At 40.0% G+C, this 288,358-nt stretch overlaps 14 protein-coding genes across 20 annotated transcripts; 7 read left to right on the plus strand and 7 right to left on the minus strand.

The window, feature by feature from the left end:
* The first annotated feature begins 13,137 nt into the window (after positions 1-13,137).
* Positions 13,138-49,086, plus strand: LOC128371925 (spectrin beta chain, non-erythrocytic 1). Of its 2 annotated transcripts, none has more exons than XM_053332330.1 (38): positions 13,138-13,298; positions 27,987-28,138; positions 28,360-28,533; positions 28,890-28,981; positions 29,120-29,200; positions 30,429-30,544; positions 31,060-31,172; positions 31,274-31,461; positions 31,578-31,695; positions 31,823-31,981; positions 32,101-32,403; positions 33,416-33,569; positions 33,687-34,081; positions 34,186-34,449; positions 34,532-34,743; positions 35,058-35,195; positions 35,306-35,525; positions 35,610-36,146; positions 36,820-37,022; positions 37,133-37,223; positions 37,398-37,544; positions 37,924-38,187; positions 38,440-38,664; positions 38,792-38,881; positions 39,050-39,328; positions 39,411-39,541; positions 39,662-39,866; positions 39,971-40,345; positions 40,437-40,681; positions 40,790-40,928; positions 41,020-41,104; positions 41,978-42,174; positions 42,353-42,480; positions 42,589-42,661; positions 44,898-45,076; positions 45,221-45,394; positions 45,517-45,559; positions 45,693-49,086. In XM_053332330.1, exons 1-38 carry the CDS (start codon positions 13,142-13,144, stop codon positions 45,903-45,905), a joined length of 7,059 nt encoding a protein of 2,352 aa, XP_053188305.1. In that variant the 5' UTR covers positions 13,138-13,141; the 3' UTR covers positions 45,906-49,086. The 2 variants fall into 2 exon arrangements, with proteins under 2 accessions (XP_053188305.1, XP_053188304.1); XM_053332329.1 differs by lacking the exon at positions 13,138-13,298 and adding an exon at positions 17,288-17,909.
* A 3,388-nt stretch (positions 49,087-52,474) lies between these two features.
* Positions 52,475-59,850, plus strand: dpf2 (double PHD fingers 2). Of its 2 annotated transcripts, XM_053331424.1 has the most exons (12): positions 52,475-52,511; positions 54,098-54,258; positions 54,905-55,012; positions 55,256-55,434; positions 55,530-55,622; positions 55,696-55,774; positions 56,268-56,309; positions 57,827-57,964; positions 58,112-58,243; positions 58,334-58,446; positions 58,527-58,608; positions 59,097-59,850. In XM_053331424.1, the coding sequence occupies exons 1-12, from the start codon at positions 52,480-52,482 to the stop codon at positions 59,177-59,179; spliced, it is 1,242 nt and encodes a 413-aa protein (XP_053187399.1). In that variant the 5' UTR covers positions 52,475-52,479; the 3' UTR covers positions 59,180-59,850. The 2 variants fall into 2 exon arrangements, with proteins under 2 accessions (XP_053187399.1, XP_053187398.1); XM_053331423.1 differs by lacking the exon at positions 56,268-56,309.
* Positions 59,851-64,963: 5,113 nt separating this feature from the next.
* Positions 64,964-87,945, minus strand: LOC128371213 (sodium/potassium/calcium exchanger 3-like). Its single transcript, XM_053331472.1, has 17 exons — positions 87,686-87,945; positions 81,432-81,554; positions 72,248-72,324; positions 71,946-72,020; positions 71,739-71,823; positions 71,116-71,219; positions 70,959-71,033; positions 70,834-70,859; positions 68,793-68,846; positions 68,547-68,686; positions 68,286-68,452; positions 67,963-68,200; positions 67,519-67,685; positions 67,246-67,360; positions 67,036-67,148; positions 66,827-66,892; positions 64,964-66,264 (listed from the first exon to the last, which is right to left on the minus strand). The coding sequence occupies exons 1-17, from the start codon at positions 87,786-87,788 to the stop codon at positions 66,154-66,156; spliced, it is 1,839 nt and encodes a 612-aa protein (XP_053187447.1). The 5' UTR covers positions 87,789-87,945; the 3' UTR covers positions 64,964-66,153.
* Positions 87,946-97,139: 9,194 nt separating this feature from the next.
* zmp:0000001168 (signal-induced proliferation-associated protein 1) lies at positions 97,140-128,811 on the minus strand. 4 transcript variants are annotated; one of them, XM_053331987.1, is made up of 16 exons: positions 128,244-128,811; positions 112,026-113,590; positions 111,690-111,814; positions 111,428-111,616; positions 110,368-110,542; positions 109,927-110,030; positions 108,916-109,073; positions 107,792-108,407; positions 107,430-107,704; positions 106,223-106,606; positions 105,190-105,316; positions 104,940-105,072; positions 103,658-103,759; positions 102,798-102,870; positions 101,607-101,685; positions 97,140-100,192 (listed from the first exon to the last, which is right to left on the minus strand). In XM_053331987.1, exons 2-16 carry the CDS (start codon positions 113,128-113,130, stop codon positions 100,049-100,051), a joined length of 3,789 nt encoding a protein of 1,262 aa, XP_053187962.1. In that variant the 5' UTR covers positions 113,131-113,590; positions 128,244-128,811; the 3' UTR covers positions 97,140-100,048. The 4 variants fall into 4 exon arrangements, with proteins under 4 accessions (XP_053187962.1, XP_053187964.1, XP_053187963.1 ...); XM_053331989.1 differs by having other exon boundaries at positions 100,054-100,291; positions 101,607-101,674; XM_053331988.1 differs by having other exon boundaries at positions 100,054-100,291.
* Positions 128,812-131,795: 2,984 nt separating this feature from the next.
* LOC128371630 (histone acetyltransferase KAT5) lies at positions 131,796-140,602 on the minus strand. The gene is made up of 16 exons (XM_053331995.1): positions 140,573-140,602; positions 140,425-140,491; positions 139,169-139,237; positions 138,908-139,044; positions 138,577-138,645; positions 138,336-138,488; positions 137,601-137,774; positions 137,435-137,509; positions 135,991-136,056; positions 135,467-135,715; positions 135,284-135,373; positions 135,041-135,181; positions 134,824-134,917; positions 134,556-134,715; positions 134,373-134,454; positions 131,796-134,118 (listed from the first exon to the last, which is right to left on the minus strand). The coding sequence occupies exons 1-16, from the start codon at positions 140,600-140,602 to the stop codon at positions 133,984-133,986; spliced, it is 1,791 nt and encodes a 596-aa protein (XP_053187970.1). The 3' UTR covers positions 131,796-133,983.
* A 6,158-nt stretch (positions 140,603-146,760) lies between these two features.
* Positions 146,761-157,173, minus strand: abcg4a (ATP-binding cassette, sub-family G (WHITE), member 4a). Its single transcript, XM_053331996.1, has 14 exons — positions 156,945-157,173; positions 151,444-151,561; positions 151,148-151,280; positions 151,012-151,062; positions 150,551-150,696; positions 150,336-150,459; positions 150,001-150,115; positions 149,769-149,908; positions 148,501-148,599; positions 148,214-148,382; positions 148,018-148,118; positions 147,772-147,930; positions 147,144-147,262; positions 146,761-146,986 (listed from the first exon to the last, which is right to left on the minus strand). Exons 1-14 carry the CDS (start codon positions 157,171-157,173, stop codon positions 146,761-146,763), a joined length of 1,929 nt encoding a protein of 642 aa, XP_053187971.1.
* Positions 157,174-167,802: 10,629 nt separating this feature from the next.
* Positions 167,803-171,575, minus strand: hinfp (histone H4 transcription factor). Its single transcript, XM_053331997.1, has 9 exons — positions 171,344-171,575; positions 170,929-171,155; positions 170,615-170,726; positions 170,307-170,459; positions 170,107-170,184; positions 169,248-169,368; positions 169,001-169,139; positions 168,788-168,912; positions 167,803-168,699 (listed from the first exon to the last, which is right to left on the minus strand). Exons 1-9 carry the CDS (start codon positions 171,498-171,500, stop codon positions 168,345-168,347), a joined length of 1,467 nt encoding a protein of 488 aa, XP_053187972.1. The 5' UTR covers positions 171,501-171,575; the 3' UTR covers positions 167,803-168,344.
* Positions 171,576-173,816: 2,241 nt separating this feature from the next.
* Positions 173,817-177,905, minus strand: dpagt1 (dolichyl-phosphate (UDP-N-acetylglucosamine) N-acetylglucosaminephosphotransferase 1 (GlcNAc-1-P transferase)). The gene is made up of 9 exons (XM_053331998.1): positions 177,439-177,905; positions 177,214-177,334; positions 176,920-177,133; positions 176,410-176,556; positions 176,052-176,136; positions 175,739-175,927; positions 175,522-175,609; positions 174,553-174,708; positions 173,817-174,452 (listed from the first exon to the last, which is right to left on the minus strand). The coding sequence occupies exons 1-9, from the start codon at positions 177,591-177,593 to the stop codon at positions 174,387-174,389; spliced, it is 1,221 nt and encodes a 406-aa protein (XP_053187973.1). The 5' UTR covers positions 177,594-177,905; the 3' UTR covers positions 173,817-174,386.
* A 1,473-nt stretch (positions 177,906-179,378) lies between these two features.
* On the plus strand, positions 179,379-198,866 carry c2cd2l (c2cd2 like). 2 transcript variants are annotated; one of them, XM_053331994.1, is made up of 15 exons: positions 179,379-179,589; positions 179,927-180,376; positions 190,123-190,218; positions 191,030-191,149; positions 191,820-191,930; positions 192,539-192,652; positions 192,803-192,902; positions 192,975-193,107; positions 193,255-193,319; positions 193,584-193,705; positions 194,171-194,339; positions 194,460-194,564; positions 194,929-195,062; positions 195,705-195,918; positions 198,061-198,866. In XM_053331994.1, exons 2-15 carry the CDS (start codon positions 180,011-180,013, stop codon positions 198,309-198,311), a joined length of 2,100 nt encoding a protein of 699 aa, XP_053187969.1. In that variant the 5' UTR covers positions 179,379-179,589; positions 179,927-180,010; the 3' UTR covers positions 198,312-198,866. The 2 variants fall into 2 exon arrangements, with proteins under 2 accessions (XP_053187969.1, XP_053187968.1); XM_053331993.1 differs by having other exon boundaries at positions 192,803-193,107.
* Positions 198,867-200,768: 1,902 nt separating this feature from the next.
* Positions 200,769-201,516, plus strand: LOC128371634 (histone H2AX). The gene has a single exon (XM_053331999.1). It carries the CDS (start codon positions 200,858-200,860, stop codon positions 201,284-201,286), a length of 429 nt encoding a protein of 142 aa, XP_053187974.1. The 5' UTR covers positions 200,769-200,857; the 3' UTR covers positions 201,287-201,516.
* An 8,375-nt stretch (positions 201,517-209,891) lies between these two features.
* On the plus strand, positions 209,892-234,579 carry phldb1a (pleckstrin homology-like domain, family B, member 1a). Its single transcript, XM_053331991.1, has 24 exons — positions 209,892-209,984; positions 210,759-210,882; positions 211,881-212,051; positions 213,307-213,432; positions 214,749-215,827; positions 218,837-219,073; positions 219,181-219,300; positions 219,457-219,594; positions 220,239-220,367; positions 221,711-221,866; positions 221,972-222,082; positions 222,164-222,253; positions 222,368-222,502; positions 222,909-223,031; positions 223,240-223,380; positions 223,612-223,752; positions 224,520-224,639; positions 224,726-224,804; positions 225,093-225,237; positions 225,575-225,665; positions 227,266-227,412; positions 228,506-228,725; positions 233,275-233,360; positions 234,040-234,579. Exons 1-24 carry the CDS (start codon positions 209,925-209,927, stop codon positions 234,178-234,180), a joined length of 4,110 nt encoding a protein of 1,369 aa, XP_053187966.1. The 5' UTR covers positions 209,892-209,924; the 3' UTR covers positions 234,181-234,579.
* An 8,265-nt stretch (positions 234,580-242,844) lies between these two features.
* On the plus strand, positions 242,845-246,629 carry atf5a (activating transcription factor 5a). Its single transcript, XM_053331605.1, has 3 exons — positions 242,845-243,006; positions 243,320-244,511; positions 244,603-246,629. The coding sequence occupies exons 1-3, from the start codon at positions 242,865-242,867 to the stop codon at positions 244,787-244,789; spliced, it is 1,521 nt and encodes a 506-aa protein (XP_053187580.1). The 5' UTR covers positions 242,845-242,864; the 3' UTR covers positions 244,790-246,629.
* A 1,025-nt stretch (positions 246,630-247,654) lies between these two features.
* stk36 (serine/threonine kinase 36 (fused homolog, Drosophila)) lies at positions 247,655-253,366 on the minus strand. Its single transcript, XM_053331797.1, has 20 exons — positions 253,215-253,366; positions 253,000-253,140; positions 252,791-252,868; positions 252,565-252,695; positions 252,225-252,474; positions 251,958-252,051; positions 251,681-251,862; positions 251,415-251,587; positions 251,195-251,300; positions 250,981-251,112; positions 250,722-250,898; positions 250,534-250,625; positions 250,383-250,446; positions 250,185-250,295; positions 250,003-250,077; positions 249,787-249,904; positions 249,577-249,703; positions 249,285-249,465; positions 248,122-249,063; positions 247,655-247,793 (listed from the first exon to the last, which is right to left on the minus strand). Exons 1-20 carry the CDS (start codon positions 253,296-253,298, stop codon positions 247,698-247,700), a joined length of 3,354 nt encoding a protein of 1,117 aa, XP_053187772.1. The 5' UTR covers positions 253,299-253,366; the 3' UTR covers positions 247,655-247,697.
* Positions 253,367-254,758: 1,392 nt separating this feature from the next.
* On the plus strand, positions 254,759-264,878 carry adamts15a (ADAM metallopeptidase with thrombospondin type 1 motif, 15a). The gene is made up of 8 exons (XM_053331292.1): positions 254,759-255,794; positions 259,752-259,884; positions 260,023-260,190; positions 261,873-262,153; positions 262,262-262,439; positions 262,543-262,715; positions 263,692-263,867; positions 263,999-264,878. Exons 1-8 carry the CDS (start codon positions 254,859-254,861, stop codon positions 264,789-264,791), a joined length of 2,838 nt encoding a protein of 945 aa, XP_053187267.1. The 5' UTR covers positions 254,759-254,858; the 3' UTR covers positions 264,792-264,878.
* Positions 264,879-288,358: the final 23,480 nt, after the last annotated feature.

Genomic DNA, 288,358 nt, shown 5'->3' on the forward strand with positions numbered 1-288,358 from the left:
GTCACCTGGGATCTTTATCCGTTAAAATTTGAATTAGCTTAGTCTCTCTCGTCGGTAGCGAGGGGAGATATCTTTTCATGTCTGCTGAAATATCGCATATAGTGACGCGGTAGAAATAATATCGACAACCTCTATAACTGAAGACAAAATAAGGGGTAAGCGTAATTTTTTGTTGTTGTTGTGTTTTTTCTCCTCTACAACCAGCAGACTACCCTCTAATAACAAAGCTAATGAGCGAGGGGGCAGTCTGTGATATTCAGGTGACTGCTGTTAGCTTACTAGCTGTCCAAGCCAACAGATAACGCTATTGTATCGCAGCTAATGCCTTTCTTGAAAGTCTGAAAGAGATTTCAGTTGAAATAAACCCATGTATGATTCTTGTATGTTAGCTGCCTGGTTGTGAGGTGTTCTCAGGCTGCAGCGCCTTGTGTAGTTTATTGGGATCCATCTCTCTCTCTGTGTCTGTCTCTTCTTGCCTTTGTTTGAATCGATGACAAACGCAGCCACATTTCTTTTTATCTGCGTGGTCTGTTCAACCAGCATGTAGATCTTTAATTCAACATCTGCTATTCAACCAACCAAGCCTTGTTGCATGCCTGCTAGTCATGTAGTGTTTTTTTTAATGTAGTAACGCTTCTTCTTACTAAGATGTGGTACAGTGCTGGCATCTTGTAAAGCTGCAGTTGTGCTCTCGACATTGTGGGCTGTGTGGTTATGTTATGATAGGACTGAGATTTATACTGCGTGCCTGGCCTAGACTCTGACTCATAGCAGGGATGCATCAGGTAAGAGTGTTTTTTGTTTTTGTAAATGTGGGCACATTTAACTAAAAGATAATTGTGAAAACCAGTGTGCCAGTTGTTTTTACCAAGTACTCGTTTGTTACATCCTCATCAAGCATGTCATTTTGCAGCTAGTGAGAGCTGACATTTGCTGGGCCACCACGTGTATAACCCTGTTTCATGGCCTAGAGACAACAGGCGATTGAAAAATAATTACCGTGACAGAAAATAAAAACAGAAAGGCATGCTTAATAATGAAATGAGCTCTTTTTTAATCTTCATGCCTGTAAAATCTTTCAAAATGAAGGTTTTTTTGTATAGACTATATGGCAGATATCATCCATGATGGAGAATAGAAGTTATTGGTGATGAAAGGGTTATTTTCCTGAATGGTTGATTTAAAAAATAAATAAATAAATCTATAGGAGAAATCAGAGAAGGACAGCTGAAAGGATGAGACACTGTACAACCAAACTGTACAGTAGTGAAGGATGAGAGGGATCACATTGGATGTTACCCAGTGGGAGCCCTCCTTTAGCAAAGAAGGGTTACATTCAGGGATTGGTGATTCTTTTTTGAATTTGAGAAATTAAAGAAAGAAGGAAGAAAGGATGAGGCACTGTAGTTCATCACTGTACAGTAGTTAAGGAAGGGTTGGAGGGGTAACATTGACTGTCCTCCAGTGGGAAGGGGTGATTTTTTTAAATTTGTTTTTTACATTGATGGCATTTTACTGCTTTTTTTTTTTGGCCAGAACATGTAACAATGTTTTTTTCAAGGTTGCAGATCTTGAAAAAGCTATTGAACTAAAGCTATAGTCTCTCCATTAGGGGAAGGTCATTATTATTCTATGTCAGTGGTTCTCAATACAACATACTTCTGTTTTTAAGCCCACTTTATATGCAGGGACACTAATTGCAAGCTGAATGCTATACATTGGAGGCATCGACAGGGTAGGATAGAAGACCATGCATTCATTCTGTTGCTCTTAAAATGCTCCTCCTCATCCTCCTCCTCCTCCTCCTCCTTCCCTTTGTGACCTGCAAACTGGTTTATATGAACAGACAGATGACACTGATAAATGTGACAATATTACAGCAGTTAAATAGGTTGTTAAATATAAATGCATGTCTAACTTTAGTCAATACCTAAATAAGCAACTAAATGAATCCATGTTTACCTTAATGCAATATCCCACTTTAGTCTTTTTTCAATTTCCTGCCTCTGCTTTTCCCAGTTACTCTTTTTAAATGTATTTCACTGTTAATTTACTTAGTAAGGCCTGTCACTCACCTGGGCAGACATACTGGATAATCCATTGTAATTGATCATTTTTGCTTAGCCCTGATGCCTCTGGATAAAGGGTTTTGTTCACCCAGAGGTGTACTGCTCAGGTAGCTCTTGACCCCCAGATATGACCTCTAAACATTGCTCAGCCTTTTGTAAAGGGTCAGCAATTTATATTTTTGGTCATTGCTGCTCCCTGCTCCACTGTACTAAAACCAAGCAGCGACTGTATATGCAGTCTGTTGTCTGACTTTATGGCTTGGATGACAATAGAGCAATGAGATATAATCTTAACACAGTGAGAAATTAATCAGGCAACTTTGAACGTCTTTGTCCCAGTGAACACATCAATACACAATTAAGATTATTTTCTAATTCCATTTTTAAATGAGAAATTAGACACGAGGAAAGACAGAGTGCAGTCATTGCATTGGCTTTCAGCACTCAGTACCTCCAAGTTTACTATCATCATGTCATTATCTACACAACACAACTCTCAAATGTAGATACGCCTGGATCCTCTATGAAATCAATAATAGTAATACCCAAATATCCTCACATTAGTAGTGTAGAGGTATTTGGTCAAAATTGTTAGTTGAATTTTTCAATATCATCTGTTACATTCACTATGGAGTAGATGCCAATTTATCTTCCCACACACAGATTTTCGTTCGTCATGATATATAAAACGTGTATTCAAAATTCAACATCCAGTAAATTTCATGGCTTCGTTTTAGCGAATAAATAAGTGAGATTTCACACAAAATTCCCCCCATGGGTGAGTCAGGCTGTCTTTCACAAAGCTTGGATTTGTACCACCAGAGGGCGACATGATGACTTTCCTCACAGCTGAGCTCGTTAAAATGATGCTCATGGAGCGTTGTGTGCAGGCGGCAGTAGGTGTAAGGTTGAAACAGGCCACATACAGAGCGTTTAATAATTAACTACATGTCTTTGGAGCTGCAGTTTGGAGCTGCAGTTGAAGTTAGGAGGAAAATATCATTGTAATTGTGCATCAAAACACACAGTGTCATTTATTATTCATTATTTTACTTATTAGAATTATATATGGGCCATTGTGCAGTTGTGTCTTTTTCGACGCTCACCCAGGCTTCCTCTGCTCATTTGCGTTATAAGCAGGAAACATAACACCATAAACTGAGTCCTCCTTCACTGTCACACATACGATGATGGATGTGCCCGTGTTTAGTAATACAAATCCATCCAAGGTATGTACTTGATAAACCTGCAGATTTTTCAATTATATCCATTATAGGCAGCTGATGGTGTCACCCACGCTATTAAATTAAGATTAGGACTTAAGATATATGTGAAAGAGGAGTTTTTGTATTTGTGTGCGTGAGTTTATAATGTGAGTTTTTCAAATGTATTGAAGGGAAGAGAGGAACTCTAATTTTAGGGGTGGGAGTCGTGTGCTGCTGTGATAAAAGTTCTGTCTCAGTCGTTATATAACATCTGGCAAAGCTTTGTGATCTAGTCAGCGCTGCATAATAAGGAGGAACATACTGTATATTCAGACTGTGTATAGAGTGTGTTGGTCATTCTTGCCTCTTAAATATAGTTACTATGGGTTAAAATAAGTGTTGAGGTGTTTTGATGGTGAGACTGATGGCTTGTGATGATAGATGGTTGAGAGAAATGGCTGTTGGCTGGCTGGAGGGCCGGTCACAATGGACTGAGACTGTGAATGTGGGCCCCCCATAGTGCTGATTCTCAAAATCCCTTCCGAACAAGCTTTTTTTCAATTCCTGCCATTCACACTTTCATTGTGCTGCAGTGAACCATATCACTAACCCAGCATACTCCTAGTGCGACTGCTGCTGCTTTCTGACGTGCAGCTCATCGTGTAACATTTTATTTTTTTAAGGTATATGTTGTACAACAGCTCAGAGTCCAGTGGAGAATTTAGTCGGGTTTGTCATTGTGCTCTTTCCCCTCCTAAGTTTACCCCGTCTTTCCAATGCGGTTATGTCAAATGTAAAAACTCTTAGAAGCAAAGCTGCTGGCATGTATGCCGTGTGTTGTGAAGGCCAGACAGTGACATTCATGATGACTTGAGGTCAAAATGTTTGTTTTAGATCTGCTGCCATGAAATAAACAAGTAAGAGTAAGAGCTTTAAAGGTCTGATGTGTTGAATTTAGTGGCATCTAACAGAACGGACATGAGAGAAATGTTCAAATTAGAGTATAATCACCTGAAAGTAACAATTATGTTTTTGTTACCTTACAATGAGCGCTTTACAGTATGTCAACATAAGGAACAGGTCCCCTTCCACGGAGGCTGCCATGTTTTACCGCCATGTTTGTACGGCAGCCCAGAATGGACAAACCAAACACTGGCTCTAGAGAGGGCCTTTTGAGGTTTTTTGTGGGTTTCATGGCCATCGTAGGTTCTGCACGCTTGGATGGGAAGAGTGAGATTTATTAATTTGGTTGAGATCTACAATCTCACCTCTAGATGTCAATAAATCTTACAATGAACAGAGAAATTACCAAAAAACAAAATTGATAAAAAAAAGATGCATGTAATACAAGAAAAAGAAATATGGTTGTGGTTAATAGGTTTTACAGTATTGAGTATTCTGTGAAAACACACTCTTCCAGGAGATGACTCAATTTTTTGAGATGTTTTTACAAGTTAGATAAATTCAGATTCAGCAAGACAGATGCAAAATTTAGCTTTGGTGGCATTTTGGCAACCCGAGGCGTTCAGGAAATGGCAGTTTATTTCCTGTTTTTAAAAAGTAGGCCATCAATATAAGTATTATAACATTTTTAAAAAGGAGTGATGCAGTACAAAGAACATCAAAATGAACAAAGGATTAATTCAATTTAATCTCAAAATCAACTGAAGTCAATATTTATTTAAAATAGTGACTTTTTTTGGAAGAGCTGTAAATATAAATGGAAATTATCCTTTATCTATAATGTAAATGTAACCAATGGGTAAAGTTGATGTAAAGATATTTTAGTGCTTTGATAGCATTTACAATCCAGAGCAGATTCATAGTTGGCCACACAACAACCTTTAATTAACTTGTTCCCAGCTTTCAATTTGAAACATTTTAAACCACACACCTTAAGTCACATTATTCTGTCTGTTCAAATGTTCATCTAAAATAAAAAATGAAAGAAATTCATCTTACAGCTAATTCTGAACAAACTGCTGAACTCAGTCTTTGCTGCATCATGTTGATAACAACAATGATAATAATAATAATAATAATAATGATAATAATAATAATAATAAACGCTAGGAATAATAACATTCCTTTGGGAATACTAGCCAAACCATCTCTGGTGTGAGTCTGACCTCATTAACTTAAAACTTAGAGCCTAGTAGTTCAGGGCTCATTGGCTACAAACCTATGAGAGAGTGCGGAAGTGTGTAACACTCTAAGCTAAATGCTCTGTAGTTCAGGGAGAGGGAAGTCAACCCATCTTCTCCATTTTTAATCATGAAAATTGACTGAGAAAAAATGAAGGAGTGATTGGGACATTTCTGAGCAGCCATGAGCTGAACATAACCTCACAGCTGTATGGAAAACATGGCTGATTTCTCAGAGATCTTTCAAATGTTATGTAAATGCAGCACCGCCCGCACTATAAAAGCTATATTTATAGAACAGTATGAATCAATAAACACTCTTCTTTTAAGATTAGTTCAAGGGTTTGGTTTATGTTCAGTGTCTCTTGTGTGGGGACAGCAACAGTTAAATTTTGGCATCGAAAATAAAATTTGGCTATGAAAACCAAGCCTTCACTAAAAAAGGAAACACTCATTGTTAAATTGTTGTTTTGGCACTGAAAAAAGGATTGTCTTCGAAAAAAGTTATAGTCTTAGAATTTTAGTATCTTATTTTATGTTTATTTAATTATTTGTATTTAGTTTTTTAATGTAAGTTTATTTTCAGTGTCGCTGGTTTTCAGATTCAACTTTCTTTACTGTGTTTTGACATGGGGCCTACAATACCCAGTATGCCTTGTGGTCTGATGAAGATATCTGAGGGCGATAGCATCATGGAGATTTTGAGCCAGACTATTGTATGTTTTGCTCCAATAGTTTTCATTTTAATACGCTGTTGTTGTTCTGTCCAGTCAGAATCTCCACTGTGATGTCATCGCCCTTGGATATCCAAAAGTTATTGGACCACAAGGTATGCTGGGTAATGTAAGCCCTCCTGTACACCAAAGTGCTGACAGAAATTGGAAACAGAAAACCAGTGACTTTCCTTTTTTTCCCCCCCGGCATAGACACCTTTTATTGACAGTAATGAGACAGGAAATCATGGGAGAGAGGAGGGTTTGACATGCAGCAGAGATCCGCCGGCCAAGACTCGAACCAGGGTCCGCTGCGTACGTGGCATGCGCTCTTAACCACTTGACCACCTGCGCGCCCAGTGTTTCCTTTTTTACTTCAGGTTTTTTTTCCAATGCCAAATTAGATTTTCAAAGCCAAAATTTAACTCTTGCTGTTATGACCTTGAACTCTTACAAGGGCAGAAAATCTGAACAGTCGCTGAAGCTTCACAGGGTCACAAAGTGCTGCACACCTCCTCAGGAGTCTGACAGTGAAATATCTCTCTAACGTTTCTGATTTGGATCTTGGCAGTATGACTAATCGAATATGCATAAAAGACTTTGAGACCAGAAAAAAAAACAAGAATATATATCTCTTATTAACATCACCACACACACACAGACATAAGCAGACCACTTGAAGTAAGCCTTCTTTGAGTCCTTGACCTGTAACCAGGCTGACGGTATTCTTACACTCGGTCTTGTGTGTATTGTAAATGGCAAAGAACGAGTCCACGGTGGGTTAGCCTGATCTGCGTGAATATTTCATTCATGTTTTAAATTTGAATCTCTGGCATCCCTGGAGATTGATGCTTCTATTGTGACTTCCAGCCAAATGTACTTCAAAGCTCAAGCTCAAGCCAGGTCTTATCAGAACCAGATGCAGGACAGGATTAGTAGCCACTGTAACGTTTGCATTACCTCAAATCCACTGTAAAGCGATGCCGCATATTTTTTATTGAGATGCACATTATTTGTATCAGTGGGATTATTACAGATTATTCTTCATGAAATGTCACTTCTGATAGTTTACTCATGTCTCTCATTGACAGCAATAAGCAAGTGCAGCTTGCCTTGACCCACTGACCTATGATGTATCAGTGATGCACTGATTCATAGAAGAAACACTAAATAAGATTGAATGTGTGACTTTGACTGTATTTCAGATGATTTAGAGCGCAAGGAAGAATTTTTTGAATAAAATACAATTTAATTCATTTGGATATGACCAGTTGGACAGACATTGTTTACAGACCAGATTCTCATGCTTTTATCATTGTCCATGGGGGTCATCTATATAGTGATACTCTGTATAATGTGACATTATACATTGAAACCTTACTGTTTTTATTTCTGGATTGATGAGAAATTTGTCACATTTTGATTAAATTGTTCAAGATCATATGTATATTTTCCTACAATTGTTTTTTCATAGTTTTTTATTAATTGTATTTAAATGGCAATCAAAAACAAGATGAGACAACATTGTATTGCACCAAAGTAACATGTCTACATCTGCGTGTATGGAGGGCATGCTGGCCGCTTGAGTGTTTGATGAATGTGATGCTACAGGTCAACAAAGGACCTCTGCTGCCCTATTCAGCGGGGCATTCAGGCCAGGATCAGCCGCCTGTGGAGGGGCCTCTAATGTATGTGTGTCTCTGGCTGTTTCATCTCTGCAAACAGGAAAGGCTTGAACGGCTGGCCTCAACTCTCTGCTGACTCCTCCATTGTATGGGGCCCGTGTGGCGGGGCCGGCTTTGTGCGCTGCATTTTGGGATCTGCCTCCCTACCCTCCAGACTCGTCTGAGTGTTACAGGCAGGCTGATTGGGGGCAACACAGAGCGTCACCTCAGCTTTACCTCATTAAAATTAGTGTATGTGAAGTTTTGGACTGCATAGCATTCGTGTTGCATAATAATCATGTCTTATGAATAAGCATCATACTTAACGTGACTTCAGTTTTCCTCAGACAGAGAATTCAAGACACATTTCTTTTCCCTGCCTTCCATTTTTTAGAAATAGTCAAGCTTAAATTTGTGATGGCTTTCGGTTGGAGTGGTGTGGCAGCTTAACACTCCTTTGTTTGGCAGTATAGGGAGTGGTGTGTGTGTGTGTACCCTCCCCTGATGCTCAGTGGCTGGCTAATGTGCACAGGCCTAATTCCCTGCAGGCGACTGATTGTAGGCTCTATTTCTCTTTTTCTCTGTCCCTGATTAATGGGTGCTGTGACAAACGGACCAGCTGGGCGAAGTGAACCAGCTCCGGGAGGGGAGGAGGGATGATGGAGAGTGAGACAGAAAGAGGTGGTGGCGCTGCCTATCGTGCCGCCGGCTCTGCCCTGCTTTCCTAGCTTGTGTCAGTCTGCTGTGAATGATAGCCTGATGTGTGTCTGCTGGGTCAGACGCTGGGCTTTAGCCCTGAAGCACTCCTAGGTGTCCCACTTTCATTTTTCCCTTTCTCAGAAGTCCTATTCTTCTTAACGGTCACATGTCCTTCTATTTTGAGTTGTGTTATTGTCTTGTTTGTATCAATATTAAAGACATAGGCTCATGAAATCATTATCAAGTCCTCTTCAGTTCAGTGCATTGTGTCCATTCAGGCCTGCAGTAGACCGGACTACTGACTGAATGGACTGATTATGACAGTAATATCTTTTCTATTATTTTTGGCTTGTCCTTTTTTTCAAATGCAATGGTAATTGATAAGAAAATGGATTTTCAAAGGCATATTGACATATAAAGGATGTGTGACAGATTATAAATCATTCATTATATTAATGTGTGTCTCTTCTTACGTGTTTGTGGATTAGGCTTCAAGGGGATTTTCTTTCATGGACCCTCCTTTATGCCCCCTTTATGCCACATCTGGCTGTCTGCCGTTTTTTCCTGAGCTGTATTGTCGTGAGTTGCACGGCAGTAGCTCGGGGCTAACATCTGATGACTCCAGTTTTTTCAGTGTATGGAGAATACTGGACTTAAGAGGGTACTTCAGTCCTTTTCCTCTTTGCTGAGCAGGAATACAGCTATTTAGGAGCTTTTCTCTGATTTGGTTTCTCTCTGGTCCGGGGGGAGGATCGGACATCAGTCAGGCTTGCATGATTGTAGGTGTTGAACCGACCCATTTTGTGTGCTGGATGCTGATACACTTTATGGTCACATGCTGGGTGGATTTGTGTGTGTGTGTGTGTGTGTGTGTGTGTGTGTGTGTGTGTGTGTGTGTGTGTGTGTGTGTGTGTGTGTGTGTGTGTGTGTGTGTGTGTGTGTGTGGTAGGGGGGTGTAATAGGTCGTAGATCTGTGTGTGTGTGTGTGTGTGTGTGTGGGAGGATGAGTACAGTAGGTTGCATAGTAGGTCAGGGGATTGTTTGTCTGATCCATTGAGGAGCGATTAGCGCAGACACTGAGCCGAGCCTCCTCATACTCACAACAAGGAGAGGCTGAGCCGACCTCACTGGTCTTGCCCCCTCCACCCCCCTGCCTTGGTCCACTCCCACACACAGAGACTTCATCGCTGCCAGGCCTGCCCTGGATAGTGTGTCCTCTTTGTGGAGGCTGCTTCCATGTGGTGTCATTTTGGTGATTTAAGCTGCGTGGAAGTCTCACCAGCTAGCTCTTTGTTAGCAGCACCACACCATGGTGTAGGCCTGTCTGTTTGTTTTTTAATTAAAGAGACTCCTACCTTTCTTGCACTTCACTCAGCATGTTGAAAAAACAACAACCCCTCCTCCCTCCTATGCCCCCCCCCCCCCCCCCCCCCCCAAACAATAGTGAAGATATAGTTATATAGACATAGTTTTCTTTTTCCCCGTGGGAGTGGCTGGAGGTGGAAGCCGTGGCCCGCTTTTGTCGGTCATTATCAGTCACTACTGTCTGTTTACTGCTATGTCCGTGGATCATGGATGTATTATAATGATGTATTATAATGCCGTGGATCCACAACAGAGTCTCTTCCGGGTGGGGGTGCGCGTGTGATTACATGATGCGGAAGGGCATCAATCATATCATTTGGACCGAATGATATGATTGGTCATAGTTTTCACAGAACCATATGAGAATAGAATAATGATGAGTTTCTATGTCTGGTGGATCTCTCTAACATTTTAGAGTGCTATTACCTTATTAATAACATTTTAACCTAAACAAAAAAATGTGTAAAAATGTAACAAAGGTAAGAGTCAACCTGACTACCTACCTTATACAAACACATACAAACACACACAAACAGATACACATAACTGCACAGTGGGTTCAACAGCCAACTCCCGGGGTGCCAATGAGTGTGGAGGTGACAGGGTGGGGGGGCAGTGTGGAGGCGTTGTTCTCAAGCCTTCTTCTTTAATCCCTGCATTTAGTTTCTATTCCCAGCCCTTCTTAATCTGTCCCTAATAAGATTTGCCGAGCTTTTGTTTTATTTTTTTATAGCAGGAATGTGTGTGACTTGTTTGACTTGGCCTGACAATGTGCTGCTCTTCAGGGGCGAGATGATGGACAGTGCTGGGGTTTGTTGATATTTGAGAAATTAGTTGTCAGAGTCTTAAGAAGTTGCACTTTTTTTTTTTATTACTACTTTACATGATATGTTGGTGTTAATTGTAGATGCTGCACTACATAGTAGACTTAGCTACCAATGATTTTAACAAAGTGTCAGCTTCTATGATTGATAAAGTCACATCTAAAAACAAAGCCCAGCGTATTCGGTTAGCCTCATGGATCCAAGACGAGTCAATGAAGCTGTTGGCTGATGTCTTTCACACTATATGATATAGTGAAAAGAAATGGGTCCGACCCAGCTGTACGCTGGCAGTATACGGTACTGATAGATATCGATTCTGGATTTATAGCCTAAATAATGTGTGATGTGTTGCTTATGTGGCCTACTTCATCTCCTCTAGAGGACCATCTTGTTTGTTCCTTTCTTTCGCACAATGTCATCTAACAGACCGGATGCCACACATGAAGGAGACAGTTTATATAAAACATTATAAACATTATAAAATGTGAAGAGTACAGTTTCCATGGATTCAAAAAAATGAATTGAATTGAATTGAACCTTGAAAAGGGCACACGGTCTGCTAGACCTTGAAATACCTCCTCCACGACCCCAGCGTTAATATCCTGGCTTGCTGCTGAAGTCAGTTACAGCCACCAGACACAACAAAAGATAAACTAACAGGTATTAGCAAACTGACTCCTCAACCTAGTCGATTAATCTGTTCAATGCTCTTAAACAAATGGCTTCAGCTTGTTAATGGGTCTCTGTGGTGGGAGGTAGGGTGATGAGTGAGGGGCTGGGGGGTTAATCTTTTTTCTAAATCTCCCATTGGGTGTCAGTGCCTAATACTGACTACAGGATATGTTTGGTCATATGCAGCAATGTGACAACACATGTTTGAGATGTGATGTTCTGTGTAGTATATCCTCTGTTCAGATGTGGTGTATTTTTATCTTAATTTGTATAATAATATCAGATTGTATCTTCACTGCTGCTGTCAGCTATTAACACTGACACGTTTAGGATCTAACAATAATACCACAATAATTTACTTGAAGGCAGGGATACAATGTTATTATGAAATAATATTTTACTGTACTGTAGTGGGTAGTAGATTACTGAATTTGACCTATAGAAGCTATCTGTGCCAGACTTGCATGTACATACATATTAGCATGAATGTAAAATGTATCTTGAGCAGTTTTAAAGTAATTTGTACTTCATTCATTTTAATGATCAACAAGATGCATTTGCTCCTCTGCAAATTACAGAGACTCAGCCAATCAGAGAAAGGGGGGAGGATTGACCTTCTTGTGGCCAAATGACAGTACTCTTGTTTCTATACCTGGATGCTGAATTAGTTCAAGCAGCAGAATATGAGTAGCAGTGAGTGCAAGAACAGAGACGAAGAAGAGAAGAGTTAAAGTGTTTGATTAAAGGATTTTTGACCACTACAGGTCTCAACACTGTTATATATTTTACAACACACATTAATGCCACAAGCATCTAATGTTTAGAGGAACAAGTGAAAGTAGCAACATGATATAATTTTTATTAATATTCCAGAATAAGCACCAGAGCACAGCTGGATGATACATTGATTTAATAACAGTATTGTGACATAAGCTGCATGTTATCTGGGGATTTTGGTCCGTGTAATTTTGTGAAATTGTTAAAATTGTCTTCAGTTAACAGACAGGCATTTCTAAGCTTTCTTGACTGTTAAGGAATAAATAAGTTAAGGGCATATCCACATGACTAATGATTTCTGGTGAAAACTTTGTTCAGTGAAAATATCTTCTGAAAGCATCAGCAGGCATCCTAAAATGTTGCTGCACAAATCCAATAAAAATATCAATATTAAGGCTTTGATTCTGCCAGTAAAAGCCAGGACTAATGCAGTGTGCAGCTGTGTGTGTGCTGTGGGTTTGCTTGCTGGGTTTCTCATATCATGATTTTGTGTTTGTGTGTGTGTTGATGTAGCTTTATAGGTTTTGTCCATGTGCGAGTGGAGATCTAATCAGGGTTCAAGTTTTTTCTGCCTTCAACACTGAAACTAAAATAAGATTACTGGAGTTGCTCTGGCCTTCAGGAGCAGCTCTATTCAATTATTGGTCGGCTAACTTAACGACTTCATGACGGTTGCTGTAGTTATCTCCCAGTTTTTATCTCATTACACACTCTGGCAGTTGTACTGTTCAAGCTGCTATTTGCATATGACTGTCATTTGAGCATATAAAACTAGAGAGGAACTGTGAGGCTGTGAGGACAGAGTTGCTGACGTATGTTAGAGACCATCATCTCTCATATGCTTGATTTCTAAATTAAATCTTCCAAAAATTAGCTCACAAACATTTCAAGGGTCAGTCTTGTGAAGCTTCTGGTGTTAGGCAATACCTCCTGCCCTGAATGCACTGACTTTATGTGTTTTTGTGTTTTGACTTTCAGGTTGGATGTGTTTTCCTCTAGCCTGGACACCATGAGCACCATCTCGCCGACGGACTTTGACAGCTTGGAGATCCAGCAGCAGTATAATGACATCAACAACCGCTGGGACCTGGCAGCAGAGACTGACTGGGATAATGAGAACAGTTCAGCACGCCTCTTCGAGCGCTCACGCATTAAGGCTCTTGCAGGTATGTTTTACTTCAAATGCCAACATTGTATAAACTTACATGGTGTCAACATGCACTTGTGTTGACTGTAGGTGTGAAGTTACTGACAAATAATTATACATTTCCCCCATAATTAACCATATCCGTGAGAAACGGTATGTAACATTGGGTTGGGTTCAGCTGATATTCAAAAAGCTTCCAGCTGTCGTCTGTTTTTCAGTCACATACTGACACCTGTGTCAAGCTTTTTAGTGGCAGTAAGTTTAGGCCCACCAAAATTTTGTTCCAAAAGTTTTTAAGCATTTTAAAGACTTCCTTTTTGTCTCTTGACTGTGGCAAGAAAACACATACCGTTTCATTTCCTTATGGTTAGGCCAATATGATAACATAACAGGACTTTTAAAAAACAGACATTTTGAGACAAAATCTCAAACTAACAGAAATGTGCTCAAATCTAATTAGGCTCTGTAGTCTGAGTTACAAACTCAATTCTTTTCTGTCCCAAAAGGCACAATTGTCTCTTTATAGGGCAAGACAGAAATACTTCCAAAACGAGGACAAAGCCAGGGAGCTTTACAGTCAGTTCACCCAAGAGCAATAAGCACAGATGGAATGAGGTGGTAAGACTTGGGGTCCAGGTGTGGTGAAAATCCTCCATCAGTGTTGCAACGCTTAAACATTAGCAAATTATCTCAAATGTTCAAAATGTTACTTTGTTCTCTGACGTCAGTTCACGTAATTAATCATTATGTGAATGTGTGTACAATGTTTACCCAGATTAGACTTTTTCTGGATAACAGTTTATTAAAAAGCAAATGAGAATGTGTTTTGTCAAATAATGCCAGTCTGCACACTGCCTTAGTCCCTACTATACTTGCCTACCCTTGACAGTCCTGACATCCTTCCAAGCTGAAGCAGTCTGCCCAGTCTATCCTGCTGTAAGCTCAGACTGAGGTGGCCCAGGTGAAAATCCTGATGGCTCTATTAGCTGTTTAAGGATGCGTGTTTGTGTGCACGTTTGTTTATTTAACTACTTTGTACCTTCCTGGTTTCACATTCTGCAGATAAAATCCCAATTGATTATAGTCAAAACAAGTTGTAGTAACACAGAGAACCCAGCAGAGGGGAGCAACAGGCCAGACGGCACAAAGACACACACACACACACGCACACACACACGCACACAGGCAGCAAAAACCACATACTCTGATGATCTTCCAGTACTGCTGTAGTCAAAGTATTCCTGAAAGATAAACCTCATTTCACTCACAAATACAACTGACTAATTTCTTCACGCCAGCAGAACACACACTTTAAGTGTTCACTGTCTGATAGCATAGACATTACACTGTTTTTAAAGATACTATTTATCTTGCTGTCATATGATTATAGACCATAACAGACGGCTGTAATACTATTTGCTGTGTGTCACCTGCCGTGTGTGTGTGTGTGTGTGTGTGTGTGTGTGTGTGTGCACTTTGTGTGACTAGCATAGAATGTGTGTGTGTGTGTGTGCGTGCACTCCCGTGTGAATACTTGTGATACCATCTCAGTTTGACAAGTACAGGCTCGATGTCCACATTCTTTGACATGCTGCAGCAACTATTTCCCTCTAGGCCCAGCTCCTGCCCACCTTTCACAGCTTCTCCCCAGATGTCAAAACCTTTTTTCAGTCTATAGGCTGCTTCTTACTTACACTTCTCTCTCTTTCAATAATACTTTTCTCCCTGTAATATGAGCCTTATTTCCTGGTTCCCATCTTTTACACTGTTCCAGTCAGTTTGGATCATTTTACTCTTGGCGTGACAGCAGTGGCTGACACTTGTTTCACAGTAAAGAGCTTCCCCTGTGTTGGAATCATTGTAATTTGAATAAATAACCACTTATCTGATCTACTAAACTGTGGGGGTAGCAGTGCAGCTTTGCCTTTTTTTAAGCAACGCCCTGCTTCACGCTCAAACAATTACATGTATTAACTTGTGGAAGCCTCCACAGTAGGAAAGAGCAAGGCTTTTTGACTTTGACATGATAAAACAGTGGGTTAATACAATGAGGATGCTTTTCTCTGTAATTTTTGGTGACATACAGCCATTGAGATGCACGGAGTAACACTTGAGTGATTCTAGCACTCTCATGAGAAATCAACCCTACTTGCTTGTCAGGGATTCCCCCTTGGATCAGATATTTGCTGCTAGTGTTTGGTGTATGTTCCTGCCACCCTCCCTCCCCTGGGTCCTTAAAAAGGGTTGAGCAGTAGAAAGGATAAAATGTACATGGTCTGCAGTAGATCTCTCCCTTCTCCCTGTGCTAGTGCTTACTCCCCCAGCAGCTTCTATCTTTTCCTGTTTCTTGTCTGTGTCTGTTCACCACACCAGACCATCATTAATTATAATTAATTCCATTTTGCTCAACACAAGAGTGTCTCCCACATCTCCTTTTTAGCAGTGACTTTCAGTGTTTATCATATTTCACAAGATTCAGAAAGTTAGTGTTGTGTAAGGATTAAAATGCCTTAAAATAATAGGTTATATCTGCAAATACCAGACACGCAAACCTGCCATCACGTCTGTCTCTCATGTTAATTGGGATTATGATGTCTGATATATTCCCAATGGACTCTTAAATGGTCATTACTGCAGTTCTCTTTAGTATCAGTTCTCTGCTCTTCATTTCTCACCACATGTGACCAAAGCGCATTGCCTGAGAAGGAAGTGTGTTCTCTTTGGATCTCATTAGTCCGATCCCCCTCCATAAACACCCAGACACAGACGTCCCGGGGCGGTTGGTCCTCTAATGAGACCGATCCAGATGCTCCCTGCTCATCTGGACAAACACAGATCAAAAAACAACCAGACCTTTTTACCACTGCCCCCTGACCAGACCAAAAAGCCATCCGCTAGTAAGAAAGGCTGTGACCTTAGTCCTCACTGTGTTTATAGTGTCATTTTCTTTGCACACGCAGGCTTTTTGACTACATCTGTAACTGTGTCTTAAAGTTGCATTTTTCAGGGTGTTAAATTAACAGCTGAAAGAAAGTGTAATCCCTCCATTCATTGAATTATTCACTTTTTAAACAATATATCTAAAAGATTTGTGCTGACAACAATCTTGTAGTGTATTTCATAGATTTGATTAAATACAGCGTTATTATTGGTATTGCATTATGAAGCACAACCATAAAAGTCGTGCACTGATAAACCTGTATGAGAATCTAAAGTACGATGTAAAACGTTGTTATTACTGTTGCCATGATATGATGTTCCTTTTGTTAATTGACAAAAGAAATAATTATTAGCAACTGTAAAATCAAAGTCTAATTTCAATTGCATGTCTGGTTTGGTTGCAATCAATCGCTTAATTTCACTGTTGGAAAAAAAAATCTACCTCATTAAACATGAAGAAGCCAACAAGAGACATAGTTTTGTTAACAAGGTTTGCCAAACATCATTTCGATATTTGTCTTTAATCTAGTCAGACATTATATGTGCTAATGCAGTATAGCTTCATAACTGTTTAGATAAGTAATGACTCACTTCCACCCCACCCCCTGCCTAACCACAGGTTCATTATTTCAGATCTTGTTGAGGCAGAAAAGAGGTTGTTGTGCTGCAAAGATATTCTCAACAACTTCCTTCCTGTCTTAACACCTTATCTTAACGCAGAACCCGTGAACAGAAAAAGGAGGATCACATGTTGTCTTAGAGAGTGATAGAAGTAAGAGGGAGCCACACACACAGACATGGGATAAGAAGATGAAATCTGATGGGGACTTTCATGACTGTACCTTCTTGGCAGGCCACTCCCCAGTGCTGGTGACGTTGAATAATCCGCCTCAAGTTACACAGAGCAAAGAGCTCTAATGGTTTAGTCCACCTCTACACCTCCTCCCTACCCTCATCCGTCCACTGTGTTCGTCCTTTGTGCTCCTCCCTCAAACACACCTTATGCAAATGACACAATTTTCAGACGGCACAGCAGGCTTTGTTTACACAGCTATCTGACCACGGCCGGCTAGCCTGCACTGCTGTGCTCTGCTCCAGCATATGCCTGTTCAGGGTTTGGAGGGAAGGAATCACTAGTGTTCCTTTGCTATAACCTTGAGGGAGTGCAACCAAAAGTTTTTACTGCTACGAGTGTGTGAATTCTTCACACGAGGAGGTGAAACGAGAGAACATTTTGTTCTTCAGTTTTGTTTGAAATTACTCTTTGAAAGAAATCCTCCACCCATGCACTCACCGCTGTGTTTTTATTGGACAACGTGGAAGATACAATAGATGAAGAAAAGAACAGGCAGCAACATTTTCAAGCTTGTGTTGTGCCTTACTGAGGCACAGCAGTGAGGGAATCTTGGAAGAGGAAGATAAACCAAGGCATTTTGGATGTACAATACCTTGATCTTCAGGAAAACCCGTTAAAGGATTTGATACCTTTTTAGTGGGAAAGATTTCCTTTGCTGTGCTATGCAGGATAACTCCCATTCACTCTGTATCTGAGAGGAATATTTAGGAGAGAAACCCAGAATGGCCATGGAGTGGGACCACAGAGACAGAGAGCCTTGTTTGTCCCCAGCAGCATTTGTTAATCAGGTGCAATACTCTAACATCCTGGAAGGAAGGTTTAAACAGCTTCAAGGTAAGACCTGTGAATTTGGAGGGAAATTCCATTACCTTTTGGAAATGTTTAATATTACGTTTATTAAGCAGTTTGTTTATGTTAGCCCGGCCAGTGTTTTTGAATACAGTTGTCCTGTCACAGGTTAGAGGATCAAGTTCTGTGCTGTGTCGGTTGTGGAAACGGTTACTGATAAAGGTTATTGATAAAGGTTATTGATAAGACTCCTTGAATGATGAGTTTTAGCCTTTAACACATATCCTACTGTTTGTTCCTAAAGTAAATATTTATTTATTTAAATACACTTGGACTTTTTGGACTTGAGCACTAATGATAGCCCCTCAGCAGTTGTTAGGTTGTAAATGAGTCCCAAAAAGGCTCAGAATTTTTGTAGTATAAGTGACAGAGTGGAGAGACTCCCCTCTCATTTCAGTAGTGTTTTACAGCTTAAAGTGGAGAAAATCTAGAGAGTTATGGTAGAAGTGCAGTAGGCTTCAGTTCAGCGCTAAAGCAGTCTGGCACCTGATTACTGGGCCACCTGTCCTTTTTTTATCTTATTACAATGCACGGCTCTGTCTCTGGCCAAAGCCTGTGAGGTCTGTGAGGTCCCACACACAAATCACAGAAGCCATTGGTTGTGATATAGGTATTAGGAAATGATGTCGAAACTTAAGTCCTGATATATTCATGATCTATGTTACAACAGCCCTTGCTAAAACATAAGATAAAACTTCATTTTAAGCTACCAGAGTAGTAATATAATAGTTTATCAACTACTATACATTTTTATCAACATTTGTAAATACGTGTTAAATTACAGTAAAAAAGGTAAAACAAACCATCTCCTTGGGGTGTGACGTGGAACATTTTTTACAATGTAAAGGTTTTGTTTGATCACGGTGTGTACCTGTTAGCATTCTTGTATCATTCTGCGTTCCTTTGAGCTTTATACCTCTTAGTCACAGGCCACGAGGTAAGGTATTTGCAGTAGCTGAGTGTGTGCTATAGTGCATGCAACTGGCATGTCAGTCAGTGGCGTATATGAAGCTCAGTGTTTCGCTAGTTTCCGGTCCCTCCCTGGTTGCTGTCTGAAAAGCAGAGTCTTACAGTTTACAGCAAGTCTGTTCTCTGCATGTTTGACATTCTTGTATCGGACCAACAATATTTCAGCTAACATACTGAACAACATACTGAACAATTTGTTGGCACTGCAGGAGAGATTGGTCTGCTGAAAGGGTGTGTATACATGCATTTGTCTGCATAATGCATATCTGCACCTTCAAAGTGACAGCACCAATGAGATAAGACAGAAGACCAGATAGTGTACTTCAAAGAAAGCACAAGATTTACACCATTGTCAGAGCCAGTAGTGCAACATTGCACATACAGAAGCTTTGGGTACATACCTACTCATAATTTTCAACATGTCAGTCAACAAAACCTTCAACTTGTGTAATTCAGGGGTCACAGATCAGTCACTAAATTTGCGCTGACAGGATCTGTGCACACTTCCCTTCACCGAGAATATTGTGAAATGAGGCTGATTCAGACTGGAAGACTATTTATGAACATAAATAGGGAATTAAGACAAGGAACAGATGTATGTGGGATACATATACTTTCCTTTCTATGTTCTTTGTTGGTTATTTCTTGATGGACCTGCAAATATAAACACACAGGCAGGCATACTCTGATGCATTTTGACAACACCCACTTGTATTTCCAGTTTGACTACCCTTGAGGCTCATTCTTTGTGTCACTCCCTCCTGCGTTAAATCATGATGGCTGCTGGAATGAAGAAGATGATGTGCACATTCATTGCATGGTGTCATTATCTCACCATGTCATGCAAGTGGAAGCATTCACAAAATAGTTTTGTGTGCTTTAGTCCCTTGTGTCTGATAGTACTATTTGTCATCTCCTTATGCAATGTGTGAAAGTTCAGTGTTTGCCAACTTGTCTTTTTGGACTAAAATTTCACCTCAGCTATACAGTTGATGTCCATGTTAAGCCTTTTACATTTTGACAAAGAGACTTGTGGAGAACATGTCTCAGTTAAAGACACAGTTATCAAGGCTGGAATTGGGTGAAGGATTTCCAGGTCCCATATCGGTCTAAGAGGAAAGCACTGAACACATCTAGCATTATCTTACTCAGTGGTAAATCATATCTAACAGGTAAAGGATAAACCGAGTAACTATATAACTACGGCCAAGAGAGATGGTGGGAATAATGCTGTTTTTAGATTACCTTTTTCTTAGCCTTCCCTCCCATCATACTTTAACAGGTAAAATAATGACTGGTTAAGAGAATAATTTGATATTTTACTTATTTGATTATCAGCATTTTATCTTGAGGCCCAAATAACTTTATGTTCATTATATTATTTAATCTTATTGTGTCTCTTCTATGTAAAGTGCAGTGGACAACTGCGGTGTTGCATTTTATTTTCAGTTATTGATCTAGGCGTTTGTAAGTTTGGTTTGATGTCCCGTTGCACAAATAGGGTGTGAGTTAGGTGAGACCATGGTCCTGGTCCAAAAGGTCACTGTCCTGGCTACCTGTACCCTCTGAGTGATCTGCTGTTGACTTTAGTTTGAACTGTCACTCAGCAGCATACAGCCTTATTCAAATAGACAGCATTTCAATGCAGCCTGAACTTTTTTTTGTTTCAAGGCCCTTAAAACACACCCTCTCCGATTGCACAATGTAAGGGGTTTTCAGCCATTTAGTGTCTAGCTGAGTGCTGCCAATATGCTTTTTTGTCAGATAATTTTGTGATAACATTTTGGTCTGTCACTTCTCTGTTAAAGTGTAACAGAGAAGTGACCACGACAAGTTATTTTTCTTAGTTGCCCTGGTCAAAGGCATTTTGTTCTTACACTTTATTTAATGATTTGAATTGATACTGGAAGATATCAGTGTCACATTTTGGATAAAGTTTCAATCTAGTAGCTCGCTCTGAATTGAATGTTGTAACTTAATATTTTTGAAATTCTTAAGTGAAAAGCTCCACACTAGTGGCCTCCAGCTGTGACTCAGAGTCACATTACCCTGGTGAGGGTTCACCATACATGCACACACTTTTACTTACACACACACACACACAAACACAAACACGCACAAAGCCATTTGTTTGTACAGTTTGACTAATATTGACAGTTTCCTACTTGGAAGTGTAACAGGACAGTGCAGTTACTGTCTTGTTGACATTTCACACCTTTTTTGTGACCAGATGTTATGGCTCAGAGGTGCCTGTTTTGGTCTCTTGTCTCATGGGATTGGCCTTGATCAACCCTCTCCTCCCCCATCTTCCTTATCACCTGCAGCTGCAGATGGCACAGAGAGGCGTGGCCTGAAGGGTACTTTCAGCACCTTCACTGCCTTCAGAAAGAGAAAAAGAACAATGCTGTAAGAGATCTCTTCTCTTACTTATTTCCTCGTCAGTTTTTTTCATCATATGAAGAAACCTGTTAAGAAAATGCATTGCAAAACACATTACATTTCTATGCTTGTGACCCCAAACTGTTAAGAGTGTAAAAATAACCCATGCCACATGTGGTAAGATGGCAGTTTTACCACAGCCCTACTTTGAAAGTCATAAGCAGAGGAAGGGCAGTTCCGCTTTTATAGGGAGGGAAATGTGAAGGCATGTGCATCTGTAGGTGCAGTATTTTGCTCACTTTGTTTTGTGCACACATTTCTTGTTCAGTTTTGTTTTAATGTCAAACAATTGGCCTGATGTAAATGCAGAAATGCTACACTACAACCCTGTTGACATGTGACATCTACAAGTAATTGAAGCAAATGTTGACTTTGAAGCCTTTTTGTGAAACTAACTCATTTAAAGTGGCTTGTGCCACTCTTACCCTCAAGTCAAAAGTGTGAATGTGTGACTCTAAAAGTCATTGAAGGAGTTGATTTACAAGATTTTGAGTCAAGCCATTTCTTCTATTTTGTTGATATTTAGAACTACAGCATCTCTAAGCACTTTTTTTTCACACTGTACGTTTTGTCACTTTCCCGTTTCCCCTGTTGCTGAAACATGATTTACAATTATCACCCCCTCCTAGAACTACTCAAAATGGTTTGTCCCTTTGGTTTGTTTTCCATTAAGTTTCACAGACCACAGCCACAGTTACCCTTCAGATCAAGTCATCCACTGGTGTCAGTAAAGAACAGTAACCACTAACCACAAAGTTTAGAAACTGCTTTTTATGTTTCTGAGTTTTTTTCCCTCAATATGCGACAAGTACATCATGAAAACAAATAGCAGACTAAAATTACGAAAATTCAAGATGTCTTAAATGAGTGCATCAGGTTTACTCATTAAATCTCAGGCAGCAACACTTTTGACAGCTGATGTCTGAAAAAAAGATTCTTGAGCCGTCATTTTGAATGTGAGATATAGAGTTGGAAGAGTTTGTACTAACTATCAGAAGATGTACTTTCATGTTGCAATATCACAAAGTTCCTTTATATATGTTCTCAGATAAGATCTACTATATGAATACATACAGTTTTTATGGTTGTAAAAATGGTCACATTTTCAAAAGTATTTCTTGATGAAATATTAGACAAACTGTATACATTCTCACTGAAACTGCATTAATGTTCTGAATTATGATAAAACAAGAGGTAGTAGTGCAGCCGTCTGTATTTGCTGTGTTTATTTGCCACAGATGCAAATATAGAATTATTATTTTCATTTTATTTTGTCTCCCAAATAAAAAAGACTAAAGCTGAAAGTAAGAGAGAAGTCAGACCGCCACTGAAGAGTGCAATTTTCTGTATCCTTTGGTGTAATGCCATAATCTTGTCTGTGTGGGAATGTCCAAGAGAAGGTCATTAAAGCAGATTAAAGCAGACAGATTGATGGAAGTAGTTTACTCATTCTTTCTGAGGACACGTTGACCAGAGGCACTCATTACGCAAGATCAGGGTGGGTGAGGGACAGGATGTCAAGAGTTTATGCACCAAGGCCATTTCAACCCATGGCTAGGGAGGAAGGCATAACCTGGGCAGGATATGACACAAGATGAAAGCAGCCCATACTGATTTGCAGCCTGTAATCTATATTTCTTTTTAGCTTTCTTCTTATGTGTTGTAAGAGTCAGGAAATAATCACAAGACAGCAGTTCAGTGTGTTTGACAGTAATGGTTAGGAAAACGAGAAATGGTCAAAATCTGCAGTATGCATTTATGGCCAAACAAACAAGATCTCATCAATGTCAGGACATAGTCGGTGGGTAAGGAGCAGTACTGACATCTTGTATCTTGATTCTTTGCATACTGTGACATGAAATAAACCAAAGTCTGGTGCAGTGATTTAAAACAAAAAGTGAAACAGTTGCATTATTATGACATTTTTGACAGTACAAATTTGTTTGCAGGAATTGGGAAAAACAGATCAAACCTAATTCTTGTGTATTTAATTCCATGACGTTTGTTTTCTAGGATTTCTAGGAAACTAACAAATATTTTTACTTTTGGTAATCCGCTGACTATATTTCAATTAATCATTTGGTGTATAGAATTTCAGAAAACAGATCTGTAAATGAGCAGCTTAATAGTAAATCTTAAACCATGGTCTCAGTACAATGGTGTACTTGTTATAAACTTAAACTTTAAACTGTAAACTGCAGAGAAATGTTTTGATGCATAGATGAGATATTTTCCTTCACAGATGTACGTGAGACTTGGGTCACAGATTTATTGTCTCCATGTTATCACAAAACATGATCCTGGCTACTAAGAGCCACACAGACAGGATTAAGTTTGGCGGCATATTTGGTTAGATTACCTGCAGATAATCATCATCATCAACAGTGCACAAGCTTGTTTGGGGTATAAATAGGGAAGAAGCAGCAAGCAAAAGCTCAGCAGCTTCTACAGTAGAATAGTACTTCCCTGCCCTGACATATACTTAGAGCTTACTACCAGAGACAAACATGCTCAAAGTGACTGGACATGTCTAAATATGCTTTTGAAACATTCAGTAATTCTTCTAACCACCAGTTCTGATCTGCCATTAGTAAACAATGGAGAACAACACACCATAGAAAATTATAGTCACTTGTTTTTTCAGCTTACTCAAAGAAGCTCAAGGACAGGTAGAGCGCCAAGATTGTTGTGCATTTTTCCAGAGTAGTATGGATTTTTTTTTTTTTTGTCTAAAAATGCAAAGATTATTCAAGAAATCTAAGACTTTACAATACTTAGCAAGACTTGCTACTAGACTTACTTTCTAAAGTTGATATTTCCCACTCCTCTTCTCTGTCCTCTATTATGTTATAAAGTAATACTGATGGCAGTCTCTGCGGGTATTTTGCATGATGGGTGACATTTGGAAGGCATATCCCCCACTTCCTGTATCTTTTCTCACCTTCAACTACCAGTGAACGCTTTCTTAAAAATAAACACTGCAAAGATTTCTGTTGTGTGTACATTCTTACAGGTTAGTAAAAAACAACAAACCATTAGACATGGATGCACAAACATTACAGTTGACATATCCTCCCATGCACTAACATCACAATCCACAAATGTCACATTTTTAGAGACAACAGCTGCAGCAGTTTTGCCCTTATCTACCTCAGCAGCAACTGATGACAAGTTTTGTGTTTGCCCGCTGTAATGAGCAAACACGTCAGAGACTGATGTCTGTGTTTGTCTGCCTTGTGGTCTTGTTCAGTAACCTTGTTATTAGGAGTGCATCACCAGTAGGGCAGCTGCATGCCATCTTTAAGACCCCTGCCCACTGCCCTACTGTCTCCTCCTCACTGCTGGGCTCTGTCGCAACATGAGCAAGCCTCAGCAGGAATGTAGGCTCCTCCACTGTACTCCACCTGCCACAGTAATCCACATCTGCTTTTTCATTGAACACTTTCAAATTGCTCAGTCGTCCTTTTATTAAGCTTTCCAAAAAAAACATCTTTCATTTGCATGCAATTTGTGTGTGGGTGTGTGGGGTACACAAGGGAGATGAGGAGAGAAAGAAAACAGGTTTGGTGAGAGCAACTGTTCTAAAACATAAATGTGACAAACAACCGGTACAACCTAAAGCAAACAATGTGAAGAGAACCAACCAGGTCCTGATAGCTAGGACAGCAGAGAAGAGCCTGTTTGTTGTTCAGCTCCCTCCCTACAAATGTGCCTGTAGTCCATGACTATAGTCGGCCCTGTCACCTGCTTTGTATTAACATATCATACAACCCCCTGTTTTTTGTCTGCATGTGTTAGATTGTTAGAACCTGTTATCATTGCTATGTGTTAGGGTTTGGAGCTGCACTATAATTTTGTTGTCTTGAACAATGATGATAAAACTGCTTCCTCTTGTATGTATCTGTAAATGTTAAAACACAGGGTAACATATTTTTGGGGCACTCTTCATAAAACATGTTGATTCACGTGTGTGTGCTTTGAATCTATTCTGTAGTCTCTTTGTATTCGTTTGTTTAGTTACCGGAGTCGGATTGGTAACGCTCTTTAACCAATATACCCATCTCATTTTACTGTGTGTTTGACTTGGAGGTTTGTGTGCTATTGAGTTCTTTGTCTGCAATGCATGTGCACTCCCCACCTGTTATTGAGCCATCAAGCTTAAAAATAAAGGGGTGGGACGGGGAGTTATAACCAGTAAATGATACTTAATTGTTGAACACAATTGTTGAACTCCACTGTGGGGAAAGGTCAGGAAAATTCCTCTTGCCCTAAATGTTAAAGTATCTTGTGGAGTTTTCATTTTTGTTTTTATTCATTTATTTCTCACCAAAACACAAACTTGTAAAGCCTGTTTTTAATGTATGTTTTTAAATTCAAGTTCTCATTTGAAAATTTTGATTAGTAGTAATCGAGAACTTAAGTTATAAGAATACCTCCAAATAATCCGTGATGGTTAACGATACTACGAGCTGGTAAATTTACTGTGACTTACTAGTCCAGTGAAACCAATGCTGCTCATTTTCTCTATTCAGTGCTCTTACTTTACCTTCTGCTGATTGTAAGTGCCGTTCTGTTGCCCTCAGCTCTGTTGCAGAGCATGGCCAGCCAAGCAACTTTATACCAAATAATGGAAAATAATCCCCTATTGCTTCCCCTACTGCCAGCCAGTACACTTAAGCAGACAGTGTTGTCAGGAAAACAGCAGCTGAAGCAGGTCAGGGTGATCTGCAGTGCATCTGCATTTTATCACTGTGCTAGGCTTACAGCAAACACCTTTTTAAGGATGTTTTTTCAACAGTGTCGCACTCCCAGCGATTTTGTTGGCATGGCTGTGAGATGGGCAATATGGGAAATATGAGTCTCAATGGGAAAAACACAACACTTGACAGGTGTGACCCTCTGCAGTCAGCAGATTAAAGGTATTACAACACCCCAATGTTTGTAGCGTACATATGCATGTACAATACAAAGGCCTAATCATCAAAATATCACTGAACAGGTTCACTCAAGTTTAAAAACTCAACTTTACCTTTTTCATACCTGAATTACAGTGAGATAGAGCTGAGGTCACTGCTGTAGGGGATTGAGTCTTGCATTTTAATTGCGTAAAACACATTGTTTTGTTTTTTTTTTAGAAAATGAATATCAGATTTCTTGTAATTTGTTGTGAAAGTTCATCTGTACTATATCTGTTTTACATATTTCAAAAGAGGATCTTTCTAGTGTAGTAGTATAAATACACAGGAAGCACCTTAAGGTTGCATCAGGTCTTGTGGTATAACTCCACCCTAGAAGGCATGCATGACATGTCAAAATCTGTTCCTTTTTTAGCTGACAGTTAGTACAGTGGTTGATTACACATCATGCTGCCTTTGATCACTTACATAAAAATAATATGTTAATCAAACATTTAACTAATAATGTAGCATATTTTAAATGACCTATTCTAAACTCATTAGTACTTTTTGAGTCACTAATGAGTTTACTTTCATGATTAATATTATTTGTGTTCCAGGTGAACTGTTGCTGAAAAATGTGATTTAATCTCATGGATCTCTTTCTTTAAGAGTATATTAAACTTGATGTCAGCTGTAACCTTCACAGTCACTCAGTGTTACAGTCACTGCCTTAATATTTAGAGTTTGCCCTCAGGTTGGAGCCTTTTAATCATTACTTGTTGGTGGACCAGTGTTACCAGTGCTTCATGTTGTTGCTCAATTTTGAAGTGTATTGTACAAAGAGGGTGTTGTGTGTTGCACCTTTGTGCAGGATACCACTGACCATGAAAGATGATTTTATTAAATGGAGCTGTGTGTGGTTGATGCTTTTTTCTAATTATAGTTTGGATTGCTTAATAATGAATATCAAAATGTGAAAACTTTACCATTTTCATTGTTTTTTTAAAGATCCATTTATCTTCCCCACCATTATATTTCATTAGCAGGTCTTTGTTTTGTTTAACTCATTAGTACAGAGCTGCTCCTCTGATCTATTTCCTATCTGCTTCAGGGTTTTTTCTGTGTGGGATTGCATTAGGTGCACTGCATTAGGTGCACTGCATTAGGTACCATGCTAGAATAGTGTTTCAAAAGGCAGGGAGACCTTGTGTCCTAGAAATGAGGTCACCTTGTTAGGTGGCGGAGCAGGATTAGCTTCTTACTCCCCTGGTCCATATGTCTGAGCTGCTGTTACAGCTTAATTTATAGTGATTCTTTTTTTAGTCCCACTCTAACAAAGTAACGCCAAAAAGTCACTGCCTTCATGTGTAATTTTGCGTTGTCACTGTTTTCTACTAAGCTCACATCATTAGAGTAATTAGCAAGAACACACAAGCAGGTCTACAGTAAACTTTGGCCTGGAGTGTGAAAACCTTTCACTAAGCTGTCAATACAGTGATCCTAGAGACTTAATGGCATAGCTTATCTGTGAAGTTAACTGCTTAGGAAAAGGCCTCAAGTCTTTATGATTTACTGTCACCTGGCTACTCTTAATGCTGAAACTACATTGGTGTTTGTTTACAGAAGAATTGATTTCTTGTGCATATTTTTTCTTTGACAGTAATGATAATGAGGCCAGTGGCATCTCAGTGAGCCGAGTGAATTGTTATCTTGATGTAATGCGAGTTCAACCCCTCTCCTGTTGTTTTTATTGCAGATGAGCGTGAAGCAGTACAGAAGAAGACTTTCACCAAATGGGTGAACTCTCACTTAGGCCGAGTGACCTGTCGCATCGGTGACTTGTATACCGACCTGCGTGATGGCCGCATGCTAATCCGCCTTCTGGAAGTGCTCTCAGGAGAACAGCTGGTCAGTATCCCACATAAACCACCCTTTTCCGTCCCAACCCTGACCCTCATGTCATGAGGAAGGAGAAATCATGCACCTTATTCCTTCTTTCTTTCAGTGTGATTGACTTCTCCAGCCCCTACGTACTAAACTACGTTTTTATACATTCCTGTTCCTCTTTCCTCCTCACGTAATAATGATTTCAACCTTCTTTCTTTTCCTTTTCCTTCTCTTCCTCACAGCCAAAGCCCACTAAGGGTCGCATGCGTATCCACTGCCTGGAGAATGTTGACAAAGCCCTGCAGTTTCTCAAGGAGCAAAAAGTCCATCTAGAAAACATGGGCTCACATGACATTGTGGATGGGAATCACCGTCTTACTCTGGGTCTCATCTGGACCATCATCCTTCGCTTCCAGGTAACATACGGAGTAGTTGTGTGAGGCTCTGCTCATTCCTGCCTCAGCTCAGTTACCATGTTACTTTATCTCTTTCAAAGAGTGAGTTTGACTTTGAGACACCAAGTCTCTGCATGTACTGTAGGTCTGTCCGGCCTCAGGCAAACTAACAAAAATGGAAAAAGAATTTAATGCTTGGCCAATTCTTCATGCAGTTATTTTTGTCATGTAGGCTATTTACTGTCATCACCTGCGAATGTTTAGCTCTTCCCTAAGCTTGGCATAATGTATTAACAGAAAATAGATTAAATTAGTGATGTTGTAATAATTGTGCAAAATGATGTGGGCACAGTTTTAACTGAATGCTCTGCTGACAGATCCAGGACATCAGTGTGGAGACAGAAGATAACAAGGAGAAAAAATCAGCGAAAGATGCCCTGCTGCTTTGGTGCCAAATGAAAACTGCTGGGTGAGAAAGGAGAGAGAGAAGGAGGGCTTACAGGATATATAATGCACCATTTACACTATTTGTGGTACTAATGAATTTGTACTGATGAACTTTGTGTGTTGAGTTAATGAATAATTGCTTCTGTTCTGGCCTCTGTAGATACCCTAATGTCAACATCCACAATTTCACTACCAGCTGGAGAGACGGTCTGGCGTTCAATGCCATTGTGCACAAACACAGGTCATTGACTTCTTCTTGTACTTGATATTTCTTACTACACTGTCATGTGCAATGAAACTGGTCCCTTTTAAGCATACGCTTGTATGCAATTCAAGTACAGATTTTTGGATAGTTATCTTGCATATCAAAAAACGTGTCCAGTATCTTCACCCCACCTTTTATCTTTCCATGCCCAATGAAAATCACCTGTTGTAGCAGCATCACACTTCTCTGGGGTGTTTTTATCCCCTTTTCTATTTAGGTCTCCTCCTCCTCCCTTCCTTCCTTCAGTCTGCAGTATGGCTAAAAGGATGAAAATAAAATAGGGAGTAAGATGACCTAGATCACAGAAATAATAACCCACTTATTTTCTATGCAGAGCCATGCTTGGTAACTCACTTGCACACCCTGCTGGTAATACTTCTGCTTATAAAGCTTGTTTCTAAATAAATCTTGTGAGCTGAAAGCCAAAAGTATAGTTTAGACTCCTGCAAATATAACAGACAGCATAATTTATTACAGTGAATGCCTACAGTGATACTTGAAACATGCATGCAAACATTGCTCTTAGTGGAGTTCCACAGGATACACATGTAGCCATGATGCTGCTATTTACATGATCAGGTTCCTATTCAAACTACAGAGGAGACAGTACACCACAGAGGGCCATTAGATATGCAAAGATTCAGTGTTAAGGGTTTTCTTTTCTTCACAACCTTAAAGTCTTGTGCAACATAATAACGCATGTGTCATGAATTGAAATACTTGGAGAACAACATTTTCATGACAACAAACTTCAATGAGAAAAGGTGTGTGTGTGTGTGTGTGTGTGTGTGTGTGTGTGTGTGTGTGTGTGTGTGTGTGTGTGTGTGTGTGTGTGTGTGTGTGTGTGTGTGTGTGTGTGTGTGTGTGTGTGTGTGACATCAATATGCTCATTGGTAATTAAAATGTTTATAATATCGACCAAACCTGTTTTATACCCAGTTAATGCCTAAGTAAGCTCAAACTGAAGATATGGTTTAGGCAAGAATAAGTGATAACTGGCAGGAGCAGTTTACGTCATTCATTGATGAAATGATTATTCTCTGCATCCTAGTCTGTAAACAGAAATAAATATTGGACTGGACTGCAAAACGTCATTTATGTCTTTTCTATACTACAAAAATGAATTATTCAAATTGCCGTCTATTTGCACTCTCCTCTCCCTGCAATCTGTACTAAAATCATAAATGTCCCCTGGCCTCTGCAGATCTGACCTGATTGAGTTTGACACCCTGAAAAGGTCCAATGCTCACTACAATCTCCAAAATGCTTTCAATGTGGCTGAGAAGGAGCTTGGCCTTACCAAGCTGCTTGATCCAGAAGGTGAGCCTCCACAAAAACATGAAGTACTCCTTTAAGTCACACTGAGGGCTGGACACTGTCCACCAAGGCACTAAGCCAATGGCATGAAACAGATTGATTATAGCTTAGTCTATGATAGCTTAAACAGCACTACATCACATGTCAGCTATACTAACATTACACTACTGATGTCCAAGGACGGGCAAACTTAACTGTTAAATGGAATGGCAAATAGACTGCATATAGCACCTTTCTGTGTGCCAACATTTACCCAGTTACACACAACCTGTTCATCAAGAGGAGTTTCTTAGGCTCCTTCACACACAAATTCACACACCAAAGGCACACCAAAGACACTTCGAAATGAACCGAAGGTGCCAGGGCTCAAACTATAGCGCTTCCAATTGGTGGATGACCAGCTCTACCTCTTAATGACTTGTTGTTGCTGTTGTTGTGCATGCTGAAGTTTATGATCAGTAGATTAAATGAGTGGGGAAGAGATCAGATGTTGATTGATCACGCTCTCTTTTTTCCAGATGTTAATGTTGATCAGCCTGATGAGAAGTCCATCATTACCTATGTGGCAACCTACTACCATTACTTCTCAAAGATGAAAGCCCTGGCAGTGGAGGGTAAAAGAATCGGCAAGGTTAGCTGTGTGTGTGTGTGTGTGTGTGTGTGTGTGTGTGTGTGTAACTGTGAGTGTTCGCACACCAGTTGCCTTCATTCACAGATCTCTCTCGGTTGTAGGTGCTTGACTATGCGATTGAAGCAGACCAGCTGATAGACAAGTATGAGACCCTGGCCTCAGAGCTGCTGCAGTGGATTGAGCAGACTATAGTGACGCTTAATGATCGGCAGCTAGCTAACTCACTGAGTGCTGTGCAGAACCAGCTCCAGGCCTTCAACTCCTACCGAACTGTGGAGAAACCCCCGAAGTAAGTAACAGAAAGCTTCAAGTTAATACAACTAATCACATGACCCAATTCTTGTTGCCATCCATATGCTAAATGCTAAGCTATTTGCTGAACACAGTTTATGCCTGTCTCTACAGATTTACAGAGAAAGGAAACTTGGAAGTTCTCCTATTTACTATCCAGAGCAAGATGAGAGCTAACAACCAGAAAGTGTACATGCCAAGGGAGGGCAAACTCATCTCTGATATCAATAAGGTATGGATATCATCTCTGATTGCTTAAGTTAATTGAATTTTACAAAATTGGCATCATCATGTATGCAGTATTGTTAACCTAGTGGCAAGATGTTACCAACTCCATGTGTTTTCCTTTGGTACGGTAGGCATGGGAACGACTGGAAAAGGCTGAGCATGAACGTGAGCTTGCACTCAGAAATGAGCTGATTCGCCAGGAGAAGCTGGAGATGCTCGCTGCACGTTTTGACCGCAAAGCGGCTATGCGGGAAACATGGCTGAGTGAGAACCAGAGGCTAGTGTCCCAGGTAGATAGAAAAAGTGTGATTTAATCAACAACATATAAATGTGTGACTGCTGATGCACTCTCATTTTAGCCATGTTGAATATTTTTACTGTAAAAAGCTTATTCTCCTTTTTTCAAAAGGACAATTTTGGAACTGACTTGGGAGCAGTGGAAGCTGCCACCCGTAAACATGAGGCAATTGAGACAGATATTGGGGCATATTGGGAGCGTGTGGCTGCTGTAGAGGCTGTTGCCAAAGAGCTGGATGCAGAATCATACCATGATGTGCGGCGTATACTTGCAAGAAGGGATAATGTGCTTCGACTCTGGGAATACCTGAAGGAGCTTCTGGCTGCGCGCAGAGAGCGGCTGAATGCTCATCGTGACCTACAGAGACTGTTTCAAGAGATGCGCTATATCATGGACTGGATGGCAGACATGAAGGTATTGAACCACTGAACAAAATGCATGTTTACACTGTTTTAACCACTTAAAACTAGTGCTTTGAATCCTGCACTCTGTTGGCTTTGCTTTTAATTAACAAAAAGGGATTTCTTAATCCTCTCAATTACGTTAGTTGTTGTTCACATATGTCCATTGCAGCTTTAGTGTCTGTACTTATCAGAGGGCCATTAACAGTAGTAATTAGCTTTTTACAGGCCTTGCCTGAACTGTGTTACCTGTCAGTGTTGCTTTACTGCAGTTAGCTGAAGTAGACTTCTGTCATTACCTAATGGACAGAGCATTTTACATTTTGGCTGCAAATGAATTAGCCTATTACCCATGTTATCACCTGAATGGTTCAAATTGTTAACCAGCACAAACACTAATAGAGGGTGTATAAGGTTATAATCAGTCATAGTCAGTGGGTCAGTAGGTATAGTTGTTGGTTTAATTAGCTGTGATGTTGTAGCAGTATTTGCTGTTATTGAGCTTTGACCTATTCCAAAATTAGCATTTTAGATTTTCCCAACCGAGGAAGACTATAAGAAGGTGTTTAATTCTGCGGGGAATAGCACGGGTAGAGATGTGTATGTGTGTATTTATTTTTCTCAGCCTGGAGTTGAGTTCATTTTTCATTGCTAGCTGGACTCATATAATCTCAGTGCAACACACATTACCATATAATTAGAACACTTATATACAGTTTATTATGTAATTGTTTTAATTGTGTTTGTAGTCCTATTACCATTTAATGGCATTTTTCTGAAACTGCTCAGATTCCAGAAATTTTCTCTGCAGTCTGGTTCCTCTTTTGTTCAAGTTGATGCACTGAAGTGCACTGCTTGTTGAAATTCTATTGTTGGGTTATTTTTGGTTTTTTTTTGTCATTTAAAATATCAAGTGCATCACATAGTACAAAAAATGATTATGGTTCAAAATGTGTTAATATCCTTTCAGTTTTATTTGAAGATGAAATAACCAACTGCTGAACTGTGTTCTCTGCCTTTTTCAGAGTCGTCTGCAGTCTCAGGACACCGGTAAACATTTGCATGATGTCTTAGACTTACTGCAGAAACACACTCTGGTAGAGGCTGACACTTCAGCTCAGGCAGAGAGGATCAAGGCAGTGCAGGGAGCTGCAAAGCGCTTCACTTCCTATGAACAGGGTGAGGCTTCAAACATGTTTTTTCTTATTTTCTGTACAGACGACAGTGCAGCTTTGATCAGGCCTATTCGTACTCAATATCTAATTACCATGTATTCTTGCCTTTTTTGATTGCCAGCCTACAAACCGTGTGAGCCAGGACTAGTTGGTGAGAAGGTTGAACTGCTGGGTCGAGCCTATGAGGAGCTTGGCCAGCTTGCTGGGTCACGCAGAGAGCGCCTGGAGGACTCGCGCCGTCTGTGGCAGTTCCTCTGGGATCTTGGAGAGGAAGCAGCCTGGATCAGAGAGCAAGAGCAGATCCTGGCCAGTGGAGACTGTGGCCGTGACCTCACTTCTGCCCTTCACCTGCTCAGTAAACATGAGGCTTTCAGGGATGAGATGGCAGCCCGCTATGGCCCCCTGAGTAACAGCATTGCTGCTGGGGAAACTTTGGTTAAGGAGGGACATTCTGGAGCTCCAGAGGTCACAGAGAGGATTGACGACATCCAAGCTCAGTGGGCACATCTGGAGGAGGTAGGTGGTCGTTACTATTCTTTGTATTCGTTAGAAAGTTAGAAAGTTGTTTTCTCCAAATATCGCCTCTTTTCTGTAATCTTCTTTGTCTCTCTGTTCCTCAGACAACTAAGCTCAGAGAGCAGAGGCTGAAGGAAGCAGTGGCCCTGCATCAGTTCCAAACAGATGCCAATGACATGGAGGCATGGATCATGGAGACTCTGAGACAGGTGTCCAGTCAGGAGGTGGGCCACGATGAATTCTCCACCCAAACTCTAGCACGCAAGCAGAGGGAAATAGAAGAGGAGATCCAGAGCCACCATCCCGTAATCGACTCCCTGCACGAGCAGGTCCAAGCACTGCCCCAGGCCTATATAAATTTCCCACAGGTATGTGTTCTTTGTCTTTCATTCTTCTTGAATGATGACATTTTTTCTTTAGTGCTAAATTATTGTTTATTGCTGACTGTAGGTGGATGGGCGTCTGCCTGCCATTGAGCAGAGCTATGAAGAACTGAAATCTCTGTCAGTAGCTCGTCGCCAGGCCCTGGAAGGTGCCCTGGCCCTCTACCGCATGTTCAGTGAGGCTGGTGCCTGCCAGCTCTGGGTGGAAGAAAAGGAGCAGTGGTTGTATGGCATGGAGATCCCAACCAAACTGGAGGACTTGGAGGTGGTGCAGCAGAGGTCAGTCAAGGAGGAGGGGAGGAGAAGAATGTTATTGCATAAAATTGAATTGATTAGAAAAATGGAAATGGCTGAATTCTAATCCTCAAAACCCATTGAAGTTGGAGTAATAGAAGCTGAGACTTAGAAACAAGATAAAAATGAACAGAATTCCACAACCATCAATACATCATTTGTAGCTCTAATCTTGTCTTAACAATGTACAAAATATCACTGCTTTCTCTCAAAAAATAACTGTGTTATCTACAGAAAGTCCAAATTAGATTAGACTTTGAATAAGTGAATTGATGCTAGTCTATTATTTATGGCTGCAGATTTGAGACACTAGAACCTGAGATGAACAACCTAGGCAGTCGTGTCAATGATGTGAACCTTGTGGCCGAGCAGCTGCTGATCTCCGACAACTGTAACAAAGACCAAATCCACCAGACCCGAGACCAGCTGGACAACAGGTCAGGGCTTACACATACGATCAAGCAAATCCAACTTTTTATTTTATACAAAAATATATTTGTGCTTTGATCAGCATTTAGCCTAATATTTCATTTGGTGTGGTCCCTAGATGGAAGGAGTTCCAGCAACTTGCTGATCAAAAGAAACAAGCCCTAGAGTCGGCCCTTAACATCCAGAACTACCACCTGGAGTGTAATGAGATCCAAACCTGGATGAGGGAAAAGACCAAAGTTATTGAATCCACTCAGAGCTTGGGCAATGACCTGGCTGGAGTGATGGCTCTACAACGCAAACTGACTGGCATGGAGAGAGACCTGGAGGCTATTGAGGTATGAAGAGGTCACATGCAGTGAATTATGCTAGGGTATCTCTTCATCATTTCTACATTTAAATCATTTTTCATGTCTTTTTAGGGCAAATTGGATGACCTGAGAAATGAGGCAAAGAAGCTGGCCGAGGAACATCCAGATCAGGCTGGAGAGATTCAAGGACGCCTGGCAGGGATTCAGGATGTGTGGGAAGAGTTGAACGCCACCATGAAACGACGTGAGGAGTCATTGGGTGAAGCCAGCAAATTGCAGGGCTTCCTGAGGGACCTGGATGACTTTCAGTCCTGGCTGTCCCGCACCCAGACAGCCGTGGCCTCAGAGGACATTCCCACTTCTCTGCCTGAGGCGGAGAGTTTGCTAGCACAGCATGAGAGCATCAAGAATGAGGTGGATAACTATAAGGAGGACTATGAAAAGATGCGAGCGGTTGGTGAAGAGGTGACCCAAGGTCAAACAGATGCCCAGCACATGTTCTTGGCTCAGAGGCTCCAGGCCTTGGATACTGGCTGGCATGAGTTACGTCGCATGTGGGAGAACCGTCACAGTCTTTTGGCTCAAGCCTTTGACTTCCAGACTTTCTTGAGAGATGCAAAGCAGGCAGAGGCTTTCCTCAACAGCCAGGTTAGAAAAAAGCTGTGTAATTGAATCTTATGATGATGAACTATAACCTCACCTATACAATAATCATGTATCAATGCTTCTCTTCTCATTTTGCCTCATTGGCCCATTCAAATCCAGCAATTGGAGCCAAATTCAAAGCCCAATAGCTGTTTGCCCAAAATCCCATGTAATACTGATCTAATGTTCGTACTATGGTTTCAGTGAGGCACACGGAAGTTGTTCTGGTTATCAGGTGTTTAAAACAAATTCTTTAACCTAATTCTTTATACCTACATATACATACTATATATATACAGAAATATAAGCTGCACTGTAAGCAGACCATAGGACTAGATCTTTATGGTGTAGGCCACTACACTAGGTCTATTTTCATGTCATAAAATCCATAGATCATCGTTTTAAGTAGCAGAAAAAATCAAATAAAAATTAAAGTAATGCTCATTCACATGTAAAGAGAGTTAAAGGCAGCTGCTACTAAGTCATGGAAATTGTTAAATGACACAAGAAATGGTCTGTGTGACTCTACTTTGAATTCTTCAACGTATTCCCAGTTTGCACTTGTTTTAAACTCAGTGAAACTCAGCTTGAACTTGAAAAAAACAAACATTTGAATTAGATAACTACATATAAAAAATGCATTTTTAAGACATCCATTCCTTTCCTCTCTGTGTAGGAGTATGTGCTGTCCCACACAGAGATGCCTACCAGTCTTCAGGGAGCAGAGGAGGCCATTAAGAAGCATGAGGATTTCCTCACCACCACAGAGGCCAGCGAGGAGAAGATAACTGGTGTGGTGGAGGCTGGACGGCGCCTCATTAATGACTGTAATGCAAACTCTGATAAGATCCAGGAAAAAGTTGATTCCATCCAGGAAAGGTTAGAGCAAAAGTTTAAAAAAGGGTGAAAAAGCCCTACTAAATAAGTTATCCTTTTTGATTTGGCATTTCAAAAATGTCTTATTTAGCTTTCTTGTAACTTTTTTCCAGGCATCTTAAGAATAAGGAGGATGCAAATGAATTGCTGACAAAGCTTAAGGATAACCGTGAACTGCAACACTTCCTTCAAGATGGACAGGAGGTAAAAGAAACAAATTAATAATCATAATAATGATGACAATAATTATTATAATAATGATAATCAAATGAAACAATAACATGAATAAATAAGTCACTAATTAGTGTTCATCACTTGTATTTCATTCTAATTTTGTTGATGATAATTCTTACTACATAATGTTTGTCCTTTCTGTAGCTCACATTGTGGATCAATGAGAAGATGCTGACAGCTCAGGACATGTCATATGACGAGGCCAGAAATCTTCACAGCAAGTGGCAGAAACACCAGGCCTTCATGGCAGAGCTGGCCTCTAACAAAGACTGGCTTGACAAAATCGATAAGGTGTGACCATTTTTATATCAATAGTTGTCATTAATTAACAAACACACAAGGAAGAAATAAAATATTATGCTACATTAACATTCCTTTCACATCCACTTATCTCTGCTGGTTGACTTTTTTTGTAGATATAAGTTTAAAGGTAATTTTAGTTCTAAGATCCCGGTTTGCTGATTGGCCTTGTCCAGGATCACATATATTTATCTGTGATATGTGGACAGTTGTTTTGTTTATGTAATGGTAAGCATTAGATGATGAATGGGAATGGTTAGATAACATGTCATTTGTCTTTACTTACATTGGGGACAATCTGCCAGCATTGGTGGCAAAAAAGCTAAATCAATGTAAATGAACACTTATCCATGTTTTTTGTCTCTAACAGGAGGGTCAGGCGCTGGTGGCAGAGAAGCCAGAGCTGAAACCTATTGTCCAGCAGACCCTGGAGGACCTACAGCGTCATTGGGAGGAGTTGGAGGGCACCACCCGCACCAAGGCTCAGTGCTTGTTTGATGCTAACCGGGCAGAGCTCTTCACACAGAGCTGCTCTGCTTTGGATGTCTGGCTGAAAAATCTTGAGGGTCAGCTGCACAGTGACGACTATGGCAAGGATTTGACAAGTGTGAACATCCTGCTCCAGAAGCATCAGGTACACTGTGCAAGCAAAGCACAATCTATTTCATCTTTGCTCTGTGTACATTACACAACTTTAAAATCATATAACATAATTAGTAAAAGTACTAATTTATGAAGTTTAAACTATGTACATTATTTAAAGAATTAGAATTTCATCTGCACTTAATGGTAGGTAGAATGTAGAGACCCTGAACTCTCTGAGTGTAGTGGAACTGGCCAAATGTCTTACCATTTTGTCTTAAATTTACTTACTGTCCCTGTGTAGATGCTGGAGAACCAGATGGATGTCCGGGAGAAGGAGGTGCAGTCGCTGCAATCTCAGGCCCTGGCCCTGTCTCAGGAAGATGCTGGACTTGCTGAAGTAGATGGTCAGCAAAGGCGTGTCACTGACAACTTTTCCAATCTTCAGGAACCTCTCCAGCTGAGGAGACAGAAACTGCTCGCTTCCAAAGAGGCACACCAGTTCAACAGAGATCTAGAGGATGAAATTGTGAGTGGAATTACCTTACTGACTGCATACTGTAAATTAGATGAGGGGTAGTATGGAGTATATTAGTTTTCCTCCTTATCCTGTTTTGCCTCATACTCATGGTTTATTTATTCTGTTTTTGTCTTAGCTATGGGTGAAAGAGAGGATGCCTTTGGCGACCTCCACAGACCATGGAAAAGACCTGCCAACAGTACAGCTGCTAATCAAGAAGAACCAGGTAAAGAGATGGTTAAAAAAAATGCATTTTTGGGATGCAAGATAAAGGTGGCTTACACTTATTGCTATCTCTAAATTCCTAACATATTCACTGAGTATAGACCTAAGGCAAATGCGGGAGGCATAAACACACAACTTAAAGTGAACACCTTTCCTGTTGCTGAATCAGACATTGCAGAAGGAGATCCAGGGCCATCAGCCTCGCATTGATGACATCCACAGACGAGGGCAAACTCAAAGCCAGGTAGATGGTGACAGACAGTCTGCCCTTGATGAGCGCCTTGTTGAGCTTAAGGATCTCTGGGACCAGCTGATTGCCGAGACAGACAAGCGTCATGCCCGTCTAATAGAGGCCAATCGCGCACAGCAGTTCTATGCTGATGCAGCCGAAGCAGAGGCCTGGATGGGAGAGCAGGAGCTACACATGATGTCAGAGGAAAAGGCTAAGGTGAGGCTGAGGTGTTCTTCGTGTCACTCTTTCACGAACGTCTATCCTGACAGAACTAAACAATTTCCTGTTTGTCTGCTAGGATGAGCAAGGTGCACTAGTGATGGTCAAGAAGCACCAGATCCTGGAACAGGCACTTGAAGACTACGCCCAGACTATACACCAGCTAGCCAACAGCAGCCGACTCATGGTCACCAGTGAACACCCAGAGAGGTGAGAGAGCTTAAGTACATGTGAATATTACACTGTCAACTGCGATTCCACACATATTCCTAAGCATGAAGTTATACACTCATAACCACTCATCTGTTTGGTCCCATCTAAATCTAACAGCGAGAGAATCAACTTACGACAAGCCCAAGTTGACAAGCTGTACGCAGGATTGAAAGACCTTGCTGAGGAGCGTCGTGGACGTCTTCAGGAGAGGCTGCGGCTGACCCAGCTGAAGCGGGAGGTGGATGACCTGGAACAGTGGATTGCCGAAAGGGAGGTGGTTGCTGGCTCACATGAACTAGGACAGGACTATGAGCATGTCACAGTAAGTTTTTTCTAATTTATATGCCTTGGAGACAATGACACTTAGGGAAATTTAGTTGAATTAATTATGTTGCTCATTTTTTGCCCTGATTTTTATTTGTACAGATGCTGAGAGACAAGTTCCGGGAGTTTGCTCGGGACACTAGCACCATTGGCCAAGAACGTGTAGATGGTGTAAATGGGCTGGCAGATGACCTGATTGAATCGGGTCATCCGGAGAATGCCAGTGTGGCTGAGTGGAAGGATGGGCTTAATGAAGCCTGGGCTGATTTGCTGGAGCTGATTGACACACGCACACAGATGCTGGCAGCCTCCTATGAGCTGCACCGTTTCCATCAGGATGCCATGGAGGTGCTCGGACGTGTTAAGGAGAAGAGGGAGGCGTTGCCCACTGAGCTTGGCCGTGATCTGAACACTGTCCAGCATCTACACAGACAGCACAACACTTTTGAACATGACATCCAGGCCCTCAGTGGACAGGTCAGCTGTGTGATATATAGAAGAGATCTCATGTGAGATTCCAAGAACAACATGTGAACAGAAGACTGAATGTTCTTCTTTGACCTTTTAGGTGAACCAGGTGCAAGATGATGCAGCACGGCTGCAGAAGGCCTACGCTGGAGAGAAAGCTGATGACATTAACAGGAGTGAACATGCTGTGACGTCTGCGTGGGAGGGCTTGCTTGAGGCTGGTCAGGCCCGCAGGATCCTCCTGCAGGACACTGTGGAGAAGTTCCGTTTCTTCAACATGGTGCGAGACCTCATGCTCTGGATGGATGGTGTCAACCTACAGATTGATGCACATGATAGCCCCAGGTGAATGTCATCTTCTGCTAAATTTTCCAGTAACCTTCATGATAATGTCACTATAATCAGTTTTTACAAGTATATAATCTCACATTTCTTGCTGTTTTGTTTTGCCAGGGATGTATCCTCTGCGGGGTTGGTCATTGCCAATCATCAGGACATCAAGTCAGAGATTGAGACCAGAGCAGACAGTTTCACTGCCTGTATTGAGATGGGAAATACTCTCATCAACAATAATCACTATGCAGCTGATGAGGTAATTATGCAAGAAGTCTGTTTCACTGTTATCTACTTAATGCCAGTCTTTTCATGTGCCTTCTCATTACTGAATGTTCCTTCATTCACAGATCCGTGAGAAACTTGTGCAACTCCAAGAAAAGAGAGACAAGATCAACAAAAAGTGGCAAGACAAGATGGACCATTTACAAATTGGTATGCAAGCTTGACATGTTTGAGAGTTTGTATCAGGGCACATTCAATGTAGTAGTTCTATTGTAAAACAGAATGTGGGTTGTGATGGTTTCTACATGTTGCTACACAGTAGAGCTGAAATGCAAACAGGTATGTCCAGTTTGAAAGCTTGTCAAACACATAAGGGCCGTTTCCACTGAAGAAGTTCCCGGAACTATTTGAGGGACAGGAACTTTACAGGAACCTTCCTCTCACTCGGCCCTGTCAACCGCTGTGTCTCCACTGAGAGAGTCAAGTGAGAGGAAGTTCCAAGCAGCACCCAAGAGTTTTTCGAGGCCGTTCTGAGTACCTACTCTGAGGCAGGGACTCGCTTAGCCCCTGTAAAAGTTCAGGAACCCTGTCCTTTGGAGGCGGTTCCTGCGGTGGAGACACAAACCAACTGCCACGGCCCTGTAAAATTACCCCGAAGTTCCTGCGGTGGAAACGGCCCTAATGATACCCCACAGCAGTTTACACTCCTTTTCTCTGTCTACTTGTGAGGTAAACAACATGACACTGCAAGGTGTTCTACATGCCGTGTTCTTACACAAAATGGATTGGTCAACTCAGTTTATTACTGCGCTTGCCACAGTGCTACATTGTGTTGCACAGGACTTTTTGGTTTGTCTGCCTACTTTTTTTATTTTATATTTTGTGGAACCCATTGCTGGGGAAGTCCTCCCTACACCAGCACAGTGGTCTTATTGAAATCATTGAAGCTTTTGTTTTGGGCGACAGAGTTATTACAGGTTTGAATAGTCCCCAAGTGTGTGAGTTATGTTTTTTTTTTATGTCTTATTTGTTCTCTCTCTCTTTTTCTCCCTGTCTTCTGCTGCCCTTCTCTCTGCATTTCAGTGCTGGAGGTGTTGCAATTTGGACGCGATGCTTATGTGGCAGAGTCTTGGTTGGCAGGGCAAGAACCTCTCGTGCGAACAGCAGAGCTGGGCTCAAATGTGGATGAGGTGGAAAGTCTAATTAAGCGGCATGAGGCCTTTGAGAAACTTGCTGCTTCCTGGGAGGAGCGCTTTGTTCTGCTGGAGAAACTCACTACAGTAAGTAGAAATGCGATTAAAGTCACAGATCCAAATTTGATGTGTATCTGAGAGTGGAGCAGCCTTGTAGATAAAGGATGTACAGGATGTCCACGTCTCATCTATGAAAGTAGGCATTGACCTTTTCTCATTCAAGAGGTTTAAATTGAGATAACACCACTGAGTGTTCATTTTTCAGCTGGAGGAACAGGAGATGCAGAGGAGGCGAGAGGAAGAGGAGAGGGCACGGCGACCCCCAACACCACCCCCAACAGTTGAAGTGGCACAATCTGAGACAGAAAGTCAAGCACATGATTCTGCAGCCAGGTAATTTTCTGGTAGAGCAAAATGTTGTTGGGGTACAGTATAACAATAATATTAATAATAATAATAATAATTATGAATAAACATGCTTTCCTTCTCTCTCAAACACAGAACCAGTCTGGACCAGACAACACTCAATCAGTCAGTGTCAGTGAATGGAGTACACAGCGACGACACATCTCAGGTGAGTTTTTAAATTGAAAATGCTTTGAGTGTCTTTTTTTTCTCTTTACCAGGTTTTGAGTGTAATCTTCTATGTTAGGGCTTCTATATTGTAATGAGATGTTCACATGCTAAGTTTTGCTAATATTGTATTGCTGACAAACTATTAAAAACATGACAACATTTTGTAGCAAACTATGAAATTTATGACAATATATCACATATTTTCTTTGGGTTCAAAAAGAAGTTGAAACCTGTAAGTATGTCATAGATATAGAGCATAGTCTAGCTGTATGTGAGTGTGTGTCCCTGTCTTGTCTGTACTCAAGTCAACAACATTATCCCTTATCATATAATGACATTATTGCCCAATAGAAAGAAAAATCTTTTTTGTGTGGAAGTTTGCTTTTCTGAATCCTGAATTACCAGACAGTGGCTAATTCAAGTACAAAACCTGGCAGCAATATCTATCAGCAACGTTTTAAAATGAAAATGAAAAGCAACTGTTTGCTGGCTGTTACTGTTAATGTAGTGCAGTGTGGAAGCACTTTCTGTGGAAGCACTTTCTGTGGCACTTGGAGGTTGCAGAAGAAAAAAACTGTCATCCACTACCTCAAGGACCCAGAAACAAATCTTGTGGTGCTTTGGTATCATGTGCTCGTTGCTGCACCAGCGACTCCTGTTGGAAAGAGGCAACTGTGAGGAGGGAGTTCAGATACAGTAAATGTATGTTACATGATCATAGTGAAACTCCTCACGAGCAAATGAAAATGAGCACCAGGTACTTTGATGTGTTTCAGTATACACTGGCTGCTTGTAGAAACTGGATGTCCTCTTGTGTTGCAGCTGACAACAGACAAGAATTGGTAGTGGAAAGAGAGCATTTTGGATGAAATGAGCTTCATTAATTGTATAGTTGACCCGCACAATAGTTGACATCAGTAGCTAGCTAGGTAGAAATAGATGTTACAAATGTCTCAAAGTTGTAGAAATTCAACCTACTTACTAATTTTCTGCCACAGTCAAAGACGTCTTAACGTTTTCTTATTGCGTTTTTATCAGCAGTCATTATCGCTATCGTTGTCAGTGGGAAAGAAATCAGAGCCTAAACGTGTGTGTAAGCCAAAGCAGCTGGAGCGTGTGAGTACCAAGACATGGTCCGCTTTGTAGCTTCCCCTTCGCCCCCTTCACAGCCTCCGCTCAGCTCCTGGTCAACTGCAGTGATTCTTTTCTTCTGTTAAGAAGTCATTGCTCTCTGTCACAGATGCAACCATTGCTTTATTTACTCATTTATTCACTATTATTTAATGAATCTCATCACTGTTTGAAGGCATGATGCAGATTCATGAACATTGTTTTCATGGATCATGCTCATGTTGAAGTCTGCTGTTGTATATGTGTTCATATTGACCAGGACAGGAGTGACTGTAGAGTTTTAAATGTGGTGACACTTGTACTTGTGCAAAGCTAATTTATATGTAGCTTGTATCCTATCTCTGTAGTATTTTCCTATATGTGTGCACTTCCTGTCATGAGTGTGATAGTCATTTAACAGCTCTCTTTATTGAAGAAAAAAAGACAAACAAAAACGTCTTCTCAGCTGATAATGATTCCTTCTACTGTCATGATTCAAATACAGGATTGGTACATACTTTAAAAGGCATCGTATTGTTTGGGATACAAGATTAAGCTGGTAAATAGAATAATAAAAAATACTAGTCACAGTGCTCATCTAAGAGATTTTGGACATTTTAGGCTTTAGATATTTCAGGTGTGTGTGTGTGTGTGTGTGTGTGTCTATTTGTTATTGTCTTTGTGTTACAGTACAGATGATCATTTGTTTATTTGTAGCCACTGAGTAAAGGTTATCTTAATAATAATGGTATTACCTTGCAAGATTTTATCAATTCTGCATCTGCTCCAAACAAAATCTGATGGAATAGACTTTAGAGATATTCATGTTCAGTTTAGCATGCATGTTTCCCATATGTGTGGTTCCTGTAATTGTATGCCTTACCTATATGAGGTACTGTAATTGTCCAGTTAAATATCAGTGTACTGCGGCTATGTTTATGTGGACCTTCTGAAACTACGTTATGCTGTTATCTCAGGTAATCATACAGTGCTGTTAAAGCAAATGTCATCATGGCTTTTCCATGTATACCTGTGAATGGCTGCTTTGCTGCTCACTGCTTCCATCCAATCAATGTGTTTTTTCTACTTCCTCATCACCATTCATGTTCTGCTTTGGACCACAGGGCTCGGAGTCAGAGTCAGTGAACGGACCAGGTAGAGACAGCGGGCTGGCATCCTCTCGTCTTGATCCGTCTGCCACATTACCGAGCAGGGGTGGAGCAGAGTCTGAGCCAGAAACCATGGAGGGCATGCTCTGTCGAAAACAAGAGATGGAGTCCCACATGAAAAAGGCAGCTACCAGGTCAGTGTTTGCTATAATGGACCTTGGAGAGGAATTGGGTCACAATTGAAAATATAAAAAAGAAAGACATTATAGATATATAATGATAAACTGCTTTTTTGGGCAATACATGCTGCTCCTAATCCCATTTCTTCACGTCCCTAGGTCCTGGCAGAATGTTTACTGCGTCCTAAGAAAAGGAAGTCTTGGTTTCTATAAAGACGGCAAGAGCGCTAGCAATGGCATTCCATACCACGGAGAGGTACCCATCAGCCTCGGAGAGGCTGTTTGTGAGGTAGCTCATGACTATAAGAAGAGGAAAAATGTATTTAAGCTCAGGTGAGAAGACACACAGCAAATAAAAAGTGAGACACAATGATGAAATATCAAAAGATTACATAAAAATGTTTTTGAGTTGAGTTGCCAACTTAAAGGTTTATCTCTTCAACACTGTGTTTTAGGCTAGGAGATGGAAAAGAATACCTGTTCCAAGCAAAGGATGAGGTAAGATATATGCAGCAGAATTACTTTACTAAATATTAAACACAAGTTTTGTTTGTGTAGAATAGTCTGGTTCTGGTGTCTTTGACTCTGCCTGAATGATGAATAATCAAAAACTTTTTTTTTCTGTCTAAAGGCGGAAATGAGCTCCTGGATCCGTTCCATCCTCGGCTCCATTCCAACAGGAGCAGGAGACTCACCTGGTGGTCCGCGGGCCCTCAGCCGTGCCATGACCATGCCTCCCATCTCCCCCGGGTCAGGTGATACAGGAGGTGTTACCATGCGCAACAAAGATGGCAAAGAGAGGGATCGTGAGAAGAGGTTCAGCTTCTTTGGCAAGAAAAAATAGAACATTTGTAAAATTATCGATGGAAACTACATTTGTCAAAATTTCAACAAACTGAAACAGGCAGAAAGGAAAGTACAAACAGGTCATACAAACACACTGCTCACAGTGCAGGCCCCAAGGAATTTGTCAACAGCTGCTGTATGTGGCTTCCAGAGAACTTTGTTTCTTTTCTTTCTTTCTGATTCTCTCCCTCACCGGTTTTTATCTGTCATTTACTTTTTTTCGTTCGCCCATATTCCACATTTTATTGCACCCAACAATGAAAGCCCTCATCCAAAGGCAATTTCAGCCAATCAGCAGAGCTTCTTAGTCTGAGTCACTAACACAGCCAAGTTGTTGGAGGTGCGGTTGGCATTAGCAGGGATCCTGCCTCAGTTCAGGGCCAATCCACCAAATCGGCTCCTCTTCAGCATGAATATTTTCTCTCCAGTGAGTCTTGACTAGCTGAGCTGTTTTGATGCTGTGTCACTAATATAATGATGGATGGTGGCTTTCCTCTGTGGTGCACTCTGGTTTTAGTTCCCCACTTCTTAAGCTCTCTCTTTGAGAAGGATTACATCAGTCTCTTTTTCTGTTCTTGGTATTGATGTTATTAACCTGACCAATATTATTGCTATTATTATTATTATTATTATTATTATTATTATTTATCTTTTGCTATTGCTGGTTTGATAAAACAAACTAATTAATTTGACAATAGATCATCTTGATTCATGTTGTGGAGAGAAACACATTTGGTTAAAGTAGTGGAGAATGTTGGGCTTGCCCTTGTATGTATTATTATTATTATTATTATTTTTTAGGAATGACAGTTCATGAGGTGTTTTGAAAAAAATAAAATAAAGCTCATTTGATTTTAGCAGTGTGCAGTAAGTGATCACAAGTTTCATTGGGAAAATGATATATATATATATATATTTAATAAGTGGTTTTATTTTTTATTTTATCTAATTTTGCCTGTATTTGATTATTTCTTGGAGTGATCTTTTCTGCTTGATTTTCAACTTTCTTTTTGTCTGTACAAAGCAGAGAAGATTAGTTTTCTAGTGTGTGTGTGTGTGTGCGTGTGTGTGTGTGTGTGTGTGTGTGTATGCGCGTGTGTGAGTTGTGGTGCTGTGGATTTTGCACGTTTATGTTATTCCTGATCAAACGTGGCCAGATGGACGCTGCTTTTCGGTACGGGAACACAGACGAAAACCAGACCCAAAACACAACATAATATAACTGGAATGATCTTATGAAAACTAGCTTTTCTTTGCTTTTGATTTTATTATTTGTAAGCTGACCAATGAAGTTTCTCAAGATGGTTTCATTATTTCTGTTTCAGTCTTCTAATATCTTTTTCCATTCTCTATCTACTGGTGTGAAGGCATGGGGGCAGTTTGTAGATAAAAAAGCTGAAGCACATCTTGTGTGACAGACTGCACGGACACAAGCAGGACAGACGGACAGCTGACAGGTCTCATTACAGGTGAAGTGAGGGCTGTGGAAGTGAGAATAGATAGGCAGTGAAGAGAGAGAGAGAGAGAGAGAGAGAGGTGTACTGAGCCTTACTTGAACCCACAAGAGATACACTAAATCCAACCTCCATTTAAACAGTCCTTAAAGGAAGTTTTAGAGTATGAAGAGAATGTTAAAATGTGCCCTGTGGCAATGATCTAATATATGTCAGTGGATTTTATATGCAGGTACTATATGTAGACTGAATTAGAAAAGAGTAAGTATGACAGGCTCTGCTCTCTAGCAGAGTGAGTAGTCCTGAATTCTCTTACCTGAGCCTTGCGTTCCTGCAGATGTGGCATGACTTCGTGTGGGTTTGTGCTTGTATGTGTCTCATCATTGCCATCAATTCTCTTCTGTGTTGATGTACTCTGAAAAGACAAGATCACTTCATATTCAGGGCTGGAGAGCAACATAATATGTGATCGACATTTACGATAATCCAAAACAAGATCAAAATAATCCAGTATATGATAGTTGTTTATTATTCTCCTCACATACTGTACATGTTTGAAATGAGAAGGGCATTTACAGTATATTGTGAGACTGTAGGCAGTAGAGTAATTTTATATAAATATGTTGACACCACTGAGTTGGTTGCTGATGACTATAATTATTGTCAGTGTCAATTTGCCTTTTCTTACTGCCAAAATGCAACAAGAAGTAACTGGATAACAATTCTGAATTGAAGAGTTTTACTGGTTGCAGGTAATCAGTTATTTGTAATTTATTACGTCTTGAAAGTAACTCTTTAAAAGCTGGTGATTGCATGGTTGTGTAGACCACTCTTTAGAGGGCTGATCGGTTCGCAAGAATGTCCCACCAAACTGCTGTGTAAACACAGATAGCTGGAAGTAAACTTGCATTTGGTTGCACTGGTTTAAACTGTATAAACAGGTTGGCCTTATTTTCCAGTCCCAAATGAATGTGGAACCGGTGGGACCATTGCTCAAATCAAAGACCCTCCAAATCAGAGAAAAAAAGTTATCTCATCATCCAGACTAATGACTGTACCTGGTCCAAACTTTATCAAACTGACTGCCTCGTCTCTGTCAGTGAGATTTTGGATCCTGGATGTGTGACAGAGCTCCCAGTTTCAGTCCAGTTTAAGTAAACTAAACTATGATCTGGGAAGTTAATAAGGTCATTGCATACATAAGTGAGCCGGTGCAGTTCATTGTGCACAATTTCAAATGGAGGTGTCATTCTTCCCTAATGAATGAGCTATTTTTAGCAACAATTTCTACCTTATCTGTGCTCTGGATATCAGGCACAGCATCCAGCTGATGGAGGGTAGTTCAAGTTTAAAGGTCACACAGTGTATTTTCTTATCAGCTCATTTGAATGTGAATGATTCAAATTAGTTTGGCCAAATTGGTCACGTGAAGCAAAAATACTTGATATCACATGAGCGCTCTCTCTCTTTCACACACAACACATTCGCACATAAATACTGTACTGTATGTTTAATGCAGAACGACCCTGGCGATCCAGTCCTGTGGAAATGTCCTCAGCTGGCTGTGATTCGATGTTGCATACGGCATCCTTTTAAAATAACATTGTGTTACTGGTGAGCTTTGACCAGGAGATGGAAAGTATGTATTATCAATGTCAAAGAGATGAGTTTTTTGGTTTTGAGAGTACTTGTGACAATGGGGTACTTAATGAAGAAGAAGAAGAAGAAGACAAGAAAACAACTTTTACTTGTTAAGTATTAGATTTGAGTGAAAAAGACCGGTGACAATTTGAGCTTCCTTTTTTAGAAGAAGGCAGGATATTTGCTGTCTAGTGGGAGCTTGTATTTTTTCATCCAGTGGTCTGTCTTGCAGCATTTGATAAACCTGTCCACCTACCTTTTATTTCTCATTACTTTTGACGAATGTCTGTTCCTTCCTCTGTAATTCAGAGTTGTTAATACCACTACTATTATTAATTGCTATTATTATCATTATTGCTACTGTTGTTACTATTACTACTACTGTTACTAATGCAACTTATTGCAAAAAGTATAACTGCTGTCCATTTTCAGGTACGTGTCTGTAATACCAGACCCTTCCACACGATGTCAGTGTGCTGTGGAGCATTTTCATTACAAATCGAGATAATGTTTGTTGACTTGTGTATCTACATCTAATATTAGGAATAATAAAACATGGTTTAATCAAAAACACAATGTTGTTTGGGGTTTTTGATCCTTGTAATGTGCCAGGCGTACAGGTGTGACTAATTCAACACACGACATGTCAATTTTTCGACAATGACTCAAACTTTTAAGTTATTTATGTTAAATGTGTGTGGTGAAAAACATTACTAATTGGATGTTGGAAGTGTATGCTGTGTTATGCTCAATATACGTATTATTTCAGTTCATATTTTTCACTTGTGTATTTCTGTAAAGCTTTCTCTTCAGACCATTAAAATGATAGCAAAGAAAATGATTACCCAGAGAGATTTGCAGCTGGTGACCGAGTCGCAAAAAGCCAAAAGGGTTCGCTAACGCTACTGGGAATAAAGAAACGGAGCACTCACTATTTACAATTAATGATAATAATAATAATAATAATAATAATAATAATAATAATAATAGTTTATTTGGATAGGGACAGTGCATATTACTGAACATAAATATTGTAAATATGCCGGATTATAGCAAGTTGCTAATTTGCATCCGTAGTCCCTAAAGAGAGAAATAAATATAAAAAAGAATACAAATCGAAGAGATAGCAAATAAATAGATAGATAAGATAGGATACAAATAAAACACACACAGTACAATACAATACACAATCAAGAGGATGTCAGATCCAGACAGAATACAGCAATTAAAAAAGAGAGTTCAGTCGGTGTTAAGTCCAGTTAGTGGTCGCATTTTTGATTAATTTCAGCCATTGTTTTAGTTGTCCTTTAAAAGAAGAGTATGTAGGGCATTCCCTTATTGTGGAGCGAAGACTATTCCAGATGTCCCCCCCCCACACCACAGAACAACACATTCCTCCCAAACGTGGTGCGTCTGCGGGGAATCTCACAGTCTCCTCGAGCACAAGCCCTGGTGCTCAAACCTCCAACAGTCTTTTTCTTTATGAATTCATTTAGTGGTGGTGGAGCGAGACCATGGAGACATTTGTACACAAAGCAAGCAAATCTGAAAGCTTTAAAATTTTGAAAACTTAAAAAATTACATTTTTCCAGGGTATTGCAGATGTAGGAGCCAGATATGAATTTGAGTGTGGTGCTCCTCCCAAACAGCAGGGGGTGCATGGTTATGCTGGCAGCGCACTGATTTATTTTTAAAGGGTCATGCCAATCGCCACAGGTGCGCTGATGGTGAGGCAAAACGTTTTTTTGACTGCGTTCAGGTCGCAGCTATTTTCTGTTGTTTTGGTTTATTATTTTATTTTTGTATTAAGAGCAACAAACTAAAACTAAGCGTTGTGTTTAAACGACCAATAAATAATGCGTATTGAGTGCACGTCGGAACATTTAACCATTAGCAGCCAGTAGTGGCGTTAAGTTTAGGACTAGTCACTACAGCAGATATGGAAGGAGAAGGGTTTTCTATCCAGAGTCTTTAGGGCTTTTTTATAGAGAGATTCTATTGGTTTAAGTGCTGTAGTACATGCTAGTGACCAGCTGGTTAAGGAGTATGTGAGAGGATCATACAATGTAAAAACAACAAAGCTGCACTGTTGGATAAGGAGTTCCTGATCTGCCTGAAATTTGACTCCTGGGGGGGGGGGGGGGGGGGGGGGAGAGTGTAGATAATCTGGGGCAAGACTACACATTCACAGAATTTCATCTTGGTCTTCTTTTACGTACATTGTATTGCCACTAACCATAACCTTTTTTCTGAATTTTTCCTTTTGCACAACCCAGTCAATAGGTCCACCTCCACACACATCATCATTTAATATCAAGGAATAAAATAAACTACAAAAAGGAAAACATCTGTGTCTTTCTTACCTGTGTCCATAAAAAACATAAACTGTATTCTGGATTAATTTTACCATGTTAATTGTATTTTCATCTTGTTTGATCCTGAGCTGCATCTGTGTCTGGTCAATGGTATAAATTACATAAAACAAATGTCACACAGTATATGCACGGGTTTTGATGATTATTGGTTGTTTTTTGGGTACTTTATTATTTCTTCTTTATTATTTATTTCAATGGAAAAGTTCATCTTTTAACATTAAATCAATAGATAATCCCCAAAAAAACATTACTTCTCTTTAAATAGCACCAGGGTTGGGAAGGTTACTTTGGAAATGTAATAGGTTACAGATTACTAGTTACCCTATTTAAAATGTAATAAGCAATGTAACTATTTCAGTTACTTAATCAGAGTAATGTAAATTATTACATTTGATTACTTTTCAAATTTTCAAATTAATGTTTTCAACTGTTGGGGTAAGTGTACCCATTAAACCCACCAAAATCTAAGTTCAGGTGTTTTTCATGGATATTGACATTATCTATAAGGGATATGATTTCTTATAAAGCCAGATTAATCTCTCATTTGAAAATGTATTCATTAGTTCATGCAGATTTTGGAATATGAAATAAAGATATTTTATGAAGAAAGTCAAAAGTCTGACATGGGCTTAATTGGTATTGAGACACCATTTAAGCCCATGTCATGATTTATTTACAAAATATAAAAAGATATTGATTTCAAAGAATTAAAAACAGCAATGTATATATTCAGTAACATGTTAAATATTAAAAAATGAGTAAAATCGTAAAGGTCTGACTTCAAATGTAACCTCCTTTTGTAATCATCAACATTTTCATAAGTAACTGTAATTTAACGTCACATTTTTTTCTCTGTAACTGTAATGGGGTACACTTACATTTATTTTGTAATTAAATTAAGTAATGTCGTTACATGTAACTAGTTACTCCCCAACTCACCTATTATAGCACATGAGCTGCTCACTGCCAGCTTTTTAATGATGAAATCTCTGACAGTGCCACAGGGCCACCAGTAGGGGGAGTGACAAGTCTATCTGCCTACAAGTCTTAATACAGGGCACACATTACCCATGAGCCACTCTCCCCCGTGTATTCAAGCAAGATGGCAGCTGTTGTTGAGAATGTTGTCAAACTGTAAGTGTTGAGACTTTTCTACACACCTCTACAGCCGGTTAGCTGAGGGACACCGCGACCGCGCCGTAACGGCTGTCTCCTCACACAGCCGCCGGTCGTGTCGCTAGCTATCTTTAGCAACATTTTCAACTTGACTTAACTGGGAAAGGTTAGCCAGCCGCTGTGGGACCGTCGTGTCTGCTCACATCCTGGAAGTGTGTAATAGTTAGCAGGCACGCAGATGACGTTTCTCATACATGAATAATATGTGTAACAGGACATGAGTCGATGCGAGTATAGGGGTGTTTCTGTTAGATATCTTGGTATCTTGCGGCGTACTTGTGGCCAGCTAACGTCGGTGAAATACAGCAGCTAGGTGAGCTTACACGCTAACAAGCTAAAGACTGAACGGCAGTGCAGGCTGGGGCGACTGGCCAACGAGTTCCCAATGAATGAAGATAACCTTTCTCAACTTGAGACTCCGTGGTTATACACTCTGTTGTAATTACACATCTGATTTTCATATCACAACTCTTACAAACTGTGAAGTAAAAGTGGATTTTCCAGTTTCAGTGACTCACACCCGGTTGAAATAAAACGTGCTTCCGTTTCCGTAACATTAGTTTTCACATCGCCCAGGTGTCACCAGCAGTTACCTGAACCCTAGTAACCATGGAGATATGTTGAAATATCACCTAGCTAGATGTAAAAGTTTCTTATAAACTTTTTCCTGTCAACTTTTTATTTTCCTGATTTGTCATATAAGGCTTATATAGTCCTGATAACATAAGCAGAAAACAACAGTACTAAAATAATGACAGTTTGATGAAAAATAGTCACATACTGCAATTGTTCGTATCTATTTTAAATTACTTAAATAGTTCATTAAAAGTGTGAATGGTGACTACTCAGTAACAGTCACTGTTCTCAACTATTTTCCATGAGAGAAGCTTCCAGTTTTCCAGTTAAAGTCTAACAGGCAACACAGATTACATTATGCAAAATCATTAAACCTTACCATAAGAGATATGTAATTTAAATGTGGGATATGTGAACAGCTGTCTTTAATATATATGTAACCACACAGAGTATTGGCAGTACCTTCATTAAGGCTCCATCGGTGCACTTCCACAAATGTTTCTGTATTTACTCTTTGAAGTGCTTTGCTTCAGCCTTAATGGTTGCAACTGCTGAATAAGATTATTTGTTTCCCCCCTTTTCCTTGTCAGTCAGTAATTTGAAGAAGCAGTAAGGCCTCTGTCTCTGTCATGACCCTGCTTGTCTCACTCGGAGGTGATACAGCCTGGAGCTCTCCTGAATGGAAATAAGCACAGAGCACTTTAAGTTGAAAACACAGCGCACTGACTACCAAGCTATTTCTTGTTGATGTACAAACAAAGCAGTGCTCTGCCACTGTACTCTGCCTAATGAATAATTGTGTGGTTTTTGAGTTGCCAGCACTTTGGAGAAAGACATTAGGCTTTAAACCAATCTTATATAAAGTTTGAAGTAATACTGCACTGGTTTTGAAATAACCACACCTGCTGATTATTGTCTGTTAACCACAATATACCTGATAGCGCCTGGCTCTGGTTTGGTTTTGTCAGGTTGGGAGAGCAGTACTACAGAGATGCCATGGAGCAATGCCATAACTATAATGCCAGGCTGTGTGCTGAGAGGAGTGTCCGTATGCCCTTCCTCGACTCTCAGACCGGTGTGGCTCAGAGCAACTGCTACATTTGGATGGAGAAGAGACACAGAGGACCAGGTAAGACACAAAACATGTGTCAGAAAATGAACTGTAAGCCACTCTAAATAATAAAAATTAAAAAAAATAGTAACAAATTTGCTGAAAAAAAGGAGACAGGAGAGCAATGGGGAGGAAATTGCAGAGACATTGTGTATGAACTTCAGTGTGGCTGAAAATGGCTAGGCCACTTTACATTATTTTGAATTATGTTTCTAATATTGTGTCCACTTCATTAACATACATGAAGGTGGCAAAATGTTAGGAAAGTTTTTCAATATAAGTAGTATCACCACCATCCACTACGACCTCAGTAATAAACATAAATTAGAATTGTCACTTTTCTGACAATGTAAAAAAAAAAAAACTGAAAATGTATAAACTTAATAAAAGTTGAATTAATGGCAGAGCTGTTTTATTGGATGTATTAGATTGCACAGGTGTTCCTAATAAAGTGGCTGATGAGTGTAAGCTCACAGCTATGTTTGCCCTCATTATGGTAAATAAGAATTCAAACTATGCTACCGAGGCGAATGCTGTTTTAAAGAAAGCAGAAGCACATATGTTGAGATGTCTCTTTTTGTTTTGTCAGTGTACCATAAAGCTGACAGCTAATGTATTTAAATATGCAGTATTGTGTTGAAAGGTCTGTTGTGACATTCCTCAGGCATGGCTCCAGGGCAGCTCTACACCTACCCATCCAGGAGGTGGAGGAAGAAACGGAGATCTCATCCTCCAGAGGACCCCCGGCTTATCTTCCCACCTGTCAAGTCAGGTGACACAGCTTATTCAACATTTTCTCATGTTAGGATTTAGAGAAAACGTTAAGTCTGTGCTTTACTGAGAAAAACTGCAATATTTCACACAACTGAAATTTGAAAAGAACACAAATGCATTATGTATGTTCACTTATTAATGTGAATATGTGTGATTTAAATGTGACTCAACCAGTCAGAAACAAGAAACAGCACTATTTGTTTTCACAGTAGAGATTAATCTTGCTTGTATTTCTTCACAGAGGTAGATTTAGGACTGAAGAAGGATGCTCTGTTGTCGTCGGACGGCAGCAGCCTGGAGGCCCTGCTGAAAGGGGACTCTTTGGAGAAACGCGCACCTGCAGATCTCCGAGGGTCTGAAGAAGATTCCAACCTAAGTGATTACACCGGAGGTCTGAACCCTGCTGCCCGGATTAGAAAGGTTCTTGTTTTCATGAAGTAAAATATCAAGGTGACGTAGGCAGAAAAGATGTGATAAGACTAATTATCGCTCCACACTCACTCCTGTCAACACAGAGAATCCTTGAGCCAGACGACTTCCTGGATGACCTGGACGACGAAGACTATGAGGAAGACACGCCTAAAAGAAGAGGCAAAGGGAAGGGGAAGGTATGTAAATGCAGCAAAACCCAAACACTCTTTTTCTAAAATCTGTCGGGTCTCATAATGTGTCTGTCTTCAGGGTCGAGGAGTGGGCAGCAGCAGGAAGAAGCTAGACACAGCAGCACTGGAGGACAGAGACAAGCCGTACGCCTGTGACAGTGAGTCCTGAGGAGGGGGGTGTGTGTAGGTGTGTCAGAACATTTAAACTGGGGACGGAGTCGAGGTGTCACTGCAGATGTTTAGAGTCATCATTCTTTATCACCTTCTCCCTTTTTTTAATGTCTCCTCTTTCTTCTATCTTCTTTCTGCTCTTTGTAAGACTTTCTAAATCTGTCTACAAAGCTAGTCTAGACTCAGCTGTATTTTTTTGTTCACCACTATGATATACATTTCTTTCACTTTGACTTGCATTTCCAATCCTTCCATGGGTAGGGGAAGTGGGGTGGTGGTGTTTCTATAACTTCTTTGGTGTTGTCCACAACTACATATCTGCACTTCTTGATGTGTTTTTTCCTCTTTGTGAAGTGTGTTTCACTTTCAGCTGCAGGTCTTTGACTGACTGACTCACTGATTCCCTGTCGGTCTATGAGCCTGTTTCTCTGAGCCTCTGTCTGTGCTCTCTCTCTTTTCTCCTTCTCTTCTCTCTTTCAGACACTATCAAACAAAAGCATATTTCAAAACCTTCTGAAAGAGGTATATTTCCTTTTTACTCTAGTCTGCCTGCCCTTTTTTTGGTCTTCAATCCCTGTTTTTAATTGTCTGTGTTTCCAAGTAGATTTGCTCTTTGTTTAGTTCAGTTCATGTGGTAAATGTTCTACACAATTTACTACAGTGTAATTAACTAGATTTAGAAGTCAAGGTTTTGTTATTACACACCCTATTTAAACTGTAGTCTGTAATCAGCCAAAGATATGAGCGGTCTGCAACAGATAAGCTGTGGCCCATGAATGTAATTTTTTCCCCTTTATGTGGCCCTGAACTTACACATTTAGATAAGCAAGATGCTGGACCCTGCTTGTTTGTTTTTGTTATCTTCTTCTCTGCTTTGTGTTTTGTCTTACTACCTATGTGTGCAATTTGAATGCAGTAGTTCCTCCCCCCCTCCCCCTTTATTTCTCTTTACCTCCTCTGCACCCTATCAAGTCTCATTCCACTTTCCATGTTTTCGAGTGATCTGCCGCCTCGCTTTGAATCAATTTCATGCCTGTTTCCACTTGAGGGACTATTTTTCCAAAATTGACAATCTGCCTTGTGACTAGCTGCCTCTTTAGCAACTTGACTTGCATTGTACTGGAGTGTAATCACTCCTTGAGGCGACAGTTGAAAGAAACCGGATATTAACTACTTTTTGAGGAAATGAAAATGAGAGAAAGTGTGGAAGTGAAAGAAGAAGTACTTTGTCTTTGGGTGTTGCGTCTTATCTCATGACAAACCTCACACCCTCCCTGTGACAACAGCCGCACACAGTGGCATCTTTGTCTTCCCTAAAGTCAGTAAATCCTCCTTACATAAATGCAAATCCAAGAATTTTATATCTACCATTAACATTTAACTAAAAACAGCATGCAGAGCAGTTTGTTATAATCCTCTAATGTCAACATACTCCTACAGTAAATGTAAGCATGGGAGAGATGGATCTATAAGTGAAATGAGATGAAACAATAATACTTCACAGTTTATTTCAGTGTAACTAGTCACTGCATAAACTGTTGAGATGATGCTTCTCACAACCACACTTCTGCAGTTACAGCATTTCCTTCACTAACTGTGGTGCTGTGATGTCATGAAATATTAAGAGCTGTGCTTGAATACATGAGCCCCACGTTCTTCATCTTTTCCTCTTATCTCACTGTCAAGTTGATCCTGTAATTGTGTTTCTTGATATTAAACAAAAGGCGAGAGTCCACACAAACCTGGTGGGTTTATATGTGATTTTCATCATCATTTCACCACATTAAGGTGTACACCAACTAAAATGTACCAGTACTATCATATCAGAGTCTTGAGGCATAGAGCAGACATTGCACAGATCTTTCTAATAGACCATAGAAAGATGTATAGATATGTAATTTTTCGATTTTTACTGTACCGTTAGATGAAAAGCATTTATTCAACTCTCAGCAGTACTATTACTGTCTTTTGTGTAATATGGACTTCACTCATGCATTCTCTGTTTTCATACATGTTGTGTTTTCGGGTTTTGGTGGCAGTCTGTGGGAAGCGCTACAAGAACCGTCCGGGTCTGAGCTACCACTACGCCCATTCTCACCTGGCCGAGGAGGAAGGCGAGGAGAAGGAAGAGGTGGAGATCAACGAGCCCGCCCCGCCGGTGCCTGAGGAGCCTAAAAGTAAGTGACGAGCCCTCGAGGTCAGCAGAGGTCATTCACTGTAGGCGGAGGTTTCATTATTAGATGGCTACGGTCACTGTGAAGACGGACAGCTGCATGGACTGTCTGAACACTGATGCTGTCTGGGTGTTTTCATCCTGCTTTCAGCTCCAAAGAAAGGCCCGGACGGTCTCGCGTTGCCTAATAATTACTGTGATTTCTGCCTGGGAGACTCCAAAACCAACCACAAGACCGGCCAGTCGGAAGAGCTGGTGTCTTGCTCCGACTGTGGACGCTCAGGTACATTTCAAAACATTTGGCTGCTGGAATAAAGTAGCTGCTGAAGGAGTGGAAACATTTTAAAGTGATAAACAATCTTCCTTGATGCAGGCCACCCCTCCTGCCTGCAGTTTACTCCTGTAATGATGGCTGCCGTGAAGACATACCGGTGGCAGTGCATAGAGTGCAAGTGCTGCAACATGTGCGGCACCTCAGAGAATGATGTGAGTCCATTTATGTTCAGATATTACACATATTGTAGTGTGTCGCACAGAAAGGTCTAATGTGTTTCCGTTGCTTACAGGATCAGCTTCTGTTCTGCGATGACTGTGATAGAGGCTATCACATGTACTGTCTCAACCCACCCATGTCTGAACCTCCAGAGGGTAAGTTCAGCAGATGAAAGAGACAGTGTTGTACTTCGCAGAAAAACAAAGGTTGTATATCTGAGAAAGCTCAATCTTTGGTCAAAGTCAAAGCTGTCTTTAGTGCATAGAGAGAGGACACTGACATGGCTGTAAAACTACAAGTATATAATTTGAAACACCAAAAATACACCCCAGTCTTTTTGAGGCTGCATTAAGGATTAAGAATACCCTCCATAAATTGTGTACTCGGTAAGACAAGCCTGCATATTTATTAGAATATTAGCATTAGTATAATTACAGCACTGAAAGTTTTTTGATATGATACCTAAGCTTTGATAATAATACCAAAACATTACAGATTTTTTTTTACCAAAACCTTTTTCAAATGTTGCAACTTTAAATAGGCTCTTTGACATTAATGTTAAAATGTATTCAAAGTCAATGTTAGTAACACCTTTTAAATGTCTCTGACACTAATAGTTTCTCTCTGCTATTTTGGCATTCAGGAAGCTGGAGCTGTCATCTATGTCTGGACCTTTTGAAAGACAAGGCATCCATATATCAGAACCAGAATGCCCCACCATCGTGATGGCCGCTCCTCCTGCACACACACTCTTCACTCAGCCATCGCACAACAGTATGCTTACCCTTCAAAACAGATGATAAACTCCCCTTGACAAGCTGACCTCAGAGGGAGTGTGTTCAGAAGAGGTGATAAATCGTAAAAAGGGAAGTATACCTTACCAAACTGGTCTCCCTTCGCTTCAGATATGACTGTTACACAGTTCCAAGCTCAGATTCAGCCCCATAAATTTTTATTTTCAACTCTTTGCTGCATAGCCAATTTGAGATACACAGCATAAATAGCCAAATTATCACTTCCTGTTCAGCTTTTTTTTTACACATACATCTACACAACATTGTTAAAACCATGTCTTTCTCCTGCAATGTACTGATTTTATGACTAGAGCAGAATTAGAGCTCACTGGAATCAAGTAGCATGCCAATGCTTGCTCATCGTTAAAAAAATAGACATTTTATAATATTTATATATTTCTATGGTATAAAATAGTGTTAAGTATGTATAAATTGGAAAGAGAATGGTCCTGTAATGGTCTTTTTATTAGTGCCCATCTCATCATTATGGAAAAGAAATCCACAAACATGTTATTTTATGGCACTGCTGATATTTGGTGATTGATTTGATAGTCAAACGGATCTGCTGAGACTATAAATGATTTTTCATCTCATCCATGGCTGACTCATTATTCTGGCTCACACAGAAACTTTGACTAGAATCCTGACATGCTCGTCAAAATGGCTCCAAAGGCTGAATGACTTCAGGGACAGCAGGTTAGACTTTAGTCACTCACTTTGTGTTTGTGGCTAACAAGCTCAAGAGAATCATGAGGACACACTGATGACGCATTTCATTCAGGCTCTGGGGCCTTTTTGACAAAAGTATCTGCTCTTCTTTCTCGTCCTGTCGACTGCAGCGGCACAACGCAGACATGATGCTGAAACTTTAATTGAAAAACTGTCTTCAAGCTGCACACCAGGGGCCAGATGTGTAAATTCAGTGTAGATTCATGATTAAAACTATGTGTATATACAAAGCCAGAAATATGCATCAGAATTATAAAGCTGTGTGTACACGTGGTTCTTTTCTGTTGTAGAAGACTCATCATATGCTCCCTTCTCAGCCAGTCTTCAGACCTGTCAGTGAAACAAATGGCAAAAAACCCTGCAGTTTCATTGATTGTGTTGCACCAACGAGGTTCTCCAACAACCAGAACAGCTGTCATTACACACAACCATTATGCACGTTTGTATCATTAATTCATTATATAGGCCTGTAAAAATCATAAATTTCAGCAATGTAATCAAGGATTAGTTTGTAGTGCTAATATTGAAACAGACTACTGAAACAGAATGATCAAATAGATTACACAAAAGTAATTTATCAATATTAAGTTTGTAAAAGTACCTCTGCTCCACTACAAAACGCAGTGTAAATGCATAGAGATCACACAGTGCAGTTGATTAACAACTTCATGTTTTATTCAGATAGTTTGTCTCACTGTATTTTTTTAATCTCCACTTTGATACAACCTGCAACTGGCTCTGGAAATACACATGTACACCTGGTCTGAAGTTTATATGAGGGGAGCACATTCTCGTTATGTTTTCATAAATGCCAATATTTATGTTTGGGAAGTGGTGTATTCATAGTTTTTATGTGTATGTGTCGTTTATACATCTGGCCCCTGGTATTTGTTCTTACAGATGACATCATGGTATGATGATGATGATTCTTCCAGTCAAATCAAAAACTAATCGGCCTTGCATTATCAGCCAGGTAAAGGGATTAAAAAGCCTTCATTGATGTGTTCTAGTAGTTTTCTGATCATGCACCAAATATCTGTTGATGTGACACCACTAGATTATTTTAATGTAACTGAGGACTGTGCGACCTTGCATATGGTCACTTGCTGACAATGTTAAAGTGATATAAGAGCTTCTGTAGGATGCTGGGACAACAGGGACTGATGGCAGAGTCTGTTTAGGCTCTGTTACCTGATTATGTGCGATACTGTAAAGTGCTATTACAGACGGGATTGTGGCAACAATTATGGACGGCTCAACATAGTAGAAAGAGTTTATAATGTGTATAGTCCTATGACGAGGCAGTTCTTTGTGTCACTGCTTTCATAGTTTTATTATGCAATGGTTTCCTTCTGTGGCAAGGCTAACAGAAAATGTCTGGCTGAACTGCTAAAGCAGTGACTTTACCTCAAACAGAAACAGTATTTAAAGGGTTGAAACATGCTGTAGATAAATGGGACACAGGCAGAGGGATACATAGTAATGATAGCTGCAGTTCCTGCTTCAATAACTGCATACTCTACAGTTAAACAAGTGCATGCTCAGTAATTGTCTGCACTCTCATATACTTCGTAGTCGTCTCAGCATTAGGTTGGCAAGGGTGTTGGGGAAGTGGTGTAATATAAATTAACCATGCTATCATGTCGTTTCAATAGCCAACTAACAATTACTAAAGCATTACACAAGTATAACTTGGTTTATTTTCTCATCACGTTTTAAACTTACTGTTATTTAGAGACAGTGGCTACTAGAATATTTTGCTGGTTGTTTTTGTATTCATCGATGGTGTTTGCGTACCTGATGTGTGGGACATTTGGGGACTTAAGTGGAAGTTGCTTTCTAGTTAATCCAGTGATCTCGGCGTCAACTGAGCCGCTCTCTTCCAAAGCTCGAAAACAAGAAGTAAAGCCCATAATGTGATTAAGAGGCAAAGTCTGAGCTGCATCGTCAACACAGATTGGTGAAGTAATGATGGGCCCATTATCCACCTTTCAGGCTGCACTCAGAGGAAAGCCGTGAACAAAAAGGAAGTTCACCTGTTGACTGTTGTGTTATTTATTTCATATCAGATTATGGTTTTCTGGTTTCTAGTTTTGGGAGAGAATCGTTCATGACAACAATTTATGTTTGAACCAAGATCATCATAGGTTCACAAAGTAGGTTTCTTCTACTCTTAGGGTGAACTTTCATTTGGATTGTGATGGAATGTTTTATTGTATGAAATCTGTCTTCAGGAAAATAAACTACTAGGCACTATAACTCACTGATGTGTTTTTTTCCTTATACAGATCAAGGAATGTGGGTATCTGATGAGAACATATTGAGATAATGTACTAACTGTGGAAGCAATTTCATTTTGTTTAGTTTCTTCATGATTTAATTTTATAGTGTAGTTCTTGAGATAAGTAACAAGAAATATTGTAGTTACCAGCAAATTGCCCTTGCTAAAGTTTATCATGGAAAATGGAACTATACTCACAATGATGAATGATTTGCTCTGACTTACATAAAGTTAAAAAAAACAAGTTTTTTGGATGGTAAGTTTGTGAATGTTTATTGATTTATAAGCAAGAGCGATAAAGACACACCCAAGGAATATTTGTGAATTGAGCATTAGTATTATATGAAGTGTTGTTTAAAAAAAAAAAATTAAATCTGTATTTCTGGCTTTCTCCATTAGATGGCAGTCATGTACTAAACTAAGTCCACCACCGCTTCCAACACAGAGTAACAGAACAGTGAAAGACATTAATTGTTATTGCACATTTTTTTATTGCACTCAAAATACAACAGTCCTATGATCTAATACGACCCTCTAAAGCAGTACATTTGAACTCTAAAATATCCTCTACCTCCAACACCACAGCAGAATAAACAGAACATTCTTCGGGTGCTGTAAAACCACAAAAAACTAGAGTTCACCTATTTGGTTTGGTGATGCTGTCTCTGTATGACATTACCAGGTTTGGATCTCAAACAGTTCGATTAATTAATTATCCATTTAGTACATGAAATGATAGAAAATATTTAAAATGTCATCTCAATTCCCCAAAGCCCAGGCTGGTGAAGTATTAGGCTTGATCAGTCCTCTCAGAGAAATGCAGTGAAATCCTCATATGTGAGAAGCTGTAACTAGTGACTGTTTGAGTCATTTATCAAACTAAAATGTAATCATTGTCCTCTGAAAGAAAGGTCAGTGACACATAGCAGCCTACCTTCAATAGTGTCCCTCAATCCTAGACTCCAATTTACCCTTAAAAAATGTAGCTCCTGTACTTTGATTTCTGTAGATTTTAACAGTTTGTACATCACTTTATAGCCTCATTAAGATGTAGTGATATTAAAATTCCTGGCATGGTATTTAAACAGACCTGGGTGTCTTTATATGCACAATGTTGAAATTGTTTTGCTAGTTTAATAATTTTGTGTCAAAAGGGATACATGCATAATTTCATTTAAGTTTCCTCTCCATTAAAATACAGCACTCTGTCATCACTGTACACTGAAATCCCCAAATTCAAGCGAGAACTCATTGTGGCTATTAACAAAACAGGACTAACTGCTTCTAAACTCACAAATCTAAATATTCTATCAGTTGTTTTTTTTACAAACATTTTTCAAATGATTTTAGTTTTATTGTCCTGTCCATGTTTTTTTAAAACCTTTATTTAAACTTGTATAACACAGATTAGTTTTCTGTTCCTTACATGAAATGAGGTTGCGTGTGTCAACAATTGAATACTGAAATAAAAAGAAATCTTAAGAGCTTAAGAGATTTTAAGACACAACTGCAATTGAATTCAAAACAGACAGCGTTACAGTCTTTGTTTTCCACAAACTGACAAAATATTCATTCATTCTGTTACAATAACTCACAAAAAGGTGTACATAATCTATACTTTTTAAATATCAAAACCACAAAACTAGTCTTTGTCAGACATTCATTATTGTAAAACTATGTCAATTATTTAACATTTACAAACAGTAAAAAGTATTGTTGAGTAGACAACAATAATAATAATTATTATACAGCCATTTGAAAAAAAGACAAAAATAAAACACCCCGGATCCCTTTGGTGGAACATTTAGTCTTGAATTTGCAAATTTCATGACAGGAACTACCATAACTGGTAGCTTGTTGTCCTCATCAAACTAAAAATAATCATTTTATGAGTGTTCTGTTTTCCTAATTTTAAGGACAGAAGAGCAGCAGGTACGTATGACTATGGAATATGCAGCATTACTTGTCATACTTGCTCACAAACTGTATGTGAGGATATATTGTGGACATTATGGCAGATTTGTCTGCTTCTGTCCTGATGAGGTCATGCGCTAAAAAGTCAAAATGTTCCACCAAAGTGAAATAATCTCATAAAATGTACAAGAAACAATACAAACATCAATTGTCGTACCTAAACGTGAATTATACAACTAACCTGCACTCAAACTCATCAGAGTTTGTGACGCTGATAGAAGTACATCATATATTAGATTTTATAGTAGTAAGACCTCTAAAAATACTGCAACACTATGTTAATCTCTTTACGTACGTTTAAACTGTACCAATACTTGTTTATAAGTAGTGAGGCAAAATGGTCAAAATATTGTCACGATAATGTGCATTTTCATACCAATGTTTCTATTTTAAAAGTACTCTGTCGTGTACATGTACATGTCCTGTATCGTTAGACTTGAAGTACCTCACCATCTGTTCAGAGGTTATTCGCTGTAATTCAGTGCCACCTGCTACATTTGAATGCATGTAAATACTTCTACACAAGCGCTAAAAGTCTGCTACATTCAAAACATATGAGGGTATTGAAACCTAAGGCCAACAGACAGTAAGATTTATCTGGTCGTTTCATGGAAAGAGTTCTTGAAAATTCGTCCCTGGCAAGACATGGCAGATTCAAGTATCTTTTCTTTTTTTAACAGCTATTGAATTTAAAAAACAGCATTTTAACCTAAAGCTGGTTAAACAGTTGAGATGGCAACATGTAAAAAAGAACAAAATCCTTTAATTCTGGTACCTTTGTTAAATTTGGTCATCACCACTGAATTTCTCCTTTCACTACAACAACTTTAGATTTTTATGTTGTTGTCACGTGTCCTGGTCCCTCATGTATTTTATTTGTATTTTGTTCTGTGCTGTAGCATGATTTTTATTGGATAGTGTCATTGTAACACTTCATTGCCCCTCCTGTAAATTACAACTGCAGCTGTTACCTTCATCATGTGCCAAACAAACCTTTGAACTACCAATTGTTGTTGCCAGTGACACTGACACCCATAAAAACTGGTTGAGGAGATTTATGGGACTTGCCAGCAGAGGAGATACAGGCTATAATAAACAAAAATTACTTTTTGCTTTGCCGTTTTGTAAAAGTATTTAATTTACTTAGCTGCTGCTGCATTCAGAGCATGAACATTTAAAATATAAATAAATTAATTAAACAGTAGTCTCAAAGGAAAAAAAGCTGCAGTGATGGGAAGCAACAGTCCGTAAAAGAACGAGACCCTTGTGTTCACTGCAGGGGATATTAACAGCTGATGTGCTTCAATGTGCATTATCTAAGTCTGTGAAGTAGTAAGAGGATGTACATGTGTTTGTAGACAATTAAAATACATGTAGTTGTGCAGCTGTGCATTATAGTGATTATGAGGAGCTGAGAGGAGCCTCTGAGCCTCTAAAAGTACAGTACTCTAGGTACTACTGATTATTGCTTTAATGCAATGGTGACAACACGTTATTAAAAAACAAAACATCATTAAAATATTAGACACTACATCATTAAAATTAACAAGGACAAAAAAATGTGTCTTGTAAATCACAATTTCTTAGTTTGTAACTTCCAAATAAACCTGCTGCTTCCATCTGCCATGCCATCATTTTTAATGATCAGTCACCCTGTTTGATACTTAAAGACTGACTGCTTTAAAATGCTGCATTGTAAGGAGAGAAAAAAAGTGTTGTTGATAAAATAAAGACTCCAGTGTGTTAGTGTGGTTGCATGTGTACAGTGTTGCCTTAGTGAATCTTACAGAGGTGCACAAAAACTCTCATAAGTAACACAACAACAGTCAATCTTTTTTTTTGGCTTCAGGAAAGAGAATGTGTGGTACATAGGTATGTACTCAGTATGTTGTCTGACAGGGTTAACCTTTGACCTTAAGGCCTCACATCTGCCCGAAGAAGATGGAGCAGAGCAGGAAGATGGCATAGAGGAACAGCAGACCCAGACCCAGCCGACGATTCAGCCTCCAGCGGTTCAGATGAACACTTATCACCTGAAAACAAGACATGGCAGTGAGGAACAGCCAAAAAGGTGCCTAAAAAACATTTTCCAAACCAAATTTCAGCTCTATAATTTTTTAGGCAGTATGGGAAACAGGAAAACAGAATATGATTTGTAAATCCTATTGTGTTTACAGCAGGCATAAAGTAGAGCCTGATGATGTTAATATTAAAGCATCCCTTAAAGTCCCTACATCCACCCACACAGGTGTTTCCACTTATTTTCCACACTGCAGGGTGGCTGTGGCTCAGGAGGTAGAGTGGGTCATCCACTAATCAGACGATTGGCAGTTCAAGCCCGGGCTCCTCCTGTCCTGTACAGTTATTTAATCAAACATGCTCTGTGAGCTGGATTCCCTTTCAAAGTAATACATGTTTGCATGCAGATTTGAATAAAATCAGTAGAGGGATAAAGGATACACGGTGCAGCTATAGTCCAAGATGTCTTAAACTGAATTGGATCCAACCAAGCTGACTCATTTCACACACTGACAAAAACCGACATTGAACAGACATCAAAACAACTAAAAAATCTGGTATGCTGTTTTCACTCACCGTCAGAAACACAGACGCCAGCAGCAGGATGACAGAATACACCAGTCCTTTATTGTTTATGTGGACCTACAAAAATAAAGCGTTTCAAATTTTTTTATGATGTTAAAATCTCTCTCTGTTTCAATAACTGGCTCTCTCACACACAAGGACACATTAGTAACCCAAACAAATCAGTAACAGAAGGAATAAGGGACAAAGTGTGTGCATACTGATGATCCGTAGTCCACCACAAGGCTACGCAAAGCCCAGGGAAAACCCAAACCCAGCAGGATGTCAAAGATATTGCTGCCTATGGAGTTAGACACCGCCATGTCCCCCATGCCTGAAAAGAGATGGAAAAAGTGACAGAGGAATGCACCACAAAGAGGAAACAGGTGAAAGATCTGGCAAATCAGGATTAAAAGTTTGAAACTTTTTACCTTGTCGAGCTACAATAAGACTTGCCATGCAGTCTGGCACACTGGTCCCTGCTGCCAGGAACGTTATGCCCATGATGTAATCTGGGATGTCTAGTGTGTAGCTGATGATGGTGACCTGACAGAAACATTAAGGCACAGCAGCTTGTAAATTACAACTGTATTTTTGTTGTAGACCAAAAACCACTTGAAGGATGAGTTTTTGTTTGCAGTTTGTTGTTGTTGTTTCAGAATTGAAATTGTTGAATCCCAACTGGAGTGATTCTACTTCCTTACCATCCACACCATGAGGTAGGAGAAGATGGCAATCCACAGGGTGGAAACCACAAAGGTGGCCATGAACCAGCGGTGCCAGCGTGGCTGAAGGCAGTTAGGCACAGTGCAGTAGAGCAGGAGGCCCAGAGGCCACGTGATCACCCACTTCACCCGCGCACAACATCCACCTGTGACGAGCAGGAAGTCAGATTCATGGAATTTGTCAAACCTCTGAATTATAGGTTGTTAAACTCAATAAACTCTATCATTCATACAACAAGTCAAAAGTTTGGACTCACTTTCACTCACTGGTACTGAACATTCTTGAAAAATTCACTTATTTGAGAATTTTAAATGAGTAAAATCAACGATATTTATAAAAACCAATGTCCATCACACATTAAAAAAAACTTTAATCTTACTTACATTGAGTCTGTTAACAGTTATCTGCTGGATCTTCCTCACCTGGTATGCGCACAGGACTGAAAATCCCATCTTCATCATCATCCTCTTCCTCTGGCTGGCACGACTCCGCCCCCAGCTTGTCTCCTGACTCCACATCCCCTATTCCTGGTCTCCCAGCTCCATTCTCCATACTGCAGGATCCCGTCCTCTTCAGACTGTTGCTGGTTGACCCCTCTCGTGACGCGTGCCCAGACTCACTGCCACGCTGGTTTTTCGAACTCTGAATCAGCCTCTGTCTCTGTGAGAGGAGAGCAAGGAGTCTTTTTTTGTGAGAGAGCCCCAAAGTCATGTGTGTCACAATGTGTCCTGTGTGTGTGAACTACCTCGCTGATGAGCATGCGTCCTGCCATGGAGAGCCTGGTGCGAGGGGAGAAGTGGGGGGTGATCATAATACGCAGGCCGGCCTCAGAGAAGGACAGTTTGTGGGGGTTGAGGATGAGAAGCTCATCCACCATGACGGCAGGAGGAGGGTCCTGACCATTGGCTTGACCTGTAGAAAAATAGTTTAGAGAAGACTAGACTTTTCAAGTTGGTCAAAATTTAAGAGGCCATGGTGATCAGCTTGAGTAGTAACATCTTCTGACCTTTGCTGAGAAGCACCATGGAGGTATTGCAAGCAGAGGTATCCTCTCCCGTCTTGTCTCTGTGATCTTCTGATCCGAGGTGGCATGGCCCAGTGGTTTTGAAGTGACGCATCACAAACGTCTTAATTTGGGAGTTGAACCTGCGACCAAACAGATGCCGTTATTGTGTTATATAAGTGTTTGTCAGAGTTCAGGTGTGTGGAGGTGTGATGACTAATCAGGGAGTTTGGTGTCTGGTGAACTTACTTCATGATTATAATATAGATCCCATACATGGTCATGAGGAGCAAAGACTCCCACCTGCAGAGCAAGCAGATCATTTAGATTCAGATTGACTGTACTGTAACTAAAATCCCATTCACAGTTTCTTAACACAGATAATATAGTAAATCAACCTTTAGTCTTTCTTTAATCATGACTTTTTTTTTAAACTGAGAATTAGCAAGTCAATGGAAAAATGTGTATTTATATGAAGACTAGTGGTTACACACTTGCCATTATCTGTAGGGACACACTATCAAACTCCTCTACTTATGATTGAACTAAAATGTAATATTATCTGCTTACTATGAACAACGAGCTCATTCATGAGCACATTTCTTTCTGCAAAGGTGAGAAATCTTTGGAGAGATACAATCTCTTTTGAGAGAGACAATAAATACTTGAGAACAATTTCCCTATACTTATAAACTACATAACCCTTTCAATGAAATGACTCACAAATTAAGTTACACAGCAGCTACTTTACTAAATTATTTAAAAAAACACTAATATACAAATGATTCACAACTACACACTGAAAAAACTATTTTCTATCAGATAAAGAATTGTCAAGAACTTAAGAACTACTAACTGAAGAACTATAAACTACAAATATGTACAATAAGCCATTAACAATAACACACCCACACTGTCCTACAAAAATTTGATTAGATGAGTTTAAGAATGTTTTTTTTCTCCCTGAACTTTACCTTTGATTGTTGCATATTTAGTCACAGATATCTAAAAATAATTCAGACATCTGAAATTTAAGCTGGAGTTCCTAACCCTAACCCTAAACCCTAACCCTCCTGCTTAGTTACATTAATGGACTTTTTCTTGAAAATACAGACAAGAGAACTGGTGAACAATTCACAACTGTAAGCTCTAGAAAATACTTCAATGCTTCATCGACTACCCCAATAAACACTCAAACTGCTGTTCCACTAAGCCTGGATACAGACTGGAAGACCACTCCGCTGCTGCGCATGTGCAGACTCATATCTCAGATATTCAGAGCATGCAGTGATTTGGCAAGTCAGCTGAAAACACAAATCTGCCAAACTGCATTGAGAAGAACAGTGGTGAGGTGAAATACAGCAGGACAGCCGTGGCTTGGCACACTGTGATTCAATAAACAGTCCTCCGTATATCACTGATGAATCCACCTTTACAGCTGACATTAAGTCTGTGAATAAATCTACAATTTCATTAAAACCACTGACAAATACAACAATAAAAAGCTGTTCCTTACAAAAGGCCTGAGGTCGACAGAATAGAAAAAAAATTCAGGACAGGCAGCTAAGAAGGTATTAAAGCGCTGAATGAGACTGTTAACAAGGAAAAGCGAAACAAAAGAAATTGATCTGAGCTTCAAATCCACTGCTCATGTGTGAAGTGGCTTCCACACCGTTACCAAATACAAGATGTTGACTGCCACTGATGACACACACCTCCTCAATGCTAATTAAACTAGTGAGAAGTAATTTTACAGCAGATTTCAAATTGAGCTGATCTCCCTCGTCACCTCTGCTGATTCTGAAGTGAGCTGAGGCTGACTGGAAATACACCTTCAAGTGTTTTGTTATTTCTCAAGTACAAACCAGAAACCTGCATCAATTTCAGTTCTGCAACCAGTGATTGTTGAACTCGTTGAACACCCTCATCCTCAAATAACAGTCATTTATGGAAGAGGTTGTGACACCAATCAGAGGGTTAGGGTTAGGGTTAGGGTTAGGGTTAAATGTGAGTCCATGTTAAGAGGAAAGTCAGTTCCTTTTCCATCTATTATAAACATATAGTCCACCTCCACTTTTTAATCTTAGATCTTCATCTTAAACAAACTTAACCCCCCCCCCCCCCCAAAAAAAATAAAAGGTTTATACAGTTAGTATCAAAGAAAACAATCAAAAATGAAAATATAATCTAACTTTCAACACCAACCATGGAATCGAGCAGTTCCTACAACAGCAATTATTCAAGGCAGAAGCTAAAAAGTAGCAATGTTATTCAAAGTATGTGGACTCACCAGACAACCACAGCATCATAGATAACCTAGAGAGAAAGAAGAGGACACACTTTTAAAAACATGATGTGAGTAAAAGACAGAGTAAAAGGTGAACACAGATGTCATTGATGAAGTACACATCTTACCATGATGAGAGTCAGTACAGCGAGGATGTAGTAAGTGGAATCCCTAAAAAGTGACCACCATGTCAGAATCACTGTCTGTGGAGAGGAGATAAAATGATGTTTAATCACTCATTGACAGGTGAATCTATTATGAGTTTAAAAAGAAAAGTTTTGCCACCTGGCCTGCAAAGATCCCACTCAGGCCGATAATGACCAGGATGTTGAAGACAGCAGAGCCAACGATCGTGCCAACTCCGACGTCTCCTTTAGTGATGAAGACACCTGAAGGTGGGAGACACAGGAAGGAGGAATGAAAGTCAAATACATCTATTCAGAATCTGTATTTGTTTGGTTTCAGATTAGATCAGCCTGTCATCTCCTATCGGCTTCTGTGGCTTTTTGTAAAGCCACTGAAATAACATGATAAGACCTAAAGATGAAGTGCATCTGTTATCTTCTGTTTGTATTTTCTTTTAGTTTTATTTAATAGTCTTGGTAGGCTCTGAAGTTCCTTTATTACAAACTGTATCCAGAATACTGATGAATTTGGGCTGATATTAAACTACCTACAATAATACTTTTAGATATCCTCTTCATTTGGATTGTTTATGTTGTAATGAATGTAATGAAAATTGAGAATGTGTTTATGTATGCAATTAAACTCTACTGACATCTACTGGATGATACTGGCACTGCAGCGGTTGGGAAGATATTTGAAGTTTCTCTGTTTAAAGAGGGGGAAAAAAGGACATGCCCTCTGTCACAGCTGGCACAGCTGTCTAGAATGACTGAGCTACTAACCGATAAGAGAGGTGAAAAGCTCTGGAGCAGAACTTCCTGCAGCCATAAATGTCGCCCCAGCCACATCTTCACTGAGGTGCAGGTTCTAAGAGAGAAGAAAAACACCCAAGAAGGCTATAAATGTATTGATATGACTAATAATCGATACAATCTAATTTTGATCTGTTGATCTGTTTTGATCAACAAGCAAGCTGGTGTTTTTCTCACCTCGGATATTTTCTCAAGAGAAGGAACAAAGTAGTCGTCACAGACAATGGCCAGAGCGTAGAACATGTAGATTGCCTAGAGAGTGAAATTGAGCACAGATGACAGAATGGACGAACATACACTGTCTTGCACTTTATGTAATAAATCTGTTGTGTAAGTGTTGGTTTGTAAAACATAATTACACAGTGCAGTGATACACGTCTGCTTATAATAATGTCAAATCTCAGCAGGATGACTCATGGATGTAAACAGAACCAAGAAAAACTATACAGAGTTGAGTTGATGTTGCATAAAATACTCACACAGAGCGCATGAAGAAACACGGCCCCTTTCTTTCTCTGCTCCTTAGTAAAGATGTCCTCTGGAAACTCGTGAATGGCTGCAGGAAGACAGACAACAGCTTTCGTGTCATGTGAGTTATTTTTCCCCCATCTTTTTCCATCCTTGAACAGACATGTTTTTACAAAATGTGCTAAAACAAACTGAAATATACAGACTATCTGTGAAATGAGACTTATGACAGTCTCACAAACTGGGAGGGATTTGTTCATATTTGACAACGGGGAATGTGAAATGTATCTCTTATATTTGTCTAAAGAGTTTCACTGTCTTTCATTATTTTATGAGAGGAAATGTATTGTAATGCTCTTTGTCTCATGTAGAACTGCAAAGCACCAGAACCTCTACTATCATCTTTCTTTACATCCAAACATTTGAAAAAAAAAACTAAAGACCAAGAGTCATTGGAGCCAGTGTTGTGTTCATCATACTGTGTGTCTCATTTCTATCAACATTTTGTGTTGTCATGTCGACAGTGTTTGTTGTGCACTGCAACAGGAAGTGAGGTGGAAGTGAAACTGGCAGCTGCTTCCTGTTCTTCCTCGACTGTCAGAAAAAAAACTGTTAATGACAGCTTAGCTTCCCCCTGTCCCTTTGACGTTACAAAAGAGAGCCTCAAGAGTGTGGTACAGCTCCAATTTACAACTCTGAACCGAGCTGGATGAATGTAAACTACTGGGGAGCATGGAGCTATTAATAGCTCCTCTGCTGTGTGACACAACAGCGGGTCGACAAGCACAAGCTATAAGCACAGTGCAGTCGTCACAATGCACAATGTTGCATGGAAACTGAACAACAGACTGCATGGATTAAGAGAGGGTCCCTTGTGATCAGAGATATGAGATCTGATATTTGACACTACCATGTCACCATGTGAGAGGAGGAGGCCAAATGGTCCCGAGGATGGGACAGTAATTTGGCTGTGTTGAGTTTGAAAATGTAAATGTTTGTGCAATTGTGTTTACACATTTGTGCCTGTGAAGGAGAGCAGAACTCCCTGTCTGCGTGCATGCTTACTGTGCCATAAACAGCATCTTGTGCATCCTCTCACTGTCAAGGTCTACAATGGAAGTGAGATTACAGGTTGCCGAGGTGCTCTGTCTCTTTTTTGCTCTCGTAGAGAAGTGAGCAGAAAGCCTATCTTCTTTGTGTGTGCCAGCTGTTGTTGCAGGACAGGCCTCATCCACTAAATCATCAAAGCTTAGTATTTAAACTTTCTGTCATCTTATTGCACGAGAGGGTGAGCCTGAACGTGAAGCTGCACAGTATGCGTCTTCTCAAGCGGCCTGTCACACTGATCAGCTCTTGGACATCTGTGTTCGCTCTGTGGCTTTATTTCTTTCGCCCTATTCTGCATCCTGTCTAACAGTCCTGGAAGACTTCCAGTCTGCTTTCCACCCCAAAACATAAACTCTCAGGTTATGCCGCCGGTGGAAACGCAAAGCTGCAACATGTAGCTCAGATGGATGCTTCGTAGAGTTGCTCTGGTAAAGGCAGTTGCTATGGCAACCCTCTCCCTGGGGGCAGCTTTTTTTTTCTTTTTTTTTTGATGGGTGGCAGTAGGAAGCCAAAGGCAAGGCAACTGCATGAACAGTGAGAAAGGGGGAGGTGAATATGTGTTTCCCATGGTTTTGGTTTATGAAAAATGAAAAAAGAGAAATGACAGCCGCTCTGGACCGTAATTCTAAAAATATTTATTTTTCCTTACAAACCCTCAGGAGAGGTCTGAGAGAGTGAGGGAGGGGGGGAGAACGGCACAGAGACACATGGAGAAAGGGAGACACAAACAGCGTACTGGTTTACTGAAGGCTGCTGGACAGGAATGTGCTTTGCCAAGACTCTTGTGCCATGGTTTCACAACACAAACCACAAGCTGGAACACCCGGGTTAAAGATGGTCGCACATCTGCAACTTACCAAATCAGGGATTTGAGGCAGATGTATCATTGGTTGGATAAATCAGTAGTTTTGTAATCAGAGGTCGTGTAGTGAGCCTCTCTGAGTTTAGGAGAGATTTGAGTTGCAGTTTTGATGTGTCATTACTCTGACAATACAAGCACCTCGTACATCACGTCTCTCTGTGCTTGGTGTCTTTTTACTGTCAGATCACAAACTGCCCCCTCAACTCCTTCACCTCTGATCCAGTTCTGACTGTCGTGTCTTCACAGCAGCTCACATGTCTTTGTTTCATTCCTTCACCATCTGAAGTACTCTTAAAGAGATAATCCACAAGTGTGAATAGCACCATATATTTCTTCGACCTTCTCACATTTACAGCACACAAACTGCTGCTGTTACATCTGTAAAAACATAAATTCATTCATGTGCAGCAGGGTGCAGACAGATGTTAACCACAGCCAAGCTTTATGAACTGGCTGAATAACAAATAGATGCTATACATGACTAATAAAACATTTCATTTAATAAGAGGAGATCCTTAATTATGACTTTAATGAGAACACCTTTTTTTATTTTTTTAAATAATAAGTGAGGCTATACTTTGGCAAAGCCTTGAGCTAAATGCTAACATTGGCATACTAACAGGCTCATCATAAAAATGCTAAATATTAACAATGTCATTTTTACTTTGAATTGGATCATATCAAAGAACTGGACATACAAAATTTTTTACCCGATAATACCACCGGAGGGAACATCAGTGGACAGTATCCCCTCAGGATACAATTTATCCTGAGGGGGGTATGTATGCACCAATTTTTTCCCCATCCAACAGTTAATGAAACATTTCACTCAACGCCATGAGAGCTCATGGTGGAAATGGAGGAAAATGTGTCTACCAATCCATCACATAGATGTTGAGATATTTCACTGGATAAGGGACAACTTTGACTGGCTGGTGGTGCTAAAGGAAGGTGGCCAATGGGAATAGAACTCATCCTCTGGAAACCATGAATACACACATTTCATGGGGATCCAACCAATACACGTCACGATGTATCACTAAGGCCAAGTCCACACGTACCAAAACGATCTTTTCCCCCTCCGTTTTCCCTGGCATCGTTTCAAGAATATTTGCGTACAAACGGATCTGTCTCAACACGACTCAACACGCTACTTCATATTCCAGGCCTATAGGCGGCGCAAAATCTAACATCCTCAATCAGTCTTTTCCGTTTAGGTGTGATTGTGTCATTTTAACGGAGTTACACAGACTCCAACAGGCAGCACTCGGTTTGCTAACACAAACACAATAGTTATTCCATTACAGCTGTTTCCCCGCTGTATGTTCAAACACACGGTGCGTTCAAGGGCCCGTTGTGCGTTCAAAGACTGTGTGTTTAGGGCCCGTGATCGTCTACCAAAACCGTCGGGGGGAATGCGCGCAGCCTATTAAAGCCTTGGATGTACATCCATGGTTGATTCTGTATCTGTTGACTGTATGTTATCACAGTGGAAGGCTAAGCTCGAGGGGTGTGGCGATGACATCATCGAAACGCAGGTATGCGTTTTCACCATCCAAACGAACACTCAACTCAAGGGCTGCGTTTGCGAATTTTTTCACCCTGGGACCAGGTTTCAGAAAGCTTCGTTTTCAGGCAATGCGTTTACAGTATTCGTTTGGATGATCGGCCAAAACGATGCAAAACATCTGCGTTTAAACCAAAAAGCGTCTCCGTGTGGATGGCCCCTAATAACCGACCTACTAAGGGTGCTAAAGGAAAAGTCAGGGATCAAAGTTATTAAGGTTCATCCTCTGGGGACCTAGCCTGGGTAAACCCATGCTCTCTTTCCAGCGAGATTCTACTTCGCTCAGAAAGTTAGCATGGCCATGACAACATTTTCGCCTGAGATAGGGAACCAATCACAGACGGGGAGGCGGGCTCAAGGTGATGATGACCATAGAGCGACTCTGTTTCCATCCAGTATGGCGGCCAAGGAGGTGCAGCAACCGTTCAAAGCAGCAGTAGATTGTGTGCTAAATATATTGGAAGGCAAGTTCATTTTGAAAATAGAACAAAAACTTGCGCTGAATGATTTTTACTTCATAAAAAGGAAGTGTTCGCTCTGCTCCCTACAGGCTCTGAATATGTCATCATCTATCGGTGATATGATTGGCTGTAAGTTTGTCCAGTAGTGTAGAGAAGCATTTGATCGACATTTGTTGAACCCGCTTCAAATACGAGGAAATGAACGGCTCCTCGCCAGACCCTACCTCAATCTCATATCAATCCAATAGTTGTTGAGATATTGCAGCCTGAACCGATGTCATGGTTAAAAAGAGATCACTTACTTTCACAAAATCCTGTGGTTATTTCTTTCAAACGCCAGAAGAAGCAAAACTTTAATCTCCCGTAGTTAAAATGAAATGTTAAGTGGGGTGACATGACTAGTATTGCAACACTTTGTCTTTGTAATATGTACATTTAATGTTGATTGGGGAAGACCTTTTTGGAAAATAATGTAAAATCTGTGTTAAAAGTGTTAAAGGTGCTTTAGTATGGGTGCTCCTGAAGAAGAGCAGTGTTAAATTACAACAGAAACTAACTCAGCGAGGGAAAAAATACACTCAACAACAATATTACATATTAACTCTGGAGCACCATAAAAGCCAGGAGGCACATGTTAAATGAGACACTGTTTGTCAAGTAGCAACATGTAAATTTGCTCTAATGCATCCGCTTTTAGTCATTACACACTAAGTGTCTGCTATATAAAACTTTCTTAGTTTTCAGTGGAGTCCACATTTATGACAAATATAAAACACTGTTTCCTGTTTCAACAATTTGAACACTTTCTCCTTAACTGAAATCCGTTTCGGTTGCCCTGTTGTGGTGAGTACAAATCTTTTCTGGTGCATGTATTTTAACAGACTCCAGATTAATAAAGCCTGTGAAGCAGATCTTCGAGTATATTTGCAATACCGAGCAAATTCTTCACAAGCATTAGAAGTGAAATTCCCACTAAGTGAAAACAGCAGTGATGTGAGGAGCTGAGCTCTCAATCTGAGTCAATCTGCTGCAAGAGGTTTTAGACTGTAGCTGAATGACAGGCGGTGGGCGGTGCAGAATAATCTTATCGATCAGAAAGTCAGCAGGGTGTCCTGGAGTCATGCTACGGTATCGATTGGCACACAGAGTAAAGTCATACCATGCCCCGACCAAACCAACATTGGTGTATCACGCACACACGCACACTAAGACCAACAGCAACAAGCCTGCATTTTTCATGAGAAAATCAAAAAATAAATATTTCATCCAGGTGTGTAATGTTAATTCAATTATGCATTTTGTTCTTTGATTTCACTTTCCTTTGAGGCAGTTTGAATACAGGCGCCGATGAAACAACAGCAGGGCTTCAAACCACACCAACCACCTCGCCTATCAATAAAGACACTAAACAACATGTTATACTGTTGTGACGGAAGTGGACAAAAAAACTTCTGGGGATGTAGCTCAATTGGAAACAGTTAAGCATCTTTCTTTTAATGACAATTTAAAGTTTTAAGAGGAACTTTTTAGAAACCTCACACTCAGAGCCTTAAGCTATGCCTTTTATTCCTAAATGTTGATTTTTGTGAACACAGTACATGCCTTACAGAAAAAACAAAAAGGAGAGAACAGTACTAAATTTTCCAAAACTTCAGATGACAGATGACTACAAATGGTGGTTGCTTTTGCGGCTGTTTGCCTTGTGTTGCATCCATAATCTGCTTGCCCTGATGAAGGTTCAGGTTTCTTCATTTGAAGAAAATTTCAGTTGGATTATCTGCCAGCCTCTCTTTCTCAATGCTTCCCAAAAAAACCCTGAAAACACTACTGTGGAAAAATACTATTCTCAGCTGACTGTCGCTTGCCAAAATAAACAACATAACAAGCCTCGACAACACACACAGTATGAGCCGTTCACTTAATTTACATCATTTGGATTCATTCGCCTCCCTTCTCCTCACAAGATCTATTTTTAGTTCTTGGCTTTGCACTTTTAATGCTTGAAAGACAGAATTGTCTGGGTTTCGAAATTTAGCATTCAGTTGCCTAGCAACAACGGTTTTAGCAGCTTGTCAGCTGAAGTCGGATCACACCGTCTCCATCTTGTTAAGCAGTGGAGGGATGAAAAGAAAGAAAGAGAGCCTGGTGTTGGACGTTACTGTGCAATCCCCATGATAATATCCCCCTAGGTCCAGTACAGGCGTTTTAATCACACTACAGATTATGCAATAACTGTCAGGCAGTCTGCTGAGGAAGAGGCGGCAACCTGAGCCTGGATCCATGCTCACTGGTGTGTCTTATAGTACCTGTCCAGCCTTTTTTAGGCTGATTGTCTCCAGTGCATTACCATGGTGAAGCATCTACCTGCAGAACGTTTGTGTCTTTGTAAGAGATAATGAGGGAGGGTTAGGGTTAGTCGTTTGCAACCAGAAACTCAATTAAGGTTAAGTGTGTTATCAGATAGCAAAACACAAATGTGCTGTGCAGAGCAAATGAAGCACTGATAGACAGAGTCATTAATTTCTCTCTTAAGTGTGAAAAACACACCTCTAATTTAAGAGGTAGGGTGGTGGACAACTATGTGGTAATGTGCCTGTAAGTGTGAATTTACTCAAAGCGCCAAATTAAATACAGTTTGATCATTTTCATACAACTATCAATATAGAAGCTTTTTAAAAATAAAACCAATATATTATTTGCAGAGTCACCAAGCTGTGGTTTTAACGTTCCACATAAGAATATTAGTATCTAAAATAATTATTGAAAAGAAAATGTTGATCAAATGTAAAACTACAATAATAGCTGTTTTTTTTTAATGCAGGGCAGGGTAATATATCGAAATTATATCGATATCATGATATAAAACTGGATATTGTCTTAGATTTTGGATAGAATATCGCAGAATATTGTGATATGGCATGACTTTTGTCTTTTCCTGGTTTAAAAGGCTTGAATACACAAAAGTGATGTAATTTTCTGATTTTTATTTATCAAAAATCTCACCGTGTAAATATTTTGTGAAAGCATCAATAGTCATTTTGACAATAGTGCTGTAATTCCCATATTGAGATATTTGGTAAAAAATATTGTGGTATTTGATTTTGTCTATATCGTCCAGCTCTAGTTTTATTCATTAAACAAGAGTGTCTGTTTTAAGTTGATGCTACACCCTTATAATAAATTTACAGTATGTCTTAATTCAGTGAGTATTTAATGAAATTATTTTACATCAAATCTTACATTAGGGCTGTAATTAACAATTAACAATTTTAATTATTTTCATAATCAATTCATTATGAATCGTTTTATTTAATGTCAGAAAATTATACAAAAATAACCCTAACCCAGTGAGTTTTACTGCATATTGTATTGCCACACACACACATCCTTGGCAGCCGATGACAGGTAGACCTGTTTCACTCAAATCCATCCAAATTTTAAAAGCTAAAAATTATTCATTGTGCATGTATCTTTTTTATGGTGCACACCCTCAATGGTGAGAGTCCACCCCTCAGCAGAGTACACTTTAGGCCTGACTGTTTGCATGATATTTTATTAGCATAACTTGATTTGCATAATTTTCTTTGACAATAACACTGAAATTCAGTACTCAAGCTTCAACATTACAGGAACAAAGAAGTGTGCAGTTTACACACCACTCAAAATGTCATCCTACATTAATATTAGCACAGCCATCGAGGTATTCTGTTGTAAGACTAAAGATTGTTCATTTTTCAGCCGTACTATTTTATCTAGTTCATGCTCCTCCCCCACACATAACAATAACAATATTTCCTCTTTGATGTGAATTTTTAATAATAAAACTGTCAGCTGTGATGAATGCAGCTCATGTCAGCCAGACAGCTAATCAGCTTGGGAACCAGAGAAACAGAGGTCTGATTATGGTTGTCGATTGGCTGTATCTCAGTAATCATTTCATGAAGAGCAGTTTGAATCTGCCTAAACTATTCAGGGCTCAACCAGACTTCTACAGGAAGGAAAGGAACTCGGCATCTGCTACCTTAGAAAATCTAATCTGACTTTCATTCTGGCAACGTCCTCATATACACTTCGTCTGTCTCCTTTAATCCTTCACAGCACAAGCTTGACACTGGTAACACACTCCTGACAACTAACACTGCTTAGTCCACATGACCTTTCAGTTCACCTGCAGGGGAGAGGCACAGCTCTCTAGTACACTCCACCTTCCTTGTTGACCTGCACACACCACACACATGCACAAATACACACGTGGAAGAAAAATGACATCTCTGAATTAGGGATGAGAACTGAGAACCAGTTCTAGTTAAGAACCGATTTCAAATTGTGTGATCCATTGGACTCATATGCCTCCGAGCTTATCAATTCCTTTTATTGATGCAGGCACATTTGTGACAGTTTCACACTGTAAAACAATGATGTTGAACTCATGCAGTGCTGGAAACCTGCAACAAGAAGGTGTCATGGCAGAGAGACAGAAACAATCCAAAGCGTGGCTTCATTCCACAAATAAAGATGACAACAGTGCAAGGTGTACTGTCTGTAAAATGATTATTTCAAGTAAGGGTGCAAACACCATTAATATGCTGAAACATCTTTCTACACAACATGGGCATAAATTCCAGGTATACTGTGTATTTGACACTCTACGCATGAGGCTTTACAACCAAACTACGTTTTTTCCACATGGAAAATTAACCAGGTATCAATAAGACTTGGTCTGATAAGCAGAATTGATAACAGCATTGGTATAATAAAATCGTATCAGTTTCCATCCCTGCACTGATCAATTACTGCATCTGAAATGACTCCCTGTGCTTTCACAATACTAGGTGGTCAAATGAAAATGTTTACCAGTACAATGCAGCCATTGAGGTCAGGTGTGTATAATTCCAAATACTGAATTAAGTGTGGGCAATACAACAATATACTGTACACCATATGACTGTAATAAGTGAGTTTATATCAGTTTTGATTGTGATTCAACTGTTTTACTCATTACGTTTCTCTAAAGTTTTTAAAATATCATAAAACATATCGATATTGTGATAAAATATGAATCCATCCATTATGATAGAAGATATTCTCCATGTTACCCACCCCGAACCTGAATGATAAGTACACATAGCAGACAGTTTGGGAGAGTGTACTGGTCTGTCCTGGAGCAACATGCATCCAGGTAGAGAGGAGTGACTCACCTGCTCGGGGCTGATCCAGGGGCTGATCCAGGCTCTGGTTGTCCGACTTCTCCTGCATCAGCCTGCGTGTCCATCGCAGCGTCCCGCCATTCACGCCTGACAGAGACCCAGAAGACTCTGTCTCTGTTCCAAAACAGCAACAGAGTCATTGTAACAAAAACAACCAGCGAAACCTCACACACTTACACAACAGAACTCAACCCCTATGCTTTGATTTAGGACTGAGATTAACAGTGTTTTCATAATGAATGTGTGGATTATTTTTCAGAACTGATCATTAATCACGTTGATAATCGATTAAATCGTTTCAGTTATTAAGCAAAGATGCAAAATGTTTGTAAGTTCCAGCTTCTCAGTTGCGAGGATGTACTGCTTTTCTTTTTTCTAACATGAAAGTAAACTGACAAATGAAAATGTATTAATCAAGGAATAAGTGGTAGGTTAATCAATGATGAAAATAATCAGATGCAGCATTAATATAATACAATGTAACAAAATAATGAAAAATGCTTTTGTTTGTCAACCTTTCTCAGGTTGACATCTTAAAACTACTTATTTATTTATTCAATAAACAAAGACAAAAAAACAGAGAAGCAGCAAATTCTTAAATTGAATTGTTTGGTTTTCCAAAGAACCAAACAATTCATTTGGTATTTTATTAGTTTGGGTGTTAAATCTATGTACACTCACTCACCCTAGTGATTGTGTGCAGAGCTATTCTTGTATCAAGAAAGGATTGATAGACTTCAGTTTCATTTTTGTGGCTGTGTGAGATAGCAACAAGTTCAGTGCTGCAGTCAGCTGTCCTGAGTCATCATCAGCACTCAAATCCTGGTTTATATTACAGCTCTATGTTCCGATTCTCAACAGCTAATCTCTGTTTTTACAACTTTACTGAGGCAGCCCGTCAGATAGATCTGTCTTATCATCTCTCCATGATGAGGTCGCAAAAAATATATAGATATCCTTCACTTCCACCCACAGAGATCTTTCCACTAAAGGCTGGATACGATAGAGGCAGTTATAACACTCTGTACCACACACTGTCCTCTTATTTACGAGGCAGCTCAGTCCCTGTGTCTGATGCATTTCGTGATTACCAGGCACTGTAGTGTCTCTTTGTACCTTGCAGCTCAATGAGATCATGCATTTCACGAGGGCAGCGGTCGTGGCTGAGAGGAGAGGTGAAGGCTTTCATGTTGAGGCATCAAGAGGAGCTCGACTCGTATGAAATTCAAATAGGCTCCTGCTACAGATGGCTCTGCACCATTTTCACACTTATAACTGGGTCTCCAACACCTAAACCGCATCCTGTCTGGTTAGAAAATGGAGAGATGAAAAATGGAACACTGCAATGCATATTTGAGATTTTAAATTGAGAAAATCCTGATGTGGTTTATTGATGAGTTGATTGACAAAAAAATGATATTAAACAGTCTCTGGTTCCAGCTTCTCTGATGTACAGATATGCTGTTTTGGCATTTTGGGCTGTTTGTTAGACAACACAGTCAATTTTGCTATTTCATAGACTAAATACCAACAATTAAAAACATGCAACAAATTAGCCTTTAATGAAAATATTACTATATATGCAGTCCTAATAATGACTACTATATGCAGTCCTAATAATGACAAAACAAAGGCTTCCAGCAGGAAGTTGAAACCTCAATGATGAGCTGCTCTGACTGTTATATCAAAATTAACATAAACATAGACTGTATAATACATATATATATATATATATTATTTATTTATCTACTTCAGTTATTCCCCATTCTTGTATTGCTAAATTTAAGATGGTTACAAGAACAAGGCTGCCTTATTCCCTATAGGAAGCAGGTTTGAGTACGCTGATCTTAACCCTAAACAGGATTCTGCTGAATAGCTGATGTGATAAGCTACCCAGTTCTGGTCTTGTGATCAACTTAGTTAATAGACAACAGCCTAAATAAAATCCACACTTATGAAATAAATGGCATTCATTCTGTTCTTTTTCCTTAATTTCCTTAACATGTATTATTTTGTATGATTGTAGAGGAGGTGGTCTTTGTTTCAGGCTGTTAAAAATTGGACATAAAGTTCACAACCTCACACACTTTCCAAGCACGAAGCAACACTGTCTTCACTCTGACCCTGACCTTTACCCTAAAAGTTTATCATTTTTGTGCTCTGTGGTGTTTAAGCTGACTTTACTGCTCCAGAGATTGTTGCTGCAGATAAGACTGCCTGCTAAATGGCTAGAATGTAAATATAAAGGCAAGAGGTTACAGAAGGATCAGTGAGCAGAGAGAGAGTGGACGCTGATGAATTATGAAATGCGACATTTGTATGGAAATACCTTAATCTTGCTGCCATATTCCTCAAAGTAAACATGCTGGTTGAAAGTAGAAAGGAACGTGTAAATACCACGATGTGAAGTGAAAATAACACAATTCATTTTAATCATAAATCACACATCAGTATAACCAAACCTCTAAGCTCAAGCTATAGCTCAAGAATTGTTTTGTCTTCTAGATGAAAGTAAAGTCAGAATCCCATAAAGTCATCTTGCTGAACATGGACCAAGTGCTGCAAATCATTACAGTAAAAAATACAATTAGATTTTTATAGGGACTGAAAGAAAAGTCAGATACCATTTACTTTCATATGTTCCTCTGAGGGAGGACAGGCCACCGTTGCCACAGAAACAAACAGAAACTAGACATTTGAACCTGTCAATCACACATTGACTGGACAGACTGGCTTCCTTTGGTCTCACCCTAAACAGGTTCATTGCCTCAACAGGGCCAGACTACAGTCTGTGGTAGTAAATGTCTCTGACTGTGAAATCCTAAATAGTGGCAATGAGCAAGGCTGCAACTAAAACATCTTCAGATAATACTTATAAAAATAATATTTGTATTCCGGCCTAACACTTGAAGCTCTGTTCTCACGCAGATAACAACGCAGTCCTCCGGATCTCCAGTCTGACATTCAGACTGAACATTTTCCAGTGTCATGTTGCAGTAAACACATGCTGAAGAGCTGATCAGCTTCTGATTTGACCTTTAATGCGATCCAAACCACAGTTACATAATGAACACAGACAATACTAAGTTTAAAGTTTTAAAAAATCCTAGGGAGGAGCATTATCATCCTGTCATGACTGCAATTAGAGAACAAATGTTTTTCTATAAAGACGTAAATGAATTTCCGATGTTTAAAATGAAAGGCTTGTTCTTCCTGTACCACTGTGTAATGATGGCATCTCTTGATCCAGATGCCTTTTTTGCTGTATGTGACAATTTGCCTTTTTCAGAGAAACCACTAGACTCAGCTTTATTGCTTTTTTCATTTTACAATATCAATAATGATACCTTAACATTGTGTGCATACCAGTAGCTACACAATTCTGCTCCTTTCCTCTTTAAAGCCACAAAGTGTATAAATTGAATTTAACATCAACGTTTTATCAATTATTCTGATAATATGAGGTTTGGCTAGTGGTGTAGTACATCTACAAGTAGTGAATTTAAAGTTGCTTTAATCAATGTTTTTATATCAACAATGGATAACATGTCTACTTGTATGTACTTGAAAGGTGTTTTTGTTTGACTCTCACTGATCTCTGGTCTCTTCAGCCTTGTTTTCTGTGGTAACATGCAGCACTTCTCAGTCCATGCTCTGATAAACTGACTGTACGCTATCGGCCAACTGAAGTTTTATCCTTATAAAAAGGTGAAAATATGTCAGTACTGTATTTACAACTTGTCTCCACTGGCCCAAGCAGCCAAAAAATCAATTATTCCTAAATATGCAGCAAACATTGTGTCTCGTAACATGACAAATTGTTTACAATTTTCAGTGTATCAAGTAAGGCTACAACGAACTATTACTTTCATTATTGATGATCGATTGTTTGGATACCATCAAATTGCCTGTTTTGTTCAACCATCTGTCCAAAATCCAACCATATTCAATTTACTATCACACAACACCAAGAATAGCAGCAAATCCTCACAAATAACATCACGTTTGGCATTTTCCACTATAAGAATGACTTAAACATTTAATCGATCATCAAAATAGCTGTTTTTCTGTTGACTGACCGATCGATTAATCGCCTAGTTATTTCAGCTCTACTATCCAGCGTGCTGTTAGACAAAGTCATGACATTGAACACAGCCAGGATTTAGGTGCCAGCTGTTATAATCAACAAACTGCTGCTAAGTTTTCCAAATGTTTTGACAGGGAAGAGGGACAGCCATTTTAGAGATTAAATGTTGGCTATTGAGGCTAGAAATGTTAAATTAAGCCCTGAAAGCCGACATATCCAAGTGTGGAGAAAGGTTGGTCATTCAGAAGAACAAATTCAATTCATTTATCTTGTTTTCTTCATGCTGCTGTCTGGAGTGATGTTTCTTGTACAGCTTCATCATATTCTTTCATCAATTTGTAGTGCTGAATAATACCTTTACATTTTTTGTTTTAAAAGTTATTTTTCTGATCTCAAATCTAGTGTTTGGCCAGAATCAGACCCACACTCATACAGAGAATTCAATGAGCACATCCATAAATGGTTATACAAGCTGCGTTATTCAAGATGCTACACACTATGTGAAACATTTTCACAAGTATTGTGAGAGTAACCTGCCTGTCGCTCTTACAAACAGCAGACCGCATGCTTTGCCCTTTTATATGGTTTAAGTGGCCTTGGTCCTGGTTCAAAAAACCTCTTCTGGTTGATGGCACACTCATAATTTAAAGGTGAAGTATAAATATTAATGACACTGCTCATTCAACAGGACACCCTTCCATGATGGACGGCACGCAATATCAGGATGAGACCAAATGTAAATCAAACACTCCTGATAGAACAAATCCAAAGTTCACTCATTCCCATCTTTGTAAAGCACACAGGACTGCAGAGAAGTGCGGCGCTGAAGCTGCCGACAAGTGTTTGTGACAGTGTCTGTTGGAATCAGCAAAGGTGATGAGAGGATAATGAGCTGCAGGAGGGGAGGTGACACTTTTAGGTGTGCTACTGACAGATGACACATTAAGGCCTTTGACTCAGACTTCACTTATTTGCTTGTGAATCTGTGACAATAAATGACTTCATTGTGGCGATTAATGGATACTAATGTGACCAGGAGCAGTACATAATGTTACAGAGGTTGTCCATTTTAAGGAGAAAGAAATGTAGATAGAAGGAGAGGTGGGTACATGAATTGTAATGAAATCCAATGATTTTAGATGTATCGTATCTACTGTGTCATTTTTTTAAACTTGATTTTAACACAAAAACTGATAGGGCAAAGAGCCCATGGAGAAATCAGAAAATCTGAAATATGTCAATCATAAATGCAGTGAAAATACAGTAAATAATCCAAAATAAGTACAATTAATCAATCTATTATTAATCTACAAGAATGTATTTAAAACCAATTCTTACAGTGACAGCCAGGGAAAAGACAGAAATTGAACATGGAGTACACCTATTTAGGAAAAATAATCCATCAATATACCAAAGAATACATTTCTTCTCAGATAAGAATTAAATGTCTAATGAATACCTGGATCTTCATTAACTGATAGTTTATCTCCATTGATTGGATTTATGCCAAATGTGTATGGTGTAATCATCAATCTATCATCTGCCTGCAGTGTGAATCATGACTCAAGGCACAGACGCTGGGAAAGGTTAGTAGACATGTTGGGAAATAATAAACAAAAATTTCAATATTTAAAGCAGTGCTTCAGCTGTCTGATGTGCAGACAAAAGCTTTGGTTTAACAACAACACATTCCTGGTCAGCAATGAAAACTGGACTTTCAACTTTTGCACCTGTTTTCTTTCTTGTTTAGATTATTACTTGTCATTTCTTCTTGAGTACATTTTAATGAACAGTGTGGTGCCTATCTACTGTAATATTACTGGTCACACCTCTACACCACTGTTTTTTATTCATATGAAGATTTTTACATACACAGAGAAGAAGCATGAGTGAGGACAAAGCACTACATGTGAATACATCGATACATGTGCATTCTCTATTGTCTTTGTTTAGAGCAGTAATGTTGGAATATATCTGTTTTAGATTGTGTGTGGGTAAAGTGTTCCTTACATTTATTAGTGTTTGGTGTTTAAAGGGTTAGGTTTTTATTATTATCATTATTCATTTCCCATTATATATCTAAGAATATCCAAAGGATTATAATAGCTGTGCATGCATGCAGACGCGCCCAGCCTGTGTGTCTATATTAAGGTCTCACCTGGTGCCTGGATGACCTGTGCGAGCCACAGGACTGCGACCAGCCCAACTCCACAGCAGCAGAACCGCTGGAAGGGCCGCCGGTGCCTTGCTGCTGCTCTCATTCCTCAGCCGGCCGCATATCCACGAAAAACATCTGTTGCTCTCTTTCTGACACTTGTTTCCCCGACTTTCTCTGCACGCAGCTCCGAATAAACCACCAGCACCACCACTATGTACCTCCAGCAGCAACAGAAGCAAGCCACTTCTCTGCCAAGTTGAACACTGTCAAAAAAACCCACAATAAATCCCCGCCTGGTTTTCCCCCTCCAGACTTCAGAGCAGACGCTGCGCTGCGTCACTCCGCCAAACTTCCAGGTCGCACATAGCGAGTAAAAAAGCTCTCTGCGTTCATGTGTGCAGTCTAAAAGGTCGACAGCAGACCCCACAGTGAGGAGCAGCAACAGGAGGCGACATGCTCTAAGCTCTGTGTGGCGTTCCCTTACTCCCTCTCTCTCTCCTCTCCTCTCACACCGTGTGTTTCCCTGCGTGGCCACCAGGCGGCGACACATTCGGGGCTCCTACTTCACATGAAACGTGTGTGACATATTTTTGAACTTGTGGACCCCTGCCGAGCTGCTAACGATATACTCACCCCCAAATATTAATGGATAGTTTCACTGTCTTAAAACAACAGTCAGGTGACCAAATGACCATCAAAACATGTTTTTCTGGTTAATCATTCCTCCTAACCCTAACAATTAAAGTTTATCTGAAGATAACTTAAACACACTTATAAAGACTCAGATTTGACTCATTCATATTAGTGCCAAATAACCCCCCCCCCCCCCCCCCCCCCCAGAAGGAATGATTACTGCAAGAATTACATGTTTCAATATTTATTCCAGGTTATTGCTGTAAAACAGACTTGAAATATTGACTGTTCTTCACATATTAAATACAGAACAAAGGTTGGACACATTAAAAACAGCACCTGTTGGTCCCACAGAGTCCCAGCATTGCAGCACATTTTCCATCTCTGTACTCTGCCCTGACCTGATTACCTCTTGATTAGCTGAGCACACCTGATGCAGTTTATCAGGCATGAACAGAGCAGGCACATATATAAAATATACAGTGCTGAGGCTCAGAGTGGGCACCACTACATGCATTAAATGATTCCCAATAGTAATCAATAGGCTACCACATGCAGTAAGTAAATTGGTAGTTTTGTGCTGTACATGCACATAGTTTGTTGACAGATTTTCAAAGAACAATCAAGGCAGCAGAGGCCAAGATATCCTGACCTTTAGTCTCATATATGAGTCAAACTTTGCCCTCATCACCACATCTTTAAAACTCCACTATTTTTATAAGTGTCCGCACTCGAGACAAACCTGATGACAACACTTGTTTTTCAGATTTTACAGAGCTCCTCCAGAGCCACAGAACACTGTACAACAGTTTTGACAGACTGAGCAGCACTCCCCGTGATGAGTAAACTCATTGTATAATCATGACCCTTTAAAGGTACTCTGTACAGATTTCATGGATACAAACAAAGTTATTTTTACATTCAGTGTTTCTTTCCAGAGAGCACCGTGTGTTTGTGTTAGGCCTAACAAACGTGTCAAATGCATTTCTTTTCTTTGTGTGTTTGTGTATCTCTTGATTTTGGTGTCAAGCTGCTGTATACAATTGTCCTTACCGGCATAACAAGTTATACTGAATTGAATTGAATTGAATTTCTTTCCTACATTTCTGAAGCTGATTTTTTGGAATATTTTATATTAATAAGTTGCCAAACTCAACTACTCCAGTCCTAAAAATGCACCCCCCTCTACAATGCCATGTCAACATAAATGAACCATATGGCCATGATTTTTTTATCCAAGGAATCTAAGGATTTTTTTGCATTTTTCTCTCTCGTGCATCACTCGTACACTAGAATAGATTATTTTTTCCTTGACAAGACATGTTTTTCTTTTAGTAGAATACAAAGCCGCTGTGATCTCAGACCATTAGATGGGAAGGACAATTGTCTTTCCCATCTAACACCAACCAGCCCTCTCTACGCAGACTAAATTCCTCTCTAGTATTAGACAAATTGTGTTGTGACTATATATCCTTGTCCATTGATGACTTCTTAGAAACTAACAAAATACTTAGGGAAATATCGAAAGCTGTTTTCAGGGGCCAAATTATTTCTTGCTCTGCTCACACTGTTAACAGCGCAGGTTTAAAATATAGTTTTCCATTTTAGACCTGGATCAACTACTCCAGAGTTTGGACCTCTGGACAGAGTTTAATTTACTATCTACCGCCAAAGCAGAACAACAGTTGCTCCATACACGCAGGACTTATATGCAGACAAGGCAAGTCACCTCCTTACTCATCAAATAACATGTAAGTCTGCATCACGTATGATTTCCGAAAGAGAACTCCTCTCAAAATTTACCAACAGACCCTGCTATCACCACAAAATTCATCTTACTATTCGAACCGGCACACATCAGAAGCCCTGTAGTGACATATCACCCATGAATCATTTTCTTAATATTTTAGAAACTCCTACTGTTAGAACAGAATTAAACCTGGAAATTGGAGTCAAACATTTCTCATTGGAGAAAGTGGTTATCTCTATTCTAAGTTTGCAAAATGGCAAATCCCAGGACCTTACACTAATTAATTTTTAAATTTATTTTAAAATAAATGAATGTTTGATGATGCCATGTCTAAAGGCTATTTGCATCCAATGTTGACTGAAGCATCAATCTCACTATTATGACAATCTGGCAGTTCTTTTTGACCATAGATTTTAAAATACTGCTACCATGCTGACTGGATACTTTTTGGTAGATATTGTTTGAAAGGACCAGAAGGGTTTTATGAAGGGGCGCCATTATTTTTCTGATGTACATACATTGGCTCCTAAATGTTATTCATTCTGCATCTTCATTGGATGCTGCAGGGGTAATTACTTCATTAGATGTAGAAGAAGCATTTGACAGAGAATGGGTGGATATTCATTCACTGTCTTGAAAAAATTTTGCAGTATGCCTGCTGTACCCTGGTGATTTTTCAATTCTTATAATGTTTGACTTAAGAGTAAATGACAAGAGGACAGGACTTTCTGATCAATTTATGAGTTTATATGAGTGGAAGCTACCCTTCATCGTTTTGCCCCTTTTTCGTCAACACCGGCCTTGTTGTACTGCTCCTAGACGCTTGAAGGCGAGTGACCCCTGGTTTTTAGAATGGAAGCGGGTACACAGGCAGCTGCAGGGGTAGCTGCATTCATTTTGTAGGAATGGGTAGGAGGTGTTCAGTTCAGAGCAGGGCCTAATGTCTGCAGAGGAGATGGAGGTGTGCAGTAACCCAAGACTTTGATATAGTCTGGAACAGGCTATATCAAAGGAACAGGCGTTTGACTTGCCTCGCCTGAGGACACCACTTCGGGTACAGATTATAGAAGATGGAGGACAAAAGCAGTGTTAGTTTGAGAGCTAATCAATGAGCCTTTACTTTTGTCTGTTTTTTAAACGTTTAAAAGGGGGATGGTACATGTGAGTGTCTATGGTTAAATCAGAAATGGTGAAACCGTGTGGGTCAAAACAGTCTGAGCTAGTTGTATATTTGCCGCACCTGAGGAACCATAAAATGCAGTGAGGAAAATGCTTCCAATAATAATCTACATACTGTAAGAACCAAAACACCCCCACCTAAAGTGAGACACTAGTTTGTGCACTAGAGGTAATGAGAATGAAAACTCTTATTGCTTTCTGGATGCTCTTTTTAGGCCAAGAGAAGGGTAATGGAAGGATTTCTGAGCAGACTACATGCTGAAGGATCTGAACATCTTAAATGAAACTGAATACCTGCTACAATGCTTTGATGGAAGAGGACAGTGTTTTACGAGATTTAAGGCAGTGAACAATAAAGCACAAATTATAGGCCAAACAAGCAAACACCAAACCATAGATCATTGTAGAATCCCCCAAAACCAATGGAAGGAGCTGCATCTGTAAAAAAGTGACTGACATTTCGACATGGTATTATGGAAAGATATGCCATTCCAATTGTTGCAGAGCAATGACCAAAATTGTAGATCAGATGTACATCCTTCATCTAAGCTATTTAAGAAGTGCAATCAAAAGCTTTTTGTAATGCACTTTATTTAATTATTTATTTGAATCCCACAAGTTCAGTGTAGATAATAATAAATGCTGTTGCTATATTCTAGAATACTGTATTTATTTGACAGTAACTACAACACTACTTCAAGGTACTGAAAATAACATATTAAGATGTGTTCTGGACCTTCACTTGAGGAAATCTTCACAAACTGGATCTCAGTGGATTTGTAATTGAATATCCTTGATTGAAAACAACATGATCATGAATTTATCCACAGTCTTAGACAAGTCCAGCAATCTAGATACTGTATGAATGACCTTCCCTAGGAAATCACTCATTGTGAAGTTAAGCTAAACACAGCAAGTGGCATTTAAAGGATAATTACCGTTTTTTACAACCTGGACCTTATTTCTAGCATAAAATCATTTATCATTTACCCACCCAGACAACTTTGGTGTCATTTGGAGTCGTTCGGACGAAATTAGCTCCAGTGTTGCGCTGCGTATATCGGGGTCTGTATATAATCCTATAACAGACCCTGGATGTCGATAACATGCCACCACAGGCTCGGAGGGGACTAGTACTAACATATCATAACAAAATATTGGTGAAATGAACTAGTTTCGCAGCAGATAATGTGTTATATAGAGGCTGCACTTTGGTGCCCCATGTACTCGCATTATACGGATATACGCGGCGCTCCATTGGAGCTAATTTCGTCTGAACGACTCCAAATGACACCAAAGTTATCTGGGTGAGTAAATGATCGTATTTTATGCTAGAAATAAGGTCCAGGTTGTAAAACCACGCCTGTATGGCTCCCTCAACGTTTCCCTTTTTCTGTTAATTGATTAAGGTCTAGTCTATATAATGATCTCAACCCATGCACTGTTTCTCTGTTAGTCATGGCCTGTCCCTTGATTGAGGAGCTTATGAAGGAGCGCTGCCATAGTACACAGGGCACTGCAACAAGAGTGCACCTTCAGAGACAAATCAGACACATTCAATCGATCAGCAATTTCCTGCCAGCCTTTCTCTTGGATTTTATTTATTGTTTTTTGTGATATGTTTAAATTCTTCATATGTCTCCAGCAGAAGTGTGTGCTAGAGACTGCTGCTTTGTGGCTCTTTTTGTGGTGGATATTGTCATAGTGAATCTGTTTTATCTGTGTTCGACTTCATGGGCTGCATGTGAATGGCGTGCACACGCAATTATTCTGAATACTCGAGCCTGTCTTGAATTAGTTAGGCTCATTCAAGTCAGGTGTTCGACAATATGCACCGCTTTTCTGAGCTTGCTTTATGGAACGGACCCCAGATCCCCTTTGGAATCCTGAAGTGACTAATTTACATTGTTGCATTTTCCTGCTCTGTTTTTAAATGTAGGTGTATGCAGAGTTTCAAACATTACAAACCAAAACAGCTTGGCCGCCATCTTCATCGATTAATGACCTTGTCTGAAATGTGTTTGATTCATGTATAATTAAAAATGACATAAAATAATGTGTACTTTTTTTGAGTTAACTTAATAAGAATAGAATACAATACAATAGAAAGTCTTTATTGTCATTGTACAAAGCGCAACGAGTGCTTGAGATGCCGTCTTTAAAGTGCAGAAACAAAAATAAATAATTACCATTATTTAGTGCATTTATGGTTTTAGCACTTTTAATTTACATTTATTTTAATGTACATTTACAGAATGTACATGTAGGTACATTTTATTCAAATTAAGCTCTGAAAACTTGTGACTTTTAAATTCATAAACTTAAAAAAAATTGAGGCAACTCCTTGCCAGATACTGATACAGTTGAACACGGCAGAATTTAACTCAATTAATATCATTACCTGCGAGGATTTGCTTCCTCAGCTGAGGAGAGACTGCAGCAGCAGGGACTCACATTGCGTAATGACAGGGGACTGTGAGGACTACAGGTTCTGTGCGGTGTGATGTCAGTCGGGAGCGTTCTGACAGCAGTGGACGCAGACTGATGGCCGTGGCGCTGAAGTTGAAGTTTGGAGAAGACCCCTAGAGCGGGATTTTTGAAGTTGGAGGCGGAAATCCACCTCACGCAGGAAGGACTGGATGCTGAGCACCGAGAAAGGAGGCTCGATGTGTGGACGGAGTCTCTCCAGCTAGCTAACGCTAGCATGAGTAGAGGCCGGTGTGTGCATTACAGCGGTGTGAGGGCAGTTCTTTGACATGCAGTTTTTGAAAAGTAGCAACAGGAAGGGCAGCCTGGTCCTGGTCCTGGAGGTTAGCGACGAAAATTCAAAAGGCTCTTCATGGCTGCCCCCCAAAGGGGAAGGGACACGCGGGAGAGTCGAGGATCTTAACCACCGCCAGTTTGATGGTTAGTGTCAAACAAACCGTAGCACCACTTCATACCACAGTTTTGGTGCCTTGTACCCAATTTTCAGATAACACCCCAACTGTGCTTAATTATGCTCATTTGTCATTCAGCCCACCCCGTGGCTCATTTTAGCAAGTTTCGGGACAATCCCCCACCCTTCGCATGAGCATAATTAAGCACTGTGGGGGTGTTATCCGAAAATTGGGTACAAGGCCCTAAAAAGGGTAATGCACAATAGGGTTTTCGACACTGCCAGGGGGGCGGGCTGAATGAAAAATGAGCTAAATTAAGCACCATGGGGTTATCTGAAAATTGGGTACAAGGTCCCAAAACGGGTAAAACACGACAGGGCCGGGTTTGACGACGAAGGGTGGCAGATTGTCCTGAAACTTGCTTAAAGTGGAAATACTCAATTTCACTCAACTGTTAAGACAGATTAAAAGAATATTGTGTGCATTTATACATTTTATAATTGTTGTTTTATATTATATGTACAGTATCTGTCTAGTTGCTTACAATGATCAAACCAATGAAATCTGATTTATATATGCAATGTTTGTCTCTCCCTCTCACTTTTATACAAAAAAGACAAATGTCTTACTAATAATAAACACATAAGACAATAAAACACATAAGTCTAGTTTATGGCAGAAACACAATAGTGGTGTTGTAGAAAGGCCTCATCTGCGTGTTGTGTATAGACCAACAGTTGTCTGGCCATTTAAAATACAACCAGGAGTGTAAACACACACACATATACACCAGCACATGGCCTCGGTATTCACAGAACACGGATGACTCAAACTGGCGCTAAGCCCTTGAGCTGTGTGTGACACATTGCCCTCAGTGAAGACTCAGTTCTGTGCTCCAACCCCAAATAAAGACATAGGCCGGCGTATTGTTGTCATCAGTTCTACTCCTGGTGTCAGGGCAGTAAAGATAAAGCGTTTTTCTTCGGCTGGTGTTTAGGAAAGCCCTCCAGAGGACAGAGTCCAGGGAAATGTTTGTATGATGTTGTCGTGCTGTATTATGTTCATGGAACAAACTTTGGAAAATCTATTTATCTTATCTCATGCAGATAAGAATGTGCATCCAATCAGTATTTTAAAACTGTATTATCTCTCTAAATCTCTGTGTTTTATGTGACTGCAGGCTAATTTTATTTTTAGATCTTGGCTCTGAATCTCCTTCAGAGATGTTGTATATTACTGAAAGTGTTAGTGCTGCACTGACATAACAATGGTTATGGGTAAGAGTCAATTAGTGTGCAGGTTTTAGGCGTTTAGTGAATATGCTGACACAAGAAATGCAGAAAAGATATATTTGAGAATTGAAGCATGATCTGTGGTGTATGAAAGCAGAATAGTCCATCATCATTGTGTTATTATTGTTGAATAGTTTCAAAATTACAAGCCAGGTTAAACCAGGGAGGTTCTATAGTGGTTCTGTCAGCATTTCTCAGGTCCCTGTAGGATGCTAAATGACACAATAGCTCTATATTCCGGTGGAGTTTTGAAGGGAACAGAGCTTTGTCCCAAGTGTCAAACAGGAAGTGAGACTATCTATTTATTGGATCAATTTCAAGTGTGATGATCACATGTTCCACCTCTAAAACACAGCGGGGGGAAAAATGTAATAAAAAAGATGATTTAAATTGTGTTTCTTTTTGCGTGTAAGGACCACAAAAATGTGATTTAGAACACAATGCAGTTTGATTGTGAAGAGATGAGTGGGTTTTAATCCTGCTTCTCAGAGTTGCTGTGTTTCATTTCGGCTGTGGGATTGATTTACACCTGGAATGATGCAGCAAATAGCCAGCCAGCATGACAGGAAAATAAACATATCTTAGCTGTATTGAGCTCAAATTTACCACCACAATTTCCTTAATACACATCATGTCAGCAATTTGCTTTTCTTTACATTGTGTCTGGTGTTAATTCTGGTTTTAGTGTAGGCCTAAATGCTTATCTAGAATATAAACCAAATAATTATTTCTGAACTCTCTATTAAATTAAACCACCTAAAAGCATTTCTTTTTTATACCAAAAATATTATTTTATTTGCCCATATAAATAGACTGAATATTTCTGTGTACTACTCATACTATGGCTTACTTAATCACAATAGAGGCTCGGTGTTTTAAGACCTCTAACAGGAGCCTGCTGGTTCTACAGAGGAAGCTGAAAGTCAGTTTATATTTATACATATTTTGTTGCTCTTCTCAGCCAATCTGATTTGGCTATGACCTCCATCGGACACCAATCATCTCTTTGCTGTCAAACCTTAAAACAATTTCTTCCTGAGCTGCTTTCACTTGACACTTCAGCGCTGCCACATCCACTTCCTGTGTTCATCAGAGTCAAGTTCAGGATGTGAGATCCTCAGAAATCCTGCTCCTGAAAAAAATCCATCCAACTCTTTCGACAAATATCAAACTCTCTGTAGTCACCATATTAACAGATTTGCCCCACATGATTACTGTATTACAAACATTTCTGCATTTACATCTTCCCTTACATGCTCAATGATTTAATTAAGAATATCAATAAAGACACAAAATGTATACTGATAACTTTCCTCATTTAAAGTCAGTAATGTTTATAGAAGGTGTGCAACATCTTTTTTGTCTTGTACAAGACAGTTTTTCTACATTTTATATGGCCTTTAAGTTACCAAAGTTGTTGTTTTGTGTACCATCATGTTCTTTCTGCTCTCTGGTCTGTGTGTGATGAATTTCAAAATCTTGACTTTTCCCTCAACTTTTTACTGTTTATCTAAACTAAATAGAATGACTAACATTGCCCATAAACATGCATCATTCCCTGCGGTCAGCTACACAAATGTCTGAACATTATGTGTCACTTTGTAAACATCAACTTTGCTGGGGACTAGGTTGCATTTCCAGATTAGGAAATTATAGCAGATGTCTTCCCCCCTTCTTTCCTCCCTTTCATGCCATTACCATCATCTTTTTAAATACTCTGGTCGATTTCTGAGACAATTTATTTTTACATATTTAAATACCAAAATAATCATCCCTTACGGGAAGCATACGTCACTCAACACATTCATGTCAATTTAAACTTGATTTCAATGCATCATCACTCATGTTAAGCACCTTTTTTCCTTTTAATTAACTTTTTAAAAATCATATATTTGTCAGTTGACTTTTAACAATCGGTGGTACTCATTGAGCTGTAAACTTTCAGCAATGCTCGAGACCAAATAACACACATCTTTTACTATCTGTTGTTTTATGTGTCACCCGATGACGTTCCCTAATACGGCAGATGAAAAACCAGATGTTGTGATGGTCTCTTAGAAATCCTTCATCATGCCACACACAAAAAAAACCCTCATCCAGTGCAACCAAAAGACAAAGAAATGAGATCACTAAGCTGGGTTAACATACATTACATTTTCAGGTAGGCACAAAGTCAGAGAAATAAGCCTTCACATAACAACAGTTTGAGCATCCATTCTGAAAGGTTCACTCATTAAGGCGTACCTAATGGTGTTTAAGACGTTATTAAATATGTGAGAGCTACAGTTATAGCTCAGTACTAGAGTGATAATAAGAACCATAGTCACATTGAGCGAGATTTGCAGATAGTATTTTGTCATATCATGGTTGTTGGTTTTCTACAAAAGAAACTAAAATGTATAACCAAGCTCACTTTTCCTTTCTGATCTATTTCACATTTTCTCCTTGCAAATTCCCTCCAGTTTAAACAGCTACAAGAAGATCCACATTTGCATGATTAATAAGTTACATTTTTATACATACACACATAGAGAAGGGGAGCTTGGATGTTGCTTGGCACATTCTCATGCTTGACCAACCTCCTACAATCTAAATAACTATACAAGACACAGTAAAACAGGTCTTCTCACACCATGCTTCTCCCTGTTATCTCATGAGGCTTCAGCATGTACAGGAGACGAAAGAGCCTGCATGGCAACGATTAACACTTGTCTGCATAATCATCCTGCAAAAGGAGGGTGTACACGACCCAATGCACTAAGTAACATGGAACAATTGAGCTGTACATACAGTATCTTCACATACTGATAAAGTTTAGATTCATAATTTAATCTGTATATACTGTATCTTAATATGCTGGTACCAGGTATTCACAGTGACTCTAAAATAAAATTACAAGAGGAAGTTTGTACAAGAAACAAGAGCATTGAGAGTCTGAATGACTGGCGAACGTTTGGCATCCGTTTATGTCAGAGTTCAGAGTTTATAGTTTGTGGTTGGGTCAGTTCTGTTTAATTTCAGTGGGATTCAGGAGAGCTGCCTGGGCTTTTTCGTTGGCACTGAGGAGAAGCAGTCCATCTCCTCTGAACACATGTTCTTATTGGCGCCGTCAGCAGCAGACACAAAAAGGTGAGGTAAGGTGGTGTCGGGGGGATGAGATCTTATCCACCTTCTTATGTTGAGCAGGGTATAACCCGGGCAGGTTAAATAAAGTACAGTATGTGCCCTGTCCAGTGCTGATTTGACAAAAAAAAGTGCAATAACGACACATAAACATACACAAACACACATCATGGTGGGAATGGTAAGATTTCACCTATTGTCCTTACCGCTACCATTCATAAGCCATACTAAACAATTACCCAAAATAGTCACTGTAGACATCCGCCAAACACAAAACATATTTAAATACAATATTCTGTATTTTTCACTATTTGTTCAAGGTGTCTTATTCACCTAAAGCTATTTTGCCAGCTGAAAGAAAAGCTGCCTTTTGGCATTTTGTGGTTCAGGCCAGCAGGAGGAGAACTTCTACAGTATGGCTGCTACAATAGTGAGGTTAGAAGAAAACTGCTACAGGCAATCATGGAAGGAAGCCGAAGCAGTTCTTTCCTGCCATTGTCTGTTTCTTCAGGAGAGGTATAACCCATTTCAGTTTCTGTTTTCACACATACTTCCAGGAGGAACAAGCATGCTCAGGTCTTTTAAAAAAACCAAAAACCAAAAAACATTTCCAGTTCACATCCCTTTCATTCACAGGGTTTTAAAAATCATCTCCCCCTAAAAACTCCAGAATTTCTTAAATACAGTACTACTGAGAAGTGAAGAGGGCAGAGTGATGTCCTTACGTAACAGACCTTCCTCTGAGTCAAGTCAGTTAGAATCATTACATCTTTTGAAGTAAAAGGCTGCCTGCAGGCCTGTCATTGTTAAGACCCCCCCCCCCCCCCCTTTTTTCTTTTTGTGTTTTACGTCAAGGCCTTCCACACTATCAGTGCCACACGCAGACATTGCAACTACACGCCTGGCAGAGAGGATAGCAATACTACTGTTCACATATATTACTGGTGATATATATATACACTTTTGGTCATTTCAGATAAGACACCACCAAACATGCTATACAGTGTCTCTCAGTCTTAATTGCCACTCTTTATGCAAGTGCTATTCAGCCCAGCTTGTCAAGTATTTGAAGCAAAATACAGTAAGAGATGCACACATACAGTATACACACGCACGCAAACACACGCACACATGCGGCACACACCCACACGCATTATCATACACACACCAAGAGAAGCACTCTGGCATAGCACACCAACACAGAAGCCTGAGAGCCGCTTGTTGGTCAGTCTGTGAGGGTCATAGGATGTTTAAAATGTCATTATTTTCTTTTTTATGAGTTAATTTGCATACTCCCTCATCAACAGGCAGGTCCAGGGTTCAGGACTGAGACTGTGGTAATACACAGATTGAGGATTTGTGGGTGTGTGTGTGTGAGTGTGTGTGTGTGCGTGTGTGTGTGTGTTTTCAAATATGAATGGACAAAATAGGTGTACTAAGTGTACAAGCACAATGTACGATTAGCATCTTTCTACTGATTGGTGTGTCTGTGCGTGCAGCAGGGAGGCTAACAGGGCTTGTTGACGTTGCACAGCAGCTCGGTGACTTTGATGAGGCGGGCCACTGTGCTCTGCGACTCCTCCTGCAGCCGCTGGTTGTTCTGCCTGAGGCTCTGCACCTCGGCCTGCAGCACCGCCTTGTCCTCTTTCTCCTGAAAGACATCGGCACACAACAAAACAAAAGCCGTCTCTCAGATCGCTGTGGCAGGAACGGGAGGGGAGCGACAGGTAGAGCGCTGGCTTTAAGGAAACTAGTGGGCACACATAAACACAAGAGCTTGAAATAAAACAACACAGACAGTGTAGAGTAGCACATCGCACTGCAGAGAGGGAGAAGAAACCCACACTCCAAAACAGTGCTGAAACAATCGGTCACTGAACTGATCATTTGTTTGAAATAACTAATTACTTGTTTTCGCCATTTTCGTAGCATTTATTAAAATTTGTGTTTTGGACATTTACAGACAAAAGAAGTAAGACGTTGCCCACACAATTTTCCATCCGCAAACTGCTTGTTTTGTTCAAGTAACAATCTAAACAAAACATATTAATTTAAAAAATAAAATAAAGAGCTGTTTTTTTCTGCCGATCAATTAATCAACTAATTGTTTCAGCACTTATTTATCTTGTTTGATATTTTGTTGTTATTCTTGAAGAGTTCATAGATTGAATAAATGATAAATGAATCGAAAACAGTGACAGTCCTGATCAAGAACTTTTAAATAATAATCTTTCCATATAATATAATATAATAATATGATAATTATACACACAGTGACACATATTTTTATACACACAGCGACACATACTGTACAGTATTGACAAGAAACATTTCAACACAACGCCCACTTGTCTGCAGTTGACTAATGTACTCTATCTGTTGAGGAAGGCCACAAAATGTGGCAGAAAGCTTCAGAAAACACAAGTCGTCTTTGTGTTGAGAATAGTTTTTTGTCAAGCAGCAGTTTCCAAAGTTCAGAATAAACCTTCAAGCTCATCACATACAGTATTCTTTCAAATTTACATGAAAAATAAACAGAGCAACACTGTGGTTCGGCTAAAACAGAAACTGCAAATTTTGACTCATGATGACATCGTAGCGATTAGTTTGCTGGTCTTTTGCATCAGTAGTATCATTTATGTTTGACAACGTGGATAATAGCATGAATGTAGTAACATGTCAACACTGGATCATGTTTAGTAGAAATGTTCAGAAGAAAATATTAGAAAATATTGATTACAGTAGCAGCAGATTTATGAAAAAAAAGAAATATTCCAAAAATCTGAAAATGTAGCTTTACAAAACTATTACAAAATAATCAATAAAATGCCAAAGAGTGTTTTTGTATTTAATGCATCTCTACACTGAGTCAGCAGTGGATGGGAGGATTTGTCCAAGTAAACAAAAGGCTGCTTCAGTGAACTCAAATCATCTCACTCCAGTGACAGAAGCTGAACAATTTAAATACTTTTTCCTACCTGCTGACTTTCCTGTGCAGCTCACTGAAAATATTGTTACAGAGAAAGAAAAAAAAAAGTTTGAAGCATTCATGAAAGTCAAAGCACCTTTTGCAGGTCATCCTGCAGCTTCTTCAGCATGGCCTCCAGCTGCGACACCTTCTCTTCTAGGTGGCCTGGAGAGTCACTGCAACAAAGAGAAGCAGTGACACTTTGTCAAAATCGATGGCTTCGTTTGAAAACTGGAAAATACATTCATGAAACCGGTGACAATATGGTGTTGAATCGACAAATCAACAAGAGTTTTTTTAAAAATCCTTTAGTCCTCCCTTCTTTTAAAATAGGGTGAACTTTTAAATTTACTTGATTAGTCGTGGAGCTGTCTGTTACGTTGGCAGCCTCAGAGCTCGAGACATTATCCTTACTGCCTTTAATGAAACCTGAAAATAGATCAATTTACAGTAATTGCTACGGCTGACAAGACGTGAGTGAGTACAGTCATCCCATCATGCATTTCTTCTGACTGCAGCTCTACATAATGACTGTGCACTACAGAGCAAAGCCCTGCAGTATCCCAGTGATTTCAAAAGTATGATAATGATACCGTATTTAGAAGAATGTAGCATCTTCATCACAAGATTTTAGGTCAGAAGTGTGTGATTAATGATACGGTTATTCTTTTAGTTGGTTTGAATAAGATAAATTATCCCCATGTTATGTTGTTATGTAATTATTGTCATTTGCAAGTTCAGGCTCACAAACAGATACTAACAAGTGGTGATTAACTCCAAATATGATTGAAGCTTTTAACATTTAAGCTGGATCCACATTTTAATGTGAAATAGTCACAAAAAGCTTTAATGCTAAAAACCTTGGGCTGAGCTTTATATCCATGTTTGCTAATTTTCTATTGATTCCTTTTCTTTTTTGCTTTTGAAAAATCAAAGGAGATCGAGGAGGTGGAAAAAGTATGAAAAAAGCTAAACAAAAGGGGAGTTGTAGAGAAAGATGATGAGGACAGTAAATCAGACATGCTTTGTGTATATTTGTACACCTGTGTCTGCGTGCACATAAGTGCATCACTCAGTCAGCAAAAGTGCTCTCTTTATGGGAGAGGAGCAGTCATGTTGACTCAAGCAGTTGGATGCCTGTGATAAAGTCTAAATAATTGAGCCAGAATAAAGGAGTATAGGTCTTGTGCAATGATTTAGACAAAGAAACCCTAACCCTAGACTAACTACTGAGATATTCAACAGTCTTGTTCATGTCCCTGTGCATCCAGTGTGTGCTGCAGCCCACCTGTCCTTTGAGTCTTTCAGCTTGCCATCTGTCTGGTCACCTCCTGCTTGGGAAGAGTCTCCAGCTTTGCGGTCTGTAATAAGAAACATTACCCACATTATTATGATTTAAAACCAAAAAAAAGCTTCCTCTCAGTGAGAGTCATTCATATAGTTTCATTTTTGATTTTATATATAAGTCCAATGCACTCGTATAAAAAAATAGTGGACACCAGAATTTCACCCATAGTGCATATGATCACAATGTGATCATTAATGTGCTGCTATATCAGCCTCCTCTCTCCTGTGAAGACTTTCCACTAGTTTAGCACCTGATTGCAGGGATTTGCTCCCATTAAGCCACAAGAGTATCAGTAAGGTCAGGTCAGGCATTGATGTATAGTGATAAAGCCTGACTCGCACTCTACACTTCACTTGATCCCAGAGGTATTGGATGGGGTTGAGGTCAGGGCTCTGTGCAGTTCTTCCACACCAAACTCAGAAAACCATACCATTTCTTAATGGACCAGGTTTTATGCATGAGGGCATTTTCATGTTGAAACAGGAAAGGATCTTCCCCAAATGTATAACACAAAACCAGAAGCACATTATTGTCTTAAATATAATCGGTATCATTAAGATTTCCCTTAATGGTCCAGACCAAAAGTATAAAACCAGGAGATCAAAACACTTTTGCACATATCATATATAGAAAATAAATTATTCTTCCAGTGTATCAGATGGAAAAAAATCTAAAGATTTACACCATCTAAATTAAATCTGAGAAAATTCAGGGAGAATAATCAAATCTAGATTTCTTTGGTGTTCGTGATTGTGCTAATAAATATTCATACAGTAAAGTGAACACATTCAGTTCCTCACCTTCTCGTGACAAAGCCTCCAGGATGTTGCGGCAGGCTGTGGCCAGGTCAGCGATGGACTGCCACTCCTCTTCAGTCGAATCTGACTGTGTCTCTGAGAGGACTGAGAGAAAGACATAGACATAGATTTATTATTATTACGTTTCTGTATGACACATATCTCAGTGTAATGTACCTATAATGGACAATACAGCAGAGCTATACTGCAGATATTACTGTATGAACAGCCAGATTAATTTAGGCAGTAACAATGAACCACCACTTGGGGGTGCTGCTGTGTTAATATCAGATTTAGTGGCAGAATAAGCAGAGACAAAGAGGAAATGTTATGACGTCTGAAATAGGGTTCACTGAATCACATTTTTTTAAATTGACTTTTTAAGATGTTTTTGATATCAGTTAAGATTTGAGGGCTACTTCTGAACACAACTGTGTAAGTGGAAGTAAATATCAAGATCAAGACAATTGAACAATTTAACAATTATTGTTAAATTATTTCTAAATAAGTTTTAAAAAACAATGAGATAAAAATGTAATTCAGACACCACTACTGCTCCCATTTTAGTCAGATTAGTGCGCTAAATGTTTGATGACAAAGATGTGGTGCTTTTGTAGCACCCTGACCACTTCCTGTGAAAGAGCATAATGTAAAACAGTCAGAGGATTCAGAGACCACTCCCACAGAAATTATAAGAATCTGATGAGAGGATGAGCAAGTGTGCTCTTATGGCGGCTAAATGATGAGGCTCATAGTCTCAGTGGAGGCTGAGCAGATGGTGTAAAAGGGGTTTCTTGATTTGGGGCTGTCTAAAACTCCATCCCTCCCACTACCCATCTGTCCCCCTTTTATCCCAGCCCTGGCAGGGGGTGGCAGCAGAGCAGGGGTGATATTAGATTAGCGGAATAGGGGGCAGCGCAGATGAAAGAAGGGGGACAAAGGGGATGCAGTGGGGAGCAGAGGGAGGATAATGAAGAGAGGGATTTAAGGCAGAAAAGATCTAGAAAAAAGGCATTTGAGGCTTAAATCGGGCAGAGATGATTTGCAAACATGTGTAATTGTTCTATTTTGGCATCATTTGAGCAGTCGTGTCAGCTGTTGACAAAAGAGCTTTGTTTTGAGTCCATGATCAGGGTCAAAACATCTCATGTTATTAATTTTCCTTTTTTTATTTTAAACACTGCAATTTGTTTTGCTAACTTAAATAAGTATTTATAACAATACCCACAAATAAATACATATGTTTTGTGGTGTTTAAAACTTGCAGCCAAAAGGAAGCACTTACTCTTGGTGATGGAGTTATGAAGACTCAGGGCTCGTGAATTTCTTTCATCTCGGTCTACGCATGACAACCGGGAAGTTGAGATAGAGGAGTCACTTGCTGAAGCTTTGTCATCGCCAAACTCAGCTCCCATGAACTGAAGACACAGAAGTGCAGACAGAGATACAGACATAGAGGAAATGACACTGTCAGAGAGAGAGGATGTGGTAAGGAGGAGAAAGCACTCAGATGTTCTTTCGTTTTGGTTTATCACCTGTTCGTCCTCCAGGGGAACCTTGGGTTTAACAGCCAGGATTAGATCAGGTGTGGCGTCTCGCAGCTCCCCGACATTCTCATAGATGTGGCGCTCCACCTTCAACCCCACGTTGTCGTACACGTGCCTTTATGTGGGGTGGGGAGGGAGAGATGGTGGTGAGGGGAGAAACACAAAGCAAATCTGCTGTTGACGCTTCGTGACATTTTTATCCAAGCCAGAGGTCAAAGCAAAAAAATGGAGCAATCGGACAAGTAATCTCCTGGATTACTTTGGTTTTTGGCCTGATTGATGTTTCCTATCCTGCACTTACAAAATGATCCATCAAAAATATCATATCTGATGCAGTTTGGTCTAACTATTCAGCTCTGCTTTGTATAACAGTAAAAAGTAATCAAATTCATTCTTGTGAGCAGCAGAGTTTAATATCATCCTATGAATGTTTCCTCTTCCTCTTTTTTGGAGCTCTCGGGATAAAACCAACCAGTGTGCTAAAAATGATTTGCCAAACAGATCCATTTAGGCATCCGACCTCTTTTACATATGTGTTCTTCATTCTGTAAGCATTTCATATAAGAATCAAATGGTAATTAATGTGCTGTCTTGTTATTGTTTACAGAGTTGTCCATTATTATTTTCTTTGCTATTAAATCATGATCTGCTGCTTAGTTTCATGTGTGAAATATTAAAAAACGATTGCATTTACACTCTCACTCACTGCTGTAAGCGGAGCGACACCCTGTTCAGTGTCCTTTCTAAGTGCTTTGTCCTTTGCAGGAAAAGTGACGCACTGACTCTGAGATTAAATTGTAATGCGTCAGCTCCAGTTTGAGGATATTTTCGGCCATGTTGGATGATTTAAGAGCTGTAGACCTTTTTAGCTGATGGTCTCCCCATTTGCAGATGTATCTAGACTGATTATGACATCTTGCAAAGCAGTATTCAGACAGAGTTCTACTTTTCTCGATAATGCCTCAATAGCACTCATATGTCAGCTTAAATTAATAGTGGTATGAGCTTTATTAGCACTTACCCATCACATGTATCTCCATAAGACGGCTGTCTCTCTAAAGAGCAGCTGCGTGCCAGCTGCAAGGTGATGTCCTCCTGGCTCTGATTGGCTGGTTGGTCCTGCAGAGAAGTGGCCCGTAACAAAGGTAAGCTGGGCAGTGTGAGGAGTGAGCCATCACTTCTCTCACTTTGCCCTTTATCAGACGACTGCTCCTCGACCTCTCCGCCCTCCACCTGCACCTCCATCATGTCCGCTTCATTGACTCCACCCGCCTTCAGCTCGTTGTCCTCCTCCTCCTCTTCCTCTTCTTCCCTCTCATCCAGCACCCAGGCCTCTCCAGACTGATCCTCGCCAGGCTTACACTCCGCATCCTTGATGGCTTTCTGGTACAGCTCAGAGAAACTCCTGTAAAACATAAAACAACACACTTATTAAGAAGAAATCCATCACACCTCCCTTTTCCTTTCAGCTTCTCATGGCACCATTGAGTCACAGTGTATCTAGAAAAAGCCAAAAACAAACATGAGGTGGAAAAAAAACTCTATATTTGTCTAAGCTTCTGTTATATTCCTTTGAAATCACACAGCCTCTACTACCTGTCAACAACAATGACATATTTGTGACAATTTGTGCTTTGTTGTCACAGAACAAGCATCTCAGGACTGAAATATAAATAAACTTGGGGGGGGGGGGTTCTCTGAGGATACTTCTGCTGTCAGCTTTGAAACGTTGCTCTAAAGTTCTTCAGAACTGCAGAGGTGTCCGGTTAAATATTGGTTTTATTTATTTCAACAATTCTGTCCACCACAGGCTACAGCTGTTTCTGCCTTTTCTTTGACTTCAGTTGAACATAAAGTGTGCTTCTCACAGACATCAACAGCCAGTGTGGTTAAAGATCATTAGAGAGATTGATTGGTTGTTAGCTGGCTGGTGTGACACTGACTGCAGGTCTTTATCAACAGCAGAGCTGTAACCCTGGAGTGGCATCTCCATTTTTTGTAACTGACTTGTCCCACTAACCCCCTCCTTCTTATTTGCTGTCAACCTCTCTCTCACCCCCTCTCTGGTACAACACTTCGCTTTCTGCAGCACATTTTATCCCCATGAGTCTACTCTCCAGTCTCACTGTGTATCTCTTCTCCACCTCGAGCCTGTTGACCCAAACATGCCCTTGTTAGTGGTCTCTCTCCTCCTTTTTTCTAACCCTCCACTCTGCAGCTTTACCCACCTGCGAGGCTTGCCGTTCTCATCCGGTGGGATGACGGTGATGTGGATCTTGTGCGCAGTGCGAAGCAGCTTGGTCCTCTCATCAGGGCTGAGATGAACCAAGGAGTGTCCGCACAGCCTCACCACACGAGCCGACAGCTGTAGACCTCCGCTCTCAGCGTAGCCGAATCGCTGCAGATCTGTTACAAAGCCTTCTTCGTTCATCAGGAAGCCGGGTTGCCCCACTCCGTCACGCAGAGGGGTGATCTCCAGAGCCTCACAGCCCCGTGTAACCAGCTGCGGATGAGAAGAGGAACATCTAAAACCACACAATGCAAAATTTAAAATCCAGTGAGATAAAGGTGGAAGGTCAAAATCACCCACCTCAAGCCTCTGCACCACCTCTTTTATATCCTGATTTATATCCGATTGGTTCTCCATCACACTGATTGACACCGACTCACCGCGCTCATAGAAGATATCCAAGCATGGCCCCCCCTCTTTAGTCTCTGTGACTGCCTTCCAACCAATGACATCCCGGCAGGAGCAGTTAAACACCACCCTCCGTGTGTACCTTTCAATGAGCACCACCGACTCAGCCGACACCCCGAGCAGACAGGGCAGCTTGTGCTCTCCTGCCTCTGCATCATACCCGCTGTTCACCATCACAGCCCACACCAAAGCCCCAGCACTGTGCAGCTCAGCCCCCTTGGCGCCTTTCAGCTTGTCTTTGCGCTTGCCTCCCAGAGAGAGCAGGGGGAACTTGGTAGAGGAGTCGATGGGTGTTGTGGTCACATAGTTTTCGGCCAGGTCCTTCAAGTATTCCTGCCTTGTGCGGGTGGCCATGGAGCGGAACTTCTCTGACTTCTCTGCAGCGTTTTCAGCGTTCACTGCCTTCGCCAAGAGGAAGTCTCTAAAGGCAGGTGAGCGAGGGAAGCGGGCACCCTTAGGGAATAGTGGGCCAAATAATGGCATGTCTTTAGAGCGTGTTACAGCCACCCTGAGAGGGAAAGACAAAAAGAGGGAATGACAGAGTAAGAGGGAGGGTACAACAGAAACATTAAATCAATGTCTTATTCTCAGTGTTAGACAGTTTTATGTGGTACTTTCTGCATACTCACATCTATGCAGAATTTGCTGCAGTGGTGCAAAGACTTGTGTTTTCTCTTAAACTGCTGTACAGCTATTATAACCTAAGCTAAACTTGAGTAAAAGTGTATGTGGTAACACCTCTCTTTATTGCATAACGTTGATTTCAATGGATATGTATCATCCATGATATGATGAAAGAAAAAAGTCTGTGGACTGTTGTTGTGTTTTTTCCTTACATTTTCTTTGTTTTCCTACAACACATAGGACACCCAGGCTTAACATGAATTAATGTCTCAAGAGATTTCAGATTGTAGAAGATGGGCAAAGTAATTTTAGTGGCAAAAAGATGTTTCTAGATCCATGCGTATCAATAGTCATATTTTGCACAGAATGTAACAGATATGATTAAATCAGACCTGTAATAGGTGTTTTCCGTGCAGGGCTCATGAACCTGAATGATGATGAAGACATGTTGGAAGTGGGAGCGGATGGACTTTGGAGTGAAGGGCTGAGCGCCCGGTTCCTGGAACACGATGGTCACGATGTCATTACCAATGTGCCGTTTTCTCAACAACTGATGAAAGAAACACAGAGAAAAACAAACAAGCCAGAGTCATTATAATCAACTAGCTTTGTTTAGGTATGACCAGTTTTCCTCTCAGAGGAAATGCTGGTGCTGCTGTTTCTCTCGTTGTTTGCACAATTCAATACTGTACTTACAAAACTACAAAGTATAATCATTTCAAATGTAATGATACTACATTTGGGAACCTACTCTAAACTTGTTAATGACTAGAAAAGATGCCCCTGCTTTCAAAATTAATAAAACTTGAAATGAACACAAATTAAAATAAAAATATAAATACTGATTTAACAATGTATTGTATGATTAAATAATATACAACTAAAACTTCCAAACCAGGCTGTACCCACCATGAAGCAGACAGTTTGCAGCAATCTCACGGCTTTGATGCTACCATTTTTTGTTTAGTTTTTTAAACCTTAATCTGTAGTACAATTAGTATTAGTATTATTAGTATGTCATGACCAGTTTCTTTGTAAGTGGCAGCAAATTTAAAGACTTAAACCATAAATCACACACAAAGAACTGAGCAGGAAGGCTGCCTGAGAGACGCAGCATACATTCATGGTGGGAGTGAACACTGGGGGGCAGGATTTTTATGTCATGCTTGTTGCGGAACACAGAGGTTTTTTCTAAAGCATTTACCAAAAGCATGAAAGCCTAAACAGAGTAAGTAATGTGCGTTTTACCAAGACTGATGCTATTTCTCTTTTAGAATAGAGGTGAAATGTTTAAATTGTCATTTTGTGACCTCCAAGCTATGTGGTTTTGAGAGAGGATGGGGAAACATAACCACATGACATATTTCTACGGGGTGGCCAGAATATTTGTGGGTTTACTGTACCTGTTGCGTGTTGTTGGCTGTATAGGGCAGCATAGTGGACACGTGAAACATAATTTCGTAGTCCTGATAGCGTGTATAGAGGGAATGTGTCCCTGTTGAGTCCGCTGCACAAACACAAGACATACGTATCACACAAAGAGACAGACAAGTAGAGCGTTAGTGAAATCAATCAACATTTATCAATGAAAGAACAAATTCAAACTGTCACAGCCGGGATAAAATCTGTCTTATTTGCTGTTCTCTGCCGCTCACTGAGGGGAAAACACCTCTGAGATAATCAGCAGTGACTATGCTATTTTACAGGCGTTACTCAGATTACATGTGGCTAGATAGGAGTTATCTTAGGCTTTCAGTGGTGCACTGATGCCCTTCGGATAATGGTCTAGCGACAAGGTGAGATGCAGCCAATAGATGCGGGTGTGTGGCATGTTTTCAGCTCACTCTTGTTGTCCAGTTGAGCTCGGTATTTCTCCCAGCCCTTCAGCCGCACCCGCTCCCCAAGCAGATCCAGGAATTCCTCAAACGCCGGCCCTGAACTCTCATTATTGTACATGTCTTCCTCTGAGCTCTGGCCAGCCCGGCAGTACATCACTCCAACCTTTCTCTGGAAATTCAGCTACATTAGAAGACAGAGGAGCAAAGAGTTCATAATTAACATCCTCTACACACTATTTAATGTACACATTTACAGATCTGCCATTTAATACACATCATAAACATTTGACATATTACTTTACTGCTCAAAAAGGCTGTTTGGAAAAACAAGTAGTTTTAACATATACAGTTACACACAGCATACATTAACCCTATTAATTCCTTTGGGTTTTTATTTCCAATAAAGCTTTCACCAGATCATGTATCAGTTTACTCTTTCTTTTTCTCAGCTACCTAACCTCAAAAGTGGAGCTAAAAGCTACGTGGGTGGGTTTGAATGTTGAGTCAAGGGTGCAAAGGGTCATAAAAATAAAGCCTCTATTCATGGCGTTACGGCTTAATGATTAGATATTCAACAGAAAATAGTCTGTGCATCTGTTGGTCGCAACTTATCTGAAAGTTGAATCTTAGTTTTCTTTTTGCATTGTCTTAGTCAGATAAAATAAGCATCTTGAGGACAACAGTTTGGACTGTGGGAATATGTGACATGCAGTTGTTATTATGTGTAACATTTCATAATAATTAACTGAAGAAAAATTGACTAATCATTCATGAATATTCTATAGTATTCATGGATTATATATTTGGTTATAAAATAAGTGAATAGTTGGTATGGTGGCAGAGGTAGTTAGCAGAAGGAATTCATAAATGTAACTACAGTTTTGCACATTTAAACACCTGATTGATCATCAGTGTGGACAGTAGATGTTAGTGTCAAAGTTACAAATGAATGTTTAGACTTTGGACGCTATAGCCTGACCTTTAAAAAACAGCTTTCTGATGCTATTTAAAAATCTGATGCTGTGAAAAGTATTTGCACGCAGCAGCCTTTATTAGCCATTCTTACCCCCTGTTCATCCAGCTTCAGCAGGGTGTCCCGGACCTTGGGTGAGTTTGAGGCCAAGCGGAGGCAGTGCAGGTTCAGTTCAGGCATGATGAACTCCAGCAGCCTCTTGGGAGATAAGCCCCTCGGGGTTGTGTGACGAGCGGCGGAGGGCACAGACTCCTCCAAGATGGAACCTCGCAGTGTCTTCATCTGAAGAGAGGATTCATCCAGTCAAATAAATTTCACACACACTGAACCGGAGAAGAGGAAAGTGCCGTTTTACCTCTGTGGTGCGAAAGATGATTCTGTAATTGTACTGAGCTCCACTGGATGCTTCCTTCTCCTCTCTACGGAAACTGATGGCCACAGGACCAAGGCGATCATCCATGCCAAAGAAATTCTGATGTTCTGTGTTGATGACAAAGAGAAGAAGGAAAATAACCCATCTCCACTGGGTCAAAAATACAAAACAATCACACATCAATTCTTCATCAGGGTAGATATTCTCAGATTTCTTGTCTTATTATTGATAATTGTATCCTTGTGACATTATTCTCTCTATTGACACAAATAGAATCAGGAAAAAAATGCACGTTGACATTCATGTCATATCACATACCTTTCATGTAGAAATATTTGCGATAGTAATGGGCTCCTAGATCTGCATGCTCTATAAAGTAGTTGCTCTTGCCCTGCTGTTGGACATGACTCTCTCTGGGCTCCTCTAGGACCGACACTGCGTCATTGGGTGTTCGCAGGCTTGACAAGAGCCCCCGCCTGCCCTGGGATCGACCCAGTCCGACCTGCTCTTCTCCCCCCGTCTCATTGCGAAAGTGGGGGCAGCTGAGAAGCAGCTCATTATCATTGCCATCACCTTCGTCCAGCAGTAGTGATTGCTCAGGGTCATCTGCAATCCCCCCGTTGCCGGGTGCAGGTGAGGACGGGGTGGCCTGGGAGAGCGGGCGTAGCTGGGAGGCGGCTGAAGCCCCTGAGGTGATATTCTTTTTACGTCCAATGCTGTCTCTGTTTGTGGCCGCCTCGGTGAGGTCAAACAGGATGCTCTGAACATCATAGTGAGCAAAGCTCCTCACCCAGGCTCCACCACCGAGGTTATCATATGGGCCAGGTTGAGGGATATGAGCGTGCACAGGTTTGGACTTCTTACCTAGACCTTCAGGCTTTGGCGGCTTGGCCGGTTTTGGGGAGTCTCCTGTGGAAGCAGACAGACTCCGAAAAAAGCCATCAGGCTCTGAAAGGTTGCCCGGCAGACCTAAAAACAGGAGAGGGTCTTTGAAGCGGAGAGCATTTGGACTCAGGGGCCCCTGGTCATCTGAACTTGGCTCTTGAGCCTGAGTCTGTCTTTCCAGTGATGACAGGCTGCCATATTCCCTGTGTATTAGCACACCCGAGTCCCCCTGTGCCCCTGCACCCGCCTTTTCACCAACCACCCGTGAAACTTTGCCTCCTGCCTTCCCGGAGGAGTCCAAGTCTCCCAAAGTTACATCGCTGTTACTTCTCTGCATGATGTGGCCTCGGCCCATCGACCGCAGTGTCAGCCCCACACGGCTTGGAGTGAGGCTGTCTCCATCAGCTCCATCACTGTCCCTCCTGGGCGGCCACTCCACTACACCTGCTTCGCGTTTGGGGTCAAAGTTGACAGCGGCAATAGGAGGCCGCACATTCTGACGGCGAAATTTGCGGATGAAGAGGTCGTCTGACTGCATGGTGCCTGAGAAACCGATCTGGTCAAGAGCTTTCTGCTCTCCCAGTTATATTTCTGTCCTGGCGTCTATGGTGCTGGTGTGAAAACCCACTGAGTGAAAGCAACAAATATACTCCTCATTTACACCACTTAAGATGGTTGAACTTTCTCAACCCTTGAGCCACGCTGTGTTATCACAAGTCACTGAGTTCTTGAGTGTAAATGAAGTCCTGATGAGGAGAGTGTGCAACTGTTTCTCGTTGCAGGGAATGGTCCGGGTGTGCAGATGTGTGTTTTGGTGGTACACCAATTACGGGGGGCTCCTTCCTGTGGAGTGAGGATGAGAGGATCATCACTAGAGCCCAACTCTCCGCCCTCTGTGTAGGAGAGGCTCTGCCTTTATTGACCCTTCAAACATGGCATCCATTTGTCTGCACTCTTCTGTGCCTGCAGCTTCCCTTTTGGTCTCATCCACTGGCCACCTGTATAAAAAAAAGAGAGAAACGTCTTTTTCAGCATAATCTTCCCCATCAGTCACTCATGCTGCTATTATCTCAATAGACAGCTTTATATTTGACTCAGTCAGTGAGTAAACAGAAACACTCTGTGAAGAGAAATGGTTTTGATAAACAAGTATTGAATTCCAACAATAAAGCAGCCAGCGGATCTGACGTGTGTTTTATTGTTGGGTAATGCCTTGTAACTGTTTTCTTTCATTATTATTCTTTCCTTTACACACTTTCCGTTCCAAAGTTTCCCTAAATAGTTCCATAGCAGGCTTAATGCTCCACCACATCCACCATGCACACGCTCACAATAGACAGTCTTAACACAGGGGAGGGGGCCTTCCTGGCTTACTGAAAGTGTGCCAATATACAAGAGAAATAAGTATAAACTGTCTCTTACCTTGACATATGTTCACACAACAACAACCTAACCCAGTTTTGATGTTAATTCCTGCGCCAGTATTTAAAAAAATGTAGAAATAATGACAACAGAAACATTGTGACCAACTACCGAGACATTGTTATGTGTCAATGACGAGGTTAAGAGTCATTTAAAAGCAACGGCTTTGTACTAGAGTATCAAGTGCTATGCTTCCCTTTTTTAAGTCAAAACACAGTTCATTGCTCTAAGTATCGATTGCAACTTACCAACAAAGTGAAGTTTGTTTAAGGTACAGCTCAGTCTTTTTCTGTCATCATCTGACGCTGTTGTACTGTTTCTGACCAAACTGATGTCAATAAGCTGAAGCTGAAACCTTTTCTTGCTCTCAATGATATGAGGCTTCTTCCTGTCTGGTTTTTTTCTGCATGCATCTTGCGCCTGCAGCCTGAAGAGCAGGTGCAATGGTGCAGAGCTGCTACCAGAAATACACACACACACACACACACACACACACACACACACACACACATTTAAAAATGCTTAAGTGAGGAAGTCACAAGAAATCTTTGTTTCCCTTTCTTTCCTACTCTCACTCTCTTGATTTCCTCATAGTAAGAGAATATGTTAGTTAGTCCATGTTTATATTATAAATCAAAACCAAATATGGAAGTAACTTGGAGGTTATCAGTAGTTTCACAAGGTGTTAGAATACGTCATATCCTTTACATTCAGTGACGTTGGAGGTGGTCACTGTTTGCAGGAAGTGTGGCAGTTTGCCTGACTTGTACTCCGCTTAGTAAGCAGTTATGTAATGGTGGACTGTTATTGTTGTTTACTGTTTCATATTTGATCACTTTCAGCTTTGTCACCTTTTCCTAGTAGTGTATTGTAAATGTTTCCTGATGGCACTCCATTGGCAAACACTTACAATACATTACAGTGTATGCAGTGCCAACCTTGTTAAGGTTGTAGTAGTAGAGCATTGTTTTTTTTGTAAACACCTCTGCTTGGTTGAGGCTTCCCTCTCCTTTAGAATAGATTTCCGGCAGCGTGTGGTTCCCCATCTGACACAGGAGCAGTGGTTCACACAGAGCAGCCTCTGTGCACCGTCTGTATGGTGCCAGGGCTGCTGACATTAAAACCCTGCTCATGTTTCTCTCTGGGAACCTTCAAAATCTTCTCAAACATCATTCCCCCATTTGGGCACAGATTACGTTAGTCTTTCTGGAATCATTAAGCACAGCATCATCTGTATGTTTCACAAAGCCTTGAAAAAGTGTGAGGAATCCATTTTCTCCTCTGTTTCAAAGTGGGAGTATAGATTATACATACTCCCACTATAGCAAGTCTTCATGTTGTTCCAACAACAAAACCAACTTCCAGGTTTGGTCAGAAACAGTCCTGCCCTCCACAGACACAGCCACTTATCACTCATTGCCTTTGTACAAATCACCTATTCCTGAGTTTCTTAAGACCCCAACTCATGAATCAATCCTTGTTTCCATAGCGACCGGCCTGGTCGACCCTCTAAATGTGGCATCTAGTCCACCAGTGCTTTGTAGTAACCTAGTTTAGTTTACTCAGTAGGTGAAATGGCTCTGCTTTTGTTAGATGAGCCCAGAAATGATGATGTTTATGTCAGCGACCTTGGTCATATTCCTCAGCAGACTACTACAGACAGAAAAGGAAGAGAAATGAGCATGCCATGATTGAATTACTCCCTATTAAAACACAGGAGAATATTTGTATCTCAGCTCTTCAACACCAAATACAGATGTTGTGTTTGCATTGATGTAAAAGGGTTTAATGACTGCAGAAACAAGCTGGGAAAAGCAGATATAAAAGCAACTTAATCCGTGCAAAGGAAAATGCTATTGTACTTGGAAAAACTTACACTATAGTGTATGCAGTACCAATCTTGTTAAGGTTGTAGTAGTGCAGCATCTTTCCCCATTTTGTGATTTTAATATATACATATGTATCTGTGTGCCAAGTGCTGAGCATATTTAAGAAGATGTCTAATTTAGCTAAGTTAAATTAACATTTGTAAACAAATCTCCATCCATTTGATCTTCTGGATTGCTTGACACCAGCGAAAAGAGTGGCTGACTCAAATCACATTTTTAAGATATCTATCAGTTACTATGGCTCTGGTACCTAAAACTAATTGGTCAGAAAAGGGTATGATACATTAAACTACTGGTAGAAAATAATACAGATTATATTACAAATATTTATTTACAGACTACAAACTAAATATATCACTGGCTTTTTAACTGACTGAAGAGAAACTGCAAAGAACCTGGATCACCGAGTTATTTGCATAATTAGCATCTACACAATCTGCCGGGTGTTGTGGCATCTATCTAGTACAAGAGCTGTTTCATCCATGCTTACCACTGTGAGGGCAAATAACCACATTCTCGTTGAATCAGAATCAAGATGGCACTTTGTGGAAAGAGCCAAAAGGTTAGAAAAGGTATTTTCTTACCATTACCGATACCTTATGTCTTCAAGCAATTCTTCCCTCATCCACACTAGTGTTAAGAATACATATTACCACTACATCCACAGCAACCTCTCTTACAATACAAACTGTCCTCTCACTGTGAACATTACAGAGAAGTGTGATATACCTTACATAGAAGTACAAAGTAAAGGGGAACTGAAGTGTTGAAGTGTCCCTGCCCCCTCAGCTTTCTGCCCAGCTTATTTGGAAACCCCTTACTTGTATTTTCAGTATGTTTTCTGTCATTGTACATCCTGCCAACAAAAATCATTAAAGCCTTGTCATTTAAACAAATGTTCAAAAATGTGCTAATTTAGAAGAAAAAAAAAAAGATTAACAACCGTGCTTAATGTTTTCCCAGGATATTTCTAGCAGAACAATCATCAGACTTTATATCAGTCTTGCTTAAACCAAGCTCGATTATAGTCATAAATTGATCATTTCATAACAGGAGAACTGACTGTGAGTGGCAATAAAAAAGAACTTAAGGATATTATAAGGGCTTGAGACAGTTAACAGTAACAGGAAGCTCTTTTTTCAAAAGCTTTCAATTTATCTGATTGTAAATGGGCTTGGCTTTTGGCCTGATGATGCTGTATCTCACTGGTTTAAAAAATATTTTCATAGCAATGCACAAATAACACCACATCGTTCTTGAGTTTTATGTTGTGAATGGGTTTAATGTGGATCTCTTCAAGTGTACAAAATCTGCAAATCTTTAGACCAAATATGGCTCAAAAGAAAGAACGATGGTGTAGATGCATGTTTTTCTAAAATAATACGTAGGCTATACAAAGCCAAAACATACAGCAAGAGATTAGTACTACTGAAATTATTTTGAGCTATATTAGGTTATATCTCATGTCAGCTGTGCTTTTTCCTGCACAAGGAACTGAAGTAAATACTGCTCCCAGTTACAGTTGCATAAACTCCCCCACGTCCACATTGCACACACATTTTTAAAAATCAGTCAGTGCAGGAGTTGATGGGAACAGTGCGTGACCCCTTGTGCCCTCTGAGCCACAAATCTAAAACCACATCAACAGAAACTTGACCCCTCACTGGAACCACTTAAACACTTTGTATTAAATGGCTTTGAGCAGAAACTGCACAGAATTTGATTTGATGTTCTCCTGTCTTGACGCTGATTCACCGCAGTGTGGATCCTAACACTGACATGCATTCATATGGTCAGACTATTTCATGAAAACAGCTGTATAGCCTGTGCGGAGCTATTGAAGCATTGCATCAGTTTATATAATGAACAGCATAAAGCAGCTTCTTTGTTTCTGTCTTCTGCCACAGGATCAGTCCAGGGGAAGGATGACCCAGACATATAGCAAATGCTCTCCAGGATTTTTTTTCTTTTTGAAAGATTTGTAGAATTCACTGGGACCGCAGGGAGGCTGCAGCTCTCTGCAGATCTCCTCACGGAGAGCCTCCTCACCAGAGCCACTCTCAGTCCTCGAGAAACTTAATAATACATGTACAAAGCAGTGTTTAATCCTGCGTCTCAGAGCTTAAAACTCCAGTGGACATTAATAACCTCAGTATTGTCCTCACATGCTCTAGATAAACTACACTTATTTTAGTGCTGAAAAAATCAATTTCTGTGTGTGCTAAGCCTGTGTCCATCAGGAGTTTGTTTCTGCCTGAAACACTTGATGCACAACGGAAATCTGAAATTATTCTATGGAGTTGCACAAATTTAAGGATTATATCTCTTCCTTTGCACCAGATATAGTTTGAAGGGCCATGACTGCCCAGGGTAGATGTTTGGTTTCAATGACAACGGTTAATGAGGTCCACTTCCATGTAAAATCCAGGACAAAGTTAATGGGTCCCTAGCGTATGATGTCAGGACATAAACTGAAGTCAGAAGACAGTCATATTAAGCACACACCATTCAAGGGAAGTCATGGTCACTTGACATATTTTGCACCCGCTCGTGCAAGTCTGTGTCCTGTGAAACAGGAAAAGATGACTGACTTCTGAACCCTAAGAGGATGGGTGTCAACGTCACACCTACGACAGTCTGGTCACCATACTGCAGCATGAATGAGCTGCTTTCTGAAGTCAACATTCAGGGCACTTCATGATGATGGTGCAGTCGTTTGAAGTATTTAATGGTGGTAAAAAAAGGGAAGCTCTGATATAAACGACTGAGATCTGATTTGTTTTCCCTTCAGGTGAAGCTGCAAAAATCGGCTTAACAGCTTAGCAGCAATTAGAAGTGATCAGTGAATGCAGCCTTATCAACTCCATCACATCAAGTTAAGAAAAAGTGTTTGTAGTGACTGTTTAAACTGGCAACTTACTGTTGTGCATGTTGTTTTTCTGTCAAAATTGAGGGCTGAAGTTGTGAAATAGTCAGCTTGCCTTCACATATGAGGCAAGCAGTCTTTCATAGCATCAGCCTCCCATGTTGTCATCTGGTTTTGACACATGATGAAAATGACAACTAAATACGGAGAAGTGAATATTTCTTTTAGCTTCTTAGAAATCCTTTTAATGTCTCAGTGTGTGGACATCAGCTGTAGTAGTGTCTCTGTCTATCCTCGTAGTTAAAAGCTGCCTCGACAATTCTAAACCACAAGGTCTAAATCAACTCCTACTAGTGATTGATTTAGCGAAAGTTAAAGCCAGGCTCAGGCTCACTGTCATTATTGATCCCATACATCCCTGTTACATTTGAGATCAGGTTGCATCCCTGCTTTGCTGCTCAACGTGTGACACGGAACTGAGAAAGAAAATTAGTTAATTCTAATGCCCAACACTTGCCCTCCCCCACTCGGCACACTGCAGACAGTAAACTGGGCCAAGTCCAGAGGCTGCTAAGTGGATAGTACTGCAGCACTCTCTTTTTGTCATGCATTTCATCTTTATCATTCATACAGTTTATAAATGTCAGTCTGAGTTATTGCTCCCCAAGAAACAATAGTCTGCGTCCCTTGCACCTGTGCTCAATAAACTGGGTTTAAAAAAAAAAAAGGATGACTGTTGAGGTGGCAGTATTTTGAAGAATCTCGGAAATACAAGCCATAATTGCGAGCAATATTTTGCAACAACAGAGACAGGCACTTTTTCCAAAACGTACTACCATAACCCTTAGTTTGATTCTGACATTGGTAATCGTTTGTACCCCTGCTGTGCGAACAATTGTCCACACATTTTCTGCCTTAAATATGTGTCATCACTAACAGAGAGACACTTTATTGAACACTTTGCTCAAAACACTTCAAGGTGATGCAGACAGACAACAGAGGAACAGTTACAGTAGCTTTTGCTGGATAATTCCTTCACATATGATGACTGCGGCACCACAACATGGAGATTTAAAGTGATCCCTACACCTGCCCTATCTTTTTTTTTATCTTATGCAAACTGGATCTTTCAGGGACACCTTGAGAACATATTTTCCCCTTCAATTGCATTTCAAAAAAGTCTCACTAATATGTTCTTTCTCAATGTCAAAGAAGGGGCATGATTCAATGATTTAATCCATGAGTCAGTAAAATCCTGTCTTTGTCTGCATCAGCTCTGTTGTACAGCACTAATGATTGTATGTGGAGGTCAATCATCCATCTGGACTATATAGCAGGATAAAGCTCCTCTCCACACAATAAAATAGCTTTCATTTCAGAGAGAGCTACCCTACCTTCCATGTGTCCTTCAAAAAGTGAAAATAAGTCTTCAGTCTAATAAATTATTAATGAGGCCGGGCGAGGGTCACCAAGTTGTTAATTATTCATTGGCGGGCTGCTCCCTTGTCCACTCTGGAACCATTGGGGATGCACACACAGACACAGCTTTGGTGAGCTAATTTGTTATGATTTATAGTCAAGTCTGTGTCTGACTTCTTTGTGCATGTGTGGCTCATGTCTTACAGTAAACCAGTGTGGCTGAGGTCATCCAGCGTGTGACTTCAGCGCAGTCTGGGAAAGATTCAGTTCTTTTGGGTTATTTTTGACATGGTTTGACTCAGAAAACAAGTCAGACACTGTCACCATAAAAATCCAAATGCTTCACAAATTAGAAATCAGAGCATGTGGACATTATTTTGTAGTATTTTCTTACTCATGGCAGATACGTAATCAGCAAACCTCCCCCTTCAGTATATAGAAAGAGGAAGTAAGCTCAGAAAAGCTCCTTTTATAGCATTGTATATATTAAAACCTTGCTTCCTCTTGTAATAAATAGTACGACCTCATACTAATGCTCTCTCAAATACATTTTCAAACATCATTGTTTCTAACATTACCTACGTGCTGCTCTGCCAAAGCAAAAGAAAGAACCTCACGCTATTGTTTGATATGTTATTTGCCATGACACTGTGCTGGCAGAGCACTGCCACTTCCTGTGTATCTGAAAATACACCTTGTAGCAGACCGTGTGTGCATGTGCATGTGTGAGACAGAGAGGAAGAGCTAAGAGGTTTAAGGCCTAAATGTGAGACGGTTTGAGTACATGTGTCTTTGTGTGCCTTTGCTGACTCTATAAAACAGAGAGCAAGCCTTATTGATGTGGCACACTGTCCACACACAGTGACAGGAAGAGCAGCTGTCCCTCTGTGACGGTTCTGTGTGCGTGTGTGTGTATGTGTGTGTTCTGCATGTGTGGGCGTGTGCGACAGGGAAAGGAACTGACCCTCAACTTCATGACTGTATCTATTATGTTGAGCTCAACGGTTCACTGTTACTCCTCTGTCATGTGTTTTACCGGCTCTGAGACAGAAGAAAAGGGATTGCCTAGTATTGCTTTACAGTTTTTCTCTGTATGAGTATTGTAAAACTCATTTATAGAGCTTGAAGGCAACAGAGTTACTTCATTTTGTGAAGTGCCTGGTCAAATGAATACTGGGCGGGTGCAACGGCGATATAAAATGAAAGTGTTAAGTATATGGTCATAGACCACAAAATAAAATGGGTTTGCAACGGATGCTGGATCACCCGATATCACATCCAATATTACTTTACAGTTCTTCTCTGGTGCTTTGGCTCAAATCTTGAGCGACAAATTATTTACAATTTGTTGTTTGTGCACAGCAAAAAGAGCATGTTTCATTGTTTGTTACTATTTGCATGTTTTACCACATTAAGGCAAATGACTAAGTGCCATTGTCTACAATTTGAACAATTATTGGATGTATATGATTTTGTGATCAAAATAAATGATGTTTCTTCTCAGTTTAATAGTTTTGCTCTCAGAAATATGTTTGAATTCTGTCATCACATGCAGAGTAGTCTATATATCTTAAACTGAACTGATATGCAGTGGTCGTAACATCTGCTACATTTATAAATTTGTGTGAAACTCAAACTTCACTTACGAATGGGGCGTTTCACATCGTAGATCAACAAAGAGTACATGCCATTGTATATTGTAAAACTCATTTATAGAGCTTGAAGGCACTAGAGTTACATCGTTTTGTGAGGCGCCTACTCAAATGAATATTGGGGAGGGGCAATAAAATGTGTAAAGTGGGAGTGTGAAGAATGTGATCATTGACCACAAAATCAAATGTGTTCACAACGGATGCTGCATGTGATGTGATAACATAACAGCAGAAACGTGCAGAGGAAGGTAGTGACATACTAGGCAATTCCTCTGTTGCATTGCAAGTGAGAGGATTAGTTGTGAGGTCGATGTGAATCTGGGGCCCAGCAGCATGAGATACAGGATGTGCCATGTGATTCCCTGCACTGCAACTTTATTTGTTACTATACTGCTACATATTGTTGGCATATGTTCCAATTCTCAGTTATTTTTCTGTTGACTGTAGTGTACTGTGTTGTGTGACCATTGCAGGAAATAAAAGAGTCCTCTTTTACTTTACAAAGTGGAGTGTGAATCCTTGTACTCTTAAAATCAGCATATGAGGAAAATTCCCTTTGATACACAATAGCAGTAAGTTAGCTTTAGAAAAATAACAGTCTGGTAGAGCAAGCATTCAGTTTTAGTGAAAACATTTGGACCACCTTGGTTTTACCCAATGTCGAAAGAATGTGTCATTTATTTTTGTGGCAATGACTCATTCAATGACACAATAACTTTTAAACACGACTTAAAGGTTTTGGATGAGTGACGGCATTCTACAGGTTAACTATCATGTTTTGCCGTATGTATGAGCTGTTCAATGTATGAGAAATTCAATGTTAGTGCTGAAAACTTCTATCCAGCACACCTTCATTCATTCTGGGTTCTCAGACTGTGTAAGTATCTTAAAAACATAACACTCAATTCTTGCTACTTCTCTTTTTTCATGCCCTGAAGAAGGTCTGTTGACCTCCCACATAAAGTGAAGAAGCAAGAATACCAGTGTGCTTGTGTGTGATCATTTCAAGTGCTGAGAACTTGAGAATAATGCCAAGGCAATTGGGAAAAATTCATTCAGATTATCCTACCTTGTGCACCTTCAGAGTAAGAGACAGTGACATCTCTTGCTTCCTCACTTTCCCTACTATACAACGAAAAGAAGCGGAGTGCCCATAAAATGGCTGCAACAGTACCCACACTCATCTCCATTTCTCAGCTGAAAATCTTTGTTTGTGGGAGCAGATCTCCTGAAGAAAGCTTTCTTCGGTGACTCTCAATACATGTTTTTTTTATGACTTGCAGATAAAGGCAATTTCTAAATGGTTGCCAATATAACTTACAACCTACACAAGTTCCTCTGTGACTTTTAGATGGACACAAATTGCTATCATTATAGGGAGAAATTGACTTCTATGTATCTTATAACTTTCAAGGTGCAGGCATCAGTGAAGCAACTGGAATCATTGCAAATAGTAGCTCTTAAAGTCCTGCTTTTGCATGAAAGCCTATATGTTTACCTAGGAGCCAGTGTAGCTAATCACAAATAATCATGAGGATGAGAATTTGGGGGGAAAAAATCCTACTAAAATATCACTTTGTGGGGGAGTTAATTCTACATTTGCACATTGAGGCGATCACTTGCTGCAGTTCACAGCCTCTCCTCTGCCTGGTGGCCTCATGTCATTTATACCAGCAGCTCTGCACCTTCTGACCTACATAAAAATGAGCAGCTCATGCACCATTATGCATGATGCAGATTTACCATAGCTTTACTGTGTGTTTTGTCTAGGCGATGATCATCAAGAATGAACAGGTCCTGTGCATCTGTGGCTTTAGACGTGTGAACATAAACACACAGTGCGTCACCACCAGACTATGGCTATGTGTAATACCAGTGTGCACTAATGCTTGCATGGAATAATTCACTGAGCCATTACAGCACCTGCTGAGTTGTAAAGTTTATCAGTGCACCCCTGCAGCCAATATTATAAATTCTGCCGCTAATTCTTTTTTTCACCTAGGTATAAAATTGACACATAAAGGCTGCGACTTCAAGGCACATATTTGTGTCACATTATTAAAAATGAACAAGTATAAGGGAAGTGTGGCGAGACTTCATTTCAAAGCAATCACCCCTCTACTGTCTTCCCCTCCAGGCCCTCTTCCCTTCTGCGCTACTGTGGTCTGAGTTTCCTGCGTTCAGTTTCTGTTCGGCCCCTGTGAGCAAAGACAGACGATGCAGCACTGAGAGGTATCTGCTCTCAGTTCTTGATTAGCAATGCCTTTAAACATGTAAATGAAACAGTTGAGGTTGCAACTTCCTCTTCATAGTTGTGACAGAACAAAGAGGTTCTACAATCGAAAATAAAACATACTGTCTTCTCTGACTGAGAATAAAATATGTTCCATGAGGGCATTTTTACATTTCTTTTCTGCCTTATTTAATCTCTATCTACCAAAGTATGGTGATGAAGTGATGTGGTGTGAGCGTGAATAGGCCCTGATCTGCTTTCACTGACTCTGAATACCCCTGAGTGCACTTCTCCTGTAATAGCAACATGAACAATGAGAAGGAGCCGCTGCACCACTTAATGGTTTAATGTATGTATGACATAATTGAGAGGGACATTGTGATTAAGGACAATAAGTATATTTCTGAAAGGGGGCATTTCTCAACATTCGAACACAGTAGATTACATGTTTACAGGGATTTGTATACATGTTGGTTGTCTTAATATAACTTCAGTGTTCACAGCTGATGCTTACATAAATATGTCTCATAAAAACAGCCGCTTCCACATATTTTAGGACTATTACATCAGGGCTTTGTTGTTGAAAGTGCCTGGCTCCATTTCTTTTTCTGTCTTTCGCTCCACATAGAGCACAATGATGATCAAAACTCTAATAACATCATTTATTCAAATAGGCCTCAAATTAATTTTTCACAAGCAATGATTATGTTCTTTGTACTTGTAGCACCCACTTCTCTCTTCATCCTTGACTTCACACCTCAACAGCTGATAGATTTCGTGACAGTTTTGAAGACCATAGTAATGAGAATTATTGCTTTGAGTCATTTTGAGAATCAGAAAATGTGTGTTTCACAATCATTTAGGGATAATTTGAAACCCATAAAATTCTACATTTCAAAAAGACAGCAGCTATTGAGCATTGACTCCCCAAATAATAACAATCTCACTGAGTATTTGTCATAATAATTTTTCTCAGCTGTGCAGTTTTGTTCTGTGCAATTTGCTGAATGACTTGTTCTGTAACATCTTTCATGTGCTTTCTTAATTGTGCAAATTACTACTGTGCAGCCACAAACGGGAAACAGCATTGGACAAAACTTATGATGCCTGACCTTCCATTAAGACCAGTGGCTGCAGGGGACAGGTGACAGCAGAGAGCACAAGCTAAGAGGATCCACCCAGTGGCTTACTCTGCCGGCATCCTGCCATCCAACAAGGGGAAGGCTCCGCCTGTCCAACTGCCTTCCTCACTGAGCCCCCACAGGGAGCCTGCTGGGTGTAGCCATGCAAAATGGCTCCAAATGAGAGGAATGATGCGATGCTGACTCAGACAAAAACAAAATCTGCCTGGTAACCTCACGACATATTAACAACTGAGCACACAAACAGGTCAAAAGGCTGATATTGCTTATAGCTTTTTATTCACATGCAGGGACCATCTTGTATCAAACAGCACAAACTAAAGATAAGAAATCACTTTTTGTAGCTTTAATTTTTATTTTATTGTCCCCTCTTTATAATCTGCCAACTGAAGACTGCTGATTAATGATTGTGGTTGCTTTGTGGAAGATGAGTCATTTTAAGAGTCATTGTATTATTCTGCACAGAAACAGGACCAATAATGTGAGCTAAAGTTTAAATTCTAACAGACAAACAACTTCAGAAAATATTATCCTTGATCTACCGCCTCTGACAGTGACTCAGACTCTGATGCTGCTAAAAAACATTATGATCATTATTCAGCACAAAGCCCACAGAGGTTATTTACACAACAAAATCATTTATCTCTCTTATTCTATTATTCCTGGTCTATTTTATTGATTTGGTCTCACAACAATGATGACTTCTTATGTCAGAGGTTACTGCTGGCATAAACTATGACTGACGGAGCATTTAGGATTATCTTCATGACATTATCTCTCTGCTAGACAAGAACTGACAAGTGGAGAGAAAGATGCCGAGACGTGTGACCGTCTGAATCTACAACATGAAACACAAATGAATATAGTCAAGGTAGGATATAAGGACATAAAAGTCTCCTCCACCTTTGCACCCTTCCTATGCAAGCTGTGAGCTACATGTCTTGCAGAAGCCTAGGTTATATTATTGCCTTCAACCATTATATCTATGAGTGTGGATAGCATGAACCTCTAGTTTCAGTTTACAAAGGTATTTCTGGATATGGAGTTTAATATATTGATCCTTTAAAATAACTGTTTCATCTGCCGACTGAGTCCCAGTACAATCATTCAATAATTTCATGAGAATGGGATGCCAAGTGTCAAGTGTGTCAAGTGTGTCAAGACCGGATCCGACACGAAATTGTGTTCATATCCCGGACACAGATCCAAACATCTCTCTTTCCTCTCATCTACATACAAAGTTTTACCTCACTGGTAATAGCAGGCAGACATGTAATTGTTTCAGGTGATTTAATTATGGAAAATAATGAAAACCAACAGGCAATAATTGCTTAACTACTTTGCCAATAGATTGAATTTCCATCAAATAGACTGAGAAAACGTGCCTTGAGGAAAAAGGGCACTAAACACTAAAGCTGTATAACATCTAAATCTATCATTAAATATTGATGTGGATAGAAGGCAAATTATGAAGCACAATGTTTCACAAAATCTCATAATACACAAATAGTCTGAATTGGGCACCTGCTTTTTATATTACTTAAACAAAGCCAGCGATTGGGAATTGGACTATTTTACATATATTGTATGTGTAGTGCAGTGGACAAGTCGACAGGTTTGGATGAACGGGGTGCATTTCCCATACAGAACAACAGGAGGTAGAGAAAAAAAAAGGTGGGTTTTCATACACACACACACACACACACACACACACACACAGTTGACCCTGACAAACAACATCACACCCTCCTGCCAGTCTAGCCAGGAACACAAACACAATGCCATCAGGTTACATTTATTTCTACCAATCACACATCCTTCCTTCCCACAGAGTCCTTCCATCATGCCAGTTCAAAATGCATTTAATTGTTTAAAACAGTCAACCACAGTGGCCACCATGCTGCATGCGGCGCAATGTAAATTAAAAGGCCTGTCCTTTGAGTGCACTGGCTTATGTAAGCTGCTGCTGTGTGTCTCTTTCCCCGCCAGCCCTCCATCCTTGCCTTTCTTTCCCTTCAGCATCCATCCCCTGAAAGCCCAATGCCTGGTGAACACACAGCCCCATCCGAAATTAAGAGAGTGCAGGGGGTGGTGAGGAGGGGAGGGAGAAAGGGGGGTCTGACTCCCGCATCCCTCATTTTCTCTGCCACCTTGAAAACAACACCCCAAATCCGGTTGTGGCTCTCCATTCCATCATTGTCTGTGCACATCACATGCAGTCGTATTACAGTCCTCTTTATCTCGGCACACCGCAGACTAATGATGGTGGTTTTTCTTTTTCTTTTTCTTTTTTATTATTATCTTTGAAAATATGCATTTGGAATAAAACCTGCTCTTCTTTTTTGTTCCTGGATCTTTAGCTCATCCCTTTCTCCCTGTCTCTCTCTCAGTGCCCCCTCCATCCATCCCTCCCTCCCTCCCTCCACCTTGCACTGAGTCCTGCAGCCGCTCTACAGCGAGGTTTTACAGTGGCTTCTTGACAATGTCATAACACAGTTTTTAAGACAATTCTGCCTCGTTGGAGAGCGCACAATGGAGAGAGACAGGAAAGATGGGGGGTTAGTGTCGGGAGAAGGGAGGAGGTATTGGGGGGGTGGGGGGTTGGGGGGGTAGGAGGAGGAAGAGGAGGAGGAGGAGGAGGCCGGGGATGAAATGCGACAAAGGTTGCAAGCTAGATTCAAACCCCACAATGTCGCGTGTAAATGGCACCTTAGCTCACTGAGCCACTTGGACGCCCCAATAAAATGCATTTTTAAAGAGCTGACAGCAACACAATGGGCAGAGGGAGGACAAGCTGGGGGGTGATACGATCATGCCAAGCCAATAATTCATATCCTCTGTCGCTTTCATACATTGTCTCAGGTTGGATTGTGTGAGCATAAGAGGCATATGCATGCCTGTACAGAGGTATGTGGCATACACAGTGTTCAGATCCGTCTATCTGAATTCATTATCATCAGAAAGAGGACCCGGTGAGGCTGGAATGTGAATTCTCTTGTAATTCTCAACACAGAAAGAAAAGGCTTACCTCCACATTTCAGCTCCGCTCGACCCTGCCTTGTTTCATCCTGTTCCTCTCTGCCGACTCCCTCCCCTTGTCTCCCCATGACAGCATTTTTCTGCTATCTATCTCCACGGTGAGGCTCCTTCTCCTCCTCCTTCAGTTCCTCCTGTCTGCCGTTCTCTTCCTCTGTCCAAAAATAAAAGAAACACAACACACGCAGCCACACACACAGAGAGCGCACACTTCCCTGATCTCTGTGTCTACCGGCTCCTCTATTCTGTTGTTCAAGTCAAGAGGCAGGTTGATTTGTGCTGTCCTCCTCCCTCTTTCTCCCTCTCGCGTTGATTCTATTCCATTCACATCACACTAGAGCCAACCCTCCCTCCCTCTCTCTCTCTATCTCTCTCTCTCTCACACACACACACGCACACACACACACAGCTTTACCCAGCCTCTCTCTCCTCCCCCCTCCTCATCTCCTTGTCAGAGAGAGGTTGAGGCAGCAGTAGACAGCAGTGGCCAACAGGAGAGCTCTCAGTGTCTTAAACTGAAGTTCGAAAAATGCTTCATTGACAACACTGTGTTTAAAAATGGCTCAAGTAACGGCTCAAGTAACGGCTCAAAAATAATTATTTAATGTGTAATATCATGTCATACACAACCAGAAATGTAGGTACTGATGAAATGTTAGTAAGACAGTCAGTCAGTTCCTACAATTAGTAAAGGTTTTTCCCCCCAGTCTCTATTTTATTCAGACACACACATTCATTGAACACACTCATTTCAAGCAGGGCACAATAACACCAGCCATCAGCCAAATTCTGGTAAAATATGCAAGTTGGATGGTAGATTTTGCTTCACTCACTAGCCAAAAAACAAAACAATGGTAATCTACTGAATAAAATTTAAACATTTGAATACTAGCCATTTGGCCTGATGGGGAAAATAAAGTTAATTTTGCACGCTGATTTCAAATCTTGTATACTTTGTGCCAAAACTGACATGTCTGTACTGGAGAGATAAAGGCTCAAAAGCCGACTCGGGGCCAAAGGTGAAAATAGCAGTGTGTGTGTGTTTGTTTATGCGTGTGTGTGACAGTTTGTTTATTTGTAGAGACCCTCTGTGTACTCCCCAAACAGTGTAGACCATAACAAACAATCCACCTGCTTGAGAACAATGAGATCGCAGGAGTATACCAACATACTACAGCTTGTGTTTTTCCTTCCCCACCAGCCACTGCACCTTCTCAAAACACACACCTACCAATCTGGGTTAAACCAGGTAAATAACGTTCAGGGGGAAGTTGTGGAGTATCAGCAGAGCAGAGCGTCCGGCATCACCATCCCCCTAATTACTGTATGGAGTCTCGTTCAGGCCGGACCATATGGCTGTGTGTGTTACCAGGTCAGCGACTCTGGTCAGGCTCACAGCAGTGTGGGGGGTTGGGGGTAGGGAGGAGAAGGAGCCTGCGCTGCTGGTGGTGTGTGTCCTGAACAGATAAGAAGAAAAAAAACAGAGTCACTAGTTGATAGTAGTTAAACAGTTTTTTTCTTGCTGCAAAAAAACATGCATACCTCAGTGTGTGTTCATCAGAGGTTAGGAGGTGTTTTTGTTGTAGCTACTGTGGGAATCTTTTTCAGAGCTGTCAATAGCATTAATACAATCTGCCCTTCTCTTACTGCTATTTATACAGTTTAGTTTTCAGAACCGCAGTTTGATTTGTGATGGCCTGAATCCTCTGAGCTTCTCAAAGTGTTACACATCAGAGGTCATTTTGGGCATGAAATAGCACCCAAGAATCAGTGCTACACTGACCCCATGTGGAGACTTGGCAGAAAAGCATATTTGTCCTTATTTAAGTTGTATCCTTCTTATGACAGACTGCTAGAGCTGTAACTAATGATTAGGTTATTTACTGATTAAGCTGCCGATTACTTACTTGATACATAGATTCATTGCTTGATGTCTATAATATGTCAGAAAAAACTAAAAAAATGCAAATGTTGCAAATGTCCAGAACCCAAATTAACTTTTTAATTGGAAAACTTGATTATGAATATAGTTACTGATTATTTTTCTATTAATTGACTGATCAATTGCAGATTTAAAAAAAAAACATAATGCATAACACATGCAATCTGAAACAATGTCAGAAAATTGGCTCTGAATTCATTCTTAAAGTTCAAGCTAAGTAGACTACAGCACTAAAGCAATCTTTTTGATTAATAATTCTTTCACTTCCATTAATGATTCATAGCATAGATCACATTTCTTGCTCCTAAGTGACAGATATTAATGGAGAGCTGTCAACAGTCTCAACCAATCATCATGTGCAATGGCAGCAACAGTGTACAGAGCTGCAACTAATGATTATTTTCATCAACGATGAATCTGATGACTTTCTTGATTCATTGTTTTTGTCCAAAACCAAATTATTTGCAGCTCTAGTGTACATATATTTTCTGTGAGGTTTTTTCTTTTCTTTGCTTTTTTAGAGCAACAATACTTAAAGACAGACATAGAAACACCAGAGCTCTTGGATCCCAGAGGTCCAGATAATACAGAAAGTGCCAGCATGCAGCAATCAGGATGAGGAGGAAATGTTCTGGAGGTCAGGATGAGTGATACAGCTCGGATATTAACGTTAGATTAGTGTGAAATTCCTCTGTCCTCATGGGTACTGGTGTGGATGTGCCAGGTGCAGAAACAAAATGGGTGTGATGTGATGTTGAGAGAGGCTTCACCAGAGCTGCAGCACAACCACATCTCACAGAGGAGGAATTATAATAGCTTACTTACAGAAATGGAAAAAGCAGTACACACTTACACAACTAGTAGGCTATATGTGATTCTTATCATACCTTTCTTTAGCAGTGAGGGTCAGCAGCAGTCATGAAAGGGAAGTACAATTATGTTACTCCTGCATTTTCGACTTTAGGCTACTTGCTCAGGTTAGGATCATATTCTTAGTTATATCTACTGCAGTTGTTTAATATTTGTACCTGGAGCTTGGGTGGAGAAATGTGATACACTCCAGGTACCCATTTGTTGTCCAAACTGACTCAGTCTCTCCAGCTGTAATACAATTACAATGGTCAGGTTGCGTTATTACATTTCCCTTTCAGCAAGCTCCCTTCTCCCTTTCCTAAATTTAGCCTGCGGTTTGAACTTTAGTAATGCAATTTTGCACACGGTGGAGTAGAGGAAGGGGGAGGGGGCGGGGGTGGCTAAGATTCATAATGCTGCCCCCTGGTGGCTACTACACAGCGGATATATTACCAGCATGATGCATGGTATGACCAGGGTATGACTGGTGTCTATATTGCATGTTAATTGTATTATACTGTTTCCTTTCATTTGTTTTTGACCTTTTAGTTTTTTTTACTTTTTAATTTTAACAAGCCTGTCTACATATCTATTAATTACCATGTTTTAATAAATGACATTAAGCTTTGTTTAAGTCTTGCTGCCAATTCTAAGACAGCGCACTGAAGACGAAAAGGTAATATATTCACATTAAAAGACACTCTTAAAGTTTTTAAGATTTTTTTTTATCAATTCAACAAGCGTCTCATATCAAACGTTCAAATCATACTCTCAACTGTGTTTCACTTAAAGATATACGGAATCATTTCAACAGAGTAAAGTCAACGGCCTTTTGCAACATGTAAACATAAAACACAAACTGAAAGATCACTTTTTTTCTTTTTCTATTAATATTGTGCAGTTAGTTTACATTATGAAAAAAATGAACTAAAGACAACTGTACACAAATTTACATTATTCTAAGAGTTCAACATGGCTTCTGTCTTCAAAGCATTTTTTTTTACAATCAAGTTCAGTATGTACAGTTACAGGGAACATATGTTTAACCAGAGGAGTTGATTTGTCTCAGTGCACAATGTGTACAGATGATCCTGACAGGACATTATCTGGGGAAAAAGAAAAATTTACCAGCATGATCAAGTATAAATACCATTTATTACTATTTAAATATGAGGAAACAAAAAGAGGGACTGCTATTGTAAAAGATTCATGGAGTGTGTTGGCTCTGAAAAGCAACATTTTAACTACAGGTCTGGATGTCCAGTTGTGTATTTTTGTACAAATCTCAACTGTTCTGATGATTGGAATCCACTTTTACAAGTGAGTCATACTGGATTATGTAGCTGACACTGAAAACAACAGAAAGCCTACAGCGGGGAATTATGAGTACAGTTCTGCTCTCCCCGTTAGTGGAGACACTCATGAGGAGAGGGCAAAGACTCAGGCACTCAAAGAGAATGAAAATTACCATCTGTGTGTTGAGATGAGAATTTAAATGAGCAGATACAGATGAGTGACAAATTAAAGGAAAAACCAGTACAGGTCTAAATGCGTGACCCCTAGGGGACATTTCGCCTGCATGTCCTCTAGAGTCACTGCAAATCAATATGAAGTTGTTCTGAGTAATCACCTTTTATCCTATGATGACACATTTCTATCCTGATGGGAGTGGTCTTTTTCAGGATGAGAGTACCCCGACCCATGAAGCACAAGAGGTCACTGAGTGATTTGATGAGTACAAAAATTGTGTGAATCATATATGGCCTTCAAGGTCACCAGATCTTAACACAATGCAACAGCTATGGAAGATTTTGGATCGATATGTTGACAGAGCTCTCCACCACCATCATTAAAACACCAAATGAGGGAATATCCTTTGGAAGAATGGTGTCCATCCCTCCAGTGATAAGCTGGCAGCCCATGGTGGCCCAACACCTTACTAAGACACCATGTCGCTTTTTAATTTGTCACCCGTCTGTTTGTTACTCCTGAAACAGGTCTGAAGAGTGATTTCTTGTACTTTTTCCCTGTATGCACATTACGTTTAATAAAAAAACATCAGAGGCATTTGAAAGATGTTTTGAAGCCTACGCCCTTTGTATAAAATTACTATTCAAGGTAAAAGTGCTAACAAAATTTTGGAGTGCTGCTCAGATATTAGTAGTGTGTTTAATGTTTAAAGTCCATTTCCATCAACTAAAGTTTCCTTTATATCACTAGTATGAGGAGCTTAGGTGACATTTCTGGAGTCAAACAAGGAATTTTGTTGAACTACATTGATAAACAAAACTTTGGGATACATAAATATTAAGGTTGATGACAACATTTTAGCTCTACTTCTTTATGTGGCAGATTCAAAGAATGTAGACAAGAAACACACTTATCTTTGTGTTGGCCAAAAATAAATTAAAAATATTTCACTGCTGCATTTAAGGAAAAGAAATCCACTTGGGGCTTTACATTATGTGGACTCAACAACAGATGAAGCAAGTCACTGTAAAAACCTGGAATTATCATCAACAACCTTATCATTCACCTTCATGAGGTGGCCAGTATGTCTGCCAATTAAGACTTTCATTTACACTATTAAACAAACACAATGTCCCACTTTTAAACACACTGTTTCGGTTATCAACAGGATCTTTACACAACAGAGGGTGTGTTGGATTTTTTGCCTGTGTCACTGTTCATCTCTCACTCGTTTGTCCCCAAGTTTGACCGTTGTTTAAATTCACAATAATATAATTAATATTCACAATAAAATCGTATGCATCTCAAGTGACAATGTATGTTCACTGTTTTTTTTATCTGAAGAGACGTCCTGGGTCCAAAAAGGTTTCTGTATCGAGGCTCTCGATGAGACCGAACACCTTGATCTGATCAACAGTTTTCTTCAGGTTCATTGGGGAGAGCGTTCAGTGACCCAGGCTGTGGGGTTCTACCACTTGCCCCTCTTGCTCCAGTCCTTAGGTGTGAAGTGAAGGCATTTTGGATCTATGCGCAAGTGTCTCTTCTGCATCGCTCTTTCATGCCCGTCAACAATGTCCTCTGAAAGAGTCAAGATGTACTGACCCTAGATTCAGGAAAGAAAACAGTCAAAAAATAAAAACGTCACTTCACAGCCTCTACTGCATAGCACTAGGGACATTTTTTTGGCCTTTCAGAAGCTAACAGCTAAATGGTCAAGTGCAGTGATAAAAAAAAGTCTGCACTGTGAGGCAGAGTGGGATGGCTAATCACAATTTAAACAGCTAACTTGTTGAGATACACCATCATGTTGCATATGAAGGCGAAATCAGAAAGAAATGGGATGCAGTGTTCTCTCACCTTGTAATAGTTGATGAGGTTGAGGTACTGAAGTGTTGAAATGACATCTTCTTTCTTTACACTTGTGATCTCACTGATCTCACTGGAGGTGGAAAAAAAAGAAGTGTCAAGTGGAAAAAAGGGAACCAAACATTAGCTTTTATTCTTGGAACAATAAAAGACAAAATTACAACAGTAACATACTTGATGGTGATCTGCGGCCTCTCTCCATTGTCAGGTTTAAGGTCCATAAGAATTTCCAAGATGGTCTGGGACCAGTAGGAGCGATAGGACAAAAGACCAAGGTCAGAAAGTGGCTTCTCAGGTGTGCCTGTCTTCCCTTCGACTTTGGACAGCTCGTAACCTGACAAACACAAACCAGCCAGATGATGCACACGAGGGGAATACAGAAAATGCCAAAAACATTCAAATATACAGATATTTACTGAACTGATTCCAAATCTTCACTTACTGAACTCAATGAGCAGTTTGCCGTATCCTCTCCGCTGGTATGGAGGCAAAGTCAGGATGCAGGCTACGTTATAATCTTCAGTTGACTCTTTTTCCTGTACACAGAAAATAAAAGTAACGTGTCATTTTGGGGTCCCTTTATTAAATAAAGGAGTTTCCAAGCTGTAACATAAACACACTCTACCAGTTACTTAAACTGCTTTGAATAATTTGTGTACCTTAGAGAAGTAGCCCACTATGTGGAAGCCTTTGGAGTCATACTCAGTCATTACGTAGAAGAGGAAAGGGTCTGTGTCGTAATACAAGGTTTTGTGGTCCAGGAAACACTTTGCAAGTAAGCACAGGTTCTGGGAATAAGTCTGTAATAAATAGACAGACATACATTAATCAAAAACAAAAGCAAGGAATGTTTTAAACAATGTTGAAAAGGAGATGATTAGGAGATAAATCCAATCACTAACTTTGTTTTTCCTGCCGTCAATCTCAAAGAACGAGATTGTTCCTTTGCGGTAGATCTCGTTGCCTGGAGGATGTCTCAGATTACATTTCGTCTGTTAGAGAAGCAAGAGGATGAGAGCAATCAGCATGAAGGTGAGAAGCAATACATTGAAAGCTTAAGGTGACATTCCAGTGATTGTTCTTACCAAATGCCTCTGTAGACACTTGAGACTTTTGAGGTACTTGAGGCAGAATTCGCAGAGGTAGAGAATGGGCAGTGTGGTGAGTTCCTGTGGGTACGGCGAGAAGTACCAGGGCTTCAATCTGTGACGTCCTAGCTCTATGCACTCTATATTTTTCATTCGGGTGACGATGTCGTCATGGCTGCGGTCGGACACCAGACTGCCTGTCATGCGGGGTGCAGACGGGATGCCATCCGAACTGTCCTGGGAATCCTGGTAGTGAACAGTGTGGACACAAGCATTGTTCTTCTGGTTTCACTGCATGTTTGCTGCAGGTATTTTCAAGTAAAACAAAAATCTGTTTGATCAAATAGAGCAAATGTAGTTTTAAAATGTTTACACATTTAGATTTCTTTAAGTAACATGTATAATCACAGTGGTGGTACCAGAAGGACTAAACTTGGGTCTGTTCTATAGGACCCACTAAGGCACAGCTGAATTTGGACAGCAAAACACAATCAATGGGCAATAATAGAAATAAAACAGACCTCTGGTGGTGGTGGTAGAAAGACACTGGCACTTTGAGGCTTGTTATACTGCAAAACCTTTATCATCTAGCAGAAAAAGACACAAAAACACAGGCTTTTGGAAACTAAAGAGGGAAATAAGGTGATTTGTATTGCATTAAACACCATGACAAACTGCAAACTATCTGCAAACATACGTAGAAACAAGCTAAAAATGATCAGATTTGGATCCATTCTGTCTGATAAGATCTGGAAAGTTTAGAAGTTGCATAAATAAATCATTCATCACTTAACCTCTTAATACACGCCCCTAAATTTTATGTTGTTAGCCTAAACGACATGCCCAAGTTGTGAGCAGCACAGATCCCACATAGTTTGAGACTCAGAGATGTGTCTGGTATCATTGGAAAGGAAACACTCAGGATTCTTGTAAAAGTGTCTGTGTGATTTTATTTAAACGGCGTTATTCCCATCACTGCTTGTGTGTGGTGTCGTCAGAAGCAGAAGAGGCTCACGGTTGTAAACATCTAGTCACGTGTACTCTGAGATGGACGTGCAGGTCAGGAAATGACGTAAACGGACCGTGTATGGTTTGTTATTTGTGTTATTACATTACGTGTTGGACTAAATACATGGACATATTGAGGAAAGTATTCCGGTTTTATGGAAACGGATTTCATATTTCAGCAGAATGGATACTTGCCGACCTGTACAAAAAGTTCTGAGTCATAAGATAAACGTTGTGGATAAAGGGAAGACTTTGAAGGTATGTAGGCATTATAGCTGTTCTCACTTAGCTGAGTGGCTAGCCGAGCTAATCGCTAATACTATTACGGCTGTGAGCAACCATATAAGTCGTGAGTGGTCTTGAATGAATCAGAACAATCTAAGCTTTCCAACAATGTACGGCATGAGCATATATGTTTAAGGGTTGGTGTTTAAAACATTCAGAAGACCGTGTGGCTACTTCCTAACATCCGTCCCGTCCCGTAGACTGAACAGCGTGCATTAAGAGGTTAAGTTAGCTGCTTGTGAATTACGGAGATTTACTTAGCAGTAAGAGACTTAATCAGCACTGTGTGAACTAATTTGGCAAGGGCTTGAATGTATCGGACATTCATTTATATGTAAAAGTTCCACACTGCAGGTTTCAAGTTACCTTAATCACTAAACAGTGTGTATATGTCCTCATTATCTGTACAAAAATTAAAAGCCAAAACAACCACAGATATTGCCTGCATTAATAGTATCATAACTAGCTTTGCAGACATATGGGTCAGAATACAAAACTCTAAAATATGTAATTATAATATGTATGTTGTTTTTCGACAAAGCTCAAAGTGAACAAAATACTATCATACATCTACAAAATAAAAACAAGCAGAGAATCACATAAGAAATACATTTGTAATTAGGAAATAATAAGCCTTCTGTAAACTGTAAAGTTGAAATACATGTTACATACCTCATCTGCGGCCCCACAATTAGCTTTCCTCTTCCTCCCGGGCTGAGAGGGGACGAGCCGGCGTGCAGTGCCGTTCTATCGTTACAAAGAAACAAGAGGTTATGAAATAGCTAATGATTAATAATTACAACTGAAACATTGAAAAATCCCACAAGATTTATTTTACTGTTGTGAGGGAGGAGAGCTGCTCGTGGTCTTCGCGGGATTTAAAGGTGTTGTTGGTCTCTCTGACAGCAGGGAAAACAGACGCCTGAGAGGCTTCAGCTGAGCTTGGCAGGGAGGGCACGGGGGGCGCCGGGGGTACCTGAGTCGCCACGGGGACGGGCTCGACTTTCCTCTTCTGCAGTGAACAAACGGTGTTGCACATTTGGCTTGAAAATCAGCACAGACAACACTTAACTGAATGATCATTTTAATTTACAAACAAGATTTTTTTTTGTTAGTCAGGCCAGAGGCATCAGTTCAAATTAGCAAAATTCAAACCCATGTAAAGACTAAAAGATGGGTATTCCTGTTCCTGTTCAAATCAAGGTGTATAACCTGCAGTTTGTTCACTGATATGAGCTGAGACTGTGTCTGTTTAGTCACCACAGCATACTAAATCAAGCATATTTACTAGTCCTTTGCAAATTATACCTGATTTAAACCTGGTATTAAAATGCGACAGACACAGATCAGCTGAAACTGCACTGGGTTATCATCAAACTAAAATTTGTCTGAGGAGTAAGATGTAACTTAAAGCCTTACCCTCCATTAAAACTTATCATTTTGCCATGTATGTTATCTTCTTCAGTACATGTCATTTTTACAAACATTTAATTTGATGCAGATTGTGTGAATCATAGAAGAATCCATTTACAGCACTATAAGAGAAACAACATAGACAGAGCATGCCGGGTACCTTGAGAGATTTGAAGAGGAAATGTGGCTTTACAAGACCAGTGCATACACCTGTCATACATTTGGATGTGATCTGCACGACTGGCTCTTCTTCCTTTTTAGTATCTTGGTTGTTTATTTCGGGATTTCCATGCAGTTCAGCATGGCCTGATAGCTACATGAACACACAAGACACATGTTAACACCAGGAGTAAACAAGTTCTCACTGATGGCTCTCTAGAATGGGTAAATTCAAGTTGTACCGGTGTGGGGAGGGTTTTGCCTCTGGAGGGAGCTGTGGCAGATGGTACGTTGAGATCTAGACTCTTCCTCTGAATTGAACAGAAAGGAAGGGAAAGAAGGGGATTAACCAACATTAATGTTAACCCTCAGGTTAATACTCAGGTATTCAGTGTACACACAGTCTAACTAATGTCTTTCATAATTAACACAACATTACAAATGAACAGTTTCTGTGGCAGTCATTGGAATCCGAATTAAGTATTAAGTAATAAAAAAAACTGAGCATGTTGTGTTAATGTTTGAGGGCCTGAGATAAACATTGGGTGGTGTCGTATGTAAATACACACTTACCACTTCTCTCTCTGGAGAACTGGGACGGGAGCCTGAAAGACCATTCTTGGTGGGTGTTTTAGCTTCTTTCTTAGGGAACTGAAGCTTTTTCATGTCCAGCCTGTCCGCTGTGACCCACTCATCCAGCCGCTTGTTGACTTTTAACACAAACAGGAACACGTTTTTTTGTGATCTTTCAGTGTTATGCAATTCACCCTACAAAGAGACTATAACAGGTATATCCAAGAAATAAAAACAAGTTGTCACACAACTTATACTCACAGTCAATATAGTGAACATAGAAGAGCTTTCTCGAAGACACTTCCTTTACACTGAGAATTTCAGCCAAAGCTGTAAGAAAAGTAGAAAAGTCCAATTAAAACTTACAATGAAACCTTATTCAAATTATCAAAATTATTATTATGGATTGTCAATAAAATATCTTCAGACATGCTGCAGATTTATCACCAAATCACAAGAGAGCCAAGAACCATCAACTATTTGGCATTTCTGATTAAATTACCTATTAAATTCCTTTTGGTTGACTAATCATCAACTAACTGTATCATCTCTACATGTGATGAAAAAATAACAAGCAAAAAACAAACAAACATATATATGCTAAATATTACCTACACATTTTTCTGTTTTTATCCCCTAAATTTTAAGTTATCAAAACTATTCTAATATGAATAGATGTCATCTTCTCATTTCTCAGACAGTGAGGAACTGTTTTGCTGTGATTTAGGAGTTAATATTAATAACACCATAATGCCCACTACACCTACAGATTAGACAGATTTATTTATAAGTCTTAATCACAAAATGTACAATACAATGTATTGATTATTGTATGTTTGAACAGTCTGTAGACACTATACAAAACCACCTACTATATGTTTATAATGTCATGTAATAATCACTTTTTAATATTCAATATTTAGCACATCACAACTATTCACTTATTTACACTACTTGTATTGCTAAAGATTGTTATGTTGTTATAAGGTGTAAGTACACTGACATTGGATATTGGCCAATAAAGAATCAAAAAGTTTGAGACCGACTGCACAAAACCTATTTGGGTGTGAGGTAACGCATGTCAAAAATATATGTATTTGTGCTGAGGTGTTAGAGTAGTAATAATGTCCCAGTGAGCTTTGTTAAGCTGAATAATAACTTTTTGAAACTGAATGACAGCTTCCATCCAAACAGCCATTAAACTTGAAAAATCCAGTTTCACATTTGTAAACCTCTGCCTAATGACAGATCGATTTCCACTGGTTTATCCCAATAAAATATATATATTTTAAAAAATATATGTCTTTGCGAGCTGGTTAGTTAGCATCAAAACAGTGTTTTGGGAAGTATTTAAACCACACAGGTTAACACAGTAGAGCTCCGAGTGTCCTGTGAGTGTTGTTGTGTTGTTTACAGTGCTTTAACCGGAGGCCGAGGCGTTTGTTAACAACAGCTGAGGCTCGACACTTAGCATTAGCTCGCCTAGCATGGGGAAAAAACAACCGGACAATACTTACGCCATTCGTCCTCGTGTTCTTGGTTTTTGCGAAGAACGGGGAGGCGACAGCCCTCCACAATTTCGACCTGTCGGAAACATGGGTTAATTTACATCCTCAAACGAGTCAATGTCTCCAAAATAAAAATAACATATTATCGGAGACCTACCGATGATGCGCTGTCCGCCATTTTCGTCATCTGTGAGAGCAGGAGCAGGGTGTTGTGGGAAAATGCCGGTCCAACCAAAGACGACACAGAAAGCAAGATGATAATCCGAGGACCGGAAAATGGTAAAATAACCTAGAAACGAACCCGGAAAAAAACGGGGAGTATTTTTTTAAGAGGTAGGTGAGCCATCTAAACTTAAACAATACATCCCTGAACATATTATGTACTCCATGTTTCTGGTTAAAAAAACTAAATCCTAATCAGAATCATCTTTATTGGCCAAGGTATGTTGTGCGGATTTTGACTCTGGCTCAGTGCCTCTCAATATACTTACATAAAATGAAAACACAACAATCAGAAATATAAACAATACATAGCTTAACTATACAGGTGAAATTGCTTCTGTGAACTGTAAATAGGATACAAACAGTATAAAGAAGGGAAGAGTGCAAGGAGGGCTGATATTTGGTAAATGTCAAAAACAAAACAAAAAAGAGTGAAATGTATTGCACATTTTGTATTTTAAACTTAAATAGCCTAGATGTGTATAATTTGTACGTACTGTGGGTATATAAGTGTTCTGGTGCCGTGTTCTCTAAATCTCAATTGCTAGTGGGAGTGTTGTCTACTACCATTTCCACAAGTTTTCCACTCAGCACAGGTTGATGTGTTTTTACAGTGAGAACCAGTGCTCAGTCCTCTACCATGGGCCAAACCATGCTTTACATCCATCACCTCTGGTTCAACCACTAGTAAAGCCCATTAGAGGACAGACCACATGTGAAATAGTTGTTACCTGCTCCATTGTTCTCAGTTTGCTGAATTTAAAGTGAGCCAAGTGCTTTATCTTTACTGGCTTCATCTTTCATACAGTCTATGGCTATACCCAACCCAGACTGGGTTGCTATACCACCACCTGATTGGAAACTGAATGCATCAAACTGTCTCAGGTTGCTGAGGCAAAGCCCTATACCAAATAAAGTTCATTTGATTGCTATGCAGCAGTCATAAACCACCAGCCTAGCTCAGGTAACTACTGTTTTGTTTTGTGGCCCAGTTTGAAATAAGTATCATTCAGTATCTTCATTGTGTGTGATTTCACAGCTGGATTCAGGTTGTATTAACAGTGGTATAAGTAAAGAAAACATGTTTGGCTGCAACCAATTGTGGACCAAATCAAACCAGGCTCCATTATGTCTTGATTAAATGAGTTTTCACATATTCATGCTCATAAACAGTAGTGCAAAGAGACAGCATGATATATAAATATTTAAGATAAGCAAATATGACTGATATAGTTCTGATATAGTCAGCACAATATACATTCAAGGAACAATCCATTTCTTTCCAGCAGGGGCCCCTCTTGTCTACAACTTAGTCTAGCCTTGAGGGGAAAAAATAAACAAGTTTTATATGAATGTTTCATTGATAATATCAGCCAAATGGAGATTTAGATACTGTGTATTTATTGCCTTATTAACCACATAGCATTTCAGTCTGAGTAACAATCATGAAAACCATATTACACTATGTGTAAGGTCTGTAATACATTACATTTGATCTTTTCATTCTTTCCCACTGACTCCTACTCCTGCTGCTTCAACACCCTCATTTTTTTCTTTTTTTCTCTCTCACCTACTCTATTTGCAAAGATTAAAAGGAGTAGCTCGAGGCCCAAATCTGAAATCTAGTTTCCTATCCTGACCCGTTCTATCTCCCTGTCCTTTTATACGTTGGCCCTGTGAGTGTAGAACACAGTGTGACTGTGATGGAGACAATGAACCCAGCTCTTTGTTAAACTCTCAGTTCCTTTTTTTTTTTTTTTGTCATCTGTTCTCACCTTATATTTACACAATTTGTCAGAGTGAGTGTAGACCTTTTTATCCTTTCTTTGTTCAGATGTCTCATGTAGTGATGAATGAAGGTTATGACTAAAAGAAAAAAGCCATGTGTATATTTGTGGAAGCACTTAAATCAGTCTCTCTGATGCATTATGTTTTCTCACATTACTTATCTGGCAATTAACATGGAGATGGTGCTTTTATGCTAACATATGAATAAAAGTGTAAAAGTCATGCTGATTTTTTTTGTTCTTGATGATATTTATTTATTTACTCATCTTTCATTTTAAAAGAAGTACCTAATATTCTTGACTCATTCTGTTTTTGTGTCTGTACTCATTTAACCTTTAATTATGATAATGATTAGATTTAACAAAGTTGTTTGAAGTTAGAGTTTTTTTTATATATATATATAAAGTGAGACATCGATGACAAAAAACACAAGCCAAGCCAAACTGTGTATTTTGCATCTGACGGTTGTTAAAATGGCTGTTATGCGGCCTGCTTGTGTGTGTACAAATACACAATGTGTATATATTATAATAAGAAATATGCATTGATGGCAGCTCACTGACTGTCTGAGAATAAACTAGTTTTAAGAGAGAAGGTTGCATATTAAGAAGAATAATTCAAGCAAAACACACCCCAAAAAATGTTTTTAAACATAGATAGCATGTGAGGTCAAAGCAGTGTTTCCTTTGCTCAAGGCACATTTAAACGGAGAATAAGCTAAATGCGGTTATATTCAATAATTTCATTTTTCACACAACCACCATTGGCTTCATTGGTGATGTGTAGATAAGTGTAGACTAAGCTTTGTAAGAAAAAAATGTGTCCTAAGAGCAGTCTGAGGAAATCATCTCACAGAGCCATGGCAAAGGTTATAAATGATCTTTATTATAATCCTTAGAACAGCGTTCAGTATACAGAACTTGCATTTTTTTGAGTTGAGAAAATGTATATTAGACTGTAAATGATAAACAAATGATATCAGACAAAAAAAAGAATAATCTGTGTAAAACAGCCTTCCATTCCGAGCACTAATTTTCAATCAGACAAAGCTTTCTTCAGGTATGGCCGGCATATTGATATTTTCCACACAATGATAGAGTGCAATAAAGACTGGTTGCTTATTATGATAGACAGGTGAAATAGTGACATGATAAATAAAAGTGTAAATGAAGTGAAGTAGTCTTTATTGATTTGAACATGCGCTCATCTGCTGCATACCACCCTCTCAGAGACCCTTAATACTGCTTACATTTGATTAATAATAAATTATTTAGTATCTCCACGGGAGCCAAATTGTATCTGTTATCTCAAGAAACAAAAGTTTTTGGTGGATTAAAAATAGATTTTAGAAGGGAAGTAAGCTATCTTCAAAGTTAAGTGTGTCAAGATTAAATCTGAGTTGAAAAATCTTTTTGTCCAAGTGATCTTCTCAGAAAACTGGAATAACTCCCACTAATGAGAACATTGGACAACATCATCTCACTCAGAAGTACAGCAAAATAATTTGCAGTGGAGGAAGGATGATTTGTTTTGCTCTTTGGTACCATGGGCCTTTGGACTTCAGGCTGAGACTTTCTTAGACTGGTTAATGACTTCAACACTGTTAATTATCCCTGCTTTGTTCTCAGGATGAAGTCGTTTCTTTTCTGCAGGTCTGCTACCAGCTCCTGGCTTTTTAATATCATTCGGACAAGGTTAAAACACATATCTGCTGTGTTGGCGGTAAAACTGACTTAATGCAATGTTTCTCCTTTATGCTACACATTTTCTGGCACTAACATAAGAACCATTTATCTTTGTGGGGTCTGATGTTAAAACAGCAACATGTACCCACTGGCTTTAACTTATCCAGTACATTTTACTAGGGTTATTCCACTTTCATCCCTCTAATTAAATTGTTAAGATCAAACATGTACACCAAATTTGCCTCTTTAACTGAACAGAAGTGACAAAAACATAACTAAAATGAAAGGATGAAATAGTTTTTTTTTCTTGCATTGTCACATTTTCCCTTTATGAAGTTAGTCTGAAAGAGTTACAATACCCGGATGGTTATTGCACATAATAAAATTGATAAAAACAAAAAGACTAAAACATGTTCTTAATATAAAACATATGCTGATGCCACAGCAGCAGGAGGTATAACAATAAAACATCACAATTTTGACTATTGCTATCAATGACAGAATCCAAACCTTCCCTGCTGCAAAATTTTCTGCCCATGAGCTACATAACAATACATTTGGTTGACTCTTCTTGTTCATTATCCTTGCTTCTTCCATCTCGTGCATTTCACACACGTCTGCGTCATCTTCTCACTCCTGAGTCTTTTTTTTATTATTATTTTTAAATCTATACCAGGCTTGAGTCCAGGTATTCTAAAAATTGTTCCGCAGAAAGCATAGGATTTGCATCTCCTCAGACATGGCAGGATACATACATCTGGATGAGGAAATTAATTACTCTGAAATTTAATATTTCATAAATTTCATTCCTAAAGTAAACATGCAACATTCAGTTGCTGTTTTCCCGTTATACTTCCAAGCAGCACTCGCCACATACATAGATATATAAAAATAAAATAAAATACAAATAAATAAAAAATAATAAACATACATTGAAAAGTGCAAATGTACATTTGTTTACAGCATAACATATCCACTGTACAATCATTGATTATATACTCACATTATTTTATGCATTATAATAAGGATTACTAAGTAGCATAGTTTGAGTAAGAAATATTTCATAGCAAGTCTATTTGAAAATATTTGCATTGCCCTGTGACAAGGAGAGGCTCTTCTAAACATTGCCAAGGGTGAATGTGTGTGTTTTCTCTTGTGTATGTGTGTGGTGCGTGTGTGTGTGTGTGTGTGTGTGTGTGTGTGTGTGAGAGAGAGAGAGAGAGACAGAGAGACAGAGAGAGAGAGAGAGAGAGAGAGAGAGAGAGAGAGAGAGAGAGAGAGAGAGAGAGAGAGAGAGAGAGAGAAAGAGAGAGAGAGAGAGAGAGAGAGAGAGAACCAGCATGTACGTTGACATAAGGTGTATGTGCAAACAATGAGCACTGAAGCAGAGGAAACTCATATCATTCTAGTTCAGAGGCACAAAAACTGCCCAGCCAGCATTTCAAGTATCTAGCATTGTTTTGGACAACACACATCTGTCAGACATCAGCAAAGCAGAGAGAAAGAGAAGGAGAGAAAAAGGATATTTCCTTTCGTAGCTCAGGGAGAGGCAGCTAAAGAGTCATACAACAAGTGGAAACAAGCAATTCAAAGAATTGTGTCAAAAGAGCGACACTGATTAGACGAACATCACTTTTAAAACCATAGTAGAGGATATTGCACTTCACCTCAAACATAATTTTCTCTTTGCAACCAGTGTGATTAGGACAGTCTTCCACATCAGGCTGGAAACGGGAAGCAGCCATGCTTGCTTTCACATTTTGCTCCCAAGAATTCTCCCCGTTCACTGAATGCTTCCTCAGTTATGGCAGAAACAATAAGGAGCAAGTCATCAACACTTCATCCATGTCTAAACTTTGTACTGCTGTCACTGGTTGGCCAATGATGGCCATGAAAATGATCTTCACTGGAGACGGAAAGAGAGAAAAGTCATCTACTTGCAATTGGTTTGTTTTGTTTGTATTCCAGACAGAAAAGCCTTTGTGTTCTGCATCTTGGTAAGGATACCTGTTGAGACGATCCTACAGGAGAGCGGGAGACTGCCAAAAGTTCTGGCACCGATAGTTTCCACTTACATGATGGCAATAAGAATGAATCCATCTTGAAATCTGAGCATTGTGATGGGTGCTATCCAATAAGTATCAACTAATGGGCTTCAAATGGGAATCTTGGATTACCTTTGTAGACATTGGATTGAGAAGCAACCAGTACTTGGGCAACTGCCCCAATATGGCAACTATCGCTCCCCATTAACACAGGTGTACTTTCATGAAGTAGTCAAAAAAGTACTCATCTCAGTTTCTTGGTTTATATAAACATGCTTTCTGTAACTTTGTTGAGTATTGTTTTCATTTATGGTGAAGGTACACAGTAATGGTCATCTTAGAAATACTATCACCTGGACGACAACTAATAATGGACAGAGGGGTGGAATGACACCATAGTCTAAACTTTCCCTTTTCATGGATAACAAACCATTTCAAATAATATTTTACTGTACAGTTTGTGTAATGGGCAGCACAGCGTCCCAATAACTTTATGTGCTGGATTTGTGTATGTCTGTACATGTATATGAAGTAGAGACAGAGAAGGAGAGGCTATATGTTTGCTTACTAGCGTCCACATCCATCAGTGGTTGCCTGTGGATGTCTTAACGCTCTGACTTGACTTTGTAGCGCAGGACCAGGTAAGTGGCCAGTCTGAGCACCAGGAAGAAAACCCCCAGAACCATGAAGTCCACGTAGAGCTTTGCATCCTCCACATCTAGCAGCTGCAGGACCTCCTCTGGTTTTTGGAACTTACACACCAGACCCGGACACTCCAGCTCGGACCGGTTCATTCCGTAGATAGAGAGTATCACCCCTTCAAAGCCGTACCTGAAAGCAGACATTTTTAACCAAATGTCATGAACCCATTCAACAATTTTATATGAGGGAAAGCCAGACCATAAAGACTAATGGCCAAAATAAATTTGGCAAAATTGTAATAAAAGTGATTGAACATTTTTCATATAAAGAAAATAGCTTACAGTACCTGACATAGGAGACATAAGAGCTCCATTGTAGGTATTTGGGAATGGTGTCAAAATTAACAAAGAAGCCAGAGAAGAGGAGCACAGGTATGGCTGTGACTGGACCCACGAAGGTTGCCACCTTTTGAATAAATGATTCGTATTTATTGAAAAAAAAAAACTGTCGCAATGAAATATTTTGTCAACAGATACTTAAAGGGAATACATCATGCAAATGTACAGGTTTATATTTTTTTTAACCTGAGGCTCTACTGGAATATCTTTTCATGATATAAATAACCAGACTTTACAGTTATCAATCTTGCCACTGATCTTATACTGGCCCTTTACGCAGCTCCTCAGTTCGGCATCTTTCTGAAATAGGCTGTTTTAGCTCCTTTAACTCAAATATATCCATACATATTCAAGCCAAAATCCAATCCAAAAAATGTGAGTGGTCAGCCTGACATCTGATATCTGTTTAATAGGAAGGCTTTTGACTTTGGCTTTTGATTTTCAGAGGGTTAGGGTTATTTTTTATACATGATCCCCTCAAGTGTTGGATCTTTAACCACATTTAACATAGAAATACAACTTTAAACAGAAAATCACAATAAGCATGTCCCCTTTAAGAGATACGGGTGTGCCTACCTGTAGAGACGTAGATGCAGCCCCTATAAGCAGACCCAGCGACTGGGCTACTAGAGCTGTGGATGTGGACAAGGCCATGAAAAGCAGGTAGCGACCTGCCTCTGGAGGCTGTTCAGTCATCCAGTATACTATACTACAGTAAATGATTGGACAAATCACCTGTGAAAGAGATTTTTTAGCGTCTGTAATTTGATCTATACTGCATGCATGTCCAATCTATTGTGTTTTAAATCATTGAAACACTACCTGGAATGGTACATCAGCCATGGTTTTGGCCAGGTAGTAGGCCTTGAGGCTGTACCAGTAGTTAAGATGTTCCCTCATAAACACGGACATCTCCAGAGGAACTGTGAAACAACAGCAGCATTAAGAGACCTCCAGCATCAACCAGAAAAACAACAAGGCAAATATTTCCAATCCTTTGCAAAACTATGTGTCTTACAGGTTAGAACAGTGGGCATCAAGGCAGCAAACATGAGGAATAGCATGGAGAAGAAGAGGAAACCAGTGTTGTTGAAGACCTTGCTGGCATCGTTTCCGATTTTGAGATAAAGCAGGCCAATCAGCACTCCAATACACAGATGGGACATCACCCTGAGGTGGGTCAGCACCTGCAAAACACACATTGACACAAAAAAACCCTTAATGGATACATAGAATTTAATGTCTTTCCTGTCAGAATCTGTCTTAAAATTTGAGCAGGAATAGTTTGTCCAATGTTTTATTTACCGTGTCCCTGCATATTGTAATGAAGGTTCTTTTGAAGAGGATGCAGAACTGTGTGAATGTACTGGTGGCAAAGCTATGCTTTTCAAGGGTTCCTGTATCCTGTGGAGAGAGACAGTGGGGACAACGTGTAAGTTACACACAGATAAAGGGAAAGACGTGATCAAAAAAGGAAATTAACCTCTCTCCTGTATCATGTTGCAAGTAAATCATCAACTGAGAAGTAGAGAAGGGTCTGAATGTATTCAATTCGTTTTTCATATATTTGTTATTTGTATAATTTGAGTTTATGACAGTGATTCAAACAATACCTTAACAAATCTTTTAGTCCCTGAATGAATTAAAACCTCTAAACACAGAATGCACACTGTGTCTGCACCACACTGAGTAATGAATGATGTATAAGCTAACAAGTAAATACAAAACATTAATACTGTTCAATAATATCTTAAATCATGTCATCAAAAAGGAAAAAGAGGAATAGAAAAAAATATAACCTGGTTGTTTATGGTTAGCATTGCTAGCTGATGCATATGGCTACACAGAAACACCCAAAACAAGTTAGAAATGGCCACAGAGAAAAATCAATAAAATGAAAAAATGTTTAAAGGCATGTAAAAGTAAAACTTCACAATACAGGGTTAGTGGTGTACCAGAGAGCTCTTGGTGGTTACATTTACAATTCTGAAGCTGAGAAAAGGACAGAGTGAGAGTAAAATGAGGAGACAAATTGATGGATTGGAGAAGAGGAAGAACTGTTTGGGGAAAATGTGCAATCATTTGGACATGAAAGGGTAACAGGATATAAATTCAGTGTGTTAAATTGGGTTTATCCTTTACTGGTTCAAATAGAGCACTTTTGATCTCCAGTATACTTCAAGTGAAAAAAGAAACCACCTTGAAATAAGAGCAACCTAGACTACTTTATTTTAATTTGTTTATTATGGAGAAGTTGAACATTTATCATTTATATCACACTGTGGCTTTGCAGAGTTGACATATCTGCCTGCATATTTAATCTAAGAGAGTAGATCGCTCATTGTTTAATGAATGCAGTTAATCCATCAGAAACCACTGAAGAAAACTAATGAAAGCAAATGTAATTTCCTCTTGTCGAACAATTCTTTGGAGTGAATAACAGCAGACATTTCAAGCATTCTGCATTCAAGCGGCTTTCATTTTTTGTTATTATAGGATTTGAAGCTAGGATTTCTGTTAATATAACACAGAAACAATGTGGTGACACAAGTGAGAGGACCAGCATTACTCACACTGTGACACTGAGAGTGACAGGAAGGGTCGTTCTTGTCTCTGGAGTTCTTTTTGCCCTCTTCAGAACACAGTCCACCCTGAACTGCCTCAAACAGCACAGGATTCAAGTCGCCGTACTCTCCTGACGCCACCTCAATGACTGGAGGGACACATAGGACAAGCTGGTGAAAACAAATGTATGGAAAAATATACGTATACATACAGTTGTACTCAAGGAGACACAGGACTTACTGAAATCAGCAGGATTGTGGTACGTCGGGCAGTGGAGGCCCAGGTTCTTCAGATAAGGGATGAGGTAAGGGACTGTGCCCTTGTATATGCACTGACCCTGACTGAGGATGTACAGCTGGTGGAGGAACAACATGGGTACAGAGTAATCAACATAGTTTCCAACACACTGACTCTCTGAATAATATATGAACAACTGACAAAACAGGGATGGATATCGACTACAGCGCTGATCGTCTGCTGGATAAAATGAATCATGCTAACCTGTAGTGCCCCAGTATGAGCAGCAGCTAATGGAAAGCTGGAAGTGTCCAGCACTATAAGCACTCAGGTTATACCTTATCAAACATCTCAAAGAGCTTGGCACTGGGCTGATGAATGGTGCAGATGATGGTCCGTCCTCCCTGAGCCAGAGACTTCATGAGGGAAACGACCTGGAAGCAGGACGCGCTGTCCAGGCCACTGGGATGGGAAACAAGGCAACACAGATGCAGTAACAGTCTGGATTTATGTTGAGATCACAATGACTCAAACCAGGTGATTGATATCATACCTGGTGGGCTCATCAAAGAACATGACAGGAGGATTGTTGACCAGCTCGAGGGCGATGGCCAGTCTTTTACACTGGCCTCCGGAGAGAGAGTTAGTGCGTGTCTGAGCACAGTCCAGAAGACCCAGAGCAGTCAGGATCTCATCCACCTTACACACAAACAGACAAAAGTGTCATACATGAGGAAGAAAGTGAGGAACTGACACCAGAGATCGACAATGTGCTTCCTTTTCTTCTATCATGTATAACCTTCACTGCAATATTGATATATGTTGGATGTAGATGTACTTCTTGAAATTCTAGTAATTTTCTTACTTAAATAAAAAGGTACATCATCACACTGATGCAACAATGCTGAAAGTCCAGTGATAAATAAAAAATGTCTTCATTATATATATTATGTTGCCTATCTACAGCTGACAACTAATGCTTTATGTACAATCTATCAATATATTCAGACTTACAAGCTCTTTTTTGACCTGCACGCTCTCATTCAGTTTCAGATTGGCAGAAACCTAAAACACAGAACACAATAAAATATTTGATTACTGGACGTTAGGCATTGGTGAGGAATGGGAGTTATTTTTCTGATCACCTCACCATCATGGCTTCCCTCGTAGTGAGGTGTGGCAGTAGCATGTCATCCTGCATGATGTAGCAGGACATCTTCCTGAAGGTCCTCAGGTCTCTCGGTCGGCCGTTCACCAGGATTTGGCCCTTCATGCCCGTCTGCCTGTTTCCAAACAGAAAACTAATAGATCCTGCAACCATTTTCTCAGCAGGATATAGGCTAGTTTGTGCACACATATCATTAAATGAAGTCAAAAAGTCAAGTATGCATATATACACCAGCTGCTCAAGGATCTGCAAAAACATCATACAGCTCTTTGTCTCACCTGTACCCTGCCAGAATATTCATCAAGGTGGATTTCCCGGCCCCAGAAGGCCCCATGATGCCAATCAGCTCTCTGTTGTTGAAACTTCCAGAAAGGCATTTGAGGAGGGCTTTGTAACCTGACAAAGATGGAAAAGAACAATTACTTATATTGCTGTCATTGGTCTTTAATTATTTCTTGGGCATTTAAGTCCAAAGTTTGTATGTATCTTTTTATGATACATGTAAGGGGGTCTATATGTTGGAGCCCTTATTGATAAACTGGTGTTAATACATTTATTTATAGTGACTACTCTAGCCCGTTAGCAGCAAACACATATATGTTCATTGCCCACAAATATGTATTTCTTGAATATATTTTGAACCCACAAGCAACAATCAGTAACAGTAATGATAATAATAATACATTTTATTTAAAAGTGCCTTTCAAGACACCCAAGGGCACTTTACAGAGTGAGTCAAAACACCAAGCAATGTAAAAAGAAAATAACAAGCGATAATAGGATAGATCAATACACACACACACACACACACACACACACACACACAATTGTGATTCAAATGAAGCAACCGATGTGTACTGATGAGTATCCTGAGGGAGAGTGTTCCAAAGATTAGACCCTGCCACACTGAAAGCCCCGTCACCCATGGTGCGGGACCTGGAGGAGGGAGTGATAAGTAAATGGGCATCAGAGGAACGTAGTGTGCAACAATGTGTGTAAGGTTGGAGAATGGTAGATAAGTAAGAAGGTGCCAGACTATGGAGTGACTTGTAAACAAGGGGTTGGGGTAAAGTGATCCAAGTGTGCAGCTGAATTTTGAACATATGGCACCAAGGTGTGTCAAATAGATATAAGGAGGAAAATAATTGGTAAACTTCAATAAAGAGCAAGGCTGGCAAGTATGGGAATGTATAAGCACTAAAGCAAAATAGTAAGTGTATAAAAGTTTTGTCAGACCAACTATCAAGGGATGATTAGTGTGTAGTCCTGTATAGAGTATTGAGTTTCCATTTACTTAATTAAAAAAATTAATTGTAAGGAGAAAACACAAAACAGCCTGATATGAAAGCAATGAGTTAAGGACGGATGTCTGCTCATGAAAAGAACAACAACTGATGAAATTATTTAATGTTTTACCATCAGTTTGCATTAACCTATGATAATTCTACATCCTGCTGGTCAATTATAAGTCTACTCACTACAACACCTTCAATCTTGTGACAGTGAGAAGATAAACTATGGTTGTAATTTACTGAGCTGTGCTGCACTGTTTATTTGCTTGGTTATGCAGCTATTTCTCACATCCTCATTTCACTCCAGCTGGGTGAAGTCACAGGCTGCTCAATCTGAATCTGCAGAGCTAGCAGTGGAACTTGTGAAAAGCCTCTTACGTTATGGTGAAAACAAGATATCACAGCTTTCACTACTGTTGAATGGAATTGAATTAACCGATACAAAGTGTAATAACATGTATATTCACCAAGGCTTTGGCCTTATACAGTAAGTACTGTATCTCAAAAAAAGTCAAAGAAGTACACTCTAAAATCTTACATAAAATATACCCAGCTAATTATCTTATTGCTAAGTCACAAACATTGATGTTTCGTGTACCTATTGTAAACATAATACAGAAACAATCTCTCACAGATTTTACAAATAGTTTTGGAAATTATGGTCAACAGGCCTTATTTAAATTAAACTATACTATCTAATTTTTGAGTCAATGTCACGACACACACAACACGAGGGTGGTCCTTAAGCGGTCCAGGAAATGTGTTGTCACATAAATCAAAAATAAATTACCTGTCCAGGCTACACTGAATGCAACCACCATTTAAAAACAAAACAAATGTGGGACATGGTGTCACTCAGTGTTAGCTGGAATTGCTTGTCAGAGATGAAAAAGTAAAAAAAAAAAAACCTGAAAAGAAATAAGACTACAGAAAGATTTAATATCTGTACGCTCTCAGTGGCGCCAAAAGAAAAACTAAAGGCATTATTCTCTGTAATAATGGTTATAGTGCTGTGGCCTGCTGATGAAGATGGCTCTGGTTCTTTAATGACGCATTTCCTGACCTTTGTGATGTTTAAAGCACACTGGAGACAGTAAAACGGCCAGTTTTAGAACTGACAGATTCTGAAAGCTTCCAGATATGGAGAGTTAAAAAGGATGATAAATATCCTGCTGTTTTGTCACCCGTCTCCCTTATCTCACCCATCTATTCATTGTCTACAGGGATGCTTCTTCCTGTCTTGAGCTGTGTAATTAGGGTCTCAGCAGAACTGTCAGCCCCCTTAAACCCTCACTCTATGAGTAAAGTAGCCTAATGGCAGTGCCCCCTCCTCCCTCGAAGTGTTATTACATCAGGCAGCCTCCACTCAGACAGCAGAGCAGCCTGCTGTCAGTGAGGCAGCCCTGCTTTGGCATGTGGTGCATACTGATGATCTAACCCGGTGCTGTAGGTCATGCATAATAAGGGTCTTATCTGTACGAGGCTGCAGGCACATTTTGATCACCCAGTCTCATGGGAGCCACAGAGTATATAGCTAACCTCACTGTCCGCTCCTGATACCAAAAAGACATACTGATTTAACAGTGAGTGACAGTATTCGCTCTGTGTTCTCAGCTTGGTCTCACAGGTAATCTCAAAGTAATTGCAAGACAAATTATTAAGAGTCATGGTTGAGGTGGGGGTCATCACATGCTTCAATTTGGAGCCATGAGACAGACGACAACTCAATTTACACTCCAGGAATATAATAGTTTACTTTCCTGCAGCTTTAATCAAGGTTTGCTTTCTTACCACAGTCTCAACTTATTTTTCTTATTTCATTAAATTCTCTGTACAAAAAAATCTTTGACAAATGGGCTCTTTCATTAAATTTTCTCAGATGCAAGTGTATTATCTTGATCTATATGCAAACTTCCAGGCAGTGGCTGCACTGTTGGGTGAAAAAAATGCATCTTATAATTACTTTCCCTCATTATAAGTGATAACTTATTTTGATAAATGAATCATGTGCACATGATATTTAATGATGATGAGTAAGTGAATAGATTTAAACTACATAAACCTGCATAACTCAACTCAGTTCAAGTTAATTAAATCAATTATGGCAAATGGTAAATGGCTTCAAAGGCAGGAACAAGTCTATTAAGCTGTTGGCAAATTATGAAATGAATTTGTCAAAGCTGTGATATTCTACACACAGAATGGAGCAAAATGAAGCATGACATTTTCCACCCTCTAAACTAACTCATGAGGATATTTAACAAAGTCACATCTAGTGCAACCAATCTTTATATGACAAATGCATAGTGCATTTCTCAACTTGCCCTTGTCTGAACATACACAATGGAGTAGATAATGGGTGACATAAGCAAGTACAAGACAGCATCAACACAACTGTGAGCTGCAGATACATAATTGTTTTTTAGATCTGATGAAACCTTAATCATAAATTTTCCTAACCATCCTGTACAAAAAATGATAAAATGCAATATAGATTACTTTGCATCACAGTCATACATTTAGATTTACGTATGTTTTAAAAGCAGCACATAGCTTATGATGTGATTTTATGTCTGTATGATGGAAACACTCTTCCTTCTGACAAATTCAAATAATCAATGCAGCTGCAGAGAAGCAACTTGCAGTAAATAAGAAAAGACAGAGTAGAAATCACCTACAGGCATGTAAACATCTTCCTGCTTTCCCCTCCCTCTTCCTGTCTTTCCCCTTTCACAGCTGAGCTATAGTGTTTCACCAGTTATCTCCTGTGGGAGGAGAACACCCTCAAGATGAAAGCAGGTCACAGCAGCTTTATCCTAACGGGGATAAATGGCTGCCCTCGCCAAGAAGAGCCTACAATAACAAATGCAGACAGAGGGCAGGTCACAGATAAGCTAACCTTTCTGAGCCCTTTTTACTGTTCAACCAATAAAAGAAGAAACTCTACATTAAGAGTATCTTCCTGTGAATTTAATTCATGGAACAAAGTGAAATCATCCATATCCTTCTCCAGGTAATCCCTCTCTGTTCGTCACAGAAATGATTAGAAATTACTCATAAATAATGTGTCGATGACTCAAAGACTAAAGCATATTAAATCACGCCTGACATCATGGATTCAAGGATCATGGTTCATGCTGCGCATCATCCTTTTTTCTCCCCTACTAGAATATAATTCAACAGCAGTGATGTGTTTTCTTTCTCAAGGAGGAATAATCACTGACAACAAAAGCACACAGAAGAACAACAGAATGAAGCTCTGTGTGATTACACCTGTTTTACAGCTTTGATCAGGCAGACAGGCACTGCAGAGAATCAGCTCTGGGCTTATCTGGTTAAGTGACACACAAACACCGACAAGCCCCTCAGAATAAGCTACAGCATGGTAAGCAACACAGTGTTTATGAAGTTAGGTCGCTTATCATTTTCTGTGAGTGGCTGAGGTAGACTAATTGGAGAAGCGGAGAGGTGTTTATAAGGCACAGTATGTGCCTTACATGTACATATACATGTAGTGTATACAACAGGAGGTTCAGTGGGATCGTGAAGAGAGTAAAACAGCAAGCGAGCCTCTTCATGAAAGGCACCGCTTAATTAGGAATAGCTGAGACACTTCCTTGTTTGCATATCATCAGCCTAATAAGCTAAGTCGGGTCCCCCCGAAGAGACAGTGGTGATGAGAAAGGAGAAGCATGTGCATCAATGCACAGACAAAAGCTGATTTATTGACAGCTGCTCAAGAATCCCTCGCTGTTCCTCCATCTACGATCCTCCTCATGAATACTCTCTGTACATTTGGGTTTCACAATGGAACAACAAACACTCCTCTATCAAACTTTCTTAATGCACATCCATATTACACAAGACTGGAAATAGCACAAGACTACCTGCAATGCATCATGCACGGTCTCTCTTAAGGATACTATGGGAGAATGTAAATAAAGGGTCCCCACCCTGCTAAATATACAGATCAGCTATACATAATACTTTACAGAGGGTGGTACAGTTGATAAGCAGATATGACCAAAGGTTGGAGACTTAAAGTCTCATCATTAATAAGGGTGGTGAGTTTAAATGCTGTACATATTTCATGAGCGGATCAATCGTGGGCCTGACTCACTGCCACCGCCTATAGTCAGACAGCACAGGAAAAGGGGAGGCAAGCAGTGTGCCAACCTGCAAGTGTAAATTATTTACTATGTCTAAACTCTGCTGAGTGCAGCAAAGCTTAAAGGCATACTGCCTGCTACAACATGGTGGAAGTCTGGGTGTGTGTGAGTGTGTGTGTAGGGGGAGACTTGGCCGTGCTACATGTATCAGAACAATAGAGCGAATAAAGAGACATAGATGGAAAATATATTTTCTTAAATGTCACAACAGCTTTTAAATGCCTCCCTTGAAAATTCTACACTCCAGTTATTGATCGTCATGGGTGGTGCTTGCTTTCTCATCCATCATGGTTACTATGTGAAGTCAGCTTGTAGTACCTCTCCTCCTCCACCAGGGACCCTCGCGGATGGTGTAGGAGAGCTCATTGAACTCCAGGTCCACAGCAGAGCGGCGTGGGAGGTGGGAGAAGCGCTGAGCCTCAGTGATGTGGTTCTCCACTTTCTTCAGATGGGTGAGCAGGGGTGCCTCCTGAGGCGCGACACCAGGGAGTTTGGTCTCCTCCATGGGGATGCTGACCGTGCCCTGCTCCAGTGTTCTCTCAGCCATGCTGAAAGGCTGCACAGAAGCACAGACATGTCACTTTACAAACCTGTTTTCAAGCTATTTCCACTCTCTTGCTTGAGAGGAGGATGTATCAGTTTCTGTATCAATCCTGCTTCGTTTTATACATTTTCATACATGAAGAACCTCGGGAACAGATGTATGCTCAAGTAAATTATGCATTATTATTACAATCTACCAAGTGAATTCTCCTTTTGAAATTTCCAACATATGGAAATGGGACGGAATGGTTAAATAGGCCTCAATGAATTATTTTTCAAAAAATAAAAACTGAGAAAAAAGACTGAAAAAGAGCAACCAGGTAAGACAGACTGCAAGGGTTCTTATTTCAAATGCTTTAGAGATTTTAAATATCCTACAAACATTGGCAAGTATAGGAGATAAACATGTTATTTTTTGATTTATTTAATTTGTATCCTAGTTGACTGACTGATTGGGCTCGAAAAGAAACTGCTGCCCCAGCAGATGTGTGGACACAGAGGTGTGTTGTAGGAATGACTTTAGGTTGAGTGCAGATATCTTCTCAAAACTGGGTGCTGGACATGATCTGATTATAGTTTATTCTATGGACTGGCTGGTTGAGGGGAATGAGATTCTGAGTGTGAGGAGTTGGGATCTGGTTTCAGCCCTGCAGCACAGTTAGACTGCTGATTCACATAAATTTCCTCCTAAACGAGGCAGCCTGTCTTAAGTGTCTGTTAAACCATGTAGTGCCTGCACCTCCATTAGCTTTACAATAATCTGAAGCACAATAACACAATGTTTCTATGATATCACATCAGGACATTTGAATTATCCATCATTCAGGTAAAAGTCAATAATTATTCAACAAAAAATACAAAATTAACAAAGGAGATTATGTACATGATTCAAACATTTTCATCAAAAGTTAATTAACTCAGCTGCTTTCAATTAGTATTCTAGCTGCCAATAAAGAACATTGCAGTTATGAGTTGATGGCTTATCCTCATGTTTAAATGCTATCAGTTAAACTAATGGGCTAACAGTATTTACTGTGCATTAATTATGTTTATCCTATTCACTAATGGAACCAAAGACAAGTTCAAGGTGGACTTAAAATATTTACCAATAAGTACTTAACATGCAAAGTATACACTTTAATATAAATATGAGATTTAACACTTAAGACAATACATGATTATAGAAGTGCTAAATCAAGAAAGATTTTGTCCATTAATGACTATGTTCAAGCTCTGGAGCTGAAGCATTAATACAAAACTTGCTTTTGTTGACTTTAGTTTACTTACAGAAACTTCACCTGGCTTCAGATCATGATTTTGGACCTGAGCTTTAATAACCTAATTTCCTAAAGAAGTCAGAAGTCATCTGAGGATGTTTTCTTCCAGCAGTAGACTTTTACAGGCAACAGTGCCAAAATAACCTTGTTTACATTCAATTAGCAATTCTGTCCAAATATTTCAGAAGCAGTGAAAAAAAACTGGAAACCTGGAAAATTTGATTCAAAAACATTATCACAGAGATAACACCTTTAGGGCTGCTTGTAATGTATTTTTGGTCTTTTTGGTCACAAATGAATCGTTGAACTTGACATATTAGCAGCTACTCCTTGAGACATCTTTCACAAAGTTGTGACTGGCACATTTGGACGCTTGTCTTCATACTACAATCATTTGTGACACCTTTCAGGCTAGAAACAAGGTCAGAGTGGTAAAGACTCACAAATATGATACAATCACTACTCTGATAAGTGGCATGATAGAAGACACCATGGAGCAAAAAAACCCCCTAAAATCCAGACTCAAAATCGGAAGCCACAAATGTATATGACTGACTCTCATATCACATTGTGTACACATAATCTGTGTGTACAAACATCCACTTCTGTCACCCAATGCCACACAGTCTTGTAGTACTCTCCGGCTACTGTCTACCACCTATACGGTATGTAATAAAATATCCTCTTGTGAAAAGGCTGGGTGAAGAAAACTGACCACGGCCTCTATTGATCACCCTACCATTAGTGAATTTCCATTACCAGCCTGCATATACTGTAAGCTCTGTAAAACACTGACAGACTTTAATGGCCTCTCAGTCAGATGAGAGCCTCCATATTCTGTCATGTGCAGCTCGAAAGCCAGGACACGTGAGCAAATAGTAAAAGTCTATAATGGATGAAATATGGTTATAAAATGAATCCAGCTTTGCACTGGCGTGGTGATTCTGTGCTCTGCAATGACTTGTGAGAGATGAGGGATGCTCCAAGCTCCTGAAAAGAAAACACCTGTTAACAAGGAAACTGATGAGAATGAAAACATGAGGAAGTATTTAGGCTGTAAAATGAAAGAGCACTAGGGGGAATAGACTGTTTTTAAAAGGCGGATGAATCATGAATTAATGCTCTGAGGATATATTTAGATTACTGTGTGTTAACCATTCATTCCCACAGTTTGCATCACGCATGCACACACACAGGCATTGCACATACTTATTGTGTGATGAGATGACCAGGTGAGAAACTCAGCCTGTTCTCCTCTCTGGCTTTAAGAGAGCAACAGTGCTCAGTGGATCCTTTCAGACAGCACAATTCCTCCACATTAGAAGATCCCCCAAACAGTCCCAGTCAGCCAAAACGATTTTTAAAAAGAAGAAAAAAAAACAAAATAAAAAACAAAACAAAAAGATGCTCACTGTGAGCTATAGTCCAGGAAAAATTCGGATCGACAGAGATGCATTTAAGGACCGAGCTGTGTTTTCCTCATCAATATCTCTCGGGGTGCGGCGCGCACCATCCCGCATCCACTACAGCAACTCTACAGATTAAAATCATGTCCGGCCTCAAACTATGACTGCATCCCAGAGAGAATCGTCAGGGGAGCAGGATGCCTGTCATAATTTTTTCTTCGGTAGGATTATTCCTCTCATGAAATCCATCCGCCTTGAACACGCGTCGCAACACTTACACACATTTTTTTAGCAGTGGTGTTGATGGCAATCCACAGTCCCTGACATCTGGAATGAGAGAAAAACAACCAGACAGTGCTGCAGATGCTTCAGCAGCAGCAGCATCAGCATCAGCATCAGCTCGATATAGCAGCCTCTCACCGGTTTGTGCGTCTGTGTGGTACGCACGCCGGATAGCCTACAGGGCGTTGCTGGCAGGATGCTATGGAGGAAAAACACACTGTTTTGATTTGCATTGTTTCCTCCTAATCCCCTGGTCGTTTCTGACCACATGTTTTAGAATTAATTAGTTCTTGCAGACAGACTCCAGACAAATTTTATGTGTAAGTAAGAACATTTTAAGGATGGTTGATTTAAGACTGGGGCTCTGACCTAAAAGAGGCAATTACTCCTGTTAATTAAATCTATTCCGATCAAACTGACCGTCATAGCCTGTTTTGTCAAATAAGCCTCTGAGATGCCAATTTAAACCCTTTATATGTCTCATTCTGGTACTAGTTTGGGCGTCTGTCTCTGTTAAAATAAGAGAAATGGGAATAACCCTATGAAAATAAAATGTTGTGAATAAGATCCCCCATTTAAACACTTCCCTATAATCACAATACTGATACAGGTGTTCAGTTTGGCTCCATCTCTGTGTCCTGCTTCTGACAGTCAGTAGAAACACGGGGGAGGTTTTGGTGAAATTTTTAGGCCCCGCTGTCTCTTTAACGGCGCCGCACCTGCGCAGCTGCCTGGTGCTGATGCTGCAGTGCCCGGGTTATTTTCGGTAAAACAGCCGGGGTTACTCGCGTTCAAGCAGGCCCTACATGCCTTACATCACCCCTGAGAGGAAATCATTTTTAGTCAATCGCACCTGCCTCTTAATCAGACCAATTTAAAACGAGCTCTCGCGTCTCCACATGAGCGATCTCAGAAAAGAAAGACATATCTCTGTGATTTGCCTCTTTATAGCTGCTCAATAAGCAGATACCTATTCTTAGACACAGACAGGGTAACACATATAGACCTGAATCCATGATTGAAAATCCAGACTACATGTACATGAATATGACTGTATCTCATCAGAGGTTGCACTATGTTGCAGCCACTATTTTTTTTTATAACCCTGCCTTGATCTGGAGACATGTCAGCATCCAAAAAAAAAAAGATGAATGCTTTGTTTAAAGCCCCAGTGCATGTGGTGCATGACCATTTTTAAGCTTGATTGATAAATGCAGACAGATTCCAAGAAGTACACCATGTGCTACTTCCATCTATAATTCTACTTCAAAGGCCAAATCCTGATTGTGTAATGAAATATTTGCCTTGAGAAAAGAGGGATGACCTTTCCTTACATTCACTATGAATTTAAGTTTTCATGCATGAATTATCTAAAATCATCCACCATTCATAGCTTTGGATAAAACATGACCACCATCAGGCAGCTCATTAATCAACTAAGTGATCATTAACAGTCTTTCCATTCATAAGTCACCCATTAACAGTGACTGCAAACACTTGTGTTAGTTTGCAGACTGTGATTATTCAAACCCAACAAAAGCTGTCTTTGCAGAGCGGCATGGTGACTGCAGGATTAAAGGTATTCTGGGACTGGAGTTTGCAGAAATGAGGGCTACGCACAGTATAAATACTGAGCTGCTGTGATATTAGACAGACATCTGAAGAGAAACATCACACAGGATGGTGCTTAATACAGCTGCTCTCCTCTCTGTGGGCCTCCTGCTGCTGCTTATACAAGGAACTCTCGCAGGCAGAGGTGAATAATATGAGAAAATCCAACCTTAAATGATTCACTATAGTTGTTTTGTGTGTGAGTGGATCATACATAAGTGAATGTAACATTATTTGCAGGTCCAGTAACTCTTCCTATCAGACTGTCTGTGGTGAATGACCTATCCAACATGACTCCTGAGTCGTATTCCAGCTCTGTGGTACAGGGAGGTGTGCTGCTGGGCGCTCTGAGTAGACTGCAGGAAACACAGCAGGACTTCAAGTAAGACCACTGGTGACAATTCCTTTAATATCTCTGCATATCATCCTTTATTCTTAAATGTGTCTTAACTGTTTCCTCAGCATTTTTAAGCTTGCAATAAGACATTTCTACTCTTTAAGACACTCCTGTGCACACATTTCAAGGTTCACAGTGAAGGTGGACTCAGACTTTGGCCTGTTGTTGGAGAGTGTGAACGGAGTGAGTGGAAGTGAAGGTGAGGAGACGTACTGGGAGATCCTGTCAGAAAGCTCAGGAGAGTACAGCAGGCTCGATGTGGGTGAGTATCCTCCCCAGAGTTTTAATACAACATATCTGAGGAAGACTTAATGAGGCAGGAGAATTGGATTTTCTTTCACTTATTGCCTCAGCATGTCCCTTAGTGTGATTATGCTAAAATCTTATTGTATATAATCCAATTTCTACCTTATATTACTTGCTGTCATTTTAGTTAGTGCAACTACATAATTATAATAAGCCTTTTTTAATTAAACTTTGGGTAATTTTAGAGTACTTATTTGTTTTTTGGAGAAAATATTATGTACTTATAGTTCCCTATTTTCTTCTAAATGCAGCTCTTGTGTTTATTCAAAAAATGTGATTATACAATATAAGCAAGAACACTTTAGAGAAACAGAAGTCTTGTTGAAAGTGTTTTAACTTTTAATATATGTACATGATATTGGCACCAGGGGACTAAGAATCAAATTAGACTGTTCAGTACTGGACGACTAGGATGTAAAATAGGTGAGGAAAAAGGCCAAACAAATGTGTCTAATCCTGTTCATCCAGCCCTTTATTTTTTTATTTAAAGAATTCATAAAACTACCCTTGGGAAAACACTTGAGAGTCACTGCAGTCTTTCATACCAAATGCTTTGCCATGCAAATTGTGTTATTTATTGTTGTATAATGTGTTTAACCAACTGGTGAAGCTGAGGGCAAATTTTCCCCTTTATGGAGAATAAAGATGATGATTATTATTATTATTGTTATCCCTTTTCATAGGAATTGGCTGCTACATACCAAAAGAAAACGAACATATCATCCTCAAGTTCAGCAACTGGTCCCGACAGTGATGAGCCATCCTCATTGTGCAGCAGTAAATCTTCAGGGTCAGATGTGGGAGACGATCAGATGAAAACTTTATTGCCTTTTAATTCTTTACTATTATGGTTATCTCTAGAAGACAAAGTTCAAAAGTGGTGCTGAATTTTGTGTGAAAAATAAACTCTACAGTGACATCTAGTGGTTTACAAGAGTGAATTCATCTGTCAAATGCACACATAATAGAATCTGAGTCTGTATCAACATTAAACAAAGGAGCAAATATCAGTGCCATCACTTGAAAAATATAAGCAATTATTTACATTTTGTGAATGTTTGACCTATGACCTCTCCTTGTGTCACCTGAAATTCTTTGTTAGTTTGTTAGAAGTACTTTTAAAATATGCAGGTTATCAAGAATGACTACAACATATTATTACATTATGGAAAAACTCAAAGCCAATATAAGAAGAAATGTCACAGACCAGGAATGGTACTGTCCATTAGAACTGCACAACATTCTGGAAAAACACTTGGAAACAATGTGAGTAGAGGAAAGGTGAAACTTGATGATTTTATTCTGTCAAACTGTTATTAGAGGCAGTGGCTCCCCGCCATTCATAGCACATTAAAGTCTGTTTAATAACAATACAGCAGATTCAAGCATTGAATTTCTGCTTTCAACTTAAAGCCAAGAAGGTGTTGGATTAAAAAATCATAAACTGGTGGAGGTTTAATTCATGAAAGTGTTATTAAAAAGTGCTTAAATATGTCATGGTTTTAAACACTATGACACATTTAAACTTTCAGAGAAACTACTTCTTTCTAAGTTGTCTGACTTAAGGTGAGGCAGCAGTTTTTCTTTTTTTAAATTTCTTTCAAATGCAGACAACATTTCATATTCATATATTCCATCTATATGAAAATTAAGGTTTTATTCTGAGTATAAGGTCTACAGTGTTCTCCGTGTTAATTCTGACCCCTGAGCTTCCTGACCAAAGCTCCTCCCTTTCTAACAAGATTAAGGTTTCAGCTCCTTCCTGCACAGATGGACTGAGAGGTGGAGTGATGAGCCAGAGACACTAATCTCAGCGGTCTCACTTCCCACTCTCCTTGTGTTCATCTTTACTTCTACCTGTCCCTCAGAAACATAAACATGTTTTACAGACAGACACGTGTGTTCATTAACGCTACTAGTCGGTGGGATCTGTGACACAAAATTTAGCAGAGTTAATTCAACTTCTGTCTTGTGAACAATAATTTGCTTCTTGAAAATGAGCTTTTTATTAAAATAGAGCTCATCACCTGGTACTTGAGGATGACGTTTAAATTATTTGACGCTTCTAGCCAAGTTAAATTCATCTCACTTTTCTTTTCTATCTCATTACCCTTTATCACACAGAGATTAACTGAATTTTGCAGTCCGGCTTCACTCATAATTCACCACTGACTCAGAGAGATTTGAACCTGAGGCACTGAAGTCTCCTAATCATTGTGTATATTCCTATAGAAAGCAAGGAGAAATCATTATATTTAGAGTGCCAGGAATAATAAATTAATGTCCCCAAACATCCAGATTTTGGTGCACTGAGTTTGCCACACAACAGATGAAGCAGCGAAACCATAGGGTGCCTCTTCAGTGTACAAGCTGTCCATATCTTTCTCCTTCATTTGATGTCTCACTGTACAGTCAACATGCATTTTCTCCATGTTTTAGACTTTAGTTGTCAAAACTAAAAAAAAAGACAAAAATGTTATTGTATTTTTTGCAGGGAATCCCTCAAGAAAAGACAGTAAATCCAAGTTTAAAGCAATGATTAATTGCAGTCAATTTTAGACTGAGCCAACATTGCATCAGTTCAAAAAAAGGTAATCCTCTATCTCTGAGAGTGTGGTGTGGATGCTACTTACCACATGATAAAGTACAGTCACAAATGCAAGGGATACACAGTGAAAAGAACCGCTTCCAGCCCGTTTCCTTCTTGTTGCAGTTATCTATCAGGGTGCAGCCCTGTTTGGGTGGACCAAAGTAGCTCTTGTTCACACAGGTGGAGTTGCAGGTCCCATTGAGCTCCCTCTCACTGACTTCAATACTTCCTTTCTGACACATTCCTACAAAATATGAAATATGAAATCAAATGGCAAGCTGACGGAGCAGAGATGATACAATCTGTAACACTTTTTAATAAGAGAACAAATCATACACAGAAGTAATGCTTGACTAGTGTTAAACATGACTAATGATGATTTATTGCAGGAAATATAATGAATTCCTGTTGCTGAACATTAACAGAATGATCAAGTCACTATGACTTTGTGTAATTAGTTCATTCTTAATAGATAATCAATTAAAGACTGTTAATTCACAGTTACTTCATACATTAACTGATGTACTGATATACAACCAAATTACCCTCTTACATAAAGGTTGATTTCAGGACCGTGCATTTCTCAACATATTTCCATAGCTTCATGTTTTTATGAGAATAGACTCTGAGTTATCAGTTTACTGGGAAGACAGAGCACTTCTGTTAACCTTAAACATGTCTGATAATTATCTTCTAATTTGTCAATTGGTACCGGCTAGATGATTTTGGTTTTAATGCATCTTTCACTTCTGTGCTACACTCTACTGCTTTCAATTACATCACAAATATGATTAAAGAAAAACATTTTCTGCCCACTTGGGTTTATTCTCATAGAAATATGAAGCTTTCCTTTAATGAGAGAGGCTAAGCAAATGCATGGTCCCAAAGTAACTTTTATTTAAGTGGAATCCAGCTAATATATTTGCTTATTGGTCAACGTATGAACTGTGACTTAACACTCTTCAACTGATGATCTATTAAGTGTGAACTAGTCACATAAAGTCATAGTGACTTGATAATTTGTTAATCGTGAGCATCAGGAATTCATGACACTTCCTGCATTAATTCATGCATTAATTCATTATGAGTCATGTTTAGTTTTAATATCACTAGTATTTGATTTGTACCATCAAAAATCTTGTGTGATTTAATGTGGTATTGTGTTTACTCACGGAGGCAGGTAGGTTTTGGGGTCCAGAGGCCATTAGGCTGGCAAGATCTGGTGGGGTTTCCGACAAGCTTGAAGCCAGAGCGACAGGCATACCTCACCACAGAGCCCACCCACCAGTCGTTACCGTACACTACTCCATTATAGTCCACATCTGGCCTCCCACAGTTCACTGCCATAAAGGAGAAACACAAAGCAAATAATGGTACAAAGCTCCATTCAGGTCAGACATTGCTGTAGTCCAAGTCTTACCTCTGCACAGGGACTTGTAGCCAAGCCAGCAGCAGCTCGAGTCCCCACAGCGATCTCTCCTCAGCTCCTGGTGGAGAGACTTACAGCCCCCTAAACAAAGTGGTGCTGTCCCTGACCAATAGCTGTCATCTATGAAATCCAGTTCAGGTGTCCATTCTGTCTCACCTATACAGTAAAACACTTCACTTAGAGTTTTCATACACCTGAACAGGACAAATCATAAACAACCATATAATCAATAAATCAATAACTGTTCTTAATGATTGTCCATGCAAAACCCAAACTGAAAATTCACTTCAGTCTACAAGATTTAAAAAAAGATGTTATTGCCATACTGTGGTGATCTGTTCCCAAAATGCAGTGAGCTCTGTCCCATGACTCAGGAGACAAAAGACAAAACATATTGGAATAATAGGTCTTACCACTACCTTCCATCGCTCCAATCTTTTCAGGAACCTGAGAAATCACTCTTTGGAAGGACCCAAACAACAACAACTGCAGCATTTGCAGCAGTGGATACAACCTCATGACTCTCTTCGTCTGATGCAATCTGTCTCTGTGGAAAAACTGCAGATGGATCTGCGAGTTGAGGCTAAGTCATTTTGCCGTCCATTACTGGCCTATACATCATCATCATCCTTGCAAAGTCAACAGACATAAAGCCGTCAGACAGTCTCAGTAGAGCTGCGTTCACTGGCTGCAGAATGAAGAAGTAGAGCACAGTAAGTAACATTGAAACTAAGCTGTGTGTGGTGCCTAATCTTCTACACACTGCTAATCATTCTGTGACTGGGATCACAGCTTTGACAGAGGTGTGTCATCATTTAAGTCGCCTGATCGCCAGAGATTTGATTAAATCAAAGCACAAACTGGATGAAAAGATCACATTCCATTGTTCTTGTTACTGTCAAGGTTATGAAAACAATATTTTCATCGTTAGAACATTGACATTGGTAAGTACATCTTGAGTAGAGTGGTAGGATTCTGAATATATCTAATGCAGGAAAGTTTCACTGAATAAGTGAACTGCCAGGCAAAGTGTGCCCTCATTTCACTCTCCCTCAAAAACAACCAGATGTGTTTTGCCATTTGGCATTTTTGCCATCAAATCACATACATGAAAACTAACTGACCAGCAATCAATAATACAAAAAAAAAATCAGTTTTAAGTAACCTAATAACTGTTTATCAACAAGAGATCAGTCAGTTTCATACATATATGAATAACATTGATTGGGACAACAGAGCTGCACTACAGCAAATATTATCAGCAGGGGGCGCCATTGTACTGGTAAGATCTTGATATGCATCAAAAAAACATCAGAATAATTTAAAAAAAAAACTATTTCAGTGTGATTTTTGTAAACATTGAGTCAGAGGTTTATTCAAGTTGTAGATTAAGCATATAAAAACAATACAACCCAACCCTTCTTTGCTGGGGTCTATACATTTTAATTAACATGTCATTTTTGTGAACATTCAAGGATGTGGCTGATGCATTTCTGAATTTGGGTCTAACCTCTCCATCTCACAGAAAATGGTCATCCACTCAGCAATGCAGCATTAGCATTCAACTGTTTGAAGATACATTGTGTGAGACACATTAAATGAAAAAAAATCAGGCCAAGAGGTTGCACACAAGCTCAACATCATCAAAAAAAACCCCACACACATAAAAACTGGTTTATTGCCTAATATAGGCTTATAGTCAAGATGGGTCATCATTGAGAACACATCCCTTCATGTAGATGTTTTACACCTAATCTACATCTCTGTGCCAGCCCACACTAAAGGCACAAAAACTCCACAGGATTCTTTATACATTTGCCATGCATCTGAGAAACAGCACAGCAGATTATAGTGTCTAGCCATGTACGCAGGACTGTTCAAATCATCTGCATACCCTGTTGCTGAGCAGTACCCTGGAGTTGTAGCATGACAGTGTCCTCCCCTGCTTGTGACAAGCCTCCACTGAGAACGTACAGCATGCTCTCTTCCTGACCGCCCTCTTCAGTGCTGACAGTCGGCTCCTCATTCCTCTGCTCCTCCAGCAGCACCCCTCTTAGTTCCACCTGCACTTCTGAAGGAAGTGCCCCGTGGGATACTTCATCCACCTCAGTTTGACCACCATCCTCATCCTCCTGCCTGTTTTGTCTTTCTCTCATCAATTGCTCTGTCAGCTCCACACTCTCGTAGCGAATCAGCTGCAGCCTCAAGAAGCCGTCCTCGTGCTCTTTGTACCTGACACAGTGATAGGGAGGCTGTCAGTGCTGCAAGGTTCCACACATCTCAAATTCAGCATTGCTGGAGGGATTCTTGTAGGACTTACCTGAACCTAGGATGTCCAGATGGCCATTTGAACTGGTGCTTTTTGTGCAGATGGACAGTGAGGTTGTTGCCTCTGGTGAAGCACTGACCACACACGTGGCACTTGTAGCGAGCTACAAAAGTCCCCTGAAAGAAAATTAAGAGGATGACTAATTACATTTAAAAAAATCCTCTCCGAGTACAAGTTAGTGATTTAAAAGAGCCATCATTTCACCTCATGCTCTTTTTTATGGTGAATCTTCATGGTGCCGAGGGTACGAGAGGTGAAGCCACAGCCAGAAACGTCGCAGTGGAATGCCGGCTCGCTGCTGTGGGTTTCCAGGTGTTTACGCAAGTCGATCAGATTCTTACAGCTACAAAAATAAAATCAAGGGTGAGAGTATTAAGAAAACGTAAATACAGCTGCATGTTTCACAGCTTCATCTTGATTTGCATTACTGTAGCTTCACAGGATGTGATACCTGTACTCGCAGTAGTCACAGCTGTATGGCCTCTCATTACTGTGGCGGAACTTGATATGGTTGCGCAGTGATGACGGTGATGGACAAGTCATGTCACACAGTGGGCATTTGTAGTGGCTCACTGTACCAAGAAAAAACAAAAAAGACAAACCAGTGATAAGATTAAAATCATGCAAGAATACTGCAGAGCTGTTAATCATATGGTCATTTGGTAAAAAAAAAAAAAAAAACATTTTTAAGGTCAACTGATACTTATGGTTTTGTTAAACCAAGAAGTTGTGATGAAATAATTGATTTTAAAACCTGACACTTTGCCATATCATTGTAGTGATTTATTCGCTCATGGGAATCGCTGTTCACAGGATGGAGGGGTCTTGAGTTGTACTCTCATGAATATAGGATTCTCATAACAATAATTTTTCCCAAACTCAGGCACACAAGTGGCACAGGAGTGAAACCCTTGCCCACCTCCATTTTAATTCGACTGGCAGTGTTGTGGGTGGGAAGTGGGAAAAGATTTATTGCTACGCTCTGCAAAAATCACAAGCTTTAAAGGTCAATGAAATGTTCACTGTGATTGAATAGTTAATATTTCATATGAGTTATGATATTGATCTATCAAGTTGATGATCATGACATGATTGATCTGAAATCAATGGCTACCTTGCAGGTAGAAATCAATCTAAAGAATGGTGTGAAAGTGGTTGTGAGTGGCTGAAACTGTATCAGATTTAACATGCCAAAATAGCTCTTTAGTGTTTTAAGGGTTCACTTTATTTTTCTCATATACATCTTCACATTTTGGGAATTTTCTGGGATCAGCTGGTAATACTGAGAGAGCTATTATACGTGGACTGACCATGGGTCCTCATGTGGTCTCTCAGTAGTCTTTCTGTTGCAAAACGCTTGGAGCAGTGAGAACACTGGAACCTCTGACCTACAGAAACATATATAACAAATATAAGCACACAAAGGAAGTATTACCAGATTTATTTGAGCCGAAATGAAACACATTGTGTTTAACCTTGCTGTCAAAATGTCTGGAGCATAAAATGTTACCTTCCATGGCGCTCTGTCGAATTATGTGGTCGAAAAATTTTGTGTTGCTGGCGTACATCCCGCCACAGCCTGGACATGCCACTACCTTCTCCTGAGTATGGCTGCGCAAGTGCTCCCGCAGCTTAGGACGCCCTTTAGCAGTGGCTTCACAATCTGGAGAATGACAGTCACAGAACTTTTACTCAATGACCTGACATCCTTCATATTACACACAAAATGTACTCAGCCTTTCAAACCTCTGAAATCTATCTATTTACACTGACATTTCTGAACTTTAATATTAAAATAAATCATGTTTAAATACTTACCTTTCCATCCACAGCGTACTGGGAATTCACAGTCACCAGCTGGTATATCTATACACAGGCTATGCATCTCCACATGGCGGTAGAACCACTCTGGGTTTTCATACGGTGGATGCTTTGACAAATATGCAGAGAAAATTGTTTTTAAAAATGGCAAAATTATATTTCACTGAAAATTGAGTGAAGAAATCTCTCCATTTACATCGACTGGGTGCACTTTGAGGACAAGTCACTGTACTCTAATGTCCTAGCATTAATACTCTTTGCCACCAAATGTCCAAAACTGTTCAATCAAGTGAAACCTCTGTCAAGCTTACCTCACATTCCTCCCAAAGGCAGATAAAATTGTCTGGGATTTCAGGGATGATGTTGCGGTTGTGGTAGCCGATGGAGCAGCTGCCAATCTCCGGCTGGGCATTAAGCACCTGCTGACCCAACTGCTTTAGCTTAGTATGGTAACAGTGAAAGTAGAGATGTCGTCGCAACTCTTCAGGGCCCTCCACAGAGCAGAAACCACAGTCTTTCCAGAGACAGTTTCTCTCCTCTTGGCACAAATAGCAAAGAGTTTGCATTAGTGGGCATCTCTAGTATTCTAACACATTAGCTATAAAATCAAGCACCTTTAAGCTTTAACTTGGGAGTGTTTGGATGCACCTCTGATAGCTTGAAATATGCCAACATTAGACCAACCACAGGTAGACACTGTACATTATACTAGCAAAAGCATCTCACCTTCTGCTTCATCTTCTTCCTCCTCCGCCATGTTCACAGCAAGGTGACCCTCCGCATGCTTGCAGAAGTTTTCCATCAAACTGAAAGACTCCTGACATGACCCCCACTCACAGTCCAGCTTCAGTGTTTTCTTCTGGGTCCGTTTATTATGAGGCATCTCTCTGTCTAAAATGTGCTGTCTGTTTTACACCCGGCGTGAAGCTACCAGGCTGTCTCTAAAACTCTCTGCGGCTCTGATAAAACCTCACCAATAACATCCTCCAAGTATGTGACAAGTAAAAAAATTTTTAAAAAAGAGATAAACCCTTGCTTAAATACGAACTTCCGCACCGCCACTGGCTCTTCTAGAAACACAGAAATCATGTAAACATCGCAGAAGCTCTGACCGTTCAGGGCAGATGTCTCCCAAGAAACAAGGACCAGCTCCAGGGTTCCGGGTGTGATTTGTTCCGCCTCCAATTCTTTTTTTCTCTCTTTATTGTACAATAACAACAATGGCTTTAAAAAATAATATTACATACAAGGGCAATACAGCATTAATTCAGCTTTCTAAATCATTGGAAAGGCTTTAGATCCATTAACAAGTTTTAAACATTTTAAGTATAATTTGAATTTATGTCTAAAGAAAAACAAATTGGGGGGACATTTTTGCATTCTATTTTTGTGTATAAAGAACTTGGCCAAACACCAAACAATATATGACACAGAGTTCATAATTTTTGTTTTTTAAAATTAAACCAAATATTATGTCATCTCTTGAGAGAGAAGCCGGAAATGATGGGATTTTTTCTTCCAACCATTTGTGAACATGAGAAAAATATATGGTCTGTAGTTTCGATATTGTTTTCACAAAATCAACAATTGTTATCTTCTATGGTACAATGTAGTCAAAGTAATTCTTTAGAAGGATAAATGTCATTCACAATGTGAAAGCATCGACAGTCATCTCTACAATATTGTTGCAATATCGATATTGAGGTATTTGGTCTAAAATATTGTGATATTTGATTTTGTCCATATCGCCCAGCCCTAGAGAAGTCTGCAGTCTGTAGAATTTCTAAGAGTCTTATGTTTTCTCTAAATCTGGAGTCTTTGTTAGGTTTTGGGATAGATTCTAACGCTGTGTCTCATTGTGGCTGAGAGTGTACGAGTCTCAAAGATTTCTAAAAAACAAACTTTAGAGAGCAGTTCTTTTTTATCTTTCCAGAAGTGTCTGTAGAAGTCTCCTGTGTGAGACCATATGAACCTGGGGCTTTATTAAGAGAGAGTTGACCAATTACTGCATCAAGCTCTGCAATTTGTTAGTTGATTATCTGGTCATCTACCTAAGAGATATATTGTGCAATATCTCTTAAAAAAGTGTCACAATCCTTTCTTGAAAATGTAGAAACTGTAATTCGGGCTCCAATTCTTCTTTGGTGCTCGAGAGAACATGTGCGAAACCCTCACGAGATTGTAACAATAAGATATTCTAACCTCACAAGAGTTTGTCTCTCCGACTGAGCCAATCTAGTATCTACCATTCTCCTTTTGATTTAAGGTGAATTTTCAGTAATTAAATACTTATACTCCACTGTGCAATTTTGAGACTATTTTAATTTTAAGCTACTTTATATTTATACTCTACTATACGCTACATTTGAGAAGCACATGGTACATTTGACTCCATAGTTAAGTGGCAGTACTTATAATCAACTCATGCAGTGTTACATGTAAAAACCACTGACAGTATATACATGTTATATATGAATGTACTGATATTCAGTCAATTATACACCCAACACTATAAAAAATATCAGAGCCTGCCTGATACTGGACTTCTGAGTTCCATATTGATATTTAAATATTTTAAAAATAAAAAATATGGTAATTTTTGTAAGTTCCCACATAGACAGACATTGTTGATAAGGATCCCCATTAAATTTAGTTGCTAAATAAGTGTAACCAAGATGCTTTTGCACTGCAATTCCTTGTTAGTGACATATTCTACAACAATGCTAGCATTAAATAATAACACTCCTTACACTAATAAAATAAAAGCTCTTACTTGCAAGCACATTTAGGTTAAAATACTTTTGATTGATTGTAAATGACTATAATTGCTAATGGAGAATTAAAAAAAAAAATTGTGATAATAGTCAACGATACAATGTTACATTTTAATTATCTCATCTTTATTTTTTCAATCTGAGCCTCCCATCTCAACAATAAACAGTTTCTCATTTGTAGTTACATTCCTAAACAGTCCAGTGGCTGTCGACTTCACATTGATGAACCCTTGGGGAAAAAATACATATCCTTCATAAAAATACAGATATGTCTCCAGTACTAGCAAGAAAGGGAAAAACAATAAATTCCAATTATTGTAGTCAGGATACCTTTCACCTTTCAAAGAAGATTTACAACCCCAATTTCATCTAATATCCCATCTATTTACCTGTCTCCACCTATATTCTCAGTGACAGTCTTTGGACTTGCTTGTTTCTTCACTGTTTTTGTTTAGGATGACCATTCTGTGTGCGTTTATTCAGATGTATAAGCAAGAAAAAAAACTTCCTCACATGTTGCATGGATTGACAGTCATGCAAAATGAAGTGTGAGTGAGCCCTTCTATTGAGTTCTTCAACAGTAACAATTTAAGGGCAGTCAGCTTTTGATGTTGGCAGCTCTAAAGACCAAAAGTCACCCGGCTTACTCTACTTTCCTTACAAAAACCCAGTATAAAAAAATATACTTTTGGGGAGGACATTGATTATAGTTTAAACCCTGTTACCTCATCCTGTTTGTAATCCATGAGACACACAGTAGAAGGAGAATAGTGAACGGTGCTGCTGTCGCCGTTCATGATATATGAAAATGTTCTACCAATGTGAAATATAATTTCAAATCCTTGCACTGGGTCAAAGTCTGAGGCAGAAAAGTAACAGCGAGGTAATGGAATCTATTGAAAGGCATATGGACGATGAGCCTGTAAAATAGTTCCACAAAAATATCATATTTCCTCAGTCAGTGTTCTCTCAGGTTTCCCTCTCAGGAGAGCTGTCTAGACGTCGTAGAAGAGGCGCACCAGATGATAACGGATCCCAAAAGCCACTACGCTGCCCATCACCTGCAACACACACAGAAATGAGCACCCAGTGTATTCATATATTCCCCAATGACTAACACTCTTCCAGGACATTTGAGTACAGCAGGTGCTTTTGTTGTACCTGTATGATGAGCATGATGACTGTAAGATTTCTCTCATGGATGGGGCCAAGTAATTTCAGTACAAGATTTATTAAGGTCATGTTGTTGCATTCAATAAATTCATCATCTCCCTCTTGGCCTCTTCGCACCTCTAGCAGCTTCAATAACTCTGCCACCTGTTGAGAAACAAAGGCATTTTTTTTTAAATTAACCAATAATGATATAATAACAAAGAGCTGGAACACTGGTGCCAAATCCTTTCAGCTATTCAAATGGTAATTATAGCAGTAAAAAAACAAAATGTCAATTTCATATAATTATTGGGCTAATCAACATTTAAAAATTATGTGCACCACCCGGCAAGCTGATACCTGCTGGCTTTCATGAATGGGGGGGTTTACTGTTTGCTGCCTTGCATCATCATGGCAAGTCAAAACTGGACTGGGTAAATAGTGTGCAATATTACACAACATACATGTTTTACATCAAAAACTGTACACTGACGCCGTGAGTGAAATAGAGCACAGTCGACTAATCAATGGAATAAATGATTAGTCGAGAGAAAGAAAAATCAATTATCAACAATTTTATGAATCACTTTTGCCAATTGTTTTAAGTCAATTATCAAGTTTTGTCTACTCCAATGTGAAGATTTTCTGCTTTTCCCTTTGTTACCCTGATTCCTTTTTATTATATATTCATTCAAGCCCAGGAGTAAAATGTTCTCGCTTATTAAAACTGGACAATAGAAAAGTATAATTGAGTATTTAATGTATTATCCTCACTATTAATGTATTTTGTTTTGTTCAAACGCTGTAAGTTTTATGTTTTGTGCCTGAGATCCCCCTCGCAAAAGAGAGGGTCCATCTCAAGGGGTTTATCCTCTAATTACATTTTGAAATAAATAAGAACACACGAGAGAGAGAGAGAGAGAGAGAGAGAGAGAGAGAGAGAGAGAGAGAGAGAGAGAGAGAGAGAGAGAGCTTTACCGTTAGAATGAGATCTCCTAATTTAGAAAGGTCCTTTCTTTTGAATTTAGAGTAGCTCATCTGCAGTCTGCCTGTGTCTGGATTCAGTCTGTCAGTGTTGGTAATGTAGGGAGAGAGAAAATAAATGAGGAAATACAAACAATGAAAGAGCATAATAGCATACAGGATGAATGAAAGGATATCAGAGACACATTTAAGTAAATGAGAAGCAGGTTACCTGGGGAGTCTGTGTCTGGGGCACGGGATGATGTGGAAAAGCTGAGGCAAGGAGTAAACAAAGTTAACCACTTGGGGGATGAAGAACAGCAGCATTGTTTTGCTGAAGTGTCCCAGGATGCCAACTACAGCAAATGTCATCCCTGCAAAGTAGCAGAAAGTGTCTCCCACAAACACAGATGAGGGATACCTGTGACAAAATAGGTTGTAAATGGACAAAATATAAGGACTGACACATCAAATAGTCCTCTACACTTCCAAACGAGAAGAACATTTTCGTATAGAGCCGACTCAGGTTAACAGGTTTAACTCACCAGTTGTGATAAAAAAGTGCTAATGTTGTGAAGAAGAAGGGTATCATGAAGTAGAGGGAGAAAACATGGTCATCACGGTAATCTCCTGATAAATAAGACAAACAAGATACAACAAATAAAATGTCAAACCAAAAATGTAATAAAATCCTATAGTATCATATCAGTGTTCAAATCTTTTCTTCAAAGAGTGACAAGTTCTGCCAGTGTTGCTGGATTAGTCCTCACTTATTTCAAAGTATTTTCAGTTCTTTAAGGGATTTTCAAGAGAAACTAATATATAAATATCAAATACACTCATGACTTGCAGTGTAGAGAGAGATGATCTGTAATGCTGACGAGAAAAGAGATAACCACACACCACTGAGCTCCAGCAGGTTGAAGACGATGATGGAGCCGGAGATAAACAGAGCTTGACCTGACTCGATGCCGTTGATGCCGGCTAGGATGTTGATGGCATTTGTGCAGAATACCGCAAGCATTCCCATGTAGACGTAATAGAGAATACCTGTCAAAGAAAATGACAGAAAGACTTAGCATGAATGTCTCAGTTCCCATATCAAATGTTACAAGAGTAGGGAATGAACATATAGTATTACAGAGTTTTCCCCAGGTAAGCTAAGCTCTGAGCAGTTACACCTGTCTTGGGGAGGGGGGGGGGGCCCAAAAGACAACTGCTTGTCTGTCTTCTGTGGAAATATATTTAAACTACATTAATTTTCAATGGCTCCCAGTTGACACCCCAGACAAAACCACAGGCTGGAGGGATTATACGTCCCAGCTGGGCTGGGAGCATCTTGGCATCCTACAAGAAGATCTGGAGGGCATGACTTGGGTATTCTTGTATTCTTTAAACAACCAAGCAACTCACCCAAATCCAAGTGTAATCCAAACAGTGCTCTGAATGGCTTAGGTACCACAATAACTGTGTTGCCAAAGTTGGTAAAATAGACCATGAGCAGTGGCAGGGAAGCCATGGTGGGAAGGAGGAGCTTATGCCTCCACCGCAGGTTCAGCACATCATCAGCAAATCCCAGGAAGATCATGCAACAGATGGCCAAGAGGGCACCTATCAGCTGTACAAACTGACCAAAAACAACACAGGGATTAGAGTGATGACAGTAAAAAGCTAACACACAGGTTTACTACACATCAGTCAACCTACCTCATCATGTGGGAAGCCCTTGCACTGATCTCCTACAAAGCAGCTAAGGAAAGGCACTGGGATAAAGCAGAAGAGGATGATGAGGAAGACTGTCCCACTGATGACACCTTGGGACTCAGGGCTACAATCAGGGAAAAGAAAGAGAGCATCAGGGCAGCACAAATCTGACATAATATTAAACAGTGAATGACAATAAATCATAAGATATTTACAAAAATGACTCACACTTCCTTTTTAGATGTTTTGTTTAGGTCCATTCCGTACAGTCTAGCTGAGATAAAATGGTCTTTGAAGGCAGGAATGAGTTTGATTGTGGCCATGCATCCCAGCACAGACATGAAACAGTTGATCACCAGCGGCAGGACGGGTACTGGAGACATGTTTGCAGGGTTTTTTGGGTTTGTTTTTCTTTTTGGTTGGTCTGTTTCAGACAGATCAAATCACGTTTGTAGCTAATCTGACGTTGCCCCTTCAGACGATCGATGAACGAGCTTTGGCTGTCTTCACCGAGGTAAAATCATGTCATACCGTCATTTCAGAGCAGCAGACATTTGCGTAACTCCGCTGTCAGAGAAGAATATATCCATATATCACACAGATAACCCATATCATCTTTCATTACGGGTTGTTGATGGTATTATCTGTAAAGTACTTGGCTGTCTAAACTCCACGTCTCTCAGTTCAACCATAAAGTTCCGTGTTGTAGAAGATGACACTTCCGGTCACAGTCTTCAAAATAATCAGCGAGGAACTCTCGCGATTAATTTATCGCGAGAGCGAAGAGAAATCTTCAATAAATGCATATTATTTTCATATATTCTAAATATTCTATTTATTTTACAGAATATGAGAACATCTGCTTTGTTTTTAAGACAACTGTCTCTAGCTTCCTTATAATGATATATGTGTCATATTTATAAATGTAAGTTATCTACTTCTGGGCATGACATTTCATCTGTATAATAAACTTCTGCCATCTGTTGTCAAAAGCTCATTTGTGAGAGCTTCAACTATAAGCTTCATAAATCCTCAGCTGGGTCCTTCAAAGGCTCTGAAATTGTAAGCTGCATTTGAAAAAAAAGCAATTACATTTCTTTCTTTCCTTTATTCAATAGAATATCGCTTTGGTAGGAAGATATGAGGGTGGGTACATTACATTACATAATACATACATACATACATACAAAATCCAGGAAAATAATATTGCATCACTATTGAATATTGTAGTAGAATATTGCATGTTCAACATCCCACCAATAATAATGACTATATCATTCTACCATTGCAGCATTTGACTGGTGCTGTTTAAAATCTTACTATAATCTAAACATATAAGATAATTAAGGTTCCTTTTCTTGATAATTAAGGTTATTTTTTCAGTTGATTTTCACAAACAATCAGGGAAGTGACTTTTAGTTGAAGTCTTCTAGTTGAAGTCACTTCAATTGGTCAACAATAATGATTAAGAATGAAACTTCTGAAGACATGTTACTGAGTAAAATGTAGTTAACAATGATTATTGTTATTAATTTTTTAATTTTTTTGTTTTTCTTTTGATTTAATGCCTTATTGTTATTTATCTATTTCTACGTGCATTCTTTTCTGGAAAATAGTTAATAAGGTCCAAAATAAATCAGTACAACTACTACTGTTGTTTTCAGTTGTCATACAATGCAATAAAATTAAATTATGTGAATGTGAACCATCCAAAAAAGGCTCTGGCTGTGGGTGCTCTGGGCTTAGCCACAAATGTTGTAAACGCCTAAGATCTGCTCTGCAAATAACTGATCAAGTTAATAAAATCCAACTGATGTACGGTGACCTGGAGCTTTTCAAGCTCTCTTATTTTGAAAGGCTGTTTTACACTTCCTTTTTGAGTTCACTTTCCTTCCTTACTTAATTTCCCTTTTACATTCATGAAGACCCGCCCTACTTTAGCTCTGATTGGTTAGTCCTCGTTTCCTAACCTTGTTTAGTGTTTAGTGTAGGTACGACGAGTGAGACGATTGGGTAAGGATAAAAATATCATAACTACAGCCAATCAGAGGCAGAGTAGGGCGGGTCTTCTCGGAATGCGGGTGGTGAAAGAGTAATAACGCCGCTTTCCCTCCCTGCAGCGCCATCTGTGGGCCGCTGGTGCTGTTTGTAGACTGGGAGAGCAAGAGCAGCGGAGGTTTCAAACCCACTGGATGCTGTAGTGAGAGCTCAAGGCTATGCTTTTAAATCAGTAGATGCCAGCAGAGAGAGATGACTCTGACATGGGACGAACACAGTTGTATTGCGCAGCGCTTCACATCGCCATGAAACCCGCTTCATGTTACCAGTACTTGCTTTCGATTCCCTGCATCCCGCAGCTCGGACCACTCACTTTAAACGGTAGGTTGGTTTGTAGCTCAGACTGAGTGTCGACGCTGAGTTCTGTGTGTGAACCTGCGCTGCATCGTCCTCTCTGGTAATGCACGATTCATCCTCAGACATCTACGTAATGTTAATGCTATTTCCACTGTTTTGCACGCACGCACGCACACACACACACACACACACACACACAAGCGGCTCTTAACGACACTTAAAACAAGCAAATTAAAGTTAATGCGGTCATAGCTACCATCTCTGTGTGTCTCTTGTGTATTCTGGGTTATAACTCAGTTATAGCGTCTAAGTAGGACTCAAAATGCTGGATGATTGACTGTCCCTTTGCCACCACTCACAGGCTAAAGGAGGCTGGTTTACGTTGACTGTCAGTCCTGATATTCCCATCTCAACCTGGTGATATGAGAGGCTCCGGAAGACGGTGATGGAGCTCCAGGAGTTGGGCTGGCTGTGTCTGGTGGGTCTCTTCCTAGCGTCCTTGCTCATTGTGCTGGTATGGCTGCTCCAGTACTCGCTGACCGTATTGCGGCTGTGGAGAGCCAAGAGGACAGCCAAGCAGGGCAGAGGAGGAGCAGCCCGGTTGAGCTGCACCCCCTCGCAGCTCAACCAGAGCCAGGCTGCAGGTGTGTGGGGCTTCCTGCTGAAGATTTGCTCGGGCCGGAGTGGAGGACCAGCATCTGAGGCAGGGGTTAAAGGCTTGCTGACCTCCCTGTTCTCCTTTAAGTCCTTCAGGGAGCACTGGCAGAGAACCTGGGTCAATGCTCTGAATGAGCAAGCTTGCAGGCATGGGGTAAGTTGAGATCTTTAAAGACTCCCTCCACTCAAAAATGTGTTTTTCTTCTTATTCCTTCAGTTGGATGTTTGAGCAAATGATGTATGTGCAGAGTTTGACACTAGAAGGTTGTTTTCACATTGATTTGCTGAAAGAGGAAGTTTATCTGTGCTCATTAATAATCTGCAATCTCATTTATGACCTCACAAATAATTGGAGCCAATCTCGTTCCAATGCTCAACTGATAAAAGTGTGATGTGGAAACTTGAAGCCTCCTGTGTACAAGCACTGAGAATAACATGGTCATTTTATTTTTTGTGGTAAAAATCATATCAGACATTTAAATATTGTTCCAAACAGTCTTTTTATTTTTTAGTACAAGTCTGAATGGTATCTTTAAACTGTTAAAGGGAGGATGATGACTGACTAAATATGACAGCATTGAGTAGAAGAGCATGCCTAAGGTTACTCCACTAAGCAGAGGCATACATAGTTAAGCACGGGCTCATGCAGTGATGCAATGGTGTGCCTAAGTGCGCTGGAAGAGTGTGTGTAGGCAGGGAGGTGGAGGTGGACGTGTGGGAGTTGGAGTGTCTCTAATCGGTAAGAGGATGGAGGGGTAGAGCCTTGCGTAACAGCTCTGAATCAATGCACATAAGAGCAAAGAGGTAAGACCAGTCAGCGTAGCCACAGAATAAACACCCACACCTCATATAAATAGTCTGATACCTCCGCCTGAGGGTGAGGGGTTGGGGGTGGGGGCGATGTAGGGGGGTTCAATCACATCAGGAAGAGGCAGAATCGATCCTGTCATCCAAGACAGAAGAATGATTGTCTCACCTTTCCTGCAGCTCATAACCTTTCCTACCAGTGATAAAGCAGCATTTGTCAAATGATATGAAATCTGCAACATTTAAAATAGAAGCCTTGAAGCTTCCTTTAAGTCTGAATGAATAACTGCATCACATTTTGTCACCAAACCACCAGTCCAGTCTGAGCTGCTGTGGAGACAGTGTTTTTGAGATGTGTGTGAAAAACAGCAAAAAATGGTGCTGCTGTATCTGCTTCACACAAAACTGTTGGCTTCAGTGTGGTCAGTGCTCCACACTGTTGGTAGTCTGGTACATGTTGGAGGCTTACTGTAACTTTATAAAGGTCTTTCTCCTTTGAAAACAGTTCCTTTGATCTTAGAATCAAAGTGTAGCACACAGTCAGATGTTTCCTGTGAGCACTGAAAGAAGAGCTACCCCCCACTTAGCTAGTGTGTGTGTGTTGAGTGAGAGATGAGTTGGTGGGGAGTTTAAAGGGGTTAGATCAATCCACAGAAAGGGTCACCTCACCTCAGCTGATTGAAAGGTTTCCTCTCAGATATTCAAGTAAATACTTTGCGCTACTTGTTCAGTGATGGTGCAGCTGTTGCATATTGGTTTTGGTCATAGCCTAATGATACAATGAATATGCCTGTGTTTGTTCAACAAGCTGCTCTTTGCCTGTTTTTAGCAACCAGATTAAAAAGAATGTCAGACTAACTCACTCGTATGACACCGCACACTCAAAAGGATTGAAATCCATGTTTCACCACCATCATGATCAAATTAAAAGATCTATTTGGCTAATGGCTGCCTGTCTACTAAGTTTAAACCAAATAATTATAAACAGGCAACAACAGCCTTTGTGATTTTGCACACATTTGCTTAATCAGCTTTAGTACTAATACATGTACATGTATGCCTTTTTTCTCTATAAAGTTAAATGAGAACATAGATATAAGAGATGCAATGATTAATTGATTAGTTGACAACTAATCAATTAATTGCCAATTCCTTGTTTTGATTCATTTTTCAAGGAAGAAAAGTTCTCTTACTCCAGCTTCTCAGATGAGAATGTTTTCTTTTACCTTCTATGGCAGTAAACTGAATATACTTGGGTTGATGACTGTTGAGACAAGACACCTGAGCATTTTTGGACATATTATCGATCAAACAACTAATTGATTGATTAATGAAGAAAATAATCAACAGATTAATTGAACAAGTAAATAATTGTTATTTGCAGCCCTAATATATACATGTTTTGTGTCTGAACACTCAGCATGGCCTAATTGGCCTAGCTGTGGCAGCTAACAGCTAGCCTGGCTTTGTCAAAAAGGAAAGATAACACTTTCCAGCACCTCTAAAGCTAATCCACATGTTATGTATCTGGTTTGTTTAATCCGTACAAAAGCCACAAAGTTGTGGTTCCACAGGGAGTTACATGCTGGACTTATTTCTTGGCCGGGTCGGTGACTTCTTGGCAGTCTCTGTTGGTTGCCCGGCAACTAAAGTTTCTGCAAGAAGGGGAAAGGGAAGTGTATTTCCCATAATGTCAGACTATCCCTTTAAAGTTGCATAGTCTTTGTGTCATGTTTAGGACCTTCATTAAAAATGAGGAGTACATTGCCTTCTTCTTTTGAGAAGGATACATTAGAGTGTGTAAACATTACTGTCCTGTACATACACAGTGCTAAAATGGTAAACACAAACCAGTATGAGCTGTGAAGACTGGGGTAACTTAATATTCATGCTTCTTCATGTGATTCCTTCATGGTCTAAGATACTGTATGTATTATCTCTGCGTACCACATTATGTTTTGGTATGCAGCATTAAGCCCACTGAGCTTTTCTTTTTATGTTTTCATCAAAGGGTTAAGTAGCTTGGTTTTTGTGCTGGTAATTAGACGGCTCAGTGATTCTATGGAGCTGCATCTCTTTCACATATGGTAGTAAATGGGAGTATGCCAGCTTAGTTATCTTACAATTGCCCAATGGTTATATGAGCCAATGTGACCTTTGTTGCTATCAGTTACCAAGAAACTCGACAACACTGAAGTGACTTTGGGTGAGCCTTGGAGTGTGTAGAGAGATCTTGATGGCGTTTCCAGAGGACAAACATGCTGTATTTCTCTCAAACAAGCAGGAAAAATAAATCACAATACAATCTAGCTATAATTGCTCATAGGGCAGTTATTCTGTTAGGAATAAAACTGGTAATTTGATTCTAAATCACCCTTTGGCTGTAATAAATAGACGAGGGAGGTTTGCTGTAGAAAGTAGACAGGCAGTATTTAAAGGCTCGTGTTTTTTTTAAAGAGGGCTGCAATGGATATTTCTGAGTATCATCCTGATTTATTATATGAAACTCATGCCTTCATGGCTTTCTGTGGGTTTGATCTATGACAGTTTGACCTTTATACTCATGAAACACTTGGAACTTTTTTACCTTCCAGTGATAAATCATATGATGTTTATTGTAAGATAATTGTCCAGACTGGGTAAATGCGTCAGTGGCAGAGGAGACAGAGACAAGCTGTCCACGTCTGTTTGTCCATGTGGCGTTTAGTTTGTGAACTGAGAGTGTGAGCCAAGGCTTCCCGAGCTCACTCATCACAATAAAATATCTACCAGTCATTGTGTCTGCATGCAGAGCAATCTGTTGTTCTGAATGTGTCTGGGGCATATGCAAATCACCTTTTCTAGTTTGTTAATTGTACTGATTTAAACTTGACACTGAGAATGTGAAATACAAACATTGTTTTAAATAGATATATCTACAGGATGTAATCTAAGAGCCAGGGTGGCCTTGTGATTGAGGACACTGACCTTGTCTTGTTTGTTATAACTCAGTTCACCTTATGTTCTGACTTTTCATCTCCTCCCTGAAAACTTGACTGGAAAAACCTGCTGTGGGGGTTTTGTGGCAATATGGCAAGTAATAAATGGTTTCAAGCAAGTCACGTCACATTCTTTGCTTCTTACATAGATTAAGCACCTGCCACCTGCCAGGCGTGTTGCTGTGGCCACTTGAAAAACAGACAGTCCAGCAACGGCCCAAACTGTGATACTGAAGACTTTTGTTCTCCTCTATGTTGCATTTCATGTTTATGTTTCGACATCAGCAAAACACGAGAGCCCCCCTGGATGAACACAGTGCGATGAAGAAACAGCTTCACTGTCATCATGTGGGGATTAGCATGCAAATCCTTTATAGCATTAACTCAAGTACTTCCCTGGCATTTAAGATTGATGCTGACAGAGGTCTTTAAATAATTATGTTGAAATTCATCCAAATAAAGGCAAGTTAATTAATAAACAGGGTTTAGTAAAACCCTTCCCTCTGCAAGCCCCATTATGTTGGGCAAAGCAATAAAGTGGCTTTTTATTAGTGAATGACACATAATTTTTCTCCTTTCTCCATGTGAGACCCAACATGATACTTGAAATAATGCACTGTAGCTGAAAAACATAATTCTAAAACTATACATCCACTATATATGAAAATTACTATAATAAAAACTGTTGTTAGTTGTAGGCCAAATTATACAGTTAGTTGTCATCAAAAAGTGATGAATGAACAAATATGCCATTTTAAAAGTGGTTCTGGGGCTCAGTAAGTGGGTTCAGGTCCAGCTATAAGCCTTACTATTAATATCACCATAGTTACCTTATTAGTATTATTAATATCTCTTGTATTGGGCCATTGTAGGCAATGTTGTAGATCAATGAGCTGGACTGTTTTTATGGTCCTGTTAATATTTTTAGATGATATTTGTGTACCTCAATTTGTCAAATATTTAACTTGCTTGATTAACCAAAAACAGAAATTCCTGAATTCCTGCATGACTATTGTATACATTGACAATATCTGAATGTTTTTATTCAAAAAATGTCTTATATGTCACAAATTTGTGATGTAAAATGACATGCACCATGATAAAGAATTTTAGCCAAATTCTAACAAACCTTACCCTTTGCCTGAGAAAGACCTGTAGTTGGCCGGAAAGTATCAAATGAAATTAAAGAGTGCTTTGATTTAGTGTGCAGATCCTTCCAGAGCTGTCAGCCTGTTATAAATGGCTCACTCACAGTGCCTGAAAGTCTTACAAGCTCTCACAATTTGTCAGCATGTCTTACATAAATAATTGACTCTTTATTCACACATGATGTAAGGAAAGGAGTTAATATCACATGCAGGCTGGTGTTGCCTTTAAGTGTGACCTTTCACATCATGGATTTTTAAGACTTTGTCACTCTCAAGAGTGTAACATGATATTCACTGGAAGCAAGGGTAACTACACTTAGTGAGTTAAGCTGTTCACAGTAATATGGATGAAAATGACTCCTGTGCTTGGTGACCTGGCAGAGATGTGCATATCTGTAGCTCACATTCATTTCAGGTCTGACTGTCCTTGTGGATTTTCTCTTCGGCCTTCTTGACTGCTCACTGCAGCAGAGAGTGATGCAACACTTCAATACTCACGTGGGAACATGTAAACACAGTGCTAGCTTACAGCTCATGTTGTATCACTAATTCTTAGTGTTGTCAGAATGCTGTAGCCTTTTAGCAAAACACGCTCTCCTGAGGGGAAGCCTGACCCTGACCCCTGAACTCCAGCATTCAAAATAACAAGACCAGACTAAAATATGATTCAGGAGTCTGAATCCTGACAGTGAAATTGAGAGTGGTTACATAAGCATGGGGAATAGCAGCAACACTATAACATTATACTCCAATGGATGCATTTCTATTTCTGTTTAGTGGGTGCTCTTGATATTTAGGTACGACTACACCAATAACATAAAAATACAGGAATGACTACAACACTTGTAGTATACTATGTGAGTTTGATGGGTCTACAACTGCATTGTTTTTTAAGAGATAGGTTAGAGGAGAGAATCACAACCCCGGGGTGAAGGTTGAGCAGTTGAGCGCTGTCCTTGCATTACAGCTGGGTTCTTTGCAGATATGAAATATGTCAAGTCTACTGTACCGCCTCTAATGGTGACTTATACTTTTGCCAAAAAGACCCCCCCCCCACACACACACACAGCCTTTCTCACTCTCTATGTGCCCCTGTAATAAACAGATTTGGCCCTTGGCTTTGTCGCAGCTGTTTATGTGGTGATATCAATAGAAGGACAGCCACTCCACCTGCTGCATAAACATACACAGGTCACTAGACAAAGTCTTGTACAATTAACACGACTATGTTAAATGTTTGTTATACCAGACACAACATCACATCATTGGATTCAGCTCTAAATGGTGGTTAATATGCTTTAAACACAAGCTATGAGGGTGGTTTGCACAGTGTCAGTTTATGTCAACTTTAACATGAGCAGGTTTAACACAGTAACAACAGAACATCTGTTCAGCAGCAGAAAAAAGCGAACCCCAACAGCGCATGGTGTCTTTTTTGGTCTCCCTCCTACACCTCTGGATGTAGCTCATTTCATTACTCATTTGTTTATCCAGAGGAAGTGTCTGTCTACTGAAGTATCACTGCAGAAGCCTCTGGATATAATCTTGTTTTGGCAAGAGGACTTGATATGGAGCCATTCAGATGTTTCTCGCTGGATTAGCCTGTGGAGGAGGCTTGAAGGATTGGACTGGTTGGCCCCTTCAGACCTGTAGATCATAATAGCATCGTCAGGCTGTGTGTGCATCTGCAGCTGACACATTATGTCAAGCCATTGTCACTTGGTTCGGTGGGTGGTAGAGGAGGACTAATAGAACAGACGAGTGTGCATCTGCAGGGAAGGAAGCTCCCTGTCCATTCAAGATCTGCAATTATAAACATCCTGGTGATTAGCCAGAGGCCACAGTTCACATAATTAATGCTCTGTGATTATGCTCAAATAGATTTTTTCTTAAGGAAAGGGGACGTTAAGCACCCAGCACCCATTTGGTATGATGGTGCAGAAAACAAACCTTTCTGTCCCTGGCTCATAGCTGCTAATGAGATGCAAATTCACACGTCAGTTTTGCTTTAACAGCCAAAATGTATTATAATTTTACCGTAATTCTGTGGCAAGCATTAATCTCCCATCATGCCATTTTACAGAATATATTTAGTTGTTCATGGACTAAATATAATCTTTTCAAGACTCTGGTCTCTAAAAAATATCAATTGGGAAACCCATTAATGACACTTTTGGGACAGTCACTGTGCATTCATGCAGGATAAAATGCTGTCAGTTCAACACTGCAACACTTCTACATTATGGACAGTGGATTTTCTTATATGTGTTTTCTCAATCACTAAACGTACCTCAGTAGTTCTTTACCACCATGAAGTGTTGTCACTTGTGTAAACTGAACCTCAGATACACACTACTAAAAGAAAGGCAGGAAAAGAAGAGGAGGGTCAACAAAAGCCACAGGGGGAATGTATTTCTGGTTGACCCACATGCTTTTGTGAAGCGTTCAGCCAGCCGGACCCAAAGGGGGTGATTCTGACAAACCTGAAGTGACACCATAGATGTCCTCAGGATCTGTTTCTCTCCAGAAATACCCTCCACATACACACTTGAACAGCAGTGATTCACAAGGACAAATAAGTGGTTATGCTGCTAGCAGTGCCTGCTCTGTGGCCTTCACCAGGAGGAGACGCAACACCACAGTGCACCAGATGGCTACACATAAGCCAGTCGGACCTTTTTGTGGGGAATAGAAAACCATAAACCTACGACCAGTTAAATGTTTTATGCTTTGCCTCATTAGACCATTTTTCTAGTCAAATACTATTCAGGCCAAACTTCCAGACATGCACATTTCAAAATTTTTAACTGGCATTATAGTAATCTCACAGACATGCAATGCCAGCAATGAAACTGATTCAACAACAACACACACACTGTAAATCTGATGAGCTAATCTTCTCTCAGGCTTGCAAAAATGTTCATGGGCACATTGAGACAAGTTTTTCCTGATGTGTGGATTGGCTGTATTTAGTTTAGCATGTAGGCATACTAACATTTGCTGATGAAACACAAAGTATAGCTGACCTGATGACTGTGCTGGATGAAAGGTCAGGAAAACACAAGTCAGTAAACTGTTTACAGTAAGTGTAGAGATGTTTCAGTCTGGACCAAAGTGGGGAACCACAACATGGGCATCCTAAGAACCATTCTGCTAGCAAACATAACAAAAATGCAATGGAAATAAAAATCTGATGACCCAACTTCCAGGCATGACATTAAAGAATTGATTGACTCATCTTGACAATCCCACACTGTTGTGTGTCCAATTTTGCTAAATTTTAAGGTCGTCATGGATTATTAGCAAGCATGAAATAAAATGTCATGCATGTCATACCATGCTCCCGGATCCTCACACACTCCCAGATGCCTAATAAAGGCAAAATTCCAAAAAAATCCAGTTTAAATATTAACATAATTCTGTTAGTTCTGATTAGGCTCATTCTTGCAGAATTCACGTGTCCCAAAAAACCATTGACACTCATTCACTCACAACATCATGATGATTCTAATTAGCCTCATTGCAAAGATGCCAGTGGTGTCTGACTGCAGGGACGCAAATCTTTTAGCAACACGCATCTGTGAGCCACACACAACCCTCAACCCTGCGAAGGGAACACAATCCGAAATACATCGCATCATATTTGTTCTGCACTTTGGGTTTGATGAACGGTTGGGTGACTGAGCTGTTTCAGAGGCTCCAGCCAGCCGAAGTAAACACAGCCGGTTGTAGGGTGTAATCATGTGACTGCAGTGTTGGTCCAGGGAAACTACGTAAGCTTGCAGCATTGCACTTGGCTTCCGGCCCTCCTGGCAGTAACACTGACACACACACACACACACACACACACACACACACACACACAAACACACACACACCACATAGACACAAACTTTGTTACATCATCCTCCCACCTCTGCCCCGCCTCCACCGTTGTGTTCGATAGAGATTGGACTTGGACCGAGAGGAACATATGCCCTGACAATAGGGGATTTGTTTTCTCTCACTTGTATCTCCTGAGCCAATTAAAGCCATCCAGTGAAACAGATCCTCTGGCACAGACGCAGTGATAGTAGGCCCTTGTGGTGTTTTCACGGTTCTGGTGAATTGTTGTTCTACAGAGATACTAATTCCTCTTGTTAAGGGTGCCTTCCAATTCCAACACTCAGACAGTAAAAGCTGCTTTTCTGTGACTAAGCATTGACGGAGGCAGTTTGGATAATAGAGGCTGAAGCACAGTGTCTTCTGATCAGCTTAAAAGAGTCACATTTTAATGAAACTTCTGCGTTATTACAAAAACCTCATATTAACTTGAATGTACTCCCTACCAGCCTTTGGTCAAACATATGTCGTAATAATTCTTTTGCCAGTATCTTCAGGCACTGTTCATCTGAATGCACAAATCCACAGTGCCGCCTAAGCTTCAGTCACAGTTGTGCTTTGCCACAATACATTAACTTCATGTTTTTTTTCTGCATTCGACTTAACACTGCTATTTTGTAAAGCTGAAAATTTCATATGAGATATCACATCAATACTCTGGATTCTATCACAAAGTTTGCCTGAGGTAATGTTTATTTTTCTGGAAAGATGTGAGGTTGTTCGAGTAGAGCCTTTGTTGGAGTAGATTTTTATTTTTAAGTGTTATTTTTTGTGATTAGAATGATGTGATCAGCACTTCACGCGACAATCTGCAAGTTCTTCAACATCTGAAACAAAACATGCTTAAAATTCATAAATTGCCCCAGTTAATTTGCATTCTACTTCAAGTCATACAGAAGCAGTTTCGTTCTCTAATTGAGAAGAGATCCATGAGGATTATGACTAACTGCTAGCCAGTCACATTAAAGACTGTATCACTGCAGTACAAAAATCTTTTATATCATCCCCAAGTGTCTCTCCCCTTTTAGTTCATGTTCATTTATGTAATATTTTAAATGTTTGTTCTCTTCTTCTATCTCTCCCAGAGCTCCATCCAGATCACTTTTGATAGCAGTCTCCAGTTTACTGCTGCCTCCGCAATAGATAGCGTGACCTGCACTGACCAATCATCACACCGTATGGTGAGTAAACTTTGTTGTAAGTGTTCGTTACAGCTGTGTCTAGGGTTAACTTAACAGAAAAGGTTATTGGAGCAATACATGCCAGAAAATCTGATACAAACATTTGATCTGATTGAAAATCTGATACTGTGTCAAGATCTAGATTTTCTTTAACAACAGAAAGATCAGTGGATTTATATCATTGACTGTGTATAAATATGGACGACAAAAGTGGCTAAAGTGAAGCCAATATATCTCCTTTCTGGGAGCTGCCATCTTGCTTGTGTTATGCCATTGGAGCCAGAGTCTGTGCAGTAGAATTTGTAGAATGACAGCCGTCCTGCTGCCTGATTGGTTTGAAGGTTTGAAAGTGGCTGTCACAGCTGTCAGTTATGATGACACACCCCCCTTTTATATCATCAAATAACTAATAAAACAACAAACCTATTAGAACAATGAGCATTTGGACAAACATCAGTGTGATGATGCCAACCTTAAATGACAGAAAGCATCTCTGGGAAAAATGTATTTGATGTGTATTTGATTTTTTTAGTTTGGCTCATGTCCCATCCACTATCATGGAGGGGGAAGGAGGTATGACCTATACTGCAGCCAGTGACCAGGGGGTGGACGAGGTGTTTATTAGCTTAATTTTTGAGGAGCTGTCAAATGTCGTCCATCTTTACAGTCTATGATTTTAATAGTCAAAGCATAGATATGATGGTATGAGGATGACCTTGATGCTGTCTGTTTCTAGTGAGTGTAGTGAATTTTATTTTTGTTATCTCCAATTCCATTATTTTTCCTTTGACAGCCTTTTGTTGTTTGACAGGTTTTACACTGTAAATGTAAGGTGGACACAGTTACATTTCCTGTGACGGTCACCCAGCAGTCACCAGCTGCCGTTTCCATGGATACTTACCAGATCAATATAGCACCTATGGAGGCAAAGGTACAAAAGCACACCACCTGGATTTCACAATTTGCACATTTGAGGGCGAGCCTCTAAAACAAATGAGAATGTCAGAGCATCATTTGCATTGTTATTCAAATGTGTACATTTACCCGTAAATCACATTTACTGGTCCTGCCTTCACTGTAATTCTCGTTACATCAATTAAATTAACCTTCTTGCATTTCACTGTAGACCAATCACTTCCTAGTTTAAAATAATCTAATATTTATCAAAATTAAGAACCAATTTCCCACGAATTCTGTGACTTCCTGTCATAGCTGTGTTTGTTTTCTCTCTTACTGATATTTATCTGCACTTCGATCCTTCCACCACCTAGCATAACAAGAAATAAGTATGTTTGAACTGGAAGAACAGGACCCTCTTCATGTATTGTGTTAAAAAGAAATCCCACAGTTTGTCTGCTAAAGTTTGCCTGTGGCTTTCTTGTGTCAATAGTGTTTTAGCGGCTACCAATTTTCTGGGATAGACCTCTAAATTAAATAGTGGGGCAATTATTTATTGATGTAAAAATGCCACACATAGCACCTTTAATATAATACTGTGCGATCAATTGTAAAAGAACCGAGAACGTTTGCCTGTTATCCTGCTGTCTGTTTCTTTGTCTGATGTGTTTTCCAATCCTGTGCCTCCTGTCTGTCTCCATCAGGTGGTTGTGTGTCTGGAAGAGGTGGAGGACGAGGGACTGCTGATGTCCTGGACTCTTTCCAAACAGCCATCATTTATTCTGACCTTGTCTCCATGCAAGCTGCAGAGACAGGTGAGATGATCTGACATTGATACCACTAATATGATATGCCCACTTCTTGTAGGATGAACTAAAAGGTTCCACTCAATTAAAAAAGAAAATGCAGAATTTTTTTTTTTTTTTTTTTTTTACAGAGAAGATGTTCATGCTTTCTGTCAATTAAGATTTAACATATTTTATATGTGAGTCACCGTCATTGGTCATGAATAAAATGCTAATCCTGAATGTTGAGACAGCAACTGTTAGTTAAGTAAAGAAAAACATTGTTTTCATTACTAAAGAAAGCCCTTATGGATACCCACTGAGTCTTAACAAGAATAAAAGTCTACATTTGATCTTTGTAGTCAAGATAAATTTGACTATGAAAATTTGGGATGGATTCAGTCCCCCTAAAAATGTAATGTTTTTTGAACAAACGAAATTGGTCTCAGACTAAAGCAAGAGTAATCAATTACATCCTAATTGTTTTTCTTGGATATTATATAATATTATTTGATTAGAAGATTATATCAGATATACAGATTTAATTAATAGCCTCAGTTTGTGTCCATAGTTTCCTGTTACAACACATACGAGTTTATCATTAGAGAGTAGTCTGTTGATTCTTCTTCTTTCCTCAGGGCACTGAGGGTGAGGCAGACCTGGACATGATTAAAGGACTGATAGAGGATACTCTATTCAGCACTCAGCCAGCCATGGTCCTCAATCTCAAGACTTGTGCTTCCAGTCCTTTGGTGAGAAATGTTTCTCTCTTGTTTAACTGCAAACCGCAACCACAGCAATAAGACTGAAATACATGCATTACTGTGACTGGATGCTATACATCCTGTGCTAAAAGTGACTTTGTTGTTGAGCTCTGCACCCTTCTTTCTGCACTCTCTCAGCCCCCCATGGATCATCTATCGGTGGGATTAAACTCTGTACCCCAGAGCGTCTTGGTGCGACGCCTGCTGCTTCGGCAGCTCAGGGCAACCTTAAGTAAAGGTCAGATATATTCTCTCAGCTTTAGATCATTTCAGTCTGCCGAGGTCTCACTGTGTCTTGATGTGTTTGCAGGTCAGGGGTCTAGATCGGGGGAGCTGTGCTGCGTCCTGAACCTGGATCAGCCTTCTATAGAAAGGACAACCTGCTTCCTGTCTGCGCCCAGCAACCCGAACATCCCATTGGAATGGAGTGAAGAGATGACTCTGTAAGGAAGCATCTGTGACGTCAAACAGCTGTTCATGTGCCATCATTGTGTGCATTCATGCCGATATAAGGGGAAAAACCAGCCTGGGAAAAAAAAAGTCCAGTGTTTCACTTTAATTCTAACAGAGTTGTATCCTGTGTGTTGAAGGGAGCTGAGCCCAGAAACCAAAGAGCTGAGAATAAGACTTCTGGAGAGGAACGGTAGAAAGGAACGTAAGTCGCAGATCGATAGCAATTCACGTTTGGCTGCTATTCAGAAACCTGTTCAGCAAGAATGTTTAGACCTCTTAAGCGAAACCTTTAATGGCTAAAATGCACTGTTGGCAGACTCACTGTAATGGTTTCTGTTAGCATTTTAGAATGGATAAAAATGTCAGGAGATGCTCCCACTGCAGCGTCAGAATTACAGTTAATGAGCAGCTTTCATGCTGTTGGTACAAATATGTTAAGATGTGTGTTTTCTTTGAATCTTGGTAGAGTTCCTGCATGGTCACGCCTCCATAGCCTTTGACCTCCAGCACAAAGTTCCTACCGGTCAACATACACTGTCAATAAGCCCCGGACACGGCCTGGCACCAAACGCTACCATCACAGCAGAGGTGATGTTTCAAACACTTTGTAATGCTCTGAAGTGAACAGTTACATCACAGTTTATTATCTAACATCAGACAAGCTGGAAGGAAACAAAGAAACACAACAAAAGAAGAGAGTGTTGTATAACAGCTGATACATACATAGTCTGTTGTCATGTCTTTACAGCTGATCTCTACTAGTTTTTTCAGCCAGGTTAAGGGTTATTGTTAGGGTTACTTGTTGCCTTTTGATAGAACATCTCCTGTACGTCTCCTGCAACGTACAGTACCTTTCCTCCTGTTGTATGTTCCACTGATTAGTCATCTAATATTTCCCCTGCAGTCCAGATGTCATTTCAAATAAAGTGCCCACCTCCACCAGCAGAACACATTTTATTTGCTTGATTAACAGTGTGAAGTCTCTTAAAAGTGGACGTTGTAGGAGCATCTGACTCTCTCATGTTTTTTTGGGTTTTTTTTTTACCCCTCCAGGTTCTGTATGTGGAAACAGAGGAACCTCGCACACTTAATGCTTTTCCACTTCGTTCCTCGCTCACCCCTACCAAGAAAGTCGACGTAGACCGAACCATCATGCCAGATGGAACCATCATCACTACTGTGACCACTGTCCAGTCTCGACTGAAACTGGAACGCAGTCCAGGTAAATGTACAGCAGGAATTATTATATTGTGACATGGTAGGTGGGCAACAAACAAGCAATAAAAAAAACAAGGTTGTGACAATATTAACAATGAGATAAAATTGTTATGATGCTTTTCAGGTGATTCCCCTTTGTGTTCCCCGTCCAAAGTGGAAGTGACTGAGAAGAAACCCACCATCCTATCTGACAGCAGAGGCAGCAGCAGCAGCAGCCCCAACCCCAGCAGTAAGTTCTAGAGTGACAAGCCAGACCTATTATTTTACATAACAGATGCAAAGTAGGATAAGCAACAAGCAGCAGTGTAACACGAGATGAGAAGAATGAACTTTTCAACAGGCAGCATTCACTCCATGTTCAGGTACTCCTGCTCAAAAAAGCCTTGATGTAGTTAAGTCACAGGTAACTTGCTTCAACGTACAAAACAGTCTGATTAACACATCAAAATAATGTTCTCTGTTTGATATATATTTCTAATAAACCACACATTTTCACACTGTCATTCATTGCAGCAAAAATGTATTCAACAATGTGTACATTTTTGAAAAAAGTTCACTACTACAATGCAATGGATTAATATATCTGTGCTCAGTGAGCAGCCGCCTTTCGAATGGCCTGGATCCTGTTGCAGAGACAGCCATCCGCCAGCTGACAGAGTCCGCGTCCAAACTAGCGCGGAAGACACCAACAAAAAGGAGCACGCTGATCATCTCGGGGGTGTCAAAGGTCAGAGAGTAGAAATTGTGTTACATGTAGTACCTTGTAAAATTTCTGCCATCACTGATAAAACAAAAAAGTAGTCATGAGGTATTGTTCTATTTATTATTCTACCTGCAGTACAGTATATTGTTTAAGTTGGTTTGATCATTTTCAGTATTTGTAGTGTTATCAATGAGATGTCAGTTATACAGCCCGTTTTTTAGATGATTTACCAAACTTTACACCAAATACTTGATCAGTGAGCATTTAGCATACCGTAGTCTAAAAATCCTACTTTTAGGGAATCTAAAATATAATGACATGGAGCCAGGCAAAATGAGTTTTATCTAAATTTAGTCCAGAGTCACAGACCTCCATTGGATCACATTATGTAGTCTCTTGACCTGATTTTTGCCTTGAAGCTCGTAGAAATGCATTCAGTGCAAGAGGCTGCAGTTGAGACCTGACACACATTTCAGCAGGGTGTGTAAGTGTTGTGATGTTGAAAGTGTATGAATGAACATTGCTTATTTTAAAATGAAAGTCATAACATTAAGTTTTCATCTTAAGTAGCCTTTTAACACAAGATTCCAACATCCATCTCTCTGTCCACCCATTAATTACTATGCTAACTTTTTTGCATTCATGCTTCAATTTATTGCTCATCAGGTTCCGCTATCAGAAGATGACTGTGCATTATCAAGCGGCTACGCTGCATCCATGGATGCAGCCATGCATGGCAACCATTACGGAGCGGGGAATCAGCAAGACCCGGATGAAACAACACCCTCTGATGTGTCAGAGCGGCCATCTGTAGATGATGTGGAATCAGATACTGGTTCCACTGGTGCCTTGGAGACCCGCAGCCTCAAGGACCATAAAGGTAACATTCAAGGATTCAAGCATCAATTATTTGCCAAGTATAGAAATACAAGGAATTTGCCTTGGTTCATCGTTCAGTACACACAAAGACATTCAGATTGAGTAAAAAGTCAAACAAATAACATGGCCTCTACGCTGTGTGGGTTCAATAAAAGATGTAATGAATAAAAATATAACAACATGAAACAGACACTGTTATGATGATGCTGGGTAGAGGCGGTGAATAAAGTCAGAGGTGCAGGTGCAGATAGCAGCAGGTCTGTAGGATGAGACAATAAGTTTTATGGTACATGGGGAAAAAGTGTATTGGTTTTAATTATCTGGTTTCTCCTCCCAGAGGGGATGGGCTGGCATATGTGGTGGATGGGGTTGAGGGGTTAGCCAGGATGCCTCTGGCCTTTTTCCTGGCCCTGGAGGTGTGGATGTCATGGAGGGAGACCAGGCTGCAGCCAATGATTTTCTCTGTAGAGCGGAAGATGCACTGCAACCTGTCCCTCTCTCTCTCTGAGTCTGAGTCAGGGGAACCAGACCAGTATAGAGGAAATCAGGATGCACCAGATGATGGCCGTGTAAAACTGCACCAGTATTCCCTGTGGCAGATGACATTTTTTAAGGTGCCTCAAAAAGGACAGCGTCTGTTGAACTTGAACCTTTTTACAGATCAAAAGTGTTTTTTTCTCCCATTGATGTGCTGACTGATGGTAGTGCCGAGGAATAAAAGTGAGGGAAGTGATTAAATTGCTGCCTTGTTTAGTGTTAAGACGTGTTCATTTGAGAGTTTAACAGAGGGGCTGGTTGAGATGCAGTCATTATTGTAAAGGGTGAATGGCAGGGGAGAGAACACACAGCCCCGCAGGGCACTGGTTCTGATGGTCAGGGTGCTGAACATCCACTTAAAGATCCCGTCAGGCACAGCTGGCTCAGCTCTGGTTGGATGGTTTTAAACGCAAAGCAGAAATCCACTAACGGGATTCCGGTCTATCGGTTTAGGAAGTCATGGTGCTGGCTCAGGTTGATGGCGCCCTCCACTGACTTGTTGGCCCGGCAGGCAAATTCAGGGGGTCCATGTGGGGATCTATTATGGCCTTGATGTGTCTCAGCACAAGTTTAACAAAGCCCTTCATGACCACAGAAACTAATGCAAGAGATTTGTAGTCATTCAGCTCCAAGATCTTGTGCTTTCTGATGACAGGGATTATAGTAGATTTATTTAAACTATCTGGGACTGAGCAGGGGGATAGGGACTGGTTAAAAGTGTCTGTGAAAACAGGGGGCAGCTGGTCTGCACAGACCTTTTAGATGGATGAGGACTGGAGACATATCCTGTTCCTGGGGCTACTCTGGCTTTCTGAGTTTTGAAAAGTTTGCAGACTTCCTTCTTGGTTATCAACAGAGGGGGAGGGGGGAGGGGAGAGGGGGGGCTGGGGGCTGATATTCATGTGGAGTGAGGGGTCTGTAGAAGAGAAGCATGGAGGCTCGGGGGTTTGAAATAGAAGGCAGAGTGATGAGGGACTAAGCTCAGACTTACAGAGGATTTGAATCTACTGTTGAATAAACTGAAGTGGTGTGAAAGTTGAGAATTGTCCAAGTGGTGAGGGTTTTGTGATGGTCTGCAGTCCTCTCCAGACAGCAGCTGGGTCGTTAAATGTAAATTATTTTTTCAGGTTCATGGATTGTCTCTGTTTGATCACCCTGATGGTCCTGACCTCTGCAATATGTATTTGGCCTGTTTGTACTAATCTGTGCTTACACTTTTAAAGGCAGCCTCTTTGTTTTTGTGAAGCTGCCTGAGTTCAGCTGGGGGCTTGTCATTATTGTGTTTGATTGTACTTTTAAAGATACATAAATCCTCACATAAACTTATGTATGATGCAAACAAATCTGTTACAGGCTTACATAACATCAAACCTTCAACTGGGCAATCACTGATTTAAAGGCTGTATAACATGACTGACTAAACTTCAGTCCTGCTACTGCCCCCTGGAGCCCATGCTGCAGCGCACACCCAACCAGACTACTGGTCTCTAAAGGAATTATCAGTCAAAAGCAATCATTCGAGCTGTGACATGAAATTAGTGAATTAATTAATTAAATAGACTGGTGCCTCTTTAATGAACTGACGTTTTCTGTCTGCTTCCTGCAGTGGGCTTCCTACAGAGTGGAACCAAGCTGTTGTTCCGCAGACGACATCGAGAGAAGGAGTCCTGCCTCAGCCATTCACATGAAGACATCTCCAACATGGGCAATAACTTTGCTGCTGTTGCAACCAGCAGCCGTAAAAAGTCTGGCAGCTTCTCTCGGCGTCTCATCAAACGCTTCTCTTTCCGTTCATCAGGCAAATCAAAAGGCAAAACCACTGGTACCAATGGAGGAACCAGTTCACTGGATAACTGATTATCATTGCTGGGGTAGGACTTGCGTGACCCTGCTGTTACTGTCAGAAGAACAACTAAACATTTCCAGTCTTTGACAGGTTGAAATCCCCAGGTGGGCTGTCGCCTGTACATCTCAAAAGGAGGATACCTCTGGGAGGGCTTTCCTCTGGAGAGAAATGATTGCACCTTCAGTACAGAAATTAGGCTTAATTACATTATTGAAGTTGAAAAATTATTATGAAGCTTATTTCTATGAAGGAATCTGCTGCTTGGTGTGGAGAGATGCTTTGTGTTTGAACACAAACTATAGTTTGATTGTGACTGATGGTTGAAATACTATAAAACTATTTCATGATATAAAATTGTAGTATGATGCTAATGGTCGCATTTTGGACTTTTTTGTTTTTTTTGAACAGCACATGTAAAATCCCTGGGTTGTATAAAGGTAATTTATTATTATGTGGTTCTCATGAAATCAAGTGCTATTTATTTTACTTAAAAAATGAGTCATCATAGTTGCATTACACTGTAAAATAGTCTTTCCATGCAGAGGTAATTTTAAACACATAGTTAAGTAAGCTAACAATAAAAAACACTCTTAATCTAGTTATGTCCATTCATAATTGCTTATACATGAGTTTAGAATGTTGTTCAATGTTGTATCTTAAAAGAAGCAGAAAAAGATGATTTATTGTACTTTTTATTTTACAAAAGTGCTTTCTGTGAAATATCATTGCAATTTCAGTTTGCCTATGAAACTTCAACCCTCTCTTCAAAATAACTCAGACTTGTCATTAAAACAACAAATACAGATTTTCAGTGTCAATGTAGTACAAACTGAAGGATTTCTAGCAGACGTTTTTCTGGGCAGAGTTTAAGCTTGAATTCTGACAGTGTTGGCAGACAAAAACAACAACAAAAAAACATGTTCAGGTCCTGCTGTCATTCTTTCTATTATTCACTCCAATTAATTCAAAAGTGCATTTGGACACATTATTAAGACTTAAGCTGATACTTGTATGGACATTAAATTATTGCAATAACCATCAATACTGTGCAGCAAGATTGCATCTATTGTGCTCTCATATAAAATGCCTCGCATTGCTTGCAGGCAAAACCAAACCAAACATTTGATCATGTATTAACATTTACAGCACTATTTATCCATTTTGAAATTTTAAGTTTCACATCACTGGTAATACCACAGCAATGCTGTAGTTTAGATTGGAAGAAATTCAACTATGAAGTCACAAGGAAGTATTTAGAGATGCTTCAGGAGCAAAGGATTGATATTTATTCAAAGTTTGCGACACAGTGATGTGTAGAGTGGACATACTGAGGGTTGGATATGATTGACATAATACCGGAGCTAAGATTCAAAGCAATGTGTTGCATTTTTAAAGGCAAAATGATAGATTCAGGATGTAAAAATGTACATAGGCTATGTTTGTAACTTACTTCAAGAAAAAAAAAACTTTTAACAGCATTCATTGTGTGACTTCATAACAACCAAATTAAGTTATTTTGATTAAATGTTCAGGTTTATTCTGCATCATGAAAAGGATATCTATTAAAATGGGTAACAGAGGTGCTGCTGTTATAAGAACTGTGATGAACATGCACTACGTGCTTTACAGAACTACAACCAAGTCAAAATGCTGAAAAAATGAACAAAGCCACTTCATTGTCCTAAGGGCAGCACATTGTATATATGGCTGAAGCGTGAAACAGAAAGCAGCTGCAAAATTTGAGATATGTATTATTTCTGTTGTAATATTTAAAAAATGTTTTATTTATTGCAAATAAATTATTTTTGAAGCCTCAATCTGGAGGTGACTCTGGACAACTTGTCATTTTATCTATTTTAATGTGCATTATTCAGTTTTTGAAGGCATGGCACATTTTAATTTTAGCTGTAAATACTAGTTTCTTTTGTTAGAGGCATTGAGGTTGAAATGACCCTGTTGTCATTGTCTAATATTGTCTAAAAAGGCATCAAAATGAGGTCTGACAGATGTACTTCACATCTGCTCATGATGAGTGTAGTATCCTCTCTGTGGGGCTTCAAATTCAAAATCATCAGGGGCCAACTATACTTAAAGATTTACAAATTGGATTGAAAATAGATTGAACATGACCCAGCTTTACTGGCAAACTGAAAATGTGCTTGTGTCTACGTGATATGCAGCATCAATATGCACGAACTGCTGCACTACAATTGCTTTACTGCAGACTTTGTAAGCGCCAAAAACTTGAAGCTGGAGGGAAGACACCGGATTGGTCCTCTATGTCCGCCCCTCTGCGTCACAATAACCATCCAGCCAATCACGTTTCTTCCTTCTAGAGCGCCTATCCTATTTGGTTGACGACCGGGATAGTGACCGACTTCCTCTTCCCTTTATTATTTCAGAGCCAATCATACTCAGCTATTTTCACTCAAACAGCCAATCGCGTTTTAGGGCGGGACAAAGCGTGGGGTTTATATCCAGGTTGTGAGGCTGCCTTTTTCCTACTCGTTTGGAAACCTTTGATTTCTGCGTCGTATCACAGAAGATCAACTTAACAATGTCTGGAAGAGGTAAAACCGGAGCTAAGGCCCGTGCCAAGGCGAAGACTCGCAGCTCCCGGGCCGGCCTGCAGTTCCCAGTCGGCCGTGTGCACCGTCTCCTCCGCAAAGGAAACTACGCGGAGCGAGTTGGTGCCGGTGCCCCTGTGTACCTGGCCGCCGTGCTGGAGTACCTCACCGCTGAGATCCTGGAGCTTGCTGGTAACGCCGCCAGGGACAACAAGAAGACCCGTATCATCCCCCGTCATCTCCAGCTGGCTGTGCGCAACGACGAGGAGCTGAACAAACTGCTCGGCGGAGTGACCATCGCCCAGGGCGGCGTCCTGCCCAACATCCAGGCCGTGCTCCTGCCCAAGAAGACCGGTCAGTCCGCACCGAGCTCCGGAAAGGCGGGAAAGAAGGCCTCCTCTCAGTCTCAGGAGTACTAGCCTGCAGGCTAATAACTACCCCCCAAAGGCCCTTTTAAGGGCCACCCACCCCTCATTGAAAGAGCATTTTTCCTGTTCATCGCTGTCTTGTTCAACTTTCGCATGTTTCTATTTAATAAACGCCTTATTTTATAACAGTGGTCGCTCCTGTTCGTTGTTGGCGTCCTGCAAACGTTTAGCAGGCCAGCTGATCTGCCTTAAGTGTAAATCGTAAGCTAGGTTGATAAACATGCAGCAGGCTACTGCAGGTCTGGTGGGGAAACAGTGAGGCCTTACCATCATGCACGACTGGGTATCATAGGCCAGATCATGCAGCGGGGCTTGCAGAGTGCTGCCAATCCAATTCTCTACAATGACTGTGCAGCTTTAAACATAAACGTTTAAGTTCATTTACTGCATAAAGTGAAGTAGTCTCGGCATGTAACCCCCCGCCCCCCAAATAGTCTTGAAGAATAATCCCTGAATTACTCTTGGCCAGTTGAATTTATTAAATTCACTCACCTGAAACTAATTTACTCTAATCCAGAGTTCTCAGGCACTATACCTGCATATAGCAGTGTTGAATTCATATTGTACTTCACTGTTGTACACATTTCCTCCTGGACAATTTTGCAGGTTCACTGGTTCACTCTTTAATCCTTGAATCCTGCAGTAAATCCTGCCTTCAAGAGGGTTGTGATATTAAATTTGAGTTGAAACTGTTATTGAGATTTTGGCGTCTGCTGCTACAATTTCAACTCCTTTGGAAGTAATTGGATGTTAGAAACTACTCTCTCCAAAATTCCATGATATAGATTAAACACCTCTCTATAACAATGACTGAAGCATTATCTTCATTGAAGGGTTTTTCCAGACCTCCTGTACTGGACATGTAGCTAACCGTAAACACTGAAAACAGCAAATGTTGATGGGTGAACCAAGTTAAACCAAGTTATTTTGAGCACCCTTGGAATTTTGTTCGTTAAACTGTTTTCTTTGGTTTAAAGTGCACTGAATAGAGAGTTTAAACATTTGTGCGGTTGTGGCCTGCATAACACTTAACGGTTTTTTCTGCATGAAGGTCCAGGTGTTTCCTTATTGCATGTGGAGATACAAACACCTGCAAGCTGTTTATCGCAAAGTGCACAGTGGCATCTGATCAAATACACATGGCCTGTTTACAGAGGGTAAACAAGGGGGCCCATAACATCAACATTTTAATTCCTTTATCCAAAATGTTTAAAAAGTGCCAGAAATAAGACATCTTTATTGTGACAGAAACAAAAACAATCAGGCTGCAGCATTGGGATAAAGTTAGAGTATGTCATTTAAGTCATACAAATGTGAACACCAGGATCTGCATGGGCAAACCCTGAAACTTCAGCTCGCCAACAAAGTCTATAATAAAAATAAAACATGTCTCATCTGCCTGCCAAACAAACCACATGTCAGTTAAACACACCAGGCTGCATAAAATAAAGCTTTCTGCACCTTGTCAAGACAGTCTAATTAAGATAGCAAACATCCAGGAGTTTCAAATGTAAGTTGTATCAACTTTAACTCCTTTCTGTCCACTGTTTTCTACAAATTCTCACTGAACTTTGAATACGACAAATGTTTTATTTCATATTAATTATAGTATAGATCAGACAATGTCACATAAAAACAACAGTTGGGACTGTACTTCTCTGACTCTGCCACCAGAGGTCAGTTGCTTCATATCTGAAAGTAAGGGATACATGTGTGGCACAAATATCTTGTCATTCCTCAGAAAAAAAAAGGTCTGTCACTCCATTTTCTCCTCACTTATTCTCACATGTGTTTTATATTTAATAACAATGGAAGACAGCTCACTGCACACATTGTTCCTTCAAATATTCAACTTGGATCCTGATCATAATCCCACAAAATATGGATAATGTCCTCCAATTAAACATAGTGAACATGGTTTACTTCTGGAAATGAAAGCACTAAGAAGTCACGGATAATATCTGAAAAGCTATCTATTAGTTTAACTTAATGATTGTATACTTCTTAAAACCTTTTTTATGCATGGGGCATATAGTCACTTTATGTCTTCTGTATGGACACCTGCAACCTTTCAGCAGGAGTAGCTATCGAGCATGCAGATATTTCTGTCTGCTTTGACTGTTTTATTAGTGGCAAAAGCGGCATGACGCACCGAGTTTGAACTGAACCCAGGACAGGCTGAACCAATTACTCTGGCCTTGACAACGTGTCCAACACCAACAGCCAGGCTAAAAATTCCAGCCTGGGAGGAAAAAACCTGAAAGTTCATTGGCTGTGATGACTATAATTTCCTGATTGGTGCTTTAAATTTACCAGCGGTGCTCTTCACAGCTGTTAGTGACCAAGGAAACATCTTGGTTAGTGATTTTTGTTTTGTTCTGCTTGTTTTTTTTGTTCTTCTTCAGCATTCCTTTATTTCCATGCGAGAGGCAGAAGTTATAGACATTGTTGACCTGAGAGACAGAGTGTCTGTGTCACACATGCTTCTTCCCAAGTGCAGACAAACATTGGCTTTCCCAGTCTAATCCTTAATGAGTTGGAGGTGATCTCACCCAAAAGACACCGGGTCCACATTTTGTTAATTACAGCTTGATGAAACAGTGAATGGAACAAAAAGGTATTACCTAATGTTAGCTCAAGGAAGTAAAGTTCTTCCCACTAAGCTCACCACTAATGTTTTGTCACAACAGTTTTGATGATCCTATAACTCTAAAATCTAAATAATCTAGAGATCCAAAGATAAATCTGTGTTGTGAGGGCTATGTAGGGATACAGAGTGGGTAGATTCAAACGACTGGGAGAAGAAATCATAAGTGGGGGAGAGAATGAGGGCCGGAAAGAGGGGTGGACCTGGCACTTTGAAACAAACTCAGCAGCAGTGAAGAACTGACAGCATGTTTCCATCCTCAAGAAGTAAACTGCATGTGGAGACTTTTTCTCACAAGGATTTTTGAGAACGCCTTGTCTCCTGTGTTTTTAATCTTTGGATTGACTCATCCCACAGACAAGACGATGTCCCTGGTCAGCTCGGGTAATGAGAAACACAAATATTTGCTGTGGTTGTATGTTGCACTGATAGAATGAGTAAGTGGGAGAGAGCAGGAGATAATGGTGCTATTGTGGCAACTCATTGTTATCAGCCTAATATGACCCAGTTACTTCTCACTCACTGTTCACTGTGTGCCAGAGAGTTTTCATAGTTTTTCAGCATTCTTATAGTAATTTATTGTTGGCTTCTTATGAGCTCAATTCACAATTCTAATGTTACAGAATAGTCGGAGCAGGTGGAAATCATCTGGTTTTAAGGAGAGAGAAAGATTATGAGCCAGATCCAGCCAGCTCTGTGAATGGACACTTTTATATGTGTGTGACTGCCTTCGGGGCTCACGAGTCCAGTAATGTACTTTAGTGGTATTACAGTCTGATGAAGTATTCCCCCAGACAGGAGTGTGAGGTGCCTGAGTGAGTATGTTTTTAACTTAAATGGATAAAAACCTTCACTTTTGTTCAAACAGGTAGAGGTATTTTGTGAGTACAGCTTGTTTACATGTGGATATGTCATCCAGGGTGTATTTTCTTGAATGTTTATAATAACTTGTGAGAGACCAGTGGACAGATGTTACAGCACATCTGTTAGGTGGGAGACTTTCACCCAGGAGAAAGGTTTTGGGAATATCAACAGCTTCCTGTTTTTCTTGCTAATTGATTTCAGGTTTTGTGTGGGTTTTATGTCTTATCAGAGTAGCATTTGGATGATCACATGATATATCAGGCAGAGGAAACCATAAGACACAAGTGGCATTCATTTGTACTCACAGGATAGGTTTAGTTTTTTTTGATAATGTTCCACAAATTAGACCCCATGTTATATTGTATGACAGCGCTCTGCAAATACAATACCAAACTCTGTGCTGTGGAAGATTTTAACCTCTATAACCCACATGTGAATCAGTTTTTTATCACTCCTCATTCAGAATAAGGGTATTCCTCTCTCTCAGTTGAGCGTTTCATGCCTGTAGCATTTCTCCCAGCTTGTGTATCACTACAACAAGCTCCACCTCTCTAATAGTTAAGTAAGGTCAAGGGCAAATTTAATGTTTTGGCCTGTTGATCATAGAGGAAGAGGCAATATTTGTGTGCAGTCTGAGAGGAAGTGCTGCCTGAGTTCATAGCGAGGAATTCCCTGTTACCTGAAATCATGTGAGAAGGACAGTGACCAAAAAACACATCCTTGTGCCTGTTGCATGTGTCTGTTTATCTGATTGAGCCACTACTTCAGTAGTCTGAATCCAGCTCAAGCATTTTGTACCTCACTGCATTTCTGCATTCTTCCATCTGTGTACTCTCATACATGCAGACATCCTGTAGAAATCTGCAGAGAGCTGCTCTGCAGGTCAGGGTAGACAGTGTGTGGCACTGTGTAACTACAGGTCAGACACATAATTCAAGACCTGTGAGAAATCCTCACCCCAGTGTGATCGGTAAATACACACACTGTTCCTTTGTGGACATGTATCATCCTCACCCAGAGCTCATAACATGTGTCAAAGCTGAGGCATCACTGTAGTCACATTTTTTGATACAACCATCACAAAGACTATTGAAGGGAATCTACATAAAATTACAGCACTGGCAAGAAAACAAGATCAGATGGCAAATTCAATTTAATATTGGTCATTAATCAAGCTAGATTTTCAGCATAATTTAGCTGTAAACCTGTCCAAACCAACACATTTAACCTCCAAAGCTAAATAAAAACACTTTTATGTAGTCCAGATGGTTTTAGCATGAAGCATTGAACCATTCCATCAGCTTTATATTTAACTTGATGTTACTGTGTTGAAGCATTAGTGTGATTTGTTGCCTTTTTGTTATGAAAATGCTTCAAACTCAATTTTTTCAGTTCTCAGTGTTAATAATTGTTCTTTATTTTTAAGATTATATTAATAATATTAATGCTGCTTGATACAACATCCTATTTTCTACTTTAAAAAGAAAGAGTAGAGCTGCAAAGATCTGTCAATTAATCAGTTCAGTTGATCAAAGTTAAATGAATCAGCAACTATTTTGATAATCTAGTAATTGTTCCAGTCACATTATTTGATTCTAACTTCATGAATGTGTCAATCTGCTCTTTTTCTGTCTCACATTTGATAGTTTATTGAATATCGTAAGGTGATGGACTATTGACTTGACTGACAAAACAGGCAAATCAAAGACATCGCTGAGGGCTCTGAGAAATTGTGAATATTATTTTTTCATTGACTAAAAGATCAATAAAGAAAATACTTGTCAAACTAACCAATAATGAAAATAATAATTTGATACAGCCCTAGCAAACAGTTAAATACTCCAGTGTATGTATTGCAATTAATAAGATAAGATGTGACACAGTAAAAACTCAATTTGTTAAATTAAGTACTTAATATCCTGGTGTAGAAACTCATTGTGATTGTTTTGGCTGAACACGCATATTTCATGACCTGTCAGGTTTAATGAGCTAATAATAACATTCAGCACAGTGTATTAATGTGTATTCATCAGGATTTATATTGTTTATAATTATTCACTTGCTTTGTTAGTGTATTTGCGGCAGACAGTTCAAGTGATTCATCTACATTCAAAATAAAAATGTTTAGGGAAGCTCAGCAACTTTTCATCCCCTCAGCTGTAAATTCCAGATTATCACTGAAGGCGGCTGACTCAGATCATGAACCTTCACTGCAGACTTTGCTTTAAGACCATCTGGTTACTTAGCTGCCTCTGTTTGTTTGTTTTTATTTTCCTTAGTGACTCATCATCTGCTTCATTTCCTCTATCTCCCCTCTGGCCCAGACCATGGGAAAAGCCCTGAGAGATCAATAGTAGAGGTCTTTCTCCCACTCTCTTCCACTCTCTGTCTGTCTCTAAGCCAAATCATTCCTGTGGGACATCTGAAAAGATGGCTGACATGTGTTCGCCCACTTCCTGTGGAACATAGTATTTCTCTATCCCATCATCACTAATGTATCAAACACAGTGGACGCATTATAATACATTGCTTACTCATATTATCATAAATGGCCATTCAACAGTTTTCCAGAATGGAAATACCCTTTTTTTGGTTACATCAGCAGCACAGGACTCAGAGCAGGAAGTCAAAGGACACAAGGTCTTTTCCATCTCCTGCTCCTACACCACATGTTATTTCTGCCCTGGATCATGGTTCTAACCTGTTAAACTGTTGACACCTGCTTTACCAATCGACAACGCTGAGGGGACACACAGCATTGCATGGATTTGGTTTCCTGTTTCCTTTGATCATCTGGTGCGGTCCATCTGATCTTTCTATCAATGAAAGTCCTGTAGGAGGGAAGTCATCTCAGGGACTCTCTGAGGTGGATCTGAATTTTCACACAACCCTCTCTCATATTGTGGTGTGTTTTGAAACTGAAGACTTCAGTCCTTTACTAACAGGGATCACACAGATTATTTGCCAAAAAGAGAGAGGAAGTCAATAAATAGTTAGTGGGAAGTAAAAGCACATTTTGGAGGTAGTGCCGGTGCCGGTTCCCCCTCTGCTGCGTGTTGGGGATGTAACTCTGCACCGGGATGGGGAGGAGAAGGGGCTGGGAGGAGGGAAATAGCAGAGGAACTCAGAGAGTGAATGAAAAAGGCAAGGAGCAAGACATAAACAATAATGTGGACAGTGCTCTATGGAATAAAAATCTACAGACGAAATCATGGATCTAGCTGTTGTCTGGACTCTGTAAGAGAAGAGAGATGGTAAGTGTTGTATATCTGTCAGTGAAGTAAGTGAACTGTTGACTGTGTTTTCCAGCACTGCAGTGTATGTAAACTGACTATTTTTATATCCCTATCTATAAAATGTCACTCTACTTTATTTATTCACTTTCAGTGTACAATTTTCCGATTCTTCCTCTGTTTTGTCAGTGTTCAGTCTCACCAGAAGTCATTTCTCTTTAAAAGTAGCAGCCCAGACTGTGTGGCTGGCGGTGTCTATTTTCAGAAGCTCATGGCAGCTCTGCAGGGCATAACTGCCCCCATAATCACAGGTTACAGTGGAAGGCCATGCATTTGCTAGCATTAAAACTATTCTCCGGCCTGGGTGTGTACTGTATGTTAAATCAGTGAGGCTTGTGGGAGCAGGAGCACATGTGTGTATATGTGTGTGTGTGTGTGTGTGTGTGTGAGTCAGACAGACAGAGACACATTACCCTGCCCACTCTCCTGTCTTGTATCTGACTGCGTGGCTCAAAGAGGGCAAGTGTTGACAGCCAGTGGGCTGACAGCAGAGGCGTCAGGGGTCCAGTGTCAGTGTTGAACAGAGGGGACGGTCTGTTCTCTGTGTCACTGGGTCCACTGAGACACACACACACTGGACGGGATTGTCATATAGTGTGGTTTCACCCGGTAGCCTCGTCTTGAGTGACATCAGACACAGATAGAACGCCCTGTTGTCTCAAACTGCCAGTGCTAAACTTGGACTGCAGCAGTTGTGGGTGCTTTTTGACTATTTTTTGTTAAAAATTCTAATTGATGAATGATGTCAGCACCAAGCGACAAAGCCTTCAAACATTTTTGTTTGATGTAACAGTCATGTGTTGTTGTGTGAATGGGCTTATGTGGTCATTTCCTGACATATAGACCCTGATATATAGACTGGTGAAAAATCACAAAGAAGACACAGAATAAATAAGAGACATAACTTAGACACTCAAGGTGTCTCAACACGTACTAAGAAACTTTATTTGACATATTTCTTCAATTTGTCACCCATTCTGTGATCAAATCTGTGGATTGACAGATTATTCAAGTAAATATATCTCTATTTTGAAATGTGAAAGTGAGTCAAACATACAGTTATTTAGGTTTGCGCCATATCAGACAAAACAGACACTAGATAGCAGGTAGTTGTGTCTATTTAAGTTTTACTTAGATTGCTGATGCAAGCAAGCAAAACATGTGGGTGAGAGACGGGAATATCAGCCATGGTGATATAATATGGGCAGTCATCTGGGCAGCTTATGTGTCTACGTGTGACTGTTTGAGGCATGTGTGGTCCGCGTAGGCTGTTGTTTTCCTCTCGTCTGATGTGAGTGTGATGTGCAGACAGCTGGATGTAATCTGCAGCATCTGTCTGCAAACATACAGTGTGTGTATTTGTAAGATCTGCATGTGAGTCACAGTGACTCATCAGAGGAAGTAGATCTGACCCCTGATGTCTGAGGCACTCATTCACACCTTCTGCTACATATCAAAAGTAATGATACTCACATCATGACAGGCATCTGTTTTTAAGCAGCCAGGTTTGCTGTGTTTATTCTCTAACATGTAAAATCAGTAATGTCTCTTAGATATAGGCATAAATCAATGCCAGCTTTCTTAATGGATCATTTTGTCTAGTTGGTTCTGCAGAAACAATTACCCAGTATAATAGTTTGGTCACGTGGGCTTATAACTAGGGCAGCAGGGTTTGTAAGGAAAGCACTGTTCCCATTGTAGTACAACTGTAGTAGCAGTATTCCCAGCACTCCCATTCATCCCCTGCTGCTCTCTCTATCCATGTGTATGTATGTGTTTGCTTCAGGATCTTCATACATCAGATCACCCTGACAGCTCAGCCAACATGGACCGCATGAGCAGGAATAAAGTGGAACATGGGCGACAGACACACCAGGTCTTACAGGTGAGTCATTTCATACTTCAGGGCCAGTGTCAGTTCGCAGCTGAAACAACTGAGATGCTAAATCAAGTGTAACTGACTGTATTAGCCCTCAAGGTTGTTTCAAGAAATTAAAGAAGTAAGATTTTAGTTGTAAATCAGCTGCAAATCAAATCACTCAATCAGCCAATCAGCATTTTCTGTTTAAATAGGCTTTTTAAAAAATATACATATTTAACTTGGTACTTAGTACTTATAAGTTGTGCATCTTGTAAATGTTATTTATTCTAATGTTATTTCTATGCTCTCAAATATGGACTGTAATTGTTATTTTTAGTGTTTCTGACTTTTTATGAAAACATTTTCAAAATTAAAAAATGTCATTCAAATCATACCACACCATTTCCCTACCAGTTAATTAGCGGGGTACAGCTACATATGTATTTGATCATGTGTCACCTTATTCACTGCTGTAGCAGAACAGACGCTACAGCTCTTCTGTCAGTGTTGTATCATCAGATTCATATTTTGTATCTTCAATGTATGCATGTATTTGATTTGATTTTAAAAAAGGCATACGTCAGGACCTTAATCAAGTCCACATAGTGCACTTGTCATGTGATAGTTATTTAATGCTGGGATTCTGTACAAAACTGTTGTGGGAAACCTAATTTATAGGCTCACTGTTCACTGTTCATACCTCAAGAATGGGTTAAAAAGTTGTGTGAGTAATTAAGATAGCATATTCTCGTCAGATCATAAAATACTGATGTTTTTCTATTAATCCTGTTTTGACAGAGTACTCCTTTAGACCTGATTGAGACAGGCAAGTCCCTGAAAGTCCAGGCAGAGCGCCCCCACCTGGTTAGTTTGGGAAGTGGACGCCTGAGTACAGCCATCACCCTGCTACCATTGCTGGAAGGTGAAGACCTGTGTGTGTGTGTGTGTGTGTGTGTGTGTGTGTGTGTGTGTTTATGAATTAAAGGGTGTCAGGTTCATTACAATAAGTATTTAATTAGGAGATTAATCATCTAGATTGTCAACAATTCTCATTATCTAAAGATCTCTTTTTCTGATATTTTCATGTAGTTGTTGAGCAACCTTTCTCAAGTTTCTGTTTTGCCTAATTTATGTACAAACCACAAATCACTAATCTCTTGTCATGGTTTTGCCTGATCATGTATGAAGGACCAAAGCTCGAACTGTATGACATGCTGAAGACATTTTTTTTCTTTGTCCAACATGGTAAAATACAGTTTGTATCAGTCCAGACATCTTTGTACTGACTGTATGATCAATAATTCTTGTAACTGTTAGCATTATTAGACATGTAGACATTTCTTTAATCATTCAAAATAAATCAATTGTTTATACATAGGTAAGTGGAACCTGTGTATAGGCACTTGTCATGAACTGCCACCTTCAAACCTCATACTGTGCCACTGTTGCAATTTCACCCTTGTCTGTGATTTTCTTGCATCATTTGTCTAGCACTGAAGCCAGACATCACAGAGGAAGTGAAAGGAGACAGTAGTGCCCTAGAGAAAGGCCTTCTGGGATTTTCTCTATCCTATCAAATGTATTTGTGTTGGGTTATGTCTCTTTTGTACCCCTCAGGCAGTGACAGAATATGACTGATAATCAAATTACAAGACAGTAAATAGTAGATGGTTATATTAATTCCCACTGACAAGATGCCTTTCATCTGCCAGGCAAAGCACATCTCCTATGACTAACACCTGTCGTTCAACGTTTGACCATGTGCTGACTCTGTGTGTGACTCTGCCCCATGTGGCCTTGACCTCTGAGATGATCGTCCATCAAGTCTGGCTTTGAACCGCAGACCTAAGAATACTTCACAAAAGTAGTCACAGGTCCACACAGTAACTGACACTGGGAAAATGTTTGTTGTCATTGCAGGGAGAACCACATTAGGCAGCGGGGTGACAGATATCCCACTGCAAGGCCCTAGCATCGCAGCTCAGCACTGCTACATTGAAAACCAGGCGGGCAGCATCATCTTGTACCCATGTGGAAACCAGTGCTCTGCAGATGGCCTTCCCATCACCAAACCCTATCGCCTGACACAAGGTAAACACAGTCACATGCTTAAATGGCTGACATTGTAAGCTTGTTTTTCTTGAATTTTATATCAGTTATGTAATAATATGCCATAAAACCACCAATGACTGAGTTCTAGGTCAGTAGAGCACGCCATGTCCACTATGGGGAGAGTCTAATTGGAAGTTTTTAAACACCCCAAAATCTGTGAAATCACACTGATTTACAGTCAGATCATTTATCAAAATGGTAAATGTATTGCAGTATTAAAATACAAAGGGCTTTGGAAGCTAAACTGGCTGCAATGTGGACATAAAACAGTTTAACGTCACAGTGGCTAAACAGTATGCATGTCCTTCCAATAACATGCATACTTGCCGTAAAAAAGGCATAACAGTCCCACCCCCTCAGTCCCCTCTCCATGGGATCCTGGCCAGCAGCTACACCAGAATGTCATATGAAGCCGGGTGTGTGCGCGTGTGTGTGTGTGTGGAGGCAGCAGCTGCTGAGCAAGAATATTTAACAAGCTTTGCTTCATTCAAAGGACAATCATGAAACTCTGAACAAAACAACTCAAGGATGGAAGAAACTGCATTTAAAAACATATAAGGAATAATGTTGCAGTAATGCTGTATGGATCTTTAACTTCTCTTTGAAGGATTTAATAAGTATTTAACTCCCGGTGGAATATCCATAATTGGAAAACTTCAGAGTGTGATTCTCAGAAATATATCAGGCAGCAGCCGGAGATGAAGGGAAAAGAGAAGCAGTTGATTTCACTTACTGGTTAATCACACGTGAGTTTATTTATTTAAAAAGTCTATGGGAAGATGAGTGTACAGTATTACCATCAGAAACAAGCAAATGAGAAGGAAACTTTTTTTAAAGTCATAATTGATAAAGTTCTGTAATTGACAACATATATACTGTATGCATACTTACTTGAACTCCTTATTTTACTGCATGTCAAGCTGAAATGTATTTTTCTTTCCAGGATTGTTAAAGTAAATGCTGTTGTTCAACGAAGCAGGGTAACATCCTGAAATTGTATACGGACACACAGCACATTATAGACATATGGGATTTGTTGAGCCATTATCCATGGGATATTGTGTCAAAACTGAATTGGAAAAGTTATATAGTTGAAGTTAGAGATTAGAAAAATCACCACCTCACCAGTTGAATTTGTTATAGCTGTACATTTATGGTAATGTGATGGTATTGCCTCTCTGATGGTGACACATCATGGTTAGCTTGCAACCCACATGCTCTTCTTTCCTGGCAGGGTGCATGCTGTGTTTTGGTCAGTCGGCTTTTTTCCGCTTCAACCATCCAGAAGAGGCCCTGAGGATAAAGAGCATGCTGCCTGGAGGGAGCCACGGACTGAGCACCGCAAGAACTCATCCCTCTGGTAAAGAGCCTGCTTTGATAATTAGACACTATGGTAAAGCAACATCTAAACTCCAAATTAACAATTCCTGGGATCCAGAAATAAGACAGCCAGTGACAACTGTGTGTACAAAGCTTGTTTCCTCAGAAGCTATTCTGGGTAGAGCAAATGCTTTTGGCTGATAGATATTTAGTCACATAAACTGTTCTAACCACTTTGGGTTCCTACCATCTTATTGTAAAACCAGCAAGTTACATGACAATGTTCACGTTAATGCATAGCAAGGATTATACCTTGACCTTTGATTAAGATGATATAGTACTTACATGATTAGTACAAAATTAGTTGTTTAAAATATTCTTGTTTCTGGGCTTCTGTCCTCACAAATGGTTCATGAGATACGGTAAACATAATAAAAGTAACTCTTGAGTAGTTTGATAACTTAATGACAACCAACAACTGAATGACGTGACATTCATGTCATATGGAAATTATACATATTTTTTGTGCTTCTCAACTTTGATGGACACTAAGTTTGCTAGCTCTTGATTTTCATATCTCCAAGCTGATTGGTCCTGATGTTGGAATGAAACATTGGGCAGGATGCAGAAATAGCTTGTTGAGAGCTAATTATCTGCGGCCTACATTGTGATCTGGTTCATTTAAATCTCTGGTTGACCCCATTGTGAAAATGGATTGTTGTTACACTTACACACGCGTGTGAAAGCTCAGTACAATGTAAAAAGAGCTTTGCCTGTAGTCATTTTATTATTCTCGCAGTTGCATTTACATGTTTAATTATTTTGGCCCATCGCCCACTGGGACTGTTGCCTCGTGCTATCGATGATATTTAGACTCCATTCTCCTTTGACCTTATCGGTTTGGCTGTCAGTGCCTGAGCAGTACAGTAAGAGCCGCCACACCCTATGCAGTGTGTATGGACCACTCTTTCTTGACCAGGCCCTGATTTCATCTGCTCTGAATGAGCCACAGGGCTGCAGCTTTTATATTTAGCAGCACCAGATCCCTGAAGGATTACGACACAACTGAGGAGCACAACATCCCGACCTCTGGGTTTGGTTCATACAGTAGAACAGGAGCTCTGAGACATTTATCACCATCTACGCCACCTGAGCAATGGTGTGTGTGTGCAACAACATGTTCAGGCATGTGTATTTTTCCTTTTATGGGCTTTCCCCTTTGTTGTACAGCACTGACCTGAGGTGTAGTGGATGTCAAAAGGACAAAGGTGACACAGGATGCATTCTTCCCACTGTGTGTTTGTTTATGTGTGTTTTTGCAACTGTCCATTTAAGTGTGTTTGTCCTCCTCCTCAGAAACCCATAGCACCCTGAACGGGAACCATCAGTTTTTTTCCAGTAACGGCGACTCCAAAATCAACAACATAGCAAAGGACCTACAGGACTCTCTGGTGCTGAAGGCCACATCATCATCACCAGGGTCTGGTAAACAGCCTGCTCCTCAGACCTGTCCTCTAAACACACTCAATGGGAAAAATGGCTCCATGAAAGAGAGGTCCATCAGTGAGAACAGCAGCAGCTCTCTGGGGAAAAACCTTGGCAACAAAACCCCTCCAGTATCTGTCAGGTCCAACATTCCTGTCCCCCATCCACGGAATTCACTGTCTGTGGCGTCCAGCAGTACTAGTGGTGGTCAGAGGGCCCAAGAGAGCCCAAAGCTTCTGAGGAACGTAAGGGCAGAGGCTACGTCAAGCCCCACAACCCCTGGCAGGGGGTCTGGACAAAGTTCAGAAAACTCTAGTCTAAGTCACAAACCATCCCTCATCAAATTTTCCCCAACAGCTCCATCCAGCCCTCGAACAAGAGGTTCCTCACTACAGAAGAGATCCCCCAGCCCCATGCGAGATCAAGGTCAGCAGCACTCTCATGTAGATGTGCCTACTGCATCCACCAGCCTGAGAGAGCTTCCACCTCTCAGCCCTCACATGTCCCGCAGAGGGACTCCAGGATCACAGGGCTTGGCTTCCTCCTTCGCAACACAAAGCTTCACTGCTAAACCTGTGCCTGAGAGCCCCCAGGGCCACCGCAAACTCATGGCTCCATCAAAAGCAGAAGCCATGAGGGCACTTTATGCCCAGAATCCATCACCAGTCTCTGGACAGGAAAAGCAGTTGAGGCCCAGTACTGGAAATCCTCTCATCTCAGGCTCGAATCCCCTGTCTGGTTCATCTCCTCTTGCTAGCCCTCACAACCAAAGAAAGACCCCTTGTGTGACCATGACAGGATCATCTAGCAAAGAACCAAGTCTTATGAAACCATATACCCGGGAACGCAAGAATAGCATCTCTGCTATCAGTGACAATGAGGATGAGTTGCTGGAATACCACCGCTGGCAGAGAGAGGAGAGACTGCGTGAGCAGGAAATGGAGAAGCTGGTAAGTCAGAACTTTATGATTTGCAGTCGATTTGAAAATGGACAAATGTTTCAATACGATTGACATGGTTCGGTCCAAATCTGGACACTGATGTGAACTTGGCACTGCATTTTGGATTGCTCAGGATGTAATTTGCTGCTTTTGGTTTATTTGTTCTTGTTCTTTAGTATGAGTAATATTTGTATTTACTTTTAAGCTGCAATGATAATTTTTGGCCCAATGGCAGTTAGACTGAACTAAGTTATTTATTTAGTTGGGAACATTATCGTCGACAATTTCACAAATTATCTTTAGCTTCACCAAACAATATTAAAAGCAACAAAGGCAATTGATGTGGATTCATGCAAAAAACACAGGGTCGACAAACAAGATGATTTTAAAGGATGTTCATACTGGAGAAGGTACTGACACTGCTGGCATGGTGACACTGTGTCTGCATTCAGATATCTTGTTTAAATCTCCTGGCATATAGCCGCCAGCTGATCCCATGTCGCCCGGGTGACCCAGGGGAACATTCTTGCACAAGTCTTGAGGTCCAGAGCAGAGGGTGTGGTTGGTCATTGCTCAACACTATATTTACCAAAAGGACGAGTGGTATTTACTTTCAAAGCAGCCTCTGCTTTACTGTAGACTCTTTTTTATTTGTACCCACACAAGATCAGACTGCATACTTGTTATCCATCCTCAATCCACACCCACCAACCCCCCAACCCTTCTTCAGCCCCCACAGCAGTCTGCCTCTAACAGCTGAAGGGACCACAGAGAGAGAGGGCGGGGAGTGGGGGGCAGTGTCGGCCTTCATCGTCCACAGACTATTTCAGGAACCAAAAGGTTTCTGGTAACAAATAAGATAGTTACTGACAACGTGTGGCTTAGCTGGACTGGTACAGGTGTGACAGCAGTTTGCACATGTTTTGTCAAAGCTCCAGAACCTCGCATTGAGTCAATGAAAGCGAGTACAGACATTTGTTTGCCTAAGGGTTTGTTGTTTAGATTTTGATCCATATTTAGGATTTCCTCCATTACATGATTTTACCCACTGATATGCTGTATTCATGGTGGTAGGAAAGTGACTAAATAGCAACACATGCACATGCTAATTTTGCAATTCCACCATTTAACCCACTCTCACATTTTTTCATTCAATATGAAGCCAGCCAGCCAGCCAGTTAGCTTAGCTTAGTTTAGAGTAAAAACTAGAAGTCGGGGAAAACAGCTAGTCTGTACAAAGGAAGAAAACAAAACAATTCAGTACCTTTAAAATTCATTATTTAAGTTATAGTTAGTAAAACATTTTTACATTTTACATTTTTATGTGGGTTAAATAAACAAGGCTACACCATGTTTTTGGTTCATTTTACTTCTGGAAGGAGCCATGCTAGCTGTTTCCCCCTGTTTCCTTTATGCTAAGCTAATCTAACTATCTCCTAGCTTCACATAGTGCACAGACATAAAAGTAGCATATTTCTTTTCATCTAACTCTTGGCATGAAGAATTATATTTTCATCAAATATCAAACTATTCCTCTGAATCCACATCAATTGCCTTTGTTGCTTTTAATATTGTATTGCTATTTTAAATACATTTTAATGAAAAATGAGCTACATGTACATCATAAGGGTCATGTTCTTGATTTGTTGGTGTTTCAGCCTAGAAAGAAAGAAACAAACCTGATAAATTGTGAACCTATAGATGAAAGGGACAAAGGGAGGATTTCCTCTCAGTGAAATGAATACCCTATATTTGGCACGCTGCTCTCTTGGCACATTTGGCACAGTTGTGCAGGATTTTTAAAATAAAATTCACGTCATTGAATCCAACCTACACACATGGACGTAGCTGCACTTTATCTCTCAATAAAAGTAAAGGGCATAGCTGGAGAGGAAGAAGTGTAATAGAAAAGTTAATTTTAGGATCAGTTCCACAGGGAAAACGCCCAACTGCTGGCTTGAGTCTGTTATTGAGAGGATTCTGGTTAATTGAAAGGGTTTCCTTGGTGATACATGAGGCAATAATATTTTCACTGCCAAATTAAGCTGCAACATTTCAACAATAATAATCATAAATAGTAAATAGAGAAGTTTATTTTAGTGTTTATTGTTATTGTTATTGCAAATGACCTGCATTTACAAGTTAAATGTTACATTTTATGACCTATTAAATCAAAGTACCTGATTCATTATAGATATAGATTCGGACTGTTATGCCTAAATGTACTTAACCTTTTAGTTCCCAACTCTTAAGTTCAGATAAATATGGTTCAGTTTTAGTGTGACTGTTGCTTTTCATCAAGGAATAAGTATAAACACTGAGCTGTAAATCTTGCTTTTGTCAATGTTCATGACAGAGTTAGAGTGGTTATTTTCACAGCCTGGATAATTTAAATACCAGACAAAAGTAGGCTGTGTTTATTGAAACAACAATGCTGCACCATCAAGCACAGTTATTCTAAGCCCTACCAGATTCCTAATTATTGTTCAACAGGAACAGTGATTACATATTCTGGCCTGTTATTCTGGTAAATTAAAGCAAGTATTCTATTGTTTGGAGTAATGAAAAACAATAGGCTGGCCACAAGCTAGAACCATATGTCATATCAAAGAAACTGGAAAATAAAAAAAGAGCAACATTTAAAGCATCTCTGTACAGAGAATAAAAACCAAATGACAACTGGTGTAGAATTAATAACAGTACTCTGTAATCTGAGACATTGTCAGTCAGAAAAACAAAAACTGGTTGATGTTTTAAATGTATTTTTCTCACTGATATTAGTGTCTGTTAGATTCTGTTTTCCCGATCAACTCTCTGACAGTTTTTACTGTGAATCCCCTTCTGAGAGACAACTACATCAGCTTCAGCCCTCCTGCTATCAGGTTACAGTTGTCCAGTGTCAGTAGCAGAGGGACAGCTGCCTAAATGGGACAATGTCACACAAGGACACTTGGAGCTAATCTGCAATATGATCTATATAGTACAACACCCTCTTAACAACTTATATCTCTTTTATAGGAGAGACAGAGGCTGGAGACCATCCTGAATCTTTGTGCAGACTACAACCATGAGGACAATGCTGCAGAGCTGGCTGAAGTGGTGAGGCGTGGGCTATTAGAGGGCGCTAGAGCAACCTGCTCAGGCACAGGAGGGGTGATGTCCCTCCAGGGTGTAGACAGACCCCAAAGGGTGAGGGAGAATGATGAGGAGACCCAGAGAGAGGAGTCTAGCAGCACAGAAAGCACACATCAAGAGGTAATAAACACTTTCATTCATGCAGACATGCATTTATATATATATATATGTATATTTATACAAGTATTTTATTCTGTCTTTAAAAAAACAAAAAACAAATCTGACAGTGTGAAGAACAGGAGCAGATCTACCTGGAGGAGGAGAGGAACAGGATTTTAGCCAGGGTTGATGACTTAAAGCACAGAGTCAGTGAGCTAGAGCAGCAGCTACAAGAGACCAAACAAGAGGTAACACACACAGTGAGACACACACACTGATGAAATACTGTGCGTATAATTGGATCAACTCACCCTTGTAGTTACAGGAGTTGAAGTTGTTTTTAGAGCCTGAGTTAACACCTTTGCATGACGGTTTGTGCTCTCTGACTGTATATCTGTATCTAGGTGGAAATGGAGCAAGCTCTGCTGCAGGCAGAGAGGCAGACAGAGCAGGAGCAGGTGGAGGCTGAAAATGAAATCATCTCTCAGCTGCAGCTTAAACTCAGTCAGCTGGACAAGGCCGCTCAGAAAGAGAAGGAGAAGGTGGGCACCCAGGACAAAACTATGTGAACCAGAATAAATACTTGATATGTCCATTTACTCATAACAATGTGTCTTACACGCACGCAGTAAGTGTATGCACGTGAATGTTGGACATGTTCTTGATGATGTTTGAATATATAAAACCTCACTCACCAAATGTGCAAACAGTCAACATATACAGTATCTATAGGTCCCTTTCTCAGATCTCAACTGACTTGCACTGCTTACTTCTTTCCAAAAATGCAAAACCCAAACTGTCTTCTGTCTCCAACAGTTCTTCTGTTTAAAAAGACAACAGTTGAAATCTGCGTTAATGTGCATTAGGCTTTTAGCTGGATGTGACACTAAAATGTTGATTCAGACTTGCATATACCTTTTTGTTTTCCTCCCATTTTGATGTTACCAAAATGCGTGAAGCCTTGCGACCTCTAACACTACTACAAACCTAACTTCTGCTTCAATCCTCTATAACTTTAACTGCCTTGGCCTGTAAGCTTCAAAGCTTGGCTGCATGGATTTGAGTTGTCTGTGATTTTTCTTTTTTGTTTCTCCACGGGGTGGTGTGTGTGTGTGTTTGTACGTGTGTACATTTGTGCGAATGTGGATACGATTGTGCGTATGTGTGTGTTTCTATGTGTTTTTAGGGGAGGGCTAATGTGTCGGCTGAGCGGAAGGTCCTGGAAAAGCAGAGGAATGAGTACAATGAGCTGAAGAGGCAGTTTGATAAGTGCCCCTTGTCTCTAAGGGAACAGTTACAGGAGCAGCTCAGCAGGGTCAGTGTTCTCACGCAGCCCACTGGCTGGCAACAGTGAGTTATAATATACTGAATACCACAGTATTGTATGATCTGCACAGGAACGGCCGCAGACATAACACTGACTCTGTTTCGAAGCACTCATAAGTCTGCAGACTGTGCATTTCCTCTTTTTCTGCTGTTGCCCCTCATTACCTACACATATTAGATTATTATGTTATTTTCATTATAAATGCATTTTGTAGGTATGACTTGAGCAGGCGAAGCTTTGCAGTAATTTCATACTCCTGCTTAATCTCTGCTGTTCCCTCATTCTGGATGCTTGAAGTGTCAAATGCAATTAGTAATAATCAATAATGTTATTAACAGCTTCGCTCTAAAAATTTGCATGCATTTTACCATGAATGATTTAAGTCCCTTCACTGTGTCCATCAGAGCATTGCCTGATTTGACGGTATTACATTTTGGATACGTTATCACAGACATTTAAGGATAAGGCTGATGTTTTTATTCATTTTTCTTATGTTAAAAAAATCCTATGAAAACACCAAAACAAACAATATGCTTGTCCATAGCAGCTATAATCGATATTTTTCACAAAACAATAAATGCATCAAAGCTGTTGTTCGTAGTGATAAACCTACAGAGAATTATCACCCGACTCTGCAGCTCCTCTCAGCTTTACAGAACTCTACATCGAGTTTCAGCTCATTGTTTAGCTGTCTGGCTGCAAATGAACTATTTTGACTTACTCTCACCACTCTCATCATGTTGTTTAGCTGAAGCAGGCAGATGTTTGCATAGAAAAGGCTCTAAAATCCCTCTGTACACCTGCTCAGCATGAAACTGTTGAACATATGGTGCATTTAGCAGTTAAAAAGCCAGATATAACACTCAGGAAGTGGTAGAGAAAAACCAAGCTAAAAGCTATAGGACTTTTTTTTTACAACATATTTTAAAAGTTGATGATATGTCATGTTGTGTTCAAGTGGCCACAAGTGGCCAAAAATATCAGTCGATGTGTCACAAATATATAGTTTCATCTTTTAAAAATGCAAAGGAATTTTCTAAAACAGTTGGGCAATGCAAACATCACTCATCTAGAAGCAAACTGTGCATTACTATTTTCTTCTCAAATGAATACGTGAGTATTTCAATTAACCCTAACCCAACCACAGCAACATTGTATTGCTTTCATAGTGTTATAACACTTGTTACTTATATGTGTTTGTCAGGTCAATTCATTGCTTTGGTCTTTTCATGGGATTTGTTAACAATAAGAAAACAATTGAATATTACCAGCTTTATCGTTTAACCACTCTGTTTCTGTGATTTCACACTTACGTATTTGTGTGTGGACAGAAAGCTGAAGCTCTAGAGTCTGGGACCAAGCAGTTTGAGGAGTTGGAGTTCTGCCAGCTGGAGGAGGAAAGCAGTCTGGAGGAGAAGAAGGAGACACAGAGCTTGCAGCTTCTCCAAGAGCGATCTGAGTATCACTGCAGTGTGGCCAAGAGGAAGGTGAGGTTACATGTAAAGTATAAAAGAAAACCCATAAATGTAAGAAAGAAAATATAATGAGATTATATAGCATGGCTTTGAGAAAGTGGACATTTTGATTTTAAGGAGAAGATGACTACTCTGGAAGCTCAGGTGAAGCAGCTGGGGTTACAGGCAGTTCAAGATTGTGAGAGGATGGCTAAAGACAGGACGCTGACTGTGCAGCTGTTACACAAGGTTAGCCTCTCACTGTTACTGGACCCAGTGTGAAATGCATTGTATGTAATTGGTAATCATCATGGTGGTTCTGCCTCTTAGGAGCAAGACAGGTTATGTGCCCTGGAGAAGAGGTACCACACCTTGACAGGAGGGAAACACTTCCCAAAGCCTAACAGCAGCATGAAAGAGGTGAGCAGTATCACAATAGACATGAGTTCACAATATCAACCACCTGGAAGAGAATCCCAGCAAAAAAAGAAAAAAGAAGTGGATTTCTTTAACTTAGATGAACTTTTCAAACAGAACTGGCTTCACATCAGCGAACCTGATCTTGCTCATGTGGACGGTCCTCCTCATAGCTCCTGTCCCTCCTCTGCCTCCTTCTCCTCTTCCTCTCACATCCCCTCCCCTGAACTCTATCCTGTTAGGCTACAGGAGGTAAATCTCATCAAAATCCTCTTTGCAACAATACCTAACAAATCATGAAATGCTGGCAGTTTTTTTTTCGAATAAAAGAAAAAAAAGGCATGATGGTGTGTTAGCAAATACTGAAAAACAACACGCTTATAGTGTGTCTGCTGGTAGAAAATGTCTGCGTCTCTATATACTGTAGCTTTATAGTGGTTTGTAATTTCTCTACATTAGTGGTTATGCCTTTGAGAATTTAAGCATGTGTGGAGAGCTATTAAACTGCGAAAGGACTGCCATCCATACTCAGTTAAAGTTAAGATGTCCTTGTGTTTTGTTTGAAATCTTTGCATGACTTATCTGCTTTAAATCTGTAAGTGTTGAACCTTAAGTGTTGCCATTTTCGGCTTATCTCTGTTTTTGGCTGTTGATGCAGGAGTACCTCAGGCTGTCTGATGTGTATAAGATGTACGGAAATGCTTCCATGCAACCTCACTCTCCTTCCCCTGCTGCTCTCCACTGCCTCTCCCTCGCTGTAGCTCCAGCTCTGCCATGTGAGGTAGAAACTTTCTGCTCTCTGCCATACTCTCTGATATATCTCTGACTTCTCTATGTGATAAATACCAAATCCACCAAAGCACATTGACGTTATTTCCAATTATCTCTCTTAATGTTCTTTTCCTCTTTCTGCTCTCTCCCTGTTATGTACATGTATGTATGTGTTGTATGTCTCTCTGTTTCTGTGTCGGCTGGTTGTCCCTGTGAAGGAGTACATCACAGTCAATCAGTTGAGCCAGATCTTTGGGATGCAAAGAGTTAATCCCACCTCTTCCTCCTCTATTCCATCATTCCAATTTGCCTCCTCTGAAACCATTGCATGTGGTCCTTCCTCCTTTCATTCTGCACAGGTTTGTTATTTTCTCCCAGTCAATAGGGTGCCATTTTTAAGGCCTGTTATTTTGTAACTGATGCTCCAATCAGTTTTGCATCCCAAAGTAGATCTTTGCAATCTCAGCTTGATATGCCTATAAGAACTGGTCCATGTTAATCTTTCCCACCTGCTTCTGATGCTTCTGACACTGATTGTGTTGCTTCACTGCTCCTTTCTCCTTTTGGCTGAATGCTTTTCATCACGTCAGAGCCAGCCTGAGCTCAGCAGGAATGCAATGCCTCCTATTAACCTCGAACGTTGGTACCAGGACATCATGGCTGCTGGAGAGCCTCAGTCTGGTCCTCCACCACTGCCTGCCAAGTCTTTTTCCGCACGCAGACACGGGCAGGTAAATTCTTCAGTCTTTCTTGCTCATTGCTTCCTGCTGTCTTGGTTGCTAGTTTTCAGTGTGAGAGTTCAGTGTCTTGCTAAAGGGCACTAATGGCTGGCCAGATGCAACATGGTGTCTTGAACCCCTGAATATAGCAGAGCTGCTCACTAGCTACTACTACTACCATATTTTTTTGACTAGGAAGACCTCTAGTGGACGAAAAAGACAGGGTAGTCTGTGAACCACTCCCACTAACCAGAAAATGGGTAATGGCACAAATGAGAAGCAGAAATAATTGAGGCTATGTAAATAAGAATATGCTGATTAGAGATTATCATAGTGGCACCCAATGAAGCATTTTATCACATCCTGAAGAAAATAGTGCAAACATGAACCAGACCAGGACAACAGCAGTGTTACATATATCAGAAAAAAACAAAAAACAAAAGTAAAACATAACCCAATACATTTGCCCAGATTAGTCCAGCATTTCCAGAATTCAGACTTTATAGGTAGCTTTGATGCAACAAGTCATAAAGCACAAAAAAGAAAAGAATATACACAAATTATTTAAGAGTCTTCTGATTAAAACCAAAAGACACATTAATGAAATGTGTCATGGGCAGATAACAAGTGCATAGGTGAAGAGTTTGGGGAGCCACTAAGCTATGAAAAGTCTCTTTTGAAAGAATCTTCCAGATCCTGGGAACAGAAAAGGTTTGATAAAAGGCGAGTACCTTCAAATGAAAAACAAACACTAAACAGATCTATCTTTATTCACTCAGTTGTTGAAGTCCAAATCAGATGGTGAGGTTGGGCAAGCGACACTGTGTCCTCCTGTCAGCAGTGCTGCAGCTCCAGCACACTCCAGTGGTGTTGCACATGACAAAAATGCATCCACCAAGGTGAGAACATCACTTTTTCACACATGTAAACTGTGATGAAATCCTCTCAGTAGTTCACTGTGTGATGGTTTTCATGTGATTCTCAGGGGTTGCACTTATTGCTGAGGGAGATGTCTAACCCATTAGACATGGACTCCAGGAGGTTGTTAGCTCTGCAGAGCAAAGGTACTTATGTCTATCTTACCTGGCATGACCTCAGAACATTTAGACAGAAAAAAACTCTGCATAGGAGAGCTGTGCTAATTTATTCTGAGACATTGAGAGGGCATATAGTCTCTTATAAAGTCAATGGGAACAGTATGTCACCAATGTGTCAAGTCAACTTACAGTATGTTAAACCTGCTCAGTTTATAGTGTTTGGTTAGATTCAAGTAGTAGCAATGACTAAACACTATCAGTAGAGGGCACTGTGAGTCTGCTAAAGCTGTGTCTTCACCATCTTTTCCTACACAGATCTGTCTCCCACGGTCCATCACTCCATCCTGCATCATCAGTCGCCACCGAGCGGCAACCAGGCGTACGACACTCTGAGCCTGGAGAGCTCAGACAGCATGGAGACCAGCGTCTCCACTGGCAACTCCGCCTGTACCCCAGAAAGGTGAGAGGCTGGAAAATGAGCAGTTGGCTCTGTTTCCATGGGAACATTCAAGTCTGCCCCGTCTCCCAGGAGAAGGGTCACTGTGCTTTGTTTCCGTGACAACATGTTTTGTTACATGGCTGCTCCTGTGACTGGTACACCGGCTGTTGCCATGCCAACCCCTTCAAGTTTCCAGTCTTTCATGAAGTTAAAAGACTCTGTTTACTGGTGTTCATGAAGAAACCTTTGTCTTCTTACTGCTTTTAGAGTTTGGTTTCCAGGCATGTCTGTTGACTTTTTCATCCCGAGCCTTGTTGTATCCATGTCATCAGACGCTCCTTCCCTCTGTGTGTTGTAGTGCCAGTGGGTTAGAGACTCAGAGGATAGAAGAGATGGAGAAGATGTTAAAGGAGGCACAGCAGGAGAAAGCCAGGCTGATTGAGAACCGAGTAAGTTTCCAACTTGAGTACAGCAGAGTTGTTTTCCTCTCAACATGACTGGACGACAGTTATGACATTTATCTCCTTCAAGTTCATTCAAAGTGTCAACTGGTAATCCTGAAGTCATTGCCTCCTCACTTCTGGCATAACTTTCACTTTACTAGTAGAATGTTTTATGTGGTTTTCATCAAGCATAAAATTGATTTGTGTTCTCAAAAGTAATATTTATGTTTCTGGCAAATATTAAAAACATAGCATTGCAGCTAAGGAGACCTATGAAAATGTTTTTTTGATGGTTTCTGAAGTATGGGCTGGGAAACAAGGATACAAATAAGTGCCAAGTTATTAACCTTTTTCTTATATGGCAAAAAAATAAAAATATTGCAAATCACATATGAAATAATCAAACTGATATTCAATGCAATTAACCACTATATCACTTCACTTTATTTAGTGATCAGAGACGAAACCTATTAACATCAATATGATGTAAATAGGTTAATTCATAATAGATTTATCTGTTAATTTCCGTCTGCAGTCCTTGGGCAGGTTGATGTTATAGACAAAACAACATCAAAGCACTACAAAAGCTTTGATACAGCAGAAATTAATAGGAAACCTGGTACAGACACAAACAAGCACATAACAATCAAAACCTTACAATCAACCAGACAAAAGAACCACAAACTATAATCTCATAAACAAATACCAAGGACACCATGAAGCGCACAGATTCAGATACATCATGGCCACTGATGGACAGAGTAGGATGAAAATATATAAACTATCATGTTAGCACTGTTAACACTTCAACAGCTTTGTAGCAAATATATAATCAGCTGTTAAGTCTCTCAGATCACGCATTTCAACCACTTGATGCTTTAGTTTAGTTTATTACATTTATTTGTCTGGGACCATGCACAAAAGAAAACAGTCATCTCACACACAAAGAAGAGATGTACTATACCAGTTAGCTAGTTAGTTAGTTAGTTAGTTAATTTCCATCTCTATTTATACAAACATTAATATAATTAATGCAATTAATACAAATACAAATACAGAATACAATAAATACTAACTGCTACATTCAAACAGATCCAGCAAGCCTACAATCAACTACAATTTGATTGAAATCATTAACTTGGACTACAGATTTTGATCAAATGTTACAATCATATCGTCGTAATACACAGCAACTCCCCTGAGAGTCGATCAACATGAACTTTATCAGAGGAGTCTCACATTTCTCCTTTTCAGTGGTTAGAAAACACAAAGTTTAAGGTGTGGTGAAATGATGCTGTAAGTACTTTGTTTACCTTTGTATTATTTCCACATGTTGAAACAAAGCAGACGTGTATGTAAGTGTCTGAAAGCTGCAAATGATCATTTTACATCAGCAAAGCTTACCCTTCTATATACAGACTTAAGGGATATATTTTACAAAACCCTGGATTGGGACTTGAATTCTCATGTGCCTCTTCTGACAGTCATTCACTTTGTATTGCAATATTTGCCTACCATTAACATATTCTCCCTGTCTCCTATTTCCCCCTGTTTTCTTTTCTCGTCTCTCCATCTGTTCCTCTTTCTCCTCTCCCGACGCTCCCAGGAGAGGGAGGTGCTGGCTCGGCGGCAGATGTTGGAGGAGGAGCGGAGGAGGCGAGAGGAGGCCGAGAGGAGGCTTCAGGACGAGACGACCCACAGGCAGAGGCTGGTGGAGGAGGAGGTGAAGATGAGAGAGAAGCACTTCTCCCAGGTCAGTGGAGCAGCGGGAGGAGACAGCGGCGGGAAGAAGAGAGGAGGAGAGGAGGAGGGGAGGGAGGCTTGGGGGAGAGGATGAGAGGCAAGACACTAAAGAGAGTCTGGGTATAAGGGAAGATCAAAGATTGTCAGAGGAGGGAGAGAACAGGGAGAGAGTGGAGGGTAGGCTGGATAGTGTGAGAGGAAGAACAGAGAATAAAGAGCGAGGGGGGGGGGCGCACAAAAATATAATATACACATAATTCCTGCTTTAATCTTGGCTGATTGTATTTAATTGCCGGCTTCTGTGGTATAAGTGCCAAGAGAACACAAACAAATATTCTCAAATCATCAAATACAAATACACTTATCGCAATTATTGTAACTCAAACTTGACATTTTGAGTCTGATTTAAAACTGATATAATCAATATTTGTATATTAACAATGGTTCAAATAACTATGTGTAAGGTGAAAGGTGCTTGAAGTGACAAACCTGCACAGGCTTACTGTATCATCCCAACTTTACTGTTTTGATTCACTTTTTCAGCTGTTTTCTGCCAAAAACAGTGATGAACCCACCGTATAGCGCCTGCATGGCACTGAACAGCACACAGACAAAGTTGTTGAATGTAGTAGAACATTTAGCAGCAAAAATAGCAGATATTTTCCTTAGAGTTGACAAATAAAGACAGCCAAATGTAGAGTGAATATTGTACTTTTATTCTTCAGGTGTAGCTGCTGGATCTGTAAAAATAAAAAGCAACTGTATGCTAATAAGTGCAACTTATCAAAATGACAATATGTTAGTGTTGTGTTTACAGCTTGATTCCACAGCACCCATGTGGCCAAAAAAATCTGTTGATGCAAGTTTAAGTCTTGCCTTGGACTTGAGTGTTTGGAATCTCACAGGAGACCTGAATGCTCAAAGACAAGAAAACAAGCAGAAGTCTTTGTTTTGTTACACAATTAACAGCTTTGAAAAAAACCTTTTTAAAAGCGGTGTCAGAATTCCTGAAACACCTGATTTATATGTCAAACAGTTATAATCCTTCCCATATCTCACATGTCTTGGTAAGCATTAAAGCAACATAACGTCTTTATTCACAGGCCCGTCCCATGACGCGTTATCTACCAAACCGTAAAGAGGAGTTTGACCTACGTGCCCATGTGGAGTCATCTGGCCACAGCATAGATACCTGCCCCTACATCATCCTCACAGAGAAGATGTGCAAGGGCCACCTGGTGAAGATGGGTGGCAAAATCAAATCGTGGAAGAAGCGCTGGTTCGTTTTTGACCGTCTGAAGAGGAACTTCTGTTACTACGGGGGTGAGGATCTGCAGCTTAAAGACATAATTACATTTTATCTATCATATAAAGTTATATCATTACTGGCTAATACACATGCCTGTATCTATTCATGAAGTGTCACTTGGATCAAAATCTCTTTTACAAAGAACGGCCTCCTGACAAATCACACATATTCAAGATCACAGCAAGTCACACAAAACTATCAGAAGTCCCTCAGAGGAACGAGTCTCTGGAACTTGAGTTTGTACTTTAAAAGCCAACATCTCATTTGATCTGCTGTCATGGTTATAATTTTTTTTTTTTACTTGATGATGATTTTCATTTAATATGAATTTTGATGTAAACTGAGGTGAGTACCTGTCGAGGGAAGATAAGTTCAAAATATAAAGCACTTTGGCTTGTTGTTGAGCTTTTATGTCTCCTCTAATTTGGCTTCCGCATGCCTTTGACGCCTAAAGTTACAGCCTCAGTTAATTACTGCTCAAAGTCTTGTGCACCGCCTGGACTGCACAGGATAAAGAACTAATAGCACTACTGTTATAAACTTTTGTGAATTCTCCGTAAAGGATCCCAATATAGGCACAAGCCCAGATTAAAGTCATCAAACCTATTCGGTCACATATAATTCCAGTCATGTGTAGTATTTATAAACTGTGAACTTCATGGTGAAAAGTTCCCAGCTGCATCTGATTTATTTAGTTCACCCGACAGCAGCAACAAGGCTATTACACTTCGCTCACTTGTTATGTTTTGCAATAGTAAACCTGATTTCTGTCCCAACCGGCATTTATACAGCTGGAACCAAACACTAATTAAAGCTGCACCGAGTGGCATTTTCCGCCTCGTTCTTGTGTGTTCAAACTGGAGTCAGTTTGTAATTCCCGTCTATCAGACTGTCCCCTGGATTTTAAATGAGAACAGTTAGTTTTCTGAATAATTCACAAGCGTGTTTTTGAGATGTTATTTTACAATCAAGTTCCAAATAGGTTCCAAGTATATTTTCATTACTGACACCCCTGTTCTCTTTGCTCCTCTCTCTCCACTCACTTGCCTAGCCCTTTCACCCCCTCACTACTGACGAAGATGATGGTGATGATGGTGATGAAATAAGATGCAATACTTTCTCTGGATGTGTTTTTCTTGGGGAGGAGGCTAGCTCCTGGCTTGTTCGTGACTAATAAAACGAAACTCACATTTCAAAAACATTTATCTCATTACTAAGCAGTTTTGACTTATGGAAAAGGGAAGGCAAGAGAAAGTGTCGGACATATTTCAAAAGACTGCCTTTAATTGTTGGTGGATGTTTGTCTCTTAGCCAGGCGCGCCAGTGTGCATGGAGGAGACGAAAAGACAAGACCGCTGTTTATTCGAACGAGAGTGGAATCCAGAAAACTCTTTAAAGGGATTTGATTTGAACAAATCTGATCTTAGAGGAGAGAAAGTCTCCTTCACCTTAAACATTTGTGGTTTGGCCACAAACTAGAGAACAGAACTGTGTCTTATAAGCTTCATCCTACAAGCATCCTCATGTTCCACTGAAACACAACTATCAAACTCTTGAGTATGAAGTGATTTTAAAATGCCTAAAGGTATTCTGTGAGTAGGGAGCAACAATCCAAAGGACTGGACAGAAGGTCTGACCTGCTTGAAGGCAAATGTTGAACTGAAAGATCAAATCTGATGTGTACAAGAGACATTTCTTTTTAAGATTTACAAAAGATATTCACCTCGCCAGCAGGGGAAAAAAAGGCTACAAAAAACCACAGAGACATTCCAGAAAGTGTGACTGAAGAAAACAAGTCAAATTAATAGGATGGTAAAGACTTCAGGCATAGCTTGAAATAGACTTGCACTTCTAATTAAGTTTTACTCTGATACAGCACTGCTCATACCTATTCATGGATTATGTGTTGCTGGGAAAAATACTTAACACCTTTCTTCTTTACAACTGTTTTTGTGTCTGTCTTCTCCATCTGGAATTAAGGCGTAAAATACTTTTATGGAAGAATTTGAATTTTTAGAAACTAAAAAGATTAAGAAAGAAAATGAATTATATTAAAAAATGACTAATTTAAGCCAGATAAACTCAACACTCCCTGACCTGCTCAATCCAGTTACATATTGGATCAAATTACATTACATCTTAGCAATTAGACACTTAAATAAGATGTTATTGCACTGATTGACAGCTGATGGAAATGTGTTGTCTCCGGCACTCTGCCCTCGCTGTGTTTTGGCCACATAAACTTTAGCCCTATCTGGCAGCTGCATGTTTGACTGAAAAGACACTGCTTTACCCATGGTATCCCATTTGCGGACAATTTCAATGCATTTTGCATATTTACTGGTGATTTTTGACATCTCTACAAAAAGGCAAATGACTCCTAGCCTGTAATATAGACCTGATGCTGAAATGAACTAATTCCTGTGCATCAACCGAGGCAACCAGATCACTAATTACTGTACACAGCACAGACTTGGTTTCAAACAAGACCTCTGTATTAAAGTGTTCCCAATCCTGTCAGGACTACTTCAATAAATCAGCAACACTCAAAGCTGTCTGTCATGACACCAAACTTAAAAAAAATTACCCGGCTGCAGCCTACTGTCTCCTCACCACCTCACTCTGCCCTCTCTTATTTGAACATTGGAAGTTTGTGTCATCAAGAAGAATTTGATCATTTAAACATATTGGTAGATTCTGACAGTTGTTTTAATGTGTATATTCTGTTTGCTATTACTGTATCTAAATGCTTTAAATGTATTGTCCTGAAAATTTAATTAGGCTATAACTCTTCCCCTGTGGTGGTAGGGATCAATGGGCCTGCTTCAGCAAACTTTTATTCCATAGCTAAATTGGAGGACCTCCTCTGTCAATATGTTAATTGATAATCCGGGAGGATTTAGATCTTGATCGGTTATCTAATGCTTCTGATCAGCCAAAGGAATTATGCAGTAATTTGAACATTTAACATCTGCTTACTGACCCTACCAAGCTCAATCCAAAATCTCATGACAGATCCACTTTAATAGATCTTAACTTTACCAATAGAAGTAATCAAATGTTAGCTGTTAATCAAAGATTTAAAGTTTAGTTTAGGTAGTGTTTAGCTTGATAAAACATTTACATTTTAACATCATATTGAAATCATTGAAATGTGGTCAAAGCCCATATTTTTCTACAGAAACAGATCCATATTACCTTTGAATAAAAAGTATTATTGAGGCAGTATTTCTGTCAATCCTAGATTATGGTGACATAACCTGCAGACATGTTGCTGCTCCTAGTCTCAAACCCCCAGACTCATTTTACCATCCAGCCCTCAGATTCATTACCGGAAATCTCTCTGACACCCACCATCTCTTTCTGTCTGACAGAGTCGTTTGGTCCTCTCTGGCACATGATGGATGGAAAGAAACTTCTGTATCTTTCCATCCATAAATCCCTTATAGGACATTTACCACCCATAACATCTTCAGCACATCCTTAAGATTGACACTGACTACCCCTGAACAATTCAAGACTAGGATCTCAAACCCCTTCACCTCAATGTGCAGTATTGTCCTCTTCTTATCTAATTAACCCAACAGATTTTGTTGTTTGTTGTTGCAAATGTGAATTCATCCAATTAAGCTACAACAATCCTGATCAATGCAAATATACCTACTATTCATTACTACATTGCTCTGACCTTTGTGCAATTTAAGGCTTCTTAAGTTGTATTCAAGCCACGACTGAAAGAAAAGGTGGAAAGTTTTTTCAAAAATACAAATTCTAGTGTTATATTAAAAAGGAGTGAATAAAACAGAAGTCTCTCATCAATTTAAAGTAATACTAGTAAAATTAACTTTTTACTCATTTTGGCCAACTTCCTGGCAAAGGTTACATTTCATCTGTGTAGTTTGACATCTTACCCTGGATAAGTAACCTGATTATACAGCTTTTATGTCCCTTGATCCCTCATTCATCAGGATGTCTACTGGGCCTCACCAGTGTACTGTATGATCCTGTCCATTACATTACACAGCATTTCACATTAGAGACAGGAGTTCTGCATTTTATAACGACCCAGACTAACAGACCTTCCAGCAGGAATGTCAAATATATAACCCTCTCACCTTTACGGTATGCTGTCTTTACCTACTCAAAGCTGACATAGCAGTTTAAAATTAAAAAAGTGTTTAGAGTAATTTATTTCTAAACAAATAATTTAAAGGCAGAAGGAGATCAATAGCTTATATTTGTTGCGTTAGATTAGACATCTTATGGTAGCCTCTGTTTGATGTCATTGTAAATATAAGACAATATGCAGGATACTGTAATATGAAATATACCATAATATAGCATATGTCTAATCTACTTTTAAAATAATAAAAATATAAAAAAATGACTTTTGAAATGAATGTATTATTATTTGACAAAAGCCAGTCCCACACAAACATGTACCCCCACATCACTGTCTGTCTGGCTGTACTGTCTGGTGCTTGGGCTGGCAGAGGTCTTGCATCAGTACAAGACGTAATGTATTGTATCTTAATATTTTTTTTCCTCTTTTTCTCCTCTCAGACAAGCATGAGACCAAGCTGAAAGGACTCATTTACTTTCAGGCGATTGAAGAGGTTTATTATGATCACCTACGCAGTGCCGCCAAGGTAACCAACTCTATTTTTGTCATTACTTCATCAAGTATTTTATAATGTTCTGCATGGATCAACTTTAAATTTATCAGTCAACTGAATGAGATCAAATCTGATGAGTTTAATTCAAAACTGCTATTTATTCACAATAGAGAAAGGTGTGCTCAGTATTGCAAAACCACAAATGACTCTGTACTAAAAGCCATCATTTAAAAGTGAAAGTCTTGAATTAGCTCTGACTCAAACAATCACACATAGTAAACTTTTATTTGTAGATATACTACATTCACTCACTTTGTTTTGACAGTAACAAATATTGTCAGGCGGTGAGCGTGTGACAGTTCTTAATATGTCCTGCTGCCAAATTGAGTGTCTGTTACATAAAAATGATAATATTTTCAATTAGGAGCTATTTTTAGGGTTAGGGTTAGGGGCATGTAAAGGATCTAAATTAAAGTTTTTTTCTAGTGCTTCTTAATTTTAATTAATCAGTTAACTGAACATGCAAAGATGCACATTGTTACAGCAATGTTACAGGCTCTAAAAAGTCTATTTTAATCTCTGTTAAAATACACTTGTACATATTCTATTGTTCTGACAATAGTCTCTGAGGAAAATGATACAACAGGTGCTGTTTGCTTTCTTTTGTCTAAAAAGAAGTCTCCCCCCTCTCTCCCTGTGATCCTCCCTCTAGAGTCCCAATCCGTCTTTGACCTTCTGTGTGAAAACTCACGACCGACTTTACTACATGGTGGCCCCGTCCCCGGAGGCCATGAGGATCTGGATGGATGTCATAGTAACGGGTGCTGAGGGCTACACACAGTTCATGAGCTGAGGGACCACTGGGTGACAGATTTGGAGGATGACAGGAACCGGGCGAGCACCCAGACACCTGAAAGTCAACCTGAGCTGCTCTCTGCTCTCTGGTCCGTTGAAGCGGAGCTGGAGCTGAAATCAGTAACACGCAGCTTGATGGTGTGTGATGGATGGACATCTGAGGAGATGAATAATCTGCGGGCTCACACAAAAAGCCTCACACCTTCAAGCAAATGAGGGCTTGGTAATGAAAGAGGTGCTTTTCAAAAAATGTATCTTTTAGCCAGTATGAGAAGGAAAATAGTTTGAACAACCTGCCAGTGGATCTATGGAGGGAGCTCTCATCTAGATAATCACATTCTGTCACCAAAACACATTGTTAATAATTACTATATAATTTCTGCGGCTTCAGGAGAAATACTTTTCTTACTTCATATGAGCTCAAACTGTTTACACCTCTGAAGCTGATCTGTGTGTGCAGTGTTTTCATTCTAATTGATGCCTTTCTTTGCCTTTTTGATACATTTGTACTTTTATCAGATGAAAAAATAATCTCTTAATCTTTCAAAACAAAGCAAACATATTTTATGAGAAAATATTCTAAAAATATTTTAAGAGTCATAATTATGTTACTTATTCAAATGAAGCATTACTTGGTGCCAAATACTTTACGTAATGTTTTGTCAGGCTGTTACAATACAAATGTTGATATTGCTCTATATATTGTTCTAAGGGCTTTTCATTCAAATAACGCAGCATTAACATGTATGTATTTTACACACAATATGTTAAAGAGAACTTTTTATTAGTATTTTAACAAAATTCATAAATTAGATTATATTAAAGTCCTATAACATTATTGTAAACCTACCATGTACATCTAATAAATGAAACTATATGATGCAATATATGATGCAACGGTTGTTTTGTTTTGTCTGATAAACTGGCAGTTTGTTGCTGACAAATGGGCTAAACTGAACACACACACTTCCAAAGTTGTTCTTGCTTCCTTAATTAGTCTTTCCTCACAAACAAGTCAATTAATTACCAGCTTTCTTAAAACAATTTCATGCTCCCTAATGAGCTGCTCGCATTCACATTTACATGAGAACACACAATAAAAGGTGTTCCCCCGCTTTAAGAAACTGCAACTTGTATATTTACACAACAACAGTCAGGTGGTGTAATTAGTTAATTGTCTCATTAACTCCGATTTATCTACAGGAGCTGTTGCAGAAGTATTGACCCCCACATGCTGCGTGTATTTCTGGCACAGTGTGTTTAATTATACGGCTCGCTCTGCACTAGGTAGGTCACATAAAAATAAAACCAGGCTAAAAACATGAAATGAAATTACATGCAACTTAACATGCATGATTCAACATAGAGAAATTTGAAATCATGTAAAAGAAAAAAAAGAAAAAACTCCTTGCTAAAACTTTCCCGCTTTTTTCCGGTCAAGCAAAAACAGGTTCTTGTATAAGTTTCTGTAGGAAAATATTTAGACGGTGCATCTCTTCTTGTGCCCGTGTTTCAAATCGGTGAAAGAGAGCTGCATGTGCAGATGGATAATAATGTATGACTGGTGTGTGTGATTAATTTATTGCAGGGATCACTGGAATATTTAACAGACGCGTAGGTAATCACGGAAACACACCTTACCCCTGACAGGTACCAATTATATTCAGCGCTTGAAATGTTAATTTTTAATTCTCCGGTTCGAAGAGAAAAACATGTTATGTTTAGTGATATTATTAAAATGAGCATCCAATCCTCCTCCTGTTCAGTACAGGTAAGAGTTCATACTAACTCTGACACTAGAGAGGACTTTATCAACGAGCAGCTTCACTGACAGCGTTCACATCATTTGCGCTTCTCTGACCTTAGGAAAGATTTTCACACATCCTGTCGTTCAGTATTTTTCAGTCTGTGGTGCACTCAGCTGAATAATAAACAGATATTTAGCATGTGAGCTCATTAGTGTGGTGATGAGCATGAGTGACACCTAGTTTTATTATTGGTGAAATATTAATTAGCCAAGAGTGATTCCCCCCCCCTCACTTTCACACACACAGACTGGCCTTTCCCCTCCATCCTTTACAGCACAATTAAGATAGTCAGGCAGTGAATTAGTAAGGGTTTCTCATGATTTTGTCAATATTAACGGGAGATATTAACCTTGTCTGAAAACAGCCTGAAACATTCTGATGAAATGGAGATATCACTTGGCTCAGAGGGCAAGTTTATTCCATCACCTGTCAAAGAAGATCCACTCCCACATCCTTCACAACATTTCAACACAGACATGTGTAATTTATAAGTTCTCATATCCACATGTGAGTTCAGAGTAATTTAGGAGATTAAAGAGAAATATATCTCCTGCCCAACATGCCCTCATACTTACATACGCTCGTAGTAGACAGAGACATAGAAGATGAAAGCATGTTTCACTAAATGCATCTGATACACCAGTGAAAGTTCCACGCTCACTGTTTACAGCTTTGAACAAATCATCTTCACTCTCTTTGAAGGGAATGCAAAATGACAGTCATTAATTCAACACAGCGTACACGATACACAAATCATTAAATTACAATAAAAAGAAACATGTTTTCGAATTTCATGGCAAGCACAACAATAATATCTGAAAAATATCCGGAGGGGAAAATAACTAAAAGCGCCAGCGCTGACCTAATGAGGCCAACAAAAACATCTATATGAACACTATAGCTGCGCCCCAGCATGGGATGTGTTTTTATTTTATTTCACTGACTGCCGACCATGAAAGTGAAGTACTTTTCAACGTCAATACTGTATGAAAACTTCATGTATGTGGAATATCATACTGCATGTACAGTATTCAGTCCTTGTTATATTGTCAAATAGTAAAAATGGTTACATAGTGCATAAAAATGTATCAAAAAATAATTAGGTTACTGCTTCATCATGTGTCAGTTCTATCCTATGATATTATTATTTTGGGGAACATTGTTGTGGTACCATGACCTTGACCTTTGCCATCAGTATATTTGTTTGCTGGTAAGTTCGCTGATGTAGGAGTTTGATTCACAGTTTAATTAATGCTCTGAATCAAAGAATCAGCTACCCGCCCAGAAAATAACAAATAAAATGGTGATGAATAAAAATGTAATGGCACAGACCAGTAAAGCTAGCAGTTTTAATTGATTCAGTTTAGAATTTAAAATCAAAACAGAATAAATCTTATGTGGTTGTGTTAAAGAGTTTCGTGTTTTTGGAAAAAAAAACCCATCTTCATCCACTCGCATATCTGTGTGTACATAAAAATAAAAAAAAGTTTACTTAAGCCATTTCAAGTGACAAACCCCACAGTCCTCATCCAGTGTTAGTTAGGATGAAACTGATGTGAGGTTTCAGCAGTCTGAGTGAATATCTTCTAGAGATTTTAGTTTTAAATCCCTCTTTGTGCTTCTACAGACAGTGTTTGCTTGCTGAGCTGTGGCAGAGAGACAGTACATGAAGAGCACTGTGGATTTTGTCCCACATCACTTATATGGAAACTGAAAAATATAAAAAGTGATCACTTTCCCACCAGTGTGAACACGAGGAACAAATACAGCAACCAATCATGATTTCATTCAGTGTCCAATACATATGTAAGTATTGTTTCAAGACATTGAGAAAAAAAGTGAAACTATTCTTAACTTCTGATGTGTGTATTAAGTTATAAGTTGTGTTATGTGAATGAAACATGTCACCTGAATAAATATTGGCTGTGTAAAGCTCAAAGGTGACAGACGTGGAGCCTCTGGGGTTGAAGTAGCTCTGCACAGCAGCATGACACAGTTTGAGTGCTGTGAATGACATTGAGAAACCATTTGGGATCCATTTATCATGTTTGCTTAAAGAGCTAAAATATTGAGGAACACAAGTGCGACACGAACACTAAATCTAAGTAAAAATCTGTGACCCTTGACCATTATATTACAGCAATTTGCAGTTATTCTGTTATTATTGTTGTTCTGCTTTTCTTCACTTCAGCTGTAATTTCTGTAAATTCTATAATTTTCTCCCCCACAGGCTTTTAATTCTTTCTAAACAATTTTCCATAAAAAAACCACAATTGCCCATGAGCTGTCTTCCTGCTGATATTGAAGTGAACTTTTACACTATGGGCTTAAATTTTTATCATACAAGGTCAGTTCAGGCTGAACTTTGTGTGTCATGCACAGCTTTATTCAGGATGCCTTTAGGAGTAAGTTAGCAACGGTCTCCTAAAACCCATGACACCCCAGAGGAAAACAAAACAGGCGCTGCAGTCCTTTACATCAAACACCCCAGATTTACCATGGAGTCCTTGAGGAGCGGTAAATAAACATAAACGTGTGACTGCCTGGTTCAGATCTGTCACAGTTGAATGCAAATGAAGCCTAATTTAAACATTCATAATTGAAAAATATATTATGTTTGTCACTTTTTTAAATAGATTTGATTCATTGTTTTTATGCCAAACACAGAAACAAATGGGAGTGATTTGTAGACTACACACACACACACACACACACACACACACACACACACACACACACACACACACACAAACAACCACAAATCCCCTCTGAGATGCTTCCATTCACAAGTTGTAACTGAATTACATGTTTTCATCGTATGTTCAAAGAGGGGCAAAAGTTAAGGACAATAAATTCTGAGAGAGATGATGATGAAATGATGGTGTAACCCTTACTAACGTGCCATACGTGTACTTGGCATGCAGCATCCACTTTTCTGACTTCTCCGCTCATACACAATATCTCTCTATAGACAATGATTACAAATAACTGAAATACACCTAAGTTGGATCCAAAGTTGCTCATGTCACCTCATGGGCTTTCCTTAATTCATAATTTGTTATGTTTGGTTATCTTGTTTTAACAACCTAGAAAATGTTGATAATCCATATTATGTTCTGAGACACTGTACCTATTTGATTATCTAAAGCAAAAATGGAAAGGTAACAGTATTTTGCTGGGCGATTATACCATTTTATATATCTTACTGGTGAATGACAAAGGAAATTGTGGTTAATAGCGGAGACAACAGGGAAATGCAGCAGCAGCGCTGTCATGAGCAGCACCTTGGATTTCTCTTATGATGCGCAAACAGAAAGCCCTCAGTGGACCAATTAATACAGTCAGAGAGAGCAGTCAGCGATTTCCTGGGAGACCCTCCAACTTTACCAGCTACCACTATCTCAATCTGGTCTCCATTACGACCACATTTATCTAGATTGCATCAGGTAGCCTTTCTACAAATCTCACTCCACTCATATGGTAGCTACTGCATGGTGGGCATTTTGCTGAACAGCTCTTCTGTAAGAAGTCTGTCCCTTTAAATGACTCAGATTAACACGGACTTCTGGATGTCAGAACATTTTACATTTTCAGTGAAGCAGACAGACTTGTTGTTTCCAATAATGTTCATTGATTCTTGTTTTTTCAGTGAAGTAGAAGCAGTGACAGAATTTTTAACTCGTTAAATTAACTTTTTGTGTGAAAAAAACACATATCAGACACAAATTATTCAGCACAGCATGTTTATATGTCTTCCAACATGACTGGAGAGGATCTTTAACTTCATTCAAAGGAAATGTTTCATTTAGCCATTGTGGATAATGTGATTATGTACAATCAATTCAAGTTGGATGTTTCTTGACTTCCACTCAACACACAGACATAAGTGGACAGATCTATTAGAGGCTAGACGAGAGTGTCCCGTAAATATGAAAACTCAGCAGAAAGGGATGTAAGCCTGTTGGTGTTGGAAAAAATTATAATGTCACAGAGATGCAAGTCAGCAAATGAAAAGAGGGAACAGTTGGACAGAGAGAAGTGCAGAAACAGAGGTGAGGTGGGAGGAAAACAGTAGGTACAGAGGGAAAGATAGACAGAGAGAAAGAGAGAGAGAGAGATGCAAATCCCATGGCAACAGCAACCAGAAAACAAGTCTAAAATAGGGGGCAGTGTCCGCTATCGCTATAGCAACAGGAGAACAGCACATTCACTCAGCTTCGGGATTTGCTGAAAGGGGAAAAACAAAGCTTTATTCCTCACATAATTCTTATCGACAGTCATTGCCAGTAAATTAATTTAGTTCTGCCAGCTGTGTCTCTCTAAATTAACCATAAAAATAAGGATTCTCAAAGTATATTAGGGTGACAGTTAACAACATGGGCTGAATAATTTATCTTCCCTTGTTAACTGACACACTGCCATTTCATTGAACAATGCACCAGTGATGCTGATACCGATGTGAGCTGACAGCTATTGATTAAAGATGTTAATCCAGTAAAAATTAAATCATGATTATGAGTAATTGCAAAAATAATATAAAGAGACTGTTTGCCTATGACAACATACTAGAGTCATATTATCAGACAACTCCAACTAAATCCTGGAGTAAAAGTCTGAGTGATAATAAATGACATTTCAGTTTGTTTAACTTTATAGACAGAACTTTTAACAAAAGACTTGATTACTACAAGCTGCTCTGTTTTAACAAAATGCCAAAGCTTTTCTCAGCTTTTAAAAACTGCAGCACTCCTCTCCACACCCGGTTTGTTTACGTGAAACATGTGCACACTGCACTGCAGGAGGAAAAAAAGACAACAACAAAGTGATGCTTTGCCTTGCCTACCATCGACCAATCAAATTTCACATGTAGCCGATTCCAACCAATCACGGCGCGTCAGTCTGAGCACGCACAGCCAATCTCTGTGAGCCTGGACCACTGATGCAACAGAGATGCAACAGCACACACACTGAACACACTGAACACACTTTCTACTGAACAACAAAGTGTGTTGTAAATCAAATAGTCCCCTTCCAAAACAATACCATGCCATATAATACGATACACTCTCTGAGCTGTGGTGCGGGTGTGTATTTCAGAGCCACGTTCACGTAAATCAAGCCTATCAGCAGGTTATGGACCTTCATTTCAATGAGCTGTCGACGCCCCGTCGGTACTGCCCCGTCGCTATAGCAACAACCTTCTATTGGAAAAACAATGACAAGGCGTAACGCGTTACAAGTAATGTGATTACTTTTTGAATTAGGATTTCAACACTAAAACAAAGTAGGAACCACTTGTTTTTGCTATACTTCGAAGGGGAAATTTCACCTTGAAACCTTTACAGATATGAACTCCCTCTCCATGGAAAGTTAACCTAACCTTCCCCTAATATTGCAAATTATTTTAGATGTTTCTGGGTTCTAAGTTTCCTGTTAGTTCACTTTTATAAACACGCAACAAGTAATAAGTAGAGTCGTTACTTTCATAAAGGCGCCCAGCTGTGAGTTTGTGGGATGTCCTTCGGCGAGGCGCGTAGGGCGGGGCGGAGGGATCTACACACAACTCGGGTGAGGCGCGGAGGGCGAGGGGCGGAGGGATCCACGCTCAGCACTCGTTGTCCCGGTGACGCAGTTGGTTGCTAGGTGTGAATGAACTCATGCTTTCTCACAATTAAGCTGCTCCTCAGTTTACAGGTCGACCACAACAAAGCAACAACTCGTCCTTTTGCGCTGTTCTGGATATCCCGAGCTTAAAAAAAATTATGGCTCTCTAAACTCGTGTACAAGTTGGGACCCAAAAAGAAGTCGTGCTTTGCTTTTTGCAACGCACCCAAAAAGCTCTACAGTTTTCTGCAAGAATGGAGTAAGTCACACTCTCTCTACTATCCATACAGCTGTGGGAAGTTTGCTACTGTGTTGTTATTGTTGCAGTTTATCTGCTTGTTGCACATACAGCTGCGGAGAGGTCTGTTGTTTGGCTGGATGTTCTGCTTTATACAATTTATTTTATTTCAACATCTTCATATACTCTATTTTGCCTTAATATAGCATGCTTCTTTATTAATTTTCCTCTCAAGGTTGGTTAGATAGCTGTGTTACTATATTTAATTTAATTATACAGTTGGTATAGCTGGTATCCACATTTAGTTGAAAGTCTTGCCAGGTTCTCATTTAGATATCATATTATATTACTTAATCTGCTAAACGGCTTAAGTGATCCAAAGAGGTGATTATTCCAAAAAGAACATGTGATTGGAAATAGCTAATCTGCCTTAATCCAATTTAATGATCTTTCTCAGAGAGACAGAAAGAGAGAGATGCTGAGGTTAGGCTAGTGCTTATTGTCAACAGCTGGGCCCTTGACAGCGTCATAGGTCCCATGTGTTTTGAGGGTGTCAAGTGCATTTTGCTTTGAGTCATTTCAAAGCTCAGAGGACAGTGGTCTCTGTTGTATAACTGCGCCAGGTCTGAGCACTTTGGGTTTTGGAATAGTTTATTTTTTTATTCTCAATTTTTTCAGTGATTAACATTTGCTTTAAATGTAGTTGTTCATGAGAGTTAATTGTGAATTTTACTGAAGCCCATTTGGTTCAAGAGGACTTTAAGGTGATTTCTTGATTGTTGCCTCTCCATCAGAACAGACTGAGTCATGTTGAGAAACTTGCTGAGGGCAGCAATCATCATCATCAATCAGCCACCATCCGACAGAACGAGTTGGGTCATTTTAGCTGGACACATTTCTAAACCCTGTTTCTTTCACCCTCTAGGTTTCATTATGCTCACCCAACCCCGCTCTCTGTGGCCCATCTGTCAGACCCTGTTTGCTCTCATCATATGCTTGGACTTGGACTGAATCAAAGCACCACCAGACAAAATGATGGCAACATCAGCTCCTGTTTGGAAGACTCTTCGTGTCTGCCCGGCAGACCCCCTCACTCTCTCTCACCCACAGGCTAACCACAGCCAATCACAGGGGTGCAGGGGGGAGGTGTCAGAGGAGAGTCAGCACTTAATTGGTGAGTTGCAGCGAGTACGCTTTTTTATATTTTTCCCCATTTCAGGTGGGCTCGGCACTGCAGCACATTCGTCCTTCTTGAACAGTAAGTAATAAAGTAGCTACGCCTAATATATGCTGCAACTTTATTCTTAAAAAAAAATACTGTTTTGCATTTTCTGCTGTCGATCAGAGTATGCCTTTAGGAAACTGCGACATGCAATAATGGATGGCTGATATTTATATAATATTTGCATGAACATTATTATTTAGCTCTAACTTTTTCCTTACTGTATTAGTTTGTAACGACTGCAATATTTTCCCCTCCTCAATAGGTGATGGTCTCACTGACTGGATGACGGAAGAAGTGGATTTCTCCTCGTACCTCCCGAACCCTCCTTCCCCTCCCTCCTCCACCAATGCCTCCCTTCCCCCTTCACCCCTTCAGAATGATATCCAGGTGCCCTCTGACTTGGAGGTCATGACCTCTCTGCTGCAAGAGGAACTCGCCCAACTAGAGGACTACTTCCTGTCTGAACCACTGCCAGAGAAAGGGCCGAGGTTAGGAAAATGCGACAGGGGTACACTGCCGACGGGTCCTCAGCCGTTCAGTCAGCTGCCATACGCATCATACTCTACATCCAACCAATCGGAATCCAGCCCACTTCTTGTTACCCTGGCAACCGGAGAACTGGACTTGCTGAGTATCTGTGGTGGGCCCATTGGGCGATCCAAAATTCCAAGACACGCCCCGTACAGCTGCAGTCGCCCCAGTGGGTGTGGTAGGAAAAGAGTTCCTGATGGCGTGAGGGTCAGTGAAGGCTATGATAGCAGTTTATTGGGTTCCAAAGGAAATAACTCAGGTAACTCAGCCGTGACCCTCACAGGCAACTACGGCTGTGTAGAAGAAGAACAGCTGGTAGGGAAAAGCTACTGTCTGGGCAGCGCAGTTGAGGTCAGAAGATGTTCCGTTTTACCAAAAGAAGAGAAAAATTGCTGTTTCAGTCAAGATGCCATAGGTGGTGCAAAGGGCATTGGTGTTGGATTTGGTTTTGGTGGATCACTTGATGCCCCACATAAGAAAGAGGATCTGTTGATGTATAGCATGAGAGAGGTCAGCGGCGGCGCTGGTAGCAGCGAGGTGTTGAACAGTATCAAAACTAGTGTGGAGGTGACAAAAGCCACGGTTTCTTGGAAGACCCAGAGCAATGATAGTTGTTATCTTCCAGCAACATCACAGTCTGAGGCCTACCATAGCTTCTTAGGCAACATCAATGAACACGTCAAAGCGGAAAGTCTACAGATAGGGCAACATGATTTACACTGTAATTTCCTTGAAGATCAGGGTCCAGAGTGTCTTTTAATGGCAAGGGAGAGTCTGAACTTGGAGTCTTCAGGGCACAGACAAGCATGCAGGTTGAAGGAGGACCACTGTGCTATGAAATTCGAAGAGGACATCATTCCAGCAGAAGGCGGGGGGGAGCGAAAACAGAAAAAGAGAGATCAGAACAAAACTGCCGCTCACAGGTAAGTTTTAGTGTCCGTTTCACAAAATACAACATTGGACACAATTTGACAGGTAAAGACCTTCATTCAGTCTTTCTTTATTTTTATGCAGGTATCGCCAGCGAAAAAGGGCAGAGCTCGATACTTTGGAGGAACAGTTGCATTGCCTTGAAGGGAGGAACCGAGAGCTCCGGGACAAGGCAGAGTCTGTAGAACGTGAAATCCAGTATGTCAAAGACCTGCTGATTGAAGTTTACAAGGCCCGTAGCCAAAGGCTCAAGCAGGACACGACAGCTTAACACCAAACTCCTGCAAGTACATTTAAAGAGGGAATAACAGGGAAATTGTGGAGCTTTTTGTGTCTTTATGATTGTCCAAAATTGAATGTTTCAATTTTTTTTCATAGCGGGCGGGGTAAATGCATGCTTTGCTAATGTGAATTATTTTTTACATTTTAAATCAACACTCTATCCAATGCTTTCATTGCTTTCGCACTCGAATCACTTGAGCCTGCACTGTGGCATTGTAATGCTTTAAATGACAATCATTTTTAATAGATCTCACACTGCGTGAATCTACCAATTGAAATAGGGTTATTTCTGAAGAAGTAATGTTATTCATTATGCAGGTTTAATATTTTGAATAGCCTTACATTCGAATTGATGTCAGCAATAGAACTTTTTTTAATTAAAACATTTTATTTGCAGTAACTGTATCACTCTTTTTAATGTATGAAGTAGTCAAATACTGTATGTTGTGTCAACGGGTGAAACAGCATCATTTCATTTTGAACACATCTTTCAATCCAAATACTTTTATAGAATCATTTCTAACCTCCCTTGAACAGCACGATATTTCAGTTGCTATGAATATTTTAAAATATTGGAATTGTTGTTGAATATGTATTGATTTTTACAAATGTGGAAAGAACCCTTAATAGCGACAAGGAGAAAAATAACTTTTTGTTAATTTTTTTAAATCATTTTAATAGTGTTGATGTTTTTTGACAAAGCATTTCATTGACTTCAGGTTTATTGAAACCCAAAATATTTATTACTTAGTGGAAATTCTATGTTTTGAGTACACAGTACACACAACCCTTTTTCTTTTGGATAAAGCACAAATGTCTACATTTTACCCCGCTTTAGTAGCATTACATTGTCTACTGTATTTGTTTTATTTTCTTCATACATTACTTTCTAATGTAACAATCAATTTTTCATTTAGCAGCGATTGCAAATAATGTCCAAAAAAATCTAGATTCTGTCACCAAAATAGAACTGATTTATCTCACATAGTATGTGGAAATATTTTATTATGTTTGTGGCAATATTTTTCACTTGCATATTGCAAATGATACAATCTATTTTGCAGCTCAGGATATGCAATATGTCCGCCAGGTGATTCATAGGACACCACAAACTTAAGGCTCTTCTGACCTTCATAAAGATTCACTGACATACAAGTTTTCCTTTTGTAAAAAAGTTTTTTTCTCATGAACAAATATTGTAATCTGTAGAGTTTAGCAGCTTCCCTCTGCATGTCTTTCCATAAATGTTCTCTCTCTCTCTCTCTGGAGTAGAAAAATTAGGATATCAGATACAAGTCTTTCTCTATCTGCTTGTTAAGGCAATAAGTTTTATAGGCCTCTGGCTGATCTGCACTAATTTGTAAAAACTTTTGTATGTTCAGGGAGTGGAGTGTGATAGACTTTTCTTTGTAGAAAATTGACTGAAAAAAATCTCATTAGATTATTGGTTCAAGCTTTTGCTGTTAGCTTCGATGTGAGAAGAATTATTTTCCAATTCATTTGTTGCAAAACAAATACTACCGTCACTGTTAAAATGCCTACAGCCTACTGAGGATCATTTTTTCTATGCATATTTATTTTAAGACAATCTTGAATATGAGCGCTGATTTACAGGAATTGATTTATATTGTTTCTGGCTCTTGTTTGCCCCCCTGCGGTGTACTATCAACTCTGGCTGTTTAAACCAAAAAAAATGTTTAATGACAGCATCATTTTAAATAATCTGAACTCGCATTATAACGCTTTGTAATTTCAGTTTCATTGAATCACCGGCGTTTTGCCTTTGTGTGTCGTTGACATTTTTCATTTCAGAAATAAAGTGTGTCATCAACTCAGTCCGTTGTAAGAGTATTTCTCTCCGAGACCGTTCGTTGGAAATGATTTCTGTTTTCACTGCCTAATGCAACAATTACATTACGTTGTATAAATTCATTTGATTTTAAAACAGATTTAGCTTTTTGGGATATATAATACAGTAAATGGCTTATATTTAGTGTTAAAGTAAAGTTCAAAGCTGCAGGGCCCGATGGATCTGACAAGCGAGCCGGGCCTCGCCACTTCAGCTCTGTTACCAAGAGGGAATCAGATGAATTATTATTATTATTAGATTTATTATTAGTCTTTACCGACTCCTTCCTATTTAGTCGATGTTACGTGCAAAATTAACTATTTCGATAAAGACTGAACAATTAATTAAACGTCAAACTCTCCGGAACATGTTTCTGTTTCAATCTTCAGCCCAGTGCATCGGGATTTATGTCAATTTTATTTACAAAGCAAAATCATAAAGCACAAAATTACCTTATAGAGCTTTAAAATCCTCGTTTCGGGTAAGAAAATCACCCCTCCAAAAAAAAAAAAAAAAACAGCAATGACGTCTCCGCTACACTTAATACAACCTACCTGCGCTGCTGTGACAATGACATAACAGAAACACAAGTTAATCCACCCTTCTATTTAACGCTCTTTTAAAGACAATGTATGATTATTAACGAAGAGTAGGAAAAGTAAACTAAATCTAGGCCTACATAAAGGCGAAATGTTCAAAAGAGGATCATCCACAAATTACAAAGAAAACCCTGCTGTTGTTTTGGCAGAATTTCGATTAGAGTTATGAAACATCAGATTACATTTAAAACACAGATTATTCATGAAGAAAAGTCACTTTTTATTTGCACCATTATGACAGAATGTATATTGCAGCCTATACACTAAAGAGTGCTGAGATAAACAAAACAAACAGACCAAAAAAAAAACAAAAAACAGGGGATATGATGATTGTCAGTAGTTCTCTACCACTGTGCTTACAGAAGGAGGTAGTAAAGTAAGGAAGGAGAGGATGATTTACACATGACATTTTAATCTGCAATCATTTTAAGTGAACTGTCTGGACTCACTCACAGCTGTCCAATGAGCTGATGATAGTCACACTGTGGAGGTGCATGTTGTGAAGCCTGAAGAAGTTTTTTACTGGCATCAAGGGATATCAGGACCTTCAAATAAATACAAAAGAAACTTAACAACTTGAAAATACTTTAGAACATGCTGAAAGTGGCATCACAATCACACACAGACGTATGGCTGACTGAGAGAAAACTGTCTTATAATTTTTCTAACCCATGAAAGATTTTGCAGTGCTCTATGAAAAGAATGCATGAACTCAAGGCAAATAGTGTCAATTGTTTTCATCCATAAAGAAACTAAATATATCTTATTTATATTCTTAACAAATATTTTTATGATGAAATTATTAACAATTAAAACAAAAAAACAAAAAACAAATTCATCATCCAGTATCCTGTTACCTGTGCATTTCATTACCTGACGTATAGCGTCCTGCTGGCTGTACAGGCATAGGGTTGCTATGGCAGCTTGTCTCACTGCATTATGGGAATCTGTGCATGCAGTTCTTAGAAGTAAGCTGGACACATCCTCCTCCAACAGCATGGATATAGCACCATCAACATTTACCAGGTTACCCAGAGCTGCACAACAGTGACGACGTGTGAGGGCGTCAGGGTCAGTGATCAGAGATGCCAGCATGGCTGCCGTCCTCCTGGCCTCCTCTGTCCACCTCCTCTTTTCCTCATTGTCCACACTTTGTTCTACTATAGTAGCCATGTCTCCTCCTGCCCCACGGTGTAAACATTTGTGTTTATCTCTGCCCTTCTCTTTTCCCCACCCTGTGGTGTCACTGCCCTTTCCACTGGACCGACTCATATTCAACCCTGCCCGCACTGCAATATGTCCCAACCAGTTTCCAACTGCCCTACAAGCCATCCGCCGGACCGGCATGCATGAATCATGAAGACAGTCTATCATGGTTTTGAAAATCTCAGGTTGCAAGGTGGGCAGTGTATGAGGCCTAAACGGATCCAAATTTCCCAAAAGTCTGCAAGTTGCAGCCCTGATCTGGTCATAAGAGTGAGCCAGTGCCTGGTGCAGCACTGAGGCTTCCAGGTAAAGCTGAAGGCAGGTGGGGTGAGGGGAACAACGGGCTACATGGGATAATAGAGTTATGAGCTCTACAGCTGGGTCCCACAGCACATCCAAGTGCAGCAAGTCAGAGAGCAGAGAACTGGCAGTTCTTGTTGGTGCAGTCTGATGTCTGGAAGCAGTGAGCTGGCTGCCTCTGGGTGGCGAGAAAAAGCCAAGAGCAGCTTTTCTGAGGTGGGAAACAGAGCGCTCGGGATCACACAGGAGCAAACGGCTCAGCAGGGAGAGAGGCAGCTCTAGCAAAGGAGGAGGATGAGTTCGAATCACCTGTCAAAGAATAAAAAAACAAAATAATCCAGACACCTCGTCACAGATCAAACAGCAGACAACAGACAACACAATCCTCTCCCAAAAGTACAGAGACATTAAGAGGTACAGTAATATGTGCCTGATGAGAGCATATTGCAAGAGTTATCCTGTGTTGCATCAGAGAATTGTTTGCCACAACAGTCAACGGGTTGTAAATTGGAGCATGGGAAGGCCCTAACCTGTAGGAGGCCTGCAACAATATCACAGCTGTCATACAACTGAAGAATCCTGGACATGGTGTGTGAAGGCAGGTCCAGGGCAAAAGGAAAGCACAGCAAGTGGCAGCTCAACACGGACAAGCTGTCATGACTCAAATCCACCTCAAGTCTCCCAGGGCTGCCTTCAGCAAACAAGTGAAGGCTGCAGGATAGAAAAGATGTTATTGTAGGGGTACAGCTTTGAGATTGATGGTAAAAATGAAACGGCAGGATAATTAAAAAATCTGATGCTTAGGTAAGCATGAACACAAACCAGTCAGTGCTCAGCAGCCGGCCGAGAGTGTACACACTTTTTGATTCGCTCTCAGAAAACAGAGGAATACATGAGTGTGGATCCTTGGTGAAGACGAGCAGCACAGTAGACAGAAAGGAATGCAGCCCTGATGTGAAAACAAAAAAAACCCTTTTTGACACCTAAAAGTATGTTTAGATAGGTTGGGCTTCATATGTTATGTATGTTTACCATTTGCTGAAAAGAAGAGTGTGTCTGGTGGAGTCCTTGCTATTGAAGTGCCTATTCTTTTCCATAGATCCAGAAACATCACTCGATCTAAACAGGAAGATCTAGGGCCGTTTTCATGCTATTTGAAGGAAATACAGGCAAAGCAGAGGTTAACTTCAATTCTATCTTTTAAGTCCATTCAAGCAAATATTTGTTACATTTTTGTTTCTGTCTCACCTCAGAGAGTGTGTGTAGAAGTAAAGACAGGAGCCCATCACAGAGTCCCCAGCCAGAGGGTAGTGAAAACTGGAGCTAGCAAGGTAGATGAGAAGGTACTGTCTCAGACAAAAGCAGATCACGTATATACATTTTTTTTTTTTTAAAAAGTCAAATTATTGCCAAATACACAAATTACTTACCTCATATGAGTCCACAAGAAGATGTTTCAGCAATGAGGTTAGATTGTCTACATCAACTTCGACATCAACCTCATTTTGTGTGAACATGGATAAAATAGAGGCGGCCAACGGCTAAAGAAGAGGCAGCAAAATCAACTGTGTCACACAACTGGAAAGCTAATCAAATTTAAATTTGTACTAATTTCAATGTGTACTTACTGCCAAAGGATTGAGGTCTGTTCTGTTGAGAATTGTGATGAAGGGCTTGGTGAACTCTTCCAGTCTACAGTAAGAGAACAGTTGATGAGCTGTAATAGTTTAAACAGCTGTGACATTCAACAAGGTCAGTGAAGAAAAAGAGTAATCAAACCTATGTTCTTCATCCACCCAGTCACTGTGCTTCTCCCAGTAAGTCAGCAGCACAATTATCATTTCTCCAAGTGCTGGCACACTCCATGGTTGCTGAAAAGCGGGAAAAGGTAGCACAAAAGTAAAAATATGTTGTATAGATGCCTGACTAATGCGATGCTGAATATGGTTCCATTTCCAAACAATAACCTTGATGAAATGCGAGTTTTCCACAGTATCTTGGACCAAGTCAAAGACGACATGGGGTAGTCCAATCTCACAGCCAATGTGGTATGAATTCTCCAGATCAGAGGTCAGAATCAGGTTGTGTAAGACCCTCAGTTGTCTGCAAATCTGCCACGCTTCTTTTGCAACGCCACCTGTGAGCTAACCCAACAAAAGAGACTAAATGCACAATTGTTTCTAAGTAGAGCCATTTCACAATCAGTTGAAAATGGCAACCCATTACCTGATCTTTAAAAGCAAGAGCCTTAGATTTTAGTTCAGAAATAATGGCACTGTAGTTTAATAAATCTTTCTGCTGCCTGGTTGGATCTGATTCTTGTACCAGTTTCTCCCAGTACTCCTCACTGTCACCATGCTGAAAGAACAAGAGCACACTTCTATAATGATTTCTTAATTACCCAGGCAGATGTATAACTGGAAGAGAATACATAACTGACCTGTCTACATAGTGTAGTCTGACTGTCCTCATTGCATTTTCGTAGTAGTTCTGGTCCAACTTCTACAGAGGGGAACTCCTGTTCATAGTCCTGGCTGATCTGACCCCTGCAGAAAAAATGCACATAATTGTGAGTACACACCTCAGTTTATATTGGTGCTGTATTGTATATATTTAAGTGCTGTCTCTCATTCTTTTGTAACATTATGCTCTATAAATACCTGTGTTTTGATCTCACAGGGGCTTGATTATTGGGATTGAGGGTTTGATCAGCAGCTGTCCTGACTGAGTGACCTGAGGTAACAGAGACGTCACTTGAGGGAGCCTTGACTCTACGGGATGCTGCTGCTGGTGCAGAATTGGCTCTTTGACTTTCCGCCCCGTTAATCTTTTTCTGTAAATGTACACAGGAAAGCTTAACACTCTTCCATGAATTTACATGTGACTAATTTTGCTGATGAAAAAGACATTTTTGACTCACTTTCACTCCGTCGTTGCTCACTGGTTTCCCTCCATGACTGTTGTCCCTCTGTTCCCTAACCTTTCGCAGTAATCTGCTCTCTCCAGAGGTTGGTGCTGTCTTCGCTGCCACTTGTTTACGTTTCAGTGCCAACAGGTCTGGGCTGGGTGTGACCGTCAGAGGGCTGAAAACATTTGTGTCTGACAGTACTGTAAACAACATCAGACATGTCAGTAATCTCATTACTGAACAGAGTAATGCATATATTGAAAATTCATATTAAAATACATTTCTATGTCATCACCTAGAACACCATCAGCAACAAAAGGGTGATGCAGGAGGTCTGGCCATGACAACCGCTTCTGAGGGTCTTTGGTTAACAAACCTTTCAGGAAATTCTGAAATGGTATGACAAGGTTTTGAGTGTACACAGTGAAATGAGCTTGCTAAGTGACAGCAATGTTTGAAACATAATTCTTTTGTCAGCTTCTTCATGCAATGCAGATGTTAGTTTTGATCCACACATGGTACAGTATGAGTAGTATAACAGTGTAGCTGTGCTGTACTGTACCGTGCAGGTATCGCTCATTGTGTCTGGCCATCTGACTGAGTCTCTCACAATAAGCTGCACCAGGTGGAAGATGGAGTTAGTGTAGAACGGAGGCGCCCCCGTGTGGAGCTCATACAGGATGCAGCCCAGAGACCATAGATCAGCTGTATGGTCATATGGCTTCTCCTCCACCAGCTCAGGGGACATATATAGTGGTGTTCCCTTGATAGAAGTCAGCACCAATGTGGAGACACTCATGGCCCTTGCAAACCTGGTTCCAGATTGCATCACATATCATTTATACTGGTGGAAAATTATTGATAAAAACAGATTTTACCTTGAGGGGTCAACATCCACTTACCCAAAGTCACACAGTTTCAACACCCCACTTTTCCCCAGCAGTATATTTTGTGGCTTCATGTCACGATGAAGAATGCGATGAGAGTGCAAATAATACAGAGCTGAGACCAGCTGGCAGGCAATCTCACGGACCTAGAAGAAGTAAATGTTGATCATGTGAAATCATAATCTCAAGTAATCAGTTTGAAACCAAGTCTGATGTCTGATACAACACTGGAAATGAATACCTGACTTTCTGGTAAACTCCCATCATCCTCAAGGATCTGGAACAACTGACCCTCTGCATACTCTGTCACAACCACAACCTATTACACACACATACAGGGGAATATTATCATTTGACTACTCATAATACGCTGTTAAAGATACTAAATTAATGTTGTGTGAACTAAGATGTATTCTGGGTGTTTTAAACAGAAGATTATGATATGCTGACATCAGTTTCAGTCTCAAAGCTGTCAAACAACTGGACAATGTTTGGGTGTTGGAGACCCCTCATGATGTCAATCTCCCTCTTGAGACTTCGCAGCTCCTTCTCAGAGCGGCCCACCTTTGGCATGAACTTCAGAGCCACCACCTGATGATACACAGACACGATGTGAGGATAAACAAACCAGTCTAACAAAGCATGTTCTTACAAAAGCTACTCACTTGGCCAGTAAATCTTCTCCTTCCCTTGTGAACTCGACCAAACGAGCCCTCTCCCACCAGCTCCAAAACGTGATATGAATTCATGTCGAGGACGAGCTGAACTTTTCTACCCGTTAGATTTGGTCAGTCATCTGCTAGGCAGTTGTTTCATCCTCCCTAAGCAAATACAGATAACTTGTACTTGTGAATTCAAACTTTTACAACCCACAAGTTATGGTTTGTTGCCTACAGTGTTCAGGTACTGATGCGTACCACTAGTTTGTTTTTTTATTTGTACTTTTTGGCAGTGGTAACGACAAAGCTGCTGGAAAGCAAGTCTAACTGCCGCTTCACAAAAATAACGAAACACAGAGTGAAATTTGACTTGCAACACATACACATTTAGTATTTGTACCCCATAACTTTTAATAACTTACATCAACAATAAATACTTCGGGTTAATCATTTATTTACGTTGCTAATGCAAAAGTCAGACACTGGCATTTCTACGGACAGCATGTGCGCAGGGGTCCTTAGCATAGCAACCGCTGTTGCGGCCCTGGCAACGAGCTGCAAACTGAAAACAAAGCAGGCGGGCGGCTCCCTGGATGATCCACAAATTATTCAACACAGAATGCACACTATATTAGTGAGCAGTGTTTTCTGTGCTCATAGCTATCAAACTACACACACTAGCCTGCATTATTGTTTTTCTTTCTTCACCTCTGTGCCTCTTAACCTTTTGCTATAGGCCCCTACCTCTTTTTCACCTGTCTCCCAGATGTGGAAGATTACACTTAGCACTCCTGCTGCCTAGGTGACCACTTACCCTGTAGATTCTACAGGGCAAGTGGTCACCCAGGCAATAATCAGACACAACTCCCAGTTCTTTTAGTTGTCCACCAGATGTCGTACGCGATTTACACACCAGATCTGACCGTGATATGAGAATTGAGGAAGATTCACAGTAACCTAGTATTCCTTTCATGACTTAAGCAGTGTGAAAAGATATCTTATTATAGGCCTACTGACCTGGTCACCGTATTTTGATATATTTATAACATCCGTCGATCCACTGATGTTCCAGTTAAACCAGTGTCTGTAAATGAAAGCGTTATTCCTTTTTCCATTCATATCCTATATGATGATAGGGTGGGAGGACATAGCCTTTTTACACTGTCTACACTTGTTGAAGTTATGTCGATTTTTGTGGAGTCAGGCGGCGCACAAAGCTCTGGAAATGAAGGATCTAACAGTAAATAATCGCAGTGTGTTGGAACATGATGGGCCTGCCGTTTGCTATATTTCAAGTGGCCGCAAAGAAAGTCTTGAGCTGAGACGCGCATCCAATGAGCGTTTCAAGACTGCCCCCTCCAAAAAGAGAGGTAGAGTTTCCATATTTTTACACATGACGAAAATGCATAAAGTCCACAGAAGCCAGCAGTCGACTCAGCACACACAGGTGGAGCATGGGAATGGGTCATGATCAGGAGGAGTTTGCACTGAGTGGACTTGTGCGACCTGCATTGTTTTAAAATCCTGCGCATTGGATTATGCTCTTCATCTTGATCTGTGGCTCTCAACGCTTCTATTGATCTCACAGATTAAATACCGTTTGGTTTTCTCTGTTGTCCATTGCATTTTTTACTGAATGCAAACTTCGTCATGTTTATCAGAGCAACTTCTCTCCTCTACTTTGTGGTGTCACTGTCAAAACTTGTTCGTTGCATGGAAAGTGAACTTTGCTTCCCGATTAGACTGGATAACCACCAGCATGACAGGGGAGATTTTGACAACGACGTGGATATCCTTAATGGAAAAAGTGTCCTAAAAATACAAGCTTTCCAGCAGGAGTTAGTGATCGATTTACACCAAGACTTTAAATTCATTGCCCCCTCCATTTCTAACCAAGACGCATTCTGGCTGCCCAAAACCGATGTCACCACTGACTTGAGCCGGTGTTTTTACTCCGGGTACGTGAATGGTGACCGCTATTCTTATGCAGCTTTGAGCCTCTGTAAAGGTTTACAAGGTGCGTTTGGCTACCAAGGCTGGGAATATTTTATCAGCCCGGCCCAAAATGACACCAAAAGCGCGGAAAGTGCGCACGTCATCCGGCGCAGAACCAGCAACAACCTGAACCTCAATACAACCTCTAGGTGCGCAGTGAACAGCGACATAAGTCTCCAGGTTGCGCAATCGCTGGAGAAATACAAGCAACTAAAAGATTACAGCAATGTGACCGAGACCATGCTGAAGAGGATGGGGAGAGCTAAAAGGTTCGCTTCAGTTCCCAGATACGTGGAGACACTTGTAGTAGCGGACGAGTCCATGGCTTTGTTCCATGGAGATGACCTAAAACACTACCTCTTGACATTGATGTCAGTGGCAGCGAGGCTCTACAAACACCCCAGCATTCTCAACTCCATCAGCATAACAGTTGTGAAGATCGTGATTATATCGGAGGCGGACAAAGGACCCAAGGTGTCCGGGAACGCAGCCATGACGCTGCGGAACTTTTGCACCTGGCAAAAAAAGATGAACAAAAACAACGACAAACATGCAGACTACTGGGACACAGCAATCCTGTTCACCAGACAGGTAAAATGCTCTATTTGAGGTGACACTACAGGGTCTGAGGTTGCAGCTGGGGGTAGAATGTGCAATTACGCACAGAAATGCGTAAATCTGTTGATTTTCTTATCTGTAAATATTTTTTCATCTTTCATCTCATCTCAACTTAACAATAGCAATAACAATAGTCATAACTTCCTGTGTACCTAAGGTATTTTTATATTTCCTAGGACGGTAACCTAATGCTGTAGACTTAACATAACGGGCTCCCCCTCAACTCTGTGTCAGTTAATTGGTTTGCTCTCAAAACACGCTCTCCACCTCTGGTGAATGCAGGGAGCAGGCGCTTAGTGAATATCCAGTTCACCAACACCATCACAGCTTTGACACTGAGGCTGGGTCACACAGGAAATAACTTGAGCCAAACAGAGAAATGGTCTTGATTGCTCTTCATGGATCCTTGGAGGAGGATAGTTTTATAGACTTGGAACCCACCACAGATTTCTGCACTCCCAAATATTTAGCAGATGACACAGGGTCAGAGATGAAGTCATTGCTCACATTCATGTGGAACCAACTGATCTATGAGCTGTCTGCCTTGTAGACTCTGGCCTGTTTGATTTAATTTGGGTATTTAAGACTTGGCAGCAGAGACATGACATGTAACCTATAATGTTTGAATTACCTGTTGCTCAGTAAAATGGTCAACTGCAGATGCAATTACAGTCTCAAAGAGTTAAAGGTAACTTAATAAGGTGATAAATTTCCTTTGGTCAAGGTCATTAACATCACAGGACACATGATCGCACTCAAACAAGCGCATGTTATACCTGCAACTTTACCAAATATAATCAGTGTCAGCACCCTCAGGGATGTGCTACAGTCGGAAGTGTATTGTTTCTCTCAGCCTTTCCCATTCCTCCTCCAGCTGTGGGGTTTCCAGCCCTACCCACCTCCTTGCCTGCTCCCCATTAAACAGCCCCAAGGGGGTAGATGGAGGGAGGGAGGTTGATGTAGGAGGGGTTCCTACGTTCATGTTACATGTCACATGTCAGATGTCACATCCCTCCCTGTTTATGCCTCACCTGCTCCAAGTCTGAAACAAGCTATTCCAGAGGGGCAGCTCTCCACAGCTGCAGTCAGCCTGCACAACTGCATCTTTACAACACATTCTTCACTCTGTCATACACTTCCTCTCTCACTCATTAGTTTCTTTTTCTTTGTAAGATTCCTACATATACAGTATGCACTTCCAATTTAGGTCATTGCACCTCAGAGAGTTTCCATATTTGAAATACAAAATCTTGGGTGTTTCCAGGTTTTGGGATCACAAGCTCTTTGTTTAAATGCTGTGGTCAGTCTACATGACCCTATTCAAACTGAACTCAACACTGCCTACAGACAGTGAGTCATGCAGTTGTAATCTGCTTTATAAAACAGAAAGACAGGCTTCACTGTTTGTGTTAACATTATATTACACTGAATGAGTGACCTAAACTGCTTGGAGCAGTGGTATGATTCTTGCTTTCACAAACTGTAACGAGTACAGTATTTCAACTCTACCAGAAGTGGTCCAACAAAGACAATTTCTTGTCGGTTGACCTAATCTTTATGTGTGAAAAACGGCTTCCTCCTGATGGCGATTTGAGACGAACTAAACAAACAAAGAATGTAAACAATCTTTAAGACGCTTCAGCAGCTCATTTATCACCATCTGTCAAACCAAGCTTATGGTTTGATACAACAGTAATACATAAGCTAGGCTGCAATGACAAACATTTTAGCTTTATTTATGAACAAAGATACAATTGAGTCTATCACAATTAACTTTCTCTTCTATTGGCATATACACAAGATTGCCTTGAGCTTACTAATATTATAGGGAAAACAACCAGGATATAAAAACTTTAAGTACACAAGTATACCTTACTAGTGTATACCAGAGCCCAACTAACATGGTCATGAAATTGCATGTAAACATGCATTCTGCTCTTTAAATCAGCAAAGATTGTCAAAAATTTCAGAAAACAGCCCATCGTCTGTTGATTCATGATATGGTGACCCAAAACAGTGGTATTGTTTTACTTTATTTGGCTGTCAATGTGCATTTGAGGCACATCCATTGTCTGGTGTTTACCAACTCACAGAGTCATTTGTAGGTTTTATGAAGACCAACTCGGTGTTGTCCAGAGGCAAACTTGGATGTCTTTAAACTCTGTAGCCAGCATGATCTTTGTGTAAAGTATGTTGTAAGATTACTCAATTCATTAAGTTACACAAAAAGTTCATTGTATATGTGAACTTTCAGTCTCCAAAACAGTTCATCTAACTTTAAGTCTGACAAATGTATGTTTCCCCAGGGAGAGGGGTGGTTGTACTTTACGTACATGATAGATAATGGGTTGACAAGGAAAAGAGAACACCCAAATATTTCCACATTTCATAAACTATGTCTGTGATCTTGCTGTATCAGACCCATTTTTCCAGTCCATGCAGTCTGAGTTTAGAAAGTAACTGAAACTCTGAGCAACGTGATACTTAATATTGCAGTCAAAACACAAACTGCTGTAGGCACGGTAGTTAAATTCACGTAAATCTGCACACAAAGTAAAATGGAAATATTTCTTTACTGAGGTAACATGCATGTTGTTTTTAAATTGCAGTATGCAAAGATAGATGACAGATGTGGGAAGTAGGTCATAGCAGAGAACAAACTCATTGGCACTGCTGTTTCTTCTCCCCTGTTCATCTTGCAGTTTTTATTTTTTGCTCATAAACGGTCCAAACTTTGAGATGTCGTCTGCACACATGAGCACATCTGGACTAGATTTGCACTGGCTAACAATTGTGGTTTTGCGGTATATTCTAGGAATGATTTGTCACAGCGCTCAAGGTCTTCACTTGGCACTGTGTTTTATGTGTACATTCACTGCAGCAGAGGATTGTGTGATTAAAGCAGTACTTTGCTTTATCTGTAATAGCTAACTCGAAGTATTTTTCTGTGTAATTGGGTATGTAGAGACAGTGCTGTTTAGGGACCAGGCAGATGGGCGGTTCTCTGTGGTGGTTGCTGCAGAGGTTGTCCCATGATTAGGAGGCTCAGTCAACTGCTCCAAATGGATACTCACTAAGATTGGGGTTTAAAACCTTGTGGTGGAGAAATAGGTCATTTGGAAACTGCTCTGGCATGGAAATGTTATGATTGGGGACAGCTACATTACCTCATAGAAGAAGGTGTGCTCTAAACACTGTTGCCCACGGACAACACTTAAAGACTGGGTGGTGGAAAGCCTTGCTTAACAACACTGAATCTTTTCACAATCCCTGGGAAACAAATCCTACTGTAATAACAACAAGACAACTTAAAGGATCATTCTAGTTTATTGCAACCTTGGTCTTATTTTCATAGTTTAGTAATAATAACATTGTACTCACCAAGTTTATTGCTGAGGTCTGGGAACATGGTGACTTAGCTGAAAAGAAATCTGACTGGGCAAGAAACACAAGAAGATGGATGATTAGTTAGTTAAGAATTTTTGTTAGAGAAAACAAAGCCCAACGTTAAATTATCATCCAACTTTTTGTTGTAAACATCCATCACAATTTACAGATTGACTTCCTAGTTCACTTATGACCTACTGCACTTGCCATAGTTGTGTGACAGCTTTCTTGGATAGCGAGGAATACCAATGAAAGTTTCTGGAGCTCTTACTTTTGATTTTTACTTCCAAAGAAAGTGCTTTAATCTGGAGAAACAATCAGTTTGTCTATAACCAGTTTCTTCCTATCTGAGTTTTTTGAAGCAATTTCACTGTATTCCCAGATCACAGCAAATTACTTGTTACAATTTGAGAAAAAATAGCCAAAGTATGAAAATGAGATTTATATTGTAATAAACTGGAATTATTCTTCATGTTTTGCTGGCTTAGTCTTTAATTCAGACCATCTTAGATGCACTAATGTATGTTTATTTTTGTTGTACAGGATCTATGTGGAGCCTCCACCTGTGACACTCTTGGCATGGCTGATGTTGGCACTATGTGTGACCCCAAGAGGAGCTGCTCTGTGATAGAAGATGATGGCCTACCATCAGCTTTCACCACAGCTCATGAGCTTGGTGAGTGGGCCTTGCTAGCACCATCCACCATTCAATACACATTAGCTCTGTGATGATTCCCAGAGTTCCTAAGTATGAATGTTTACAGATAAGCATATATTCATGAAAGACATCTGACATCCTCTTTCCTCTTGACAGGGCATGTGTTCAACATGCCGCACGACAACGTGAAGGCCTGTGAGGATGTGTTTGGAAAACTGCAGGACAACCATATGATGTCCCCCACACTCATTCAGATCAAACGTACCAGCCCCTGGTCTCCCTGCAGTGCTGCCATCATCACTGAATTTCTGGACAGTGGGCATGGTGAGTTTCTGTGACCCCTGACCTCTGTGTTTGACTGCAATCACAGTGTGTTTAAATAGGTGTGAATCCAAAGTCAAGACAGATGCAAGCTGTTACTAAGGGACCACAAGGTGACCCTCTGCTTGTATTAGATAGGTGTTGATCGCAGACTTTCCTTTTGACATTTTTTGGTTTTGACTCAAGCTGTCTTGGTTAACAGCCACTCAATGTCCAATATGACTACAGTCATTTGAGGTGAATGTAAGTGAGAGCATGATTGAATTTCAGCATTCATCTATGCTTCAAATATGACATCTGCCTAAACTTTTATAGTACCACGCTCATAGAAAAGCCAAGCAGAAAGCCAAAAAGAAATTCATTTGGTTGGATGCAGATTGTCTGCCAAGTATGACAGACCACACGATTTGGCCTCAGAGCAACACTAAACTTTTATTTTAAAACTGCCCCACATTTGTACCAAATTAGAGGGTTTGTTCTGGGGAGAGTCACCACAGTGGTTTGGACAGTGAGGTGTATCTGCCTAGCGTTTCCCTCGCAGGTTTACTTCAAATAGACCAACTTTTTTGCTTCTTCTTTAGTGACGGTCTAAGAACAAAACAACACAAACTTGTTGGAAGAGAGACACTGGAGAACATTTTTGACTTGACAGGGTGTGATTTCTATTTAACAGGGTTGTAACTTGGTTTCTCCTTGCTGTCTGTCATAAATCTAGACTTCAAAAAGCAGAGGGGAGGAAAAAAAACCTGTTGCCACATGTTTGAGGCAGTTTTCATGATGTGCTGTGCCCAAAATTATTTGTAACGTGTTCATTTCTCCACATAATGCTAATTATTGTTTGGAATGATCTCTCTTTGGAGAAACAGAGTAGGAAGGAAGAGGTGAGTTTCAGCTTATTCAGTGTAGAGTGACTTGCTTAAGCAGCATATTAGTTAGTGTCTTCTGCCAAATATGCAGTGAAATGGGAGGAAACAAATTTGCCACCAGTTACAGCTCATTCGTCCACTCCCTCATTATCTCTTGTGAATTCACCACAACACAAATGGCATAATAAACAGCTCAAAGTCAGAGAACCCAGTTTCCTCCCCTCTTCCTTTGGATGTGTAAATTCCTCATAAGGGTGAGAAGTTGTGTTTGTCTCAGAGCGATAAAAACCTCCTCCTGGAACCCGTCTCATCCACTGACATTGATCTTTCATGTTTTCAAGCACCTGCTCGTCAAACTCTTCTTGTCATTAGTCTGTTCCTGGAAAAGTATCTATGTGTTATTTATTGTAAAGGAGTCAGCGCCTTCAACGGTGGCCCTGTTTGCTAGCTCTATGCCATCTTGGGGAGGTGCTCATGTTTTTGTGCATGTGTCTGTGTGTGGTACGTGGCATATGCTGCACTTTCTGAAGCCCTGTTTTCAAAGAGTTGAAATCACAAGGGCAATAGCTGCTTACTTCCTCCATCCCACAAACCCACAAACTCATGAATCAACCCACACACACTTCAAGAAAGGGATAATGGAAATAATGATACATAAGTATGAAAAAAATCACGAAATTTCAACAAAATATTTTGGTGAAATGTTTAAAGCCTCATCTTTAATAATAAGTGCTCTCAGCTGGTAAAGAAACGTCTCAAAAGCAGACATAACAGATGTTATTGCTTCAGTGTGTTGTTTACCTAGTCTTCATCTTCTAGGGGAGTGTTTGCTCGACCAGCCTCAAAAACCGATGGTCCTCCCTGACGTGCTGCCAGGAACATCCTACATGCTTGAACGTCAGTGTGAGCTCGCTTTCGGTGAAAACTCCAAGCCCTGTCCCTTCACGCAGCCATGTGCTCGTCTGTGGTGCACTGGAAAGTCCAATGGCCATCTGGTGTGTATGACCCGGCACTTCCCATGGGCAGACGGCACTCCCTGCGGAGACGGACAGGTCTGCGACCGAGGGGTCTGCGCTGACAAACAGGTCCAACCTGTGAGGGTAAGAGTCACACACAGACTGATATCAACATACACCTTAACTGTAGCTGTGCTTAAGGTCTTTGTTGTTATACCTTCTGTAACATGCTGCTGATTTGTGTACTTCCAGGTGGACGGCCGCTGGGGCAAGTGGGGGCCATTTGGTTCCTGCTCACGCACATGTGGAGGTGGTGTCCAGCTGTCTAAAAGGGAGTGTAACAACCCAGTTCCGTCAAATGGGGGTAAATACTGCCAAGGGGTTCGGGTCAAATACCGCTCCTGCAACCTGAACCGCTGCCCTGACACAGGTAAGAGTTGCTCAGAAACAGACAACTATGTCCAATGACACTTTTCCCCCTAAAGCATTCCCACCTCTCACCTTCTACACCCCCCTCCCTCCCCTCTGTTCAGGTAAGACTTATCGGGAAGAGCAGTGTGAGACCAGCGGCCTCAGTTTCAACAGTAACCGTATTGCCCCCTCAGTGGTGTGGGTACCCAAGTACTCTGGAGTGAGCACAGATGACAGATGTAAACTCATTTGTAGGGCAAATGGCACCGGCTACTTCTATGTCCTGGCACCCAAGGTAAACAGCTACACCACAAATGTTTTCCCATAAACCATTGTAAATAAGATTAGCCAAAAGTCTGAATACACAAAGCTTAGATATTTCAGATTTTGAGATACATAGCCAAGATAAGAGTGATTTCATGTGAATACGTATGTCAGCCAGCTGCCTCTGGTCTAAGCGAACAGAGTGAAGGAAGGAATGAAGGAGAGGAGGAGGAGAGTTTATCTCTTTCAGATAGCAGGGTGTGGAGTGAGTCTGAGCAGCAGTGAGAGAGAGTTCACACTTCACTCCATCATACCGACTGAGGAGGGGTAGATAAGAGCACTCAGGGGACACATAGTTCTGAATCATAGAGCAGCTGGATGTTTTAAACACTGAACCATATAATAAATGTACAGTAAACTTTGCTTTCAGTTTAGTTTAATGCTTGAGCTCGATTATTGAGTGGAAACAGTTGAATAACTCTGAGCTTTTAGCTATGATTCAACATGGGATGAAAAAAATGCCAGGGGCCATACAACCACACTTAGCAAACTTATCAGCCACATACAGCGAAGCAGTGTGAAGTTGATCTGGTTGACAGCCTTCCTGGTCATGTGTTAAAGTGAAGGTGAAGCTGAGAGGAGCAAGGTGATGTTTGTGATATGCTTACATAAATATCAGCTCCGGAACATAGAGTGTATTACATTATCTTGGGACCTTTATGGTTTATTTTTATCATCTGTTAATGGAACATTTCTGAGGGAGAATATAGAGAAAAGAACAGTGCTTGGCAATAGTTTTCAGTAGATTGTGGTAAAAAAACATAAACTACAGGAAGTGAACCATCAAAAATTCATCTTGGAAATAAAAAACATTATACAATTGGAAATCGCTAATTTAATTTGTATTCGCAGTCAAATTAATCCCTGAAAAAGTATATTATTGACTTGGGATAAAGTTTGGGTATGTTTGCTTCCTGCTGACCTTTTAGTGTGTTTGTACTCTCCAGGTTGTGGATGGCACTCCATGCTCCCCAGACTCCACAGGTGTGTGTGTACAAGGGAAGTGCATCAAAGCTGGTTGTGATGGGAAAATTGGCTCCACCAAGAAGTTTGATAAGTGTGGAATCTGTGGCGGTGATAACAAGGGCTGCAAGAAAGTGTCAGGACTCTTTACAAAGCCTATGTGAGTAAAATCCACATTGTCATAAAGAATATTGCTTATGACTTTCTTTTTTCTCCCTTACACCAAAATGATAGCATTATCAACTCCACTTTTATGGGATCTCATTGACTGTACTATGTTTTGGTACGCAGGCATGGATACAACTTTGTGGTCATGTTACCAGTGGGCGCAGCCAACATAGATGTCCGTCAGCGAGGCTACAAGGGAATTAGGAATGATGACAACTACTTGGCCGTAAAGAACAGCGAGGGTCATTACCTGCTCAATGGGAACTTCATTGTGTCGGCTGGGGAGAGGGACATCGCTGTAAAGAACAGCTTGCTGCGCTACAGTGGCACAGCTGGCCTCTCTGAGACCCTTCAGGCTGTAAAACCCTTGGGAGAAGCCCTCACTGTGGAGGTGCTGTGTGCGGGCAAGATGACGCCTCCTCGCATCCGTTACTCCTTTTACCTCGCCCGTCAGACCAAGGAGGACAAGACTCTGAAGAAAGAGGGGCGTGTAAACTCCCATAACAGTGTTCTGGCTGAGGATGGTGTAAAAGAGAAGGGAGGTGACACCCTGAAGAAGTCTTATAGCAAGGAGGATCCTGTTCTTGGGAAATGGATATCCACAAACTGGGACGCATGCTCGGCCACATGCGGCAATGGGATCCAGAGGAGGATGGTGCAGTGTCTGCGACCGGACGGGAAGCCAGGGTTGGACTGCAATTCTTCACAAAGGCCACCGGCTACAAGGGCTTGTGGAGACCCATGTCCAGAGTGGCATATTGGGCAGTGGTCGCCTTGCTCCAGAACCTGTGGGAAGGGCTTCAAGAGACGACCGTTGCAGTGCAAAACCCAGATTGGGCAACTGCTCCCGAGGGACCATTGCAAAGGCTTACGCAAACCACAGGAGCTGGACTTCTGTAACCTAAGCCCTTGCTAGTGACTAAAAGCAAACAACAAACTAAATAAACTACAAATCTTTGTCACGTTTTAAATGGACTAAACCGGATCCTCCTGCAAGCATCGCTCAAACTCAGATTTTTCCTCCTGCATCGTGGGACACTTGCTTAGAAGAACAACGAGAATAAAAGAAGGAGAGTGAAAGGAGCAGGATGAATGCTGGATGATATTTTTCCCCTGCCATTACTCTGACTTCAAATGATATTATCCAGGTTGAACTCTGATGGCAAAACAAGTAATCAATCGAGTTTACCTTATGAGTCTGGAACCCATCTCATGTCATAATATTTGAACTGTGTAGGTTTTAGTAAAGCAGGTTAAGTTTTAGTTTGATCTTTCAAATAGATCAGGGAAGGCTGCTGGCTTTCCAAAAAAATGACTCCTTTAATTTTTCAAAAAGTAAATATACCAGGATTGACAACTTTTTATATACTGGACTGGACTAACACCTGTGTGCCTCACAACACATTATACAGTAAAAGACCACCCAGTTAATGATGATGAACGCTTCATTGACCATTTTCGACCGTCAGAAATGAAATATTTTGTGTTGTCGTACAGATGTAGCCTAGTTTTAACACACTTTTTGGATTATGCTGTGTTTTTTAAAATCAAATCCAAAAATATATTTTTGAAGTTGTTGGTTAACAGCTGTTGCAAATCAAGGTTGATACAACACTGGGGAGATTCAATTAGAAATAGTAACAACCACATTTTAAACATCTTTTACAACTAGAACTTATGCAGAAAAAACCCCAATAATGATGTAGCCAGCTTTTCTCATCTTCATGGTACTAGGAAGATATCACCTGCGCTCCAGACACTGATCTTCTGCAGACCTCACTCAGCACCAGACATGGAAACAGTTTAAACTAGAATCTGAAGTCACAGCAGTGGCATTCGTAACAGATCTAACTAAACAAATCAGGGCAGGAAACAAAGAGCAGCAGTTTTCTCCTTGTCAGCAGGTGTGGTCGCTAGCTCACATTGATTTCATCAGGCTCCATCCAACACAGTCCACTGCCCATGTGACTTATGGGTTTAACCTGATATCCTACACACACACACACACACACACACACACACACACACACGCACACACACACACACACACACACACACACACTGTGCCCAGTTCCTGCTTTCTGTGTTCAACATGTTTGATTGCTTCCTTCATTTCCTCTATCATTTGACCACAACGATTGTCCTCTCATTTCATAGCGTTCAGCCAGTTGTGAAGCCTGTTAAGTCATGCCTGTCTGGCACAGTTACCAGAGATAATTTATTATCAACCAAACAATAAAGCGAAGGAGAAGAAAAAACTGGCAAGCCCTCTCTTATGCTGTACAGAACGTGTGTTTTCCTGGATCTCCTTGTTCATGGCCCCACAGCCTGAGCCAAGCTGTTCTTTCTACACACTCGATGAAACCCTGTAATCCATTATATTCTTGTTTTGTTTCTTAAAGGGGCCACATTGTCCAGTCCAACATCCAACTGCAGGATGCATTCTACATAGTTGGATTATTATTTTTTATTTTTTAATTAGCTTTTGCACTTTGTACAGCAAAAGAAAACAATGACCTGACATGGACTGTACTGTATACTATGTATACATTTATTCAGCTCTGTGCAAAAATGTATGTAAATACTAGTAAGTCTTTTTTACACAGGCATTTGTAAGTGTCTTTGATTTCAGTATATTTATTCCAAAAATAAAGCAATTAATGAACAATTAGAACTGAAACTTGCATTTTTTCCAATTACGCAATTATTTTATGTCAATTTCAATAATTACATTTCTTTTGACTACCAAAGAGTCCAAAGTCTTTCTCACAGATAATTTCTAAAGGGTTGCTCTGACCTGACCTATTTTTTTTGCACAGAATCCTGAACAATCAAGCATTTCTAAGTTTTCTAAATATAAGAAACTTTCCCTCAAGCTACCCTAGAAAATTTGTTTAGTTGGAGCAAAGTGTACTTTTTTCAAAAATAAGTAGAGAACTTGCAGAATCCATGCTGAGCAAACTTGTTGCAATGATCAGCATTAAAATTAAACAGAAGAAAGAGTGGAAGCAAATGAAGTGTGAACTATAAACACGTGCCAACTACTATGCTTGAGTTCTCTGCTCGCTCTCTATGAAATATCCACATTAATTACCAGCTCTCACATCTGCAGCTACAGTAAGGGCAAAGGGGAGATGTGTGGCCAGCATACCTTGTAGCATTTCACTGTAGCCTATAAATTCCACTTTGCCATGGATTTGTTTCACGGTCAACATTTCACACATGCAGCTACAGATATTTTCCAATGGTTGTGCAGTCATGTGGACTTCCTCTCTGTGTCTGTGACCAGTCCAAGAATGCAGCTGTGTGTGAGAAGGTGGAAATTTTGAATTGTGCGATTGGGACATGATGACTTATGCATGTCTGAAGACTTTGAGGAAAAGGTCAACGTCTAGCACGGGAGTGCTTGTTTCAGATATTTTTTAACGTTTTGCAAAGAAAGTGATATGTCAAAACTAGGCTGAATAGTCTGACCTGCATAAGAACAGATAGAAGAAAACCTGGAGGAGAGCCAATGGAAATATTTATTTGTTCCCCTAGTTGCCTCATGCCTGGGTTAACAGTCATATCTAGTTGCCGGTTTGATGGCTTTAATTTTGCCAGACTCCTTATCAAAAAGAATGTTTTTAGTTGGGTAAAATAAATCTCATACATCAGGAGGCCCATTTATATTTGAACTTAATGCTGTGGGGATTAATCACAATCTCTCAAACTGTGTACAGTTTAGAGGATACACACCCTCCCTGGAGTCATACTGACCTTTATAGAGGAAGAGAAGCATTGCAGAATGAATTCTCCAGTGTAGGAGGAAAGGGGTAGATGACAGAGAGGCTATCCCAAGACTGAAATCACAAGTTAGATCTTTAAAGATTCTATTAGTTTGTACAATTTCATTTTCATAGTGTCGGTCGTCGTAGTAGTCATTCTTATCCATATTAATAACATTATTCATCGCTGAGTTCGAAGAGTATGGTGAAAATGCTGAAAAGGTTAGGGGGAAAAAAGAGACAACAAGGCTGAACCATCAAAAGATTGGCCAGAATATCCTTTGTATACATCCATCATGATATACAGGTTGACTTCCTGGTCCACCTTTGCCATCCTTAATGTAATTATATTTATACAGTTTTTCTGTGTAATGAAACGTTAAGATGAAAGATGAAAGACCTTTTGGTGTAACCTAATGGTTCAGATAACCTGGGTAAACTGGTGTCCAGCCCATCTGATCATCTAACTGCTGATGTTTTTGCCCAGTCAGGTATTTGTAGTGATGTCAAAGTGTTCCCAGATCTCAGCAATGACGTTGGTCAATACAATGTTGATGATTTCAAAACCATGAAAATAAGAGCCATGTTTTGATACATACACAATAATGTCCTTCAGTAAAACAATGACACGCTAACTGCTCCTACATACAGAACAAAACAGACAAAGGCTTTGCTTGCATGCATTTTATTTTATGTCTGCAATCAATAAGTCAGTCCACTGAACACTGCCACAAAAGCTTGGCCACCAGCGCATCATTTCATTTCCTGTTTTAAAAAAAACAATTAATTCCTGACTACAAATTCTTTTGCTCACTTTTTATGGTTCCCCTACCAAGAAATGTCTTATCCTTAATTAGTGAAACCATTATAAACTGGTGAAGAGCTGAGAGCTTCTGGAGGTAATTAGGGTGAGAAGCCCAGTGACGAATTCTCTATGTGGCGTCTTCTGTCTGATCAGCTGCAGATTTTTGTTCTTGCGGCTATTGCTGAGTCGGGTGGACTGCACACCACAGACCGTTTTAAAGATATCCACTCTCAAAGAAGCACTTTGTACATGGTCCATGTGATTCTGAATGGGTACATGCAAAGGCCCGATGAGCAGCCTCATTAATGTGCATCTCTGAGGAGGTCTGCTGACTGCAGCAGGAACTGGATATGTCCCCCAAACAATAGTGATGACAGATTCACAGCTGACCTCTGCTCATGGAAAACTATTCTAATGACTCAGCTTAGTGAATTAAATTGCATGCCACTTTTTTGACACATTCAGGTTTATTGTGTGGTTGTGGCTTCGTCAGACACCACACATAATCTTCAAGTCAAAAGCAATTCTCTGGCATCAATGTATCATTTAGTCCCACAATGTTAAACTTATTGAGTAGCTTGAAAAAATGAATTTAGTCCTGCACTGTTGAAATTATTGAATAGCTTCAAAAACACTTTATGGGCCCCATCTCGCAGTCGGCGCACAGCAGATGGCGGGCGTGGCGCATGTGATAGTTAGAACTAGATAGGCACTGTGCCTGTTACGCACACACAGGCGCACAGCAGCACACAAACATGCAAAACCCCACAAATAAAAGGAGCACAATGTGAATTCGTATCATGATGCACATCAACATATTAAAAAAAGTCACAATGACGTGTCACTATGTATCAGAATCAGCCGAACAAAGTAATGATCAATGAAACTGTCAATTTAGTCATGTGACCAATCCTGGTAAATCCTCCATCAAACTAACAATCCACCAATGTGACAGCGCGCCTGGATATTAAAGGGAATGGGAGATGACACTCTGATTGGTTTACCGCGTGTTACGCCCAAAACACACCTATGATTAATGAAGGGACTTAAGTCCATCCCTTTTAGACCATGCGCCTGGTGCAGTGACCATTTTTCCGCCGTTAAAATAGCAAAAGTGGATTTGGACCCGCCCCAAAGGCACCTGCGTCATGCGCTTCATGCCATACGCTATAGATTGTTAAAGTAGGACCCTAACCTGTTATTCTTTTGTTTGATGCTTTTAATAGTTTGATGTGAACATGCGGACACTAGGAGTGTGCAAACATTGCAGAATGCTTCATGATACTCCTGTTAGTACAGAACTACAGTAAAAGTTAACTCTGGTGGCTCACCTCCAAGTCACCTGTCACTGTGATGCTCACCTTTGACCTCACTGTAGACGTATGTAAGAGGATGAATGAGAAGGAGAAGGTAATACTTCTACTCTACTTTTTCTCAACCTCAACTGCATTGAGTTTTTGGAAATCCAGAAATTGTGTTCATTTTTGGTCTCTATCTCAATGTCTAGTTTAAAATAGCTTTTTGGGGTGTAAACTTAAAGCAGAAAATTATAAGAAAGGACAGAACACAGTCTGCTACAAGGAGTATTTTAGAGATCTGAGAAGAGATACATCCCCGACTTCAACATGCCATTATGTGATGTGTCTGTGTGAGGATAGGGTCACAGAGGACATTCCTCTGTTCAGAGCCTAATATTTACTAAATCGCAGAGCATTTAAGAGGAGTAATGACCACTTTCTGAACCCAAGCATTTAGTGTCAGTGCTCTGAATGCAAAGCTTTGATAGCGGTTTGCACAATGCAGACATTTTACACTTTATCCACAATGTTCGTGAACACTCGATACTGCAGAAAACAGCCTTTTGCCTGTTTGTAGTGGGAATGAATGGCCTTTTTCCCTTTGATGTTAAGCCTGGCATTAAAAAGAGAGAGCTGTTAAATGGACATTTCACATAATCTACAGTGACATCAGTACCACTGCTTGAACAGCACTGGCATCTAGTTTCAGCTTCAGAAGAGATGTGAACTTCAGATGTACACTTCTGTGAGTGTATTTAGACCACAGCATGCATTTTTACTCAACATTGGAGAAAACAAACAAGTGTTGGAGAGGCTAAACTTGTGTGTGGAAACATGTTGACGCTTAGTTTAATGGTCCCAATTTCTGTGCCTTATCTGAGTCACTGATTGGCATTTTGTCAAGAGGGGGTTAGTCTCACAAGCCAGACAATTGGAGATCTCCACCTACCAATGTCTGGGGAACTCTAATTGAGTGAACAGCAAACCTTTACCCTTTGCATTTTGTCAAAGACACACCTTACCAGAGATAATGCTGTCCCCTCATTCTCCTCTGTAGTAAATTGCATGTCACACTAAGGGCCGTCCTAAAGACTTTGGATTGGTTCTACAATGTAGTTTTTTTTAAACTCTTTTTTTTCCACCCAGTTTTAACAATGAAAGCTGAGAGATTGTCCTCAGTCTCTATGATTGAAGCATTTAGAGACTGACCTGTGAGTCTTAAAAGGGAGGTGTCATAATACTGTTAGACACCTTCATCAGGGTCCAGTTGAGCGGAGGCCCTGTAAGTAATCCTCTCCATCTCCAACCATAAGATATATTGGAAGACACAGAAAATATAGAATTTTTGGGAGGTTTTCAATCTGTTAAAAGACACTAAAACCTCTGATTCTCTGCCTCCAGTCAGGTTGAAGCAAAAGGAAGGTCGTTTTAGCAGCACTGGTTTCTGAATTCAGGTGGTACATGAAATTTGATCAGGACAAAGTGACGCTGCATGCACCACAGTTCTTTTGTTGCAGGTTTGGGAGAGTTGCAGCAGGGCCTGTCATTGTCCACACCTGGAGCTCAGTTTGGAGAGTAAAAAGCCAAAAATTCCTTTATATGCCTAAGTGTAGAGAAAAACACACTTCTATTGGAAAGAGACCATTACTAGAAACAAGCTTTTAATTTGGTGTTTTAAATAGACTCATAGCATATTTTGTCACGTATAAGAGCAGTGCTTTCCAAGCATTTTTACTTGTGACCTACTAAAACAAACAAACAAAAAAGGTCTCTTTTGACCTCTCGTCAGCTGTTGCATACATCTACTTTTTGTGACCGGTTAAAACAATATGATTTTATCTTTATCTTATTTTTAGAGGCCTGAAGAGGTTAAAACAAACAGTAATTCACTAGAAAGGGGGTAAAGTATGGAAAAATAAACATTTTTATGTCATTTCTGGTTCCTGTGCAGTTAATCATTCCCTTGTCCCCTGAGATTTATCTTATGGGGGTGCAGAACCCCGGTTTGGGAACGTCCACCACGCTATCATATTATTTGCTGTTGTTTCACATTAACACACAAATAGGCAAGCTTTTATTTGAGAATTTAATGAATGTGGTGCTCACTGAAAAACTTCCAACACACATCCAGATGCTGTTTTTGGATTAAAGGCAGTAATATCTTTGTAATGGCGGCACATTGCAGTATTTCTCTGACATTAAAAGATCCTACCAGTGTCGTAAAACTGTTAACTTGTTAATTTGTCAGTGTTCGAGTAGTTTGAATTTACTCTGCATCACCCAACATGTAACCTTGACCTATTGAGTTAAAGTGTAACAACTTAAACAGAAACATGAACATTCATGGTTTCTATTTTTTTTGTTACATTTGGAATTAGAGGAGCTCCTGTGCATTGTATTGAAAAAAATGGGGAAACATTCTTAATGTTAGCATTTGGAGAGAATATTGATTGAGCCAAAAAATGTTCACAATGCAAGGTGACTAGTACAAAACAGCATGTCTGATGTGTGTGTTAGATGTATTGAGAGCTGTTCATATCAGTTCAGTTTCATTTTATCTGCTCAAGCTATGAGTAGAAGGTAAGTTGTTGACAGTCAGACTAGCCACTTGAGTGTCTTGAGTGGTCAGTATGTGCCAGTGCATACGTCAATGTCCAAACACAGTGCAAAAGCCCTGTAATGCAGCCAGCCGAGCAATGTTTCAGTGCAGCTGTGTGAGAAATAATTTAATGTTTCAGTTGAGTTGCTCATCCAAAGGCACACCATCAGACCTAAATATGAGGTTTCATATTCCATTTACTCTAATCAAGGGGTGTTTAAAGTCCCAGAATGAAGAGAGAGTTTAAGTAAAACCATGTGTGTCTTTATAATAGGGGATATGGTAAGGACCCAAAAGTGGGGGGCTTGTTTTAGAGATCTGACATTTATTCTTCACACTATAATTTGGATCACAAATACAAAGCCAGGCAAATGAAAAATATGGCATCAATCATGGAGCTGTGATCAAAGTCACAGAGTGTATACAGAGCACTGAAAGAGCAGGACACGAGCTGGCTGCTTTGGCCGCTTACAATCTTCCTCATGGATGTTTTGGGTGGTCTGGCAGCTTTAGGTCCTTTGTTTAACCTGAACTCAGAGCAAATCTGACTTTACTAAAATGTGTCCAGGAATAGTGCAATTGTAGCTATAGTTACCCTTTTGCAAATGAAGGTAATCTGTAATTCATTTCCTCAAGTTTCAGGAGTACTCACTGATGTATATCTAAGGTTAAAAAAAGTAGGTGAAGTTTTCATTTGTAGCAATGTGGAGCAAACGCTGTAATACTACTGGGAGTTTCTTGCTGGCTGTGCCTCCTGGTTTCAACAGGGAATGCTAATGATGCTAGCAAGCCATTTTAGGGAAACAGAATGGCAAGTTTTTCCTACAAAGTGACAAGTTCCTGGCAGAGACAAATAATCTGCTGAATTTCAAAACGTCAAGTTATGCCTTTAACCTTGGCCCAGAAGAGAAGTAAAGTCCTGCTGCCTGCGGTTAGTATGTGTTTGGATTTTGGCCACATCAGTCTGGCCCTGCCAGTCCCCAAAGACTGAGTTCACTTCTCATTGGCCAAGCATCTTGAAGGGAGAAGTGAGAGGATGAAGTCATATGGTGATGCTATAAATCTATAAAACCGAGTGTTTAACAGGAGTATGGCCATTTTATTCTACGGTATCTCTGTCTGAATTAAAATGTGGACTACAATGTGCAAGAGACAACGTGGCAGTATAAAAGTTACTTGTCCAAACCTTAAGCCTTTAATCCCTAAATGAGCAGTAGAAAGCTCTAATTATAAGTTGTGATTTATGAACAAGAGGAATCAAGGCTGGGAGCTCACTAATGTAAACCTGCTGTGGGCAAAACACCCTCAAACATGCCTGGAAAATGCATCAGATCTGGTCCTATTCAGAAGACGCTTTGCAAGGTTATATGCTGCATGGTGGATAATACTCATATACAGTAAGTCAGTGCAGACGCAAAGTCATGTTCTGTTTGTTGAGAAAATATGCAGAGAGGTATGCATGCTTGTTTGAAATTGATACATCTCCATATATAGAGAAACCAAAGTTTGTGTACTTCAGATACATTAAATAGAATAATTACTTTCATGATTTTAGATAACATTGTGACCGACACAAACCTAAAGCTCAGGTGAAGATATTTAAGTCAGGATTATGTGCAGATGTGTGAGATGATGCTTTACTGTGAAACAAAGCATCAACAAAAAATACACGTAAGAAGCAAAGAGAGAAACTAGTGTTTCTAGCAGTACAATGTGCAAAAGCAGCAGAACTTCCTGATGGCTGCTAATGTCAGCATGGGGTGAACTGGAATTCATATCAGAAAAGCAGCCCCATGTGAAGTCATTAATCATAGTAAGGGATAAATTGCAAATGTCTCCACAGGTCTCTCTTCATGTATTGCCAAAGTATATGGCAAGTGTTGTCATGTATCTGATCCCATTTCTCATTTTGCTTCTTTTTGTTCAGTTTTCTTGATCAACTTTCAATGCCATCAAAAGTGAAACCAACACAAAATAAAGCTCTTTTCATACAGTCTACAAACGTATATTAACAATGTAGCTATTCTCCAGTTGCAAATGTGGAACAACTTCTAGAAGAACCAGACTTGATAGATTATTTTCAGGTGCACTTCTGTTTGTTGGTGCTTCAGTCTCTACGAGTATTTACGTATTCCTGCGAGTCCGATTTATCAAACTGGCCTCAGGTCATCATTCTCCAGCTGTGAAACTCAAAGATCGACATGAGTAATGATTCAGATTATGATGATGAATAATGTCTGTTTTCTTTTCTAAGTTTCCTATTGAAGTGAAGACGACAAGCAACTGTGACACGACTGAATGCCAAAAGCACTTGGGCAGAATAAAAACAACCTATAAATGGTCATCTCCAGGGGGACAGAGAGGAAGGTGTAGACCGTTTTTATAAGATGACACAGTTTATTTCATGCACTGAATGTCTGTGTGATAGATTTAAGGAACAATAGGAATGAACTCTCTAAACCCTACAGAATGAAGGTGAGTAAAAATATGTTTAAAATGCTCATGTTTCTTCTCCCTCTTCACAGTTAGAAATACTTTCACATTCTTAAATTTGAGGGTTTTAATAGAAAAAACAGCCAACAAAAAGAAGAAAACTCCACCCTTGGTTGCTAATGGTGAAGTCCTGCAGTATCTGAGACTAACAAAGGATTTTCATAATTGAAGTTAAGGGTCATAAATGCAGAATTTCTTGGCCATTATAGTTTTAGAGTTCATTATGTAAAGCAAATGTTTCCACTACAGTTATTGAACTGTTCCAGGCGAAACACTAACACACTGACGGACTTACAATACATTTATGGTTAATGAAAAACAAAATACAATAAAACCACATATGGTAATGATAGTCCCTCTTTTATTTTCCTCATTGCAGAACTCATTGCCACTTTAATGTGTGCTTGTGAAGGTAATCATGCCTTTATGTTGTTTTATGTAACATTTTCAAAGAGGTACACAGGCCAAAGAGCCACTTGATAACTGGTATTACCCATTTTGAGAGAATTAAATCAAGGTCTAACATATTGACTTTTTAAATACTGTTATACTGGTTTGGTAAACTATAAGATGATTTAAAACAGTGCAGCTTTTTGTCAAACACGCAAGCTGTACCAAACAGCAAGCAGACTTAAAGAAGATGTGTCACATTTCAAGGTAATTTTTTTTATTCTGGGGCTTTACTGAAATATCTTTGCATGATTTACAATTTAAAAACTCCTCATTTTTAAAATGTATACTCATTCTTTATTCAGCTACTCAGTTCAGCCTCTGTCTGAAACAGGCCGTTTTAGGAGTTGTCTCTTTAAGGCCCGCCTTCCAGTGAGCCCACCCTGTTCAGATTGGCCAGCATCTGGATACTGCATGTTGACACAGTGGGCCATGTAAATAAACAGTAGTTGAAGGATTTCATTTTGTTTTGGGTTTTGACTTGCAGGGAGCATTTTTACATATCACTTGTTCACCTCAAGTTTTTGACTATGTTTAACACAGATATACGACATTATAACAGTATCAACACAACAGAAAATTACAAAAAGTATGATATGCCCAATTTAAGGCTATAAGAGACAACTTTAAAGACGTTCCATCTGTTATGACAATGTGTTAAAAAAAAACAAGATATATGCTATTTACTTCTGCATTTTAAACTCAAAGTGTGTGTCATCTACTGTGCCTTGGTACATTATATACTGCTTCTTTTTCCCTGTAATTCACATAGATTGAATTGTCAGTATTACTGACATTTGAGTATTGATTTTTGGCTACTTTCCTGGCATACTGAGGAATTATTTGACTCAAATCTACCCTGCAATTGAACTTGCTAGGCTCAAGTTGCAGCCTGAAATAAATTACAAGTCAAGTCAAGTATGAAGCGTTTGATATTATGTCAAAATATGATTTGCAGGACACAAAAGACACCAAATCAATAAGGATAAAAATGACAGGAGACAATCAAAACCTCCAAGGAAAATAAGCCATTAACACAAACATAACATGGCTTTGGTTGGACAGAGGTACAGTACCAGTCAGCTGTGTAATTTATGGAAAGTCTAATTGAAGGGAGTCCCATGAGCTGAATAAGGTCAACCTTTGAATGATCTGAACTGAAACACAATCTAAAGAAGTCAGGAGAAGTAGAGTGATGAGAAAAATAAATCTTAACATTAAATTTTCTTAAGATGGTCACAGGACAATAATCTTCTCATTTTTCAATGACTTTATGGCCAAAACAACACCGAGCTATGTACATTTGTCAGTCTCTCCCACATGTTGATGAGGTTGTGCTGTGTAGTCATTAGAGAGGTCCAAAAGAATAAAGCCAACTGGCCCAAACATTATGAGCCTATTTCTCAAAAGGCTGTCATGAATAGAGGTTGGACTGCCAAATGCATCGCCAAACAGAGCACAAAAGAATGAGACTGTATAAATGATCTTTCCCCCATTTTTTTTTTTTTACAACTGTAGCACTTTCAAAATCATAATTGGGTGACCTGAAGGGCTCTGGTGGTTTTCCACTTTTAATAAGAAGGTAAGAACAGAGCTGTACAAAATGATGTATGTTTTAGTTCATATGAAAAAATTAATATGTTGCCCTTTGTTCAATAAGCAACAGTAAAACATTTTGCAAGTTTCTTCTCAAATGAAAATGAAGTATTAAAAACAGATTGTATTCTGCATTCATAACAACAGAGAGTATAAATGTAGGTTAACAATTCAGATGTATGAGTATTGTAAGGCCAAATGTCAGACGGCATGAATAAGATCTTGCAGCCACCCCTACTACAGCTCAGGAGGACCACCCCCCCCCCCCCCCCCCCCCCCCCCCCCCCCCCCCATAACACACACACATCTACCCTCTAATCCCTCCATCAGTGCTGGTCATTCGTTGACATGTACCATGAACCACCAAATTATGCAATTTCTCTCAAAATACACTTTAATGCACTGTCACGCAACAAGACTAAGAGCCAGACATACCAGCAGTTCTGTGAGGCTAAACCAGTCTGCTGTACTAAATGCTAACTTCAGCATGTTAGCATGCTTATAATGACAGTAGTAACATGACGACATTTAGCAGGTATGTTTGACACATTCTCCATGTTGGTTTAGCTCACATCAACACAAGCCTATTCAGTCATAAACCAAAATACTGGACAAAATATAAATTTGATTCACTGATGGCAGTAGATGAAAAATAAAGTGAACACCACATTTATTCATGATTAACGAATCCTGATGCAGGCGTGAATGTCTCTACAAGATTTCATGGTGATCCATCCAATATTGTTGATATTTCAGTGGTGGATCAACCAATTATCCATAGCCACGCTAGCATGACTAAAACATCATCCAACACCAACACACATCTCCATGGCATGACCAGAGCTGATGAGGCCTGACCAAGATTAATCTAATTGGTTTAAGAAATTCAAACAATCCTTCACCTATCTCAAAATAACACTCCACAGTCTGTGATGGCACTGGGCTGACATGGTGTGTTAGGTCAATGCCAGACAATAGGTGATGGCTGATAGGTCCTTTATATTTATATATATGATCTATAATAATGCATTAGAGGTGCAAAACATGAAATGTATACTACTGAAACAAGCAACAACAACAACAACATCTCATTTTTGCTAAAAAAAAACCAACAGCAGACCTGCTACATATGTGGGTTTTCCTCTTCCTGTTTGTTTTATTTTTTTGCAGACACAGTGGTTTGTATGTGGTCAGCATTTGTTGTTGTCCTGGGGCTATATGCTTGGTTGTTCACTGATGAAAAACCACTAAATAACATACTGGAAAGAATGCCCAGATAATTATCTATGGTGACTCACGTAGGGGGAAAAACAGTTGGGTGAAATGTAGAAATCAGAATTGCAGCCTATGGGATATTGGAAATCCATGAACTTTTAAAACCATTTTTGCATCAAGCCACTATTAATTTTTGACATTGTGTGGAAGACACACTGTCTAAGATTAAGTATAGTTTAGATTGTTCCAGAGTGTCATGAATATGACAGTTTCATCCTAACTTTCCTTTCACCAGTTTGTTGTTGTTGTTTTTTTGATCCAATGATAAGACAGACAAATATAAATGTCTGCCATAATTTTACCATCAGCAGTTGTCTTGTAGATCAACACCTGCTCCATGACTGAGAGAAACACATTTACACTGATGTGTTCAGTGTTCTGAAGTTACTGGTTTAGGACACCATGTACAAAGTGATAATGGACGAAAAGGAGGACTCTTAAATCTTCATGAGTTTGAGCCAAGTTCCTGCTGTTTGCTGTGTGAAAGTGAGAAGTGTTTTAGGAGAAAGAGGTGTGTGTAACTCCTGCTGATTTTGTAGAGTGCTCTCTGTTTCTCAACCTTTTTGAATCCAGTTAAACACTCATCTGAAGAATCTCTCTCTTATTTGTAAGGATCAGTGGATGACACACAGCCTCATTAGTATCGGTTTACTTGACTGAAATATTTTGATTATAACTCACCTTGTATTCAAGGAACTGCATAACCTCTTGACCTGATTTAGAGAATCTTGTGAAACTACTCTTTCTAAAGAGATTTGGTTAATGTTCATGGGTGTTTTCCAGTTCACGTGTACCCGAAGTTCATTACATCTATAAATTCATGTTTAGTGGTGCAAAAGGAACACTTCAATCATCAATTGTTTGTCTGGATTCACTTCAATTAAAAGACAAAAACAAACATTATTTGACAAGAGTCAGCACAACTATTCTGCATTTGTCTGGGAGCGCAGCTTGGATATCACTGATTTTGTACACAGAGCAGAGTTTAGTCTGCTTTGAGTGGATACACTGGAATTGACACTCCATGAGAAAGTGAGCTGAGATAACATGGACAGAATTTTATCCCTGTATCTCAGAGCCAGCACTGAGCTGATATTGTGTGTGCAGAGTTTTAATGAGAACTGCTATTGGACACAAATATCAGACATATGTTCTGTTTTACCTCAAAAAAAAAAAAATCTCCTGACCCATGGGTCTCTTAATGTTTGTCTTTCTCTAAAACAGGGAGAATGAAAACGCTCCAAAATAGGCTGCTTTAGTCTCACAGGATAAGATGATTTCTGTTTATTATTCTGAACTTATCTCTCTTATAACATTATCTGGGATGTCAGCAGTAAAAAAATCCAGTATCCACAGGGAATTACAGCTGAATCCAAATGCAGATTGCAAAAGTAAAATATGAGTCGAGAAGTGATATTTATTACTAATGTAATATCGTGTGTGACTGTTAGTGGGTCCTTCCCAGCCACATTAAACAATTCTTTATGGTTTGGAGCTTTGCCTTTGCTGGCAAGTCTCCCTGTGTGCTTTCACTGCATTTATGGTTGATACATGTCCCAGATGAGTTCAGTCTACTGCTAACAAAACCCACAACTAATTGATAGAGATCCTTCAATCCACGACCCTTTGTTTCAAAGTATAAACTATGATTGATGTTCATGTTTTAGTTGAGAACCTGTCAGTGGTCCCTGGAGTCAAGGTCATGACACAGTGGGCTGAGGAACAGTTTTGGGGAATGACTTTACTTTCCAATAAACAACATTTCACCAACATGGTCTGGCTTGTTACAAAGACCACCATGCTTCTGTAGATCCAAATGTACAAGAGTTTTAGGGATTTGATTAAAAAACATGTTTTATAATCTGGAAGCTTGATGCGTTGCTTTGTCATATACATCATTTCTTTTTCCGCCTATTTGAAGCATGATATTATTTTTCAACATAGCTTGTGACTTTAAATATGAAAAAAGAAAATTATAGCATTTTCTTTTGTCTTTTATTGAACATTTTTCAACTTTTCAATTGCCTGTCCAAAGAAATCACCCAGTGCCTGCATGATTTCTGTTTTCAGTTATTTATCACTGACATGATTTGCTTCCAATGATAATAATCTGTTTTGTTTCCTCTAAAAACAGGTCAACTGACTCAATATGGGAGGTGATATATCTGTTTTGAAAGGTCTGTCCTTAAAATGTATAGCGCTGGGCGAATAGTTCACATTCCAGCCTGATACCATCAATAAGTATCATTTCACAGTATCAATATTATTTTGTATTTATTTTGTTATGTTAGCGCACACTTTTCATTTAATTGTTTGACACAGCCTGCTGTGTGTTGGTTTTTATAGCATGTGGTTAAATAAATGAAAAACTATCCCTTTATTCTGCTTTATAATTTAAGATACAAAGATATGTTTGAGAAAGGAGGCCTAAAAATATATCTGCTGTGCCATGGAAATATTGTGATGCCTTGTATTTAAGTTGGCTCCTGAAAACTCTGACTCTTGTTATTGCACTTTTTACATGGTAAAATTAAGATGATTAGGTTGACATAAGAAAAAAACGTAACTATTTTGACATGAAATGTTTTACTGGGCAAATTCAGTGGAGTAAGTTTACAGTAAGGTACAAACATACTGAACAGTAGTGTAATTAAGTTAATAAGAAAATATTCATCTCATTTTACGCCATCACAGTTTGCTCTTTTGACATGTTGTCACTCATGAACTTATAAGACTGCAATGCCTGTATAAGTTCACTTTTTGTGTGAAAAGGAAAACTACAATCACCAAAGCATATAAGAAGAATTTTTCGCATCATAAAGCGGTTTGGTTCAAGTTTCTCCCAAAAAACTATTTTCTTCCCTTTTGTTTCTTCTTTAGACTCAGGTGGTCTGATTTACACAGTAAAACCCGAGTAGCAGAAATATGCACAGGATTCAACCTTCTGCTGCCCTGCACACAAACAAAAATAAAAGGATCAGAAAATGAAGAGTGTCATATGGGGCTTTTTCCATTATACAGTTCTAGCACTATTTGAATGGTAAATGGACTGTACTTATATAGCGCCTTTCTAGTCTGTGCGACCACTCAAAGCGCTTTACATGACACATCATTCACCCTTTCACACACATTCATACACTGATGGCAGGGGCTACCACGCAGGGCGCCAACCTGCTCATCAGGAGGATCTAACCATTTATTCACATTCACACACCGTTGGCACAGCAACGGGAGCAATTTGGGGTTAAGTGTCTTGCCAAGGACACATCGACATGTGGACTGGAGGAGCCGGGAATCGAACCACCAATCTTCCAATTGGAGGACGACCGCTCTACCTCCTGCCCACAGCGACTCTACTCGTTTTTTTTTGTGTTTCCACTAGGGATAGTACCTGGTTTTTTGTGTGTTTCCACTAGGGATAGTACCTGGTACCTGGTACTTTTTTAGTACCTGCTCTGCTGAGGTTCCAAGCGAGTCGAGCTGATACTAAAATGTGACGTCAACAGACTGCCGGCCACTGATTGGTCAGAGAGTGTCGTCACTGGAAGAGTCATGAGCCTGGCATCCCACACAAGAATCAAAACCTGCCATTTTTAAATACCGGCAAGTATAGTTACAACGATTTTCACGAGAGTTAACATGGTTCCTATGCGCAACTACACTGTCCTTCGGCGAGGTGCAGACGTTCCTGTGTCACTGCAGTTTCGCACAGCCGTGCTATGACGACCCCGTCCATGTTGAGGAGGTACTATGAAGTAATGGAAAATGACGTACCTGGCACCAAACTGAGCAGAGTCGAGCCAAGTAGTGCTACAACTGTATAATGGAAAAGCACCAATAGTGATGTTGCACAGTAGCTGTTGTGCGGTGTGAAAATGAGTTCTATGAGTGACCAGGAGAAACATCAACTCAAGGGCAAGTCTGAATGACAATTTATTCTTTCTAAGGACACTAAGGTCCAGGGACACTGCACTCTCATTAAACAAACTCTAGACACAGAGAGGCTGATTTGTCATTAGGAACAGAAAAAAAATCATTTTTGTCTAGTCACTGTCTTTATTTCCAGAGAATTTCCATCCACTAAGACAAGCCTTGGCTAATGGAGGAAGCATTCCCACGCTAATGTCTGGGAGTTCAGATTCTTTCCAGCTGTTGGTTGCTCCAGCCAGGTTGGCCACCTCCTGACAACTGACCCACTTGGGTCTCCTTCCTTAGACCTTCTCCCACAGCCTTGGCTTCTCAAAGATATTAATCTATCGGACAATCCCCATCTGCTCATACACAGGTTAATTCCTCTCAAAGTTAGAGAGGAATTAGTGATCTGCCTGTGAGTGATGTCACAGACATAGGGGATGTCACAGACAAAAATGATGCCTGTTCTATTAGTGATGTAACGGGCAGAAGTGATGTCACAGACAGAAGTGATGTCGGTACTATAAGTGATGTCAGTTCTGTCAGTGATGTCATAGACAGAAGTGATGTCGGTACTATAAGTGATGTCATAGACAGAAGTAATGTCAATTTTATCAGTGATATCACAGACAGAAGTGATGTCACAGACAAAAATGATGCCGGTTTATGATGTGTGTCCTTCCTAGCCACATTAAACAATTCTTTATGGTTTGGAGCTTTGCCTTTGCTGGCAAGTCTCCCTGTGTGCTTTCACTGCATTTATGGTTGATACACGTCCCAGAAGAGTTCAGTCTACTGCTAACAAAACCCACAACTAATTGCCAGAGATCCTTCAATCCACGACCCTTTGTTTCAAAGTATAGACTATGAATGATATTCATGTTTTAGCTGAGAACCTGTCAGTGGTCCCTGGAGTCAAGGTCGTGACACAGTGGGCCAAGGAACAGTTTTGGGGAATGACTTTGCTTTCCAATAAACAACAAAGTGATGTCAGTTCTATAAGTAATGTCATAGACAGAGGAGTTCTAAGAGTGACCAGGAGAAACATCAACTCAAAGCCAAATCTGAATGACAATTTATTCTTTCTAAGGTCCAGGAACACTGCACTCTCACTTGTACAAACTCTAGACACAGAGAGGCTGATTAGTCATTAGGAACAGAGAAAAATGATTTTTTGTCTAGTCACTGTCTTTATTTCCAAAGAATTTCCATCCACTAAGCAAGCCTTGGCTAATGGGGGAAGCATTCCCACGCTAATGTTTGGGAGTTTAGATCCTGGCCTCTTTTCTTTCCAGCTGTTGGTTGCTCCAGCCAGGTTGGCCACTTCCTGACAACTGACCCACTTGGGTCTCCTTACTTGGACCTTCTCCCACAGCCTTGGCTTCTCAAAGATAATTAATCCATCTCGGACAATCCCCATCTGCTCATACACAGGTTAATTCCTGTCAAAGTTAGAGAGGAATTAGTGCTCTGCCTGTGAGTGATGTCAGAGGCAGAGGTGATGTCACAGAGATAGGTGATGCCATAGACCAGAGGTGTCAAACTCATTTTCATCCAAGGGCCACATACAGACCAATTTAATCTCATGTGGGCCGGATCATTAAAAAGATCGAGGGAAGGAAGGAAGGGAGGAGGAAGGAAGAACAGAAGTAAAAAAGGTATGAAGGACAGATGGAAGGAAGAAAGGAACGAAGAAAGGAAAAGGGACAGGTAGGGAGGAAGGACAGATGGAAGGAAGGACAGATGGAAGGAAGGACCGACGGAAAGACAGAAGGAAGGAAGGAAGGAACGAAGAAAGGAAAAGAGGAAGGACAGAAGGAAGAAAGGGAGGAAGGAAGGAAGGAAGGAAGGAAGGAAGGACCGATGGAAGGACAGAAGGAAGGAACGAAGGAACGAACAAAGGAAGAAAGGAAAAGGGGAAGGTAAAGAGGAAGGAAAGGAAAGTGGGCCGGATTGCACCCCTAGACGGGCCAGTTCTGGCCCGTGGGCCGCATGTTTGACGCCCCTGCCATAGATAAAATTGCTCTTGTTTCTATTAGTGATGTCAAAGACATAAGTGATGTCACAGACAAAAATGATACCGGTTCTCAGTGATGTAACAAGCAGAACTGATGTTACATACAGAAGTGATGTCACATTATCAGTGAAGTGATAAGGTGATATCACCAAGATATTTGATACCTCTCTCTGAGATATCACTTCTGTCTGTGACACCACTAACAGAAACAACATCACTTCTGTTTGGGACATCTGAAATTACTTCTGTCACTTCTCTCTGTTACACACCAATAGAAACAATGCCGCTTCTATCAGTCACAGAGGTGATTTCACATAAAGAAGTGAGGTTCTTTAAGGTGATGTCACAGACATAAGTGATGTCACAAAGGGAGGTGAAAGAAGTGAAGTCACAAAGAGAGGTGATGTCACTGACAGAAGTGATTTTGTGACATCACTTATGTCTGTGACATCACTAATAGAAATAACACTTCATTCAGTGACATTACTTTTGTCACCTCTCTCTGTGACATCTCATTCTGTTACATCACTAATGGAAACAATGTCGCTTCTATCCAGGATGTCACAGGCAGAGGTGACAGACAGAAGAGAGGTTTCTAGTTGTTATGTCACAGACATCTGATCTCACAAAGGGACAAAAGTGATGTCACAAATGACACAGACAGAAGTGATAATGTTTCTATTAGTGATGTCACAGGCAGAAGTGAAGTCACAAAGAGGGGGTGTCAATGAGTGATGTTGTTTCTATGAGTGATATGGCACAAAAAATCGAACAACCGATCTTTTGATTAGTGGACTACCCACTCTAACTCCTGAGCCACAGCAGCCGTTGTTTGTATCCTGTGTACGTCACAAGCACAGAGGTAATAAGATACATATTTCTGCTAACTGGTGGCAGTAAAGTAGTGCATCATAGCATACGGTATTTATTTTAATGCCATGATAATACAGAAAGAGGCATAGTTCTAGACATCTGCATTGCAGATGTTCATTATCCTGTCTCATGTTTACTGTCTGGCACAGCCAAATTCATCATGCTTTGGAAAAAGTTATCTGTAGTTATGTTTGGATTTTGTCACTGTTTCATTGTTTCAGTTCTGGTCGATTAAGTGCAGTAACCTCGTTCCTCAAAATAATGTGGTCATTTTAAGTGAGGGTAACCACAGCACTGAGAGAGGATAATAAAGCACATCTATAACCAACAGCTACATTAAGAATCAGCAGAATATCAGTTAGGAATCATACCTTTGTATGAATGTGACTGGATGTTATCAGCTAGCTAGTAGCCACATGGCACACCTGATACCAAACAGTTGATATGAGGGATTTTGGTGCTCTGCCTGAACTCATGCAAAGCTCCATTACATTTCTACAAACACATTAGGATCAGGCAGACCTTGTGTATGGCTCACACTACTGCACAGGACATGTTCTTCAATTGTAACACACCATAAATAAGGCCAGAATACAACATTTAGTTCTTGCACCCAGGAATAACTGTAAAATGCCCTTTCCAGAAAGTATAAAATCAACCATTTTTGGTGACATAAAATCTATTACTGGGAGATGATCAGAGCACCAATAACTTACCAGCTAACTAACTTACTACAGCATAAAAGTAAATGAATCATTAAATGCATATGATTTCTTATTTTTTAGGACATTCTTAAGCAGGACATTAACTTCTCGGTTATAAAACTTCTAATCACCATATTAAAAAACATAAAAATCCTCTGAGAGCCACTGGTGAATAGCGGCATGATGCATTTTACAGAGAAGGCCAGTTCAGACAGCTTATCAAGTGCACACATGTCTGGCAGGATATTCATCTCTTTTGTGTCCTTCACTCGACACCCCTGCAGTGCCTTGACCCACAGGCTCCGTCTGGCTGACTGCCAAAGGCGTCAGTCAGAGAGACTCAAGTTTATCCAAAACGGATGTGGACGTCTTCATTATTGCTGGCTGTCACAGCAGCTCAGTTCCCTTTCAGCACACAGACATCTTTGGCTTCCCTTAATGCAGGTGTGGTTTTGGGTCTAGGCCAGTGTGCCAGATAAGCAGATGACATCAATGTGTGAGTTCATGTCAACACAGGACAGAGCAGTAAATCTGTGTCTTTAGTGACATCCTACAAACAGAAGAACTATAGTTTATATCCTGAAATTACTCTGCTGGGATTTCTCTGAGCATTTTATATTCTTTGATCACTATTATTCTTCTTCTTTTTGCTTTTTTATATACTACATAAAAGAGATGATGCATGTGTTGAAAGTTGTAGGCAGAGAGTCTATGCCTGCGGCTAAGAAAGAATGCATCCAAAGCAGAAAATTAACTCAAAGGACATGTTTGATACGGAAAATTCAACAAAAAGTGCAAGTAAGAGAGGGTCTCTACATATGATGTGCATTTATCCAGAGGATAGTTAGTGATGTGCAGGACATATGAAGAATGAGGGCTACAAATACATTTGGTGCATCTGTATTATAATATCATCTACTGATAATAGAAATATGAGAATTGCATTAAGGCCATGACTGTCCTGTCACACCAGAAAGTGACAGAAAAATGAATGAGTGCAATCAATAAAATATAGTAAGTGGTGCTTGAACTTTGGTGACATTTTGGGCTCTCAATCACAGACTGACTAGTAAGTTCACAATTAATTCAAGGAACTGTAATTTTCACTGACCACTCTTATCTTACAACTTTCGAAAACAACACTCTTCTGTGGGGTGCTAGTTGCCCAAAGTTGAACTTGAATCGGAGAATTTTTCTTCCATGAGCAAATATTTGATTGTGGAGATTCTATTAAACCTGACTGATCTGGTTCGCAGTCCTGGATATTTGTGTGCCCTAGAGGAACACACTAATTCAGAGGCCAATTCCCACATCTTAAACTACACTGACAAAAGACAAGATTTAAGCTGGATTGACAGTCGATGAAAAGGTTTGAACTTCAGTTGTTGATAGCAGCACCACAATGCTGGATGCATGTCTTTTACATGATATGGGCATATTATTCTTTAATTATATTCCCCTCAGTAACTGTGTACACATTTTTAAAATTTATTTTGTGACACACAGCGGTGGTGGGATACAGCTATAGAAATGGAGTTACATGCAGGTGGCTTGTAACATTATTTTGCCATGTCTCATTATTGAGTACAAGGCAACTGGCATCACTGTGTTTCACAGTTGTGATGAACAGAAGGTTTGATGTGTAATATCTTTAAAATATAAGCCGAACAATCACATTTCATGCAGTCCCCATGTGGTCTCCATTGCAACTATAGCACCAACATGTGGTTATATTTCTGAGGAGCCACATGCCAGCTATGGTGTAGCCTAGTGTGTAACCTTGGAGCTTTGGATAGCTTGTTCATGGCAATTGATTGAGCATAACAAGCACAGCGTGGCTGTGTAAAACATATCTACCATGGATGGCAGACCAGGACACTCAAAGACATTGCATCTCTGCAAATTGCCAGTTTGCAAGTCAGAGTATGGTCATGCAGAAGACCAAGTAAACCTCAAAAGGATGTTTAAGAACAGATTTCTAGATTTCATAGAAAGAGTAGGTGAGGGTCTCACTACTCTTTATAAAATGTTACATTTTAGGTGGTGAACAGTCACCACTGTGGAGACTTCAGCCAGAGAGAAGATGTTTTGCAGCTGTCCTGCAAGAGAAGGACCAATTTTAACACCCAGTGAAAAAAAGGTTGATCCAGATGAATGTTGAAGTTACAGCAATTAGCAGGAGAGTAGCTATGGAATTTAAAGGCAATGCGGGACAGAGATTAGGATGTCATCAGGCTTCCTCTCAGAGATGACAAGGGGATTTGGGCAGAATAAAGTAGTTAAAGGGGTTAGAGAGGGTAAAAAATGATTTCTTGTGGTTAAAAACAAAGTGTTCCTGGTTATTTTACAGGCTTCCTTACCACGCTCTAAAAGAAGTGGGTCACTTGAGAAGTGACTCATTGACTATATTTGCAACCAGTCCTCAAAATGATTTATCCATTCAAACCCACAATAGCATGAAAAATTGAATTTTTCTCAAACTATTTTGTTTTGGCAGTCGTCTATATGCATGTAGCAAATAATTATCATCCTCAAGGACATCCTGCTTTCTCTTGGGTGTTGATAGTTTGAAAAGCAGCTCAGATAAATGCACAAAACTCATTCAGCCGCCAATATGGGATGTTTGGATGTGTTTGAATTTGCTCGGTGGTTTGCTTTAGACCATCAGTCATTTTTGGATTAGCTCATTTCAAC

Source organism: Scomber japonicus, chromosome 13 (assembly GCF_027409825.1).
Source record: "Scomber japonicus isolate fScoJap1 chromosome 13, fScoJap1.pri, whole genome shotgun sequence".
Lineage (NCBI taxonomy): Eukaryota > Metazoa > Chordata > Actinopteri > Scombriformes > Scombridae > Scomber > Scomber japonicus.

What these genes read in the sequence shown, in the direction of transcription:
- LOC128371213 (XM_053331472.1), bottom strand. Translation starts at nt 87,788, where the DNA reads ATGAGAGCAGCAGCAAGGCACCGGCGGCCCTTCCAGCGGTTCTGCTGC. An exon ending in TGTTTCTTCATGCGCTCTGT is followed by an intron (nt 72,021 to 72,247) that starts GTGAGTATTTTA and finishes TTCACTCTCTAG; the next exon opens with GCAATCTACATGTTCTACGC. An exon ending in CAGTCCTGTGCGCATACCAG is followed by an intron (nt 67,686 to 67,962) that starts GTGAGGAAGATC and finishes TGCTCGTCACAG; the next exon opens with GTGGATGTTGTGCGCGGGTG.
- dpf2 (XM_053331424.1), top strand. Translation starts at nt 52,480, where the DNA reads ATGGCAGCTGTTGTTGAGAATGTTGTCAAACT. An exon ending in GAGGCAAAGGGAAGGGGAAG is followed by an intron (nt 55,623 to 55,695) that starts GTATGTAAATGC and finishes GTCTGTCTTCAG; the next exon opens with GGTCGAGGAGTGGGCAGCAG. An exon ending in GGTGCCTGAGGAGCCTAAAA is followed by an intron (nt 57,965 to 58,111) that starts GTAAGTGACGAG and finishes TCCTGCTTTCAG; the next exon opens with CTCCAAAGAAAGGCCCGGAC.
- zmp:0000001168 (XM_053331987.1), bottom strand. Translation starts at nt 113,130, where the DNA reads ATGCAGTCAGACGACCTCTTCATCCGCAAATTTCGCCGTCAGAATGTG. An exon ending in TCATAACTCCATCACCAAGA is followed by an intron (nt 103,760 to 104,939) that starts GTAAGTGCTTCC and finishes TCTTTCTCTCAG; the next exon opens with TCCTCTCAGAGACACAGTCA. An exon ending in CTGAAAGACTCAAAGGACAG is followed by an intron (nt 101,686 to 102,797) that starts GTGGGCTGCAGC and finishes TCTTTGTTGCAG; the next exon opens with TGACTCTCCAGGCCACCTAG.
- c2cd2l (XM_053331993.1), top strand. Translation starts at nt 180,011, where the DNA reads ATGGAGCTCCAGGAGTTGGGCTGGCTGTGTCTGGTGGGTCTCTTCCTA. An exon ending in GAAACTGGAACGCAGTCCAG is followed by an intron (nt 194,340 to 194,459) that starts GTAAATGTACAG and finishes GATGCTTTTCAG; the next exon opens with GTGATTCCCCTTTGTGTTCC. An exon ending in CAGCAGCCCCAACCCCAGCA is followed by an intron (nt 194,565 to 194,928) that starts GTAAGTTCTAGA and finishes ATCTGTGCTCAG; the next exon opens with TGAGCAGCCGCCTTTCGAAT.
- dpagt1 (XM_053331998.1), bottom strand. Translation starts at nt 177,593, where the DNA reads ATGTCTCCAGTACCCGTCCTGCCGCTGGTGATCAACTGTTTCATGTCT. An exon ending in AAAACATCTAAAAAGGAAGT is followed by an intron (nt 177,335 to 177,438) that starts GTGAGTCATTTT and finishes CCCTGATTGTAG; the next exon opens with CCCTGAGTCCCAAGGTGTCA. An exon ending in TAGGAGATCTCATTCTAACG is followed by an intron (nt 174,709 to 175,521) that starts GTAAAGCTCTCT and finishes GTTTCTCAACAG; the next exon opens with GTGGCAGAGTTATTGAAGCT.
- atf5a (XM_053331605.1), top strand. Translation starts at nt 242,865, where the DNA reads ATGATGGCAACATCAGCTCCTGTTTGGAAGACTCTTCGTGTCTGCCCG. An exon ending in GGAGAGTCAGCACTTAATTG is followed by an intron (nt 243,007 to 243,319) that starts GTGAGTTGCAGC and finishes CCTCCTCAATAG; the next exon opens with GTGATGGTCTCACTGACTGG. An exon ending in AACAAAACTGCCGCTCACAG is followed by an intron (nt 244,512 to 244,602) that starts GTAAGTTTTAGT and finishes ATTTTTATGCAG; the next exon opens with GTATCGCCAGCGAAAAAGGG.
- stk36 (XM_053331797.1), bottom strand. Translation starts at nt 253,298, where the DNA reads ATGAATTCATATCACGTTTTGGAGCTGGTGGGAGAGGGCTCGTTTGGT. An exon ending in GCTTTGAGACTGAAACTGAT is followed by an intron (nt 252,869 to 252,999) that starts GTCAGCATATCA and finishes TGTGTGTAATAG; the next exon opens with GTTGTGGTTGTGACAGAGTA. An exon ending in TGTTGCTGATGGTGTTCTAG is followed by an intron (nt 251,863 to 251,957) that starts GTGATGACATAG and finishes TGTTGTTTACAG; the next exon opens with TACTGTCAGACACAAATGTT.
- LOC128371925 (XM_053332330.1), top strand. Translation starts at nt 13,142, where the DNA reads ATGAGCACCATCTCGCCGACGGACTTTGACAGCTTGGAGATCCAGCAG. An exon ending in TGCTCTCAGGAGAACAGCTG is followed by an intron (nt 28,139 to 28,359) that starts GTCAGTATCCCA and finishes TCTTCCTCACAG; the next exon opens with CCAAAGCCCACTAAGGGTCG. An exon ending in TTGGAGGTGGTGCAGCAGAG is followed by an intron (nt 34,744 to 35,057) that starts GTCAGTCAAGGA and finishes TTATGGCTGCAG; the next exon opens with ATTTGAGACACTAGAACCTG.
- phldb1a (XM_053331991.1), top strand. Translation starts at nt 209,925, where the DNA reads ATGGACCGCATGAGCAGGAATAAAGTGGAACATGGGCGACAGACACAC. An exon ending in AGACACACCAGGTCTTACAG is followed by an intron (nt 209,985 to 210,758) that starts GTGAGTCATTTC and finishes CTGTTTTGACAG; the next exon opens with AGTACTCCTTTAGACCTGAT. An exon ending in ACCCTATCGCCTGACACAAG is followed by an intron (nt 212,052 to 213,306) that starts GTAAACACAGTC and finishes CTTTCCTGGCAG; the next exon opens with GGTGCATGCTGTGTTTTGGT.
- hinfp (XM_053331997.1), bottom strand. Translation starts at nt 171,500, where the DNA reads ATGCCTCATAATAAACGGACCCAGAAGAAAACACTGAAGCTGGACTGT. An exon ending in GGAAGAAGATGAAGCAGAAG is followed by an intron (nt 171,156 to 171,343) that starts GTGAGATGCTTT and finishes ATTTGTGCCAAG; the next exon opens with AGGAGAGAAACTGTCTCTGG. An exon ending in TGTGACTACTGCGAGTACAG is followed by an intron (nt 169,140 to 169,247) that starts GTATCACATCCT and finishes TTATTTTTGTAG; the next exon opens with CTGTAAGAATCTGATCGACT.
- LOC128371630 (XM_053331995.1), bottom strand. Translation starts at nt 140,602, where the DNA reads ATGACGAAAATGGCGGACAGCGCATCATCG. An exon ending in TCCTCTTCAAATCTCTCAAG is followed by an intron (nt 137,775 to 138,335) that starts GTACCCGGCATG and finishes TGTTCACTGCAG; the next exon opens with AAGAGGAAAGTCGAGCCCGT. An exon ending in TTGACGGCAGGAAAAACAAA is followed by an intron (nt 135,182 to 135,283) that starts GTTAGTGATTGG and finishes TATTTATTACAG; the next exon opens with ACTTATTCCCAGAACCTGTG.
- LOC128371634 (XM_053331999.1), top strand. Translation starts at nt 200,858, where the DNA reads ATGTCTGGAAGAGGTAAAACCGGAGCTAAGGCCCGTGCCAAGGCGAAG.
- adamts15a (XM_053331292.1), top strand. Translation starts at nt 254,859, where the DNA reads ATGTTTATCAGAGCAACTTCTCTCCTCTACTTTGTGGTGTCACTGTCA. An exon ending in ATTTCTGGACAGTGGGCATG is followed by an intron (nt 260,191 to 261,872) that starts GTGAGTTTCTGT and finishes TTCATCTTCTAG; the next exon opens with GGGAGTGTTTGCTCGACCAG. An exon ending in AACAGGTCCAACCTGTGAGG is followed by an intron (nt 262,154 to 262,261) that starts GTAAGAGTCACA and finishes GTGTACTTCCAG; the next exon opens with GTGGACGGCCGCTGGGGCAA.
- abcg4a (XM_053331996.1), bottom strand. Translation starts at nt 157,173, where the DNA reads ATGGCTGAGAGAACACTGGAGCAGGGCACGGTCAGCATCCCCATGGAG. An exon ending in CCACAATCCTGCTGATTTCA is followed by an intron (nt 149,909 to 150,000) that starts GTAAGTCCTGTG and finishes GTGTCCCTCCAG; the next exon opens with TCATTGAGGTGGCGTCAGGA. An exon ending in GATGCCCACTGTTCTAACCT is followed by an intron (nt 148,119 to 148,213) that starts GTAAGACACATA and finishes GTTGTTTCACAG; the next exon opens with TTCCTCTGGAGATGTCCGTG.